Source organism: Bos indicus x Bos taurus, chromosome 6 (genome assembly GCF_003369695.1).
Source record: "Bos indicus x Bos taurus breed Angus x Brahman F1 hybrid chromosome 6, Bos_hybrid_MaternalHap_v2.0, whole genome shotgun sequence".
Lineage (NCBI taxonomy): Eukaryota > Metazoa > Chordata > Mammalia > Artiodactyla > Bovidae > Bos > Bos indicus x Bos taurus.
In genome coordinates, this window is record NC_040081.1 from 57360115 (window position 1) to 57610865 (window position 250751).

Below are 250751 nucleotides of genomic sequence, written 5' to 3' on the forward strand. Positions count from 1 at the left end.
CTTCTTTGCTAGTCCAGCAGGCTTCCTTATTTTTTCCTTCTGAATCCCAAGTCGGTTCATTCCCTGAGGTGGAATCATCCATTCTCTGCCCTCTGAAAGCGCCTTTATGCTCAAAGCTGTAATTGTCCTAAGTGCAGGACTACAGACTTTTCTCCCAAGTTCCAATCCTATATTACCGCCTGCCTCCTTGGGCTCTCCTACTCAGATGCCCTCAAATTAGATCAGCGTAGCCAACTCCGAATCTGTTTTTCCTCTTCAGTTAGTTCCTCAGATCCCCAGATTCAGTTAGTTCCTCCAGTCTAACCTGTACAACAGCCACCTCAAAATACCTGCCTGGAGTCTTTGGTGATTTTAACATGTGACTTTCCCCCTTTCCTTTTCAAACTTACAGAAAATTTCAAATGTGTACCAAGAATCATACAATGAGCCTCCCAATGCCCATCACCCAGCTGTAGCAAATCATGGCCAATCCCATTACATTGAAATCTCCCTCTTGCCCTATCTCTCTACAGGACAATTCTGAAGTAGATCCCTTACCTATCTTTGTATCTGTAATTATTTCAGCTGGAATCAAGATTGCCAGGAGAAATATCAATAATCTCAGATATGCAGATGACACCACCCTTATGGCAGAAAGTGAAGAGGAACTAAAAAGCCTCTTGATGAAAGTGAGAGTGGAGAGTGAAAAAGTTGGCTTAAAGCTCAACATTCAGAAAACAAAGATCACGGCATCTGGTCCCATCACTTCATGGGAAATAGATGGGGAAACAGTGGAAACAGTGTCAGACTTTATTTTGGGGGGCTCTAAAATCACTGCAGATGGTGACTGCAGCCATGAAATTAAAAGACGCTTACTCCGTGGAAGGAAAGTTATGACCAACTTAGCATATTGAAAAGCAGAGACATTACTTTGCCAACAAAGGTCCGTCTAGTCAAGGCTATGGTTTTTCCAGTGGTCATGTATGGATGTGAGAGTTGGACTGTGAAGAAGGCTGAGGGCTGAAGAATTGATGCTTTTGAACTGTGGTGTTGGAGAAGACTCTTGAGAGTCCCTTGGACTGCAAGGAGATCCAACCAGTCCATTCTGAAGGAGATCAGCCCTGGGATTTCTTTGGAAGGAATGATGCTAAAGCTGAAACTCCAGTACTTTGGCCACCTCATGCGAAGTGTTGACTCATTGGAAAAGACTCTGATGCTGGGAGGGATTGGGGGCAGGAGGAGAAGGGGACGCCAGAGGATGAGATGGCTGGATGGCATCACTGACTCGATGGACGTGAGTCTGAGTGAACTCTGGGAGTTGGTGATGGACAGGGAGGCCTGGCGTGCTGCGATTCATGGGGTTACAAAGAGTCGGACATGACTGAGCGATTGATCTGATCTGATCTGATCTGATATATCTATAAAAGATAAGGACATACTGACTCACACACACACACACATACCACCAAAGTACTTTTGTTAACACTTTAAAGTGTTTACAACTTAACATCATCAATTATGTAGTCAATGTGCAAACCAGTCATTTGTCTCAAATGTGCTATTTAGTCTTTACTTGAAAAAAAAAGTTTGTTATTCACTCAGTTGTGTCTGACTCCTTGCAACCCCATGGACTATAGCAGCCCACCAGTCTCCTCTGTCCATGAGATTCTCCAGCCAAGAATACTGGAGAGGGTAGCCATTCCCTTCTCCAGGGGATCTTCCTGACCCAGGGGTTGAACCCATATCTCCAGCACCTCCTGCATTGCAGGCAGATTCTTTACCATCTGAGCCACCAGGAAAGCCTCTCTTTGTTGGAATCAGGGTTCAAATAGTATCCACTTACTGCATTTGGTTAATAGGTCTCTTAAAATATCTTTTAATATGTAAATTCTTCATCCTTTTTTTTTTCTTTTTAAATCTATTCCAAACTGAATGATTTGTCCCATAGGGTTTCCCACATTGTGAATTTCTCTAACTGCCTCCTCATTGTGTGTTTAACATGTTTCTTTGTGCCCTACAGGTCATGTAAGGTGGTATGGAAGACAGAGAAGCTTGATCTGATTCAGATTTGATTTTTGTGGAACTTGGGGACAAGGGTAACTGAGGTGAATGTACAGCTTGTGCTGCCTGCTGTGCTGTAAGCAACACAGTCCTTTGCCTCTGACTCACCAGCCTCACATGTCTTCTGCTTGTATCCATGAATCAGTGACAGGCTAACTCATTAGCTTGCAAACAGATAAATTCTCAGACTCTTCACAGTTCATAACAATACGAAGAGGGAAGTTATACTACCAAATATTAGGATTTATTATAAAGATACAGTAATAAATTTGGCAGAGAGATGAACAGACAAACCAATGGAAGGAAATAGCAAATAATCACATGTATGTAGAAGAAATTGGTGTATGACCAACATGGCATGATAAATCTATCTGTAAGGGAAAACTATTGAGTTAAAAACTCTGGAACAAATAACTATCCAGATGGAAAAACTAAAATTAGATCCCTACCTCAAACCATATCCAAAGCCATATGGAAAATTAACTTGTAGTTGGATTCAAGATCTAATGTGAACACTTAAAAATTCTGAGAAGAAATTCACAACATTGTAAATCAACTATACTTCAATTAAATAAATATTTTTTAAAACTACCTGTTGCAGGCTAAAAAAAATTTTAGAAGAAATTAATTGTAGGAGATTGTCTCTATGATATCATGGTAGAGAAGGATTTCTTAAAGGAGGAATTAAAAACCCAAACCATAAAGCAAAAGAGTCAACCACATTTGTATAATAAAAGCCATTATAAATAGAACTAAAAGACAACCCACAGTTTGGGAGAAGATATTTGTAACTCTTCTAACAAAATTGGTGATGAGTTTTTATGTTACTTTTATTAACTTTGAATCCCACACAACTTGTGAGCGTAAATCCATTTTATACACTCATGTGACACAGATTTTGAATTTTGATCAAGAACCCACTCTCCTCACCTGTGATCCCCAGCCCATCTCCCATCTCCACCCAGTGTCTCAAGCAAACTACATGTTTCTCTGATTCTGGATCAGAGAGTACAGTTTTTTTCTGGTTTCCTTTTCACAGAGGCACAGTCCTTTACAGATGTCTTGGGCACTGGGATTAAGATAGGATACCATGAATAAGAACAAGAAACTAGAAAAAAGGACCCAATAAAACTATTAGAGGAGAAAAAATAAAAAAACAAAACAACTGGGTCAGTTCCAACTCCCTGCCTCCTACCAGTCCAGGGCCACATTTCCAAGCACCCGTCGGTGGTGTGTGTGCGTGTGTGTGTGTGTGTGTGTGTGTGTGTGATATGTTATACCCCAGCCCTCGAGACCCACACCTGGTCTCATACCTCCCTCAGGCCATAGGTCCCCAGTGGTTGCTTTCTGGTTTTCTCAGTTTATAAAGGACAATTTTTTTTAACATGTAGGAAATATATTTTATTTAGAATTCAACTATACATTTAAACACACTTTGTTCCATTTTATCTAGCACTAATGTCTATTTGAGTTCTGAGCCTCCTGAACACTTGCTCACTCCACATGCTGGCCCAGCCCTGGCTGGGCTTTCCTGAGCACCCCACTACCACCCAGCAAAACCTCATTAAGGAGGAACAGGGCCCAATGGAATTTTGAAAGACTTTTAAGTTGTAAAATTTTAACTTGAAAATGTTACCGGCTTTGAAGACACTTTCCAGTCCTTGCTGGAAAAACTTTGACCATTTGAAAGGGAAAAATGTTTCCGACTTTTTCTTTATAGCAATCATTACACTGCTTCTGAAGCAGCATAAATGCTGAATTCCTGGAGTCTGAATTTCCAAAAAGATTAGGGTTACTTGAAATAGCCTATTAGGTTAGTATCCTGTTCTCCCTACAGAGAGATGAAAGAGGAAAGAAAACTGATAAGTCCAGACAGGAAGATAAAGCAGAGAAATTGGAACACTGAAATATAACAATATGGCCGCTCTGCTACACACCAGATTCTAAGTACTTAACTTTTGAGCTATGTGCTGCTCAGTCGCATCTGACTCTTTGCGACCCCATGGACTATAACCTGCCAGGCTCTTCTGTCCGTGGAATTTTCCAGGCAAGAATACTGGAACAGGTTGCCATTTCCTACTCCAGAGCATCTTCCCAACCCAGGGATCACACCCTTGTGTTTCCCACACTGCACCAACTGGAAAGCCCTTTACTAACTCGAATTCTGTTGACAACATTGTAAGGTAAGTACAGTTATTTTTATTCTCACCTCATAGGTGGAAACACTGAGAACCAAAATAAGTCAGTTAAGTAATTTGTCTAAGTTTACAAAGCTAGGCAGTGATCCATGGCTGCCTGAGGCTGATCACTGTGACAAGAATGGGTTCTTTCTTCAGAAGAACATTCAAACCTAAAGAAACTTCTGTGGTTATGGAATGTTAAAGGGTAATTTAACACATATTTGTGGAGTCTTGTCACTGGTTATAGGAAGAAATGAATTGTGAAACAGTAGGCATTGAGGTCCACGTGTGATCTTGTAGCATGCCAAGTACAAATGAATTTTTGAAGCCCAGGATGACACTAAAAAAATACAACTCGAAAGAATCTCTCTGGATACTAAGAATAGTTGTAGATGTTATCTTAACACACAGTGCATTAATCTTGGAGAACTTGTGGAACATGGAAAATTGCCAGGAAATATAAATTTGGAAAATACATTACCCCCTGCATTAGTTAGGTTTGCTTCATATGAAACCACCTCAAAAATGAGTGACTTAAGGCAACAGCCATTGAATTAGCCTGTCTGGCCTCTTTCTTCAGTCTCTCCCTGCCCTTGCATTTGGGAGACATTTTGGGAACCAACATTGCTGAATCAATGCCCTTCAGTTTCCCTTGTCTTCTCATCTCTATTAAAATTGTGTTCTCAAAGATGAGGGCCTTCTAACTTCCCCATTTCCCCACATTCTCTTTGACTTCCCAAGAGCTCTTAACCTGAGATCAAAGTTTCTCCAGTGATTCTGTGCGTAGAATGCAGAGAAACAGTGAACTTGGACAGAAAACAAGAAACATTTTTAAAATTACTTCCAGAAGCTCTGACCAAGATTTAGGTTTTCTTCTAATTATAAATGAAGGCAATAGTGTCATCAGTGCCACAACAGTGTCATCAGGCCCTGCGACTTTGTCATCAATAGAAATCACCTATGTTTTACATTTCAGCTGCCACAGGTATCTCAGACTATCATTCATACTCATCACTACAAAATCGTGATAGTTATTAGACCGTATTCAACCTGTGGTCAGATTTTGTTATTCAGTATGCTAATAATGAAGCACATATAAACCCCTTACCCGATATATGGTTTGCAAATGTTTCCCCATTCCTTAGGGGGAATTTTCGTTGTGTAGATTGTTTCCTTTGAGGGAATTTTTAGTTTGACATAGTAATTCTTACACTTTTAAATGATTGGGAAAAAATGTTTTAAGAATAATAATTCCTGATATGTAAAAATTCATGAAATTCCAATGGCAGTGCCCTTACTCACTAGAATACAACTATATTCATTTGCTTACATGTTGTTATGGCTACTTTTGCACTACAATGACAAAGATGAAAGTTGGGACAGAGAAAGAATAACCTGCAAAGGCTAAATTATTTACTAAATGGGCTCTCAAGAAAGTTGTTGACCATTAATTAGAAGAGCATAAGGGTCCCGATGCTGAGAGGGATTGGGGGCAGGAGGAGAAGGGGACGACAGAGGATGAGATGGCTGGATGGCATCACCGACTCCATGGACATGAGTTTGAGTGAACTCCGGGAGTTGGTGATGGACAGGGAGGCCTGGCGTGCTGCGATTCATGGGGTTGCAAAGAGTCGGACACGACTGAGCAACTGAACTGATCTGAACTGAAGGGTCTTGAAGACCGGGATGACATCTCATATTTGCTTATATCACTTCAGTGCCTAGTCCAAGTCCAGAGAAAGAATCACTAATGAACAAATCTCTCTGCTGGTTGATTCTTCTAAGCCTTTGTGGTACATACCTGCCAATCTTGGCATCTTGGTAAATTCTAATTCCCTCTTAGTTTTTTCTCTAAGCTTCAATTTTAAGGACTCAAGTTCCTTTTATTTGAATAACAGGAGAACTTCATCTTACGTTTTATATTTAGCAACAGGAAAACGAGAAGAGGGTTGAATGTCTCTAGTTCAGCTCTACTGTTAAAGGAAATTACTAAGTAATGAAGCAAGCTCCCACTATAATGTTGTTGCACAATAGGAATTACTAGGCAAGAGAAAAAATAAGTGGTCAAAAGGAGTCTACCCGGCATCACATTTCTTCAGTATGCACTGATAAGGGGAAACCCTGACTCGGTTCAGTGGGCATTCCCCCAAGCTAAAGGGAAGGGGCCAGAAGAGCCCAGCAGAAGCTCAGTCCTCCCACAGAACATCTTTCATCAAGGAAGGTTATTCTGAAAGCCAGGGAAATAACCAGGCTCTCCTTATATCTTCTTAAACCACACAACTCTTGTACTCTACTGCCCTCAAAAACAGTCATTTAAAAGCCAGTAAAATTGTACGGGGTTTTCCCCAGTGGCTCAGTGGTAAAGAATCCGCCTGCAATACAGAAGACTCAGGTTCAATCCCTGGGTCAGGAAGATCCCCTGCAGAAGGAAATGGCAACTCATTCCAGTATTCTTGTCTGGGAAATCCCATGGACAGAGGAGCTTGATAGGGTACTCTGCCAGGGTGGCAAAGAGTCAGACATGACTTAGTGACTGAACAATGACAACAATATGGTACAGGGAAGAAAATTAGACTTGGAGGTAGAACATCTAGGTTAAAATTCCAATTTCCCCCCCACAGCATTCTGCCTTAGGAAGATTCAAATGTTCTAAGTATAAATCTCTTTATGCATTATATATAATGAGGGAAAGGAGGGAAATAACATTTCCCTGGTGGCTCAGACGGTAAAGCGTCTGTCTACAATGAGGGAGACCTGGGTTCGATCCCTAGGTTGGGAAGATTCTCTGGAGAAGGAAATGGCAACCCACTCCAGTACTCTTGCCTAGAAAATCCCAAGGACGGAGGAGCCTGGTGTCCATGGAGTCTCAAAGAGTTGGACATGACTGAGCGACTTCACTTTGAGGGCTACTGAGAAGATTAATAAGATGTCAATTACAAAGCATTATGCACTTGCAAATAACATGCCAGGTGATGATGAGGGAAAGCATTTGGTGCAGTATGGAGCTGTAGGCTGAGCCAAGCAGGCTGATATGTCCTTTGTCTGGTCTTTCATTCACTCATTCACTCATATGTTCATTCATGCCTGCTAGATTCCAGAAATGCCTGCTGTTGCTGCTGCTGCTAAGTCACGTCAGTTGTGTCCGACTCTGTGTGACCCCATAGACGGCAGCCCACCAGGCTCCCCCGTCCCTGGGATTCTCCAGGCAAGAATACTGGAGTGGGTTGCCATTCCAGAAATGCATGGAGGGGGCTTAAATGATGTAAGGCAAGAGAAAATTTAACACTAAGCAAATAAGAAAATGGGACTAAAGGAAGAGAAAGTAAGTGAAGCTGAATGAAATTAGGAGTCAGGTAGAAAACCAGCGCTTCTAAGACTTTGAATTTTCTGAACCAGGAAAATTCTCCCACAGACTGGGAACTGACAAAGCATGCTATCATTTTCTTTTACCAGGTAAAGACATCAAAAAACAAAACTAAAACAAGCAAACAAAAGCTCCTACCATTGATGCTCACCATCATTTCATTAAAGAAAGACTTTCTTTTGTTAATACCTACAAAGTGGGAAGAATGTGACCTCAGGACAGCCCACTTGAGTCTTACGAAACTATACACTGTTATTCCTATTTTGTCGTGAATGGATGAAAATTGGCACAAGCTGGCAAGGGCTTAGAATGGGTACTTGTGACTTGATACAAAATAACCTGGATACCTGCCAAACAATGAACCCCTAGAGCCCATTAGTCAGGCCAGGGATGAAGATAAAACTAGTCACTCAAAGAAAGAACAGTTATTCCCGGCAGAGTCTTGAGAGAAAATACTTCCTGGATTCTGCCTGAAAGGACATCACGTGAGGCACTGAATAATATCTCAGGGACTTGCCTAATAATCCAGCGGTTAAGATTCCATATTTCCAATGCAGGGGGCTCAGGTTTGAATCCTGGGTGGGGAACTAAACCCCATATACCGCAACTAAGACCTGATGCAGCCAAATAAGTAAAAATAAATACTTATTTTTTAAAAAACCAATCTCTCAGACTGAAAAAGGCATTTGTATCAAATGTATCCCTCTAATATGGCCAAATGGGGTCATGCCAAAATACAATTGGATAAAAGAAATTTTTCTGGATATAGTCCAGGTAACTACTCTTCATTTGGGTTGATCTGAGATAGGAACTGATTTTAGGGGATACAGATTTTAGAGGGCCCGTGGACTGTGTATCTTTCAGAAAGTTTTCCAAAATGATCTTCTTAACTAAATTTTTGATGAACACCGAATGTGGATGAATTCTCAGTTGTTCCAAGTCGTTGCGATCCTCATGCCATATATCTGGAAATCCGATCCTGTGTTGATGATTAAACAAGGAGTCATATGCTTTAACCATCAGCTCACTTTGGGGGAGGAAGGACATACCTCTTAGGACAGCTGACAAACTTGATGAGGGCACAAGGGATAAACAGAGGGAAACTTAAAAAGTTTCTAACCTAAGGAAGTATTACATAGCTATGCAAGAGCTCACAAATGTCATGTGTTACAAGCTATTTTCATCCATTCTGCACATATTTATTGAATTCCCATTATGTTGCTGAGCTCTGTTCTATGCACTGGAGATACAGCTATGAACAAAACAGGAAAAATTTTCTGCCCACATAGTGGGGGAGCCAGGTGGAAACAGATGACAAATAAGAAATACAAGTGACTAACACAGTATATTAGAGGGTGATAAATGCTCTGAAGAAATATAAAATAGGATAAGAAGTGTGTGTGTTTCTATTTTCAAAAGGTTGGTCAGAGAAGGCCTCATGGAGAAGGTGGTATTTAGTTTTTAAGAAAACTTAAACAACTATTTATCTACTTTATTTGGCTGCATCGGGTCTTCGTTGCAGCACATGGGATCTTTTTATGTTGTTTCGGTGAACAGTTGCCTCTGGGCTCGTGGGATCTTAGTTGCCCAACTAGGGACCGAACCCACATCCCCTGCATTGGCAGGTAGATTCTTAACTACTGGACCATGAAGGAAGTCCCAAGTAGGTAGTATTTAAGCAAAGGTGAAAGAAGGTGCAGTAAGTAGGGGGGCAATGTGAACATTTAAGGGAAAAGCATGACCAGCAGAGGGAATAGTGAGTGCAGAGGCTTGGTGGCAGGACTGTCCCTGACAGGTTCGAGCAGCAGCAAGGCCAATATGGCTTGAGCAGAGTGAACCAAGACTGGTAGCAGACCATAAAATCAGAGGTAGTGGTGTAGGGTCGGAGAGAGCAGAGGATTCCATAAGGCTCCCTAAACCATTATAAGGACTTTGGCTTTTACTCTGGGAGTTCTGGGAAGCCGTGGGAGGATTCTAAGTAGAGCAGTAACATGGCTCAACTAATATTTTATCAGATTCACTTGGCTGCTATACTGAGAATACACTGTAGGGTGGCAAGGGCAGCAGCAAGGAGACCAGTTAGCTGACTGCTGCCTTCTCTAGGTGAGATTACACATCAAGTACCAGCAAGGTCAGAATGGTATTTGGGATCAAATGAAGTGGGGAGGGGGGTCTCACGGTGCTGGAAGTTCAGTTATCTCACCAGTCTGGGTAACATCCCTGAGATCCATAACACTGACAATTTACAAAGAGATTCTCAGAGACTTAGACAAATGTAGATACAACGAAAGGTGACATGCTATTGAACACTTGCTCAGCTTTGTGCTTGATGGCCCAGGGCAGGTGGGAAGAGGGAAGCCCCAGGAAACACTGGATATAATCAGAGAGATTTGTGGGGTGGGGCAGCTGCTTGTGAAGAGCAATGATTTAACAAGTAGGAGCAGGAGCTGAAAAGGGAAGTGGAACCAGTGCCCAGAGTTCTAGCTGCTTTGTCTATAAAAGGAGACGAGGCTCTCCCGGCAGCCACGCTGGGGCTCTAGCACGTAGCACATGGGTTTATGCTGTCTCGTCCACTGCAAGCACGAGTTCTCAAGAATAGTAACATTTTTGTTTATAAATAGGTGAAATTTCAAAATCTACTTTGGTTATCTGTTCATTTCATTTACTTTTTTACTCCACTATGTTTTATTGATTCTCAGGCCTTTGAGAAAGCAATTTAAAGGCCCTTATAGGCAAGCCAATGTAAGGTACTCTTTGATCTTGACTTCAATCCATTTCTGTGTTTGTGAAGACTGTTTCTTACAGTTAGTAAAGATACTTGCGCATGACTTACATCCTGTTTAGATGCTAACAGTCATGCATCAGGTTGGCAGGATTGGCAAGTTACCCAGCATTGGTGCTGATGCCACCTCCTCCCAGCTCCAGGCAGATCCTGCTTCACCATGGAGGAGCTGTTCCCAGTAAGCTCAGACGCCTCAGAAACCTTTTCCACCAAGGGTTCTGGGGAGCCACCACTGATCAGTGGGAGCAAGTGTCCCCAGTGGGCCACCTTACTATCCCAGGTTCTGTCCAATACAATTTTAACTTCTTGCCTTTATACCAATTTTGGAAACAGACTCACTAGTTAAAAACTCTTACCTTATTATGTATATTTGGAAGTTAGGTGAAAATATATCATAGCAATAATGAGTTTGAATTTCCAACTAATATAAACATTTAAACAAGTCACTAATAGATGTAATAATGAGTATTAAAGTTCTCTTTTCTACATTAATACAAGGCTTTTCATTCTAGATTTATACATGGTTACTTTAACTTTTTTTTTTTTAATCATTAAAAACATTTTTTTTGGCCACACTATATAGCATGTGTGGCTTCCCTGATAGCTCAGCTGGTAAAGAATCCGCCTACAATGCAGGAGTCCCCGTTTCAATTCCTGGGTTGGGAAGATCCCCTGGAAAAGGCTAACCACTCCAGTTTTCTGGCCTGGAAAACTCCATGGACTGTATAGTCCATTGGGTCACAAAGAGTTGGACACAACTGAGTGACTTTCACATACAGAGTGTGGGATCTTGGTTCCTTGGATCAGGGATCAAATCCATGTTCCCTGCATTGGAAGCATGGAATCTTAACCACTGGACTGTCAGGCAAGTCCCATAGTTCCCTTAACTTTTTAAAAGTAAAGGGGCCTTTGTTTTCTTTTGGCCTCTGGGCCTCCCACTTGAGATAATGGTGCCAGTGGGTGACAGTTTTTTAGAGCTCTGAAGCCATCTGAAAGCTGATATTCATGTTTCTGGTCATGGGCAATGAACAACTAATTACTGTGCAAAGGACTAAATTAGGAAAGAATCTATAGAGGAAGTCCCTCCAAGATGATCCATAGTAGGATTTCAGGTGGAGAATCAGGGGTTCGAAGCAGAGTCACAACAGTGTTTGGTCCATTCCCTACTTAGTTTTGTTATTGGTGACTCAAAGAACTACCAGCCTGGGCCCCACAGAGCTCTCTTTTGTCATCACCGATGCCCCGTGGCCCGGCCTCTCCCCTGACGGTGTACCAGTCCTGCTGGGAGTCTCCTGTCTATGTGACATGGGGAGGGAGCCGCTTCCCTCCTAGAGTGATGGCATTGCAGATGAGAACTGAGTGGTCCCTCCTACCCTTCTGCTATGCATGTGGATGCACCCTCCCTGTTCAACAGTCTTTATCCTGCCATCCCAAGAACACCGTTAGTCTCAAAGTCCCCTTTTTTATTTCTTCCATAGCTGCTGCTAGAAATGAGTGCCAATGAGGTGGATGACAGGCTCTCCTCTACTTTCTGAGATAGTGCTTTATAGCAAAAAAAAATTTGAAAATCTTTACCACATATCATAAAGGGAGTTCTTTCTCCAGGAAGCTAAAGATACTATAAAATCTCTCATGATTACCCCCAGGGCAGTAACTGACCCCAGGAGCTGGAAAAGTAATACAGAAAGTACTGCTTCTCACAAGGTTATGATCCTTCCCTAACTCAGGTTATAGGGTCAGGGAAATGATTATTTGCCACTAAGTTGTTAATCTCTGAGCTACAACTTGCTAGACCTAAGTAGCAAGGAGGAAAAGAATAATATGAGAGACAAGGGGCCTAGGCCTGCCTCTGTCCCCCACCCCTCCCACTTCCTACCCTTGTGGCCTGATTAGCACTCCATCTGGCTGTCTACATGTACTGAAGCTTGGCTGCACTCTGGGACTTCGGGTGTGGGTGGAGTGGGGGTAGAGGGAGTTAATGAGGAAAAGCAAAGGGAGTGAAGGGCAGGATAGAAGGAGTTCTGGCCAGGATGCTCTGTGTGCAAGTGTCTAGTCTTGACCTGACTAAGGTAGTTAGGTAATAGTTTCAACCATCAGCTGACTGGTTATGTATGAAAGACAGTTTGGGGATGTCAATGAAATTGGATGAGTGTGCCTGTCTTGACATCTAGCACTCTGGAAGTAAGTGTACTCAGCAGGCTGCTGCAGAGAGGGGATGAGAACTGTATGAGTAAGTTGGAGATGAAGATAGGAAATAATTATGGTGTGATCCAAGACGTAACAGTATGGTTTAACTGGTGAGTGTGTGTGTATGTATGAGTGCTCAGTCAAGTCCAACTCTTTTTTTTTTTTTTTCCAAGTCCAACTCTTTGCAACCCCATGGACTGTAGCCCGCCAGACTCTGCTGGTATATCTGGTCTTATAATTTAATGAAGAACAATTTTCATAACCCAATAAACATTCTAATCATTGTATACATCTGTATATATTCCTTATCTTTAAAAAAAAAAGATTTGAGGCTAAGTACATAAACAATTTGCATTATAATAAAGAGCAAGCTGAGTGCTATAAGAGAGCTACACAGTGGCCAGAGGGAAAGTGTGTTACATGGGGCTTTAGCTCTAGATCCCAGAACTTACTAGCTCTGTGACCCCAAGAGGCATTAACCTCTGGATTTAATCATCTCTGCCCTGAGGAGTTTTTGCAAGGATTAGAGACAATACATATAAAGTGGCTTCCATAATGCCCCCAATAGACTAGCCCCCTCAATGAATAAGAGTTACCAGTATGATGAGTTTTAAATCAAGCTGCGGATAAAAATTTGTATCTTACCCAAATATAACTCCCTTGTATGTGAGGATCCAGAGGAATGGGATCAGGGACCATAAGGCAGTCCTGATCAAAAAGACTCCTCCAAATGCCTCCTCAGCTCCTAGCAACTCACTGTTCCTGGAGGGAGAAGGCGGCGAGGAGGGAGGGGAGAACCTTGAACCTGTATTTGCATCCTGAGCCAGGGTAACAATAGCTGCTGCCACTACTTGAGGTCCACGCATGTGCCACTGTGCTAAGCACTTTACATACACTTTCCCATTATATCCTCACAGTGCTCTTATAAAGTGTATATTGGTCCCATTTAACAGGTAAAAAGAATGGAGACCAGAGGTCCAGCAGCTTGCCTAAGCCAAACTGAGTGGTGGAGCTGGAATGTGGGTTCACATCCAACCCTGCAGTTCAAATTCAGCCACTTCCCTAAAGTCAGCTTGCAGTTACACTAAGCAAAAAATCCTGAAAGATGTCTCCCCCTTCCGTTGCCGCCCAGCCCCCTCTCATCTGCCCCACGACCATCCTCCTCTTGTTCCTACCCTTCTCTCTCTGCTCAGTTCCCCACTTCCCTCAGATCGCTGTCCCAGCCGTGGGGCGTGAAATTTACCTGGTAAGACAGGGATTTAGGAGGTTTGCCTGTTTCCTGAACCCTGCCATCTCCTAACCCTAGGAGCCTGCTTTCTCAGACGTCTTACATCTCCCTGGTGTCTCTCCTTACACTCTACAAGGCAGCTGAGAACTAACTTCCCCAAATCTGACTCGAGGGTGGGCTCACGGAGGGGGGTGTGTGTGTGTGAGAGAGAGCGAGACAGATAAAGGGTGTGTGAGAGAGAGGGTAGGCACACGGAGGTGTGTGTGGGGGCGGGGGGGGGGGGGAGGGAGGGAGAGAGAGATAGGGGGTGTGTGTGAGTGCGCGCGCGCGCCTCTGGACCATCAGGAAGGGGAAAAGGCAGTCTAGCCCCTGCGTCATTCCGCAGTTGTTCGGAAATGGGTTTACGGGTGTTTAATAGGAAAAGACACTTAAGCTGTTCCCCGATTCCTTGATTCAGCCCCAGAGGATGCCCGTGCCTCAATTCACTCCCTGACTAGGACGGGAAGAAGGGGTAATGTCTGGAAGAGCCTCCAGGAGGCTTGGCCACCTTCCTGTGTTCTGTGCAGTTTTCACCCTGTCCATTTCGGAGAGAGGAGGCGAGGCTACCGCAGGGCAGTGAAGAGCGGGCTGGCAGTGCCACCTGCTGAGAGCCCCGCAGGCCCGGAGCGCGGCTGGCAGTGCCACCTGCTATAAATAGGCTGCTAAGCTCAGGGTTGGACCGCACATCCCTCCTCGAGGGCTTTAATCAGGCGCGGGGTTTCGCGTCCCCGGAGCCCAGGGTATTCGTCTGGCCAAGACCCTGCTCTGGGGCTGGTGCGGCGGCGCCCCGACACCTCTCGGGGCTGAGGCTGGCTGCCCGGGAGCAGGTTGAGGATGGACCGCCCGGGAAGGGAGAGACAGGGAGGGGAGGGAGACGGCGGTGGACCGCACTGCAGCAGCTGTTGCCGGCGAGTGACTCGCCCGTCTCGGCCATGCCGCTCGAGCAGAGTCACACGGCGCTGTGGGGAGGGAGGGGGCATCGCGTCCCCCTCTTAGGTCCCTGGGGACCGAGTTGGGAGATCCCGGGTTCAGCCCTCCCCTCGCCTCCCCCGCGCTCGCCCTGCCGGGGAGGAGGAAACGCGAGCCGCGCGCAGACACCTCCTCCTCCGCCGCCGCTGCGGCCGCCGGCGTTCCTGCGCCTCGGTGCCTGTTGCTGCCGCCGCCGCCGCTGGACCCGCCGACTGGAGAAGAGGCGGGAGTCCTGCCAGTCCCCGCGGCTGGAAGAGAGCAGCCTGCAGCCACGATGCGCGCCCCGCCTGCCCAGGCCGTCCCCGGGCTACCCCCGAACACCTGCGCGCCCCGGCCGGGTTCCGGGCTCTGAGCGCGCCGCGGCACAGGTAGGCGCTTCCTGGGGCCTCGCCCACGACACCCCGCCGCCTCCTCCCGGGGCATCCCGGCCGTCCCCTACCTCCTGCAGGCCCCTGCGCTCCCGGGCCGGCGGAAAAGCTGGGCTCGGGTACTCCAGGGGCGTTCCTGCTGTCCTTGTCGCGCAGGGGGTGTCTCGGGAGAGGAAGTTGATTGCCACCTCGTTGTCCCCTAGTTGGACGAAAGCGAAACCTTCAAGTTCAGAGCGACCCGGGAGCTCCCGCAGGCACCCTCCCTTTGCCCCTCCCTCCACTCCTGCTCGCGGTCTTCGCATCTCCGTCCTCGCCCCTCCCGCCAAATATTTCTAGGGCTAGTGTGTTTGTAAGGCGACCAAACTGGGGGAGGGCGGTCAGAGTAACCCCAGGCCACCCTTTAAAAGTTCAGGGTACTTCGCAGTAGCAACTTGGCAGCTCCACCGGCGCGCGCAACATTTCTTTCTATGGGCACATCCTGTACCAGTCATTTTGAAACCCTGCTTACTTGTTTCTAGCAGCTTCCTGATCTGTCTGTGATTATGAGACCCCTCTAACTTCGCCACGAGTTGTTGTTGTGGGTTTAAGGTGTGTGTGTGCTTAAAAGAGATGTCATTTTTTTTTTGGAGTCCACCTAGAGGCGGCTTTACTTGTGGCTATTTCATTTAAAATAGATTATTCTCTGAAAGTTACTTTAAAAGGAAAAGAAATCGAAAGTGATGATTGTTCCTCCCATCAAACAGTTTGATTCTGAGTGCCCTGCATGAATTAATGGGTATTCATTCACTTCGTAGGTCATTCATTCTTCCTTTTAGATAATTGGGTGATTTTACTTACTGATACTGTATAATTAGACTTTGAAAGAGCATTTTAAAATTACCTATTAAAATTATTTTTATTGGCGTATACTTGCTTTACAATGTTGTGTTAGTTTCTGCTTTACAGCAAAGTTAATAAAAGTGACCTGGCTTAAATAGGTCACATCTAGGAAACTCAGCTATCTCTAGAAGTCCAAATGTCTAAACCTTTTACTCTGTGCTTAAACTGAACTGCAGAGTCCTTGATTTAAAAAAAAAAAAAAAAATCCCTTCTTTGGGACAACTGCAGTTCCTTCTCCTCCAAAGACTGGAGATGAGATTGGTAGAAGTAGAAGCATGGCCACCTCTGGATTTCCTTGTGCTTTGGGAACCTGCTGTGGGTGGGAGGGGTTGACCTCAGGAGTGAACAGGAGAGTTGTTTTAAGGGGCTGGGAATCCACCTTGCATGACAACTCTTTATGTTTCTGAACACATGATGTTCTATTACCATCTTGGTTAGGGATCCCGGAAGCAGCTGGGTTCCACACGATTTTGTAGAGTTGATGTGGCTTCTCTTGCTTGGGAGGAGGTATGTCTCCTGCTTAGCTCTGCGCAAACTCTGGGAGTTGATGATGGACAGTTTTAGAAGCCTGGCATGCTGCAGTTCATGGGGTCACAAAGAGCTGGACATAACTGAGCAACTGAACTGAACTGAACAGCTCTTTCCTGGGAACCTTGAAGACTGTCTTAAGAAATAAGGACATTGGATGAAAAAGTTTGCATAAAATAGGATTGACTGCTTTTGTAAACAGATATTTTATAGTTGTTTCAAGTGGAAAGCTGTGGCAGTCTCGAATCTGCCTGCTTCTTTTTTTTTTTTCTAACAAGGTATAGGGAAATAAGGCCATAAAAAGTGCTTGCTCTCCAAATTTCTCTACCGTATCCTGTTGATAAAACCTGAGCTAGTGGATAGTGAGTGCAGCTGTGAATTAAAGGGCACTGTGTGAAATGTTTAGGGGAGATTTCCTGTAGTGAAGACAGTGCAGTATCCTGAGACCACAGTATCAACTGAGTGCAAAGAAATATAAAAGGGACTAAGTGTGGCTCAAAGCAGTGCCTGAAATCATCAAACAATCATTAAAATAAATGCCTTTCTGTGGACTTGTCCAGCCACTGGCAGACCAGTAAAACAGGGGAAAAAATTCACTGGTGTAGTTATAAATTATTAGCATATTAGCATCAAAATAAAGTTTTGAAAATGGAACTCTCTGCTTAGTCTGCCTTTATCTTTCCTACTGAGAGCTCTGGAGATTTCTCCTCTGTCTATGGTCATATTTCTGGTTTGGTGCAGCCATGTCAGTATTGACCTTTTGTCCTATATGATATTGGGACGGTACCAGATGTTTGAGGAAGAAAAGGGCAACTCTGAAGAAATTATTCGGCTTTCCCCACTTCCCTTATCATCCAGCCGTTGACAATCTCTGTGTCCTACTTCCCGGGACACATTAAGTGTCACCTGAAGACTCCCTAGAAGGTGACCTTCACCAGAAGGGCTACAGTAGCAACCAGATGTACCCCTGTGCACAGCCAGGTGTTGGTGGGTGGCTCCTTTCAGTCCCAGATCTTGTGGGAGCTTCTAGGATGTACCAGTGGCAGGCAGTATGACATGTACCTGTTCCCCAGCATCTTCATTCATGATGGCGCCCAGAGTGGGGATGCTGCTTGCAGATTCCACCTTTGAATAGGCTTTAAATTTTATCTCACCAAATGACAACTCTTCAGGCCCTTTTACTGTCTTCACAGCATTTGTCTGAGGGTCCCCAGTCTCCACTCTTCAGATTCTCCAGGTGATCTAGCACGTGTATCATCCCCCTTGGGGGCTTACGTAGGTGTGCTCATGGGTGGGTGCCCTGGCATAGTTCCCTTTGACCTTTTTCTTGTCTGTTCTCCTGCTCTTCTCAAATTTAATAGCCTCATTCATCCCCACACTTGATTTATCTTCCAGGCCCTCTTTTTTCTGTGACTTGGAGAAGTAAAATCTGTTCATTAAAATGGCTGTGAGTCCACTCAGAAACCAAGGAATGTTAGGTTTGTATCCCTTTGGTGATGGCAAAGGATTTAGGCTTTCAGTACAGATTATGAACACCTTTGCTGACTTTTATTTTCATTGCTTGCTTTCCACATTCGAATAAAAATATTTTTAAACCAGATTCTTCACAAAATATATGAAGTTTTCCATTCTCAGGGTTTTTGACATTTTCAGGCCAAGATTTCCATTCGATGGATTCTTAGATTTAAGATCAGTGTGTCCCTGTTCAGGTTTCAGATGTTTAGAAAATGATTGGTCATACTGGGGCCATGTGAAATGTTCTTGACACTTAGGTTTCAGTGAAGCTGTGCAGAATGTAGGAAATATGTTTTAGTACCAGCAAAGATGCATTTAATTTTGAGTGTGCCTGTTTCCTTTGAGACAAGAAGCAGCTATTTTTTGCTCTTAAAAAGAAGATGTACCCATTTAACAACACATTATATATATATATATATATATACATATATATATATACACACACACACACACACAAACATAATCAGTGAATCTAAACTTCCAGAGAGGGGACCTTATGGGTTAGTTGTCAAACTTAGTGAATTATACGTGTAAAGTGCTTAGAACAATGCTTGGTAGTGAGCACACAATGTATATTGCTTATTGCTATAATTATATTGACTTTTACAGTTTGAGCATATCATCTTCACACTAGATTTAGGTTGCATGCATGCATGCTCAGTCATTCAGTCCTCTCCAACTCTTTGCAATCGCATGGACTGTAGCCCTCCAGGTTTCTCTGTCCATGGGATTCTTCCGACAAGAATACTGGAGTGGATTGCTGTTTCCTTCTCCAGGGGCTCTTCCCAACCCAGAGACTGAACCCGAGTCTCCTGTGGCTCCTGCATTGACAGGCAGACTCTTTACCACTGAGCCACCTGGGAAGTCCTCAGATATAGATTACTATTGTCAAATTTAGGTAGAAAAATAACCCTGCTTGTCTACTAGAATGATAGTTTAGTGTTACTTGCATCTGGAGATACTGTCAGATTGCAAAGAACAGAAATTTGGGCACATGGGCGGTCTGGATTCAAATCCTGCCTTCCTTATTTACTAGCTAGAGGACACTTATATAAAATGGGGATGATGAAAAGACTCTTGTGAGAGCTGTAAGAACACAGAAGAGCATATGTGTAATATGCAATACTGCTGCTAAGTCGCTTCAGTCGTGTCCGACTCTGTGCGACCCCGTAGACGGCAGCCCACCAGGCTCCCCCATCCCTGGGATTCTCCAGGCAAGAACACTGGAGTGGGTTGCCATTTCTTTCTGCAATGCATGAAAGTGAAAAGTGAAAATGAAGTTGCTTTGTCGTGCCTGACTCTTAGCAACCCCATGGACTGCAGCCTTCCAGGCTCCTCCATCCATGGGATTTTCCAGGCAAGAGTACTGGAGTGGGGTGCCATTGCCTTCTCCAATATCCAATACTAGTTAATAGGTAATACTGACTCTGGAGTGGAAAGACCTGGGTCTGAATCCTGCTTCTGCCACTCGCTGCTAGTATGACCTTGGGCAAGTGACCTCACTTCTCTGTGCCAGCAACTTCCTTAACGTCTCTCATCATTAAACTGGAGCTGATAATGATAATTATAGTCCATAATAGTTCTTATTCAGATATGGTAATAATGGTCTTTATTGGTCAGGGCTATTGTGAGTGCAAAACCTGTTAACAGACTCACAGGTAAGTGTAATTATGTGTTAACAGTTAACTCTGGTACTTTTAGGAGAATAACTTACAGCAGCCATGCAGGAGGGAAGGTTAGACATAACCCCTACAGGCCAACTAGGATGATCCCACCCCACCCTTTTATCCTGGGCAATACCGTGGAAGAGAATACAGGAAGTGACAGTGACATTCTAAAGGACTAGGCTTGAATTATCTCTGATTTATATAGGAAGGAAGTCATTCAAAACAGCATTACTTTATGTGTCAAGTTAGAGAGGCAAAGCCAGGTACTGGAGCGTCCTCGATGAAGTAAAGGTTAGAACCATTAGCTCCAGGAGCCAGTCAGTGAAATAGCCATGCTGGTGAAATAGCTGACTGCTTCAAAGATTTTGGGGACCTATGAGCAATTCCTGAGTGAGCATCACACTTCTCAGATTGGATGGGATTCTGTGCAGGAAATGGACAAATAGCCAAGCCAAGCCAGTGATCTCACTGCATGCGATTAGAGTATTCAAGTGGCAGAATAATCCTGCTCAGCTGCAAGCTACTCCATCTAGAGTAAAGAACAGAAAAAAAAAAAAAAAAAAGGTTGTTGATTCTCAAGGGGAAATGAGTGTCCTTGGGGGTTTCCTGTCTCTCTGGCAGGTCCCTGTCAGCTAATCAGTATCGACTGGTTCCTAACCTGGCCTGGAGCTAGAAGCTTCCAATAGCCCTCCCTTCATCCATCTATCTCACTCTCCTCCCCTCCCACCAGCGTCTGAGAAGGTAGGGGCTGCAGTTTATGGCTGGTTACAGGAAAGTCCCCATCCTACTCCCTGTGGTTAACTGGGAGGGAGGGAGTGGATGGGTGCTGGGATGAGAGGGCACTCCCAATGGCAGCCAGCTAACTCCCACCATCCCCTTTCTCGCTTCTTGATCAATAAACCCCAGGCTGTCTTCATGCACCTCTCCCACATTTATATTCCTTAAGGGAAGATCGGAGCAGCTTTCTATCCCCACACAGTCTCAGGGACATTTGGTATTTTACATTATGAAAATGAGATTCACCAGATTTTAGAGACAGAAGAAAACTTGGGGATGGTCTTGTTCCATCCTTTTGTAAGAGTAAACTTGAGATTTAGAAAAGTAATTTGTTTTCTCAACTTCACACTTGAAAGTGTTTTGTAAGAAAACAGGTTCTTTGCCACGCTTGGAAGGGAGTCAGGGACTTGTATTGTCCTAATTCTGTCACCAAACTTGGACAAACCATTTAGCTTCTTCAGTTTCCTCATTTCCTGCATGTAAGAAAGAAATTTGAGTGGCTTTAAAGGACCTTTCTAGCTTTAAAATTTTGTGATTTTATATACATGCTTCCAGAGGTATTTATCATGGCAGGACTCAAAAACAAGGTTATTGGACTATTCTGATAAAAGAGTGTCTTTGTGTTTTGGGTCCCACCATGGTTAATGGTTGTGGTGGGCAGGAGTTGTTGTAGAACACAGAAGATCTCTAGGAGGGGTAGGACTTCTGCACAGATGACTCTGCTGTTGAGAACATGACTATTAGATGCTCACCAGAATAATAGACCAGAGTATTTCTGAGACATGAAGCACAGGAGACTTCCTGGAATAGATGGTTCTCCCTGAGGCCGCAAGGATGGTCACAGGTTACATGCATGTGATGTGGACTGAGATGGCTTAAAAATAATCTGATGGTTTGTTAGGATTGTTTGAATGGTTCTTCTGTTTTATGTAACTTTTCATTGAACATTAGTTATTCACCGAATCTAAGTTACCATGAATCTTATGTCAGCAGAATCTGAATTACTTATAAATAATTAGGACTCTATCTGAAGTAGAACTTACGATTTGATAGTTTATTGACAGTGTTAAGGTGTTAAGGTCCAATCTGTTTTTTACAGAGAAACTAACATGTGCCCTTCCTGGTTGAAAAGTGAAAATCTGAGGCATCCAAATAGTTTTGACAGTGAAATTGCAGGACCAATTTGATGACTATTTACCAAATAATCGAAATGACTCGATTGTGTAATTGTTTTGCTTTATGCTTGTATTCCAGAGAAGGCAATGGCACCCCACTCCAGTACTCTTGCCTGGAAAATCCCATGGACGGAGGAGCCTGGTGGGCTGCAGTCCATGGGGTCACTAAGAGTCGGACACGACTGAGAGACTTCACTTTCACTTTTCACTTTCATGCATTGGAGAAGGGAATGGCAACCCACTCCAGTGTTCTTGCCTGGAGAATCCCAGGGATTGGGGAGCCTGGTGGGCTGCCGTCTATGGGGTCGCACAGAGTCGGACACGACTGAAGCGACTAGCAGTAGCAGCAGAAGCATTCTTGTATTCCCTCACAAGAAAACTGAAAGTAATTCTGCTACACTGGTTGCCACCATATTAATAGCTGCCTCATCTATTCTCATTGATAGATCTTGGGTCTATCCTTTGTAATAATTCTAGTCACTTCTTTAAACATGTCTTGGGATTAGCAGCTGTCAACGGTTAGAACTTGAAGCAGATTCAGTTACAGGAGTGGAAGCTGAGCTAGACATTTAATGCCACTTTCACCTGTAGGTGAGAGAAAGAAAAAAAGGAGAGACCTTTATTAATGGGGTTATATGAGCTTTAAGTCTGTTTTCATCATCAAGAGAAGCTTTACTTTAAAAGAAAAGAGATAGGGAATACACTTTTATGAAATATATTAGCACTCTAAATAAAATATGGGCTTATTTCTAAACTTTGAAACATCTAAAATTAAAAAATTAGCTTTTAGCCATGTTCAAATTAATTATAAAAATTCATTCTTTGGATATATGCATATATGTCACATAGTAAACATAAGAGTAAAAAGAACAGGCTTCAGTTGCAGTTTGGAAATGGTTTAGAATTTGAATACCGATTTCAGAAACCCCAAACCTCATGAGCTTAAGACGCTGATAGACTTGTTTAGGGACACCTATTCAGACGTTTAGGTACAAGTGCAGCAGGTCACGGCGGCTGCCCCGGATCACCATGGGTGAGAGAGGTGACAGTTGCTTGAACTAGGACTTGTCTGTGAGTTGGGATTAGGTTAGAGGACAAGAGTGGGGTCATTGGAAGAGTCTCCTTGGGTTGTCAATGATCCTATTTTTTTCATTTCATTGGGAGAGTCTCCTTGGGTTGTCCATGATGCTATTTTATGAGCAGAGGGACCGACTGCTTTGTTCTGGATCACCTTTTCGATTTTTTTCAATAGCAAACAGCCAAAGAAGATAGAAATAGTGTCCCTCTCTGGAAGACACTCTAGAATTTAAGGACAGACATGCTTACTCCTTATTATAAAATAGTCAGGCTTCCAAATCTCAGGTGCCTCTCCTGTAACCCACTGTGGATACAGATGTCACCTGGCCTGTGGGAACTGAAGGTCAGGGAGCCAGCCACAATGCTGCCTCTGTGGCTACTGCTATTGCTCTGAGTAATAAATTATCCTTAGTCTGACCTGGGAGTCGCATGTCTTCTATCAGGAGGCTAACTTGTGGCAGCCTGACTTGTAAGTTTGCAAGCAGGGTAAACTCTCGGGCTCTCTACAGTTCATGACAGGTATTATGTTCCTGACAGAGAGAACAGTATGCGCTGTGGCACACAGGCACGAGAAATCCCATCTCATGTGGGGAACCGTGTCCAGTTACTTATCTTCAGAGCCAAAAGCTGCATGTGCATATGCGTGCGTGCTCAGTCTCTCAGTTATGTTTGACTCTTTGTAACCCCATGGACTTTAGCCCACCAGGCTCCTCTGTCCATGGAACTTTCCAGGCAAGAATACTGGAACTAGTTGCCAGTTTCTACTCCAGGGGATCTTCCCAACCCAGGGATTGAACCTGCATCTCTTGCGTCTCTTGCATTGGCAGCTGGATTCTTTACCACTGCACCACCTGGAAAGCTCCCAAAGCTGCATTGTAGAGGAGTATACATGGTTGGAGATATGGAAAGGTCCAGATTCTGAAGAGATCCTATATGCCATGTCAAAGAGTAGATTTTATGGGGGCTGTGATTAAGGATTTAGCAGAAGAGTGATATGATCAATTGTATGTGTTGGTTGAGTTACTCTCAGAAATACAAGAAGGCTGGATTGAGTGTGGGGGCACCTTTTCTCCAGTTGAGAAAAAAGTTAGATTTATTTAGATGTAAAGTCAGTTAAGAAGTAGTAATAGAGTAAAGAACGGATTTGAATGACTATCTTAGTTCATTCAAGCTGCTGTCACCGAATATCACAGACTGGGTAGTCTATAAACAATGGAAACTGATTTCTTACAGTTCTGGAGGATGGGAAGCCCAAGATCAAGGTGCTGGCAGATTCAGAATCTTGTGATGGCTGGCTTCCTAGTTCATAGACTGCTCACTTTTCCCTGTGTCCTCGCGTGGTAGAAGTGGAAAGAGAGCTCTCTAAGTCTCTTATAAGGGCACTCAGTTCAGTTCAGTTCAGTTCAGTCACTCAGTTGGGTCCGACTCTTTGCAACCCCATGAATCACAGCACACAAGGCCTCCCTGTCCATCACCATCTCCCAGAGTTCACTCAGACTCACGTCCAGCGAGTCAGTGATGCCATCCAGCCATCTCATCCTCTGTCGTCCCCTTTTCCTCCTGCCCCCAATCCCTCCCAGCGTCAGAGTCTTTTCCAATGGGTCAACTCTTCGCATGAGGTGGCCAAAGTACTGGAGTTTCAGCTTTAGCATCATTCCTTCCAAAGAACACCCAGGGCTGATCTCTTTTAGAATGGACTGGTTGGATCTCCTTGCAGTCCAAGGGACTCTCAAGAGTCTTCTCCAACACCACAGTTCAAAAGCATCAATTCTTCGGCACTCAGCCTTCTTCACAGTCCAACTCTCACATCCATACATGACCACAGGAAAAACCATAGCCTTGACTAGACGGACCTTTTTTTGCAAAGTAATGTCTCTGCTTTTCAGTATACTATCTAGTTTGGTCATAACTTTTCTTCCAAGGAGTAAGCTACGATACATCAAATGTGGTTGTTGAAAGTCACCCATAGAGAAGGGAAAATTACCCCTTGAGTGAGTTTGAATCTCGTACAAAAAACACCCTCTATTGATGAGAAGAGACACGGGGTGTGTATAGTACATGAATGAAACAAAATATTTGTGATGGTGTTTAGAATGTAATAGTCACCAAGTATGTGTTAATGGAATTTGAATTCGTGATTCAGAACCTCTGGGCTACATTGGGGAGAGCCTTTAAAAATCCAGGGGTATCATAAGTGATAAGGTCAGTTGTTGAAAACTAGTCCAGTTCAATAGACTGTCATGATAGATAGCTGACTTTTTTCTTGCAAGATTACTTATTTCGGGGGAGCCACCAGTACTGAATTCAGTCATCTTAAAAAAATGTCTTGTAATGTACGTTAAATAATACAGTAGGGTTTAAAGCCGTCCAAGCAGCACTATATTACTTTCTATGGAGCTGGCCTCTGTTGGCTCTATGAGGCTTGTGTTTAACAGGAGTCTCCCACTGGGAGCTTTGTAACCCGTAGTGAGTGTGACAGTTACAGCATTTTTAGGTTTTATATGTAATACAATTTAAAGAAAGCTCTTTCTAGGCAGAGCAGCTTATTTGAGCTAATATCCATTTCTTCATCTATTTGGGTTTCAGACTCTCAAGTGCTGAAATAATCTCTTTGAAAGTAGCTATTGCCATGACTTCATTAAATTCTAATGCCTCTGTTTTTCTCCCACAGGATTCAGAAGCATGTGAAATAGATTGCTTGGTCTAAAATAGAAAAACAGTGGCAACGTTTTGCTGAGTTTCCAGACCTTTCCCAACATGGAACCAATAACCTTCACAGCAAGGAAACACCCATTCCCTAACGAGGTCTCCGTGGACTTCGGCCTCCAGCTGGTGGGCTCCTTGCCTGTGCATTCTCTGACTACCATGCCCATGCTGCCGTGGGTGGTGGCAGAGGTGCGAAGGCTCAGCGGGCAGTCTTCCAAAAAGGAGCCTGGCACCAAGCCAGTCCGCCTTTGTGTTTCGCCCTCTGGATTGAGATGTGAGCCTGAGCCAGGAAAAAGTCAACAATGGGATCCATTGATCTGTTCCAGTATCTTCGAGTGTAAGCCTCAACGAGTTCACAAACTGATTCACAATAGTCACGACCCAAGTTATTTTGCTTGTCTGATTAAAAATGATGCAGCCAATCAGCAGAGTATCTGCTATGTGTTCAAAGCCGATGATCAAACAAAAGTAAGTGGAGGTGGGGATTAAAAAGATGGGTGTGGCTGGAAGGTCTTTGTTGTATGGGGTTAGAGCATTTATGTGTACTGAATTAATAAGGAGCTAATGCTGCCATTATACAAGATTATTTCACTGGATTTTGGTTTATGGGGATGGTTTCTTTATAATCTTTAAGATCATTTGATAATAGATATTTTATTAAAATGAGAAGTTTATGAGTTCAAAAATTCAACAGAGAAATCTTTCGAAACGTATACAGAAGAGCTGAACCACTAGGATTCAGATCATTTAAGATGTGTGTCCTGAGCAGTGCTTCTCAAGCGGAAATGTGCCCATGAATGACCTGGGGAATGCAAAATATGATCCAGTAGGTCTGGGATGGACCCTGAGACTGCATTTCTAACAAGTTGACAGATGATGTGGGCACTGCCCCTTTGCAGGTTGCACTTTGAGTAGCAAAGTTCTAGATCAGCGAGTTTTATGTTCTTGATGCTGTTAACAAAAATATATTTATTTGTAAGCTGTCTAAGAGTCTTATTAGCCAGTTTCCCAAAGTATCATGTTCACTTAGGCAGAGACCATTCATAAAGAGTAGTGGCTATGAATCTAAGTTTTGATACTTTCAGTTGTTTTTCGTTTTGTTTTGTTTCTTTTGGCCACCTTCAAGTCTATCCTCACTGGCTTGTTGTTGTTATATCTCATGATATGGCTGAGAAGAATATTATAAAAGAAATGATAAAAATATCACCAGCTCTACTATTTTCTTGTTTATTTGTGCTTATATTGTTGTTAGCATTTGTTTGCAGTTCTCTGCAGGACTCCTTTGAAGCCACTTGGCTGTTTTGTGAGAGTTAGTTTAGGTATGGTTGAAAATATAATCCTGACAGCCTCTTTCTCAATTGTGCCTATGTAAACTGAGATTTGGTACAGCTTCAGGAAGCTGACAAGCAGGGGAGGGTGTTAACTCTGCTGGTGAGGAGTGCCCACGCTCGTCTTGAGTGCCTTGTGTGCCTGTGTGGGGGGCCTATGTGGCTGTTTCCACACGCACCGAGGCAGACTCTGAGGATGCTAATGCCAATCCTTGGGGTAAACATAGCATTAACATGCATACACTACCTTGTATAAAATAGATAGCTAGTGGGAAGCTTCTGTCCAGCACTGGGAACTCAGCTTGGTACTCCGTGATGACCTAGAGGGATGGAACTGGCAGGGTGGGAGGGAGGTGAGGAGGGAGGTGCTGTATATATGCTTACTGCGGATTCACGGCTGATTCATGTTGTTGTACAGTGGAAACTAACACAACATTGTAAAGCAATTATCCTCCAATTAAAAAAAATGTCAGTAACTATAAAGAGAAATGCTAATGTTTTGTCCCTACACCACACTGTTTTGTTTTTTTTTTTCATACCCTCCAGGGTGCACAAACCTCATTTTAAAATTCAAGGTTTTCGCCAGGCAGTTAAACACAACTCAGTCTGTGGCCAGGATGTGTGTCAGGAACTCAGAGAATGGAGTTCAACACACCGGAGTATAAGGAAGGCTTTTTGAAATAATGGCTCACCTGGATTTTAAAACCACTATTTTACATAGAGAATTGGATATCTTCTTATTAAAAAGCAGTTGATGTTATTGTTCATGAATCTCAGGTGGGAGCGCAGCCTGGTTCAGAGCTCAGAGGGACTGACTTCCTAGACTCCAGTCCTGTCTACCATCTATAAAGTCAGTGGCCTTAGCCAACACTGAGTCTGTTTCTTTATCTGTAAAATGGGGTAATTATAGTCTCTGTCTCAGAGAGCTGCTGGGAGGACTACATGAACTAGAATGGGACCTGAAACTAGTAAGCATTAATGCCAATAAAAATTTTAATTAAAGAAAGTTTTATCAGAAGCAGATTTTACACTAATTCCATTTCAAATCTTAAGCAAAAACAAAAAGACCAAGATGAGCATCTTCAGCTCTCAGGATACAATCCTGGTCAACCTTGAGCAACATTTTTATAAACCAGACACTAAAAAAAAAACAAAAACAAAACAAAACTGCATAAGTGACCTTAATGGTGCTCTTATTTGGGCAAATTCCAGAATGAAAATTAGAGGACTGTACAGCCTGTTCTCCACGCCAGCTCTATATAAGGACTGTTTCCTTGGGGGCAGTCTCTGCACGGAATAGCTGTTCAGTACTTTATACTTCTGACTCTTTCCCAAAATCTTTTATAGCCATCTGAGAACAGGCTTCCAGCCAGTCATTCAGCTACCTGACAGGAAGAAGAGATTTATAACTAAATTCTGGAACTAGGGCTTCGAGTCGTGCTGAAAGTAGAGAATTGACCTCACTCTATGTTCTAAAAAGCCACGGTAGAAATATGAATCCATCCTTAAGTTATCTTTGGCTTGCTTACAATTTTTACAAACACAAATTGCCAGTACTCAGAGTAATAAATTGCTATCATCCCGCTTGTTTCATAAAAGAGTAATTTGTAGCATAGGCATCTCAATCAGTGATTCTCTTGTTGAAAACTGAATGGTGAAGCAAACTGGCACCGATTCTAGCTGGCACGATGCTGTGTTCTTGGGTCATCCTGGCACCCTATCTTATCGCAGAGCATTATCTGCTGTGGGAGCAAGTTAACCTGTGTCATTATTTCTCCAGACTATTTGTAATGTTTGCTCAGATAAATAATGCTATTAGCCCTCTTCTAAATAAGTGAGATCAGTATCCACCTGTGTTTGCCAGAGGAGAATATATGCATTTACTGCCAGAATCATAAGGACAAAACCACCGTGTGAGATGAGAAGAAATCTTTGAACAGCATATAGATTAACTTACTGAAGAAGGTCTGAGAAGAGACGTGATAGGGAATAGTTTTATAAGCATAGCATGAGACTGTGTTTCCCACTGTATGCTTCATAGAATATACCCAAGATGTTCCACAGAGAAGGGCCTCCATGATCAAAATACATTAGGGCAGCATCTCAGACTTTTTGATCTGAAGATGCTTTTCATTCTTAAAAATTATTCAGTATCCCAAAGAGCATTAATGTGGGTTGTATCTATTAATACTTAGACTATATTAGAAATTAAAACAGAGATTTTATAAAGGTATTAATTTAAAAAGTGATAGTAAATTCTCTATGTGTTAGCCTGAATAATATTTTTTTGTAAAAACAATTGTATTTTCCCCAAAATTTTAGTGATAAAACTGGCATTGTTTAATTTTGTTTGCTTGGTTTTTTGCAAATCTCTTTCATATCTGGATTAGTGGTCAACTATTAATTCTCAGCTACTTCTCCACTCATTCTGTTTGTGATATGTTGTTTTGGTTGAGCCTATTAAGAAAATTTGGCTTCACATGGATATGAACTAGGAAAATGGAGAAATATTTTTGAGCCTTTTTAGAAAATTATGGATATTTTTCTTTAATGCTGTACATAAACTACACAGATGCAGTTTCTTTCTTTTTTTTTTTTTTCAGATGCAGTTTCTTAAAGGTTTGTTGCAGTGTGCAATCTGGAACCATATCAAAGTACTTTTTGCACTTTGTTGTATTAAAATCCATTAGTCTGTCTTGTGCTTTAATGAATATTTTAAGCATGAATGATTCTGTAACATAATACAGTGGTTATTCAGAAAATATTGGTTCACTGAATTATACAGACCACACTCTAAAAACTGTTGTATTAGGGAAACAATATGTTTTCTATTCCACTCTTTAACTGTACATTTGTCCATTAAGTTTCTAAATTTATTGAACCATGGATTACATTTTTCTCATAGCATCCAAGAACACCCCTCCAAACACATGTGGACACAGTAGCATAAGGTTCTGAGTTAAAGTTTAAAGTTAGAATCCATGGCAGGAAATTTTAAAAATCCACTCTGGAAGACAAATAGCTACGTGGGTGACCCTGAGTAGGTCTTTACCCCATCACATGACGAAGAAATCAAGAGTTCCTCCTGGACTCAGCCCTAGGAAAAGCATAAAGTCTAAGAGAATTATCTCAATATTCTTTCCTTCTCCAGTTCTTCAGCTTTGTTTCTTCTAAGAAGAACATCAGCTTGGCCACTCACTTGAGTGTTACTTTAGATCACTCGGAAGAGTATTTACATTTTAATTCTTTTTTTTTTTTTTAATTTTCTTTAAAAAATCCACAAAGTAAAAAGCTCTGCTTCCTTTAAAAGAATTTCCAGCACTGAGTTGCAGGCAGTGGAAGTGTTGGGCTGGGGCTTCTGACTGTGTATGTTGCTGTTTTATGTCAATGAATGGAAAGAATGGATTTTGAATGAGGAATGACAAGGATTATTGAGCCAGTAATAAATGGAGGAGAAGTGTAGGCTGGTGTTAGGTGAGGGAATGGACAGTTCATGGGACCCGGGGTAAGGCAGAAATTGGGGTGTGTGGGAGTAGTTTTGCTATAAGGACCCACTCTTCTTCAGCTGACTTATACTTGTAACCTGTCCTGGATTTTCAAACATTTTAGTTAGGGCTCATCTGGGCACAACAGTCTGTCCAGTCTGGGCACAACATGGGGGTTTCGTAACTGTGACGGATGTCATGAATGAGCAGAGCTTCCCCTCCCCCACCCTCCCTAAGAGCATTGTGGATTTACTAGAATCTTGCTAGCTTCATTTCTCCCTTTTCTAAGGAGGAAATGTTATCTTTTGCTGGAAAATTATGAAGTACTAAAACCTTAGGGATGAGGAGGACAGCAAAGTATGCCAAAGGAGCATGGGGTAAGGGATAGAGGAGCTGGGGTGACTGCATGGGAAGGTCTAGAAAGAAGTCTACTTCTAGAAAGACTTTTCTAAGTGCTGCTGAGGAAGGCATGATTGAGAGAATGTCAGTGTCCTTTGAAAGAATGGGTTTCCTTTTCTATGATTTTTGGCAATGAAACCGCATGTCTTGAAAGTGAGCTATATCCGAGGCTGAACTCTGTGGGCTCACATACTGCTTGTTTGAAGAGTGCTTAACTATTGGTGAATTTAATTTAAGAACAATAAACGTTTCCTTTTGAAATTTCTGGTACAGAACCAATGTATTCTCACATGAGACCCTCTAAGCACACCATCTTTCTCAGTAACTGATGGACTGCTACCCCACCGAGCCTCTCTGGATTCATTATGTTGCATATCAATTGAAAAGGTGGTCTAAAGTTATTTTCCTGTGATTAGCAGGTTTAATACTTAAGTCCCTTATATAAGCCCAAGTTGCTTTGGCTGAATTTTATGATTTAATTAACAATTTAAAAAATTTTGGTTTTGATCATAGCTTTGTTCCGGTTGCACTTTTACCCATCATTCATTTGTCTTAATAATTCCCCATCTGCTTGGAATTTTAAGTTAGTGACTTAAAATATGCATCATTTATTTCAGGATTTTCAATAGAGGCTGGCTTCGATGGCATCTCTTGCTTGGCTGTTATATTTGCTGGCTCATTACTTCCTTTCTTTGCTGGAGTGAAGATCGAAATTATAACACTGAGCTGGAGTGTTTTTGTTCCTGAGGGTGATTATTCTGAAGAGCATAATATGATTTTGCAGCTCTTCCAATCTAGCGCCTTTTTGCGTTGAGTGTTCATAATTTTAAATATCAGACAAGAGTCTTTCTTTGCTACTCAGGGAATGGTTCTGAGAAGGCTATGTGGCATATGTTTTGGAGGATTTTTTCATGGATGTTAAAATTGCCACGTGGCATCTTTTATCCCATCCTGGTTGTTATGTAAGATTTCATCTGGGGGCCCACTCAGTGGCTATGACCCAGGGCATGGGTGCATGGAGCAGTGTGTCTGAGTCAACCCATCAACACTTGACTGTCTGTCACACTAGACAGAAGCCGGTTGCTTGGTACAGGGATTGGCAGGGACTCTTTTTCATCTATAAAAAGAATGTCCTGGACTGCATGAACTCCAAAGTATTTGTTGGAAGGTTTGGGTCCATGACACAGGATTGATTATGCAATATATTTTTTACTTTGAGAGATGAGTCTGAGGGTTTCAGAAGCATCCGCCTTGTGATCGGTGTCTAGATAATTTCTTTAGACATCTATTTTCAATGCATATCACTTTTTATAGCTTTGCATTTTCCCCTGATTGCTTTGCATTGGTAATTATGTTTATAATAAAAATCTGTTCCTAAGAATAGACTTTACAAGTGTCGTGAACCTAAAGTTGACTTGTGTCTTAGAAGAACTTATTTATAGCCTAGACCTCCAGTGTCCAGGACGGCCATTGGTAGTTGTCTGCGGCTGTTGAGAACTTGGAGTGTGGCAGGTCTGATCTGAAATGTGCTGTGAGTGTTAAAACAGTGGATTTCAAAGACTTGGTTGGAAAAGAGGAATGGAAAATATCTCAATAATTTTCTATTTTGGTTGCATGTTGAATCATAATATTTTCTATATATTGGGTTAAATCAAATATAATAATAAAATTAATTTCATCTTTTGCTGTATCTTTATGAATGTGCCTACAAGAAAATTTTGAATTACATATGTAGCTTGCATCTTGTACTAGTCAGCCTTGGAGAAGCTACCTAGAAAAGATTTCCGGAAATAATTTGAATGTTTATCACAGAGTGAGTTCAGATTTTCTGTTTTCCTTTGCTGCTTTCTATTTGTTAGTGATAGAATTTTGCTCAAAGTTATTTTAAAAAAAAATCACATTAAACACTAGGACCTGTTTTTAATTCTAGGTACATATTACAGTGGTTAAGAACTCTGAGGGCTGCTAGTTTGGAATATGGTGAAAGAGATAAATCTCTTGTTTCTAATTTTTCTTTTTTTTGAGTGCTTTTCCCCCTTCTGGATGGTTCAGTGTCCACCACACTAATTGCAGCCTGTGATCCTGAACCACCAACCAGAGCAAGCCAACTGGAGACTAAGCCCCGTTCAGAGAAAGTCTCAGAAGAGGCTGGATTAGGAATGGGGCTTAGGGGAGGACTTCGATGCAGGATGTACCAGAAAACTCACATGTGACTTCAGGGCAGGAAAGGAGCTGCTTTCAATTTCAGCAGAACATCAGAAGTCATCCTTTCCTGTGCTCAAGTGATGTATTTGAAATGTTACAGATTTTACATTAATTCTTTCTTTGAAATGCAACTAATGTACATTTATGTGGCTGGGTGCTAGGGTTCAAAGTCAAGTAAGCCATGATTGTCCCCTTAAGAAGTAGCATGATGCTTTATATGCCAAATATAGATTCTGAAGGCTGCACGGCTGGGAGTTAGCAAACATCTGTAAGTTATAAAAGAGCAAATTTGAGAGACCGTGAGGAGGCCTAGTATACTCATAATGAGTGCCTGAAGCTATGTGAAAAGCTGCTGTATACAAAATGAAGTAGACAATTTCTCAATTGCTTCAGAGGGCAGAACTAGAAACAAGAGAAATTTCTAGAGGCTGACTTTTGGCTCCTCCTGACAATGATAGCCATCAAATAATTACGTGGGTCGTATTGAACAATGGACATGGCTGGAGGTTTCACCTGGCAAGTCATCACTTCCTGTGTCCACACATGGTACCTGACAACGTCCCCTTTTGTTTCAGAAAACTGAATTGTCCCTAAATCTCTTACACTGGAATGAAGTTGTTTCCTGAAATGTTTAGTTCTTCGTCATAGCTCTGTCTTCTGGAGGGACCTTCCAAATGTAATTTGGAAGACATTTGAGTGGGTTTTGAAGATCCTCTAGATATTTCCCAGGCTGATGAGTTTGGTGCAGATTGAATGGACGTCCTAAGTGGTGGCGCTAGTGGTAAAGAACTCGCCTGCCAGTGCAGGGGACATACGAGACACAAGTTCAATCCCTGGATTGGGAAGATCCCCAGGAGGAGGGCATGGCAACCCACTCCAGTATTCTTGCCTGGAGAATTCCATGGACAGAGGAGCCTGACAGGCTATAATCCATGGGGTCGCAAAGAGTCAGACACAACTGAAGTGACTTAGTACGCACTCATGGACAAGTAGGGGATTGAGCACATCAAGCCAAAGTGGGACAAAGGTGTACAGAGTTGTCCATTGTGGCTGGAGCTGCTATGATGTGATGTTTTGCAAATTGCACGGTCAGAGATGTGACAGGAAGGAAAAACTGGAGTCAGATTTTATAGGGCTTGATCTGCCTTGTTAAGGATATTGGGTATTTTTCTTAAAAAGGTTGTGCTATGTCAGCCATGAGAGGTATTCGGAAAGTGAAATAACTAGATTTGTTTTCAGATTTTGAAGTAGAGAGATGAGATAGAAGAGGGAGATCAGTTAGGAGGCTGTCACAGTGGTCGTGTAAAAAATCAAGCAGTGTCTTGATCCATAAGTATTATATGAAGTGGTTCATTTCTGCTAAACCCATGTTGATGTCTTCCGATCACTTTCCTCTCCAGTACCCAGAAAATTTTTAATAGTCTGTTTATTGGCCTCTAACTGAAAAGAAGGCAATGGCAACCCACTCCAGTACTCTTGCCTGGAAAATCCCATGGGTGGAGGAGCCTGGTAGGCTGCAATCCCTGGGGTCGCTGCGAGTCGGACACAACTGAGCGACTTCACTTTCACTTTTCGCTTTCATGCATTGGAGAAGGAAATAGCACCCCACTCCAGAGTTCTTGCCTGGAGAATCCCAGGGACGGGGGAGCCTGGTGGGCTGCCGTCTATGGGGTCACAGAGTCGGACACGACTGAAGCAACTTAGCAGCAGCAGCAATGGAAGAGAAAGTCAGATAAGACTTCCTGTCCTACTGATGCTGATCTGCTTGGTTCCTAAAGAATGATATGAAAAATAACACAGAACTGAAATTCTTGGTCTGCTTTTGCTTGGTCTTCTAAGTATTGGTATCGCCCGTCTTAAAAACAAGCCATCCTCTAGCCCCATTTCACATCCCAGCTTCCTCCAGTAACTGGTCCAATATTCTGCTCCGTTTTTCAAGAGTTGCCATGGTGGCTACCTTTGCTTCTACTCGCCCATTTTATTTTTTTAAAAAATTTGTTTAAGTGGAAGGTATTTGCTTTAAATATTTTTAAATTTATTTTTGGCTGTGCTGGGTCTTCATTGCTGCACGTGGGCTTTCTCTAGTTGCGGTGAGCGGGGGGCCACTCTCTAGTTGAAGAGTGAGGGCTTCTCATTGTGGTGGTTTCTCTTGTGGAGCCTGGGCTCTAGGAATCAGACTTCACAAGTCAGCTCACAGGCTTAGTTGCTTCACAGTATGTGGAATATTTCCAGACCAGAGATGGAACTCATGTTCCCTGTGTTGGAAAGTGGATTCTTAACCACTGGATCACCAGGGAAATCCCCATTTTTTTCCTTGGTTTACCAACTGGGCTTCTGTCTTGATCTGATGGCTCCTACATGTCACTAGTCACTTGTAGCTTGTGAAATCTGGTTGTCCCTTCTCTGTACTTCTCTCATCCAGTAACTTCGATGTAGTTGACAAGACATTGTTTCTTCTGTCTTAAAACATTCTCTTCTCTTGGCTTTTGGAAAATCACAACCTGCTGTTTTCCCTTTGCCTCTAATAGTGGTTTCTACACAGTCTCCTTAGTTGGTTTTTCCTCTTCTTAATTCTGAGTTGTACGTCCCTTGAGATGACACCACCCTTATGGCAGAAAGTGAAGAGGAACTCAAAAGCCTGTTGATGAAAGTGAAAGTGGAGAGTGAAAAAGTTGGCTTAAAGCTCAACATTCAGAAAACGAAGATCATGGCATCCGGTCCCACCACTTCATGGGAAATAGACGGGGAAACAGTGGAAACAGTGTCAGACTTTATTTTTCTGGGCTCCAAAATCACTGCAGATGGTGACTGCAGCCATGAAATTAAAAGATGCTTACTCCTTGGAAGGAAAGTTATGACCAACCTAGATAGCATATTGAAAAGCAGAGACATTACTTTGCCAACAAAGGTTCGTCTAGTCAAGGCTATGGTTTTTCCTGTGGTCATGTATGGATGTGAGAGTTGGACTGTGAAGAAGGGTGAGCGCTGAATAATTGATGCTTTTGAACTGTGGTGTTGGAGAAGACTCTTGGGAGTCCCTTGGACTGCAAGGAGATCCAACCAGTCCATTCTGAAGGAGATCAGCCCTGGGATTTCTTTGGAAGGAATGATGCTAAAGCTGAAACTCCAGTACTTTGGCCACCTCATGTGAAGAGTTGACTCGTTGGAAAAGACTCTGATGCTGGGACGGATTGGGGGCAAGAGGAAAAGGGGACGCCAGAGGATGAGATGGCTGGATGGCATCACTGACTCGCTGGACGTGAGTCTGAGTGAACTCTGGGAGTTGGTGATGGACAGGGAGGCCTGGCGTGCTGCGATTCATGGGGTTGCAAAGAGTCAAACATGACTGAGCGACTGATCTGATCTGATCTGATCTGAGACTGTCTTCTGCATTTCTCTCTTTGACACGCTTTCCAGATGAACTCATCATAGCAGTAAATACCACCTATTTGATGGAGACTCTGAAAGTTAATTTATTGCTTAGACTCACCAGTGAGTTCCAGACTCATCTATCCAACTCTGAGCTTGACTTCTACTTAGCCATTAAATAGGCATTTTGAACTCAGCATGGTTAAAGTAGAACTCTTGAATTTACTGCCCACCAACCTGTGGTTTTTCCAGTCTTCTGCAGCTCTTAAGTGACAATGGCAGTTGCTACAGCCAAAATCTAGGAGTCATCTTTCTCCTAGATTTCTCTCTTTCCTTCACACTGTCATCCAAATTATTCAAGACCCATTCCAAATCTGTCATTGCTCTGATTCCATGGCTAATCCTGAGGCCACGACTCCACTATCTCTCATGTGGAATGTTGCAGTACTTCCTAACTTTTCTTCCTGTCTCCTTTCTTGCTTCTTCTTTCCACCAAGCTAGCATCCAGAGCACCTCTAGAATAGCTACCAATTCCTGCTGAAAAACCTCTCTAAGGACTTCCTGATGTACTTGGACTAAAATCCTGTATTTCTGCTAGAGTTTCCACATGGACCTCATTTCCCACACTCTTTTCAGTGCTCTTTGGACCCCAGCCACCCTGGTGTTCACATGGCTGAAATGTGACAACCTCCTTCTTCACACGAGGTCTCTGCATTTGTTGTTGCCTCTCCCTGGAGAGCTCTGCTCCCAGCTCTTCATGTGGTTGGTTCCTTAGACTGTTATGAACTCAATTCAGCCTCATCCTCAAGCCTCCCAGTCAAAAGTACTCCCACACCAATCACTGACACTTCATTAGATTTTAATGTCTTTGTGGTGGTGGTGGTTTAGTCCTAAGTTGTGTCCGACTCTTGCGACCCTATGGACTGTAGTCCCCAGACTCCTCTGTCCGTGGGGATTCTCCAGGAAAGAATACTGGAATGGGTTGCTATTTCCTTCTTTAGGGGATCTTCCCGACCCAGGGATCAAACCCACATGTCTTACATCGCCTGCATTGGCAGGCAGGTTCTTTACCACTAGCGCCACCTGGGAAGCCCTACAAAATGTTTTTGTAATACTTATCATCATCTGGAACTATCTTGATGGTTTGTATGCTTCCTTGTTTACAGAACCCTGACCTGCCGGAGCAACAAGACAACAGGGCCCTTGCCCGTCTTGTTCCAGGCTAGACCCTGGCACCTGAACCATGCCTGCTACAGGGGGTTGCTTCATGAATGTATGAGTGGATGTTACCTTTTGTATTTGTTCTTGGAGGGTGTGGTCCTCCTTTTTTATTTTTAATGTTTTGGCCAAATCTCTTCTGGAATCTCCCTATGCAGCCATATTATTAATAGTTTATTTCCTTGTTCTTCCTTTCCTTCCTCATCAATACAGATTTCTCTTGTTCAGCCAGAATTTCAGTCTTAGACACCATCGCTCTCTTCCTATCCCTACTGAGTGTTTTTCCCCTCAGAGTCTTTGTTCATGATAATATTCACTGCCTCTCTGTTCTGTTGCACAGTTCTCTGGATTTGATGAACACAAAATTTAGGGGCATTATTGATGAGAATTGTGGGAAAGATTTCATTAAAGCTGAGTAGTCTACTTCTCAGTAATTTTGTGGTATATAGGTTAAATCCCTTCCCTTTGGCTGTGATTTGAGCCCATCTTTTTTGGCATAAACTTTTTTCCCCCCAAATAAAATGTTTTTCTGATTATAAAGGCATTTATGCTGAATATAAAAAAATAGTACAATACAGTTACAGTTAAAAGTTCTCCCTTAGTCCCACCTCCTAGAGAGAAATCAACAGTAATGAACGGATTGGTGTATAGCCTTATAGATTTTATTCTTTTATTATATAAACAAATGTGTTTATATGTAATCAATTTATATATTCCTTTCTACACTTATCTTTAAAAAAATAATTTTATTTATTTATTTATGGCTGTGCTGGATCTTTGTTGCTGTGCAGACTTCTCTGTAGTTGTGGCAAATGGGGACTGTTCTCTAGTTGCAGTGCTCAGGCTCCTCCTGTTGTGGAGCATGGGCTGCAGGGTGTGTGGGCTTGGTAGTTGCAATTCCTAGGCTCAAGAGCACAGGCTCAGCAGTTGTGGCTAACAGGCTTAGTTGTTCCATGGCATGTGGGATCTTCCCGGATCAAGGATTGAACCCATGTCTCCTGCCTTGATAGGCGGATTCTTCACCACTGAGCCTCCAGGGAAGACCCCACATATCTTTTTAAACTCAGTCTCCCTTTTGATCTCCCTGTCTATATATATATATATATTTATATATGTGTGTGTGTGTGTGTGTGTGCTGTGCTTAGTCCCTCAGTCCCCATGGACTGTAGCCCATCAGGCTCTTCTGCCATGGGTATTCTCTAGGCAAGAATACTGGAGTGGGTTGCCATGCCCTCCTCCAGAATATACATATACATATACATATACATATATATATATGCTGTGCTGTGCTTAGTCACTCAGTCATGTCCGACTCTTGACAATCCCATGGACTGTAGCCCGCCAGGCTCCTCTGTCCATGGGGATTTTTCAGGCAAGAATACGGAAATGGGTTACCATGCCTTCCTCCAGGGGATCTTCCTAACCCGGAGATCAAACCCAGGTCTCCTACATTGCAGGTGGATTGTTTACGGTCTGAGCCACCAGGGGAGCCCAAGAATACTGGAGTGAGTAGCCCATCCCTTCTCTAGGGGAACTTCCTGACCCAGGAATTGAACTGGGGTCTCCTGCATTGCAGGCGGATTCTTTGCCAGCTTAGCTACCCAGGAAGCTGTATATATACACATACATACATACACACACAGACACACACAATTAGCTATAGCTATAGTTATATTTTAGACATTTTTTATAATGGTAGAGATGTGTTCTTTTGCATGACTGCAGTTTTGTGCAGCAGGGAGAAAGGAAAGGCTAGCTTCACGATTGGTAGAAAGTGACAGCATCAGCTTTGTTTAGCTTTGATGAACCATTTTGGTTATGAAAAAAGAGCATGACCAGGATGGGCTGGAGGTGACTCAGAGATGTCTGATCTGTCTATCATTAGAAAGAAACGAGATTTGGAGCAACAAAAGCGAAGATAAGCAAGTTGGACTACATCAAACTAAAAAGCTTCTGCACAGCAAAACAATTAATAAAATGAAAAGACAACCTATAGAATGGGAGAAATTATTTGCAAAGTATATATTTGGTAATGGGTTAATATCTAAAGTATACAAAGTACTCATACCTCTCAAGAGAAAAAATTTTGATTAAAAAATGAGTAGAGGCTCTCTGCCCACGGACACCACCGAGAAAGCATTGTTGAAGTCTCCCCCCCACCCCCACTTCACTGCCGTCATGTTTAAGTCAGAGTCTCTCAAAGAGCCCAAACAGCTATGGAAGCTCTTCACTGGAGGATTGAGCTTTGAAACAACTGATGAGAGTCTGAGGAGCCATGTTGAGCATTGGGGAATGCTCACAGACTGTGTGGTAATGAGGGATCCAAACACAAAGCGCTCCAGGGGCTTCGGGTTTGTCACATATGCCACGGTGGAGGAGGTGGATGCAGTCATGAGTGCAAGGCCACCCAGGGTGGACAGAAGAGTTGTGGAACCAAAGAGGGCAGTCTCAAGAGGAGATTCGCAAAGACCTGGTGCCCACTTACCTGTGAAAAAGATTTTTGTTGGTGGTATTAAAGAAGACACTGAAGAACATCACCTGGGAGGTTATTTTGAACAGTATGGGAAAATTGAAGTGATTGAAATCATGACCGACTGAGGTATTGGCAAAAAGAGAGGCTTTGCTTTTGTAACCTCCGATGACCATGACTCCGTAGACAAGACTGTCATTCACAAATCCCACAATGTGAATGGCCACAACTGTGAAGTGAGAAAAGTCCTGTCTGAGCAAGAGATGGCTAGTGCTTCATCCAACCAGAGAGGTCAAAGTGGTTCTGGAAACTTTGGTGGTGGTCATGGAGGTGGTTTTGGCGGGAATGACAACTTTGGTCATGGAGGAAGCTTCTGTGGTCAAGGTGGCTTTGGTGGCAGCCGTGGTGGTGGCAGATATGGTGGCAGTGGGGATGGTTATAATGGATTTGGTAATGATGAAAGCAATTTTGGAGGTGGCAGAAGCTGCAATGATTTTGGCAGTTACAACAATCAATATTCAAATGTTGGACCCATGAAAGAAGAAAACTTTGGAGACAGAAGTTCTGGCTCCTGAGGTGGTGGAGGCCAATACTTTGCCAAACCATGAAGCCAAGGTGGCTATGGTGGTTCCAGCACAGCAGTAGCTATGGCATTGGCAGAAGGTTTTAATTATTGCCAGGAAACAATGCTTAGCAGGAGAGGAGAGCCACAGAAGTGACAGGGAAGCTACAGGTTATAGCAGATTTGTGAACTCAGCCAAGCACAGTGGTGGCAGGGGCTGTGCTACAAAGAAGACATGTTTTAGACAATACTCACGTGTATGGGCAAAAAACTCTAGGACTGTACTTGTGACTAATTGTGTAACAGATTATTTTAGTTTCTGTTCTCTGAAAAGTATAAAGCATTCCAACAAAGAGTTTTAATGTAGATTTTTTTTTGCACCCATGCTGTTGATTGCTAAATGTAATAGTCTGATCATGATGCTGAATGAGGTCTTTAAAAAAAAACAAAAATGAGTAGAGGAACTCAGTAGACATTTTTCTAAAGAAGACATACAGATGGTCAGCAGGTACATGAAAAGGTGCTCAGGATCACTAATATCAGGGAAATGCAAAGAAAAACCACGATAAGATATCATCTCACACCTGTTAGAATGGTTGTCATCAAAAAGACAAAAGATCAGTGTTGGCTTGGAGAAGAGGAAACCCTGTGCACTGTTGGTGGAATGGAAGTTGGTTCAGCCGCATGGAAAACAGTATGGAGGTTTCTTGGAAAATTAAAAACAGTACTACTGTGTGATCCAGCAATCCCACCTCTGGGTATATATACAAAGGAAATGAAAACAAGATCCCAGTATTTCTGCTCCCATGTTCATTGCAGCAGTTACTCACAATAGCTAAGATATGGAAACCGCTGTGTGTCCATTAGCAGATGAAAGGGTAAAGAAGACAAGGTACACAGATACAATGGGATATTACTCGGTCATGAGAAAGAAGGAAATTCTGTAATTTGTGACAACATGGATGGATCTTGAGGGCATGATGCTAAGTGAAATAAGTTAGAGAAAGACAAATACTGTGTGATATCGCTTACATAGGGGATTTAAAAAAGCCAAAGTCATTGAAACAGAGAGTACAGTGGTGGTTACCACGAGCTGAGGGTGAGCGAAATAGAGAGATGTCAGTCAGTGAGTATAAAGTGAAAGTCACTCAGTCATGTCTGACACTTTGCCACCTCATGGACTATACGGTCGATGGAATTCTTCAGGCCAGAATACTAGACTGGGTACCAGTTCCCTTCTCCAGGGGATCTTTCCAACCCAGGGATCGAACTCAGGTCTCCCACATTGCAGGCAGATTCTTAACCATCTGAGCCACCAGGGAACCCCATCAATGAATATAAACTTCCAGTTAAAAGATGAATAAATTCTGGGTATCTAGTGTACAGCGTGTCATTATAGTTACTAATACTTATATACTTATAAGTTACTGAGAGAATAGATCTTAAATGTTCTCACCACACACACACACAAAAAATATGGTAATTACATGATAAGATGGAGGTTTTAACTAACCTATAGTGGTAATATTTTGTAACATATGTGTATCAAATCAGCATGATGTACACCTTAAACTTCTGCAGCATTAAATGTCAACTATAAACATCTGAATGCAGAGTTCCAAAGAATAGCAAGAAGAGATAAGACAGCCTTCTTCAGCAATCAATGCAAAGAAATAAAGGAAAACAACAGAATGGGAAAGACTAGGGATCTCTTCAAGAAAATCAGAGATACCAAAGGAACATTTCATGCAAAGATGGGCTCGATAAAGGACAGAAATGGTATGGACTGAACAAAAGCAGGAGATATTAAGAAGAGATGGCAAGAATACACAGAAGAACTGTACAAAAAAGATCTTCAAGACCCAGATAATCACAATGGTGTGATCACTGACATACAGCCAGACATCCTGGAATGTGAAGTCAAGTGGGCCTTAGAAAGCATCACTACGAACAAAGCTAGTGGAGGTGATGGAATTCCAGTTGAGCTATTCCAAATCCTGAAAGATGATGCTGTGAAAGTGCTGCACTCAATATGCCAGCAAATTTGGAAAACTCAGCAGTGGCCACAGGCCTGGAAAAGGTCAGTTTTCATTCCAATCCCAAAAAAAGGCAATGCCAAAGAATGCTCCAACTACCGCACAATTGCACTCATCTCATACGCTAGTAAAGTAATGTTGAAAATTCTCCAAGCCAGGCTTCAGCAATATGTGAACCGTGAACTTCCAGATGTTCAAGCTGGTTTTAGAAAAGGCAGAGGAACCAGAAATCAAATTGCCAACATCCGTTGGATCATGGAAAAAGCAAGAGAGTTCCAGAAAAACATCTATTTCTGCTTTATTGACTATGCCAAAGCCTTTGACTGTGTGGATCACAATAAACTGTGGGAAATTCTGAAAGAGATGGGAATACCAGACCACCTGATCTGCCTCTTGAGAAATTTGTATGCAGGTCAGGAAGCAACAGTTAGAACTGGACATGGAACAAAGACTGGTTCCAAATAGGAAAAGGAGTTCGTCAAGGCTGTATATTGTCACCCTGTTTATTTAACTTGTATGCAGAGTACATCATGAGAAACGCTGGACTGGAAGAAACACAAGCTGGAATCAAGAATGCCGGGAGAAATATCAAGAACTTTAGATATGCAGATGACACCACCCTTATGGCAGAAAGTGAAGAGGAACTCAAAAGCCTCTTGATGAAAGTGAAAGTGGAGAGTGAAAAAGTTGGCTTAAAGCTCAACATTCAGAAAACTAAGATCATGGCATCCAGTCCCATCACTTCGTGGGAAATAGATGGGGAAACAGTGGAAACAGTGTCAGACTTTATTTTTCTGGGCTCCAAAATCACTGCAGATGGTGTTGCAGCCATGAAATTAAAAGACGCTTACTCCTTGGAAGGAAAGCTATGACCAACCTGGATAGCATATTGAAAAGCAGAGACATTACTTTGCCAACAAAGTTTCCTCTAGTCAAGGCTATGGTTTTTCCTGTGGTCATGTATGGATGTGAGAGTTGGACTGTGAAGAAGGCTGAGGGCTGAAGAATTGATGCTTTTGAACTGTGGTGTTGGAGAAGACTCTTGAGAGTCCCTTGGACTGCAAGGAGATCCAACCAGTCCATTCTGAAGGAGATCAGCCCTGGGATTTCTTTGGAAGGAATGATGCTGAAGCTGAAACTCCAGTACTTTGGCCACCTCATGCTAAGTGTTGACTCATTGGAAAAGACTCTGATGCTGGGCGGGATTGGGGGCAGGAGGAGAAGGGGACGCCAGAGGATGAGATGGCTGGATGGCATCACTGACTCGCTGGATGTGAGTCTGAGTGAACTCCGGGAGTTGGTGATGGACAGGGAGGCCTGGCATGCTGCGATTCATGGGGTTGCAAAGAGTCGGACACAACTGAGCGACTGATTTGATCTGATCTGATACCTCAATAAAGCTGTGAGAAAAAAAAAAAAAGATACAAGAAGAACAATACTGAGATAAAATCCTCAAATAGGGAATTTCCTCATGGTCCAGTAGTTAGTACTCCATGCTTCCTCTGCAGGAGGCACGGGTTTAACCTCTGGTCAGGGAACTAAGATTCTGCAAGCTTCAAGGTGCAGCCAAAAAAATAAATAAAATAAAATTCCCCAAATAAAAATGACAACAATAAAAACAAAAAGGATTTTAAAGAAAGCTAAGCCTCAACAGGATGGGAAGCTGAGGCCAAAACGAAATTCCTGTTTTTGATGGCGAAGTTGGAAGAATAACCAGGGTCTTCTAAGGATAGGAAGCCTTGTTTTAGTTAGTTGCTATGTTGATTATGTTGCAGTAATTTTTCTGTCTGTCTTTCTCCCACCATGGCCTTCCCTTGCTAGTATCCCCAAACAGATATTAGAGTCCCTGACACATAAGAGGTGTGAAGATTATTTGTGGACATCAACAAAAAAGAACTGTGTGGTTCAGTGAACAGAGAAGGAATGAGTTATGAGTGATAAAAAGAAGGAGAGGAAAGAGAGCCAGTGTTCCCTGGGGGCTGGAATCCAGAGGCAGAGGGAACAGAAGGAGCTGTGGACTCCCAGGAACCCCTGGAGAATTTGGGGTGGATGCTGGATTTCTCTTTCCTCATGAGAAGAGATTTTGATCTGATTTAAATCTCCCAAATGGCAGAATGACCCCTGCTGCCATCTGGCCTATATATGGATGTACCATAATTTAGTCAAGCCCCTATTAATGGTCTTTTAGATTTTCCCCATTTTCCTGTCTTTGTTATAGTTTTCTCTGTAACCAAAATCTTGCATAGCTTTGTGTCTGCTTCTAAGCAGTTATAGTTAGTTAATACAGATTAATAGAAACAATGCTGCCTCCTCAAAAAATAGACTAAGAATACTTTGAATATGATCCTCATAGCAGCAGGCATGGCTTGGAGCCCGTAGTTGCCCTGTGTTAGTTCCTTGATGTTAAATTTGGAGCCAGATCATATTTTAATTATGATGGCATGCTTTAATGGGATTCACAGCTTAAAAAAAACAAACAACTGGAGATAAATTGCACATGCGTGTGCGTAAGTGTCACAGCCATGTGCTTTCCGTTCTCAAAGCTTCATTTATAACACTTGGATTTCTGAAATCTGTTTTTGCCTTTCTCCTTCCACTTACACTATATTCTGGGTTTTCTCAGGACTGCTCGTAATAAATGAGGTGACTACCACTGACTTTTACAATGCAGAAGGGAAAAAGAAAAATTGTTTTATATTTTTGACTGTATTTGGCATTTGTGTTTTAAGAGGAAAATAAAATTACACTAAATAAGATTTGAGATGTTTCTTTTAGCTTTTCTGTTTAAAATAAGTGAACAGGCCAATGCCATCATGGAGCGTTTCTGGCATTTTCTGTGTAAAGCTAGCCTTACCATCTTTGATCAGTATCCAAAACCAGATGTACCAATGAATACTTCATCTATCAACTAACTTTAAATGATGCTATTTTTAAAAATAGATAGACAACATATACTATTTTAAATTTCTTATTACATTTCTGACATATTTAATACTTCAAACTGCTAATTAGCATAATTCAACATAATTGTTCAATAACTTTTCCTTTAAAGGCTTTAGATGATATTTTACTTCTTATTGCAAATGTCAGCAACAGGGTAAGAGATGCAAAAGAAAATGATCCCTACATGGAAGCGTGAAGTCTTACCCTCTCTTTCTTTTTTTAGACTGAAAATGTGTATCTTGGAAATCAAAGTTTCAAAAGAAACAGTAACCCAAATAATTTTAAGATTATAGATTTTAATTTGTTAGGCAGTTTCTATGTGGTTAACTACTAGAAAAAAAAACAACTGCTCCTATTTAAGACTCAAAATGTGATCACTGGTTAAAAAATGCATGTGCGTAGTTCTCAAAATAAATAACCTAGTGTAAATTTAGAATCTGCTGCATCCTCTCTTTCATAGTTTTGATGTTTGAGCCTCCCCTTCTCCGACTTCATCAGTGCTGAGTGCTTGGATTAAAATATCTATACTGACTCTTAAAAAATAACAGATTCTTTTTTTGTTTTTTTTTGTCTGCACCCCATGGCTTGCAGTATCTTAGCTCCTTGACCAAGGACTGAAGCAGAGCCACGGCAGTGAAAATTCAGAGTCCTAACCACTGGACCACTACAGATTTCCCCAACAAATTCTTTTCATTGCAAGCAGAATGTTCTTATTTGGCCTCATCACAACTAGTGATGCATACATGCTATGTCTCTTCTTGAGACCCCACAGGCTGTAGCTTGCCAGGCTCCTCTGTCCATGGCATTTCCCAGGCAAGAATACTGGAGTGGGTTGCCATTTCCTCCACCAGGGGATCTTCCTGACCCAGGGATCTAACCGGAGTCCCTTGTGTCTCTGGCATTGGCATTCAGGTTCTTTACCACAGCGCCACCTGGGGTGTGCAATTGGTAAAGATTGGTTTAATTCAGTCAGTATGAACTGAACACTGTGCCAGGCATAAGAGATAAAAGCAGCCTATGCCTTTGAAGAACCTAGGGGGAACTTAGGTGAGGGTGGACGGGAATTTGGAGGACAGTTCCAGGCAGATGCTTCTGTAATATCTGGTAAAAAGTCAGGAGGTAGTTATGCCCAGGGCACTAGATGGACTCTTCTCCTCAATCCAGGGGTTTGGGAAAGTCATCTTGAAGAAGCCGACGTGTGAGCTGAATCTTTAAGGAGGACTGAGAATCACGTGAAGAGACAAGGCCCAGAGCAAGGAAGAGTGTGAGGTGGGGCATGGCCAAAAAGACGAGGGAGGAGGGAGGTGAGGTCTCACCTTGTGACTGCCTGAGATGGGGAAAGGGTGACTAGGGAGAAGGTTGAGGGAGAGGAAGCTTCCATTTGGGGATATGGGGTATTGGAATGATTGGAGTGATGTGCAGTGGGCTGAAGCTCAGAGAACGATCCAGGCTAGAGATACGTAGCAGGGGCATGGCCACGGAGTCAGGACTGTGAGCGTGGTTGACAACATCCAAGGAGAAAGGAGCACCGCGGATGTGATTGTTTCCGAGGGTGGGTAGGGAAAGGGGAGCCCCAAAAGGGGATTAAGATAAGAGGAGACTCGTGTGGTAGTGGTGTCCCCAGAGCCAAGGCACAGGAAGTTTCAAAATGAAGATTAGGACAGCAGTGTCAAGAGCAGTAGTGAAGTAAAGATTGTTGTTTAGTCACTAAGTCAGTCCGACTCTTTGCGACCCCATGGACTGCAGCGTGCCGGGCTTCCGTGTCCTTCGCTATCTCCCGCAGCTTGCTCAAACTCATGTCCATTGAATCGATGATGCCATCCAAACATCTCATCTTCTGTCATCCCCTTCTTCTCCTGCCCTTAATCTTTCCCAGCATCACGGTCTTTTCCAATGTGTTGGCTCTTCACATAAGGTGGCCAAAGTACTGGAGCTTCTGTTTTAGCATCAGTCCTTTCAATGAATATTCAGGGTTGATTTCCTTTAGGATTAATTGGTTTGATCTCCTTGCAGTACAAGGGACTCTCAAGAGTTTTCTCTAGCACCACAATTTGAAAGCATCAATTCTTCAGTGCTTCTTTATGGTCCAACTCTCACATCCTTACAGCTAGATACAAATTATGAAATTTTCATTCTGCCTGGCCTAGTTTTATTTCCTTTTCCAACTTATCTCCATTCAAGCCCATCCTTTTTTTTTAACCTCACCTATCTTTTGACCTTAAAAACTGTAACTAAATGATATGCCTCTTCATAATTTACAAAATGCTTTCACATATATATCACCATATATAATATGCTCACCCACCCTTTGAGTTGGCATTTTAACTGAATTATAGTTGTTTAGGATTGAGGCTCAGACTTGAGGTCATAGATGCCTTGAAATTCCTCCTCTCTCTCTCTCTCTTATTGAATATTTCTTTATTTGGCTGCATCAGGTCCTGGTGGCAGCATGTGGGATCTAGTTCCCTGACCAGGGGTCAAACTCAGGCCCCTTGCATTGGGGTCTTAGCCACTGAACGACCAGCAAAGTCCTCAAAACCTCTTTCTGTACTGAGGAAACTGAGGCTCAGAGAGATGTATGTTATTATTAATAGTATGTGTGCCAAGTCACTTCAGTCGTGTCTGACTCTTTGTGACCATATGGACTGTGGCCCTCCAGGCTCTTCTGTCCATGGAATTCTCCAGGCAAAAATACCAGAGTGGTTTGCCATGCCCTCCTCCGGAGGATCTTCCCAACCCAGGGATGGAACCCACATCTCCTGTGCGTCCTGCTTTGGCAGATGTGTCCTTTACTACTAGTACCACATCAGAAGCTCAGACAGATGTGTGTCTTATGTCAGTTTCACTGCTCTTTGGTGTGTCTCGGCACTAGAAACCAACCTCCTGATTTTCACTGCACGACTCTTAACTGCAGAGTGGGAATATTGATGAGATTCATACAACCCTGTTGAAACTCAGTACAGGAGGAGCTCTGGCCCATAGCTGAATATGATCCTGTCCCTTTAAACCATCCTGATTCATCCATTGCTAATTGCAGGTAAGCAATAAAACTAAACCGCACACCCTCCAGTCTCCTCTGTGGTAATTGCCTATGACTCCCTCACTTTGTTCCCACTCCTGTCTGCTGTTGGTAGACATTCAGTCTTTTTGCCAGAGCAGCATGTCTTCTTCCTTATTCTGTCAGCAGCCCCTCCATATGGCACACTCAGGAGACTCATGGCTGATCAGCATATTCTGTTACCTTGGCCTCAACAGTTGGTTCAGGGGTGGGTTTTGTGATCCAAGCCATGAAAACCAGAGTCAATCTTGGAAAAACAACCTCTCAGCTGCAGCTGCCAGGGACCATGTGGCCCCTGCCTGGGAAGGGCCTGGGAGAAGGAAGACAGCATGGAAGCAGCCCAGTGATAGATGGATGGCTGGATCATGATGATGTCATTTGCTCATGAGATGCAGCCTGCCTGGAGCTGGAGCTCTCCCTGCACTTGAGGTGCACAAGCCAATAAAGTCCCCAGCTACGTTCAATCCTCTTGAGTGGCAGTTGCAACCACAAGGGCCTTATTTAATATTTTCCTTTCTGTAGCTCCGTTTCTCCCCTGTGTCTTGATCTGACTCACCAACTTTGACCCTCAAATTTTCTAGGATTTGCTTCAGACCAGTCTTACGCTGGGCCTCTTCAAGTTTGCCATACCTTGGTGATTCCTTCCTTCCCTGTTGTCCCTCACCAAACCCTCTCATGGGATATTTTCTCATCACTCTTTTTCTAATATATAATTTCTATTATTTCTTTGACCACATTTCGAGGTGTTCATTATCTTTGTTCCTCAACCAGGGATCAAAATCATGCCCCTTGCAGTGGAAGCCCAGAGTCTCGATCACTGGGCCACCAGGGAAGTCTGTCCTAACTCTTCTAGGAGTCAGGACTTAGAAGTTATGAGCTGCCTGCACTTTGAATGAACTATTACTATTATTAATAATGACAGAAGAAGTTTTTTGCCATTAACCCAGCACTTTTTTAATTGTGATAAAATATACATAAGATTCACTATTTTAACCATTATTATATATACAACCAGTGGCAATAAGTACCTTTACTGTTGAGCAGCTATCACCTCTGTTCATTTCCAGGATGTTTTCATCATCACAAACAGAAACTCTGTAGCCAATAAAAATAACTCCCAACTTCTCCCTTCCCCTGGCAGCCTCCATTCTGCGTGTTCTTCATGAATTTGCCTGATGTGTGCATCTCCTATAAATAGGATCATATAATTTTTTTTCTTTTGTAACTAACTTATTTCACTTAGCATATTATTTTCAAGGTTTATCTATGTTGTAGCATGTATCAGAATTTCGTTCCTCCTTAAGGCTGAATAGTATTCCACTGTGTGTACATCGCATGTTTTGTGTGCTATTGATACATACTATTTCCATCTCTACCTTCTGACTACTGTGAGTCATGCTGCTATGAACACTGATACACAAGTACCCCTTTGAATGAAGCCCTGATTTCAGTTCTTTCGGGTATATACACAGAAGTAGAACCATCGGATCGACCCAGCACTTTGTATGTGCCAGGCACTGTGCTATATGTATTTTATGTTCATTATTTTATTTAGTATTCACAACTTTATGAGGTAGTATTATTATTCCTACCTTAAAGTGAAGGAAACTGAGGCTCAGAGAATTTACCATGAGCAAAGGCTTATCCTTTTCCATAAACAACCATACCTGTTGGACTCCAGAGGCTGTGATCTTAGTTGGGAATGCTGAGGCTTCTATAAAATCATCCCCAGTTTCTTCAAAAAGCACATCTGGAGCAGATACTGTGTGTCAGGCGTTGGATCAAATGCTGGAGTACATAATCACGTGTTCATCACGCCTGGGGTGCTTGTTAGTGAATTGAGAGGAGATACAGTCACCCTGTTCTATGAAGCCTGGCCTGGGCTTCATGGGAAGTGAAGGTGCCTGGCCCGTCTTTCATGCACTGAGTGTTATCTTCTCCATTTATATCACTGGACTTTATTCTTGCCCAGACAGTGATCAGTCCTGCCAGGCTTTTTTAGAGCTGCTTTCCTGGATGAATCCAGTCCTTTCTGGAGGTAGAGGAAACAAGGAAACAAGGCGGGGGGAAAATATATATATATATGTATTTCTTCTGATTATGAAAATGACACATAATCATTACAGACAACTTGGGAAAATTATGGAAACATAGAGCAAAGAAAACAGAAATCACCCTATAATCAAGCTATTCAGAGGTGATTTTTTAATGAAAGTTTAAACTAAGCTAATAAAATGCCTTATTATCCCCCACTAGGGAGCTTCCTTGGTGGCTCAGTCAGTAAAGAATCTGCCTGTAATGCAGGAGACCTGGGTTCGATCCCTGGGTCAGGAACATCTCCCTGGAGAAGGGAATGACAACCCACTCCAGTATTCTTGCCTGGGAAATCCCATGTACAGAGGTGCCTGACGGGCTGTAGTCCATGGGGTCAAAAACAAGTCTGACGCAACTTAGTGACTGAACCACTACCAATCGAAGTAGTTTGTTATCATTTTACTCTGTAAAACAAAGGGGAGAAATCAGTCCCTGAAGATCCCCTATCCCTCAGCTGCCTCTACTGTGTTTAAATTACTCAGTTCTCTGACTGCAGATTTATGTCTTCCTATTTGAAAGGCATTCATCCTGCAGAATTTGCCAGATGGTGCCCTGTAATGGCTCTTTGATTATCCATCATCATTAGAAGGAAATGCTTCCTAATCTGTCAGCATGAACTTTAACTATGTGGAAGGAATGTGTGTGCTTTTGAAGAAAGGTTCTGTGTGAGGAAAACAGAGAGGGAGGCCTCCCAAGAAGATGGCGGATCCTGGCAGCGAGCATCAGGATGCAGATTCCTTCCCTTGGTGCCTCCATGGCCTCCCACGGCCTCCCATACCTGTCGGTCAGGTTGTGGTGGCTCCTTCTTATTTCACTGCTCTCCAGAGCTGCTAAAGTCATATGTCACCTTGTCCAAATTAGAAAAAGGCACCCCTTGCTTCCTGTGGCAGGAGGTAGCTGTGCTGTACAATGTGGACAGAAAAACGGTACTGAATGCACTTTCCACTTTCTTCCCGGCCAAGCATCCTTGTTCAGTGAACAACACACAGAACTCTGTGTAGTGGTCCTGGCTTTGCCCTTTTGAGGCTCATGCCTCTCCAGGGATGTAGAGGCTGTAGATATTCTAGATCTAGGTGATGCAGCCCCCACTCTAGGTGAGCCCTGGGTATGTGGTCCTCAACTTGACATGTATTTATCGAGCTCTTAGTATCCAAGCCTGGCCCCCATGGAAAACTACCTGCTTCTCACCTTCTCTTTGGCCACTGCCACCATCAACTCTGTCTTTTAGAGACTAGAACTCTCAGAAGTCTCCGCTGAATTTATTGGAAGTTGTTTTGTCTACAGCTACTTGAAATATCACTGTGTAATTACTGAATTTGCAGCCATTCTAATAAGCAGACTCCTCGTGTATTTGCAGACACATCAACTGGAGCCTCCAAAACCACCTAAAACTCCCCTCATTTCTAATTTTATATTTTTCATTTGAAGCTGAAGTCCACTCTCCTTCTGCTAAAACAAGTTCTATTTCTTCTTTGGATTTTGGTTCTTAGACTTGGTCTCAAGCCTTTCCTTCTCTTCAGCTACTCCTGAAGAGTTTCTCTCTTATAGCTATTGCTGTGTAACTGATATTTTCTTGGTCTGGGGCACGCTGATATATGGCTTCAGCTATACTAAGCACTCCTAATTTTTGCTTTACCACGGTGATGTTTGCATAAAAGCAAAAGCAGCAGTTACATTGTTGGTGGATGAATTTTTCATGTTAGAAACAGTCTTTGTGCTGTTACGCAAATGCAGTATAATTTTTTGAATAAGCGGGATACAGCATCAATTGAGCTTGTTGTTGTTTAGTCACTAAATCGTATCCAACTCTTTTGCAACCCCGTGGACTGTAGCCCTCCAGGCTCCTCTGTGCATGGGATTCCCAGACAAAGATATTGAAGTGGGTTGCCATTTCCTTCTCCAGGGGATCTTCCTGACCCAGGGATCGAACTCATGTCTCCTGCATTGCAGGTGGATTCTTTACTGCTGAGCCACCAGGGAAGCTCATGTCAACTGAAGTACTTACATAAACATACAAATCATTATGTTTTTATCTGGTAATTCACCTTCAAAAATATGGGTAAGATAGGAGTACCCTCGTGGTCTAGTAGTTAGGATTCTGGGCTTTTATTGCCATGGCCCTGGTTCAATCCCTTATCAGGGAACTGAGATTCTGCAAGCCATGTGGTGCAGCAAATATATATATATATATGAATTATAATACTTATTAAAATTAATTATATGTTAATATATGATATATTTATATATATATATATATATATATATATATATAGTTAGGATGAAATTCCTAACTGTATATATACACACTCTCAAGTGGAGAAGGCAATGGCACCACACTCCACTACTCTTGCCTGGAGAATCCCAGGGACGGGGGAGCCTGGTGGGCTGCTGTCTATGGGGTCGCACACAGTTAGACACGACTGAAGCGACTTAGTAGCAGGATGAAATTCAGATCACTATAACCCCCAAAATGGTAATGACTGCTGTATGTATGTTGAGTGTGATTAAAAAGCTGCACTCTAGAGCTGAAAGATAGTGAGAAACTGTGCCTCAGTTTCCTCATTTGTAAAATGGGAATAATAATAATACCACTATTCTGCATTGTTCTAATGATGAAATGAGTTAATATATGTGAAGCGCTTAGCATAGGGCCTGACACACAGTAAGAGCTACTAGCATATAAGCATTGACTATTACATGAAAGATACTGTATGATTACCTTCTGGAAGCCAGACAAAATTTAGGTGGGCATTTTTATAATGTAGTATTAATTTTTTAATGCTTTGCCCAAGCAAATTGTGATAAAATCCAACAATGACAAATACCAAATGTTTAAATGTTTTAAAACAGAGTGGTGATCTGTTTTGCACACTTTTGATCATTGACTTACCCTAGGAGTTTTCTTTTCTAGATGGCATGTATTTGTCAGAATCAAAGTAAGCATAGTAAGGGCTGTGCCATGCTAGGTCGCTTTAGTCATGTCCGACTCTTTGTGATCTCAAGGACTGTAGCCCACCAGGCTCCTTTGTCCATGGGATTCTCCAGGCAAGAATACTGGTGTGGGTTGCCATGCCCTCCTCCAGGGTATCTTCACAATCCAGGGATCGAACCCACGTTTCCTTTGGTTCCTGCATTGTAGGTGGATTCTTTACCACTGAGCCACCAGGGAAGCCCTAATAAATAGTAGAACCCAAATATTTCTTCCTGTTACATCTGATTTTTCAGTTTGTTGGGAGAAGGCAATGGCACCCACTCCAGTACTGTTGCCTGGTTGTTTCTGCTACTCTTCCTCTATCCCTGTGGCAAGATTCTCTGCTCTGTTCTGCTTCTTGCACAGTTTGTTTGGACTCTGCCTGCTCTCTTCCTCTGTGCATAAAGCAGCCAGCCCTTGCAGTGGGTAAACTTCAGAAAATTTAGATCTTGTTTTTGCAGCTTGTCTGTGCACAATAAACAGACGACCTGTGCCAGTTTTCTCTCCGGCTCTTTTTGGCACAGGATTGAAAACTGGCCGCTCTGATCAGGAATGCTGCATGTTCCTCTGTGGGTGGCCGGAATCTGAGCTGAAATAGAAGGAACTCAATTTTCTGCTATTCCAGTCCCTTCTACTGAAGAAAGGAGCATCATCATAACTTTGAGAAGTTGATGATGGCCAGTTAGTTTCCTTTTTTACACTACAGTAGTTATTTTTAACAAGTAACATTTTGAAATTCAAGGTCATGCAAACCCCAGGTAGGATTACCTGAAGTGCTGTGAGCTCTTTCTGAACAGTCCTTAGGCTTGGTTTGGGAACTGTGAGCGGGAAACAAAGAATTTATTTCTGGAGTGCTAGTCAAAACCCATCTATTGGTCCTTTAAATTTGTCATGATGAAACTATAAGATGGCTAAATATAAAATGTAAAGCTGTATCCAGTAGTTTGTCTCTTTCTCATCTCTTTTTGATCATTTCATAAGTGACTAGTGGTATCTGTAGTTACGGGACACCAGAGAAACTTTTTCTTTCTGTATATCTGGTTAAGCATTTATCAGTTTATCAGCCAGTCCACCTCCTGAACCAGAAATGATCGTGGGTGATTGATAGGTACACATAAAACACGACAGTAGTCCGTGGATTAAACATTGGGTGACAGGGGTTTCCCTGGGGATCCAGTGGTTGAGGGCCCACCTTGTACTTCAGGGGACACTGGTTTGCCCTGGTCTGGGAGGATCCCACATGTCGTGGGGTGGCTGAGCCCATGAGCCACAGCTACTGAGCCCATGCATTCTAGCACCTGCTCCACAACGAGAAAGACCACCGCGGTGAGAAGCCTTCACATGGCAGCTGGAGAGTGGCTCCCGCCGGCCACAACTAGAGAAAGCTCACATGCAGAAACAGACACCCAACGCAGCTAAAAGTAAATAAATATTCTTTAAAAAAAAAAATGGGTATCGAGGGAAGAACACAGTGGTAAGGGTGTTGAGTCAGACATGAAAGCTAAAATGCAGTGTCATCTATTGATAGCATTACACCAGAGGTTTCAAAATTTAGTGTGCAGTGGTCTCTTGGTGTGAATATTTGTTTAAAATGCAGTTCCTTGGCCTCCCCAAAGGAATTCTGACACCCACGTTGCTAACACGTGTCCCCAGGGACCCCTACTGTGTGGTGTAGACATACTCTAGGAACACTGAACTATTTACCTACTGCCAATGGGTAAATTTGGCTCCTGGCTTTCTGACCATCAACAGGAAAAGGGAAAACTGTTTTTTTCATAGTGTGCAGAAGATAGCATCATTGGCATAAGGTATACATGAAGGCTTAACTAGGCTTAGATCAACTGTAATACCTGGGGAATTCCTTAGCGGTCCAGTGGTTAAGACTCTGCTTTCACTGCCGTGGCCCCAGGGCTCAATCCCTGGATCCCACAAATTATGTTTCTGTGGCCAAAAAAAAAAAAAAAACCCTTTAGTGTCTGAGGAGGACCTGGACTTGCATAGGAATTCATGAAGAAAATGTCTTCTCTAATCCTCCTAACGTGAAATAAGTCAATGAGTCTATTGTATTCAATTAAGAGGTAGTAACTGACCTTCTGGAGAAGAGTACCAAAGCGTCTTAGAAAAGAATAGAAGAGGGAAAAAAGCTGGGTGGGGTAGTGCTGGGAAAATAGTTTGATATTATCTACAAAAAGAGTGAATGCAGGGAATTCCCTGGCAGTCCAGTGGTCGGCAGTCCAGCCAAGGGCACAGCTTCAACCCCCGGTTGGGGAACTAAGATCTCATATGTTGCAGGGTGTGACCAGAAATATTAAGGAATATACATTTTTTTAGACATGATGCTATTGCACACTTAATAGACTATCAGTATATCATATACCTTTTTTCCCCATATACGTTTATACTCACCGGGAAGTCGAAAAAATCGTGTGACCTGCCTTATTGTGATATTTGCTTTTTGTGGTGGTATCTAATTGAATCTGCAGTATCTCCAAAGTTTGCCTGTATAAGTGATGAAAAGATAAGAAATTAGGCACATTCACACAAAATAAAACTTCCTCCAACAAAGGGAGAGAAAATCATACTGACTTATACTCTGAGTACTCTTCCTTTCATATGGAGAAAGAATGTGTTTGGAGACTTTGTGATAGTGGCCTGTATAAGAATAACGATGGCCATTACCATTTCTTCTATGCCAACTTTAGGCCATTTTCCGCCATAGGCAGGGCTTCCTAGGTGACTCCGTGGTAAAGAATCCACCTGCAATGCAGGAGATGCAGGAGGCGCAGGTTTGATTCCTGGGTCAGAAAAAATCCCCTGGAGAAGGAATTGAGAACCCATTCCAATATCCTGGCCCGGAAAATTCCGTGGACAGAGGCTTCTGGTGAGCTACAGTCCATGAGGTTGCAAAGAGTCAGACACAACTGAGCGAGTGAGCAGGCACACGATGCACCACTGTAGGTACATAGGTATTTTGTTTTCAATTGTCACACAGATTCCGGAGAATGAAGTCCTGTTGTCCCCAGTACCCCCAACCTTTCTCTTCTCCACTCATTATTTTCTATTCTAACTCATTCACACCCAATGTTTTTGAGACTTATCCTTTAATGTAAAATACTGTTACTCCTTCCTGTGCCTTGAATCTAATTCACTTTGCCCTGATGATAGGAAATGACCAGGATAGAGAAATCAATTTTGAAATAATAAATTAGATCTAAACGTTCTGTAACTGTTTCTTTTTGTTTCTCCATTGACTTCAGTTGATAGGATTTTGACTGACAACTTTGGAATCATCTGAGAAAGTCTTCAGCTCCTCTGTCATTGTTTTCTCCCCAGTGACAGCTAAATATTGCAATTGTGGGCTTTTGCCAGAATAAACAGTTGAATCTTCGGTGAGGTCTCTGGAACCTAACTCCCAGGCATTTCCAAAGGATATGTTGAGACTGGACCTTAGTTTGCCCTTTACAGAAATAGCTTCTGTCGGGTCTCTGTAACTGATTCCTTTCATGGTGCATTGTCTATCTAGCCCACTAAACGTAGAGAGAATATGCAGTCTTTTCCATTTCTGAGCTTTTAATTGATGTGGGACACTAAGAATTACCAGTGATGTTTCATAATCGTACTGCTTTAGTGCATTCGTTAAACTGGAGGTCATATGAAATCAACTTTTATTGTTCTCATTGATACTTGGGGAAAATAATTTTACAAGGCTTTTAGGATGGAAAAAAGGCACTAGAACATCAAATCTACTTTAAATATAAAGCTATTCTTTTAAAAGTGATTTGATTTGACATTTTAAGTCTTCTGAGCGGGAACAACCCTGATAAGGCATCAAGTCAAACTCCTTCATTTTGTAGATAGGGAACTTTGTCATTTGATTTTGTTTTTAGGCACTTTTAGTACTTTTTTTTTTGCCATGCAGTGTGTGAGATCTTACTACCCTGATCAGGGATTGAACCCATACCCCCTGCATTCGGAGCACCGAGTCTTAACCACTGGACTGCCAGAGAAATCTACAGATAGGAAACTTTGACTCAGAGAAGCTATGTGCTGCCAGACAGCGGCAGAGCCAGGACTGGAACCCAGTACTCCTGGCTTCCTGCTCTCAGAAAACAATTTCTAAATGACTTTAGTGTAAAATATAATTTTAAAAGAGTTTATTTAAGAAATTCAAAACATAATAAATTTAAGAGTTAAAACTTCTATTGAAATATTATATTGTACTGGGTGTTATACCAGGTGGTTAAAACACAATATATTACCTTCCATACTTTCTAACCTGAGCTTGGAAGATTTTTATACCTATAGATAGATATACACACATGTATATACTCATGAACACACATAAACATATATACACATATAGTTATATGCACACCTACATGTATATATACACATCCTTACACATATTTATCTATGAAGGTGAAGGTGAAGTTGTTCAGTCGTGTCCGACTCTTTGCAACCCCATGGACTGTAGCCTACCAGGCTTCTCCGTCCATGGGATTCACCAGGCAAGAATAGGGGAGTGGGTTACCATTTCCTTCTCCAGGGGATCTCCCAACCCAGGGATCAAACCCGGGTCTCCCACATTGCAGGCAGACGCTTTAACCTCTGAGCCACCAGGGAAGCCCACGTTTATAATAAACATACACATATATGCCAGTAGACTCACATAGGTATATATGTGTACATATACATACACATTATACATATGTAGGCTTCCTTAGTGACTCAGTTAGTATAGAATCAGTCTGCAATGCAGCAGACTTCAGTTCAGTCCCTGGATTGGGAAGATCCCCTGGAGAAGGAAATAGTGACCCACTTCAGTATTCTTGCCTGGGGAATCGCTTGGACAGAGGAGCCTGATGGGCTACAGTCCATGGGGTTGCAAGAGTAGAGTAGGACATAACTTAGTGACTAAACCATCACCACCATATGTGTGTGTGTGTGTATATATACATACACACACACACACATATATACATACACACACACGCCAGTAAATACACACACACATACATATATATCTCAACACACACACATATAGCAGAAGAGTAGAAAACAAGGACTCAGGAGTTAGGCAAACTTTCAACCCTACTGGTATTGGCTGTGTTTTCTCAGGCAAATATGTGAACTTTTAAAATCTGTTTTACCACTTGTAAAATAGAAAAAAATAATACTATTCTTAGACTGACTGTGAGAAACAAAATAAATGGTATGTTAAATATTTAGCACGTTGTCTGCCATCTAATAAGTTGTCACGCAGAATTTTTGCATGTGGCGCATGGACTCTCAAGTTGTGGTTTGTGGACTCAGTAGTTGTGGTGTGTGGGCTTAGTTACTTTGCAGCCTGTGGGATCATAGTCCCTGACCAGGGGTCAAACCTGCGTCCCCTGCTTTGCAAGATGCATTCTTTACCACTGGGCCTCTAGGCAGTGCCAGTGTTCGTGCTTAGTCGTGTCCGACTCTTTGCGACCCTATGGACTATAGCCTGCCAGGCTCTTCTATCCATGGGATTTTCCAGACAAGAGTACTGGGGGCCACCAGGGAAATCTCCTAATAAACTTTCAATTAATGTTAGTAGCTAATGTTGTGAACAAAATGTACAAAACGTTGAACAATGGGTAAACTTAAGAAAAGATAGATATGTTTCTCTATCTTGACCTTAATGCTGATCGTAATTGTCCTGGCAAACTGGTTACCTCTGGTTTGAGGACTGGACCAAAACCACAGAAGTGGCATAGTCCTATTCATTTGGGAAAAAGGGCTTCTAAATAGATGGTGGCACTCTCAATCCTGATCCATGGTAAAAGGAGCCTAGAAGGTGGGAGAGCAGGCGGCCTGTGGAAGAGCCTGTCCCAGGTCAAAGAAGAGCAGAAGTCGCCCGTGTTGCATGTGCTCAGTGTAAATGAAGACACTTACACATGTCAGTTTGTGCGGGGTGGTGCAGTCGGGGGCAGGGGGCAGGCAATGTGAGTGAGAAGACAAGAATCAGACTGATTGGAACCTGGAAAGGTCAACTGGCAGAACAGCTGTTGGTCTGGAGTCACATCCAGGAATCAAGCCCAGAAGCTCAGGATGAGTCAGAAGAGGCATGGACACCACAGTGCAAGGGGTCCCTGAGCCTGTGCCAGGAGCAAATGGACATCAGGCTGCCCAGATGACCCCCAGGCCAAAGACCAAAAACAAGGTAAGCCAGAGGTGAATGCAAGAGTTAATTTGCAGAGGTTTCTGTGAGTCGGAAGCTAGGGCAAGAGTGGGCTTTCTCTGTAGGCTCCACTTTATCGGCTGATAAATGTTGCTTTTCTGCAGGTTTCTGCCACAGACCTGCTTGCTTCTCTTCCCACCTATGTCAGTCAGAGTAGGTTTGGTTTTGCTGCAGTAACAAACAAATCTCAGTGCCTTATAACAACACTTATTTCTTGTTCTAGCTATGCATTCATTATGAATTGCCTATCACTTGGTTACTCGAAATCTTTATTCCGAGGTCCAGGCTGACCATGCAGCCTCTCTCTGGAATGTTGCTGCTCATCATAGCAGATAGAAAAGAAACTATGGAGAACCCTGCACGCATGTGTGCTTAGTCGCTTCAGTCATGTCTGACTCTATGTGATACTATGGACTGCGGCCCACAAGGCTCTTCTGTCCATGGGATTTTCCAGGCAAGAATATTGGAGTGGATTGCCATGCCCTCCTCCAGGAAATGTTCCGGACCCAGGAATAGAACTCAGGTCTCCTGTGTCTCCTGCATTGGCAGGCAGGTTCTTTACCACTAGCGCCACCTGGGAAGCCCCATGGAGAACGCTGCGCTGACCTTAAAGATCAGCTTTCTGTACAGAAGGAGGTGATCTATGTCATTTCACTTGCATATCATTGGTCAAAACAAGTCATGTGGCAACATCAAGGTAGCAAAGTTGAATCTCCCCCCAGGAAGGGGCAATGAATCTTTATAAGAATAATACAGCCCACTCCATGACTATATCAACCGCATGGGCTTCTCACTACTCCCAGACCTCAGTCATTGCCCATGTGATCCTAGCTCCCGTCCTCTATCTCGTATCTCTGCACAGAAATCTAGGCCCACATCTGTAGCTGCCAATCAGGCAGTTCTCCTTGGTCACTTTGAACATGAACAAGCAAACTAAAGTCATTTCCTCTTCAGCATTTTGTTTGTTTTTGGTTGAAGGCCTCCTGTCCACCTGGCTACACAAATCAGACACCTAGGTGTCATCTGTGACTCCTCTCTCTCCTTATTCACCTCATATCCACCCACCACTCAGAAAATCTTTTTGACTGTACCCAATACATGTCCCTTGACTATTCCTGCTTCTTTTCATCTCTCCTGCCCCTACTAGTTCTTACATGCATGCTCAGTCACTCAGTCGTATCTGACTCTTTGAGATCCCATGGACTATGGCCCACCAGGATCCTCTGTCCATGGAATTTTCCAGGCAATGATACTGGAGTGGGTTGCCATTTCCTTCTCCAGGGGATCTTCCCAACCCACGGACCAAACTGGCATCTCCTGCATCTCCTGCATTGGCAGGCGGATTCTTTACCACTGTGCCACCTGGAGTATAGTTTTTCTATTCTGAACTCTTGGTGAGCCCTAAAATAATCCTGATGTCTCTGTATTTCCCCTCCCCAGTTCATTCCACCTGACATGTGGTGATCTTTCTAATTTGCAGAACCAACAATATACCCTTCTGTTGCCACCTCTGCTTGAGCTCCTCAGCAGATGGCTTCTGATTGTTCTGGGAGTGGAGTGCCAGTAAGGCTCTTTATCTGCCTCTCCAGCCTCACCTTATCCACTGTCCCTCCCTCACAAGTGCCTATGTTTCTTGTCCCCACCATACTGAACTCCTTCCATTTTCTCTACGTGCTGTGCCCTCTCTTGCTTCTGGTATATTGCATGTGTTGTTCCTTCTTTTAAAAAATTATTTATTTATTTGGCCACACCAGGTCTTACTTGCAGCATGTGGGATCTAGCTGATGAGGAATTGAACCCTTGCCCCCTGCATTGGGAGGGTGGGGTCTTAGCCACTGGACCCCCAGGGAAGTCCCTGTTGTTCCTTCTGACTGTTCTGCTCTCTATCCTCTTCAGCTGTCTGACTTTAAATCATCCCTCATGTCTCAGCTTAAAACTCACTTCCCCCGGGAAGCCTTCCCTGGCTGCCTCCTAAAGCAGGTAAGGTGTTCCTGTTGTATATTCCGGGGCAGCAGGCTTTCTTTTCCCTGGCGCACATCACCCTTTATAGCTTCCTGAAATGTCCGTTGTCTGTCTTTGCTGCCTCACTGTAATGTCTCTGAGGGCAGTGACTGCTTCAACATGTGACTCAACTCCTAGCAGAGTGTCTCAAATAGTCTAGGTGCTGGCAGATGCTTAGGAAATGACCATGAATGACTGAGCGTGGTGTCAAAACCATAGTTCTGGCCTGAACTCAAGAGCAAGGCCAGGAGGACATGAAAATGTCCTTGCTTCTTAATGTCAAAGGAAACTGAGAAAAACCAGCTTGGCTTGGCTTGGCTTAGGGCTAGAGGGGTAGTATCAAATTAAAACAGGCTTCCAGAGAAAGGCAAAGGAAGGTCAGGGCCAGGAAGAAATGAGATCCTCTGGGCTATAACCTCCTCGAGCGAATGGATTTTAATTTTGTTCACAGCAGAATCCCTGTGCCTAGAACAGTATTGGGCACATATTAGGCAGTTAAATACTTTGTTGGGGAACTTCCCTGGTGGTCTAATGGTTAGGGCTCCACACTTCCACTGCAGGGGGCACGGGTGTGGTCCCTGGTCTGGCAACTAAGATCCCACAAGCTGTGTGGCATGACCAAAAAAAAAAAAAAAAGGGAAAAATAAAATACTTTATTGGCTGAATGAATGGACAAATTCTGGGTCACAATTCTTGGCTCCAGGAATCAACCCTGGCTGACATAAGCAGAAAAAGAATTTATTGAAAGGATATAGGATAATTCTCAGAATCAACATAAAGACCAAGATAATCCAGCCTCACAAATGAGCAGCAACCAAGGGGAGCCAGGCAGGCGGGACCATGGCCGAGGTTGTAGCACAGGAATACTTGCTAAGGACACCACTCTGACACCCCTGCTACCAGAAGCCAGTGTCCGCCACATTCCCACCACTGGCTGTGAGCTGTGGCCCCGCTGGACTTCAGTGACACTGCCCTCCTTATGAGTCGATCTCACTGACCCTATGACCTGAATTTACCCCTTCGAGGTTCAGATCCCAGACAGGAGTGGTTGTCTGGCAGAGCCAACGTTGATTGCCAGAAAGGGAGAGAGTGTGAATATTTGTCCCCCGTCAGCAGAGGGGGCCATGCTGCCACCTATTTGAGAATTTCTCCCTAAATAAGACAGTCATTTGATGCTAGGCAGCCTAAAAATGCTTTATGTCCAATATGGGAGGGCTGGAGAAAAAAATTCAGAACCAAGGAAAGTATTTTTTCATTTAAAACATGTAATTATAATAAATGCTAATTATAAAATTTCAAATAATTCAGATATGGGTAAAGTATAAAGTGTTAAGTCCCTCTACTTCCCAATCCCCATTCTATACCAAGATATAACCACACTTATCAGTTGGAAATAGGTTCTTCTTCAAGAGACTTCTTGGATCAGAATTGTTTCTTAAACTGTACAGGGTTGGACTTCATCATTATGAAGTTGCTTAGAATTTACATGTAAAGCTTATAGTCAGATATTTTTTACTTGGACTCTTAGTCTGGGTTATGTGGCATTGCTGTGGGTTCATATTCCTGGAGAGGGGCTACCTGCCTAATGAAGGGCAAGTCATTTGCTTTGCTTGTGCTTAGTTAGTTATTACTGGGAGTATTTCTTGCTTGGGAGAAATCAGTGATGTAATGGTGTGTGTCATTTTGGTGGGTAAGCAAAATTTGGGCTTTGTTGGAGAAAAGGTACTCCTGCTTTTGACCAAGTTTTGTTACTCACCAGGGTTCTTGGCCTCCTTAATCAATAGAAGTTGATTAGAGGCCGGACAAGAAATTCAGCGAAGGTTTATTGGGGCCCCAGCTTCAGAGGGAAGGAGAAGAAACAATAGGTTCCCTTGCTTGTTTTCTTACTGTGGGGAGCAAGCTGGTTCCTTATATGGGCAGAGGGTAGGGTGTGTCCAGGGGTCGGGCTGGAGGGCTGCCTTGGGTGTTTTGTCCACCTCTTAGGTGGTGTTATGTGCAGGGGGCATGCAGAGTAAGTAGCCTGCTTTGCTCCAAGCTCTTCAGAAGTGGCTGTTGGGCTTTTTGGTCTCTTTGTATCTTTCGTCCAGAATTTGCCCTAATAGCCCATGCCTGCAGTTATGGGCTGTAACAGTTCCGTACAGTTTCTTTGTATTTTGTCGCTGGTGGGGAGATGTGTCCAGGTGCAAGCACTGCAGCATTGAAGCATGGGGTCCCAGGTCCCAGCCTGTCTCAATTTGAGGGCCAAAGGAACGTCTTCCTGTTCAGGATGTCGCTTGCAGAGTGTTCTGTTCTTAAGAAAACAAAAATTTTGATGGGTCTTAACTAAACTTATTGTAGTAATCATTTATCTATCTATCTATCTATATTGAAATCATTTGTATACCTTAAACATACAATGTTGTATGTAAGTTATATTCAATATAGTTGGAAAAAAGAAAAAATTAAATTTTCTTTAAAAAAACCCAAAACCCAAATTATCTGAAATAGTATTTTGCTGATTTTAAAGAAGCAAAGTTCTAGAACCAACCCATTCTCAACTGACCTCTAGGGAAGTTATTCTGGGCATGTAGCTGTTAATTTTCCTTGTTGGGTTGGTGGTTGACTGGTCCATAACTCCAGGAAGGGGTTGGCCAAGCAAAACTAAGACTTTTATATGTCAGACAGTTACACACAAAGACAGAGAATTGGGGCTCAAATAAGTGATTTGAATTTTAACAAAGTGAGACTGGTTTTTTAAAATCTTACTTGTAAGAAATACATGAAAAAATATGTTAAAATTGTAAACGAAATAAAATACTTAAGTGCATCTTAATAAATATATCTCAGGTTGTTGCATGGCTGACCCAAATTGGTCATCGAGTTTGGTCCCAAAGTAAAGCCTTGGGCTGGTATTCAGTGTGGTCTCGGAAGAACCTAGGAGCAAAAGCCAGCACCCTGGTCCAGCCTGCTTTGCTCTGTGTTGTCATAGGTTTATTGCTACAAAAGATTACGTATGTAATTTTTGAACCCTGCCTTATGCTTCTTCCTTACCAAGCAGTCCACAGTGTTTCTACGCAAAAGGGAACAGATACCAAAAGATTATAATGTGACATCCAGGATTCCCATACAAAGCCTTTATCTAAGTCTAAACTTAGGTGCTATATTGGTACCTAAACTGGTAGCAGTTCTGTTTCACAGTTGTGAAATGGCATACATTTTACGTCTTTTGGATAGAATCTGGTGAACAGATATGGGCTGAAATTTTTAAATGTGGATTCAGTGAGACAATTTCATCTTGGAATTACAGCCAAAAAAAAAGTCAGCTGTGATTCATTTGGAAACGTGGACATTTTGAGTGTTGACAACAAAGACAGGCCTTCATTAAAATTATAATTTTCCAACGTGTCTACAGTGAAGCTGGAACAAATATGACACAAAGCCATAATATTTTGTTTATGCCAAGAAACACTGGCTTTCTAAAAGAAGGTGCCAGTTAAAGTGGTAACGTAAAGATAGGTGAAAGTGATACACTTTGATACCTTACTTTGAATTTAACTGGCGCTTGCTTTGGTGTCTTGACTGTTATACAGCCAATCTAAATAGATTAGAAACGTTGGAAAAGCCCATATATGAATCTGTTAAAACAATCCCTTTGTTTTGTCTGAATAGGAAGGAAACCGGTCTGTCATTTCGCCAGGGAGAGGCTAGACCATGACTAGGGCGTTGAAGGGTCAAGGAAAAGAATTAGAGGCATTGGCAGAGAAGGAGGAAGTCGAGTTGCTGTGGCTGCAGCGGGAGCCGTGGAGGGAGCAGGGGGCCAGTGCTGTCTGGAGAGGGTGTGTGGAGTGGAAGTTGTGGTGTTGCCAAAGCTAGTTGTCTTCTCAGCCCACGAACCACAAGCCAAGTGTGCTACCGGGTTTTTGCAAACTTTCAGTACAGTAATAGGAATCTACATGAGAACAAAAACACATGTCTCCACAAAGCCTTGTGTACCAATGCCCCTAGCAGCTTTGTGTGTGATAGCCAAAAATGGAAAACAGCCTAGAAACTCAAAACAACCCGGATGTCCATCAACAGGTGGCAAGTAAAATGCTATTCACAATAAAAAGGATGCACATAGCAGTGTGGAAAACCTCAAAATCATTTACTGAATAAGACAGGCTCTCCCCTCACTGATAAAAAGAATATATGCTCTATCATTCCATTTATATAAAACCCCCAAAATGCAAACTAATCTTTAGTGAAGAAAACAAATCTGTGGTTTAGTGGTTGCTTGGGGATAGGGCAGAAGGAGGAATGGGTTGCAAAGGGGCACAAGAATTTAAGGGGGTTATGGAAATATTTGGTAAATTGCATTGGTTTCACAGATACGTTCCTATGTCAAAACATATCAAATTATTTGGTCAGCAATCGGGGAAGGGCCTCATGACCCTCAGCTAGAGAAGACAAGATATAATGACACTTAGCAAGAGGGGAAAGTGGACTTTATGGTTATAAATTAACAGACTTCAAAAAGGGTATTTGAAAGGGATGTTCAAAATAAATATTTTAAAGAGCTCAGGGTATCTGCTCAGTAAAGCACTTAGGACCTGTAAAGTGGTTATAGTATTTGTCCAAGAGCAGTTAAGTACTGAAGATCTAGAAAGAGATCACAGTCTTTGTCTGGACAAGCAAGGCAGTAAGTTATGAGTTTTAGCTTTCAGAATATTAACATGAAGTTCAGATTCAGATGATAATGCATATGTACTTTACCATGCCACCCTGCTCTGCCAGGACACAAATCTACATATTATACCTAAGAGTTCTTAGACTATGAATGATCCTTTCATTGGATTATAACTGTTCACCATTAATGTAGTGGAATTTGAAGGAAGAGGAAGGTGGGAAAGATTTACCTGGAAAACAACAATGCTAGCAGTGTTGGCAAGGCTGAGACTGTCACAGAGCCTGCGGTTACTTGTCGCCTGGTGGCTTCCAGCTCATACCAGGGGCCCTGAGATTATTCATACCAGTGTCCTCACACTGTTCTTTGAGATTTTTGTTTTGGTCTTTGCTGAATCAGTTGTGGATGTCACAGGGTAGTTTTATTTATTTATTAATATTTATTTTTAAAATTTTATTTGAGTGTTCCAGGTCTTAGTTGGGGCACACAGGATCTTTGATCTTTACTGTGGTATGCAAGATCTTTAGTTGCTGCATTTGAGCTCTTAGTTATGGCATGTGGGATCTAGTGCCCTGAGCAGGAATCAAATCCAGACCCCCTGCATTAGGAGTGCAGAGTCTTAGCCACTGAACCACCAGGAAAGTCGCCATAAAGTAGTTTGGATTTTCACTTTTACAATGTGTGACTTTAAGTTCTGCTGATTTGGTGGGGGAAGTGGGGTACTGAGGGGCAAGGGAAAGGTGATATTCTTGTGCACAGTCATTGGTAGAATTTGAATAAAAACCTCCATCTCTGGAGTCCTGCTTTTTCAGTTATCCCTGATGTCCTTGTTTGCACAGATTTTGTGATGGTGTTGGCTTGATTGGGGCGGCAGATAAATTATGCTCATTTACAGTGGAAATCAAAGCATATCAGCACATCTGATTGATGGTGTGCAGCCGTCATGTGCTGATTGATGTGCCGTCTGTGACAGCTGCGGTACTCATCTCCTTCAGCCTTCTCCTATCCCGACACTCGACATAACTTGCATTCTAATCGAGTCACTGGAGGCCTCTTCTGGCAAGTATGGGCCGAAAGGTATGAATGTTAAATTTCAGAGTAATATTTTTTAAAAATACATGGTGCTATGAAAAGCGTATTGATAATTAATGAAATAGAATCAGGTAGGAATTTCTTGGGGAGATAAGAGAGAGATGGTGTTTGTAATCTGAGAGTGAGCATGAAAAATTCTTATGAGCTCAGTTTCAAGCTGATGCATATTAATATCAGAAGATAAAAAATTTGTCGATGTGCCATGTGCAATTAAACGTTAATCAAGGAGAGACACATGCATGTCATTACTGGCAATAGAACACTGTTTATGTGGTTTTTAATTTCCACGCTACTGAAATGGAACACAACCATAATATAATATATAAAATCTACCAGGGAATTCAACAGTTTTGCAATTAAATTTCAAGTCTTTCAAAATCATCTTGTCTATTTAACAAGTCGCTGTAATTGTTTAATAATTACTTGAATAAAAGACCCTGCTGCTGCTGCTGCTGCTAAGTCGCTTCAGTCGTGTCCGACTCTGTGTGACCCCATAGATGGCAGCCCACCAGGCTCCCCTGTCCCTGGAATTCTCCAGGCAAGAACACTGGAGTGGGTTGCCATTGCCTTCTCCAGACCCTAGAGAAATAAAATACCCTAGAGAAACATATATGGGAGTAAGTGCAAATAAAATTAATGAGTGAAAAAAGTGACCCAGGCTGATGGGTGGAATAGTGGTAAAATCTACAGGCGCTCCTTCAAGTAAAGGATGAGCTGAGGCAGGCCCAGGAGGCTTTTCGTATGTGTTGAGAAGTTTGGATGGTTAGTGTAGTTAGCTTGGTATGTGGGGAGGGACAGTGGGCAGTAAGGATAAGTTCAGGTAAAAGTAATTTAGCTGAAATTTAGCATTCATACCTTTCAACCCAGCTAAAAGTAATGGAGTGTCCAGTCTGTAGCGGTTTACAGCCTCATTTCTCTAAATGTGGTCCTTGGAAAGCAGCATCATCTGGGAGTCTGTTATTGAAGCAGAGTCTCAGGCCCCACCTCAAATCTACTGAATCAGAATTTTCATTTTAATGATATTTCCAAGTGATTCATAGGCATATTAAAGTCCAATTTAGGCAATAAAGATATTTTGATATATCCTTTAATAAGAATTTGGAGGTAAGCAGTTTCAGGGTGGTTGGATCTACCACTCTGGATCATCAATAACATAGGCTTCTATTTTATTTATTTTTGTTTATAATTTTATTTATTTATTTATTTTTTAAATATATGTATTTATTTTTGGATTCAACGGGTCTTAGTTGTAGCATGGCATTGGGGCTCTAGTTGCAGCTCATAGGCTCAGATGCCTTGAAGCATGTGGGATCTTAGTTCCCTGACCAGGGATTGAACCTGCATCCCCGGCACTGAAGGGCAGATTCTCAACCACTGGACCACCAGGGAAGTCCCAACACAGGCTTTTATCTCAGGATTTGGAGGTAAGCAATTCCAGAGTCACTGGATCTATATCATCAATAACGTAAGCTTTCATCTCATTACATTTTGCCAGAGTTAGCACGTCGATTTTTTTAGCCTTATTCTCAGTGACCTCATGGTTCCAAGATGGCTGCTGTAGCTCTTTGCACAAGTGAGTTCCAAACAGGAAGGATGGGACATACTTGTAGTATCTCATTGGCCAGAACAGGGTTACATGTTGACTTGTAAAATTGTAATCATTTGGGAAGAGGAATGGTATAAATATGGTTGATTTATACCATTTGTTCATTTAGTTAAAAAAAAAAAAAAAGTGGATTGCCTGCTATGTGTCAACCCATAGCATATCCCTTGGGGCTAAGCCTGAGATCAAGAGTCTCTGTTCATTAATTGCACAAAATTAGGGTTCTGCTAGTAAAGAGGGGTGGAGGAAACCATTATTAGACAGGAATCATTGCCTACTGCTGGTAGGATAGGCCAGATTTAGAAGAGTGTTGGAAGCCATGCCAAGACTGGACTTGATCCACAGTGGTCACTGGAGAATCAAGGGGGGGTTGATGTTTTGAGAAGCAAATCTAGTCTGTGGTGCAGGTACTGAGGCCAGTAAGGAGATTTATTATGCAGTTGTTCAAGTGAGAGGTGATGACAGCTGACCTAGGACAGTGACAGGCTGTGGAATGGAAAGAAGGGATACATTTGGAAGGCCACTCCAAGACAGAAGCCATTACTTAGTGATGCTGTATGCGGGCGGTAAAAAAGGGAAGGGCTCAGAGGTGAGTCACTGAGACTTCGGCGGGATAAATAAGTTGTCTAACGGGAGTTGCCATTATAAAAAAACTATGTATTACATACATGTGATCACAAGTTACAAAGCTCTGTAACTTAGATTTTCCACTTTATGGATCGCAAACTGATTTTTGTGTTAGTACATAGAGAACTCATTCATCCCTCTTTAACTATTTTTGTATTTATTTGAAAAATACTGTAAAGCCCAAGGAATTTAAGAATCATTTGTAACCTGATAAATTTAAGAAATTATAAAAAGTAAAAAAGAAATTGCCCTCTCCATCTTGCTGCTGGAAATGTGCACCCTCCCCCAATTTTCTCCTTAAGGTAATTCAGAATACCCAGAGGTTCCAATGCACATACACACTTCTCTCCTTTCTCTTTTTCAGAATGATAAATTCGTATTAGTCTGCAGCGTGTAATTTCCACTGTCACTCTTTTCCACAAAAATCCTTGCCCTTTATTTGTCGTGTGTGGCCAGAATTCGAAGAATCCCCAGTGTTAACACAGGAGGATTCTGCCTCAAAGTTTGCACCTTCTCTTTTTCTTTTTTTGTTTTACTAATTGCTTTATAACCACAAACTAGTATGGAGAATGCCCTGTACAAAACACAATAAAGGTTCAAAGATGGAGGTGTTCCCTTAGGCAAGGCTGAAGACTGCAGTCTCTGGTATTTGGAATTTAGGCTGCAGTCCTTGTTTTTGGATGGATCACTGGGTGTGTGGCACAGCCCATGCTTTTAACCAGATTTGAACAGGAGAATGGCCACTTGGCCCAGGTAGAAGTAGATGAAGTGTTTGGTTTCATGTGTCACATAACTACCGAAGTTCCTCCCCACGATGCAGTGCCAGGTGGGGTTGTACTTCTTGTCAAACTCCTTCTTGATATGGGCCACAATGTCCTTCTCTATACTTTTCCAATGCCTAAGTAGCACACTCCACCGAGTCCTGTTGCATCTCCTCCGACATGTGGGCATTCTTGATTACGGCCTTTCGGTCACACATGGTTACCAAGGTGCAGGGACTGGCCAACTGCAACGGTCTCCTGGGGGCGGGGGCTGGCGAAGCTCCCACCCGCGTAGAGAGGCGGTCGCTACTGAAGCCGTGGCGCATCTCCTCTTTTTCTATTCATGTGTGTAGATTAAAATTTACAGCATGTGCTTCTTGTGAGCTTTTAATCTACCGTGCATTTATTGTTTTGTTCATTGTCTTTCTTCACTAGGATATAAGTTTTGTGAGGGCGGGATTTTTTTGTTTGTTTCGTTAATAGATATATCCTCACAGCCTGCACAGCATGCCCAAATAGGTGCTCAATAAATATTTGTAAATGAATGTGTTTCCAGCAGATTATTCTCACTGTGCTTTAACACATTTGAAATCTCCAAATGTTTTTTTTTTTTCCCCTGTACCTCCCTTCTGTGCCTTTCCTCCTTGGAGTCAGAAAAGCTCTTTTGGAATCTCCACTCTCTCCTTTTATTACTACCTTCTTCTGATGAGATAAATTTCATATGGTATTCTCAAGGGGGCCAACCAGTTTTAATATTTACTTAATATTAATTAATACTAATCTAGAGAAAGGGGAAGTACAGTCATGAATTCCCCCCAGAGAGGTCACTCGATGCCTGCCACAGTGAAGCCAAAGTGATTATTGTCACCTGGTCCTTGGTGTTATTGGCATCACTGCCTCTCTCCCTTGTATGCAGGCCCAAGCTGACCAAATGGATGTTTAGACTCCCTTTGGAGGTTGGGAGAACTCAAGCAGCTGTTGCCTTTATGCAATCCCCATGGCCACAGCCCCATCATACAACAGGCACATCCCTTACTTTCCAAAGGAGAGAAAGAGGCAAATACATATGATCCATGACACTGGGTGACGCTTTTATCCCTCACAACCATTAAAGTAATAAATTATATCACCATTTTAGAAAGGAGGAAATTTACCTCATCACAAGAAGGTAATAATAAAAGGAGAGAGTGGAGATTCCAAAAGAGCTTTTCTGACTCCAAACCCTGTTGTGCTTTTACCCTACACCACTTTTTCATAAAAGTTCTGAACAGATTGTTTGATGTTTTTCTTTTTCTTCATCATTACTTTGAAAAGGTCGATTTTGACATTTGATTTACATTTCCTGACAAGCCATGTATCATTTTCCTCCTCTCCTCCCTTCCTCTTACCCTTCCTTTTTAATTCTTTGCATTTATAATGGAACAGATGATAGCTTTTCATGGTGTGCTAGTGATGGTATATTTTATGGAAAATGCCAGAAAATAAAATTATAAGTAGTCACTAGTGGAAACCTACGCTGGAAAATATGATTTCAGCCATAGTTCCATGTTTTTAAAAAGCTATTTTTGCTGATCTCTACTAAGAGTCCCAGAAACAGATGGGCATGTTTGCTGGATTTGCTGCTAGTTTCTATGTCTCCTTTTCTCCTATACATTTATGGTGACCAAGTTTACTTTTAAAAACATGCTGAGAAGAATGACATTTTTTTTTTCAGATTGAAGTTGTCTAGGAAAAAAATCATGCTTAAGAAAGGGTCTGTAAAATCAAAGAGGCAGATGTATCTTCTAGAAAACCCATTCTCTGATCAGGCCATTTTATCTCTGAAGCCTTCTGGCCTGTCCACCTCCCACTCCCCAGCCAATAAATGCCAAACTCCTTAGTTTGGCAGTCAGAGGCCTTGCCCATCTGGTCTCAGATGATTTTTTGGACTTTGCTTTCTAATGCCAAGATTTTGTGTTCTATTCTGCAACAAAATAAGACTGTTTATTTTTCTGGAAGAGCCCAGCTTTCCTTTTTTTGCTCACCTTTGTTTGTTTTACCTGAAGAGGTTTTTTTTCTTTTTTCCTTTGCTTAAGAAAAGTATTCCTTCCATCTCTCCTAGCTCAAATACTGCCTCCTCCAGAGAGCTTTCCTGGATTAGATTTGCTTTCACACCTCTGGACACAACCAGTCTGTCCCTTCTTTAGGATGGGTCTGGTTAAAAAAAAAACCCGCCTGCCAGTACAGGATAAATGGATTCGATCCCTGGATCTGGAAGATCCCCTGGAGAAGAAAATGGCAACCCACACCAATATTTTTGCCTGGGAAATCCCATGGACCGAGGAGCCTAGCGGGCTACGGTTCATGGGGTCAAAAAACAATCAGACACAACTTAGTGACTAAATGACAACAACAACAAATTTTTACTTTATTTTTGCCCAAATTTAGAGAACAGTTTTAAGGCTATTTTTTAAAAAACTGAATATGTAGGGACTTCCCTGGTGGTCCAATGGTTAAGATTCTACTCCTAATGTATGAGGCCTGGGTTCAGTCCCGTCAGGGAATGAGATCCTGCATGCCCCAACTAAGCACTTGTGTGACAGCTAAACATCCCACATACCACAACTGAGACCCAGCACAGCCAAAAAGAAAAAAGAATGGGTAGCTATATTAGCTGTTTGGTCGTAAACCCTATTTGCATGAAGCTGTATTTAGACATAAGAAAACATTTACATAAAATATCTTAGAAGCAAATCTTGTAAAAATAAAAAGGAGCTGATATGATAAATCATTAAAAAAAAAAAAAAAGAATGTCAAAATATTTTGAATGAAAGCAATTAGCAAAGGTTCTATTAGTGGTACAGTGGTGCAAGGTGGCAGATGGGCAGCCTGTAGACTTTAAATTTGTCAACCATAGTGTTTGAAGCAAAGCAATTCCATTTGAATGCCTTCGGATTGGCATGTACACTCTGTTCGCTAGCCTCCCCACTCCCTGTTGCCTTCCACCTGGCGTTTCACATTTATACACATGCTGCCTGACCTCTAATGGTACTTGAGTTCACATGCTCCATGTTGCTGTTTAATCAGTCACTTGACAATACACCAGGTCCAGATCATGACTCTCACTTCCTAGCTAGTTGTTTTGGGTTAGAAGTAAGAGTTCTATTAATACCTTTCAATGCCTTTTGCCTTTGAAATGGGCCTTATGCAAAGAAACAGGTATATATTTGACTATAGACTCAAATACAGACACACATGTGGTGATGGGTCAAAGATTCCTGGAATGCACTGGAGAACAAGCATGTTTATCACTGAACTGAAAGAACTCCCACCAAAGCTGCCTTCAACTTACCTCTAAGCCTTAGAAACAGAAGTGACCCTTTGCTGCTATGAATCAAGAGGCTGGACTGGCTTGGAAGAGGGTTGGCAAATGGGTGTGGCCATCACCACACCTCTATATCCTGTGCCCAGACTTTACCACCTATGATGTCACTGCTGAGCCTAGACAAGGCTCTATGACTCTAACACTAAGTGTTAAATTTCTGCTCCCAATAATCAAAGTTAGCACAAGAGGGAAGTCAGGGTGAAAATATTTGGGCCTTCACAGTTAGAAGAACACTGGGGTGTTGCTTTAGCCAAAAATGGAAGACTTGGATTTAGTCAGGTTAGTAAGAAGTGAAACCGTGTATGCAAAAGTTCATTATAAATTAGGAAATGCTATAAATGCTGCTGTTTATTGATTGGTTGCCCTGTACTTTACCTAAGTATTTTTGATCACTTCAAATGCCTGCAGGATGGGTGTTACCTCCATTTTACGATTGGGAAATAGGGCTTGGATGTTAAATAAACTTGCCCGAGTCCCCAGGCTCACAGTAAGCTGTGCTGAGACCCCTTGCAGCTTTGTCCAACCTGGGCCTGCCCACTTTGCGGCTCCCAGGTCATGCTCCAGCTACATGAGTTAGTTATTACCACAACAATTTCTGCTTTAATGAACATTCTACGTAAATATAAAGTGGGTCATGTTCCTTCTTATTCTCCCGGAGCTGTCCCCAGGTTCTACCCTGTTTCCAGACCCAGGCTCCTACTTTGGATGAGGTATGAACAAGGTCTGCTCCTGCAGAGAAATCAGGAGACAGGCAACAACAAAGGATAAAGGTGAAACGGCCAGGGTCAGGTCAAGAGCTTCCCTTGTCAGCTCTTTCCAGTCTTGCAAGAATCAGATAGAAGCCTTAAGGAGGTCCTAGAAACCAAAGGTGCTAATTAAGAGAAGATGGAGAGTGAAGTGGAATGCCGAAAAAAAAATAGGAAACATATTTGCAACTTGGACTAACATTGATTATCTTAAATTATCTGCGTGGTTAAATAATATGCATGAATTCTCATGTTGCTTCTAATGTGTTCGAAGTTAGAGGAGCTTTACAAACAGCCTGGGATTCTATACAAAATTCTGGTATGTGTCTAATGTCAGTCTACATAACTGGAGAAGCCTACAGAGTTACTCCGAGGTTGCTGAATTCTAGAATTTAGTGAGCTTTCTAGATCAGGAGTTGGTATTTATTGCGTGTGTGAGTAGTTTTTTTGCTGCTACTAAAAAGCAGGTGGTAGTTATGTCTCTGAATATCTCATTTCACAAACAGCTAACTGGATGTGTTTGCTGAAGGACCACTTGAAGCAGCCAGAGGCCACGGGTCCAGATGCCTTCCCAACTAAAGGATGCACAAAGTTGACCTCTGGAAGAGATACAGGGTCTCAGTCCCAGACCGCCATACCGTTCGTTGTAGAAGAATCACTGTGTTGTGACCTTCTGTCCCCCTCACATTTCTCCTTGGAAGTCTGTGAAGTTAAAAAATTCAAGACAGATCATAAAACACTGGAGAAGTAATTGTAAGCAGTTCCTTATTCACAGTTTTTTTCAATCTAAAGGTCATCCTTGATTTCTCTCTCTCACTCATACCCTACCGTCCATCCATTTGTAAGCCCTGTTGGTTCTGTTTCCAAAATATGTCTTGAATCCATCTGCTTCTGTCAACTTTCACTGACACCATCCTAATCCAAGCCGCCGTCATGATGGCCTCCTAACTAGCGAACTGGTCTCTTGTTCCCATCTCTGACCCCAGTATTCCATTCTCCATTTAATGATCAGAGTGACTGAGTAAAGGATTTAATCACGTAATTCCACTACTTAACCCACCAATAGTTCCCCATTATATTTAGAGTAGATTCCAGCTCCTTACCATAGCCTTCAGGGCTTTGAGTAATCTGTCCCTTGCTTTTATCTCAAGCCGTTTGCTACCTGACTCTCCCTGTGGTACTCACAGAGATACTTTTTGCCTCCCTTTCACAGAGCCTTTGCACGTGCTTTTCTCCCAACTCGTGCTATGGCTAACTCACATGGGTCTCCGTTTTAGTGTTAATAGAAGCCTGTTGACTACACATTCTAAAATAAGTCCCTTGCCCACAAGCCTTTCTCTCACATTATCTTGTTCCCTTCCTTCATGGCCCTTAACCACACTTTGTAATTATTTATTTCACTGGTTCCCTGATATGCTTATAGCTTGTCTCCTCTACTAGACTGTGAGCCCCTCATGGGGGCTCTTGTCTGATTGGCTCACCAAGAAGACTAAGTACTTACTCTTCTCCCAGAGCTGATTTCACGGTGGGTTCTCTACATTAGTAATCTTTGTCTTGGCTCAATGGCCCACACAAGGATGCGTTTCTATTACCTGAGGGCATAGGCTCCTGCCCATCCTCTATCCATTGCCCGCTTCACCAGAAGATCTGAATTTCATCTATGAAAGAGGATATGATATTGTGTGAATGCCAGGGCCCTGTTTTCCTGTAGGATGCATATCTCTGTGTTTCAAACTCAGAGCAAGCACCGTAGGCATATCCTATGACAAGGTTGGAAGCCCTGCTGGCATCAGAATCCTGGGGTGTTAATCTTGCCTCCTTCACTGATGGACCACAGACTATGCAAGCTATTTAACTTCCAAAATTTTACCTCTTAAAGTCATCATCAGAGACACTAAATATGTCTAAATTCTGTTTAAATATTTAATATCTAAATTTAGATGAAATTCTTAGCTTAATACATAGTAAGCACCTAAATGATATTTGTTAGAGTAGAAGTTTAATAAATATTTGTTGAATGAATGAATGAGTAACTTTCTTGGCCTCTCAAACTTCAGTTTCATCACCTGTAAATAAAGAGATTTAAGAGGATGATAACTTTCCAGTCTTTGGATTTAGTTATGAGGATGTTAATAGTTGTGATAATTTTTGGTTATGTTATTACTGACTTTTTCAGGATTGTTATGAGGTATGATAAAAAGTCAAATTCTAAATTGAATTCAAGAAAACAAATTAAACAAAATTTGAACAAAAATGGAAACATTTAAAAAATCACCCTAAATCAAATGATAATCTGGTCTTTAATTTAAAGTGTGTCTGTGGTCATCATAGGGCTTGCAGCTTCTCTGAGGGTCTTTAACATTTCCAGGACAGTAGTTAATCATTTAATGTAGGTACCTCTTCAGCAATGAACGTGAACTCTTCTTTTTAAACATCTGTTTGCATATGCTGCCCTAGGCCATGAGATATGAAACCATTAAGAAAATACAAGCCAGATCCTCTGCTAAAGTCAATAAAAATCGTTTGGTTGAAGGTACCCATATTTAAGAGACTACACTCATCTTTTAACTGATTCTCTTAATAGTATTGTTTCTGAGTAATTGTCAAGTCAAACAACAATTGGTAAGAATTAATATCCAGAATATCTAATGGATTTCTACAAACCAGTCTTTTAAAAAAGACAACCCAGTAGAAAATGGCCTGACAATGTGAAGAGGCAATGAGCAGAGGAAACCTGAATAGCCATTTGACATATAAAAAGGTGGACTACTCACTAGCAACTAGGGAAAGGCAGATTAAAGGGAGAAAATAACATGTCGCACTCATTAGATTAGCAAAATTTAAGAGCTTGTTAACATCAGGATTGGTGAGGACATGAGGAAACAGGAACATAAGTATGTAGGTGGGAATGTAAATTGGCACAGTGGTTCTGCAGCAGATTACGGCCGTGTGCAGTCGCGCTGGAGATGAGAATACCCTTAACCCAGCAATGCCATTTCTAGGCATACATCATGGAATGTGCACAAGGAGACAAGTACAAGGATGTTTACTGTTATGGCAAGGAAAAAAAAAAAAGGTGGGAGGTGAGGTAAAACTTTAAATGTCCATCAAAAAGGGAAGAGAGAATTGTATAATAATCATGCAACTTAATACAACTGAATATTATTCAGCAGTTAGAATAACACAATGTTGAATATAAACAGGCAATTCCTAAAAGAATGTATATACTATGATACCATGTAGGAAAAACTTCAAAAATCACAAAATGCTACTTTCTATTGTTTGTGGATTGATACCTATAGTATCAATAAATGAAAACATAGGGAAAGTTATACCCAGTGCAGGATGATAGTTACCTTTGGGGATGGAGGAGAAGAGCTCTAAAAGTAACATTTTACTTCTTTAAAAAAATATCTATTTTTGCTGCTGCTGCTGTTTAGTCATTGTATCCAACTCTGCGACCCCATGCGACCCCATGACTATAGTCCACCACGTTCCTCTGTTCATGGGATTCTCCAGGCAAGAATACTGGGATGGGTTGTCATTTCCTTCTCCAAGGGATCTTCCCAACCCAGGGATCAAACCCAAGTCTGTGGCTTTGCAGGTGGATTCTTTACCACTAAGCCACCTGGGAAGCCCTATGCATACACACACACACATACATACAAAATATTTAAAATTATTAAAACTAGTAGTATCTACCTAAGTATCTGTCATATTATTCTATTTAATGTTTTGATGTATTTTATACTTTTTTAAAAAACACCTTAGAAAATAAGAATGCTATATGTAATAAAAAGTCCAGTATCAACGTCTACTCCTTTGCAGTTTAGCAGTTTAGGGATCGTCTTCCTCCCCTTTTATCCCCCAGTGGCTAGTTTTCACTTGGCCTTCGGGTGTGTTCTTAAACCCTTCAGCTGTCTTAGAGGGTGCCCCCTTCCCCAGGGTTGGGTTACAGGCTTCTCTGTATGCTCTCTTAGCACCGTGCCTTTTCCTTCTAGCAGCACTTCTCACTTGGTCATGCCGTGTCCTGTTTGCTGCTTCTGTGGGCCTACTGGACCCTATGACATTCCTTTGGGCACAGGCAGCGTCTTTACTGTGGCATCCCTAGGGACAGCTGTGTGAATGTGCGCCGTAGTATTTATCAAGTGACTGTGTGTGAATTCATGGATATTTCAGTGGCTTAAGTTCCCTTGCTGTGCACATGGAGGGCCATAGTCAGATACCTGAAATCACTGTTTGTTGGGCTGAAACTATAAAGCAGAGTTTGTTGACGTCGAGGAGCTCTGTGCTGCTTTCTCGGATTTGGCCAGCTGTGGGCCCATGGAGGGGAAGGGAAGGGTGATGTTTTTCATGTAAGGAAACCTTTTTCTGGACCCACAGATATACCCAATCCAAGAATCAGGTTCTCATTAAGCTGTGCAGGGGCCACACTGCATCCCAGCTGAATTTCTTGGGCACTGGGAGGTGAGGTTCCCCAGCCCATCAGTCAGGCCAGCTTTTCACAGGAAGGACCGCTGCTCCAGCCTCCCCCACATGCAGCCGCATAATCCCCGGTTTGCCCTGGGTTCAGGTCAGGTGGCCTCGTGGGGCAGCCCACTGCAGCCTCTCTTCCTTCTTACTAACCCCTGGCCCCGCTGTACCCTCAGAAAGGGCCCTTCTCCCTCAGACTCAAAGAGAACTAGCCTCTTTTCCCTCCCTTCCTCTCTCATTCAATTGTTGATTCATTAAAATTTGCTGCCATTTCAAGCCCACCTCCCCCTAGCCTAGTTGGCACTGGCTCAGCCCCTGGCTCCAAAACTTCTGCCCTTGACAGAGCCTGTTGGCTGCAAGCTGGTAACTCTCCCCAGAACCTTTCTTGGCCAGACTAGATCCCCGAAATCTTAGAGCACAGAGTCCTGTGTTGATAGCACTTAGGGCCATTTGCTTTCTTGACATTGCAAAGACAGCCTCAGCTCTAACCAAGTAAGACCTTGGGTGAAGGATTGATTTTTACCTTGCTCGACTTCTACTTCCTTGCTTGCAAAACAATAAATAACAGCCTGCATCTTAGTTTTGAGATAATAATTAGGGTAGTAAAGTGGTTAGGTTGGCATAGTGTTTCAGCCTGTATCCTGGTTTTACCTGTTCAGTTTGCCATCAGAAGCAGAGTAATCCTGGTCCCAGCCTTGTGCACTGTAGATGCTTAGAACGATGCCTGATCCTTAATGAATGCACGTCAAAGGTTTGCTAGTGTTAGCAGTGGCCGGTAGACAGTAGACACTCCATACACATGTTCTACTACTATTGTTAGTCTTAGTCCATTCGAGCTGCTGTAACAAAAATACCACAGACTGAGTTACTTATGAACAGCAGCAGTTTATTTCTCACAGGTCTAGAGGCTGAGACATCCTAGCTGAAGATTTGGTGTCTTGTGAGAGCTGGCTTTCTGGTTCATAGACGACAGGCTTTTTGCTGTAACCTCATGTGGTGGAAGGGAAGAAAGATCACTTTGGGGTCTCTTTTATAAGGGCATTAATCCCATTCATGAGGGCTTCACCTTCACGACCTAATCACCCCCAGAGACCCTGGGGAATTTGGTTTTAACATAGCAATGTGGGGAGTATGTAAACAATTCATTCCGTAGCATTCTGTCCCTGATGCCCCCAAATTCATGTCTTTTGTAATAAATTCATTTATTACATCCCACTGTCAACTCAAAAGTCCAAAGTGTCATCTGAATATCATCCAAATCAGACATGGGTGATATTCGAGGTATGACTCATCCTGAGACAAATTTCTCTCCAGCCATGAACCTGTGAAATCAAGCAAGTTATGTGTTTCCAAAGAACAGTGGTGGGACAGGCATAGGATAGACAACGCTGTTTTGAAAGAGAGAAATCAGAGAGAAGAAAGGGGTTGATAGGGCCCAAGTAAGTCCAAGATACCAGGCCAACTCCATGAGATCTAAAGCCTTAATGCTTTAGAACAAGCCCCTTTGGCTTGATTCTCTGCCCTCCAGTCCCACTGGGACAGAGGTCTCACCTTCTGGACACAGCGGGGCAGAAGTTCTGCCCCTACAGTTCTGCAGGGAGAGGTCTGACCCCCCAGGCTCTGGGAGGTCCAGCCCCCAGGGCTTTGGAGTTGTGAGGGTTCATGAGAATATATGAAAACACATGGCATGTAATAAGGGCTCAGTAGGTGTTGTTCCTTCCTGACCCTTGACCTTGGAGAAGGGTACCTCAGACAGGAAGCAGGTGACCCCTGCCATTGTGTTGTAGGCATTCTTTTTTGTCATCTTCTCCCCTGAGGTAAACTAACTGTAGGTTTTGCAAACGTTCTAAGTTGGAAATTTCCAATTATGACCTTGAGATTGGGAAGCAGGTATGTTTCCGTTCTACCTTGACCCTGAGCTAAGGCTGCCAGTCACAAACCCACCATGGGCATTTAAATTAGAATATATTCCATCGCATTCCTAAGGGAAGTTTAGAAGGAACCCAACCTCCAAAAATTTACAAGGTGGGGACTTCATGCTCCCAAGGCAAGGGGCGTGGGCTCAGTCCCTGGTCCGCAAACTAGCATCCCACATGCCAAGTGGCGTGAATCAAAGATAAAATAAAATTTTAAAATTATATTTTAAAAGTGCTTGCTTTGGCAGCACATACACTAAAATTATATTTTAAAAATTTACAAGGTGCAAACAGGTCCAGAAATGCAATGATAGCTGCCTGAGGTCACACAGCCAGTCGTGAGCAGGTGGAAGCTAGCTGCGCACACCTGGACACCAACGCCCTGTTCCTCCTGTTGGGCTGTCTCCAAAACCACACTCCCTGCACAGACAGAAAGGCTCCAAGGGCTGGGTGCAATTCATTCTGACCATTTAAGATGAATCCTGACCCTCAACTGAAGGTTGAATCCATCTTCACTTCCCCCAAAGCATAACCTGTACTGTGTTTGAAAAACTCCGGATGACAAGAGCCATATTTTAGGCTTCTCCACTGATACGCATTTGAGAAACGGAAGGTGATTCCAACACAAATAGAAAAGAGAAGCCACTTCCTTCTTCTTGTATCTTCTCAGCCTTTGCATCTCCTATCAAAGCCAACATGAGTGATGTACCTTCCCCAGCTGTGTGTACAGACCAGGATGCAGGTGCTGGTTTATTTTACAACCTATGCATTCTTTTGCTAAGCAGTGAGCCCAGAGAGACCTTTTATCTTTAGAGTTTTTGGAGGGGCGTGGACCTAAGAATGTAGCACGTGGATCTTAGCTTCTGGAAAGCACGTTTGTCCTGTGCACCTGAAAACTCGGCTGAGCAGAGCCAGGATTGGTATAATAGCTTGGTGGAATCTTTTTCAGAATCTCAAGCCCTGGTGAGGAAACACATATGACTTTTTTTTTGCATGACTGTGTGGAGGTGCATGCCTGTGTACCAGGCATAGGACTCTGACACGAAGAGGCATTTTATCTCTTTCAAGGTGTGCAGTTCTGTTCCAAAATATGGGAGCATGCACACAAAACACTGAGAACGTTGACAGAAAGTTTCAGTGATGTTTAAAACTTGATTTTTTTCAAAAGTTTTTAAAGAATAGTTGTAGTGGCAAAGTGCCAAAGCGTTAGTCACCCAGTCATGTCCTACTCTTTGCGACCCTATGGCCTGTAACCTGCCAGGCTCCTCTGTCCATGGGATTCTCCAGGCAAGAATACTGGAGTGGGTAGCCATTTCCTTCTCCAAGAGATCTTTCCAACCCAGGGATTGAACCTGGGTCTCCTGCATTGCCAGCAGATTCTTTATTGGTTTTAGGTTCACAGCAAAATTGAGCAGGTGGTATTTCTCATATGGCCCCTGCCCCCATACAATCATGACCCTGCCTCCAACTGTCAGCATCCCTCACCAGAGTAAAACAGTTATAACAATTGGCAAACCTTCACTGACACACCACTGTCCCCTGACGTCCAGAATTCACGTTAGGATTCACTCTCAGTGTTGTACATTCTATGGGTTTGGTCAAATATATAATGACTTGTACTCATCATTATGTTGTTGTGTTGTGTTTAGTTGCTAAGTCATGTCGGACTCTTTTCAACCCCAGGGACTCTAGCCCACCAGGCTCCTCTGTTCAGGGGATTTCCCAGGCAAGAATATGGGAGTGGATTGCCATTTCCTTCTCCAGGGGATCTTCCCAACCCAGAGATTGAACCACTGAAGGTGGATTCTTTATTGCTGAGCCATTCATCACTATAGTATCATACAAAGTATTATCACTGCCTAAAAATCATCTGTGCCCTGGTTACTCGCCCCTTCTCTCCTATCCTCAGCCCCTGGTAACCACGGATCTTTTTACTGCCTCTACAGTTTTGCTTTTCTTAGAGTATCACATATAGTTGGAATCATACAGTATGTAGCCTTTTCAGATTGATGTCTTTCACTTAGTAATGTATGTTTAAGGTTCCTCCATGTCTTTTCATGGCTTCATCACTCATTTATTTTTAACACTGAATCATATTCCATTGTCAATATATTCCACAGTTTATTTATTCGTTCACCAATTATGAAATAAAGCTGCTATAAACATTGGTATGCAGGCTTTTGTGTGAGCATAAGTTTTCAACTTAGTTGGGCAAATAATAAGGAGTTCGATTGCTTGACTGAAAGATGACACGTTTAAATGGATGAAAGTGAACAAACACATCATTTTACAAGTGGGAAGTCATTCTAATCAAGGACAGAGTAAACGGCCTTTTTGGGAGGAAAAAGGAAATTATGATTTAGTATGAGAAAAGGGGGAAAGGAAGTCTTGGTGTGATTTTTATTCACTAATATATTTGACCAGGAAGTAGGAACTGATGGTTTTTAGTCTACTTTTTAAGGAGAAACATAACTTTTAGTGTAGAAAAAGAAGTTATTTTTCAGTGTAATTAGTGCTGTACTAAGTAGTGTTTTTCATGTTCCTATTAGAAATTATAATTAAAATGTCTGAGTTGGAAGCTGAGTGTCTATGTTGAGTTGTAACACAGGGTGAGGATATCAAAAATCTTTTGACTCCAACTTTTCACTGTTTTCTTTTATGAGCTCATTGCCACTGGGTTTTTCCATGAATTTGAAACATGTGTGTGGAGTACTTTGGAAAGAAGATTATTTGCTTAAACTTTACAGACTGAGCTAAAAATAGAGAAACACTGTTTCTATTTTTGGAATGCCTTACCAGCTAAAAAGTGAACACAGTTACTGCATATATTAAGGAAAATATTGAGATGGGAACAGAAATTTAAATAGCAAAATATATTAATTTAGCTAGTTGTGAAATGTCACAATGACATATTGATTGTTCTTTCTACTGAAGAGAGAACTTTGTGTCATAAAGGAAGTTTCTGTTTTAATTAGACTGCTGAGTACTGAGAGAAAAAAAGGCATCTTGAGAAAGTTCACTGATGTGAGCTTTATTCTTGGAGGGATTTGTTACTGTCTGGTTCACCATACAGCTCTAGAGTTACAAGTTCAGTGGTTCCCTTTTTACACTGCAAGACTTAGAATTTCTAGCAGGGCTTCAGCCAGCTTTTTTTTCTTTTTTGACCTTCTGGCATAGCATGCAGTCCCTGACCAGGGATTGAACCCAAGCCTCTGGCAGTGGAAGCACAGAATCCTAACCACTGGAAAGAAAAAGAAAATGTTAGTTGTTCATTTGTGCTCAACTCTTTGTAACCCCATGGACTGTAGCCCACCAGGCTCCTCTGTCCAAGGGATTTCCCAGGCAAGAATACCGTAGTGGGTTGCCAATTCCCTCTCCAGGGGATCTTCCCAACCTGGGGATCAAACCCTGTTCTCCTGCATCTCAGGCACATTATTACTGTATAAGCTACCAGGAAAGCCCTAACCACTGGACAACCAGGGAATTCTCAACCAGCTTTTAATTTTGCAATGTAGTGAAGGTGACTGGCGCTTAAGAAATTTAAAAATGTTCTTTTAAATTTGTTTGTTGTTATTCTGGCTAATAAGAAACTACAACTTGATGCACAAAATCAAAACATAAGGTTAGAGACCTTAATTTAAACACTGACACAGCTCTATCAAAGTAGAGTGTTCTTCAGCCTTTCCCCTGAATTTGTTGTCTAAATCTAAATGTTTGCACAAGATTTATTCTTCCACTCTGTACTTTCTTTCATTCATTCACCAGTTTATTGAGCATCCTTTGCTCTGAGGCTGGTCTTCAGATATTCAGTCTTGCCACCCAGAGACCCTATGTTGAATCATTTAAAATGTGAGTACATGTTTGTGCTTGAGAGAAAGCAAGAGCTGTCAATAGGTAATGACACACAGGATGTTCGGGGAAGAGAAATGATGGATGAGCAGTGTGAGTGAGCAGAATCCATTTCTTAGGAAGGAATATCTGAACTTTCTGAAAGTGTGACAGGCTAGTAATGCTTGTGCACACCAAGTCTCTGCCCAGAATGACGGGAATTTACCAGCAAAACTTGGACGATTCACGGTATGCCTTATAGAGTGAAAGTAACAAGTGGAGCACAGTCATACTGTTAGACATAGCAACCCATAAAAAGGGAGAGGAAAATATTGAGAGATGTTGGGGGGCCCACCTGTTCCAGAATTAGTTTTGGCTGACACACAATCTCTTCTTTACTCTCAACTGTTTGTCTATAAACCCAGCCATGAGCGTGAGATCTCCAGCCCATCACTTGTGTTCTATTTCTGTATTTATAGTAGTCACGCTGTATTAGCCTTCTCTGGAGAAACAGAACCTATAGGGTATATTAGAGAGCTATATAAGGGGAGATTTATTATAGGAACTGGCTCACGTGGTTATGGAGCCTGAGAAGCCCCATGATCTGCTGTCTGCAAGCTGGAGAACCAGGAAAACCAGTGGTGTATTTCAGTACAAGTCTGAAGGCCTGAGAGTTGGGAGGGCTGATGGTGTAAGTATATCCTGGTCTGAGTCTAAAGGCCTGAGGACCAGAAGCACTGAGGTCTGAGGGCAGGAGGAGATGAAGGTTTCAGCTCAAGCAGAGTGAGAGAGCGAGAGAGCGAGAGAGCGAGAGAGAGAGAGAGAGAGAGAGAGAGAGAGTGTGAGCGCTTTCCTCCTTCCTCTACCTTTCTGTTCTATTCAGCACCTCAATGGAGGGGATAATGTCTACCGAACATTGGTGAGGGTGACCTTCTTAACTCGAATGCCGCAGACACACCCAGAAATAATGTCAACCAGCTGTCTGGGCAGCTCTTAATGACACATGAAAATTAACCATCACACATCCTCATCATTGGCTTCGCTGCTGGCTCAGATAGTAAAGAATCTGCCTGCAATGAAGGCGACCCAGGTTTGATCCCTGGGTTGGGAAGATCCCCTGGAGAAGGGAATGGCTACCCACTCCAGTATTCTTGCCTGTAGAATCCCATGGACAGAGGAGCCTGGCAGGCTACAGTATCTATGGGGTCGAAAAGAATCGGATACGACTGAGAGACTAAGACTTACTTATACCCATCATTAAGCTACAGCAGTTACGGCTGCCATCGCCCAAGTTTCTTCTTTCCTCTCTTCACCTCTTCCTCCTCCTCTACGCCCCGCCCCCAACATCAGCTGACATTTCCTGAGCACCTACTATGTGCAAGGATTCAGGCTGTGTGCTTTATATGTATCTCATTTAATTCCGAAATTAGCCCTTTGAAGTATAGGTTCCATTGTTATACAAGCTCAGGAAATTAATTTATCTAAACCATTAAACATTATATAAGTCATTAAACCATGATCACATAGAGGGATTTAAAAAATTGAGCTGTAATTCACAGACCATGGAATTTGGGGCTTTAGTATACTCACAAAATTGTGTAACCATCACCACTGTCTAATTCCAAAGTATTTTCATCACCTCAAAAAAAAAAAAAATCCATAATCATTAGCAATCTCTCCTCATTTTCCTCTCAATCCCTGTAAACCACAAATCTACTTTCTGTCTTTTTGGATTTGTCTATTTGAAAATTTCTTATAAATGGAACCATACAATATATGTCTCAGCATGGCCGCTCAGTCAGTCAAGAATCCGGCAATGCAGGAGACCTGGGTAGGGAAGATCCCTTGGAGAAAGGAATGGCAAGCCACTCCAGTATTCTTGCTTGAGAAATCCCATGAACAGAGGAGCCTGGCAGGCCCCAACCCATGGGATTGCAAGGAGCTGGACGCTACTATGTGACTAAACCACCACCACCACCACCATCATATACAATATATAGTTCTTTGCGTCTAGGTTCTTTCATGTGGTATAATGTTTTCAAGGTCCATTTATGTTGTAGCATGCATTGGTACTTTATCACTTTTTATGGCCAAATAATATTCTGTTGTGTGGGCACACTATCCATTTGTCAGTTGATGGACATTTGGGTTGTTTCGACTTTTTAGCCATTACAATAATGCTACTGTGAAAACATTCATATATGAGCTTTTTTTCATGGACATATGTTTTCAGTTCATAAGGAGACACTCTTTTCATGACATTTCTGGATTTGCTAGTATCCTTTGAAAATATTTTTTCTGGAAACAAACTTTTATGCCAGAGAGGCATGACTACACATCTCCAAACTGCCATTTACTAAAATGCTGTTTCTGCAGTGTGAGCTTTGACTTCTATCCTATCTGTCCTGGTATGGCTTGATTTCCAGAGATGAACATCAATCCTTCATGCCAGTGGAAAACCCACTCCTTCATCATCATCCATAGAAGTCCTGATGGCTTCTGTCAGGACGCTGGTTCTTCCTTTGTGGCCAGAAGTTATTTTTCATTCCTTTGGAACTCCACGGAGCTTCACTTGGGCCCTTCCCTTGACATTGTTCACTCTCTCCTGCTACTTCCTATGCATATTCAGGGCATGCTTCGGGTTTGATCATTTTTGCTATTCCTTGTTAGGACACGTGTTGCTGTACTCCATAGGTGCTAAGGAATATTCACAAACTGAATAAATTCTTGATCAGTTGCTGTGATATTGTGATTTATAATAAGCAATTTACTTTTGGTCTTTGTCCACCTTTCCAGACACAGAACCACTAAAACCCTTGGAATTTCCTGTTTAGAGAGTGATAAAGGTGTCTTTTGTTATGTTAATAAGGTGACTTTTGGAAAGTCCCTAGGTCCTCTAGGGATCGAGGCTGGTTGCTAGGGGAACCAACCTTGCGATTAGAAGGTCCCACCCCCTGAACTCTACAGAAGAGAGAGGAGGGGGAGAATGATTACAATGGCCAAAGGCCAATGAAGAGGTCAATCATGCCTGTGTATGAAGCCTCCATAAAACCCCAGAAGGATGGGATTTGAAGAACTTCCAAGTTGATTAACAGGTAACAGATTTGACGAGAGTAGTGTGCCTAGAAAGAGCATGGGAGGTTCACCCCATTTCCCCATAGCTTGCCCTGTGTTTCTCTTTCCTTTGGCTGTTCCTGAGTTACATCCTTTTATATAAATTGATGCTCTAGTAAGTCAGATGTTTCCCTGAGTTCTGTGAACCACTCAGCAAATTAACTGAAGCCAAGGAGGGGTTGCAGGAACCTCCAATCTATAACCAGTTGGTCAGAAGCACAGGTGACAACCTGGACTTGCAATTGGTGTCTGAAGTCAGGGTGGGAGTAGATAATGTCAGAATTGAGTTGAATTGTAGGACGCTCAGCTGGTGTCCCAGAATAGCATAGTGTTGTGGGAGAAACAATCAAACCAAACACATTGTAACTGCTGTCAGCATCCGAGTTACCAAGTGCAAAGTGGTTCTCATTCTCTTGAAACCAAGTTGAGTTTCCTCCCGGAGTTGGTATGACAATGACTCTGTTTTTAACCGGGTCTTGTGGTGGGGAGGAACAGGCTGCAGAGTGGGGTCATGCTCCTGCAAGTTTCCGACTTCTGTGCCCTCCACGTTTCAGGTGTGGGAGAGGAGCCTGCCAGCATCTCCTCCTGGACTCTCAGGAGGTTTTGCTGTCCTTGCCCCTTGCTCCTTTTCAAAGGAGGAACATGGCAAAAGGGCAGCAGTGTCAGGCTTATTTGGGAAATTATGATCAAGTTTAGTCAATGAGCAACTCTTCCAGTTTCTGAGTTTCCTCTTTTTAGCCCTCCTTTAATGTCTCAGGAAAACTGAGATGATGAGACATTCAAGTGAAAGTGAAAGTGTCCGACTCTTTGTGACCCCATGGACTGTGGCCTGCCAGGCTCCTCTGTCCATGGAATTCTCCAGGCAAGAATACTGTAATGAATAGCCATTCCCTTTTCCAGGGGATCTTCCCAAACTGGGGATCAAACCCAGGTCTCCCTAATTGCTGGCAGATTCTTTAATGTGCCATCAGGGAAGCCATAAGCTTCCTTTTAAACTTACCTGGAAATTGGTCCTGGGTGTTCTGTAGATCCTACTTGTTTACACCTCTTCAGTCTTATTTGGATAGCCTGTTGCTCTCCAAAGAGCACGGAAGTTATTTTTTAAAATAAAGGATCCAGGATTGAGAATTATGGAAGTGGTTCTCAATCCTGGCTAATAAACAGAATCACACACACACACACACACACCACACTCCTCCAAGTTTTAAGTAAATCCAGAGGTCAACACCAATAACACCTCTCCTGCTGAATTCATTCGGGTTACACATTTGCTTGGCTGGGTGGAGAGCTTTAATAATCGAGTACTCATTCTCCACATTGCCACAGTTCATTTGTTCCTTATTGTCTCACACTTGGCCCTCTTCACACATGAATATGACCTGCCTGCCCCTTAAGGTCTTTGAGAATTCAACCCTGCCACAAACAGCCAAATCATCTGCCCTCCTTCCTCACCCAACCGCCTTGGCAGCACAGGTGACTCTAGAGAACCATCAGCATCTTTGAGCAATGATTATTCTGTCTGTAAGTATCTGTAAGTATTCTCAATTCTGGCTGAAAGGGCATCACCGGGGAGCTATTAAAAATTATCCATGCCCCCTCTATGTTCAGTCCTTCCCTGGGGGAATATACAATTTCTTAGAGGAGGATACCTTTTTCATATGGGAGGAAACGTAATATTTTAAGGAAAATCGTTTTGAATGTGAGATCTGTTAGCTTGTCTGATGTTAACAGTTTCCCCTTAACGAACTTCCAGATTATAACAGAGTTTTTGTTGGCAAAGTACATGTTGGCAGGGAATTAAGAACTTAGCTGGTAAAGAACCTACCTGCCAGTGCAGGAGATGCAAGAGATATGGGTTTGATCCGTGGGTTGGGAAGATCCTCTGGAGAAAGAAATGGTAACGCACTCCAGTATTCTTGCCAGGGAAGTTCCACGGATAGAGAAGCCTGGTGGGCTACAGTCCATAGGGTCACAAACAGTTGGGCACAACTGAGTGTGCATACATACATGTAATATTTAGCCTTACAGCCCCACATGTTACTATCAAGTCCATCCATCAGAAAGGTTCTTAGATTCCCTTGAAATGAGTGATTCTGCCCAATCCTGGATCAAGCAGGACACCTGGAACAGATGGAGACCTCTCTTGAGTCTAAAATCATGTAAGGTTTCAGTTCAGTTCAGTTCAGTCACTCAGTCATATCTGACTCTTTGCGACCCCATGAACTGCAGCATGCCAGGCCTCCCTGTCCATCACCAACTCCCAGAATCCACCCAAACCCATGTCCATTGAGTCAGTGATGCCATCCAACCATCTCATCCTCTGTCATTCCCTTCTCCTTCTACCCTCAATCTTTCCCAGCATCAGGGTCTTTTCAGATGAGTCAGCTCTTCACATCAGGTGGCCAATGTAAGGTTTAGGCAAGTGCAAACCAGGAGCTGCAGGAGACTCCATCCTGATGTGTGTGTACTTGGATCCAGGTTTAAACAGTGAAGCCTGGATATCCCTATTTCACCTGCCCACACTCGTTCCTTTCTATCATATTCAGGATTTAGTCTTAATTTTTTTTTTTTTTGGCAAGAAGTTCAATTTTCTAAATTTAAGGTAATTTCTCTATTTTTGCCTTCCCGCCTCCTGCCATAGAAGCAGAAAGTTTATCTCAGTCGGTTGGAGGTAATTCAGGTTTCCTTAGTACATTTCAGGTTCCCCTCTGAGTACACTCAGGGTTCCCCTTGAGTTGCTTCTCAATCCTAGTCGTTTTCATAGAGCTCAGGCTGGGGATTGGAGTGATGATGCAGGGTGACATTTGTCATCCATCCAGCTTGTCCTGCTGGTCCTCAGCTGCTCATCCACTCCCAGCAAAATGATGTTGCTTCCCTTAGCTCACTAGGTGTCTCTCTGCTGAGCTAGTTCAGACCATCACAGAGATGAGGGACAGTTTTAGCTGGTCTCTCAACTGTTTGCAGTTACATTATTTTAAGGCCAATGTGTCTCATATTCTAGTGCATTTCAAACTTTATGTGCATCCTAGCCTCTTGGAGTCATGGTAAAATGAAGCTTGTGACTCTGTAGGATGGGATTAGGGCAGGGTCCAAGTATCTGCATTTCTAACAAATTGCCAGGTGATGCTGAGGCAGCTGATCCACAGACCACACTTTGAGTAGCAAGGCTGTAGGGACCATAAAGGCTCTCACTTAAATGGAGCTCTCAGGCTCTATCTCTTCTGCTTGCTTGGGGGAAGTAATGTGATAACACGGAAAGATTTAGTTAGATGGTTGCAAATGCACTCCCCCTTTCCACCTCTAGGGAACGTTACTGCTGAAATGAATGAAAGAATAGCACTTCCCTAACTCACCGACTCGATGGACATGAATTTGAGTAAACCCTGGGAGTTGGTGATGGACAGGGAGGCCTGGCGTGCTGATTCATGGGGTCACAAAGAGTTGGACACAACTGAGCGACTGAACTGAACTGAACTGAAGATATTCCAACGGTGAAGGCAATGGCACCCCACTCCAGTACTCTTGCCTGGAAAATCCCATGGGCGGAGGAGCCTGGTAGGCTGCAGTCCATGGGATCACTGAGTCGGACATGACTGAGCGACTTCACTTTCACTTTACACTTTCATGCATTGGAGAAGGAAATGGCAACCCACTCCAGTGTTCTTGCCTGGAGAATCCCAGGGACAGGGGAGCCTGGTGGGCTGCTGTCTATGGGGTCACACAGAGTCAGACACGACTGAAGCGACTTAGCAGCAGCAGCAGCAAGATGTTCCAAAGGCTTCCCTGGTGGCTCAGTGGTAAAGAATCCACCTGCCAACACAGGAATAGATTCCTGTATTCCAATACAGGAATTCCTGCCAGATGCAGGAAACTCTGATTCCATTCCTGGGTTGGGAAGATCCCCTGGAGAAGGAAATGGCAACCCAGCCAAATATGCTTGCCTGGGAAATCCCAAGGACAGAGGAGCCTGGTGGGCTACAGTCCATGGGGTCGCAAAAGAATTGTACACGACTTAGCGACTAAGCAACAAAGATGCTCTGAAGGCTCTTTTCAAGTAGCCAGGTAGGCTTTGTTAGAATGATGTCACTCTTGACATTCACCATGACTTTATCATTTATCTTGTTCCCATGCACCCCACCTGGGAGAAGAAAAAGAAGACACCCTTTCCTTTTGTGTGGTCTTCTTGGTATTTATGCCCTCATACCCTTGCCTTGAGTGTAGATTAGACTGAATGCTGCAGAAGTTTTGGGATGTCACTTCTGTGGTTTACAAAACCATTGACTTCCTTCTTGGACACCTGCTCTTTCTTGGATCCTGGGGGTGCACAAGCTGTCATTCTGTGAGCAGTTTTATGGGGAGAACCATATGCTGCAGCAAGAAACTGAGACCCTGAGCCCAAGAGCCTGCAACGAACTGAATCTTGGGAAAAACTGTGTGTGAGCTTGTAAGTGGATGCTTCAGTTCCAGCTCGGTCTTGAGATGCCTGCAGACCCAGCTACAGACCTGGAGCCAGAGGTGCCCAGCTAAGATGCTGCTGGATTTTTGACCCACAGAAACTGCTGTTCTCAGTTTCTAAGTTTTGGGGTAATTTGTCATGTAGCGATAAATAATGAATATACCCATCTAACTCAAGATGACAGGCATTTGGGAAACGCCATAAAAATGTCCCATGAAGGCTGTTGTTTAGTCTCTAGTTATGTTCAACTCTTTTGCCACCCCAGGGACTGTAGCCCGCCAGGCTCCTCTGTCCATGGGATTTCCCAGGCAAGAATACTGGAGTGGGTTGCCATTTCTTTCTCCATCTTCCTGACCCGGGGATGGAACCCCAGTCTCCTGCATTGGCAGGCAGATTCTTTACAACTGAGCCATGGGGAAGCCCCCCATGAAGATAGGGCACAATTAATATAAAAAAGGAAAGAATCAGAATTCTGGTTCTAGGGTGGCTACTTGGTATGAGGCATTCAGTGAGTGGCTCCATATGACACATATATCTATATTTACACATTGTGACCTTTAGCCTTTTTTCTTTTTTTTTTTAATGTGCAACTCTTGGGTGTCTGAGTTGGAAACTCAGCTTAACCTTTGTAGCAATAAAGTGACTACACGGCTTATCATCTTGCCTTGGAGAGAAGAAAATTGGTGAAACCAACATTTCTCACGTTGCTGAAATCTCCAGGCTGGCAGGAACTGAAGGTTCTTTCTCCACCGCGCCTTCTCTAGTCTCAACAGCTGAGTTTTCTGACTACAAGAAAACCACCTTTGATTATATAAAGGTATTAGGAGTTAGGGAAACACTAGGCCTTTTGTTACTAGCAATCTGGAGCGTTTAGGAAGCAAAGCCATGGGGGTGGGGGTAACCCCTGGAAAGTTGGGCGGGTTTTGTGTCGGCTCCGGCTCTGGGGCTTTCATCAAACCTCTGGGAGAGGAATTCCTAGTTTTTTCAAAGTTGGGCCAAACGGACCCCGAAGGCCTAGAAAGCCGCGTCCCTAAGCCCTCAGGGTTTACGACCCCTCCCCCGATACCCGCGTAGCCGGGGGCGTCCCGGAGGAGGGCGACCCCCGCGGGTCCCAACTTCCCGCCGCGAGGCGAGCGTGGGGGTGGGCGGGGTGGGGGCGGGGTCGGCCGCGCTCCCTCCCCTCCGCTCCCCTCCCCCGCTCTCCCCACCCACTTCCCTTTCCTCGGCTGGGCAGCCCCGCGGGCGCGACCTCTCCGGGCAGTGACGAGCGGGGAGGAGTCCGCCGCCGCCACCGCCGCCACCACCGAGGGGGGAGCCATGCCCCGGCCCCGCCGCGCTCCGAGCCCGCTCCTGGCTGCCCGCCGCCGCTCGGGCCGGCGGAGGGAGTGAGCGGGAGCTGCGGGCGACGAGCCGCCGCCCGGCCCGCGATGTCACCATTGTTCAGCTGGGTGGCCAAGGTAGGCGGCGTCGGGCCGGCGCCCGTTACGGTAGCGGACCGCCCGGGAGCTAGCGTCCCGGCGGGCGTGGCTCGGGGAACCTTGGTAACCGTGGGGCTGCCGGGCGTCCGGGCCGCTGGGGGTCTGCAGCTTGGTGGGGGTGGGATCGGACCGCGGCGAGGGGCGCCCCTTGCTCGGGGACCGCGTCCGGAGAGCGGCCAGCGCGGTCCGGGTCGCTCACCAGGTGGTTCTCATTCATTAGACTTTCTTCCCTGTGGGGAGAAAGAGCCAGGGGCCTCACGCCCAGTTCACAGGTGGGGAGAGTGAGGCTCGACACCGGGCGGGTGGGCTTCTGCGGCCCCCAGCGCGCCCCGGATTCCCCGCGAGGCGTGTCCAGGCGGCGGGACCTCGCGTGTCAGCATCCCCTATACAGACAGGTTTGTGCTCGGTTGTCGGGACCGTGCACGGAGGATGCCCGGAGGCTGAACTCGGTGCGCTTAGAAGATGTCTGTCTTTTGTCTTTAACTCCCTGGTTTTCAAGGGCAGGTTTGCGGGGGGTCTGAATTTTAAATCTAAGTTTTTTATTTCTTTGAAGTTTTATTTTCAGAACATTGGCGCCTTCAGAATCACTAAGCGTTACAAGTCCAGGCCAATTCTGCTATTCCAAAAATGAAGGGATTGGAGTGGATTTCTAGAGTTCCCACCAGTTTGAGAAGGCAGTGATAGAATAATATCCTCCCAGAGTGCCAGGTGTTGTGTGCTTTGAACGATGCAACTCTTGAAGCCTCTACAGGCCGGCGGGATAATGGGGCACCTTTCTCGAGTCCAGCTGGCTCCTCTCTCTGCCAGCCCCTTCGCAGGGCTCGCTCTTGGTGTATGGCAAGTTGGTTGAGCAATTAAATTAAACTCACTGAGAGAACCCGTTAGCCGTTCTGTGACCCTTTACAAATAATAGGTGGTGGTACGTCTAGTTACGATGCAGTGCTTTTAGAGTGTTAAAAGTACATTTTTACAAATACCTTTATATGAGGCCGATAGGCTTTGCCTGTCATGTAAGTGATAATAAAATAGAGACGCAGGAACCAGATAACACTAGTTATTAGACAGGTACTATATCTTACTGTCTCCTCTTGCCCACCAGAATCTTCAGTTGCTGAAACACAGCTAGTAGTAAAAGTGAAGTGACTTTCAAACGTGTTTTGAGTCGTTGTGAAGCAGTTTTGTACTGAAGACAAATTAATAATGCCCAGATTTTCTGGCTTGAAGTGATAACTTGTTGGCTTTTCCAAATAATGCTGAAGTTTAAAAATGTCATATGATTTAAAAAGTAATTCAGGGTGTGTTGCCTGAGTATTCTGTTACTCATTCTAGGTTGAGGATTTGAATCTGCTTCTATATTGGGTTGGGCAAAAAAGTTCGTTTTTTGGTGACATCGCATGGAAAAACCCGAACAAACTTTTTGGCCAACCCAATATTACTATACTGTTATACTGTAAGGCCAAAAGGAGTAAGAAAAAAAAAAAAAAAGACTTGTTTTATTTCAAAATCAAGAGGTAAATCTAAAAAAACCTTACTGCTAATACTGTTTTATAGTTTTATGTACTTTCCTAAAGCATACAATATAAGATGCTTTACACTATAGGAGTGTGGTGAACTTTGAAAACGGCAAACCAAAGCCTTATTAAAAAAAAAAAATCAAGGATTTTGTAAGGATTGTCAGCTTTCCACAACTGGCAGTACTTTTGAAAAGTTCATGTAAAAAATGAACAGCATGTGACCAACTTGATCTAAGTTCTGAATCATGTTATTCCAAAATTGTTTAAACTACAGAACAATAGCAAACAACTATGAAATGTTTTTGGAGCAAAGTTATCAGTTGTCAGCATAATTTTAAGAAATGTTATTCTTTTGTATTTCATTTCTAGGTCTTGTGCTATTGTAAATTGCACCCTATAACTGATTTTTGTAGACTGTGTTATTCTGTGAGCACTTTTAGAATATGAAGTTACTGTTTGAAAGTTCATTTCTTCGGGTTATAATTATAAGAATGGCTTTCTATGGAACCTATTTGGTGTTCAGTTAAGAGACAAGTCATTAACACACTTTGCATTATAGACTAGGAAATGTTTTAAAAGTAGAAACGAGGCACAGATACGGTACAGAATGTGCCTACTCCCAAAGTGCATTTATGTTAGGTTTTAGAATGACCCTTCAAGATCTCACAAATGCACGCGAGCACACACCTCACACAATCGCTTGCACATCTATTAAAAATTCCTAATTTGACCTTTGGAATTTGCAGCCCAACATCTGTTAGCGAAGAAGAAGGGGAATAGATGTCTGTTACTTGGGAGTAGATGTCTGTTACTTGATGCAGGTGGTGACCTGAACTTGAATTTGGTTTTCTTTGGTGATGCATTAATAGTGTGTGAATACTGAACATGTAGAGAGAGTCATTTTATCATGTAAGAATAAAGCCAAAATAGGGAAGAATTTTATTTCAAAGAGATTATCTGTTAAAAGAAAAATTAACATACCTTTTAAATATTAGACATGTCTTGGAGCATTAAGGCAGGTGTGCATTATATTGAAAATGGAGCCAGGTTTATGGAGGTGTGATTTCTTTATTTTATTGTATTTTTTTGAGGTATGATTTCTTGATTAGTCTTTCATCAGGGATACCAGAGTTTTTATGTAGATTACACCATTAAATAAAAACAAATTTCTCAAGCTCTGTGATTTTTATATTAAATCCACAGACATCCCTGGCAGTTCTGAGTTATCTATTGAGTATTTCTATGCGTCTACTTCCCTGTTTGTGAAGACTAACAGCAAGAGAACTGCCAGATAATTTTCTGAACTTCCTTGGATCTCTACTGCCTATAAAAACAATGGCTAAGATTACTGCTAGTATCTCAAATTAGTGGATTTAAAATGTACATGTCAATTTGTCAGATAAAATAGAAAATGGGAGCTAAATATAGCCAAATTTGCTGTTTTCAAATCCAAGTCGAGTTTCATGTAGCTCATGCCTTGTATTAAGCTATTCTCCAATGCTTCTGTATATATTCAGCAGATACTTAGTGAGTGCCATCTGTGCACCAGGCACTCACTATTCATGCCCTGGAGGAGTTAGCTCATTTTGCACTAAAAGTTTATCTTTTAAAAAGTGTACACACTGATGCTTTGTAGTAATTAAAAATATATTAGGAAAGGAGTCCTTTTGTAAATTCATACTCAATCACTAATATATATTTTATGTAAAACCAGGCTTTTTCTTATTTTGACCTTGCTTAGAACCTGGGTTTATAGCCATTATTCATTCAACAAGTTAACAAATGTATTCAACACGGATCTAGTTACTAAGCACCTACTATGTGCCAGGTGTTGATTGAGGACCTGAGATTGAGCAGTGAACCGGCACACCAGGCCCCTGTTTTCATGACTCAAATTCTAGACAGGAGAGACAGCAGTGAAGGAAGCAAATAAATAACTGTAATAATTGCAGATGGTGATGAGTGTTAGGAAGGAAAGTTAACAAGGTAGGTTTAGTGGGGAGTGCCTGGGGCTGAAGTGGCATTTCACCTGAGTGGTAATAGGTCCCTAAAGAAGTACCAGGAAGAGGGGCCAGCAGGGAACAAGGCCTGTAGGTGGGCCTGGTACAGCAGCAGGAGGAAGGCAGGTGCTGCCTGAGAGAGCTGGGTCGTGAGTCAGGAAGGGCTGATGTGGGCCAGACTATAGAGGGTTCCAGGGTGCTGTGCAGGGGTTGCTTCTAAGTGCTGTGGGTGTGAAAGCTAGGAGTGATGTCTGCTTTGGTAAGCCAGGGGGACCGCTTAGGAGGCTGGTGTGGTTCAGGAGGTGGTAGTGATGCCTTGGATATGTAATTATTCTCTGTCTTCTGGAATGACTGTGACCCGGTGTCTGAGATTGGTGCAAATGACTGAGTAGCAAATTGCTTCTTCTGTATTGAATACAAGCACAATTTGTTCTTTGCTCAGCTGCTGCTAACCACAGCTTGCAGGCACAGTTGGGTCCTGGCATTCGGCTTATTTACTTACCTTTGAGGTTTCCTGCAGACTGGATCAGCCCACCTTGGGTGCCTCTGACCAGTTGGACTTGCTCTTCTGTTAACTGGTGCACAGCAGCCTTCCTGTAAGGTGAGACTCTGACTATAGCTAGTATATAGGTGGCAGTATTGCTGTCTTGCTTAAAGTCAGCCTGATGTTGGTTTGTTGCTGAGATTATGTCCTAGGTTGAGATGGAAAATTTTAAAAGATGTATTACCATATTTTTTGGTCTGTAGATTTAAATTACTTTTAATTAGTGCATGTTTGAGTTTAATGAAGAGGGAAGAACTTGTCATAGCCAAACCACTCCTTGAATTTGAAAAATTTGCTGCCTCTGCTAAGCAGAACTGGTATGGCCCCCATCAAGCTCCTGTGGGGGTGTTTGAGCAGTGGTGGCTACAGCCTCTCTCTGTGCTTGGGGAGCTCTGGTTACTGAGAATGACAATAATTTGGGCACAGGTTGATTTTTCAACGAGAGAAGGGAGAAAAGCAGGGATAGAAACCCCATCTAATCCACAACGAAACACTGCCTGGAGCAGATCTCATAATGAGAAAGAAAGTAAATTATAGTTTGTTCTCCTAGATAGATTGCCTAATCCAATCTTAGCCTTAAATGTGCCTCTTCTCTGATCTTCCATTTCTGACCATCTGAGTCCTTTTGATGGTGACACCTTCTCTGAAGCATCTCTGATTACTCATTCATTCATTCATTGGATGAGCATACTGAACTGGATAGAAAATACCTACAGGAGCTCCTCTGGCAGGGGAGGGTAGACATCAGCCAGCTGTGCTGTGCCATGGGAGAGCAGGGAGGGGCTCCTGCCCCCTCCCGAAGGCGCCCAAGGGGGAGGTAGCCAGGAAGCTCAGGGGTGCAAAGTGGTTAGGGTAGCATGTTCAGAGGCGTGCAGGCACGTTGGAGGAGCCTCAGTGACAGGCTGTTTGTAGACGGGCAGGAAATCTGCTATAGGGAGTAGCAGAGGGAGAGCTGAACAGATGTGCAGGGCCCAGGATGTGCGTGGCATACAGACCCCTTCAGAGGAGTTGGCATTTTACTTGCGATAGTGGGAACCATTAGAGACCAAAACTGATCAGTCCCCAGACTCTCGTAGCTGTGGGGTCTAGTCTGTGTATCATGCATTGCAATTATTTAAGTATTTTATCTTCTTAGCTTGTACACTCTGTGAAAACAGAGGTGGTGTTGTCATGTATACCAGTGTGTACAAATCAGTTGGGCATCTTTTTGAAAAGTATTAAATAGTTCTGCTTTAGCAGGTCTGGGATGGAACTCAAGATTCTGCATTTGCAACAAGCTTCTCACAGGTGATGATGCTGATACTGCCCATCTGGGGACCACATTTTGAGTAGGAAGGTTCTCAATTTAAATATTTCCTTTTATACCTACTATTAGACATAGGAGTTGCTCGTATTTTTTGAAACAAATGCTGTGACTTCAGAATAGTCACGTTATATGGGAGGACAGTAGTGGAAATAGTGTTCTATGAAATAAGACTTAAAAAAACTCAGCAACTTTGAAATTGGGTGTCTGGAGAACAAGAGTGGAAGGAAAAATTTGCATTGCATATTCTTGCACCTTTTAAAAATTTTGAACATTTTACATATGAATTCTTCAGTTTATTATTTTTTTTCATTTTTGGCCGCACCCCACAGCTTGTAGAATCTTAGCTCCCTGACCAGGCATTGAACCCACACTGTCATCAGTGAGAGTGTGGCATCCTAACCTTTGGAACTCTGGGGAAATCCCTGTTCAGTTTATTAAATTAAAAAAATACTTTGATGACCTTTCCTCTTTTTCAGTATATTTAACTTCGCCCCAAATACCATTAGGATAATATAATGAACTAGGCATCAAATTGTTATTGAAAAGTAGATTCAAATCTCCTGCTTTGTTTTTTTGGATAGATTTATTTTTTGCGCAATTTTAAGTTCATGGCAATATTGAGGAGAAGATACAGTTCCCACACATGCAACAGCCTCCCCTGTTATCAGTATCCCTAATCAGTGTGGTACATTTGTCACAATTGATGAACTTGCATTGATATATCATTATCACCCAAAGTCCATAGTTTACACTGTGGTTCATTATTAGGGTTGTACATTCCATGCGTTTGGATAAGTGTGTAATCATATGTATCTGTAATATCACAATGAATAGTTTCACTGCCCTAAAAATTCTCTGTGCAATGCTTTTCATCCCTTCTTCCAGCCCCTGGCAACTGCCAATATTTATAGTTTTGCCTTTTCCAAAATCTTGTATAATTGAAATCCTAAAAGTATTCATTCTTTTCAGATTGGCTTCCTTCGCTTAGTAATGTACATATAAGTTTCTTCAGTGTCTTTCATGGCTTGATCATTCATTTCTTAGTACTGAATAATATCTCATTGTCTGGATGTACCAGTTTATTCGTCTACAGAAGGACCTCTCAGTTGCTTCCAAGTTTTGGCGGTTATGAATAAGCTGCTATAAACATCTTTGTGTCAGTTTTTGTATGGACATACGCTTTCAGCTTTTTTTGGGTAAACATCAGGGAGAAGGAGTGTGGGATCATATGGTGAGAGTAAGTTTAGTTTTCTAAGAAGCTGCCAAACTGTTCTCCAGAGTGGCCATACCATTTTGCATTCCCACCAGCAGTGAGTGAGAGTTCCTTTTACTCCACATCCTTGTCAGTGTTTAGTATTGCCAGTGTTCCAGATTGTGGCCATTCAGATAGATGTATAATAATATCTCTTTGTTGCTTTAATTTGCATTTCCCTATTGATACATGATGTGGAACCCTTTCTTTCTTTTGATAACTTTTAAGGAGTAGAAATAATAGTCTTTTTAAATTTTATTTCATAATATACATTGGTATTCAGGAACATTTATAAAAGTTACAGAAAAGCAAAAAAATTTATTCGGTTCTATTTGTGTCTTTAGACTTAAGTACCTTTCTGTTATTATTTCTGTTACCTCTGTATTTGCTTTTGAAAGATTGATGAATTAGCAATCTACACTACTTTGTTAGATTTATAAGAAAAATGTGATGAAAAAAATTTCCTTCGTTATCGTGCACTTTGGTACTTCTGCAGAGTATTTTTTGTCTGTTACATGTTGCGATGGAATTAGACTCACAGGCCTTGTTCACTTTGAGCTGGGCTGAGCCTTTTTCATCTGTAAAATTAATAATGTGTTTTGTATTTATCTGTATCTCTTTTTTATAGGTCTTATTTTCAAATGGAATGTCAAATTTTGCATAAGAAATTATGAAGACTGTCTGCAAATGTAAACTATTTAAAATGTGGTTGAGTTTGTAGTTCATGGTTTTTGTGAATGCGTGGTGGTAGGTGCCGTGGATCCAGAGGAGACAGGACACAGGCTTAGCCTTTGAGCAGCTTGCAGTTTAGCAGGAAGAGGACGCCTATGAAGATAGTTGAATTTAGTGTGATAATACAGATATGCACAGGGAGTCAGGGAGACTTGAGAGGAGAGGATATTTGAACTAAGTCTTTAAAGAAACATGATTGAAAAAAGTTAGGATATACTCTTGGTAGTTTTCCATCATATTTTAGTATTTTTCAGGGCTGCTCTCTAACTCTGTTTGCTTTGCTTTTGAGACCAGTGATTTTTTTTTAACCTTAAGGAAGACAGGTCCTGTTAAGTAAATTACCCAGATACCAGGAGATGCAGAATTAAGAGTGACTCTCTTCTTTCATCCAGCACATCCGAGCGCGTGGACACACCTATTGATAACTGTGGTATGGTGGTCATGCTGGTTATACTGGAATGGAAAGCCATTTTCCCTTTTCTACATGAGGAAACTGAGACCCAGGGCTTCATTTGAACAAGGTGACTTTATTTGAACAAGATCACATATCTTGTTATGGTAGAACTTAAACTCAAGGTCCCGGATCCCTGGGTTTTTTGCACGCTTTGTTAATGTCCTGCTGATTTGTTTGTACTTTCTCTCTAAATTATTTTACTAAAATCAAAAGTATGCATGTCTATCAGTAGACTGTCATTGAGAATATTTTGGTTAGCTACCTGAGTGTACGCATGTGCATTTCAGAGTAGATCAAGGGGCCTGCAAGGAAATAGGCAAAGAAAAGAGGCATAAATTGAGTAGTCTGTTGAGGTGGATGGAGATTCTCTAACATGTGAAAGAGTGTCATTGGCGTAGATGTTCAAGAGCCTGGGAGGCTTGACCAGTTCTGTGAACTTTGTACAGGAAGAAACCAGGTTCTGATTATTTGAAGAGAGTGGAAGTTGCCAAAGTCCAGTGAGGTGACATACCTCCCAGTCCTGGGCTCCCACTACCAAGAGGGTGTCCTGTGGAAGACGAGGCAGGTGTGTATGCTATAGCTCTTCTCCTCCAGTAAGAAAGAGCGAGTTTTCTCAGAGAAGCATTACTTACAGAGTAGATTTATAACATTAGTGCAGCCATAGGAAGGAAGAGATTATTACATTTCTGAGCAGTTAATATGTGCTAGCTATTATGTTGAGAGTAGTCAGCTTCCAGGGAATCCTGGAAGTAGTGGTATTATTCCTTCTTTCCTCCTTGTTGGGAAAAGTGTATGAAGAAACTGAATTCAGAGAAGTTAGGCAGCTTGTCATAGCTATTGAGATTACTGGAAAGTGCTCTTTATGTTAAGAATTATTCCAGAGCTTCCTACCGTAGTGGCATCTCCTCCAGCCAGCGACAGGACACCAGACAGGAAGCTGAAGGTGTGGCTTGGAGGCCCAGGTTTGCTGGTGTTGCTGTTTAGTCTTGGCTCAATGCCATGGGAATGGTAACCTCTGCTCTGCTGCCAACCGTGCAATTCTGCTTGGGTGTCACATGAGATGAGGTGAGTGAATGTACACTGTCGAGCACTCTTTAGAGTGGGCTGGTCCAGGCAGTGGGGTGGATGGAGTCATACGTTTCCATTGAATTTGACTCATACATCAGAGTTGTACTTCCCTGGGCCTTGACCTTTGGTCTCATAGGACATCATGTTGAATGATCTCAATGATTGTTCTCAGTTTGAAATATCTCTTGTTATTGCAAGTCAGGGCGGTCATCTTAGACTGTCTACCTCTGATAAGGAAGAGAGGGCCTCTGGACCCACTGGCCTGGATGGATCTCCTCTCCATCTGTTCCCAGTGGAGGTGCCACCTTGGACACATAAGTTCTCTTAAAGCATGAATGTGTTCATCTTCAAAATGGGGCTAAGAGCCATCTTCCAGGCTGTTGAGGATTTACCCACATAAGATACTTAGAACAACGTCTGGCTCAGATCAAGCACTTACTGAGTGTGAGGCATCACCATCATCTTTTTCATTGCATTTAGAGATGGAGATGACTTTCACAGTTGCTTATTAGTTCCGTTCCCTTTTCTGAAAGATGAAAACATTGGGTCCTCCAGAGATGAGGTGGTTTCCCTGAAGTGACAACTGAGATTAATGCAAGGTGTTCTGACTCAGACCAGAGCTCTTTGCATCACTGGGTACTCACCTTGGTATCAAGGGGTTTTTTTTTTTCCTGTTGTTTTATCACATTCTGCATGAATTAAACATAAGTCCTGATTCACTTGTGCAGAACAAGATCATAATGCTTTTTAGGTCACAAGTCATTTAGCTCCAATAAGGGAATAACAGGACAGAGAAAATTAGGCTGGCCTCTGCCACCAGCCATCTCTGTGACCTGACCCAGCGGGACAATTGTGCCTTGACTTCCCCTTCCCTAAAATAGAGGTAGGGAGCAGCTGTGCCACCCTTTCTGAAGTCCTTTTCTTGTCTCAAAATACTGTGAAGAATTCCTTCATTGCCAGTGCTATTTCAAGTTCAGAAAATAGTGTGACCCCCAAAGATGTCGATTCTCCAATTTTGGAAAAACTTTAAAAATGGGAAGGAAGTTTATTTGTTTAGCAGAGTTCATAATTGTAGGCAGATAAGAATCAGCCAAATGGTATTTTGCGGAAGTTCTTTTCACAGGGTGGACCCAGAGGAAATCAGTCATTAGGTGAAAATAAATCCTAAGATCTTTGAGACAATATTTGCTTAGGGACATTTTGCACAGGTCTATTATGGTCTCTATTGTGTCAGGTTTTTTGCTTTCTTACACATGTAAGTTTCCAGATTTGAAATATTAGAGCTTTGATTGTATAATGTGACTTCAGAAGTGCAAACCAAAAACTTGCTTATGAGTAATGAGTTTGTGGCTCTTTGTGTTTTGATTATTACTAAATGGATTGTGTAATGAACATGAAGTTTGCTAGTGCTTTTGGTATGGTCAGAACCCTTTTATAGTTCTAAAAATAGCCGTAGTACTGTTCCTGCATTTGAAGAGGAATGAAGGGAGTACATGAGAATGTCAAGTACGCTGGAGTCTCAGTGACGGTGTATCACGCAGTTTTAGTGTAACTGAAAGAGCATCATTACAGGGTGTGATTTTACCCATTCTATAGTGCTTAGACTACTTGAGATGTAATCTCTGGGTTTTTTGCCCCAGAGCAAGAGGTCACTGTGCTAGACAACCAAAGCATACAACTCTGTATTAATTATTTTGCAATTACCACACTATTCGGGGAGTCCTGTGGTATTTCCAGACATTCTTGGCCAAGAAATCCAGCTTTTTTTTCAAGTTCAGTGTCAGTCAGCACACACTGGTGGTGTGTCTTCTCTGAACCTGGCACTTGGGACACAGATGCCAGGATGAGAAAGATGTAATTCCTGGCTCTCAGAGGGGAGGGCGGGTAGGTGTGTGCAGTGGTCTGTGCACAGAAGTCTCACAATCAAGTGGGCTGGGGCTGGGGCTCTCAACACATGAGTAGCCTTCTGGTCCATGGAGGTCATAATTTTCAAAATGCAGTAAATCCTACTTGACAGTCTCACTGTTGACTTTAATCAGCAGGCATAGTCGGAACCGGTCGTACACATCTTAAGTATTGTCCCTCCCGACAGGAGCCAGAGATGTGGTTTGGATGTAGGTGTTATGAAAGCCTGCAGTGTCCTGGAGCCCCTCTTTCAGCAGGTTTTCAGGGCTCTGTAGATCTAACAATTTTTTTGGTTTTAACCCTGATTGAATAAACAGAGGCTGTAGAGTACAACTGGCTCCTCTCTGTAGGGGCAAGGTGAATCTGCTCTCAGGTCCTTGGGGCAGACCCCAGGCTGGGCGCCAGAGCTTTCACATCCACATAGTCTTAGTGGTTAAACTGGAAAGTGCAGCCAGCAGGGCTTGTGAGTCTTTTAAGGGAAATCCCCAAGTTACTGGAAATGTGGGCACTGTGCCTTTTTTTTTTTTTTTTTTAATTTGGTGGGCTTAGAAGTTTAGTCTAATTAAGACATTTCAAGCCAAGGTATTTATTTCATCTTTTTTTAAAAAGCAAATCATGGGGACCTGGTGTGATCTAGGGAAAAAGCCCTAAAGGGAGAGAGGTCAGCTCTGTCTAGCCCAGCCTGTGACCTGATGCCTGTCATTCCAGGCCCCTGGGGCTTCGTTTCCTGAGAAAATGAACAGATGAAATGAGTGGTCTGAGAGTTGCATCCAGGGGTGAGAGGGAGTGCTTGGATGGAAGAAGCAGCTCGAGTGAGCAAAGGCATGTAGGCGGACTTCCAAATGAGCAAAGGCCAGGGACGTGTGTGAGTGGAGCTGTGACCCTCCCTGCCAAACCGAGCTTGGCCTGTCGGAGCGTTCATGCCCCGGTGTGGAGGCTCTGCGGGTCAGGCTGGGGGGATCAGTGTTACGGTAGACATTGGAGAGAAGCCCTGGACAGTTGGTTGAGTGAAAGAGGAGGCTGCCAGTGGAGAGTGTGGGAGGGGAGTACTGCTAGAAGCCAGAGGCGGGGCTGGGGGAAGGATGAGGGTCTTGCTGTGATCTGAGTGAAGTATAGGCCTAGACCAGTGCTTGAGGGTTTTTTAGCCAAAACTAGGTTTTGGCACCTAGTGAGAGAGACTGTATCCTGATGGCTTACTGAAAAATGGAGAAAGAGAGAAGAGTAGAGGGCACTTAGCAGGTTTTCACACCAGTTGCCTGGAAAGCAGTTGGGAAACAAGGAAATGAGAGAGACCTGTTTTAGGGCAAAGAGAATGAGCTTGATTTGGATGTTTTAAGGTCAGCGTGCCCAAAGTCTGGGCGATTCTCAGAGAGGTGATTAGAAATTTAAGTCAAGAGGCAGCCGGCTGGGGGAGGGGGTGTCGGCGCGCCGCGGAGTGCTGCGCTCGGAGAGCCTGGCACCCGGGGCAGCCGCCTCCCCCTCCCCCTGCCGGGACCGCTAGAAACCCCTTCTCTTCCGTCCTCCCGGTCTGGGGCCGAGGAGGGCTTAAAAAAAAAAAAAAGAAATTTAAGTCAAACTTGTTTCACCAAAAAAAAAAAAGTTGAGTCAAGTTTAGGAAAGAGTTCAGGGTTATGCTAAAGTATCTTTGTTCACCTTGGGGGAGTGGGTGAGGTTCCTGGAGAGAGAGTAGAGAGAAAAGCAGAACATAATAGTTTTCTCTGAGATGCCTGAAATGGAGGTGTCTTTTACTGTTCCAGTCTTTAGACTGTACTAGTCTAAAGGAGGGGATTACATCAACAAAATTTCTTCACCTTTTCCCTCCCTCTGGGGCTTGTTTTTCTCCTCTTTGTAAATCAAGATGAAATCCCACATTTGAAAATGTCTTTTGGATTCAGAGACTGTAGTTCCTGCTTGGTAGGTGGAATGATTGTTCCTTTATCATGGGATCAGTCTGTGGTAGGTTAGGCTGGGAAGCTTCTCACATACTAGCTGTCCCCTTGGCACGAGAGAAACAACAAAGCCTCGAACACATTCCTAGCAGCAGCTCTTGGCTGGCACACCTACGCCTTTATCTCTTGTCAGCCTTGGTTTCAGTGTTGGTTCTCTAGGAATGTTCCTGATTGTAAAATATCTGGGCTAATGAAGTTTCAGTCAGTAGAGGAACCTGGTGGGGTGCAGGCGGGGAGGAGGAACTACTCTGTCCAATTCTAGCCGGGGGAAGTGCTGCTTTGGGGGCGCCTGGAGTAGGTGGTCCTGGTGCCTGTCTGTAAGGGGGCCCTAGGCTCTGAACCCTGAAGCTGTGCTCCCATCCCTTCCAGGAGGCTCAGCATCCCAAGATGCCCCCACCCTTCTACACTTGAGCAGAGCTCTCTCTCACTGTGTCTCACCTTGAAGCCCATGTTTTTCCCTTCGACCTGCTTGCTAAGGCAGTGGCATGTATTCTGTTTTTCTGCCTGAGCTATAAGCTCATGGCTTGGTCCCCCAGGCTCTATTCATGGATTTGCAGGCACCTTGCCATTCTTACTGCCTCTGCTTTTAAGGTCTTCTGAAACTGAAACTTGCTGTGTGGCCTGATGAGCGGGGTGGATGGTGGGGCCATGGCCTCTTTAATGTCAGGATAACATTTCTCCTATTGTCATGAGTTTTTTGTTCTTTTTTCCTTCTTCTGGTATCCAGGCTGTTCTGTTGGCTTATCCTGGGCTTACAGTCAACTGAAATCTTTAAATCTTTTTCACATGAACTTTTGGCATGCTGTATCTACCCCGTGGGTACCTACCCAGTTGAGGGTTTTTTTTCAACTTATGTAAATGTTTTATACATAGCACCACATTCCTGATATTGGGATTTAAAAAATATATATTTTTTCATTTGATTAGCCAATTTGTTTGTATAGTAGGATTTTGGAACTAGAAGTGATTTAAAGAGAACTGCAGTTTATTCCCTTCAATGTGACACATGAGTAGCTGGTCTTGAGGAAACTGCCAGTGGAGGGATGGTTGGTTTCTTGGACAAGATCAGATTTTCTTTCTCACAAACCAGAAGGGTTAGTGGGTTAGGAAGGAGGAGAAACGTTAGCTGAGGGCTGGGGCTGGTTAGGAATTGACACTTGAAGAACTTCATTCTACCTGCAGCTTTGCACGGTTCATATTTGTCTTGTGTACATGTTTGGGATTGATTTCCTTCATCTCTAAATTGAGGAAGAAAGTATTTGCCACTTAATTCTGCTTCAAAAAAAATTTTTTTAAATATGAGTATAGTTGATTTACAATCTGTTAGTTTCAGGTGTCCTACAAAGTGAATCAGTTATGCATACACATATATCCACTCTCATTAAGATTCTTTTCCCATGCAGGCCACTACAGAGTGTTGAGTAGAGTTCCCTGTGTTGTTCAGTTGCTCAGTCTTGTCCGACTTGTTGCAATGCCATGCATGGACTGTAGCACTCCAGGCTCCTCTGTCCTCCAGTATCTCCCGGAGTTTGCTCAAATTCATGTTTATTGAGCCGGTGATGGGGTGATGGTATCTAACCATCTCATCCTCTGCCACCTCTTTCTCCTTTTGCATTCAAACTTTCCCAGCTTTAGGATATTTTCCAGTGAGTCTGCTCTTTTCCAGTGGCCAAAAACTGTTGCTGGAGCTTCAGTATCAGTCCTTCCAATGAAATTCAGGGTTGATTTCCTTTAGGATTGACTGGTTTGATCTCCTTGCTGTCCAGGGAACTTTCAAAAGTCTTCTTTAGCACCACAGTTCCAAAGCATCAGTTCTTCAGTGCTCAGCCTTTTCTATGGTCCAGCTCTCACATTCATATATCACTACTGGAAAAACCATACCTTTGACTAACAGTAGGTCCTTATTAGTTTAGTATCTATTTTATGTATAATAGTGTATATATGTCAATTCCAGTCTTTCAGTGTTACCTCTTTTACTCTACCTTTGAGCTATCCTGTGCCAGGATACAGTCTGAGTTTTTAAAACATTTACTGAAGTTGTCTAACATAACTTCTGAGAAAAATCAAGGACCAGCTAATAGTATTGTTATTGTTACACTTGGTAAACATAAAATATAAAATATGTTAGATGAGAAATATATAATAAGGTCAGTTCTAACTAATATCCTTTATTGGCCAAAGTTCTAATGTGTCTATTGATCAAGGTTAAAGAAAAGGGATGGCCCCTTGGTGAGTATAGTCAATTTCAAGAAAAGGACTGAGATGATATGCGAGAAAAGTCCTGTTTCTACCACTCACCTGAATGAAGTTCAAAATTCTTGAATATACGTGATAGATTTTGTTCAAGAACGCCCTTAATGCTGTGAGAGCTAATGTGGTACAGAATTTAAGAACTATAAATAATATGACTTATAATTAATATTTATAAGTCATACCAGAACCCCTTCTGGCAGTTGAGTCTGGCAATCATGCATTACTAAGTTTAAATTTCTGACATGCTCCTGGAGACTACCATGGGTCTCACAGATGCCGGTGACAGGCCTATGGTTGGGCCGCCAGGTATGCGTGTTGTGTGCATGTTGCACACTGCACAAGCTCATCCAGCCCACAGGGCAGGCAGAGCCTGAGGTCCAGCCCACACTTGTGTGTACCAAAGTCTGCCGTCTGTAGCTTTTTGTCTCTGAGGTAGGCGGTAGACAGGGGTTTTTGGCTTTCAGTAAGTTGAACAAAAGCGCTATGCAGAGGATAGCCCTATGCTATAAATTATTTTGTGTTTAAAGAAATTAATATTGATGTTGTCGAGGTGGTTCCATACTGAATCCACAAGTGTTATAATTTGAATTACATTGATTTTACTGCAAGTCCTTCGAAGTAGCACTGCTATCTGGTTAAGAGGGCTAATCGTTTATCTAAACCCAAATTTGAACTGTCAGTGTCATTAAACAGGCCAGTTCTTACTATTATCATAGTTTTTATCTTAAATAATTGCCTATACATATAAAAAGGCAGTCTTTTGAATATTGTTTGTTTTTAGTTCCTATGGATGTGGAAGTTTAGTTTTTAGATTGTATCTCATGACTTAAGTTTTGTTCTGTGGTGAAACATTTGGGGGCACTTTAGAAATGTATGCCAAAATTGTACATTGAAAATAACTATCACATATTTAAAATGAAGAGGTTTTTTTTCCTCCAAAGAATTTTGTCCCTGGAAGCCTTTATCTAATGCAATTGGACAGTAACCTTTAAACTTTCTTAAAGTTTGAGAAAAATGTACTCTTTTAAAAATTAACCTTTTTTTGAAGTTGCAAAAGCAATGTACGTAAATATATAACAATAACATGTGATAAGCAAAAATAACAAACCACCTTAATTCTGCTACCCAGAGATAACCATGGGCAGTTCCTTCCAGATCTTTTTTGGTGATAAGCACGGTTTAAAATTGCATCTCTTTTGCTGAAAATAAGTAGAAGAAATAATAGCTCTTCACAAAAATCTGTCAGAATTTTGGCCCAGAATGCCAGAATGGACTGGGTGAATGAGGAGGCACCTTGTTCTCTGGGGTGCAGCATATGCTACCTGCACAATTTCTACCTTTCCTTCAGAAATAAAGTCTCTTTGAAAAGAGATGTCGTATGACTAAATAGTGAATTGTAATTTCTTTTCAAATGTCTGGGTTTTTTTTTTTGTTTGTTTTTGTGGGTGGTTCTACCACCTGCCAGTCAACTCCCACACCCAGTGAATTACTGATACTCCCCTTTTTACCTTCCCTGCTGCTGCTGCTGCTAAGTCTCTTCTGTCGTCTCCGACTCTGTGCGACCCCATAGATGGCAGCCCACCAGGCTCCCCCGTCCCTGGGATTCTCCAGGCAAGAACACTGGAGTGGGTTGCCATTTCCTTCTCCAGTGCATCAAAGTGAAAAGTGAAAGTGAAGTTGCTCAGTTGTGTCCGACTCCTAGTGACCCCATGGACTGCAGCCCACCAGACTCCTCCGTCCGTGGGATTTTCCAGGCAAGAGTACTGGAGTGGGGTGCCATTACCTTCCCTAGCGTGCTTTATTTTACCTCATTTTTTTCTCTCCATTTGTATTGCCTCCGCCCTAGCTGACATTTCTTCCTGCTCAGAGGCTACATTTTCAATGGGCTCATTTACTCAGTCTGATGTGAGGAACAGAGCCAGGCCCTGGGGTGACAAGGCCCTCGCCTTTGGGACTGAGCCTCTGCGTGGGGGTGAGGGCAGGTAACGAAGGCATTTCCACTTCAACATCCTTTTGCACACCATCCTCCTGCTGTTACTTTGTCCGTCAAACCCACTCTGTCCACAGCAGCCCCATGATCTGTTGGAAGCTGCTGGCCCAGCCTCACCTGTTCGTTCTCCAGGTGTGAGCTGGGCGGGAGAGCTCCTCTGTGGCTCTCCCCACCAGCCTCGATTCCTTGGAGGCGCCTCTCCTCTGGTCCTCCCCTCCCCTCCCAGGGAGCTGAGGTCAGTGCAACTCCTGTGGCCTCCAGCTCCTGGTTTCCTAAAAAGTACTGCATTTCTGGCCCCACTTAGACGGTCACATTCATTGACAGCCCCAGTGCCCAGCACTTATCCAGAAGAGTCTGTGCTTCTGTGAAATGGAAATAGTGGGGTTTTCCTCAGAGGGTTGGTGTGAAGATTCAGTGAGAGAATCTGTGTGAAGCACAGTGGGCTTCCATAAGTACAGTATTAAACTACTCGATCCAGTGAAGGTCTCAGAAGTTCAGCTTTTCCCTCGATAGTGTTTGTGTGATTATATGAAATGTTGGTGTCACACTTTCTTTACCAGATAATAGGTAAGATTTGAAAACAGTCATTTTGTTATTTGTCTTTCATTTTAACCTATACAGTTTTCTTTCCTGACATTGGTGTATTTTCAAGTAAATATATTTAAATTGGGGGATTCCCAGGGGACTCAGTGGTAAAGAACTTGCCTGCCAGTACAGGAAATGCAAGAGACATGGGTTCAATCTCTGGGTTGGGAAGATCCCCTGGAAGAGGTAATGGCAGCTCACTCCAGCATTCCTGCCTGGAGAATCCCATGGACGGAGGAGCGTGGTGGACTGCAGTCCTTAGGGTCACAAATAGTTGGACATGACTGAGTGACTGAATACACACATATTTAAATTGAGGTTTATTAGGTTACATTATATACTTTATACTTTAAGGTGGAGAAACAGAAAAAAGCTATTCATTTGTCTCTTTAAAGTCTTTGTGTTTAGTAAACACTGATATGGGCCTCCAGGGCCCACAGAAATGAACCAAACAACACCCTGTTCCCAGCCTGAAGTGTTAGGGCTGTGACCTGTATACCAGGGGGCCAGGCCCGTGGGAGTGGAGGTGATTGGACTGGGCCTGGAAGAATCAGCAGATGCTAGTAGAGAGTTGATGGAAGAACATTCTAGAGTAAAGCCTCCCCTGCTTGCTTGCAGTGTCAAATGTGAGCTGCAATCTAAATGACAGTTTCTTGAAATAAGGATTTAAAGGTGTTTGTCATATTTTTCTACTCTCCCATTGGCAGGGATAACTTGAAGCTGACGTAAAAAATTATTTTCATCTGTTTGTATATTAGACCAAATTGTCATAATCAAGGACTAGCTAGGCAGTGTATCACATCAAACTAAAATTGAGTCTTTGTAACATTTGAAAAGAGTTCTAATGTTTTTATATTGATGAAGTATTTGCATTATGTAGAAATTAATTCCATAACTCTAATGGACACTTGGAGTTTTAACCCATTTAGATTTTGCTTCCCTTCTTGACTGCATCGTAACATTGTAATTTCCCTTTGTAGACTTGGATGGTTATGGCTTCTGGTGTAGCTTTCCCATTTACAGCTAGACTTACGTTTGCACTGGAATGGTGCAGCGACTTTGTTTTATTATTTATATATACAATATATTCACACCATGGTCCCGAGAGAGATGGCTGGTGGTGATCTTATGTTTAACTGTAGCTGGTCCTATCCCCCACCCCGCCTGCTTCGTTTAGTCCAAGGATCCTTATCCTGAAATCGAAGGATGGAAGTTGGGGGTCGGGGGAGGTTCATGAGCTTGGACGAAAGAAAAATTCACCTTTGTTTCCACTAATCTCTAACTGCAGTTTAACATCTTCAGTTATGAGTTCTCACCCTCCCGCCTCCCATTAGCACTGGCAACTCCTATGACAATAACACCAATAAAATCAGTTATTTTCATATTGTGTTATAGTTGTTACACATTTTTCAAAAATACCAAATATGCTCATCATTACTTTGAGTTTCAGTAGTTACACGATTTGCCACTGGACCTAGTTAAGCATGGTGAGAAGCACATAATGCTATGTCATAATTGTTTGGATAATTCCCTTTTGGTGTAATTCTTTTGTATTGTCTTGTGTTCTGTTTTATGGCATTTAAAAATCTTACTCTGAGAAGGGTCTGTAGGATTTTGTCAGAGGGAGTCTGTGACACTGTGAGTTTAGGAGCTTCTGCTTTGGTTCCTGGGGTGCATTTCAAAGCATGCCAGCGTCTGTTTTGGGAGGACTGGTGGGAAGGTGGGCTATGTAATTAAAAGCTGAGATACCGTCTCTCATTCCCACAGCCTTGTCTGTTGCCCTAAGCCATACTAGCACGGAGCTTTTCACAGCCTCAGTAGCTCTTGTGGTCGTTGTAATATATGCTCACCACAAAAAAGAAAGTGTTAAAAGTACATTCTCTATCGCCTTTGAAAAAATACAGTAAATGATTCCTATCCAAAAATGGTTAAAATAAAAATAGCTTAAGCACTTAAAGGGGCAGCCCTCAGCTGTCTAGAAAAATCTTTTAATCCAAAAGGATTTAGTCTCTGTTTCTGGTTTGCTATTTTTACAGCATTCGTTCCTTCTGCAAATATTTGTTGCATGCATACTATGCACAGGCATTGTGTTGGAGATCCTACAGGTTTATCATGGTTTCTCTTCTAAGGTCTACTTGAGATATTTCTTATCACTTAAAAACCTTGAAATCACTAAATTTTCATTTTCAATTGCAGTCACGCATACATTGAGCAAACTTACTGAATACTTGCTCTGTGCCAGGCACTGTCCTGGACACTTCAGGCTATAACAGTGAGCAAAATAGACAGTAATTCTGCTCTCTTAGAGCTGTCATTCAAGCGTTTCGGTGTTTTATGCTCCGAAGTTTATGGGGCTGTCCTGAATGTGCTACGGAACTGCCTGCCACTCTCAGACATATGTAGTTTTGTAAGCTGGTGGTTTTCACTCTGTTCCTGTGGGCCTTGTGACCCCTCAGTGCTGGCAGAAGGAAGGAGAAGGGATGTCCTTCCCCAGCTCCGTTTGAATCAGAGCTTTGCTATTCTTAGGTATTTGGGATTGCTGGCAAGTTAGGAGTGGGGTGTAATGGGGGGGAGTTCTCTTGCCTATGGGATGTTTGGAAATTCGGTCACATTTCCAAAAAATGTGATTGGCATTATCTGTGGCTAGCTGATATACAATAAATTTTTGTCATTTATTACCAGTTCTGTACTGAAAGGCAGTTGGAATAATAGCAAGCTCATTGCCTGCAGTTGCTGTTACTTTAATTGAGAGTTGACCTTTTCATTACTTGGCAAATGTGAAGGTCACAGATGGCATTTGTTGGAAGCTAATGTGTGGTAGGTGCTACACTAACAACTTTCACATTGTTTAATTTTCTCCTCAAAACAGCCTGCGAGGTAGGATGCTGAGTTCTAAGAAGCTGGATGTCTTGCTCACACTGGCAAGATTTTGGAGCTTATTTTGGCATTCCCATTCCAGAATTGCCTGCAGGATCTGTCATTGCAGTAGATTCATGGCTTCAGCTGGGGCAGGCCTTAGGGCTGACCTTGTCTATCTTTTCGAAGGTTATTCTGTTTCCGTTTTGCTCCCAGATAGGCTATCTCCTCTTTCTTCCTCTGAATGGAATGTTTCTCTCTGACTTAAAAAGGAATACTGGGTTCATTCTCCTCTCTCCTGATTACCTTCCCGCCTCTCCCCATGTGTACAAAAACTTCATGCTCTTGACACAAGTAGGGGTCTCGGCAGTGGATGCAAAGTTTGGGATGCTCATCGCACATTTGCCAGAATAGCTTCTGATGGGGCCAGAGTTCTTGACAGCTAGTGTGAGATTAATTGAAATTGGATCCTGAAGAGATTATGATTATTTGCTGTTGTTATTTGCATTGTGTAGTGATGGGGAGGGAGATGGTTCTAGAATGGGTTGACCGTATGCCCATGATGATAAATGCAGAACACTGTGATCCACACCCCTCCTTTTTTTTTTTTTTTTTTTTATTTAGTGTATGCAATGACCATTTAGTGTATGCAAGAAACCACAGCTAAGAAAAAAATATTGACTGTGACATTTCTGGGCTTGGGATTATAGGCAATTTTAAGTTTTTCTGTATTTTTCTTTTATGTGGATATTTATTAAGCTTGTTATTGGGAATGAAAGATGACTAAAGAATACATTCTGCTGCTGTGTTTTAGAAGGAGGCTGAATTATTGAAAAGTGGGAAGACAGTTAGTACTTGCTGCTTCTTGGTTCTGGAGGTTGGCCCTTTCCTATTAAGGCAAGCTGCCACAGACCGGCTTGCTCCTGGCTCGGACCCAGGAGGAAGGCCCTGACCTTGGCCCTGGAAGGTAGTCAGAGGCAGGGGATAGGTGTCCCTCGTTTCTGTCCCTTCTGCCTAGCAACTGTCAGCCTGCACTGTCTTAGTCATAGCCGTGCTTGGACTGGTGCTTCCTGGAGTGGAGGCCCCAGGGACTCCAGGAACAGAGGGTACATATGAAGGATGCATCCCAGAGGGAAAAACACATGCTTATCTTCCTCTTAGAATGGGGGGGGGGTTGGAGAGAGAGGGGAAGAATTTGAGAGAAAAACCTGCATTTTCCAATAGCTGCCTTGATCCTGATAAACTGACTCTATTCAGTTTGTCTTAAGCACAAAGAGTGAGACTGTAAGACAGTCTCTGGGGCTGGTTATCCACAGCCTGGGCTGTCACCCATCACACGGAAGTACAGCCCTGATTTGATTAACAGGGTGAGACCGTGCGCTCAGGTGGGGAGCAGCCCTGCCTGGCCTTTGTATGGCATGCGTGATGCTGTTCTTAGGCTCACCCTGGGTTGCCCATGTTCTGAGACACAAGCACATCCTCCATGGGGACAGCTGCTGCTTGTTGCTGTGGATCAGAGCCCTGTACTGGGCACAGGGCGTTCTCCTTTACTCATTGTTTTCCTTTGGGGGAGGGAACCAATCTTTTGCCTAAGAAATTAAGTCCGGCCCTTAGAGATCTTGCTGAAGCCCAGGAGATTCCTTTGCTTTGTTTTTCATTGAGGTGGTTGTGCTTACCGGCAGTGAAGGAGGCTGTGTATTCTGGAGAGAGGGCAGGCCGCGTGATGCTCCAGTGCCCCAGTCACCCAGGGTGGGCACCAGTCCCACTCCCAGTCTGGTGCAAGGGGGAGATGACCTTTCGAGAGAAGCAGAGTCATCTTTGAGTGAAGCATTTAGACCTGTGTACGAGGCATTGTGTAGCTACTTTGCAAATAACCCATGTGTTGTGGTCCTGTTTCTTCGTTCTTTTGCATTACATGTGAGTCCTTTCTCATCTTTCATAGCAGGGAGATAAGTGGATAGAGCAGTAATGTGTAAACAAGTCATTCAGATATGAGTTTTACTTTGGCTCTTTCTCAACAGTTGTTGATGTGATCTAAAATTTTATATATTCACTTTTTTTATAGGGAAAAAAATAGAGCCAGTTTGGAGGGTCTTTGGTAGCTGGCTTTATTCTAAGAAGGGTAGAGTTTGGTGAATATATAGATCATCCTGTTTGCTCTTAATAAGTTATTTGAAATATATTCTATACTGCGTCTGTATTTCCCTATCCTTGTAACCTCCTTAGCACTACTGCTCCTGGATTGCTGTTCCACATTGTTTAGTTATTTTCATACTTGTTTATTTTCTTTGTTTAGATTGTAGGTTCCCTGAAGGAGATTTATGTGTTCCTATCTTTGTATTCCCCATAGAATTTGGCATAAGGTTAGGGCTTCCCTGGTGGCTCAGAAGGTAAAGAATCTGCCTGCAGTGTGGGAAACCCAGGTTCGATCCCTGGGTTGGGAAGATCCCCTGGAAAAGGAAAAGGCAGCCCACTCCAGTATTGCCTGAAGAATTCCATGGCAGTCCATGGGGTCATAAAGAGTCAGACATGATTGAGAGACTGGAACTTTATACATATTGGGAGTGTGAACAGGACTCTCTGTTCAAGTGACAGTATAAAATGGGATTATCCAAAAATTTATTGATATAAGAATGAGATTGATAAGACTTCAGGGATAGCTGGATCCAGGCCCTCAGCCATCGTTTTCACCCTCTTGCTTCTGTTCTCTCCCTTCCTGTCTTTGTTGCACCTCCTGCGGAACTCTCTGGCATGCATTTATGTGTGATGGCACCTGCAGTTCCAGGCTTATACCCGCGGAACTAAGTTCACAAGCAAGATTTCTCAATCTTGGCGCTGCTGACATTTTTGGCCAGATGATTCTTTGCGGGGGAGCCTGCTCTGTGCATTGTAGGGTGTGCAGCAGCGTCCCTGGCCTCGACCATCCAGTGTCAGTGGTACTGCTCACCCTCCATTTGTAACAACCAGAAATGTCCCCACACATTGCCAGATAGCCCCTGGGTGAGGAGGGGTGGGGCAGAATTGCCCCTGTTTGAGAATCACTGTCTAAAGCAATAGCAGGTTTTATTCCTGCTCCCCCCCCCCCCCCGCCTGCCCCCCGTCAATTCCATAAACCACCTAAGTCTAGCAGTCATTGGTCTGGAATGGAGTTACGTACCCAACCCTGAACTAATTACAGGGCCGGTAGGGGTGGTGGTGGTGGGGCTTGTGGAGTCATTAATAGTGTGCTGGTCAGCTTGGTCTGGGGTTGCCAGCCCACTCATGAACTGTGGTTTATGTGGGCCTGTGTGTCCTACCTAACTACTGGAATGGGAGTGGGATGAGGTACTGATTATTATTAGAAACAAGGGGGATGGATTCCATGTAAGACCAAAACAAAGCCCCAAACTCCCAAACCAAAGCAAAGAACATGTGAACCCCCCACTGCTCCCCACCCCCCGACTCCCCACCTGCCAGGGACTAGGGTGTCTGTGTGACTTGAGAGTGAAGGCTTGGTGTGGTAGAAAGAGGCTGTGTCTAGCATCAGGTTGATTCCATCTGGCTCCTTTCCTTATTAGCTGGGTAACATTGGTCTAGTTGTTGAAAGTGTTTGTCGCTCAGTCATATCTGACTCTGAGACCCCATGGACCGTAGCTCTCCAGGCTCTTCTGTCCATGGAATTCTCCAGGCAGGATACTGGTTGGGTTGCCATTTCCTTCTCTAGGGGATCTTCCTGACCCAGGGATCGAACCTGGGTCTTCTGCATTGCAGTCAGATTCTTTACCGTCTGAGCCACTGTCCCCTTCTCAATTGTATTGAATCATGCCTGCAAAAATATTTCTTTTTGGTAAAATCTTCATTGAAGTGTACCAAATAAAATTACATATAAATCATATACTCAGTGACTTTACAGTTTGAATAATCTTATATAGCTGGCAAACAGATCAATAAACAGTAGCCCAGAAGGCCCCATCATAGCCCCCTCAAAGTTCTCCCTCCTCCAGAGATAATCCCTATTCTGCTTCCTATTTGTCATAGTTTAGTTTTTCCTGTTTTTGAAATTTGGCAAAAATGGAATTGTACCATGTGATTCTTTTATACCTGTTGCTTTCACTCAGTGTGGTGTCTGTATTTACCCCTGTTACTGCATAGACAATAGCGTGTTTATTTTCATACTGCAGGCCACTAGCGTTTTAACTGCTCTGAGATTTTCAAGGACTTTTGAGAAATAAAGGAGAACAGTGAAAAGCACTCATGTGTCTGTCACTTAATAGAAGGTCCATAGTCTCCTTTCCTCTAAGATTATTGATTTGGACATGAAAAGATAATACATGGGCACTCATTAGCTTGGAAATCAATTTTAATGAGTTTAATGTTTGGTCCTGAGTGATTTTAGGTAGAAACAAAGCAGTATTGGTGCCCAGTGCTCTAGCTGGTTTCCCTGTTTTGTTGATAAACGCATACTATGTGACCAAACAGTCCTTTATTGAAGATCTCTTCTCAGTGACAGTTTCAAAAGGGCATATTTTTTCCTGTTAAAGTAGAGTTGATTTACAATGTCGTGCCAATCTCTGTTGTATAGCAAAATGACTCAGTTAGATACATATATACATTGTTTTTTCATGTTCTTTTCCATCATGATTTATCACAGGATATTGAATATAGTTCCTTGTGTTATACGTTAGGATTTTAGTTGTTTATCCATTCTAAATGTAATAGTTCGAATCTTCCAGCCCCAAACTCCCAGGCCCTCTCTCTCCCTCCCCGCTTGGCAGCCCCAAGTCTGTTCCCTGTGTCTGAGTCTTTCTGTTTTATAGATAGGTTCATCTGTGCCGTGTTTTAAATTCCGCATGTAAGTGGTGTCCTATGGTAGTTGTCTTTTTCTGACTGCCTTCACTTAGTATGGGAGTCTCTGGTTATATCCTTGTTTCTGCAGGTGGGTTATTTCGTTCTTTTCTGTATGTGTGCATTGCATCTTCTGTATCCATTCATCTGTTGATGGGCGTTTACGTTGTTTCCATGTTTTGGCTATTGTGGAGAGTGCTGCTATGAACACAGGGGTGCATGTATCTTTTTGAATGATAGCTTTGTCCAGGTAAATGCCCAGGGGTGGGATTGCTGGATTCTATGGTAGCTCTATGTTTAGTTTTTCGAGGAGCCTCTATAGTGACTACACCAATTTCCATTCCCACCTACAGTGTAGGAGGGTTCCCTTTTCTCCACACCCTCTCCAGCATTTGTTATTTGTAGACTTTTTAATGATAGTCATTCTGACTGGTGTGAGGTGGTACCTCACTGTAGTTCTGATTTGCATTTCGCTAATAATTAGTGATGTTGAGCATCTTTTCATATGCCTCCTGGCCACCTGTATGCCTTCTTTGGAGAAATGTCTCTTACGGTCTTCTGCCCATTCTTTGAGTGAGTTGTTTTTTTATTGTTGAGTTGTTATGAGCTATTTGTATATTTTGGAGATTAAGCCTTTGTCTGTTGCATCATTTGTAAGTATTTTCTCCCATTCCATTGGTTGTCTTTTTTTTTTTTAATGGTTTCCTTTGCTGTACAAAAGCTTGTAAGTTTGATTAGGTTCCATTTGTTTTTGGTTTTATTCCTATTGCCTTGGGAGACTGACTTAATAAAAACATTGATACAATTTACGTAGAAAATGTTTTGCTTATGCTGTCTTCTAGGAGTTTTATGGTATCATGTTTTATGTTTAAGTCTTTAAGCCATTTTGAGTTTATTTTTTGTGCATGGTGTTAGGGTGTTGTTCTAACTCCATTTATTTACATTCAGGGCATCATTTATTGAAACCGATTTTGACTTGTGTCCTGGAGAAGGAAATAGCACTTTTTTTTTTTAATAGTTACTTGTAGCATATTTACATGTTTTAGTTCCCCTGTTTTGTAGAAAAGGGACCCGAGAGTCCTTTTTCAAAGATTGTGTAACATGCAGAACTCATACGGGATGATTGCTGTGGTAAACTGCTGGTTCATTATATTTGTGAATGTTTCTTAATCTTGGAGACATTATTTTGATGTTTCTAATATTTGGTCAAAAATATAGAGTAGTGTTTCTTACAAGGCACTTGCTCTCCTGTATTTAATAGTTTGAGACTTCTGAAATACAATGAATTTATTTGCAAGTCAGATTTGCCCTTAAATGGTATACATAGCTTGCCAGATATCCGTGGGGTGAGTTTTGTGTTTTTGACTTCACTAGTTTGTTCATCTCTGCTGTAAGCAGGGTCTGGATCTGTGAGTTGGGCTGCTTCACTGCTGTTCACAGTTTGCCTAGGTTCTTAAGAATCCCATGGATTTTGGGTGTGATGATGTAGTGGGCAGGGTGAGGAGCGTCTTCCTTACCTCCGGGATGACAGAGGACAGGTGGTACATCAGGAATTCTGCTCCTGAGAGCTCTTAGATGTTTCTGAAAACTGCAGGTGCCAGGGCCCCACCTCCACAGACTGCTTCATCTAGACTGATGAAAACTAGATAAAAGTCACTCGTTTTAAAGGTTTATCTGCCTCTCTAGTGTGCATTTGAGTTACAAATCAGTGCATTAAATGAAGAGGTTTAGATTTTGAGGACTTAAGTTCCCAGGTTGATCTTTTAGTGACTTCTGTCAGTGTTTATGCTGACCATTCAGAATGTCTTAGCTTTAAAAAACTGTTTTAGAAAAGTTACAAAGCAGTTTCATACTCTTACAGTGCTATCTTCTCCCACCTTCTTGTGTTAGCTCCTGCAGCTATTAAATCACTTCCTAAGTTGGATTTTATTCTCATTGTTTTAAGTGTTTGTAGAAAAGTGCTGGTTTAGCCAGAAAGTTGTAGGGAACCTTTCAAACGATTCATTTTATAGTATGGTGCTGGGTTTTGTGTTTGCACTGATCATTCCACGAGGTTTAAAAGCTACGAAGAAGAGAGTTTATCCAGTTTGTCATATTAGAACCAGGGCGGCTGAATGCTACTACTTCTGTTTTAACCGGAGACTAGACAGATGAGGCAGTCCTGACCCAGGGTGTGAGGGCTGCGTTAGGGGCCAGCGGTCATCAGCGTTTTTGAGATGCCAGGTGCTTCCCCAGCCAGATCACAGCACATCTGATCTCTCTGTCAGGAAGATGTAGCGCATTCATCTGACCTTTGGCTAACTGTAAGCTCACAGCGGGAGCAGGGGCATCGGTTCCCTGGGAAGAGCCGCGCCAGACCTCTCCCAGGGACCAGGCTTCTGCAGTGCACATTGAAAGCCACACATTCCGACAAGTCTCTTCCTCCCTGCACTCGACCCTCTGCTCAGGTCAGGAGCAGGCTCATCTTCTTCACTGTATGCGGTGTATTCACATCTTTATTTGGAATCTAGTCTTGATAGGTCAAACTGTTGAATGATAGGAATGCTCACATGTGTCATGTCGAGAATATCAGACAGCAGTCTTATTCTCTTTAAATAATCGAAGTATCGAGCACTAGTAAGAAGATATTTTCTTAAGTGTTTTGTGAAATTCAAGGCAGATACGACAGAGTTCATGAAGACATGGTTTAATTTCATTTTCTTTCCCTATTTACTTGTTTGTGACCAACAAATACAAATGACCACTTATTACCAACGAAAACAAAACAAAACAAGTCTGTTTCTTCTGGGAAATAATTATCTGAAATGATTGTTTTCTATTCGAACTGCTCATTTTAACTCCTTGTAGTGAGTGAACATTTCATCCAATGGGCAAAACACGGTTTTTAATATTTTATTTATTACTAGTTGGCAGAAAATCACAAGTGTAAATGTTCAGTAAAATGGCTTTTCATCCTCAATAATGTTTCAAGGGCTCTTTCCCAAGTCCTTGTGAATAAAATTACACTTGCAATGTGTTTATAATCCTTTAAAATCCTCAAATCTTTAAAAAGAAATTTGACCCAAAGGTTTAAATAAGGATTTTATTTGCAAAAATGAGTATTTTAATTCTCTTAGATTACCATTTTCTGACTAGTTATAAAACAGTATTCACAAGCCTGCTACAGAAACTTCATACTGTACTGTGCATTTATTAGTATGTGAATTCAAAAGAAACTTATTTGGGCTGTGAAAGAAGTGCAGACGTAAAAATGACCTTTAGCATAAACTCAAATAGGTTGACAGAAGAGTAGTTCAATAAATTTTTTATACGTTTAAAACAGAACTTGTTTCTTCATTATTGGCAGTTCATTTCAGTTAACATTTTTATTGCAATGCCCATTGTTAAAAGAAGAAAACCAAATCTGAAATCCTTATGAATTTATCTCAGCAAAATGCTTTTCAGATTCTTGTTTTTGCTGCCATTAGTTTTGATTTACTTTATCTGCGGTCAGAAATGACGTAGATATTATTGCTGTGACTAAAAAAAGATTTTTATTAAAAGTACCCAGATCATATCAGTGGGAATAAACACTACTGACCTCAGCATATTTGCCCTTAAAGCGTCTGTGTATTTGCAGTAAATATTGTAACTTGAAGTATACGTTCTCATAGACTAGAAGTTTCACCTTGAGACATTTTTCCGTTGCTTGCTTGTTTTGGAGGGTCATTGTGGGCATCCCTGCTTTATGTTTTACACAAGCTGCCAACTCCAGCAGACCCGACTCAGTCCTCTGTTTATTCTCACTCAGCGCCCCCGCCCCACACCCCAAGAAGGAGGGCTTGTTTCCCTCGCCACCTCTGGCATCTTGCTGCTTGCCTATCCTCCTGCTTCTCTGCCGTGATCCCTCAGTTTCTTTATACCTGAAATGTTGGTGTATCCTAACGTACCATCTTAGCTCACTTCCTTTACTTTCCCTTTTTCTGTTGTCAGGGCATCAGCCACCTCCCATCTGTATACATGGGCTGTTGATGTCCAGTCGAGATCTCCTGTCTTGGACTGCAGGCTGGCTTGTTCAGCTGCCCACCACATGTCTTTACTTTCAAGTCCTTCTGGTCGTACTCAACATGGACAGGAGGGGAGCTCACTGTAATCTCTCCCCAGACCTGCTGCTTCTGTATTCCCTAATGAAGAAGCCTAAGCCAGAGCATCTGTGAGTCCCATGCAGTCTCCCATGCCTCCAGCTCCCCCATCCAGGTAGTCACCAGGTCTTGTGAGTCTGTCTTCCAGAATCTTTCCTGCAGCCTTTTTTTCTCTTGCAGTGCTTGCTGCTTAGTTCAGGTTCCCAGCAGACCCCATCTCAGTTACTGTAAAGATTCTAACCAAACCTTCCTCCAGGCCCCACTCCCTTCTCAGGCAGGGCTATCTTGTGTTCATCTCACACTTCTGAATCCCTGCCTCTTGGCATCCAGTTATACCTAGGATCACATTTGGAAATAAAATGAAATAAATGACTCACTTCCCTTATGTTACAATAGCGTAGGTGAGTCCAGGACAGAATTATAAAGAATAGAGAATTCAGGATTTCATCATATGTGGACATGAGGCCTTCATTTTTTTAAAAATTATGCAATTTTAAAAGACTACTTTCCATTTACAGTTATTACAAAATGTTGGCTATATCCCCTGTGTTGTACAGTACAGTACATTCTTGAGTCCATCTTACGCCCTTTCTCTCCTACCTTTATTACTCCTTTCCCCACTCCTCACTGGTAACCGCTAGTTTGTTCTCTGTATCTGTGTATCTACTTGTTTTTTTTTTTTTTTAATATTTACTAGTTTGTTGTATTCTGTGTGTGTGTGCCCAGTCGTGTCTGACTCTTGCGACCCCATGGACACAGCCTGCCAGACTCCTCTGTCCATGGGATTCTCCAGGCAAGAATACTGGAGTGGGTTGCTATGCCCTCCTCCAGGGGATCTTCCCCACCCAGGGATTGAACCCAGTCTCCTGCGTTGCAGGATTCTTTACCAACTGAGCCACCAGAGAATCCCCATTTTATTAAACTTCACATAAAATTGATACCACACACATATAGGTGATTTCTCTGTTTTCTTTCACTTAGCATAATGCCCTCCAAGTCCATCCATGTTACTGCAAATAGTAAACTTTAATTCTTTTTTCTGGCTGAGTGGTATTCCATTATATATATATATATGTATATGTATTAATATGATTATATATATAATTATTCTACTTCTGTGAAAAATATCATTAGTAGTTTGATAGGGATTGAATTGCATCTGTAGATTGCCTTGGGTAGTATAATCATTTTAAGTATATTGATTCTTCCAGTCCAATAACAGTATATCTTTCCATCTGTCTGCATTGTCTTCAGTTTCTTTCATCAGTGTCTTAAAGTTTATGGAGTACAGGTTTTTTGCCACCTTAGGTATGTTTATTTTTCAGTATTGTATTTTTTTTTTGATTCAATGGTAAATGGAATTGTTTCCTTAGTTTCTTTTTCTGATATTTTGTTGTTAGTGTATAGAGATGCAACAGATTTCTGTGTATTAACTTTGTAACCTGAAACTTTATGGATTTCTACTAGAGCATTAGTGAGCTCTAGTAGTTTTCTAGTAGCATCTTTAGGATTTTCTATGTATGGTATTATGTCATCTGCAAACAGTGACAGTTTTCTTATTTTCCAGTTTGGATTCCTTTTTATTTTCTTTTTCTTTGCTTGCTTTGGCTAGGACTTCTAAAACTATGTTGAATGAAAGTGGTGAAAGTGGGTATCCTTATCTTGTTCCTGATCTTAGAGTGAATACTTTGAGCTTTTCACTGTTGTGTATGACATTAGCTGTGGGTTTGTCATATGCCTTCATTTTTCAAAAAGCAGTACCCAGGTCTGTTCTGGTAAAGAGAACTAAACTATCAAAGTTTTGCAAAATTAGACATAAATGGGGGCTTCCCTTGTGGCTCAGCTGGTAAAGAATCTGCCTGCAATGCAGGACACCTGGGTTTGATACCTGGTGTGGGAAGATCCCCTGGAGAAGGGAAAGGCTGCCCACTCCAGTATTCTGGCCTAGAGAATTCCAAGGACTGTATAGTCCATGGGGTCCAAAGAGTTAGAGACTGACTTTCACTTCACTTCATTTCAGACATAAGTGGAGCTCATTTTTTATTTAGTCTCTTAGTATACCTGAATGACTTACAGAAATGTTTTTAAAATGTTGGATTTTAAACTGTTTACAATTTATTGTTGAAACTGTGTTTGGTAACATGCCTTCAAATATTTTGAAATCGCTGTATCTTGTCAGGATCCCTGAGATTTTTCTAAGCCCAGTTATCTCCTTTATACCCATATTCACACAGCTTACCAGCTCAGGGAGAGGGAGGCACTGGTTTTTGACTAAAGCATTATCTTTTGAAGATTCTGATTAAAGGATAGGAAAAAGATTGGTGGCTGGGAAAAGGACCACAGCACAACTCTGTCTGCCTAGGACCCATGTACTCTTTAGCCTCTTCTGACATTGTGAAGAGACGGAAAAAGCAAGTTCTCTAATTTGTGTCTTGCTTGTGTTTGTACTTTATTACCGAGTCACCATAAATTCATATGACTTCACACATTTTCTCTCCCCTTTGATATGTAATGAAAGACACCGTTACTCATTCCGATGCAGTGGGAAGACCCAGCATACAGAAATGTCCGGTATTTTAAGAAGCCTCAAAAGACTGAGTAAGCTTTGAATTTCCTGTTCAGAGAGTGGGGTTAGTAATTAGGAGGATTCACATGACTCCTGATAAAAAATTTTACCCATTTGCTTAGAAAAGCATCTTTTATTTGCATGAACTGTTTTTCTTTTTTGTAAAAGTCATTATTCTTTATGCTCACAGAAACAACTTTTACCTGAAAAATCTTTTAAGAATTCCCCCCCGGCCCCCACCAAGAGAGAAAAACTGAGGCTGTTTTTGCCAAGGTCCTGTCGTGACTGTTTGGCAAATGTGTGAATGAAATTTAGACTTTCTACTTCTTTCTTTCTGTCCTGTCTTTTATATTTATGAATAACTTTTAGTCCTTTGCAAGATGTGTAATTATTTGTACATAGAGGAATGAGCCACAGCCCAAGCTGTGCAATACTCAGTGCATGTGGATGCTTGACGTTGAAATTCTGGCTTCCTCAGTGTCATTAGGTCTTATGCTTCAGGAATTAATTTTTTAAAATATAAAATATGTCTAAAGATGTTTTGACTTTTTGTATGATAAAGTACCTTGAAAGGATATATCTTAATCTTTTCAGCAGAGCTTGTCTTTAAGGTGTGCATGATATGAAATCACAGAGAAAAGTCTTTTGAGTTGGGTCTTTGGGGATTATGTTGTGAACACAGAATATAAGTTTTTTCAGATCTACTGAAACCACCTCCCTTTACTGTATGTATTGATCTTTGACCTAAATTGAAAAGGGTTTGGTTTTCTTTTCCTTCTGTAATGTTATTAAAAAGAAATGGGTCTATGGGTATTGGGTGTTCAATTGGATTTTCTTAGAAAGGGAAAAGGAAAAAATGGCTTTGGGTGTTATTTAATAGGTCATATCAAAAGCTAGGCCCTTCCTTATGAAAATGCATTCACGCCTGTCTTGTGTTAGTGCTGTGGCTGTACGTCTTCCAGATGATCAGACACGTGCTTATTCATTCTGTGGAAGACTCCTCTCTTTCTGGCTTCTTTGAAGGATCTTGTCGGAAGCTAATGATGAGAGGGTATGGCAGTCAGGCTGACGATACTACATGAGGCTCTTGTTCATTCTCTTGACCACGACTGCATTAGGAGCCGAAGGCTTTAGAAGCTCAGTGGGAAGAAGCCGCACTGTGTTGCCTTGATAATGATACTGTCATGGGTTGCTGATTCCTCGATTAAAACCTCCGAGCTATGTAGTCAATACTGTTCAGCTATTAGGGAATATAAAACTGAGGAATAAACTGTCAGTTGTCATTAGAGAAAATAATGATGTTATGATTAGAAGAAAGGTTGTGTAAGGTAATTTCAGTCTCGTTATCCTCATCCTGTCATTTATTTAGAAGACTTGATGTGCTGCCAAGACGTACTGCCATGCAATCTAGAATAACTGCATACTGTTTTGGTGACAGACCTTTTGAAGGGAGAGTGACAGCTTCTCGGAGAAGACCTTTGGCTCTGGAGTGGGGGGACCAGCCTGGATTTAACTTGCTGTGTCTGTGGACTTATTACTTAAGCTTGCAGGCACATGAATCCCCTAGCATATCCCTGGCATGTTAAGGGATGCTTAATAAATACTGCTCTCCTTCTCTTCTCTGTGAAGGTTGTGCCTTTCCCTCTCCTGGTCCGGACCTCTGTGGGTTTCTCCTTTGGCCCCGTGTGATGAAATATGCAGTGCATGGATGTGGGGAGCATGACGTGGCTCCTGTGGTCGCAGGCCCTGTGCATCCCAACCACTGTGCTGTGCTGGGCTTAGTCACTCAGTCCTGTCCGACTCTTTGCTACCCCACGTATGTGTGTAGCCTGCCAGGCTCCTCTGTCCAAGGGATTCTCCAGGCAAGAATACTGGAGTGGGTAGCCATTCCCTTCTCCAGGGGATCTTTCCAACCCAGGGATGGAACCGGGTCTCCTGCATTACAGGCGGATTCTTTTCCAGCTAAGCTACCAGGGAAGCCCAACCACAGCAGGTTCCAAATGACATTCCTTCCTTTCCCGGCAGGTGCCTGAGATCATCAGTTCCATCCGGCAGGCTGGGAAGATCGCCCGCCAGGAGGAGCTCCGCTGCCCTTCGGAGTTCGATGACACATTCGCCAAGAAGTTCGAGGTGCTGTTCTGCGGCCGCGTGGCCGTGGCGCACAGGAAGGCTCCACCCGCCCTGATCGATGAGTGCATCGAAGGCTTCAGTCACGTGAGCGGTGGCTTCTCCTCGGATCAGTCCCGGTCTGCACTGCAGCCACCGGGGGATGGGGAGCGGGGCCCGCGGCCGATGCGCAAGTCCTTCTCGCAGCCCGGGCTGCGCTCCTTGGCCTTCCGAAAGGAGTTTCAGGATGCAGGCCTGCGGAGTAGTAGTTTCTTCAGCTCTTTTGAGGAGAGCGACATCGAGAACCACCTGATTAGTGGACACAATATTGTGCAGCCGACAGATATTGAGGAAAATCGAACTATGCTCTTCACGGTAAAATATTATCAAGCCTCCTGCACATCCCCAATCTGGCCTTTGTGTTCAAAAGAAAATCTGCTTAGTCGAACAAAGATTATCTGTGAATTGCTTTTGGATTTATGTGTGAATCCGTATATTTTTATTCTGAATAATTCTTTTGTCAGGATAGAATCCTTATTTAGTCCCTATTAGCCTTGGGAATCATCAGGGGGTAACAAACAGAATCTATCTTACATCCTGTATGATTTTTATCTGCCTCCCATGTGGTGGTGAAGACATCTTTTCAATGTGGATCAATTAATGTGTGTAAAAGAGGCTCCAGAAGGTTTTTTTTTTTTTTTTTTTTTTAACTTATTTCAAGTAATATATTTCAGCAAAATTTTTTGGAAAATACCCCTTCTTTATTATTTTTATTAATTTGTAAAACTACTTACACTTTGTTACCTGGGTAATTGGGGATAACATGATATTTGAAATTGATACCCAAACTACAGTATTAGTTTAGCCAGTTGCTTACTCTTTTCTAGAAATAATTTGATAAACTGACAGTGAGCCAAATGCCAGAAAAGGCATGGACAGGAGGCTGTCCCTGGCTGTTGAGGCTCCTGGGTTCCAGGCTGATCCCAGCTGTTCTGGAAAGGTTGCTGTCCTGGGAGTCCTCTGGGTCTGAGCTGATGGGACTCAGCTGGCTCCCTAGTGAGCTGGCCTCTGCAATATGGGAAACAGATTGTTCTCAGCCTCCTCTGTCTCTTCTTTGGCCTAAGGCTGACTGAGAGTTTAGGGAGAGAGCAAGGTAACATTTCCGTGCCTAACTCAGGGCCAAGTGATGAGGAAGCTGGCTGTGTAGATATACAGGTTTGAAATCAAGATGGAGTGTCAGAGGGCCGATTTCTTCCTCTTTTCATGGTTGACCTAATATACTGAAAAGAGTGCTACGTTGGCAGTCAGACTGGTGTTGTAATGTGTGATCTGTATTTAAAAAAAAAAAAAAAAAACCACCAAAACCTCTTGTTATCATTGGGAAAGCTGCTTAGTGCATTTATTTTCAAGTACTTATTGTGTAAATGCTATCCACAGGGTCACTTGCAACATGCTAGAAATACAACAATGAACAGGACAGGCATGATCTCTGCCCACGTGAAATTTAGATTCCAGTGAGAGACTGACAACTGATTGTATGAGTAATTGTCTCACTAAAATTGTGATAAATGCTGCAAAGGATGCTGTGAGGGCTTCTGGGGAATCAGGGCTTTCTGAAGGCAGTGATAGTCACTGAGCAGAAGTGTCATTGTGGCCAGCTAGAGGATCATCCTGGGTTCAGGGAGCAGCAGGGGAGGGAGGGAAGCTGCACAGTTAACTATGGTTATTGCGACACAGTCCTCTGCTCTAATGGAGATCTGTTAGGCTGACCCTCGTCTGTAAGACAATGTTAGTTTGTGCTCGCACTGTTAGCTTTTTTAGGAAGTCAGGTAAGCAGGAGTGAGTACCTAACACAGTATGTACTCAACAATTGGTAGATTTTAAACAATAATTTAAGAAGACTTTTCTGATCATTAGAAAGTGTCCTGGAAATTTTAAAAGAGAAGCTCCTCTATCCTTGGAGATTCACTTATGCAGAAACCTCTCTTTCTTACAAAGGGGAGCTGTGGGAACCTGAGGCTTCGTGACTAACTTTGAGATATTTGGTCCTCTCACCTCAAGACTGCTGCCTGATGAAGGTGAACACACTGATGGTTGTCTCCTACCCGAAGCCTGTAGAATAGAGTGTGACCTGGAAGTGGTCTTCTACATGATATGGTCCCTGCTCAGTAGGAGCTTGAGCCATTGATTCTTTATTTCCCTAGGTCATGAAATGAGAAAGTGTGTGTAATAAATCTGAATTCAGTGTTCATGCAAAGCTAGTTTCTTTCTTTCTTTGTCTTTAAGATTGGTCAATCTGAAGTTTACCTCATCAGTCCTGACACCAAAAAAATAGCGTTGCAGAAAAATTTTAAGGAGATATCCTTTTGCTCTCAGGTAAATGGACGTGGGTTATCAGCTCAACTGCAGTTGCATTTTTTTAATGAATTATTTTACTGTCTGTCATTCAACCGAAGTAGCTAAGGTTACAAGATGTATGCTTTCTAAGTGCTGGGTTTGTGATCTTGCATTTCCTTTTGTATATTAAGGCAAAATATAATTTTGAAATTAAAATTTTTGCTTTTAGTGACCATAACTTAACTGGAGAAAGAAGGTATCCTTTTCCTTTTTTCCCAGTCATTGGTAGTAATGGTCCACAGTCATGGTTTCCAGGTGTATGTGCGTCTGTATGCATATTTATATATACATTCATACACACTAATGTATTTTTTTAAATACTTATTTTTACTTTCTAAAAATTCATGACTTTTGAGATACCAGGATCATTATTTCTTCTTCCTTAAAATATAATAAATAATGACTACCTTTGAGGATTTTTCCTTAGAGTACAGTGTCTACTTGAGTTCTTTCCTGAAAATCTCCTGGGTGTGTTTCATAGAGAGATTTGGGGAATCTGTCAGTTATAATGAGCTATGACAACTTTTTACTCAGAATCTTCCTAGCAAAAATGTGTTACTATTTGGGTAGTTTTAAAAAGTCTGAAATCATTTTCTCATTTTCATTTTCTCAAAATTAGTAAGATATAATGAAACTCTCATTGTTGATTTATAATGTGATCTATGTAATGATTCAATAGGGAATTTTCCCCCCAAAGGTGAAAATGACGTTCATGCATAAGATCGACTAGAGAACCATTTACAAATAAAATGTTTTTTCCAAATCATATTCTCCTTTGGAGTAACCTCTTGCACATGCTTAACTTGCTGTTGGAGAACATTGATGGCAGTGCCAGGATGTGTCAGTGATTGCTCGTTTATTGGGAAATATTTGACCTGAAAGTGAGATTCTCCATAGACATTTTATCTTGATTTGCTTGTATTTCTCTTGAAATGGTAATATTAAATATTTGCTTTTTCATATGGTAATTTTGTTAATTCCTAAAGGATGTTTACAAGTTTACATGATCACCTGCCCTTCAAGCTGTCAACACTCTGCATGCTGGTGCTTTTAGGAGGTGCTATCTTATCTGTATTAAGGTGGTTCTTAGCTGATACTTTCAAAACAAGTATACATATTAATATTTATTAAAAAGAGCTCTTAGGAAACTGATACAGCTTTGGCCTTAATATCTTATGTTTGAAAGTACCTCTGTTCGTTATGTGTATAACTTTTGACTCATTCCTCCTACCAGTTTACTTCAGGATTTACTTGTTTGTTATTTTAGGAGTACAAATATTTTAAATCCTTTCCTTTAATTTTTGTGTCTACGTGTGTTTGCTTGTGTATGTGTACAGTTGTGTTTCTTTGTTAATCTCTCATTTACTTTTTCCTTAATACTCAAGAAAAGTTCTCATTTTTCTGTGTCAGCTTTTCTCCACTTCCTCTCACTACTAAAATGAGGATAAAAGCTCTGGTTTTCAGATCCTGCTTGTAGGAATAGTCAGAGTAGTAACATTTTAGTAGAACTTCATATTTGAAAGATGTTTTTAGATATTTAAAACATCTGGAAAACAGTAATTTCACAGTGTCCTTTAAAACCGTGCTGTGTGAGTCTTCAGCTGCGCGTGTGGCAGTGGTGCCTCCTCTGGGTACAGCTTACCATTCTTGCTCTTTCCCTGCCTTCCACAGGGTATTAGACATGTGGACCACTTTGGGTTCATCTGCCGTGAGTCTTCCGGAGGTGGAGGCTTTCATTTCGTCTGTTACGTGTTTCAGTGCACAAATGAAGCTCTGGTAAGTGAGAAGGGGCTCTTCTTACCTTGAAATCTCGTCTACAGGGGATGTCAGCCTCACTGATTTCTTTACATAGCAAAACTATGTGGCTTCACTGACAAATTACTTGGTTTTCATTATACTTTTGTGACTATTTAATAACCAGTTAATATACACTTGAGACTTACTTGGGTGCACATTTTCAATGTTCATCATGCTTAAAGGCCTGCTCACTTTCACCCTCTGCTTTAGCATCTTTCAAAAGTCATTTTGGACTTTTGATCAGAAGAGTTGGTTTTCGTTCAGTATTTAATTTGCATCTAGTTTTTACCTTATCTCCTTGAAAAGCCTTGAGCATTTGTAGTGTTTCTAGACTATGTATAATCCTAGTGGTTCTTAATGATTATTATCCATTAACCTGTGACTAACAGTCCAGAAGAATCTTAAGTACTGGGTCTTTCCACAGAGTCCTGAAATCTCTGCCAGATCATTTTAAATGGACTTTCTGCTCTCTGTCGTCTCTGATCAGGTGGATGAGATCATGATGACCTTGAAGCAGGCCTTCACGGTGGCTGCTGTGCAGCAGACAGCCAAGGCGCCAGCCCAGCTGTGTGAGGGCTGCCCCCTGCAGGGCCTGCACAAGCTCTGCGAGCGGATCGAGGGTGAGCCGGGGCGGGGTGGGGTGGGCAGTTCAGGGTCCTGGGCAAATTCGTTGGAAGGTTGTGTCCCACGGAGGCCAATGTTAGTTACAGGGGTCATGGATGGATGTCCTCTGTATATCAGGTGCTACCATCTCCCCTCGAGGGGCCCGGAGGAGGGTGGAAGAGTTAGGGGAACAGAGGGCACAAGACGAGTTGCGCTGTTAATCATGGTGGGGTGAGTGTTCAGTTGGCTGCCAAGGAGGGATCTAGTAAGATGAGAGGTAAGAATTACCACTGAGTGAGCCGATTGCATGGCTTCCCTGGTGGCTCACTGCAGCTCTCCTGCAATGCAGGAAACCCAGGTTTGATCCCTGGGTAGGAAAGATCCCCTGGAGAAGGAAATGGGAACCTGCTCTAGTATTCTTGCCTGGGAAATCCCATGGACAGAGGAGCCTGGTCAGCTGCATTCTGTGGGGTTGCAGAGTTGGACACGCAAAGAGTCCGTTACAAGGTCAATGATAGCTTCTTCCAGAGCAGTTTTAATGGTGAGGAATGGCCAGAGGGCAGGTTGCAGTTGAGGAGCCAGTGAGAAAGAGCACAGGAAGTATTGCTCCAAGTTTTTCTAGGAATTTGGCTTGGGGAGAAACTGCAATAAATGTTATGATTTCCATGCTTAAGATATGCCTGGCACTGTACTGTTTTCTTTAACATGTATTATCATCCATTTAATCCTCACCACTTTGTGGAAGGAAAAGGGATTACTGCACATTTGAGGGATAAGCAAACCGACTTTCTGGGGCTTGGGGATGATAACCATCCTGATGGATGTGAAGTGGTATCTGATTTCCCTTTTTAAAGACAAATTGACGTGATCTTAAGGTCTTCAAGGTTCACTTGCTGGCATTCCAGTGCTGTTTAAAATGGATCAAAATGATTAACATTGTCAATCATGTTTTCCTAGTTGTTCCTCTTTGCTGACATGATACAAAATATATCTGGGAACAAGGAAAGTTGTGCTTTAACAAGAGATCCCATCTGAGGGCATCACTAGTTCTTTCCTTAGTGGTTGTGAGATAAGGTAAACGATGACGGCAGTGTCCCCTATGAGCTTGTTAAGAAGCCTGCAGTGACTTCGGCCTTGAAGATAAAGCAGATTCTGACCTGCAGGAGCTGGAAGGGTTCCAGAGTTCCACTTGACAAATCTTTCTTTGGTCTGGCTTAGCTTTCAGAGAGCTATACCTGAAAAGTTTAATTATGGTAGGGATTTTGCTGCTGTAGTTTCAGAGTGATTATTTAATTCATCTTTTTACTGGATAAGATCCAAGCAAAGCAGAAAGCTATGCTAATGTAAAAACATCCATTAACTAGCACAATTAGAAGACTGGGGAGGGTACGTTTTGCCTACATGATGGGAAGCACTTCTAAAGCATCGATGGCACATTATTACAGCCGTCCTTAGTAAGGGAGATGCTGATTATTTTATGGATAGTTAGTTTCAGGTTCTTATATTTTGCTAGATTGCATCCCTACCCAGGGATCCAACCCAGTTCTCCCGCATTGCAGGCAGATTCTTTACCATCTGAGCTACCAGGGAATCCCCAAGGAGAATGAAATCGTTTATTAAAGCTCATTGTATGTACCCATAACAGTGGTTCTAATAGGAAGTTATGATCTGGCCAAGAACATCATAAACAGTGGAGAGGAACAATGAATGACATGGCCACAAAAAGAAAGACTTAAAGACTGTTTCCTTAATCAACTGATGTAGTTAATATGCTCTGGAATCCATAAAGTAGAATAAATAGACTGTACTTGTGGGTGCCATTGGACACTTAAAACACATAAGAGGGGCAGCTGTACAGATTCTGTGTTTGGACTCTCTACAACTGCTAGTATTTATATAGCATTTTGCTTATTTTAAAGTTTAGAGGAACATTTTGGGAATTCTGGCATAAATTACACTTTCACTAAAAAGAAAAAGTTGAACTGAGGTTTCCTTTTGCTCTCCAAGTAAATTTGCCTTCGGCAAAGCAAAACTATTCATCAGTGCTCCCTTTAATAAGAGCCTTTTCTGGCGGCCAGCATGAAGGCAGACTGACTTGCTGCCCTTCTCTCCTGTAAAACCTTTGGCATCACGTGGGGAATGCTGCCTTCTTGCTGCAGAAACCCCCAGGAGCGGCTGAAAGTGTTGAGAAGCCCCACGGAGGGTGCACAGTGGAGAGTAGGCGTGGAGGCTGGAGGATCAGCTTTGATTTGAGATGGGGCAGAAAGGACTTAATGAATTGAGAGCTCCTGAAGGCGAGGATAGACCTGTCTACGGATCTCTGCATACCTGCTGAATATGAAGAGTGGACTGTATTGTATGATTTCACCTGAGGTTGTTAGAAGTATGTGTAATGAGCCTAACTCTTCTTGAGGTTTTTCTCCGTATGTGAATGTTTCATCAAACAGTACAGATGTGTCCGCGAGAGGATGCTTGGACGGTATCATTGACATCCAGATGCAGGGAGGATTTTTATTTAATGACTTCTGAGTGCTAATTTTGCTCATAACTGTAAACAGTGTTTCGATTCAGCCTGTAAGGAGTTAGTGCAGTGAAGGCATCGCTGTTTCCCTGGCTGGTGTGACCTGACAGCTTGCCAGAGGAGTAGCTGAATAAACTGTGCTCTGACAAATCGAGCTGTCCTTTCTGCACCTTTAATCACTTCTCTCTTTTAAATTGAAGAATAGTTGACTTCCAATATTATTAGTGTCTGTGTGCAACGTGGTGATTCAGTATTTTTGTATCTTCTGTACCACACAGTGTCATCATAACATTATTGACTGCATTCCGTTTGCCATACATCACATCCCTGTGACTTATTTATATTATAACGGGTAGTTTAATCCGCTGGTACATCTTAGTCCCCTTCACTTATTTTGCCCTTCCCTTCTGCCCTACGGCCACTAGCTTGTTCTTTGTGAGTCTATTTGTGTCTTGTTATATTTGTGTTTTAGATTCCACATATAAGTGAAAATCTGCCGTACTTGTCTTTTTCTGCCTGACTTATTTCACTGAGCAGTTCACTTTGGTATTGAAGTCACCGGGGTCAGGTGACTTGACTGTGTGTGGATTAAGGGAGGCAGTGGAGTGTTCTGGAGTGGTCTCTGGAGGCAGATCAATGTGGGTCAGATACTCACTCTGTCCCTTACGTAGATGATGACACTGGACAAAGTATTTGACTTGATTGTGCCTCAGTTTCTTCACCTATGGACCTTGGGATTACTGTATATAGTGCCCACTTTCAGGATTATGCTGAGGGTTAGATGAGATTGTGCAGTGTTCCATAAAGTGGCACAGCAGTCATTAAAAAAAATACTGGCTTTTATTTTTATGGTGGCCGTTTAGGGTTTTCTTGGCCAAAAAAAAGGTGGTGGGGGAGTACCTCTGGAAGGACTTCTAGAAGCTGCAGTGGTTTGAGCTGGGGCAGTGGCCTCGCCACTGCTTGCTGAGAAGGGTGGGGCCCCTGCCTTCTGTGGCAGGGAAAGCAGGGAGTGCTGGCTCTGGGACAGACAGGCTTGGCTGCTAATTGGCCTCCTGACCTGTCAGTTGCCTGGCTTCTCTGGACCTCGGCAAACTCATCTGTAAAACAGAAGCCTGATTTCCAAGTCCCTGTTCTTGATTTCTGAGATGCGCGTCTGGCCATCCTCATTATGAGGATAAATCTGGCCTAGAGCCTGGCCCAGCGGCTCACCCTCAGGAGGAAATGGGCTGGCGAGTGGATAGGGACAGTGAAGTGAAAGTGAAGTCGCTCAGTCGTATCTGACTCTTTGCAACCCCATAGGCTGTAGCCCACCAAGTTCCCTGCTTGAGGAGAGGAGTGGGTTGCCATTTCCTTCTCCAGGGGAGATTGTCTAGTTTACATATAAACACTCATGAGGTTTTATCATTTTCTGAGGACAGTGTTCCAGTTGTGTGCGATATTTTAACATGGAGTAGTGGTAGAAAGAAAAATGATTTGGAGCCACACGAGGCTGAGGTAGAGTCCAGTGTGTTGGACTTCGGGAGTCTTGTGAGCTCTCTGGGTCTCAGTTTTCTTAAACTGTAAAATGGGGCTAACCAAGCCCTCTTCGTCAGGTGGTTCTAGTATAAAATGAAATGATACACACCTGACATTTAAGTGGGCGTCTAGCACATGAGGGCTCAGTCAAAAACTGTTACTTGTTGTCAGTGTCCTCATCACTGACATTGTTATTGATTAGAATTTCCATAAGACCTCCGATGCCTAGAGAGGGAGGGAAGGCATGTAAGAGAGGGAGTGGGAATGGAAGGTGTTAACTCTACCTCCTGACTGTTACGGAGTGTGTTCTCAGGTCTCTCTTTTTTCTTAATAGGAATGAATTCTTCCAAAACCAAACTAGAACTCCAGAAGCACCTGACAACATTAACTAATCAGGAGCAAGCAACTATTTTTGAGGAGGTTCAGGTACAGTACTGGTTTTTAATTTCCAGAAAGGGGGTGGGGCGGAAAAAGGCATCTTCTCTGTGGAATGTTATCATAAAAAATAGCAAAGCAGACCTGTTGGAGCCCTGAGGAAGTGGGCCTGAGTTCCTCTTGGTTTGAGCATTAACAGTCTCGGGACAAGGGCAAGGTCAGTATTGCAGACTCCTGTGAGAACTTGGCTTTTGTGTGAAAACTACTAACCCAGGGGAGTGCTCTCTTAAGGAATGAGAGGAAGGAAATTATAAAGTAGAATGAGCCTCAGCCTGGGATACAGAGGACCCTGGACTTTGGTCCCTGAGCACTGCTTTCCCCAGAGACTTATGCCAGCTCCGTTCCACTCAGGATTTCAGACCTCAGTGTGGGAATCTTAAGGATATAACATTTTGTACATGAACTTGAACATAAGTTTCCCTCCTCGCTCTTTTTTTTTTCAGTTTTGAAAATACATTTAAATGTTGCCTACACTATATAGTATATCAAATCTAAACATAAAAACAAAATATAGGACAAAACCCAAGCTCATTGGTTTCCTGCTTTAACCCTGGAAACTCGCTCTCATCCTTGCATTTAGATGCATGTATCTCAGGGAGACCACGCTCTGTGTGCTGGTCTGCCTGTAGTCCGTTCATTATGAATCTTTGATGAGCTCATCAAAAATGTCATGTCTGCTTTTGCAAAGGGACGTTTTCTGTGGTTTCCTGGCACTTTTTCTCGGGAGGCGATCACAGCAGAACAAAGCCTAAGTGTCTTGTGAGGAGAGTGGCAGGGGCTTTGCACATAGAGGGGTCTTCAAACAAAGCAAGAAGGCCGTTAAGTCTAGGTTGTCAGTTTTTTCTTCCTCCTCACTGGGGAAAAGGCTACAGACAGGACCCATGATCTGTTTTCTGTTAAGAGTGAGAAATTAAAGAATTGTCTTTTTCTTTTTAATCACATGTTCTCAGTTCTCCTTTCCTTGGTCTTCTGCAGTAAAATTAGAAAGAGTTTGAATTTTATAAATAGCTTAGAATGTTATTTTCACAATTATCAGTTGTTCTTAAATTTTCTTGTGTTCTTCTGAATCGAGGCACTACTTAATTTTCTTAAAGAATCTTTAGAGTTCTAAGTACACAGTATTCTCAGACAGACTTAATGTGATTGGTACTTAGAATTCTTAAATAGATGGACAATTTGCTTCTGATTGATAATGCATTTGTGATGGGAGCTGGGGCCTTTTTGCTGGCTTACTTTGTTGTAGTGCCATCAAGTCTCTTTAGCAAGCATAGAGGATTCATTCCTTCCCTAATGTGACTTTGCTTTCTTTTTCATTTAGACAGCACTGTGTAACTTTCCCCCAAACAGTGTGGTGAATCAGGGAAGGTAACACCCCAGCTATTGTTCTGCAGCAGTGACAGGTTCCTGATAGATGTGGTTCTGAGGTTCTCTTTGATGCATGTGAGTTAGAGACACTCCAATATATTATAACAAAGAGACTTTAGAGAAAATTAGGGACAGAAGTTTGCTTCAAAAAATTCATTCAGTTAATATACTGGGATCCCTATGTGTTGTTGTAGCAGGTTCTGTAATTTTTGATTAAAGACCAAAAAGAAGTCATATTGTTCATTGGCTTTGCATAACCAGCTTGTAGTTTGTCCTTCACCCTTGTAGGTGTAACTCTTCTTTGAATAATATACACTTCACATGGATCTCGTCTTCTGATGGCTTATTGATAGTCTTGTTATTTCCTCAATGACTGTTTTTGTTTTATATAAAATATTATATAAACCAAGTCACTAGTTTCTTTTTAGGTAGTAGTGCCTGCTAATGCATTTGAAAATCATGCATTTTGAATGGATCATAAGGAAAAAGTGGCTTTGCAGTGTCATGAGACCTCTTATAAATAGAATGGTTAATATTTTTCCTTTCAGTTTTTTCTGGAGAAAAGTTGTTTCTGAGGAATTCTCCAAGGGCAAGTCTTTATAAAACAAATGTAATTACTATTGAAATAATTGTACTTAAAGCATACACTGGGCTTCCCCGGTGGCTCAGATGGTAAAGAATCTGCCTGCAGTGTGGGAGACCTGGATTCAATCCCTGGATTGAGAAGATCCCGTGGAGGAAGTCATGGCAACCCACTCCAGTGTTCTTGCTTGGAGAATCTCTATGGGCGGGGAGGAGCCTGGTGGGCTATAGTCCACAGGGTCGCAAAGAGTTGGACACGACTGAGCAACTAAGCACAAAGCTTACATATTCATTGTTTTTGTAAGTAAATGTTTCATGGGGAAATAAAAGTGCAACCCAAGTGGAACCATAAAGGAAAATAAATTAATTACTATGCAAATGATGCTGAGGTTTATCACTGCTGCCAACAAGCTGGCTTTGACTCTGAGCTCTGAGAGGAGGCCTTGGTGCCAGATGGGCATGTGGATGTGCTAACCCTTCTCTAAGAGAACTCATGACACTGCAGAGCCACTTTTTTTTATTTATGACCTTTTTGAAATGTACAGTTTCCAAACACGTCTAAGTGGACATGTGAGAAGCCTCCCTGCTGGCAGGATCTGGCTCTGTCCTTGTGCTGGCCGGCTGTGCTGAGTCCACATCGGTTGTCCTGGGGAGAAGTTGCTTTCAAGCTGAATAGGGCTAGTAAAGAAAATGTCTCAGATGTCAAATTCTCTTCATCTGATTGAGTGTATTTCAAGGAATGACTTAATACTCAACTGAGTAGGTAAACCAAATAGATGTATACTCAATAAATGCTGATAATGAATTAAATAACATGACATGACTTTACAAGTTAAAGATTAATAGCTAGAGGAGCTTTTTTCCCCCTCTTGAACAGAATATATAGGGACTTAGGTGGATTTTTCCACAGTTTTAAAATTATTTGTATAAGATTTCATTATAATTTTTTAAAAAGATGTTGTTGTCCAACTAAGCATTTTAAGTAGACTCCTCAGAAGACCATAGACCTTCTCAGCATGCTGGTATTCGTAGACAGTGTTGGAAACTGACTCTCATATTGCTTTTATAACTGGTTTATAGCCCCACGCCTCATAGAAAGGAGGTTAAAAACATATAACAAAATTGGCTTTGTTACTTTTAACAGGCAATTGTTTTGTATTGTTCTTTCTTAAAAAATTAACTAATGATAGAAAAGCATACAAATCAGTGGTGTGTAGGTCAATGAAATAAATTTTCTTTGAGGTATAGTTGATGTATAATAGTACTTGAGTTTCAGGTGTACAATGTAGTGATTCACAGTTTTTAAAGGTTTATAGATATTACATACATAATGCATATATATATAAGTAATATATATTATATATAATTATATGTTGTATATAATTATACCTCAGTTTTTAAAGGTTTATAGTTATTACATACAATATATAATTATATATGCTATATAATTACATATTATACATAATATATAATATATAGTATATCAGTTTTAAAGGTTTATAGTTATTATATATAGTAAATATATTTAACAACTTTATTATAAAATTTTGACTGTATTTCAGTGAATTTTTATAAGATGAATACACCTTGCAGCAACACACAGGTTAGGAAATAGAGCATTTCCAGCCTCAGAGCCCCACCTTGGTCCTGCCCCAGGTAACCGGCATCCTGATTCTTGACCTGACCATAGGTTAACTTTGAATAAGCAAGTTAATTTTGACTGCAAAGCGATATTATCCAACTTGATTCCCCATTAGTTTCCTTAGACCTGTCTCTCGGACTCATGAATGTTTATGAGATTAAGTCACCTACAGGACATAATGATTTTCCCCTTTGGAGAATGGTGAAGTTCCCTGGGAGGCATTCAAGGGACTTCACTCAATGGAAGGGTAGCCCGTAGTCACGTTTCAGTTATTGTAAGGAAGCGTTTATTTCTTGACCTTGTGTGACACCACAGACACGATCTTCTCAGCCTTAGTGTCTTTCCCCCGTGGTGTTTCATGAGCTCCGTGGTGCGGTGTCTCGCTGGCCTGTGTCTTGCATAGACCAGCAGCTGTGGGAGTACACTGTGCTCAATTTAGTCTCATTTTCTGTCCATTCCAGTAGTTTCTTTCATGTATATATTGAGGAAAAGAGGGTGTACTAATAATGCTCCTCTCTTACTGCTGCATTCTTCGGCTATTTTGATATTGGAAATAATTAATTGTGAAGAATTTTCTCCAAGGAAAATACAGATTTTCTTGTGAGAGTGCCCAAAAGTTTCACTGAAGATTAGGAAAAGAAAGAATGGGTCAGCTCTCGAGTAGCTGCTCAGAGGCTTCGTAATTCCCGTCTGCTTCTCTTTCTTGCAGTTTTTTTTTTTTAAATAGACTTATTTTTTAGAGTAGTTTTACAGAAAAAGTGGGTGGAAATACAGAGAGTTCCCATAAAACTTCTCATGCCCCTTCCCCCTCCTCAAGCCAGTTTTTCCTATTAATGACTTGTCTTAGAGTGGTACCTTTATGACAATTGAGCCAGTATTGACATGGTAACTGAAGTCTGTAGTTTACTTCAGGGTTAATTCTTCTGATCATTTACTACCATTTCCTTGAGTGGCAGGAACAGCTTATTTAAAATGATCTTTGCATTTAAGGGAGGGAATGTTAGAAGGTCTGGGTTAGGTGTTACCTCTGCTCTCTTTCGAGTCTATGACACAGGTAAACTTGTTCCTTAGTTAGCTGGGCTGCTCAGAACAGCCTTGATTCAGCCTCAGATGCTTGTGTAGTTGATCTGCTTATTATACACCCAGACTTGGTTTTAAAGGGCAAGCTAGAGGGTTGGGGTAGGGAGAGAGAAGAGGCAGGGCAGTGGAAAACTGTCATTATATATATATAAAAGTTTATAAACTGCAGGCTTTGTGTATCTCCGGAGTAATTCAGTTTTGTATGCTTCATATTCAGGGAAAATAATTGAATACATTAAATTAGATGGTCTTCTAAACACGAACTCTGGTGTTTCAAGTCCAAAGAGTCTGGGAGCTGGAGGAGACCTTGGAGTGTATTGCATGCATAATCTTCATTTGAACAGACAGAGAGGCTGAGCTTAAATGAGTTTCCTTTGATCCCTTTTCCGGGCAGCACCTTGAACCTACATGACCTGATTTCTAGGTCAGTGTGTTTTGCCACTACCTTGCCCGAAAAATAAAAGGAGTGCAAAGAATTTTTAAAATACGAGAAAAAAAAAGTTGAGTCTGTGCCATGAAATTTTGTGTGCAAGTGTATGCCTTTTGGGGCTCCCAGAAAATGCTTCCTGATGAACATGTTTGATATGTGAAAGGAGCCATGACCCTGCATCAGTTGCTATTTTCCTTTCTACTTCCCTAAGCATAAGAGTTTATAAATGTGCAGGCATCATGGCTCTTGTCCTTTTCTGATGTTTTTAAGAGTATTTATTAAATATTTTAACTATGCCTCTATCTGATGTGAAATGTTTGTTTTAGGTAGAAGGACATCAGAGGTCAGAAGCCAAATCTGGCCCACTGGCTTCATTGTTTCTTTTTAAAAATTATCTTCACTTTTAGGATCATTGGTGCCCCCTAGTGAGATGATTGGGTAAAAGCACTGGTCGATGGTGGAAGCTAGCATTTTCAAATGAATGGTTTAGCAGTCTTGGTGACAATTAAAAATTAATGTAAAATATTCTATTTTTTTTAACCTTAAGAAATTGAGACCAAGAAATGAGCAACGAGAGAATGAATTGATTATTTCTTTCCTGAGATGTTTATATGAAGAGAAGCAAAAAGTTCACATCCATATTGGGGAGATAAAACAGGTATGGCATTTTTTCTCTTTGTCTGATTTCACCAGGACACTCTGTAGAACAGTCTTGGGGATTTTCTGAAGCTTTGAAACCTCTTTTCCTCTCTGCAATTTATTTTCACTTGTTACACATGTAGGGAAAATTTGGAAATGCCTAGACAGTGCTTGTAAAAGGTGAGGTGAGTTTCTGTCTGTGTCATCGTGGTGGCGGCAGAGTGGTCTTCTGACACGGGACTAGAGTAGGGCATTGAGTGAATGCTGCAACCTGAATGAGCTCCTTGAGCTGCAAGGATCCAGGCCTGTCATCTCACCTTTCTCCCTGATAAAATGAGGGTGACATTGTACAGCTTCTTTCACAATTACATACAGTGCCTGGAAATTCTTTCTACTAAAAATGCAGTGTGGATGTAAGATAGCACTACTGATAAATCGCATACAGTATTAGCCTGGTTTATATGCTGTTCAGATACAGAGCTTCTGTTTTACTTAGCATACTGGGGGTGTGGAGTTGGGGAAAAAAAGGATATTTTTTATATTCATCCTTGTTGTTGCATAAATCAGTAGTATGTTCCTTTTTATTCCATTGCATCAGCAGCGCAGTTTGTTTCTCCATTCTCCTTTTGATGGATGCCAAAGTTAACTTTAGGTGCTGGTTATTGTGAACAAGGCTGCTGGTGGATACTCTGTGACACCCCTGGATGGTGGGTTCTGAGCTGAGAACTTCATCCTAGCTTCAGAATTTAAACCTTGGCTCCAAATGTTCTTGCTTAGAGTTCACCCCTCAGTCTTGGCATGGGCAGTATGGGGACTGCAGTACAAGTCACTCTGGAGCCCCAAAGAAGAAGCTTATCCAAAAACCAGCATCAGCTTCAAAGGAGAAACTTCTAGATGCTTAGTTTAAAATAAACAAGGACTGTGTTATTTTCTAAATGTGAACTATTTTCCAAAGATTGTATTTTCAGATTACATTTGAATTATGGTGATAGACATAGAAAAGAACCTTTTTAGACCATAGAGGAGACTAGAAGAAGCATTTAATTAAGTATACAGAGATTTTTATGGCTTGGTTTATAAAAAGAAAACCACAGTGTAGTTTTTCTTCTGTCTCTGAAGGATCTTCTACATGCTGCCAGTCTTTTAGCCAGTATTTTCTTTATGTACCAAAATTATTCAAACTGCTTCTCCTTTGTGAAAACTTTGGTTGAAAGCAAGTCTTCAACTTCTTAGGAGTAAACTGGTGTTGAGTCAAATGCAAGCCCCTGTGGGTTCTTTGTGGGTAATTCTCTTAGCTCTAGAGACTGACTTGAGCCTGGATGGGTTCTAATTCTTGGTAAATGATTGCACAGGACCAAACTGTGACTAATAACACACTCACCCAGGATATATAATTTTTTGAGTGAATGCCAGAGCCTGTGCTCGTTATTGTTCTTCTCAACACCTGCAAAATGTTAACTTAGCCAAAGCTAGGGGTGGTATGAAGGCTTTTAAGGTATTAATCTGCACACTTTTCTGTATGCTTGAAATATATAACAACAAAGGATAGTTGGTGTTTAGAGTAATAGAGGATGCGGTTGTGTGTTTTTCTAACAAAATCATCATCTAGCAGGAAGCATTCAGGTAAGAATCCATAGAAGAAACAGTTTAATCTAGAGAATTTTATTTATTTATTTTGTTTGTTTGTTTGGTAAGCATAGCTCTAATAAGTAAGACTAAATTTGATTTTGTGATTGACAGACTTTTATGTTGTCATTTCATGTTATGGTCAGTTAAGGGAGAGACTGGGTTGCAGAGGACAGTGAATGATGAGATGATGGAAACCATAGGAGAGAGGAAAAAGAACCCTGTTGGGGGGGATGAAGAGATTATTGTAGGCAGGATGGATTCTTCAGTTGATTAGATTTTTTTTGTCTCACCCTCTGAATCACCCCCAAAAGTAAGCTGTTACTTTAATCTGAAAAGCTAATCATAGTCCCCTTTGTACTGGAAGCTGTGCCCATTGTTTTACATGCTTTACCTGTTTTAATCTCATAACAAAGTCCTATGATTAGATCTTGAGGTTGGTTTCAATTTACAGAAGAGGAAATTGTGGCTCAGAGAAAGTAACTTGCACAATCCCATAGCTAGTGAATGACATGTCTCTGATCCATCTGCAGAGCCTGAGCTCTAAACTCTTTGTGAACTGATTGGTTTCTAAGTGCTTTTCCCTGTTTTGTTTGGAGTGGGTAGTGCAACTCTTTGAGGCAAAGTTATTTCCCAGACTTGCAGTCATGTCACCAAGGAGCAGATGAAGTCACAGAAAGAATATGACCTAGGATCAAAAAGATGCATCCTAGAAATTTTTCAGTCCTTTAAAAAGGAAGGAAAGGAGGAGGGAAGGAAGACCTAAGTGGCTTAACTTTCAATTGTTTCACTTTTTAGACGTCACAGATTGCAGCAGAGAATATTGGAAGCGAATTACCATCAAGTGCCACTCGATTTAGGCTAGATATGCTGAAAAACAAAGCGAAGAGGTCTTTAACAGAATCTTTAGAAAGTATTTTGTCTCGGGTAAGTGACATAATTCCTCCTAATTTCAGTTAAATCCCTTTTTGAGAGAGCATGAAATTTAGTTCTTTGCTTTCATTCCATCAGTGTTCATCATAGAGTATAGAAGTGTAAAGCCTTGTTCGTGTCTTCTCAGTGTTAGAAAAATGTTATCTACCCTTAAAATTCAGTTTATAACTTAGAGTTAAAAAATTCTCTGCTCTTTTGTATTATATTCAATTGGAATTTTTGGCTCCCAGAGGAATGTTATTTGTTGGCCAGTCCCTGTAAAGAGCATGGGTTAGATACACTGAGGTGTGGGTTCCGGTTTCCCTATCGTCACTAGGTACAGTTTAAAAACTGTCTATGTTAGCTGCTGTTGTTATGTGTCTGGAACTGTTTATAGCAGGATCTGCAAACCATGGCCCTTGGGGATCAAATGCCATTCACCTCCTGGTTGTTTTTGTGTGTGTGGGGTGGGGGGGGGATCTTAGTTCCCCAACAGAGAAGGCAGTGGCACCCCACTCCAGTTCTCTTCCCTTGTCCATGGAAAATCCCATGGACAGAGGAGCCTGGAAGGCTACATACAGTCCATGGGGTTGCGAAGAGTCGGACACAACCAAGAGACTTCACTTTCACTTTTCACTTTCATGCATTGGAGAAGGAAATAGCAACCCACTCCAGTGTTCTTGCCTGGAGAATCCCAAGGACGGGGAAGCCTGGTGGGCTGCTGTCTGTGGGGTCGCACAGAGTCGGACACGACTGAAGTGACTTAGCAGCAGCAGCAGCAGCAGTTCCCCAACCAGGAATCGAACCTGAGCCCCACTACATTGTAAGGGCAGAGTCTTAACCACTGGACCGCTATAAAGTCTCCTACTTCCTGCTTTTGTAAATAAAGTTTTATTGCAACACAGCTACCTATTGTCTCAGGATACTTTTCTGCAGAGTTGAGTCATTGCCATGGATACCACATGGTCCATAAAGCCTAAGAGGTTACTAATCTGGCACTTTACAGAAAAAATTTGTGACTGGGAACTCTACAGGAAGAAACATATGGAAGAACATATATACCAATCTGGGAGTTCTTTAACAAATGTCTCAAAAGTTTCACACCTTTCTGGAACTTTCAGTATCTTCTTATGGTTCTCTTTTATTTCACAAAGCACTCCAATTGAAACTTTTTTTGTTAAATTTTATTTTGTGCGAAGATGTTTCTGAGAATTATACAGCATCCTTACAGATCATTAAAAGCGGTTCATTTACAAAACTGGAGTTGGAGTGGGCCTGCCTTTGAGAGCTCCCAAACGGAGAGATGGTGGTTTGCGTGTCCTAGGCTGGCAGTTCACCATGCTGTGTGACTAAGAGGAGAGTTGTTGAGTGTGCACACTCAGCGCTTGCTTTTCTTCTAGATGCACTGTCTCCTCTCCTGCCCATTATTCCTGTCAAATGACTAATCTTCAGGGTGCTTTGGAATGTTTAGGTTGGTTTAAAAAAACAAAAAACAAAAAAAGAAATGTTGATTGTCTTAATGCACATATATGCTCAGCAGCATTTCTCAGATGTACTTTTCCTGAGCTTATTAAATAGACTAGATTGCTTCTAGCAAATGTCTTTGCAAAAGCCTCAGGAGTCATAACTTGACGGCTTTTGTTTCCATAGGGTAATAAAGCCAGAGGCCTCCAGGAACACTCAGCCAGTTTGGATCTGGACAGCTCCGTGTCTAGCATGTTCAGTAACACCAGCAAAGTAAGCACGTTTCTTCTTATATGACACCCTGAAGAAACCAACAAATGGGTCTTGCTCGTCTCCTCTACACAGGGCCTATCAGAAGGAACCAGAGAAGCCTCACAGCTGCCATCATGAAACTTTTGGTGCTTCCAGACTTCATGATGCAGGTGGAAGGCTGGTCGTGCAGATCTACTCTGACACACAAGTTGTGCTTAGTGAAGCAGAAGGCTCTGCCATAGCAAAGAGCTAAACGCACAATTTCAGGCCACTGAGATCTAGTTAATCACAAGGCAATCAGTGGATTTCTTTCTTTAGTAGATTTTCCAATGAAATCTGAATGAAATACATTAAAAATAATTTAAATTGGGAAAACCTCAAACATGAGCTTATGAATTTTGAGAAGTATGCAGCTTAAATTCTTGTGTCCTTTAGCTGACTCTGTGATTATCATTAAGCATCACGATTTTTGTAAATAAGCCTCACCCTTCCATGTCTGCCACCAAGCACAGCTTTGTGATGATAAGCAAGCCAACCGTTCTTTTTGGTAACAAACCTGTGTCTATGATGTCGCTGTTTTCATTTTTTGCCTTTTAAACACACAAACAGTGCACTGGGACAACCCAGAGGGATGGTATGGGGAGGGAGGAGGGAGGAGGGTTCAGGATGGGGAACACATGTATACCTGTGGGGGATTCATATTGATATTTGGCAAAACTAATACAATTATGTAAAGTTTAAAAATAAAATAAAATTACACACACACACACACACACACACACACACACAAACATACTTAATCCTGGTTAGCTCACCTTTTTAACCACCAGCAAAGTGGATTTCGGGTTTTATGCTGGGGAGGGCAGAGTGCCCTGGAATGGGAAGAGGAGGAGTTGTTGTGGAGGCCAGCCCCTTACCACAGGAATCAAAGTTGCCTTGAGCTCCCCTTTGGGCATGTGGCTTTCCAAGTTTTTAGACCATAACAACATTGTGAAATGGTTCACAAACACACGTACATACATGCTCACACATAAAATTAAAATTTTACAAAACAATATTTACTGTAAACAGTGTATGATACATACTGGTATTTTCTGTTGTTTTAAAAAGTTTATGGCAAACTGCTAAATTGGTATCACTATGTTCTTTGAACATCCATTGACCTTTCAGGTGTCATATGAAGCTAAAGGGTAACTCTTTCACATAATTTGGAGGGATGTTAATGAGAATTGAGATGAATAGGTTTTCATGGTGGATTGTCTTAGACACATTTTTAAACCTTTAAAGAATCTTTGTAACTGTAGAGTCCTAAAGAATGAAAAATTTACATTACAGTTAGAGTGATTAACATTTCATAAGGTATTGGGAGTTAAGCTTTTTAAATCTAATTTCTGTTACATTAAGTGCTTTTAACCTCTCTCCTTAATAAACATAAATTTAATAAAAAAATTAAAATCCTTAATGCCTCTTATTTAAGAGGCATTCAGTTACAGGTCAGATGAACAGATGGAATTTAGATTCTCCAGTCCACCATTCGATGCATTCGCTCTTTTCATGTTGACTTATTCATCCCTTCTAGCAATTTCAGTAGGGACAAGCTGGTATACTTCTTATTTTGTACTTTTTGATTTGAGAAAAATATATCCCCGCTTCCCCCTCACCATTACCCCCTTGGCCACATCCTGGGCATGCAATGCTAAGTGTGAGTGGTGATAGTTCATTCCTTTGAAAAAGTATGCGTCCTGACAGCCTATGATATTAAAATATTGTTGTGAGTCCTAACAAATGTTTGAGGACTCACTCAGGAAATTCACTGAGTGCCTAATAAAATAATAACTTATATTTACATAACATTTTACAGTGGACAAGTACTTTTGGTTGTATTATCTTGCTTAATCCTGAAACCCAGTGAGATAAATTTTCACTGTACCCTTTCACAGATGAGGAAATTGAAGTGCAGGAAAAAGTTAAGTGATTTTCCCTGAATCATGTCAATAAGTGCCTAGAGAGAGATTTTCCATATCTAAGAATAATGTGGGATGTAATTTTAAACACTCAAGATCACCCAGTTAAATCCAAACATTAGCTCAAATTCAGAGAGTTTTAAACATGTATGAACACCCTTGGCCCAGATAAAGAAGTTGATTTGTTTAAACAGTGCAGACAGGTTACACAGCACTCACTAGACCTGTTATAGGCAGTAGGGAAGAGCTTTGTTTTCTGCAAAGAGAACTGTTTTGGCTTTGCTTAGGGCAGTTACTTGTTGTAATTTATGTTCTTCACACTTGCGCTTGGGCAGTTTCCTGTTTGTCCTGCACACTAGCATTTTGTCTCCGCCAAGGAGGAGGCACTTAATGGGCCTTTATTGCCTTTTTTGGTGGCCTCTGGATGGCATTATGACCAGAAGATGTACTTACATATTGAAATGTTTTCCTGCCACTGGAATCAGAGATTTGTAAATGCCACCAGTGCCCTGTGATACGTCTGATCTGCTGTCTGTCTGCTACCAGGAGCCGTCTGGCTATGAAAAGGAGGCCTTGCCCATCTCCGAGAGCTGCTTCAGGCTCCTCGGCTCCTCGGACGACCTGTCCAGTGACTCAGAGAGCCAACTCACAGAAGAGCCAGCCCTGCTCTCGCCCAAGCAGGGCTTCCGAAGGCGCGCCAACACCCTGAGTCATGTTCCCGTGGAATGCCAGGAGCCTCCACAGCTGGTGCGAGGGTCTCCAGGGGTCTCGCAAAGGAAACTTGTGAGGTATCACTCAGTGAGCACAGAGACGCCTCATGAACGAAAGTAAGATTTGTTGAAAATGTAGATTTGTTGTATGAATAGCTGGGGCATATGTTACTGCCAGGTATGTGCATCCCAGGCATGTCTGTTGAGCGAAAAAGAAACCTGAGTCCGGTTTCACTCTTGGCTTAAAAAGAGTAACGTGTCTCTCTCACCTTCCTCTCTTGGGAGAGATGTAGTTGTAAGAGATACCCATGACTTGTCCAAGTGCAGGGACTGTGAGGAAGCAGATAAGATGAGCAGAAATGGCCCTTGAGATGCGTAGCGGTCTGAGAGGCAGCCGTGACTGGGAACTCTGCCACTAGCCTAGAGGAGAGCAGCGAGCAGGTGGGCAGGAGAGTACTCGTTTGAAGGTGGGGGCCTGGGCCACAGTGATGTGGGGACTCTGTCCCTGACTGGCAGAGTTATTTGACTTCACTGCAGGACATGATTGGAATAGATGGTCTCGAAAATCACCTCCAATGTGAGAATTCTGGATTCTTGCAGTAACACTTACTGATTTTAATAAATTGCCGTAGTGAGCAGTTGGAATGTCCTGCTTCTAGAGCTGGGTCAGCAGTACAGCAGCAGAAGTTCCACTTCCTTCAGGGGTCCCATGGCAGTTAATTTGACCTCACGTGTCAGAGACATGATGGACACGGGTGTCTGTAAAAATCACTTCAAAAATCCGAAGCTTCTCACCTTGTAAATATGAAACAGGCCGCACCTGTGTACAGCCGCTGCCTCCCTCTGACCAGTGACAACAGAAACCAGGACATGTCATGTCCACACGGGGTGGGGAGGCGCTCTGATACGTTGCTGGTGAAGGACGACATGTGCTAGCAATCTCGGATGAGGCTGTGGAATCTTTCAGCTTTGTTTTCATAATCTTTCAGCTTTTATTTTCATAACTATTGAAAATAGTTATGTGGTTTTTTGGACTTTGGCTGGATACCTGTGATCCCAAAGCATGACCTGCTTCAGAAGCTAATACTCAATTCTGTGATGTTCTAGAGATGAATGTGCCATGTGATCAGTTGTGTTTAACTCTTTGCAACCCCGTAGACTGTAGCCCGCCAGGCTTCTCTGTCCATGGAATTTTCCAGGCAAGAATACTGGAGGGGGTTGCCATTTTCTCCTCCAGGGGATCTTCCCAATGCAGGGATCGAACCTGCATCTCCTCTGTCTCCTGCACTGCAGGCGGATTCTTTACCCATGGAGTCACGACAAGCATAGTTTGAGGCTTTATGGGTTCTCATCATGTTTCTTAAAACCCCGTGCACACGCTTCTTTTGTTCTGCCTCTCCACTGCACTCCCATCCCTCTTTTTCTGGCATTTCAGCGATGATGGAAACCTTCCTGTCTGGAGGTTCTTAGTCCTCTTGCTAAAGCCTGCTGTTTCACACAAGCCGGAGGTGGCAGGAAATTAGAATTCCTGACCGTCCATTTCCCTTCTCCCCGAAGAACGCAGCTTCCTGTAGGGTTGTGTTTGGTGTGGATGGTGAGAGGACGTGGGACTGTCCTCCCCGTCTCCCTGCAGCATGTCTCTTCTGCTCTGCGTGACCCTTCATGACCTCTCTGCTCACTTATGCACAGGAAATGAGACTTTGACATTCAAGGCAGCTTATTATTCATTTTGAAGAGAGATGTATTTCTAAAACTCTGGATTTTGTTTTGCTTTCCTTTGCTTTTAATTAATTTTTTTTCCCTGTCAGATCCTAAGAAGGGAGTGGAGGAAATGGATGTCTTGGGGTCATTCCGAGTGTGGGACGTGATCAGGCAGGACCTTTCATGGCGCCCTCTTGACTGAGCTGCTTTACCAGTGGGGATGAGGGTGCTGAAGAGGAGCGCACCCACTGACTGACAGTTCCTGTGTCCATGTGTCCTCTGCTTTTCCGGTGTGGCTCCTTCCCCCTCCCTCTAACTCCCCTGCCTCTCTCTACTTGCTGTTTAGTGGGAATTGTCCACCTGTTGGCGAGTCTCAAAGTCCCTCAGGTCAGTCTTCAGCTCCTGCTCCTCCACCTCGTCTTAACCCCTCCGCCTCCTCGCCTAATTTTTTTAAGTACCTCAAACATAACCCGAGTGGAGAACAGAGTGGGAATGCCGTGCCAAAGAGGTGAGCCGCCCGCATGGCAAGTGCAGTGTCATTGGTCTTCCCAGGATGGTCACGCAGAGAGGGTGTGCTGCATGTCCACACAGGACCCCGGGGCCACCGCGTGTGTGTGTGTGTGTGTGTGTGTGCTTGTTTGGTTGTGCTTTTCTTATTTTCAGTCTATCATTTGAATCCATTTAATTTTACCATTGATTAATTCCCTCAAAATTGTTGTGAAAACAATCTTGAGGGCAAGATGTGATACTTCTTTTCACATTCCCCTGCTCTGGTGTGTGTACATACACACACACACACACACACACACACACACACAGGTTTAACGGCAATGTGCTTGATTATATAAGTTGCAATTTGTGCCATTTCAGAAACTTCCTCATTAATTTAGAAAAATTATTTTTCTACTTCGAAAAGAAAGAATCACTTTGGATGATGGACTGAATTTTATTGCTGTGGTTTTGTTTTTATTTGGTCAGAATGCTTAAAATGAGATCTATCCTCAACACATTTTTCATGTATTCACATATTACTAACTATACGGGCACTGCATTGTAAACTGCAGGCACAGTGTTGCACAGCAGATCTTTAGAATTTATTCATCTTGTGTAACTGATTGGACTGATGTTTGTTAATTAGTTCATTGATTCCTTTCATTTAAAATAGTAGAATTTTATTCAACTGAAAATGAAAGTTAAATCTCATTTGTAAACTGTTTTTGACTTCTTACTTGCTTTAATTTTCTTATCATTAGATGTATAAAATGTGTCTTCTGTTTTGAAGGTTTTGTTTTACAGTTTGTGTGTTTGTGTTTACCCTAAACTCTTTTTTCAACCATACTCTCAGCATCTCCTACCGTAATGCCCTGCGGAAAAAACTTCATTCCTCTTCCTCTGTGCCAAATTTTCTAAAATTTCTGGCTCCTGTAGATGAAAATAACACCTCTGACTTTATGAACACTCAAAGGTAGGGTTCAATTTAGATACATCAAGTCTGGGTGTATATGTTGCTTGTTAGACACAGGGATTTTTTTAGCTGTTCTTTTGCCATTTCCAAAGTCATTTTCACTAGATCTATTATATCTTTTTTCTTACACTTTTTTTCTTACTGAATGTAATTTAAAAAATATGGAATCAACTTGCTACCCAATTTTGACTAGAATTAGTTTATTTATATTTTGTTATTTTCAGAAAATTAGAGAAAGTCTTAACCATTTCTCTGAGTGATAGAGGTATTTCTAGATAAGCATATATGGCTGCCAATAAATCAGTCAGGATGTTTGGTCTGTAAGTTCAGATGATTGTTCAGTTGTGGGTATAAATTCAGGTGCAACCTACAAGGGTTCCCCCACGTTGTCCTATGAATAGGAAAATTGTTATTTATGTATATTGAAAAATATACTTTGTTTTGTCATTTAAAACATACGGGTATTAAAAGTCATCATTAGCAAGTAACTGCATCATTATTGCCCTTGCTGGTTCTGTGTAATCTATTTATTTAGTTATTTTTTGAGGTGATGCTTGGAGACATAGGGCTATGCTAAGGAGATCTTCTCACACACAGACTAGGGGAAGTTGTGAACCTGGTGACGGCACCCCCCCCCCCCCACCTTTAGGCCATTTTTCTTTTCTAAAGTGGTATCAAGAGAGGCCTAGTTGGAAGCTAAGGTCCGTGGAGTGGAGTTTGTAATATTTTTACAATAAAAATAAATTAAGGACATGTAACCATAGTCTACCATAAAGAGCACCCTTTCAGAAAGCAGTTCTGTAGGACTGCTGCCCCGCCACCAGCTTGATTGACACCTGTGATTATCTAGTTATATTTGCTTGTACAGAGATAATTTATAATTTAGTGCTTGGTTAAAAAAGACAAAAAGTCAAGCTAAAATACCTGCTTGTATCTCCCCACCAGTCATAAACAACTGTCTTTAATTTTAGGGACTTTGAGTCCAAAGCCGACCACATCAGCGATGCCAGCAGGACCCCTGTGAAGACACGGAGACACTCGTGGAGGCAGCAGATCTTCCTTCGGGTGGCCACCCCCCAGAAGGCCTGCGAGTCCCCCAAAAGATACGAAGGTGAGGCCCACCCCGCATGTGAGCCTGGATTCCGGCTTGAGTTTCGTGTTTGGTGAAAGAAGAGGTGAAATGAGATTTCAAGTTAAAATCATCCCCTGATTTTAAAGTTCCCAGGTTAGGAAGTTCAAATGCCAATGCCTGTCACTGTTTTCAGAGGATCCCACATTCCTGGAAGCCTGTAATAGCATTCAGCAGCTTACAACACCTTGTGTTACAAACAGTGCTTCTGCTGAGCCTCTGTGACTACCCCTGCCCTGCCCCCCGGGGAATGTTGGGAGCTCAACTCAAATCCCCCATATCCTTTCTTCTCTTCCTGATACGTTCCCAGGCTTGTCTGTTTTCTCCCTCTGCAATCAAGGTGTCAGTTTACACCCTGCCTTAACATGGTGGGTTTTTGAGGTACTGCCACCCCACTGGTCACACTTGTGCTGCCTTGTGCCTTGTTGATTGCTGTCCATCGGTCTGGTGTCACGGGAGGACTCTTTCTCATCATCTTTGTGCCCTCCAAAGAAATGCATGCAGACCTCAGAGATGCAATAAGAAGAATATCTCAGTAAAGCGAATCACATGAATTTTTTGATTTCTCAGTGCACATAAAGGTTATGTTTACACTGTAGTATAGAGTAGACATTACAGTGCAGTCTTTTAAGTGTACAATAGCATTATGTCTAAAAAAGACACATATACCTCAGCTAAAAAAAACCTTGATTGCTAAAAATGCTAACCATCATCTGATAATTCAAGGTTGCCACAAACATTCAGTTTCTAAAAAAATGCAGTATCTGTGAAGAACAGTAAAGCTAATAAGCACAGTAAAACAAGGTATACCTATGTGCGTGTTCATGCTAAGTCACTTCAGTTGTGTCCAACTCTTTGCAACCCTATGGACCATAGCCTGTCAGGCTCCTCTGTCCATGGGATTTTCCAGGCAAGAATACTGGAGTGGGTTGCCATACACTTCTCCAGGGGATCTTCCTGACCCAGGAATCCAACCTGCGTCTCTTAATGTCCTGTGTTGGGAGGCGAGTTCTTTTCCACTTGCATTGCGAGTGGTATAGAATGTGCTAAAGTTTATTTTTAGGCTTTTGCATGTTGAGTTATAATGTGAAAGAGGAGTTTAAATGAAGTTCCATTGACTAAAATTAAGATTTTTCTTTGCCCAGTGAGGTCATAAACTTTGAACAATAGATATTTGCTTTCCTTAATATTCCTAATCAGAAAGTGTTACAAAAGCACAGCGAAACAGTCGCTCTCCAAAGATTACTTGAATTCCTCAGATTTCAAGATTGCCTGTAGTGTAGACTCACGCTGCTTTTTGTCTCTTAGGACACAGCCAAGGCTAATCCGAGGGTTTTCAGACTAGGTTCCATGTAACTGTCTTGGGAGGCGGTGTGACTATTGGAGGAAGCCTTTCTCCCTGTTCCCTCCCCGCTCGCTGTGGTTTCTTCTCTCTTACCCCCCACCACTCCCCTCCCCAGAGTTCTTAATGTTAATTTGGATCCTGAATCTTCTGCCAGATTAAACAAGAACCAGGTTTGGGCTCAGCTAGCTTTGTGATGTAAAACATGTAACTTCATTTGTACTTAGTTCTTTGATTATAAAATGGTCACAGTAGTGTTGGCTCTTCCTATCTCGTGGAATTACATTAAATTATAAATGTGAAAGTACTTTGAAAGCCTAAAGGCATGTCAAATGTAAAGTGGGAGCATTTTTGTTACCATTGTTGAGTTTGGAGCACTGATGTGTTTAGGTTCCTATACCGATGTTTCCTGGCAGGAACAGTGTAAGGGAACATGATTTATTAATTCAGTGTGATTTAAAATTTTTTTAGTAAACTGAATTTATTTCAATCTGTCATTTTAGAAAGTTTTAAAGATTTTATTTTCATGTTGTAGATTGCCTACTAATGTTCAACAGCCAGATTGTGTAATCTAGTTCTCTCCTTTTAAAAAAATTCTTTTCTTAAAATTCTAAGGCAGAGGGGTCTGCTAGGGTAGGTGGCGATAGAAGGGTGGTGGCCATTTCACCAGGCAGATAAAAGGCACAGCTCCTGGTTGGAGCTCTGGCCTCTTTCTTCAGGCCCCACCCTGGTGCCACTCTGCTCTGGTGTTGGAAATAACCCGAGTTTCTGGACAGGACGGACACTCCTATCTCCTAGTCGGTGTCTGGGGGGACCTGAGTCAGTGCTGGTGTACACTCGGTCCTCTGGAGAACCCCAAGATAAATTGGGCGAGGAGACGGCACTGTGGGCAGCATGAGAGTGTGTGATCCTGTGTCGCCCCAGCACCTAGAAAAGGGATGGGCGGAATGCCTCTGTCTGTGTCTGAATTCTCCCTTTGAAAGTTAAGCAGGAAACTTTTAAATCAGTTTTGTCTGGAAATATTGTAAGAAATGGATAATTAACTCCACGTTGTAGTCTTACGATGGTCTTTATAGGAGACAGCATTTTTGGGTGACTTCTGGACACTCTGAAACAGCTGGCCAGAAGCATGCAGGGGATGAGATGGAATCCGTGGTTATTGCCCCAGAGGTCAGAACACTGGGCAGATCCATCCAATACCCTGCACACCTGGCAGCATGGTCTCCAGGGAACTGGGAACCGAGCGCTTGGTGTGTCCATCTCCCCTTCTGGAAATGGTGCTCAAAATAGCACCCCAGTATCCGCCTGCCAGGCCCCCAGGGTCACCTCCTTGTTTGTAGGAAAGTACAGAGGTAGTCTCTTTGACATGGTCTGAATGGTTATGAGGATGCACTTAGGGAGAGAATTGAGGGAAAGACTGAGAGCTCACTCAGGTAGCTGCCTGTGACAGCAGGAGCAGAGTGCCTGGTCCAGGCCCCAGCTTATACCCTGGGGGCCATGGTCTGGAACAGCCTATCTAATTTCTCACCTTCGATGCTGTATTCATTAGGCCTCTTGCCACACTGATTGAAATAAGGGAGTGTGTTGTTTTTACTGACAGTGTGAAAAGTGTTCAGAATTCATAACGTTAGAAAAAATCAGTGGTGCAAATATATCTGGTATAGTCACCACTCTTGTGTGGAAGTCACTCTGGTGGTCCCACTGGAAGCTGCTCTGGCCTCGGCCCCTCCAGCAGGGGGCTTCCTGCCGCTGGAGCTCTGGGGGAGCTCTGGGCTGAGCAGTCAGGGTTTTGATTGTTTGCGATCGTGGTGAGCTGGTGGCCAAGCCTTCTGGCCAGGATGCTGTGAACAGGCCCCCCTGCTGCAGAGGGCTCTTCCTTCGTTTGGGGGAGTGGAAGATGGGGGCAGAGAAGGGACCAGAGGGAAGGAGGCCCAGGAGGGGACCCTGAGCTGTGCTTTGTGATCGCAACAACAGGATAACAATAATGCCAGACATGGAGTTCCGCTGTTTGACAACAGGGCCCCCGTGTGGCCGTGGCTGTATTATGTGGGGACTGGTGGGCTCGAAGTGTGTATGTCTTTAGTGTATTCAGATGTGTAACACGTACTGACAGTGTGTTTAAACACTCAGCGCAGTGGCCAGGAGTGTGATACGGGCCGTGGACGACGGTGTGAAGCAGCCTGGCCCACTCTGGAGTGGTTCTAAGCTTTCAAATAAGCTTCCTTAGGTGGAGCCACATCCTGTCTCCCTGTGGTTCCATCCCTCCTTCCTCCTGGTCTCTGAGCCACACAGAATGCACTTACTTGCACTTCCTTTCTTCATATGACAGAGGGTCATGGGGTTGCTGCTTCCTCTGAAAGTCTTCTCCAGGCTGACTGCCCTCAGTCCTTCGCCCCAGCACGGTGTTACTGCCGAGTCCACTCTAGTCAGAGTCCTGTCGCTGAGCATAGTTGGCCCCCGAGGGACCCAGAACCCAGCTCTGCATCCCTCCGTCTCCCACCCATGCAGTGCAATCCTCTTTAGGTAATTAAGGTCACTTTCGTAGCCTCTCTCTGCTTTAGGTGATTAACTCACATTCTTGGCTCTTACCATATCTTGTCCTCTGGGGCATGAACTGTTATTTCAAAATTGGACCAAGTCCTAGCTGGTCTTGATGGAGAAAGATTTCTAAGGTAGTGTTTATCTAGTTCGTACCTGTGAAGTGCTACAGCATCATCCAGTCCTTTGAGGGTGGTCTTGAAGCTCGCGCTGGTGGCCAGTGCCTTGTGGCAAGCTGTGTAAAGTTAACGAGGCTTGCCCTCGGTGTCTCTCCGTGATGGAACAATACTGCGGGCCGCAGGCTCTGCCCTCTGCTCCTACGCTGCCGTCCTCACTGACTTGTCAGGGCCCAGACTATGCAGCTGCTGTTGGCTTTACCACTGCCTCCTGCAGGAAGGTGTCCCAGGGACCCTGATGCTGCGTTGGGTGACCGTCACGGCGCAGTGTCCTCCTGGCCTCTCTGAGAGAGGCTTCTGCTTGGAACCCTCATGCTCGCCATGTGGGCTCCCTGCTGAGGCCTGTGCTCGGGCTGTTCCCTCTGCCTGGAATGCTTTCTCCCCATCCCCCTCACCACCCCCCGACAACCCCCATGAATAACCCCCCAACCTGCTTCAGATTATTGCTGAACATCATCTTTTCACTGAGGCTGCAGCAGCCACTGTACTTCAAGTTGCACCCCCATCCCTTCAGATATTCCTCGTCTCCTTATCGTGATTTTTTCCATAGCATTTCTCACTTTGAAACATATTCTGGTTATTTGCTTAAGTATTATCTTTATCATCAGGTTCCTCCAGCCCCCAGGCTCCATGACTTCTAAGGGAAGACAAGTAACTTGCTCAGATTCTTACAAACATAATACTTGGTCCTTAGTGATTTCTCAACTCCCTGCTTCTTCCTGCTTATGTCCTTTTTGCTCTTACAGAATTAAGAAATGCTGCCTTTTAAATTATATGGTAGGAACTCTGCATATAAAATAGAGAAGAGAAAATAAAAACACAACTCTTGACTTGCTGTGATAATTATCACCCTTATTTTTGGCCAGTGCTCTACATGAGTTGTTTCCTTTAATTCCCAGTCAACCTTATGAAGGTCGGTGTTCTTATTACACCAGTTTCACAGATGAGGGAGCAGAGGCTTGGAGTGGTTTAAGTCATCTTACCCAAAGCACAGAACTGGTGGGCAGGACTGGAGCCATGGGCCTGTGCCCCACGGCTCCCATGAAACCGCACCCCAGGCTGGAAGTTGGGTGTGGCGCTGTGGGCCTGCTTCTCTCTGCATGGGGTGTTTGTTTTCAGTCTGTCCCTCTGTCCCGTTGCTGGCCAGGCAGCAACACGTTTCAGAGCATTTTGACATACAGGCTTGCCTTCAGTTAATCACCTTCCCTCCCCACATGTTAGCCCTGGGACTAGGGTGTGCTGGGAGGGAGGTTGATCTCTTTATATCTGTCTGAATTTTCTTCTGACGGATCGTCTTTATTCTCTGCCACTGTCTGCTTCCCAACCTTAAGGTACAGAGAGCAGTGTTTCCACTGTGGCCTGGGACCACTTGGGCTCACATACCCTCTGTGTGTTTACCTCCAGCTATGAGACCTCCGGAGAAGACAATGGCACCCCACTCCAGTACTCTTGCCTGGAAGGTCCCATGGACAGAGGAGCCTGGTGGGCTACAGTCCATGGGGTCACAAAGAGTCTAACACGACTGAGCGACTTCACTTTCACTTTTCACTTTCATGCATTGGAGAAGGAAATGGCAACCCACTCCACTGTTCTTGCCTGGAGAATCCCAGGGACGGGGGAGCCTGGTGGGCTGCCGTCTATGGGGTCGCACAGAGTCGGACACGACTGAAGTGACTTAGCAGCAGCAGCAGCAGCAGCATGAGACCTCCAGATCCACAGGCAGTTGAGGGCCCCAGAGATCCCTGCATCAACCACACCGTGCCAGGCAGAGTGTGTGCTGTCAGGGGTGCCTCTGGGTGTCTGTCTGCTCCTCTTGTGGGGGGACCCGAGGCAGCCCCAGTGTCTTCAACCCGTGGCATGAGGGACACAAAAGTCTGCTTGTAAGGCGCACTTAGCAAATGCCTTTTACAGTGTTTTAGGCGCTCAGAGCAACTGTGACTACTTTGTATTTATATTCTGGTACTGCAAACTTCAGTTAAACAGACAAGTTAACCTTTGTTCCAGGTAAAAAAAAACTTGAAACGGGTATTTGTACTGTCCCATCTATTTTGTCCCACTTATAAAATACTAATAAAGCAAACTCGTAATTTAAAAACCATGGTATTTGCAGAGCAGTAAAGATAAGTGAAGGATAAATAAAATTTTCTATAATTTTGGGGTTCTGATTTAAAAATTAAAACAAAATTTTTGGCCACACCCCATGGCAAGTTGGGACAGGTATGGGTTCTGACCAGAGATTGAACCCTCTGCTTTGGAAGCACGGAGTCTCAACCAGCGGACCACCAGGAAGGTTCCCCTGATTTGTACAGATGGGCTAAAACCTGGAGAGAAATGTGTCGGTGACTAGGGAGTGTGACTCCAACTAAATATATTGTAAAGAGAGGGGAAAGGACAAGGCCAGGCAGTGTGGACAGAGGCAGGGAGATTAGACTGAGCAAATACTGCCCGAGAGTCAGCTTGTCCTATACTCAGGGGTGTGTGACTTTGCGCAAAATCCCTATGAAATAATTGAGTTGCAGGTATCTGAACTTTATGTTCGGAGACCTGTCTGAAGTTGGTGGACTTCAGTTATTTTACATTTTGAAATTTATTTAGAAATATTTAGTAGATCCATCATAAATATTCCTAAATCCCAGGCTGGTTTTTTTTTTTTTTTTTTTTTAAACTCAACATAGACCAGTTGGTTTCTTGTAGGGATTCCCACTTGAAGTTATTTTAGCAGAGTCCAGCAGGGTGATTTCCATTCTGACCCCCAGAGGCAGTGGAGGGGATGGGGGCTCTCTGCTTTTCAGCTGGTAGGTCATGTCAGCAGCACCACTGCATCACAGGGAAACTGCGGTAAAAGTAGGACGTCACCAGTTTGTACTTGAAGACTTGGTGAGGCAGACTTTTTTGTGATAAGACAAACATAGGTAGATCATAAAGTGGAATACTAAAAGCTGTGTAGTGTTTTACACTTAAAGCAGAGTTTTCACTGATGGTCTGAATTTATGGCCACTCATGGCTGGTGCCCCAGGACCCCTAGGGAAAAGGCATTCTCTCTTCTTTGTGTTACCAGTTCTTTGGGTGAAAGGTTTGTGAGAGACTGGGTATGTGGAAGGTCCATACTTGGTAAACTGTAAACTTGATGACTGAGGGTGGTGTGGGCGTTCAGTGAAATCTGTTACAGGGCAGAGCCCTGCAGGTTGGATGTGTTTAAGGCTGCACTTTTAGGGCAGACATAGCTGTCCCGTGTTGCTCATGTCTGTATAACGGCCCTTTGTCACTTTCAAAGCCTTCCCACCATTGGTCCCCACCACGGGCCTGCCCTGAAGGTACAGGCGGCAGGGATGCTGTCATCTCTCAGCTGGGAGTGAACATACCTGTAGGTTATGTGGCTTTCTCCAGATCATGACCTAGAACAGCACTTCACAAACTACCATTGTGCTCACAGGTGTCTGGTGATCCCCTAAAGGCCGATTCTGGTGTCTGGATCTGGTGGGGCCAGAGGGTCTCAGTTTCTGACAGGCTCCCTGGTGATACTGATGATACTGGCCCACTGTGAGTGCAGGCACTTAGAACCGCGACGGTGGTCCATCCAGCCCAGACCGTCTAGTCCTTGGTCAGGACTCCTGTGTGTGTCTCCTCATGTAGATGACCCGAGGCGTCACCCACGTGTGTCGGACCTCAAATAAATCTAGGTCATAAGTGACCTAGATTTTTTGAGAGGATTTGTGCTGCCTGGAGACGCAAAGAGTTGATCTGGTGGGAAAATGGAGTGATACAAAACATGTGGTAATAGGGATAAAGAAGAGTCTGACAGCGTGCCAAGTGAAGCTAAACATATGGCGTCTGCCTCGTCCCTGCTGCTCCGCTCGCAGCCGAGCTTTGTTTCCTGGGCGGCCCCGGGAACAGAGGCTGTGCAGGTGTTTGTTTTCTTAGCTGTGGGCTCTGACCTAATCGTCAGGCCTACAAAAAATGCTGAAAATCAACTTCTGACTAGATGTTCAGTAGTAGAAATAGTCCATGGTTTTTCCTCCTAGTGTTTCATACAAAAAAAAAAAAAAGAATTATTTGTTGTTAAGAAATGATTTTTAGGTAACTCCCAACTATGGAAGGAGGAAATTACTTACCTCTGTGTGCCAAGGAACAATTTTAGTCTTGGTTCAATGCCTTTCATTTAAGCATCTCAGGTTATACTGTGCATTTACCAATTTTGCCAACAATAGAAGGAGTCAAATTTTTACATGTCTTGTTTTAAAAAAGGAAAAAGAAAACTCATCTAATATAGATCAGACTTATTGATTTGAAACCCATTGTATAAGTAACTAATCCAGTGAAGCTGAAGTTCAAAGGGTTTTTGTGTTGTGAGTATAGCTGTGTCAATATGCCTGATTTATGACACAGTTAAGTCAGTTGGATTAGATATTAGATGTAAATAGTAATGGCAAAACCAAGGAGTATAATCAGAATCTTCATAATGACTATTTATATCTTGAAAAATGTAGAAACTGTTGTACTATGATTTATTTTATATTGTTCATGGCAAATTTTCAAGAATTTATATGCCATTGGGAAATTGTAACAGATGGTATAAGTAGAATAACTGCAAGTAGGACTTAACTGGAACCTGTAAGCGTCACAGTGATCCTTTGTTTTGATCCCCAGTTCTCACCATTCACTGTGTATCAGCCACACGGGGAAACTTAGTATGTGGGCCACAGCTGCCCCTATGCTCTCATCATCTCAAGGGGTGGGGATGGGCTTGAATCCTCCTATCTTTTTAAACCCACCCAAAACATTCTAATTGTGGAACTGCTGTTTTAGTTAAATGTAAGAGAATGACTACAAGGAGATCCAACCAGTCCATTCTGAAGGAGATCAGCCCTGGGATTTCTTTGGAAGGAATGATGCTGAAGCTGAAACTCCAGTACTCTGGCCACCTCATGTGAAGAGTTGACTCATTGGAAAAGACTTGATGTTGGGAGGGATAGGGGGCAGGAGGAGAAGGGGACAACAGAGGATGAGATGGCTGGATGGCATCACTGACTCGATGGACGTGAGTCTGAGTGAACTCGAGGAATTGGTGATGGACAGGGAGGCCTGGCGTGCTGCGATTCATGGGGTCGCAAAGAGTCAGACACGACTGAGTGACTGAACTGAACTGAACTGAAGAGGATGACTTGAGGCACTGTTACCACTTGGTACCACTTGGTGGCAGTGTTGCTCCCTGTGTCTTGCTGGCCCTTCTTTCTTTTTTCAATCCCAGAAAAGTGTGCTTTCTTTTTTCCCGTGTTTTTGTTTTTGGTCTTGTTTTTGTTATAGTATGTACCTTCCTCACTGATTTGCAGCTTATTTGAGTAAGGAGAGTACCTTCTGAAATCAAGATGTTTTTCTTTCATTTTCCACAAGGTTTTAGGGAGCGGGCAAAACAAGGAAGAGAAAAATAGTCCCTGATTGCCAGAGACACAAGGCTTTCTAAGATTGTTCTTAACCTACTTTCCATATAATTTTGCTTTTCTGTGGTCAATAAAGACTAGGTTCAAGATAAAATACTGCATGCCAGGAATGGACTGTTCATGAATTTCAATAGTTTGAAGCTACGAGATTTTTCTCCTTTAATTGTGCTTTTTGGTACATCGTTATAGGTGGGGAAGCCACAGTGAATGGCCAGACTTGACCTCAGTCTGCTGTTTTTGAGGCCTGATATCAGTTGTAAATTAGCCTGATTGAGCCTTTCCTAGTCAACCGTTGGCATTTAAACAGTCAGTCGTTACACTTTATGCAGAGGTTGGCTCTGAGGGTTGGTGGTGATGCAGAGACAAAAGTTCAGTCTCTGCTGTTGGTAGGAAGGGGACGGAGGGCCAAGGGCTTGGGCACCCAAGGTCCTGGAGTCGGGAGACTGGGGTGCGAATCCTGCTTACAGTGCCCTGGAAACTCCTCCTCAGGGCTCATCTAACTCTCAGAGCCTGTGTGCCTTCAGGATTAGAATCCAGAGTCAAAGATCTTGATCTGTCATCTTTGAACTTTAATCTGTGGATACTGGGGAGCCACTGACATTTATAAAACAAGGAAATGGTAGGTAGTTTGAAACTGTTCTCAGGGGGATATAATCTGTAGACATACCTGAACTTGAAACAGCCTCAAAATTGGGGCAGGACTAGGGTGAGGCAGTCACATGCTCCGAGTGCAAATTTTAAGGAGGCACTCACTTTTAGGGCCCTGCAAGTATGGACCCTGTGCACACATGACCCTGACAGTGAGTGCCTCCTTTATATTTTGCATCCTAGGGGCCCACCTTCCTCACCCTACTCACTGCTACTCTACAGCTGGGACACCGCTGCCTGGGAAGTTTAGATTAGCTTAAAGAGGTTTCCTTGGCAAGAAACTCGTGTTTGGGGGTTTTGTTTTTTGTTTTTGTTTTTGTTTTTTTAAAAAAAACAGCTTTATTGAGCTAAAATTCATATATTATACAGTTCACCCATTTAAAGTATACAATATCTTTTTCTGTATTTACAGGGTTGTGGAACCATTGCTGCAGTCTAATTTTAAAATACTTTTTGTCCCCCAGGAAGAAAGCCATAGCTGTCACTTCCCAAAACCACTCCCCTTTCCCCTAAACCCGAGACAACCACCCATCATCTTTCTGTCTCTGTAGATGTACCTGTTCTGGACATTGTATATAAACAGAGTCATGCAATATGTGACGTGTGGGGCTTCTTCCATTTAGCAGTGTTTTCAGGGTGCATCGTGTTATGTGCGTATCAGCGCTTCATTCTTCTATACGGTCAGTTACTACTCCATTATATAGACAGACCTCAAATACAGTCATTTACCTTTGGCTCTAATGCGCCTGTGAACTTTCATGTGCTTAGTGTTGTGTGGTCACACACTGAGAAAGGGTTTTAATGGTGAGTATGGAAGCTCCTTCTCTGGGGGGTTTGAGTTGTCACTCGTAATTCTGACCTTGGGGATGGTTGGGCCAGTGAGGGTGGGTGAGCCTCTGTACTGCTGGCCTTGTTTGCCTTTCTTCCCCTGCAGACTGAGGGGAGAGTGTGAGTGTGGGGTTGCGTCCGGGCTCCCACAGCTCTCCCATTCCAGGTCAGCAACATTGGCCCAGGGCTGCATTTCTTTCTACCATCCTCAGACTGTGTGCCCGGAATCCCTTGGAGAAGTTACGGAAACACAGAATGCTGTTCCTCATTCCTGAAGTTTCTTGGTGGAGCCTAAGGTTGTGCAATGCTTACAAGTTCTGGGGACCACACTTTGAGGTCCTCTGAATGTCGCAAGCTGCAGCAGCTGATGGGCAGGGGTACATCCTATTCTGATTTAAACTCATGCCAAAAAGCCCCGAGTGGTTGTTAGTATAATAAGTGAGTTGAAAATTAGAAATATGTTCTATGGCGGATTATGAAATAACCAATAAATCCCATCTTGTTTGCAATAAAACTCACCAAACATCAATAGTAGCCATTGAAATTATCCTTATCATGTATTGAGCATTAGTGTTTGCACTTTCACAGAGTTAGATGGTAATTCTCACACTGACTCTATGCAGTCAGTACTATGCCCGATATTTTCGAGGAGAGGAGGCTAGAAATATTGGATAACGTGCCCGTAGCTCCACAGCACTTAGTTCTCACAGCTGCGATTCCAATCAAGCTGTGCTGTGCTGTGCTTACTTGCTCAGTTGTGTCCGACTCTTCGCAATCCCATGGACTGTAGCCCGCCACTTTCCTCTGTCCATGGAGATTTTGCAGGCAACAATACTGGAGTGGGTTGCCATGCCCTCCTCCAGGGGATCTTCCCAACCCAGGGATTGAGCCCAGGTCTCTTGCACTGTAGGCAGATTCTTTACTGTCTGAGCCCCCAGGGAAGCCTAAGAATACTGGAGTGGCAACCTATCCCTTTTCCAGGGGATTTTCCCGACCTCAGAATCAAACTAGGGTCTCCATAATTGCAGGCAGATTCTTTACCAGCTGAGCTACCAGGGAAGCCCCCAATCAGGTTGGCTGTATTCTAAATCCAGTCTCTTAATCACAGTAGGGAGCTCTTGACAGTTTTAGGAATAAATTATCAAGAGTTTTGACTGGTTTACTCACTGAAGTTAGGGTCTGTGTAGTAATAAGCTGCCTTCGAGTGAAAGAACAGTTCTTATGTGGAAAGTATTCTAGAATTAAATGTTGTTCAGTTGCTCAGTTGTGTCTGACTTTGCGACCCCATGGACTGCAGTATGCTAGGCTTCCCTGTCCTTCACCATCTCCCGGAGTTTGCTGAAACTCATGTCCCTTGAGTCAGTGATGCCATCCAAGAGTTAAGAATTAAATGTTAACTCTTGTTAATACAGTGCATGTTTTGGGCATTATTTACTGGTAACTCTAATTTGTGAAAAATAGAATTAGAGTCTTCTTAGTTGAATGGTTTCTATTAAATTCATTTATTTAAATGAAAAAATGTCCCTACTGGAGGGAGTGAGGCAGGGCGGTCCCAGCAGATGTGACCGAGTAGCCCCAGCCTTCGAGCTGTAGGTGAACTCAGCACACTCTTGGTTTTGTAAAATTCAGAGAGAAAACACAGGGATACGTTGAAGTGCTTCCTGAGTGGATTTTTTTCCAAGTGAATTTGTTGTATCACTTTCATGTAAGTGAAAATATTTGCAGAATAAGTACTAACAAGATTTTAAACATCATTCACCAAAGTAGGAACACTGTAATTACGGTCTTATATAATTCTGAAAATAGCTTGGAACCCCAAGTACACATTTTATACTTGTGAGAATAGTGGGTTTCCCACAGAAAGTTGAAGTATTGTGCTTCACTTCCTGTCCAGGTGTGTTAGCTTAGGAACTTTCGATTAGGGACAGTTCTGGCGATGAGAGGTTATGGTCTTTCCTCTGTGGTTTGGTTTTTGGAATTCTCTTGCAGTAGCATCTTCCCTGAAGTTACGGAAGGGACATTTTTCTTTTTCCTCTTGGTGTCCTGTTGCCAAGACTTGGGCGGGATATAGAAACAGTTGGCTGTTTCTGCCCCACAAGGCTTCAGATCGTGGGGCTTATTAGATTAGAAGCCATCGGTGGGGATACCTGCATTAACAAAGGGGTATATCTTCTGTTTCCGTTTGCAGAGTGGCTGGTGTGGTTTTGGTTCACCATTCTCCCTAAGAGACATCTCTGCACCGCCTCTTGGGAGTTTTCTCCCGTTGTCCCTAACACTGCTGTCTCAGTCACACCTGGTGTCTGTCCCAGTGTGTGGCAGGCTGTGCACCGTTAGACCAGATGTTTCAGCAGCACATGGCAAAGTTACCGGGTTTCCATTCATTTGCCTAGTTTCCTCTCTGCGGCCGTTTCTACCATGTTCAGCCCCTCCCCTCCAGGCACCAGATTTTTGACATCACTTAGAGATTGCGTCTGACTGAATGTACTGGAGACCCTGCCACACTGGTGTGACTGGGGGTTGGGGGGAGGTAGGTTTATTTTTCTCAACAGGAAGTCTGGATGATGATAAGGCGAGGTGGTTCCCTGGCTCCGTGATGTTCCCAGGAGGCTGGGGTCCTTTCTACTTTTCTGTTTCATCCTCTTGGGTGCCTTCTGGTCACAGCGTGGCTGCTCCGCCTTGGGCTTCCCCTACAGCTCCGAGCACAGTGAAGGAGCAAGCAGTGAGGACAGCAGAGTGATCCCTCCATATCAAGAGAGCAGGCTGTTCCAGAGTCACTGGAAGACTTCTGTGTGTGTCCTGGTCACCTGTGGCTATGTGGCAGCTGGGCGACACTGGTTCTTGGCTGAGCATGCAGCCACCTTGTGCGATGCGCTCCGGATGAAGGTAGAGTGGACGTGGAGGGAACCTTGCCTGGGCCTAGTGTTTCTCCGCCCCTGGTGTGCTGTCCTGCTTCATGCAGCGCAGAAGCTCCTCTGCCCACACTCTGGCACTGACCAGTTCCTTATCCTTTCCGTCCGTCCACTTCCAGGTCACCGTGACTTCTTTTCTGTAGGCGCGGTCAGCTTCTGCTTTCCCGCTATTCCTTAAGGTTTGTGTTTGTCCCTATTAGACTGGTGCTTGCTTTGTCTTGTGGTTCTTTGTCCCAACCTTCAGATCTGATCCGTACTGTCCAGTATGGTAGCCACTAGCTACGTAGAGCTGTTTAAGCTTGAACGTAGATGTTTAATTTCACACCCTCAGCCCATTTCAGGTGCTCAGAAGGCACGTGTGGCTAATGGCCATGTGCTGGAGAGTACAGCTCTGCCCTTGTGCACGTTCTCATGGGCCCCTCAGAGGTCTCCCTTTGCCCTGACTCCTCTCGGAACCGCAGGCACGGCACTTTACGGGTGGTGCTTGTTCTGTGTGCCCTCGCCACTCAAGGAGTAGACTTTGGGCTGAGGCAGGATATTCTGCAACTCACCTTGCTTCTAAAATGATCGTTACTGGGTATATAGGAGTTGAGTCCACTCCTTTCAAGGAATCTTGAAAGTAAGTCGGAACTTTGAAAATTGTCCATTCCATATTCCTTATTTTCCAGATGAAGAAGCAGACTGAGAGAGACACAGGGGCCCACTTAAGGTCAAACAGATAGTCAGTGGTAGAATGAACTAGAATTGTGGTTCTCTTTTCATTAAACAAAACCTAATTGATTAGTATCACCAACCTGTCTGTTTTTCCTAATTAAGTTCTGTTCTTGCTTTTTCTACCTAGCTAGTTGAGTGAGCAACAGCAGCAAGAACTAGCTTCTTGAGAGAAAGTTCTTTCTCACTCTTGGCTGTCCTCAGAGGCCCACTGCATAGATGCAGTGCTCAGAGGATGCTCAGAAAACAGATGAGTATTAGCCTGTCTTAGTCAACCAGTGATCACTTAGTTGCAAGAATTAGAATATGACTCAAGCAGCTTAATCAGATGGTGGCTCATAAAAATCAGGATAAGGGCAAGAGCCAGGAACTAGGTCACTGTCAGGAACCCAGGAAGTCTCTCTGACTCCCTCTCTTTGGGATCATGTAATTCTTCTTTTTTTCCTGGTCTCCTCTTCATTCTTCATACCAGCCTTCCCAGCTTGTTTGTCACTGTAGTCAGCCAGCCCCCGAGTCCATATGACCTCTTAGCTCCAGAGGCCTCCAGTTACTGGCTGCCTATCTGTGTTTTACTCTAGATTTTTCCCAGAGCTGACTGGCCCAACTCATCGTAGCTCATCCAGGAAGGAGTGGGGGAAGCCTGGTACCAGCCCAGCAATGGGGACCCACCTAAGGTATCACCGGGGCTGTGGGGAGGAGAGGGCACAGCCTCCAGCCACCACAAGTCAGTGTGTTCTTGTTAATTATACTGCTCACCCACCACAGGCAAAACCAGGATGGTGGAAGTAACAGGGACTCAGTAGCTTGTTAACAGTTAATGGTCATCTGAAAGTAGGTGAAATTGTGTGTGGGTAAGTATGTAAGTTTCTTACTACCAGAAGTACTGGGATGGAAAGAAACTGAGTAACTTTCTGTCAAAGATTTCTCTGCTGGGGATGTGGCTTGATTGATATATTTACCCAGTAATAAGAATTTGGAATTCTTAGAGCAAATAGTTTTGATGCAACTGAACAACCAAAAGTGGTCAGGGTCCCTGAAGGAGGTCAGGCTGGTGAGCCATGCTGAGCTCCCTGGGACCTCAGATACACGGTGTGTGTGAGAGCCAGCCTCCGGGCCCTCTCAGTGCTGCACCCTTCGGGGGCTTATTTCTGAAACCCAGTTCCAGCTCTGTGAGGCAGGGACACTGTTGTGTCCTGGTTCTGCGACCTGACACAGGGCTAGGTTCATAGCTGGTGCTCAGTTTCTGTTGGGTGCAGGGCTTTACAATTTTGGAATGTTGACCAAATATGGGTATTTTATTGTTAGCTACTCACTGTGTAAAAAATAACATATACATGGAAAAAATACAAAGAAAGCATACTGATAAAAGTTTTCACAAGTTTTAGTCATCAGTGATATTTTTCCCATTTCTCTTTTTCACTTTTATGATGTAGTGACATTTTGGTGGTAGGCAAAACGTTTGTTTTAAATAGTCAGTATGTATTTAGCCTTATGGAGGTTAAAATGGAAGCACGTTTCTATCACAAATCATGATGGTAGTGAGTATTCAGATTTATTGGAAATGGGCGCAGTTATAAAATCACTTCTCTTTTGTGGGCTTAAGCTACAGGTCATCATTTGGCAATTCCCCACCCCCCTTCTTCTATTGAATTATTAGACTTGGCATGACCAGTAATATGCATTGCGAAACTGACAGCCTTAATTTGCAGAAATCAAGCCTAAAGGTTAGAGATACCCGGTCTTCATTTGAAGAATTCTTCTTGACCTTCCTGCCACTGCTGTCACCTGTCTCAGAAACCTCTGCTCCCAAGGGGCCACTTACACCACTGCTCACCTACCCAAGAAGGAGCTCCCAAAGCACCTTGTTTCCTAATGCTTACTGAGATTTCAGATTTCTCTGGTCCCAGCAGAGATAAGATTTCAGGATATTTATAGTCTCGGAAGAAAAGCTATGACAAACCTAGACAGCATATTAAAAAGCAGAGACATCACTTTGCCAACAAAGGTCTCAATAGTCAAAGCTATGGTTTTTTCCAGTAGTCATGTATGGATGTGAGAGTTGGACCATAAAGAAGGCTGAGTGCCGAAGAATTGATGCTTTTGAACCGTGGTGCTGGAGAAGACTCTTTAGAGTTTCTTAGACAGCAAGGAGATCAAACCAGTCAATCCTAAAGGCAATCAGTCCTGAATATTCATTGGAAGGACTGATGCTGAAGCTCCAATACTTTGGCCACCTGATGGGAAGAGTCAACTCATCGGAAAAACCCCTATGCTGGGAAGGATTGAAGGCAGGAGGAGAAGAGGGCAACAGAGGACAAGATGGTTAGATGGCATCATTGACTCAAGGGCCTTGAGTTTGAGCAAGCTCCGGGAGATGGTGAAGGACAGGAAAGCCTAGCATGCTGCAGCCCAGGGGATCACAGTCAGATGTGACTTAATGACTGAACAACAACATAGTTTCAAAGCATAGTTTGGAAATTGATTTTAAAAATGAAATTTAAATTAAGAAATATAAAACCCATGGAACCTTCACTTCTATTTCTGGTAGCTTAAAAGATACTACGTTCTATCATCTCCAATTGCTCTTTACATACAACTGAAAACTATTTTTCTGAAATTGTAATTGATAAGTTATTCCAAATCAGTGTGTTCTATTTCTAAAATAACATAGTTTGTTAAAGTTTAAACTCTATGGTTGAAGTCATTTTCTGATAATGTTTTTTTTTTTCCCCTGAAGAAGTAATGTCAGTGATACAGAAAAGCCAGCATATCATGGTGTCTGTTTGTAGTGGCATGGTGACCCAGGTCATCTCCCTCTAGATGCTTCTCCGTGGAGGCTTTTGCTTTTGTCTTTTGCCTTCTTGTGTACCCATATTAATATCAACTCTAGGTCACTGCCACAGTCCCTGGCTATCCTACCCTTAGCCTCTCCCTTTGGTTGTGATTCATAATTTTCCTACCAGCTGTGGGTCAGGAATGATTTCATTATCATCCTTTTGCTACCTCACTCCTTCTGGAATGGTGTAGTTCTGTCCCCATTCTCTTTGGCACATGTGTCTGCATTGGTTTCTTCTTAGATTACAGACTTTTGGATGGTGGGTAAAAAGGCTTTTTTATTTTTTGCTTAAATACTTCATACTCCTGTTACGATACCAAGTTCTGTGGAGCTCACCAAAGTCTCCTTGATATTGTTGGTAGTTTAGATTATTTGGAGCTTTTCATGTTAGAAGGACTGTTGCTGCTGCTGCTGCTGCTGCTGCTAAGTCACTTCAGTCGTGTCCGACTCTGTGCGACCCCATAGAAGGCAGCCCACCAGGCCCCACCGTCCCTCGGATTCTCCAGGCAAAAACACTGGAGTGGGTTGCCATTTCCTCCTCCAGTGCATGAAAGTGAAAAGTGAAAGTGAAGTTGCCCAGTCGTGTCCGACTCTTAGCAACCCCATGGACTGCAGCCTACCAGGCTCCTCCATCCATGGGATTTTCCAGGCAAGAGTACTGGAGTGGGTTGCCATTGCCTTCTCCAGTTAGAAGGACTAGGGGTTCTTAATTCAGCACCTCATTTTCCAGGTAAGACTGAGGCTCAAAGACCATCATGCCCACAGGAGCCTTCCTGTGCGTTGTGTTTAGGATGGTGTTCAGGGTCAGCACCCGGTTTTGGCCAGTCCCAGAGCATCCTGGTTGGAGCCCTGGAGCGGATGGGTCTGATCTGCGAGCACCCCGTTGCTTCTCCCCTCTAGGACCTCAGGCTTGCTACCACACCTTATTCCTCTGTAAGAGGAGTGAGCTTTAACTGTCTCCTTCTATGAGAGGCAGTATTGCATAATGAATGCAGGGCTTAATGAGGCAAACGTGCATGCCCTGGAAAACCCTCACAGGTCTGTGGGGCAGGGACAGGGCCTGGGAATGTTGTGGTTTCATGTTTCTGAATTGGAATGACCTTTGGGATGATATCCTGGAATCTCAGATCTTCATTTTACATCAACACTCCTTCCATACCTGCCCTTTCTGAGTTGCCAGAGTTTTAAAACTGGGCCCAGTGGTCCTTTGTTTTGTTGATGTGTTGTGAGGTAGAAGCAAGTGAGACTCAGGGCCAGTTGATGACTCCTGTTGTAATGCATCTGCTTGCACAAGGCTCCTGGCTGCTTGGGGGGATTAGGGTTGTGAATAATTTCAGAAGTGATTGACTGGAGAGTTGGCTGTAACATCCTGCTTAACAGTGTGGATTTTCAAAAAATGGTTTTAAATTTTGAATTGTGGTAAAAAAAGAAAAATAAAAACATGTAACACAAAATATATCATCTTAAGCATTTTTCAGTGTATAGTTGTTAAGTATACTCATATTGTTGTGTCTTGGGCCTGTAGGACTTTCTAAACTTGCAAAACTGAAATTCTGTACCCTTGAACAGTAGCCCCCATTCCTCCTTCCCACCTCCCCTGCCAGCCATCACTCTACTTTCTGTTTCTATGAGTTCGATTACTTCAGTTACTTCATGTCAATGGGAATCATACAGTATCTGTCCTTCTGGGACTGGCTTCTTTTACTTAGCATAGTGTTCCCAAGGTACATCCATGTTAAAGCATATTTCCTTTTTAAGGCTGAATACTATTCCATTATATGTATATAGTACATTTTGTTTAACTGTTCTTCTGTCATGGCTGTTAGGTTGTTTGTATCTCTTGGCTGTTGTGAATAACAATGCCTTGATCATGGGTATGCGGATATCCTTCCACGATCCTGCTCTCAATTCTTTTGGATATGTACCTAGAAATGGAATTGTTTGGCTGCATGGTAGTTCTGTTTTTAATCTTTTGAGGAACTGCCATGCTGTTTTCCGCAGCAGATGCGCCACTTTACGTTCCCACCAGCAGTGCCCAAGAGTTCCAGTTTGTCCACGTCCTCACCAACACTTGTGTTTTCTTTTTTTTTGAAGTAGACATCCTGATGAATATGAAGTGATATCTCGTGGTGGTTTTGATTTGCGTTTCTGTAATGATTAGTGATATTGAGCATCTTCTCATATGCTTGTTGGCCATTTGTGTATCATCTTGGGAGAAATGTCTATTCAAATCCTTCGCCCATTTCTAAATTGAGTTATTTGATTTTTTGTTGTTGCTGAGTTGAAAGGAATGAATTTTAAAATCAGACCGTTCTTGGCTTCAGTCCTGGCCCCTCCATTTGTAGCTGTTTGACCAAAGGCAGTTGCCACAGAATCCTCAGCGATCTCATGGATATGGTATTAGTACCCACTTCAGAGAGTTAGGGATGTTCAGCAACTTCTGTGGAAGGACCCAAGAAATGGGAGCTAGTGCTCCATGATAGAGTGGTCTGTTCCTAAGAGGGTTTTGAAGGAAATGAAAATAGCTGCCTTCTCAGTCCCCTCCGCAAATGGCAGCCGCTTTTAATTCCACCCCTACCACCTTCCCTTTGATCATCACTAGACTTCTAGGACCAGCGAAAGGTTGTGCTGGGACAGTCAGAGACTCTGTGTTATATGGAGGACACTCATATTACCAAAAAGAACATCTGGCATCCTGGGCCGTGCGCTGGTGGTTTGCACAATGGCTTCAGCTTTTTGGCAGAATGTTTGTCATCGTCCGAAGTCACAGCCAGAGGAAACCTGGGTCCTTAGGAACCTGCTCCACCCCAGGTGCCATCTCACTGAGTGGCCCCGTGCTCTCAATTCAGAGATGGAAAAACCATGGGCCAGTAGTGCTGATGGATGCAAGGGACTGGTTTCTCTTCAAACTCTCTTGATGAGAGAGACAAAAGACCAGGAATCATTATGAAGAAATTAGTCACAGATGTTTCACTCTTTAAAATCATCCCGGCAAGAGGTTAGACAGCATGTGGCTTTCAAGATGTCCTGGAAGTTGACAGCTGCAGTGAGCTGTGACCTGGCCAGCCACGCCCACGGTTGCCAGGCTTCAGAGGGTCAATTTCCCCCTGGGCTGACCTTCCTTGAAATTAAACTGAGTGTGCATTACCTGGTTTCTCTGTGTTCTGCCAGGATGTTTCAAAAAGTATCTGTCCTCTGGAGTGGCAGGTAGGTAAGTCTTGACCAGATTGCTTTGTTTGCTCAAGCACAGCAGTCAGTTTCTCCCCTCTCTGTTTTGTCCTGTGCATATGTAACACCTCTCACTTACTCACCAGAACTCTTCAGTGTGCCAACATTTATCACATTCAGTGATGGTCAGAGAATCGCACAGTTTCCCCTTTAATAAGTTTTTGGGCACAGTGAATCATGGTAATAGTCTTAAAATTTGCTTACTACAGCATCAGCTTTCAAAGAACATTTGAACTTGATATGTCCACTTTAAGTTATGTGATTTATAAACTGAGGAACTGTTTGAAATCTATTGAAGTTTTGAATGAGTACCAGTGTACTGACTCTTAAGGGCAGGGAGACATCTCAGTGATTGTATAGTTTCCATTTTCTAGTTGAAAACATCAAAACTCAAAACTTGACTAAAGCCAAAACCCAAGTTTCCCCACTGCCCAAGGGTTGTGGATCCCCAGGAAGAATGCCGCTTCTCAGGCTGATTTCTCTCAGGACACAGCCCTTATAAGGGAGGCAGTGAGGCTGGGGCTTTCCAGGTGGACAGGTCATATTTCCACATATAACCCGATGAGCATTGTGTGGGGTCGAGGGAAGGACTGGGCTCACTATTTTAAACTTCTTATTTCATACCGTGGACTTCCCCATCCCCTCTCCCGAGAAAGGCATACAAGTATTTCCTAACTTTTTTAGTCATGAACTTCCTTTCATGGATTCCGACCTTAGATCACATCCAGATAAGCATTGTGTAATGGGATGGGTGGGGGAGATGATTATTTAGTCACAGTTGCAGGAGAGGCAGGAGGGAGGGCTTCTAGCAGTTCCTCCCGCTCGCTGACTGAGTCAGAGTTCACTGCAGGGCCTCGTGCAGGCATAGCCCAGTGAGGCTCCCCCGCCGCCTTCATGGACCATTTGTCCTGCCTCTGGGACCTGTCCTCCCACTGTCCCTCTGAACTTTCCCCTTGGCCACACATCCCCTCTACCTCCCATTCTACTCTCCTCCCGCTTCCCAACAGTTCCCTCCATCTCACCAGCTTCTCTCTGGGGATGACGGGACTGGAATGTGACTCTCATCCTGATTATTTCTAGTTGAGTGATTTCCAGCGCTCCTCTCTGGAGGTGAGTGCTGAGTGTGCCCAGCACACCCAACCCTTTGTGCAGGCCTGGGGTCAGGATCCCACCGTCTGCTCGCCTCAGGGCGCAGACCCTGTGCTCCATCGTGGTGGCTCCAAAGGGCGGTTGTGGACAGAGTGCAGTGCTGACAAAAATCTAGAAGCCACGTCTGCACATTCAATGAAAGCAGAGACCATGAAGAGCACTTAGCTTTGGGAAGTGGGGTTGTCAGTAACTCTTGTCCTTTTTTTTTTTTCTCCTTTCATATTTTTAGTGTCTCTAATTTCTCTGCAGTCAGTTGAAGTAATACCCTTTTTGTGGGGAAAAAAGCCAGTCAGCACTCCTAAAAGTCTTCACCTGAGTCAGAAGGTAAAAAAAAATAGGGCTTCCCTTCTTGTAAATCACCATTTTATGATTTTCCTGGTCCCTCAAGACTGGACGCCACTGAGGCAGCTCTCTGTCTCCTCTCTTTTCATGGCTCCTTTTATTGTCCCTGCCTTCCTCCTCATGCACAACCCCTCAGGGTCGGATCTCGGACCTCTACCCTCTTCTCACAGGGGCTCTGTACCTCAGTCTCTATCATCACATCATCAAGGAGCTGATATTGTTTTCAAGTGAAAGTCCAAAATTTACATGCAAGATCCATCCTCTGCCAGTGACCGGAGGAGGGAGGTCTATATAATTAACATACAGAGATTCTGAGTGTGAAGTTGTATGTGGAATGCTGTCCCAGGCATCGGGTTTAATGCTAGATAAAGGAGCATGAGGTGTAGTCAGGAAGAAAAAAGGATGGGAACTACTGAGTGTGGATATAGCCTAGTTCAGGTTTGAATCGGAAAGCTGTGGCTGCAGAGGGAAAGACCCTTTTCAATTCCCTGGAGGGTTTTGGTTATCATCTTGTGTTGATGCAGTGCTGTTTTGTGGCATGAACCTTAATGATTTGGAAGTTATAACTTTATCAGGATAAAATGATCCTTTCTACTCCAAGCTTTCTAAGTATTATTTAAGTACAAATTAAGTAACAGTAAATCTGTCCATCAATATTATAAAAGTCTCTGTGACAGAAACTGTCTTAACTCTTGATTCTTTCACATAACTTTAGTACTTTCTTGCCTTGAGTGTATTTTCTCCAATCTTATATTGAAAATTTGTGTTTGTCTCATGTCTTGAGGCTGTGGAGTTGTCCTGTTTTTCTTCATCATCTTACAAGCGTTCAAGTGATTTTAATTGAAAGATGGGTTCATCCACAGTCTTATGGGGACTTAGAAGCATGTGTTTGTTGAGTGTGTGCCGGGTGGTATCTTGCAGCTTTTTGGGGTGGAAGAAACTTCCAAATCTGCTTCCTGTGGCAGGATAAGATGTAGCCTAGGTGACGGTCCACTTCTAAGTCCAGCTCAGGACCTGGCTTATAATAGACACCATATGACAGCCCAGGACAGTCTCCACGATCATGGCATAGATGGCAGGTTCAAGTAGATCCCTTGTTCTGATCTCTGGGTCTTCCCTTCTCCTTACAAATTTGGATTTTGCCAATCCACCAAGACTCAAAATACCTGTCTGTTCCTTTAGGTCATAATAAAACCTTGTTATCTGTGCTTTCAGAACTTTTCCTTTATTTCCTTTTTTTTTTTTTTTTTGCCGCTGATCTCTTTTTTAAGGAAATTTTAAAGAGGTCGTATAAAACATTAAATCAGACCTGCTATGCTGAAACGGAGTGGAGGGGTAATGTAGAACCACATGTACTCCTGCTATGAACTGGATGTTTATGTCTCCCCTAAATTCGTATGTTGAAGCCCTCATACCCTGTGTGTTGGCATTTGGAGGTGGGGCCTCCTCAGAGAGGTAACTAGGTTTAGATAAGGTTCCAGATGTTCAGACTGGGCAAGTATAATGGAAGAAGATGAAATGAGGTCTACAGTTAACAAAGAAATTTCAAGTTATAGAAGGAAACACTTCATAAATGACTTTGGAAGGGAGAGAAAGTCATCATCAGGGAGTTTGGCTTCAAAGGAGCCTGTGTCTGCGTTGTCAGCCAACTTGAAGACTGATGAACGTGTCCTGATGAGGAGCCAGATGCAGATCACTTACGGAAAGAACACCATCGCCTGTGACCGCTATATTAAAGAAGTCCCTGGGCACCTTTGACAGCCTGGCATTCATCCTGAAACCCCCAGTGAATTCAAAAGTATAGTCAATGATATTGGGACCAACAGACCAAAAGCTGGAAGGTGTTTCTGCAGCTTAGGGTCCCCCAGCTGAAGAAGGATGTGATTTGCAAGACATGTACGTCTTCGCTGGAGTCTCGTCCCCCGTGTCGTTGGTGCTGGCAGTGGCTCTGTCGCTGTGTGGCAAGTCATCATGTGTAGTGTCTGCTGTGGTCACAGCTTCGTGTCTCTTTTCTCTGCACAAGTGTCTAAAGCCTGCTGGGTGGCCTCCAGGAGGGGTTGGAGGGAGGGGTGTGCTTCCTGGGTTGAACTTAACTGTTTGTAGCTAACTGATCTTAGTAAACCTAGAGATACATGGGATTTTGTTTGTTTTTAAGATGAACATTTTGAAAAGCATGAGTAATTTATGTTGAGTGCTAAAGAATCTGCCTACCAGTACAGGAGACTTGGGTTCGATCCCTGGGTCAGGAAGATCCTCTGGAGGAGGAAATGGCAGCCCAGTCCAGTATTCTTGTCCAAATCCCATGGACAGAGGAAGCTGGCGGATGACAGTCCATGGGGGTCACAAAAGAGTTGGACAGTCACAGAAGAGTCAGACACAACTTAGTGACTAAACAAAAGGTAGAGCCTCCAAGTTGGGATTAGTGCTTTCCTTTCTTATAAGTGAAAAAAAAGGGAGAGACCAGAGTTCTGTCTCTGTGATATGAAGGGTACAGCAGGGAGGAGGCAGACCCGGAGGAAGGCATTCCTCAAGCACCTGGCATTCCCAGCCTCCAGAACTGGGAGAAATGAGCATTTGTTGTCTCTGCAACCCATTGTTGGCACTTTGTTGCAGTACCCTCAGCTAAGACCACTCTGCTCCCCATGCCTCTCCTGGCACCCCCACGTGGACCTTGCATGCGGAGCGTCCTGGGGTACAGTTTGGAAACCAGCACTCCATATGCAGCCCATCTACTCTCACCAGGCCGTGGCCTGATCCCCCTGACACCCTGTGTTGTGGTGAGGGGGGATTTGCAGCGAGGATGGTGGTTTCCTCTCTAGGCTTCTTTTCACCTGCCCAGGAAGACAGAGGTGCAGAAAGGCCCCTCGCCCTCAGGTGGGGTGGCTGGGGCTGGCCTGCTGGGAGGAGGCACTGGAAGACACGTGGTAAACAAAGGAGCTGCTTTTGTGCAGATGATTAAAAAACAGGAGAGAAATCATGAGCTTATCTGTTGTATAGTTTTCTGTTTGTGTCAGATGACTCATTGGTCTGTGTTTCTGACTATTTATGTTCGTATTTGGGAGTTTTCTGCAAGAAAATGTATTATCACTAATTGTGTGGGTAGTTGATCTGGGTTAGCAGGGAGGGACCACTTTCTAATGCATTTCCTAAGAAATGGTATTAATTATAAACAATTGCCTTTGACAAAGATAAAAACAAGGTTGGTCTTGGTGTTTGCAAAGCAAGCTGTGTTACATTAAAAATTTTTATTTAATAATCAGTCATCCATAATGGATGGAGTCATTGCTGAATTAATTTGAAATAATTTATTTGAAAAGTACTCCTATTCCCAAGTGTTTTATGAAACCACCAATTAAGGTAAACCTATAACCTAAAGTAAGTGTTCCAGTCATCAGAAACCCAGGTTGCTGGGTCCCACCCCCCCCCCCCAGTTTGTGATCCAGTAGGTCTAAGGTGGGACCGAGAATCTGCAGTTCTAACAAGTCAACAAGTGAGGTGATACTGATGCTGCTGGTCTGCAGACCTCACTGTGAGAACTACTCCTGTGGACTGAACCCATAGCCTGGGTTCTGCTGACAGTGACCCCACATGCTGGTGTGGGCAGTGGGATCAGGGAGACATCTCCTCCTGGACACCCACAGTGAGGTCCAAGCAGTGTGGGCTTGACCAGCAGCTCTCATCTTGGAGGGTCAACCATGTGAGTGGTGAATGTTGGGTGGTCCTGCTGCTGCTGCTGCTAAATTGCTTCAGTCGTGTCCAACTCTGTGCGATCCCATAGATGGCAGCCCACCAGGCTCCCCTGTCCCTGGGATTCTCCAGGCAAGAACACTGGAGTGGGTTGCCATTTCCTTCTCCAATGCGTGAAAGTGAAAAGTGAAAGTGAAGTCGCTCAGTCGTGCCCGACTCTTAGTGACCCCATGGACTGTAGTCTACCAGGCTCCTCCATTCATGGGATTTTCCAGGCAAGAGTACTGGAGTGGGTTGCCATTGCCTTCTCCTGGGTGGTCCTATCCCTTTTTAAAAATCCATGTGGACAAACTCTTAAGGGCTCAGGTAGCAGCTGGGGCAAATCCCCACGTGGTAAATGTTCACGGGCTAGTTGTTTTCTCACCTCTGCTCTGGAGCTTCGGTCAGGATGGCAGTCCTACTTATTTAGCACAGGAGATCCTTCACTGTTTGACCAGACTCATTTCTTACAATCTGTATGCCCTCCTTCTAGACCCCAACTCGCACTAACTTTCCCAGAGTGACATGGAACTGCTCAAAACTCCCCAGGAATTCATCGCGATGTGTCATTTTAATTTCTTCCCTTTGCAGGGAGTGGCATTCCTGGTCACCTGCAGGATTTAGTGCCTGGCCATCCCCTCCACCACTGCCCTTGCCCCACCCCAATGGAAGGGGCAGCCTAGGGGCACCTCTCCTAGAGGTGGGTCTTCCATCACAGCCCTCTGCGCCTTGGCCACCCCTGTGGGCTCTTGTCCTGCCACTTGACATACTGACCTGTCATGGTGGCCTCCTCAGCTGTCTCCTTGGGGACAGCAGTTGGTTCATTTCATTGTTGTTCTCAGAATGAACTAAATGCATGATTGGTCCCTGGATGATTAACACTGCAATTTGTAATGTTCATATTTTATATAAAAAGTTTCATCTACATAAATGTCAGATGTCTCCATTTAGATAGCTACATGTAAAGTTTATATAAAGTTTTAAAAATAGTTTTTCTTAAAATTGAAAATAAAACTGCTGAAAAGAGCTGAGCCCCAGTCACCTGGGCCTGGAACTGTGCGCTGCCTGGAGCTCTCGGTGTTCCTTCCTCCTCCTCTGCCTGTTCTCCCTTGTCCCCTCCACCTAGACCGTCCTTCCTGACTTCTCTCCCTCCTGCTTCACATTTCCCAAGATGCTGCAGGCTGCTGTGACCTCCTACTCCTGTGAGCTGCTCTTGCATGACTGTCAGCCGCACCCCCCCCACCGCCCCCCCCACCCCCCCCACCCCAGCATACCATTCTCAGAATCTTAGCAGCTCTGCTGACGTTTGCTGAGGGAGCATAAAGGACCTGGGAGGCTTGGGAGTGACCGGAGGAGTCTTCTCAGGGGGCATGACCTCAGCTGAGCTCTGGAGGAGGAGGAAGGGAGTCAGCCACACAAAGAAAGGCCAGAAAGGCCATGCAGCCATCCTGAGAGTGGCCAGGCCTCTCCAGTGCTTGCTCCTCTCATGACCATGGGTTCCGGACACAGCCCTGGAGACCTGGGACCATGCTGTTATTTTCTTCATAGAGTATGTGTCTCTCTTCCCCAGTATCCTTCAGTCAGCCAGTCGTCTTTTTTATCCCCAGCCCCAGTCTGATTGTGGAAAAGTCTAAACAACACAAAGATTTTCCCAGCTTTAGATTAAAATGATAAAATAATGATCACAGTGATGTGCAGTTCAGCATGTACCCCTGGCCCAGTACTGCTGTCAGTGCTCTCAAGGGATTGTCACATATTCCCTGCCTTAGAGCTGTCGGAGGCAGATGCTGTTGTACGCTGTGGACGAGGAAGCTGAGGCATGGAGCGGTCAAGGGACTGCTTTCTGGGTTGGTCAGGGGCAGCACACGTGTAATCAGGGCCTTGTTTCCCTCTCTGTTCATTCCTTTCACCCCAAGGCACTGGGATGAGCCAGCCCAGCTCCACCAGCATGTCAGCTCTGTGTCTCAGACCTTTGTCACCGAGGCCTATCGGGCGGCTGGGAGGGTGAGATATATGGGTACTCATGAAGCATGCTGCCTGGCGCAGAGTAAGTGCTGGGGGTGAATTGTTGGAGCCTCACTTTCCCCATTGGAAAAGGAGGGGACTTGAGCTAAGTCATCCTCTAGTGTCCCTTTCAGCCCCACATTCCTGTGCTCCTGCAAGTGCTGAGGATTCCCTCAGGGCAGGGCAGGGAAGGCAGGTGAGCAGGAGCGTCCCCTGGGGGGCAGGCCTGGTCCGGACGCACCCCCCCACCAACACACCCCCCACAAAGGCCTTTGGTGGTGGTGTGCTTTTCCACCTTACTGTGTCTCATAAAACTGCAGGAACCACAATTTGAAATTCAAGGTTATGTAAATGGTAACAGGAGAGATGAAACTATGACGAAGATGAACATTTCATATTCCCACTGAGACTGAGTATTTGTTCCTCTTCATAGTTTTGTTGGGGCTTCCCTGATAGCTCAGTTGGTAAAGAATCCGCCTGCAATGCAGGAGACCCCGAGTTGATTCCTGGGTTGGGAAGATCTGCTGGAGAAGGGATAGGCTACCCACTCCAGTATTCTTGGGCTTCCCTTGTGGCTCAGTTGGTAAAGAATCCGCCTGCAATGTGGGAAACCTGGGTTTGATCCCTGGGTTTTGTTGTCTTTAATCAAGAAATGGGAGTCCTGACGACCTTCGATCCCTCCAAAAAGCATATTATCATCTCCCTTGCAGATGCAAAAATAAATGCCATTCTTTGAAAGGATAATTTATCCAGGGCGCTAAATAAAAATTCACATGTTTGCAGCATTTTTTTGGTTCTTTTCAAGCTTCTGTAGGCCTTGACTTTCCCAGGCACTTCCTCCCGCTACGGGGGGGCAGTGCTTCACCCTGAGCTCTCACAGCTCAGCCCCAGAGGGAGGCCCCCCAGGCTCCCCAGGAGTGCCTGCGTGCACCTTCACTCCCTCAGTCATCTTCTGCCTCTGCCCGGCTCTCCTCCCTGGACTTGCATCACCCTGTGCCTTCTTGCTTCTCCATGAGCTGTCGTCACAGCCCCTCACCAGACTGAGTCCAAAAGTCATCTTCACAGACCCTTGGAAACTCAACCCCACATGCCTACTTTGGGAAGTCACAGGGACAGAGATATGTAGGGCTCTTGCATTTGTTTCCAGTTTCTGCATTTCTTGGCTGCTTAAAAAAAATTGTGTGTTTGCCTCCCTATTCCATCCCTCACTCCACTGCACCCCATCTCAGGCAGAGGTAGGCTCCCTGTTCTGTCTTTAGAGCTTACTCCCTTCCCCACCCCAGCACTTCTCCACATTGTTTCATAATAGCCCTTCATTTGTCAGAGCTGCTAAGCTCTGCATACCCTGATGGCTGGGGTATCCTTCCAGGGCTGAAGAATGCATAAATGACATAAATTTTTTAAGAAATTGTAAGAGCCCCAATCCTTCCATCATTCCCACTAATTAATACATAAATAAACCAGTCAGGCTGTCGATAACCTGGGCACGACCATTCTTCTGTTTGTATGTGCACCGTCTGGTCATTAGCAGAATGGCTCAGTGCATAATGCTCACCTGCATTTCTTGTTGTTCTGCTCTTATAGGAAATGGCTCTTCTTATTTCCACACATCTGAATATTACTTGTCCTTAAAGCACAACCACCAGTTCCAGCAACCTGATGTTATTAAGAACGACAGCTGATATTTTATCGAATGCTTCCTTTGTGCCAGGCTTCCCTGTCCCCACACTTGCATATTCAGGAGGTGTTAGTCCCTGAGTCGTGTCCGACTCTTTGCAACCCCATGGACTGTAGTCCGCCAGGCTCCTCTGTCCATGGAATTCTCCAGCCAAGAATACTGGAGTGGGTTGTCATTTCCTTCTCCAGGGGTTCTTCCCTGACCCACAGAGCAAACCCAGGTCTCTTGCATTGCAGTCAGATTCTTTACCATCTGAGCCACCGGGGAAGCATCTACGTTGAATGCTCATGCTAATCCTCTGAGAGGCACTCTGGTGCAAATTTTGCATGTGAGGGTGCAAGTGTCAAGTGTTCAGACCACCTGTTTGAGGTTAAGTAGCTAGGTTAGTGGTGGAGCTGGGATTTGACCCCAGACATCTGGCTCCAGGGCCCAAGGCCTTGACTTGATGCACAGGAGAAATTCATTTTCTTTGCTAAACTTCTTGTACCCTTTGTATTTCTTAGCAGTCGTGTACTTCTCTCAGTCATCCTTGACATTTGAGGGACTGTATCATAGGGCTTCTGGATTTCTAGTAGCAGGTGTCAAAAACTTAAAAATACTGGTTTTTAAAAAATGAATGTTTCTTAAAAATGCTTTTTTCTTGTACTCAAGTTGCTTCAGTCATGTCTGACTCTTTGCAACCCCATGGGCCGGAGCCCGCCAAGCTCCTCTGTCACTGGGATTCTCCAGGCAAGAATACTGGAGTGGGTTGCCATGCCTTCCTCCAGGGCACGTACTTTCTAGGATAGAATACTGGAGTGGATTGCCATGCCTTCCTCCAGGGCATCTTCCCAACTCAGGGATCAAACTGCATCTCCTGCATTGCAGGCAAGTTCTTTACCACTGAGCCACCTCATATAATGCAACTGTAGAAAAATAGCAAGTTTGTTTTTATTTTAATTATTTTCCATAAAGCATCCAAAGAAGTCAGGGTAGGGTGCAGAGAGATGAATTCATTTGTTGGTGACTTTCCTGTGTGTGTCTGCTGTTTTCCCAGGCATGGAGTACAGCAGGGACCGCCGATATCTCTGCTCCCCTGACATCTGTGTTCTGTTGTGGGAGGGGTGAGGTTTGCGCTTTGTAAACAGTTTGACAGCATTCATTCAAGGACCGCCTGTTTCTTTCTTAAATCTACACATTCCTTTTGTTTTTTCTAAGAAATTTTCTTCAGCTTTTGGTACAACAGATGTTGCAGGTGTTAATCCCTGTTGTTGTTAACTTTTCTCCAAAGATTAAATGTTCAGTTTTAATTCTTGTTTCCAAGGTCTGTGGGACATAGTTAAAACAGAGGTTTGAGAGTAACTGGAATTTTAAACATTTTCTTTCTCTTTTGGCATGGGAAATCAGGATTTTTCAAAAGGGATGGAGATAGTTATATAATGCTCTATCGTGGGATAAGAATTAAAAGCAGAATATTGGTGAGTACTGTCTCTTAGAAGGTCTGTCTCTTCATTTTCTTCTGGCAGCTCCTCTTTCTTACAGGGGTACTTAACGCATCATTTAATGTCATGTCTTTAAAAGGAGGAGAATTGCAGTTCAAACTTGAAATCAGTGTCTTGTTAAACTGCAAGAAAGGAGCCCTCCTTGTATTCTGGACTTCACAGAGCCGGAGGCTGGACAGGTGTGAGGCCAGGCACACACGTTCCTTTTCCTCCATAATGTTCTTCCCCACACGTGTGTGTGCAGAGAGGATGTGGCAGCACAGAGCAGCTGAAGAACAAATTGGCATCAACAGTATTGACACACCGGCATAGATCATGTTTATGACTCTACTGAGAAGGTTATGCCAGTGATTTAGGTAGAGGCAGCTGTCTCTTAGGGGCCCTAAATTATGGCTGATTTAACAATTCTTAGAACCCATTGAAGGCTATTGTTGCTGAGCGTCTACATAATTTAAGCCCTCGCCATCCTGTCCTTATAGGAGATGTCAGAATAGTACAAACCAGCCCCAGACTGACCTGTTCCTGCAGCCCTGTGGCTGTGTGGCTTTGCAGGCTTTAGGAAGACGTCTGTCGGTGCCTGTGGTCTCCGCAGTTAGGTTGATCAGAGGTGAATGCCATTTCTCACATTTTGCCCTGAGGGGCTGGAACCCAGAAGGTGTGCCTGTTTGCAGAGGTTTACAGAGAGGGACTGACCAAGCTGGCCTGGGGGTGGGGCGGCCAGCTCTGCCTCTCTGCACTAAGCCACCCTCTTCCACCTGAGCCTCTGGGTGGCTGCCCCTCAGCAAGAACATAAGTCGAGGACAGAAGCAAGGTCCCCACATTGTACTGGAGAATATTAGAAACATCAAAGCCTCTCTCAGACCACCAAGCACATCATATCCTGGGTACATATAAAGGACTCAACAAATTCTGGTGTCAACAGCTTAGGAACTATGCAAGTTAACTCATGCATATGTTTATTATTAGAGCAAGGTCCTAATAATAAAAGCAAGCCAGCAGTTGTCCAACATTTTCATGTTGTTATCCTCACCCTGCCATTCCAGTCAACCCCTGCATACATGGGTGTACTCCTCACGCAGCTGCGCCCCAGCCACGCATGCACACACCTGAGTGATCACCAAATATAGCCTTGTCCCAGATCTGGATCTTTTTCCATTGATGAGATTAGCCAGGTCCCATTTATAATAAACAAATGTTTGACTATCCCCTTTTTGTAAATTACTAGTAGCTAGGTTACTGTTAATATGAACAAAAGATAGTATATTTTTAAAAACTGTTAGAGATTAGAACACCAGTAATTGTTATCACATAAAATAAACTTGGTGAAGGGGGTATTTTACCCCTTCCCAGGGTTTAGGAGCGACTAAGTGATGGGTATTTTATTCTGATTCAGGTTCTCACTGGAGGTGATTTTGTCCTCCCTTGTCCCCAGTGGGCATTTAGTGTTGTCTGGGTGTTTTTGATTGTTAGTGCTGGCATGAGTGGATATTACTATCCTCTAGTAAGTAGTGCCCAGGGATGCTTGTAAACATTCTGTAATGCACAGAACAGTCCTCTGTGACAAAGAATTAGCCCAAAGTGTCAGTGGTCCTGCCGGTGAGACACCCTGCTGTAAATCGTTAGGTTTATTTGCTGAACTGTATAGCGGATTAGCCTTTATTTAGTTAGATCACACTAGTGCTCATAATCCATTGTGTTCTGCACTGGGCCTTGGTACCCTGACCAGGATTGGGATGAGCTCCAACCACGTGTGAAAGCCTGAGTTCAGGCAGCTGATGGCAACACGGACTATGTTCTATGGGCCATAGAACAGCCAAAGAAAAGGAAGAACTGACATGATAATAAGTACCTAGGGTCACAGGAGGGGGTGAACAGTAAAAATGTGGTGTGGAGCCCAGTTTTCCAAGTGTGTTTTGAGACCACCGGTGGTGGCATCCCCTGGGAGCTTGATGGAAATGCAGACTCTCAGGCTCCCCTCAGACTGACTGAGTCGAAATCTGCATTTCTGCAGGATACCCATGTGTGTCTGAAAGTTAGGCACTGGGTAAGCATTTTTTACTTGGAGGAAAATATATCTCCATTCATACTGTGGCTCTGACTCTTAGCAGAGGTGTGACCTTGGCCACGTTATAAAACCTCACTGCACCTTATTTATTTTGCCTGTAGAAAGGGGATACCATCACCTACCTCTTAAAGTGGTCGTGACAATCAAACAGGCTTATCTGTGCCAAGGACTCATCACATGGTAAAAGCTCAACGAACTGAGCTGTGATAAATAAAAAGAAAAAGAAGGCTAAAGTAGAGAACCCTTTTGTTGTTCAGTTGCTCAGTTGTGTCCAACTCTCTGCGACCCCATGGACTGCAGCACACCAGGCTTCCCTGTCCTTGACCATCTCCCAGAGTTTGCTCAAGCTCATGTCCATTGAGTCAGTAATGTCATTCAACCAGCTTGTCTTCTGTCATCCCCTTCTCCTCCTGCCTTCAATCTTTCCTAGCATCAGGGTCTTTTCTAGTGAGATGGCTCTTTGCATCAGGTGGCCAAAGCTTATCAGAGCTTAAGCATCAGTCCTTCCAATGAATATTCAGGACTGATTGCCTTTAGAATTGACTGGTTTGATCTCCTTGCCGTCCATGGTACTTTTCAAGAGTTTTCTCCAAAACCACAGTTCAAAAGCATCAGTTCTTTGGCGTTCAACTTTCTTTATAGTCCAACTCTCATATCCATAACACGACTACTGGACTAGATGGACCTTTGTCGGCAAAGTAATGCCTCTGCTTTTTACAGAGAACCCTAGGGAGGCAATTTATGTCTTAACCTCACAGTCATCATCACCAGACAGTGCTTGGACTCTGCAAATCTGATTTCTTTGAATAGGAAAATAGCAGAACCTGGAGTGTCATAAGCTTCTGTAGACTGTGGTTCCTGTCGGCAGCCTAGTTGGCAAAGAGTAGGTGGGTCTGGGGACCGAATAGCCAGAATTCCTAGACACGTTCCATCAGCCCAGCTTGAGGCACACTGCCCTGTTCATTCTCCCACAATTTGAAAGTTAACATAGTAGGAATCTTTAGGACACTGAAAAGGAGAAAGGCTGTGGCAGACAGGAAGGATGCGGTTTGAGGAAGGAGACCACGAGCGTTGAGTCCTCATCTTACTGGTAGAGTTTAAGGATGGGACTTCAGGTTCAGTACACTGAATGCTCAGGTGACAGGGCGGTCCCTGGTTTTTTTCTATATACACGTAAAGGTTGTCTGAAATTCGGCCCTACCCACCGCTCCTGCGCCTGCCGCATCACCCCTGACAGCTCACAAGAATTACTTTTTGGAAACAAGAATCTTTTATGAACCAGAGGAAGGGTAAATACTTCCAGTATGAGATAAAGCAGAACTTGAATCATAACTGCAGGGTCCAGCAGAGTGTCAGCAGCCAAGATGGTGAAAGAAGAGAACAAAGAACAGAAAAAGAGAAGGGCTCAAGGGGAAGATTTCGTGCTGCAGAATAAGATTAATAATACTGACTACAGTTCCTTTTGAAAAGGAGATTAATTTAGACTGTATTATGTTCAGTCATGAGTGCCCCTCTTAAGTATACAGGTTGTGAGAGGGGAGTTGTCTTCTAAGTGTTTTGCAAGAGAACATTTTTTCAACCTTTGATTTAAATCAGAACAGGTTTGCAGTATTTTCTTTAATTTTCAGTTATAAAAATGTTTATTATTATAAATTTTAGAAAACTTTCAGGAAATACAAAGATGAATGGCAATCACACCAAACCCAGAACCTGCCAATCTCTTACTCAGCTATTATTTATCAAGCACCTGTTGGTTGCCAGGGACTGCATGGTGCTGGACAGACCCTCATGGACAAGAAGGCAAAGTTCTAACCTTCTCTGAGCTTACAGTTGAGGGACTAAATTTTGATGTGTTTCCTGCTAGTATTTTTTGTGTGCCCTTAATATGTGGTAGCCAACAATAGGAGGTAGCATTCCCTATATTCCTGTGTGTTGGACCCTGTTTTAGGTGGTTTGTATGTATGTGTTGACTCAGTCCCTGTAACACCATTATGAGGGAGGGGCTATTATTCCCACTTGAAAGATTGGGAAATGGAGGCTCAAAGAGGTTAAGAAACTTGCTAAAGATCACAAAATCTACACATGCAGGGTGTTGATTAAAACCATTAAAAGCCAGGCATCCTGACTCCAGAGCCTGACCTATTAATCACTGAAATGTCTGCCTCTCATAATATTTACAAAATTGAGACCATACAATATAGATAGTTTTGATTCCTGCTTTTAAATTGACCATTACACTGAGCATCCTGTAACGTTCCTAAATGGTCTATTATTTCTTACCTCCAAAAAAGTACAATTTTAGTTCATTTGTTTAATAGGCTCACAACGAAATAAGTGTAAATAAAAATGTGATAAGTACTCTTAATGGCTTATTATTATTTTTTCAATCCAACATTTTTAAGAGGAGTTAAGGTGAACAACTTATATTAGGAAATTAAGCATTTTGTGGCTTATGCATGATTTCACAGCAGGAAAACAAACCCAGCTTTAGATAAAAGGCAATGGTGATGACCGTTCTGTAAATTAGATATAACATGGAATAGTGTTAGAGCCATTGGATGGAAGAGAGTGTGTTGTCTGGTGGGTGGTTGTGAGGCTCAGGTTGCATGCACAGGCTTTTCACTGCATGTGTTAAGAATGCACTGAGTCAGATGAGGTCCGCTTGTAGGGGAACTTAATGCAGCTCTTCATCACTACTTTCATGGTGAGCCACTGGGATGTTCTCTGTGTGTCTATAAGGTATTGGTTACAGTAACACTGCACCAGCAACATCATGTCTGCAGTTGGGAAAGGTACAAATTCTTGATCTGTAAAGAGATTTCAGCTAAGAAATAGAAATTTGAAAATTGATGTCATAAGAGACATTTGAATTGTAAAAGTGGTAATCACTCAGTCATGTCTGACTCTTTGCAACCCCATGAACTGTAGCCCTCCAGGCTCCTCTCCCCATGGGATTTTCCAGGCAAGAATACTGGAGTGGGTTGCCATTCCTGTTTCCAGAGGATCTTCCCGACCCAGGGGTCGAGCCTGGGTCTTCTTCATTGCAGGCAGATTCTTTACCAGTTGAGCCACCAGGGAAGCCCCTTGTAGGGGTATCTATAGAAAGCATGAACTTACTGTTTCACCCTGGACAAATTACCTGGCTTCTCTGAGCCATAGCTTTCTCTTCAGGCTGATACTTGCCTTCTGGAGTTGGCATCAGGATGAAAGAAGTCTGTCCATATGAAACACCTGACATGGTGCCCAGTGCTTGGTAGAGGAACTATTAATGGTCATTGTTACTATTGGCAATTAAAGATGAAAAGTTTTAATCTTCTTTTAAAGCACCTAGCCTTATAATACAGTGGTCAGGAATGTACATGAAAGCCAGACTGCTTGGGTTCCAACCCTGGCTCTAACTGCTTCCTAGTTGTGTGGCCTTGGGCAAGGCACGTAACTGCCTGTGCTTCCATTTGTTTCTCTTTAGAACTGAACAGTTACCATACCTGCATCTTAGGGTGGTTGAGAGGTAAATGAATTACATACATAAAACCTGCAGAACAATTTGGATCAGAGTGAACACTATATGAAAGTTTGCTGTGGTTATCAATCACATAGTCATTAATTCAGAAAAAGGTAAAATATTATACCTTACAAAGTAGGTGTCTTTGAAGATTTCCCCAGCTGCTGTGACTTCTTACTATTTGATGTAGCAGTATAACTTGTTAGATGTTTGTGGCTCAGGTGTAGTTTTTCAATTCATAGTAAAACTTGAATTTTAAATTTAGTAATGTCATTGTTAATATCTGAATGAGCAGAATTTTCTGATTAGGGACTATGTTTAAATATAATTTTTTATTGAAAAATGGCCATTCTGGATGTGGTATATGTATACAATGGAATACCTCTCAGTCATAAAAAGGGATGAATTTTTGTCATTTGCTGCAACAAGGGATGGGCTTGGAGGGTATTATGCTAAGTGAAATAAATCAGAGAAAGATGAAAACTGTATGATTTCCTTTGTGTGTATAATCCAAAAAATACAATAAACTAATAAATATAATAAAAAAAGACTCACAGAGAACAAACTTAGTGGTTCAGGGGGAGGTGGGATGAAGGGGAGGAGGATAAGGGGTCCAAACTAATATGTATAAAATAAACTACAAGAATATATTGTACCACACAGGGAATATAGCCAGTACTTTGTATGAACTATAAATGGAGTATAACCTCTAAAAACTGTGAATCACTATATTATACACCTGTAACGTGTACGTGCTCAGTTGTGTCCGACTCTGCAGTCCCGTGAACTGTAGCCTGCCAAACTCCTCTGTCCTTGGGATTTCCCAGGCAAGAATACTGGAGTGGGTTGCCATGCTGTGATCCCAGGGGATCTCCTCGACCCAGGGATCGAAGCTGCGTCTCTTGCACTGGCAGGCGGATTCTTTACCACTGTACCACCTGGGAAGCCAACGTATAATACTGTACAGCAACTGTACTTCACTTAAAAAAAATAAATAAAAAGGAAGAAAAGGAAAAAATAAAACTGACCATCCTGAAATGTCCTTTTGCCTCCTCAGATTACTCAGAGTTGGGAGAGCTTCCCCCACGATCTCCACTAGAACCAGTTTGTGAAGATGGACCCTTTGGCCCGGTCCCAGAGGAAAAGAAAAGAACATCTCATGAACTTCGGGAGCTGTGGCAAAAGGCCATTCTACAACAGATATTGCTGCTCAGGATGGAGAAAGAAAACCAAAAACTGCAAGGTTGGTTTTCTTTTTTTAACACTAAACTGGCCTGATGGTGGTTTAATTGGTCCTGACTCTAAAGTGAGACACATCAGACATAGAGGTGTTATTAAAAAAAAAAGCAAGGTACTCCAACATACATAAATGTACATATTAAATGCCTATTTTACTTTTTTAAAGTAAAGTTAATACCTTTTACTTTCGGGAGATTTAATGATAATTGCACCCATTGTATTAAGTTGAATCTTCTGAGAGGCATCCTTCAAATGTCAGCTTTAACTCTCTGAAAAGTGTCTTTTGTTTTCTCTCTCTTTGTCCCTGCTTTGTCTTCTGCTGTAGTCTTTGCCTGGGTATTAGGTGTGAACAGATCCTACATAAATCATTACAGTTCATAACCTCACTCTGTACTTTTTTAGTGAGTTGCAGGTAACCTGAAAAACAGAGATCTAGACTTCAGGTTAGCTGAGTTCTACCTGTATTGATATTCAGGTTTTATATAGACTAACTCACTTAATCCTGGTGACAACTCCAGAAGTTAGGTAGTAGCCTGAAGAGAAAACTGAGGCTCAGAACAGCTCTAGGGTTATGTTAGTGCCAAATTGAGACATGAAGTCTGAAGTTTAGATTTTGTTCATTTCCTGATTCCAATAGTCATTTGAATCAATAAGTATTATTTTCAAAGTAGCTGAGAAGCTATGTTTTATGTACCCTGGTAGTATAATGGAAAGAACATGGGTCTTGGAGTACAGAGAGCTCCCTGAATGTAAAATAAGGAGGATTTTGGTTGAGAAATCTGAACATACTCTTTAAAAGAGAGGGTTGTACATGCTGACCCTGTCCAGAGCAGTTTGGGAGTTACTTCCTGTTTCATTGAACTTGCTCCTTGACTGCAGATCTTCATCTTTTATTGTAACGTTTTTATAGAACTCAAAGTTAAGACAGCAAATCTGATGAATAAGGTTCATTGTCCAAATGAGTATATCATCTTTGACCAAAAGCAAGGAGTCAAATACAAAGTAATAAGACCTTTTGATAAGAATAGTTGAATGGTTGGAATGGTCTATTCATGGGTGCCATGGCCTCTCCAGTACCCAGTATTGAAGCTGAGAAAGACAGCTCGTCCCATGAGGCTACTGTGGAAAGAGATTCCATGGTGAGGGGATTTTATAGCAGCGAATGCTAAGTTTTCTCCCAACTCTGTTTTTCTATCATTTTGTTGCATGTTCTTGAAAGTAATTCTAAAAGCAGATGTCTAAAAGAGATTTGATAGTGATGGTATCACTGAGTGTTCCATCAACTAAATGACAGCTTTGGAGCAGAGCACTTAGAGTCATTGGATGTTGGTTGGGACTTTTGTTAAAAAGCTGAAAGGCAATTATATTCATCACGTAGCCCATAAACCTTGACACGTATCCTATCCAGTCTTCTTGCAGATGGCAGCTGCAGGAACTCAGAACGTAGTTATAAAATGTAAAGGATACTGGCTGGCTTCTTGGGAATGTGGGGAGGAATCATGACTGTGGTTGATGATACAGGATCAGATTGCCACAGAGGCAGAGTTTTTGTGAAGCTGTGCAAGTGATGACCAGGCCAGCTAGAATGGGTGGGGAAGGGTTCCCTGAGGTACCAGAACACCTTGCCAGGTGTTGCATTGAGTCAGTAGCCCTTGCCGGCATCCTCATTTGCTGCTTCCTTATTTTACCCAGCAGAGTTCTATCCTGTGTGGTCTCATATTGTTACTGTTTGAGTCTATTTCTTTCCTTAGCTCTATGAAGTCCAACATACTTTAGTGGTGAAAGCATAATAAACTTCCTAAATATCATTTAGGAAGCGTTGTGTCAGTGTGTACAGTACCTGTATTGCTGAGGAAAATAATCACCAATAAGAGCCTGATCATGAATCATCTAAAAACATTTAGTAGGTTTTCTTGGGGTGACAGGGGTGCAGAACCTTATTATTAAATGCAAAAGCAAGATTTGACAAAAACCAGCCAGAAATTCACTAGAATCATTCTATTCTATTTTTTTTTTTTTTGTAGCTGGGAGAGACTTGCAGTTGATTAAGGGTTCAGGCTGAATTGCATGCTCTTTGGGAAAGAAATTAGAGGAACATATACAAGGAGTTTTTTCCCATGGTTAAGGCTTTTTATTGGCTTCGGAATGCATGGATCAAATATTTATTACTATTCTTGGAGCATTACATCCAAGAAAGAATCAAACCCTGTTGTCTGAACCTACTTCACTTACTTGTTGACCATTGGAGGCTGAATTGTGCTTTCCTCAAAGTTAAACAGCTGATTTTCAGTGGTGTTGGGACTGAAATGCAAGGCCTCTCTCATGGGCCCACAGTCCTCTGCAGCACCCTTTGCAAGGCCATTTCCCCCAGTTATGCATGATGGAGCAGCCTGATGCTGGACAGTAGGGTGACTCACCACAACTGTGGGTTTTGGTCAGCACTATATTGCTTTTGGAATGAGCCATATACTTAATGTTGCAGATACTTGTTGTTCAGTTGCTAAGTCCTTTCTGACACTTTGTGAGCCCATGAGCTGCGGCACGCCAGGCTTCCCTGTCCTTTACTCTCTCCCTGAGTTTGCGCAAACTCATGTCCTTTGAGTCAGTGATGCCATCCAACCATCCCATCCTCTGTCATCCCTGTCTCCTTCTGCCCTCAGTCCTTCCCAGCATCAGGGTCTTTTCCACCGAGTCAGCTCTTCACATCAGATGGCCGAAGTATTGGAGCTTCAGCGTCAGTCCTTCCAGTGATTATTCAGGGTTGCTTTGCATTAGGATTGACTGGTTTGATCTCCTTGCAGTCCAAGGGACTCTCAAGAGTCTTCTCCAACACCACAGTTTGAAAACATCAATCCATCAGTGCTCAGCCTTCTTTATGGTCCAACTCTTACATCCATACATGACTGCTGGAAAAACCATAGCTTTGACTGTATGGACCTTTGTCAGCAAAGTGATGTCTTTGCTTTTTAATACACTGTCTAGGTTTGTTACAGCTATTCCTCCAAGGGGCAAGCGTCTTTTAATTTTGTGGCTGCAGTCACTGTCTGCATTGATTTTGGAGCCCAAGAAAATGAAATCTAACTCCACATTTTCCCCATGTATTTGCCATGAAGTGATAGGACTGGATACCATGTTCTTAGTTTTTTTGAATGTTGAGTTTTAAGCCAACTTTTTCATTATCCTCTTTCACCTTTATCAAGACGTTCTTTAGTTCTTCTTCACTTTCTGCTCTTGAAGTGGTATCATCTGCATGTCTGAAGTTATTGATATTTCTCCCTGCAATCTTGATTCCAGCTTGTGCTTCATCCAGTCCAGCATTTCTCATGATGTACTCTTCATGGAAGTTAAATTGGCAGGGTGACAGTATACAGCCTTGACATACTCCTGTCCCAATTTGGAACCAGTCTGTTGTTCCATGTCCAGTGCTAACTGTTGCTCTTGTTCTGCTTACAGGTTTCTCAGGAGGCAGGTAATGTGGTCTCATATTCCAATCTCATTAAGAATATTCCACAGTTTGTTCTTTTGTCCTTTCCACTCTGTAATCCACACAGTCAAAGGTTTTAGCATAGTCAGTGAAGTAGAAGATGTTTTTTGGAATTCCCTTGCTTTCTCTATGATCCAGCAGATGCTGGCAATTTGATCTCTTGTTTCTCTGTCTTTTCTAAATCCAGCTTGTACATCTGGAAGTTCTCACTTCACATACTGTTGAAGCCTAGCTTGAAGGATTTTGAACATCCTCTTGCTAGCGTGTGAAATGAGTGCAATTGTACAGTAGTTTGAACATTCTTTGGCATTGCCTTTCTTTGGGATTGGGAAGAAAACTGACCTTTTCCAGTCCTGTGGCCACTGTTGAGTTTTCTAAATTTGCTGGCATAATGAGTTCAGCACTTTAACAGCACCATCCTTTAGGATTTGAAGTAACTCAGCTGGAATTCCATCACCTCCACTAGCTTTAGCTTTGTTTGTAGTAATGCTTCCTAATGCCCAGGTGACTTCATTCCAGGATGTCTGACTCTGCACATCATCGTGGTTATCTGTATAATGGTAACACAATGAAGTTTGAGTTTTAATTGAATTATAATTGAAGATATTTTTTTTAAGTTTTTTTTTTCCTGGTTAAACAAATACTACGTTTGTTATAAAAGAATTAGATAGTGTAGTTTTTCTAAAATCTCTACAAGTTTCAGCCTCCCAGCCCCTTAGCCTTCCTTCCCTTCCTAAGCTTTCAAGAGATGGCAGCAGTCAGAGGAGTATCTTATCTGTGAAGTTCAGTTCAGTTCAGTTCAGTCGCTCAGTCATGTCCGACTCTTTGTGACCCCATGGACTGCAGCACACCAGGCTTCCCTGTCCATTATCAACTCCTGGAGCTTACTCAAATTCATGTCCATTGAGTCGGTGGTGCCATCCAACCATCTCATCCTTTGTCATGCCCTTCTTCTCCCACCTTCATTCTTTCCCAGCATCAGGGTCTTTTCAGATGAGTCAGTTCTTCACATCAGGTGGCCAAAGTACTGGAGTTTCAGCTTCAGCATCAGTCCTTCCAATGAATAGTCAGGACTGATTTCCTTTAGAATGGACTGGTTGGATGTCCTTGCTGTCCAAGGGACTCTCAAGAGTCTTCTCCCACACCACAGTTCAAAAGCATCAATTCTTCAGCGCTCAGGTTTCTTTGTAGTCCAACTCTCACATCCATATATGACTATTGGAAAAACCATAGGTTTGATTAGATGGACCTTTGTTAGCAAAGTAATGTCTCTGCTTTTTAATGTGCTGTCTAAAATGGTCATAACTTTTCTTCTAAGGAGCAAGTATCTTTTAATTTCATGGCTGCTGTCACCATCTGCATTGATTTTGGAGCCCCCCAAAATAAAGTCTCTCACTGTTTCCATTGTTTCCCTATCTATTTGCCATGAAGTGATGGGACCAGATGCCATGATCTTAGTTTTCTGAATGTTGGTGAAGGCCAGGGAAGCCTGGCATTGCTGTAGTCCATGCAGTCGCAAAGAGTCAGACACAACCGAGAGACTGAACAATTTAAGTGTATTTCATCTCACTTAATCTTTACAGGAGCAACTCAACGAAATAGCGGTAATTCCTATTTAAAAAATAATTCAGGGTGCAAAAATCCTGTACCCAGCACATCCTACTCTGCTGCCCTGGACAAAGTAATGAACCTGCTCAACCTCGGTCTTCTCCAGAATTAAGATTTGGGCTAGGGAGTGTGTGTTTATGGGGTCAGGGGAGAGCAGACTTATTCGAGGTGCACACTGACTTTCAGTGTTTCTGGGACTAAGAAGAACTCTTTGCCAATAAACTAAAGAACTGAGATGAAATGGACAAACTTATTGAAAGATGCAATTTATCAAAATTGAAATAAGAAAAAAAAAAGTCTGAATGGCCCTATATCTGTTAAAGAGATAAAATTTGTATTAAAAATCTTTCACACAAAGAAAACTCTAGGTCCAAACAGCTCCACTGGATTCTATCAAATATTTAAGGCTCCTAATTGATACATCCCTAGAAAACAATGTATCATTCATCACAGCAGGTTCTGCAGTGTGTTGGAGAACAGTAGAGAAAGGCGGGGGGCTTAGGCCCACTATGCTTTCTGCTTGGGCCTTGGGTGTTGAGCCCAGTCTGCTCATTCAAAAAAAAAACCCTGCCTCAGATTCATGTTGATGTATGGCAGAAACTAACATAAAATTGTAAAGCAATTATCTGTCAATTAATAAATAAAAATGTTGTTTTAAATATTATTGAAGAAACATTAAAAAACCTACCTCAGAGTGTTAACATTAAATGTTACTAAATGTAAAGTACTGAAGACATACAGTATTTGTTTATTATTGTCATAAAGAAGACAAGTTCAGCAGCTCTGCAGAAGCCTGTATACTGGCCCCTGCTTAGCTATGTCTCCTACCTGCTTTCCCACTAAACTCCCAGTCCAGATGGGGGATGTGCTGTGGAATGGGTGGGGGACTGACAGCATTACCCCTGTAGTCTGAATAGGAATTCGTGGTTTGGTGGGAGTAAGGCTGTCAGCTTTAGTCCTTCTTAGAATGCTCAGTTACGTTTCTTTTCTTCTATTGATCCCCCATCTCCAGTTTGGTGATTCAGGTAGAATTCTTCCTAATGGACCTGTAAGCTGAAAAAGGTAGGAAGTAGTAACTGTCTTCATATATTTGAGAAGATGCCATGTGAAAAAGGTAGATTTATTCTGTTCAGCCCCAGGCAGCAGAAACATGAGCAAGGGTAGACATTATCAATACTTAAAGGAGGTTTGGCTCCAAGTAAGAAAGAACTGGCTTCAGCAATATGTGAACCATGAACTTCCAGATGTTCAAGCTGGTTTTAGAAAAGGCAGAGGAACCAGAGATCAAATTGCCAACATCCGCTGGATCATCGAAAAAGCAAGAGAGTTCCAGAAAAATATCTATTTCTGCTTTATTGACTATGCCAAAGCCTTTGACTGTGTGGATCACAATAAACTGTGGAAAAGTCTGAAAGAGATGGGAATACCAGACCACCTGACCTGCCTCTTGAGAAACCTATATGCTGGTCAGGAAACAACGGTTAAAACTGGACATGGAACGACAGACTAGTTCCAAATAGGAAAAGGAGTACGGCAAGGCTGTATATTGTCACCCTGCTTATTTAACTTGTATACAGAGTGCATCATGAGAAACGCTGGGCTGGAAGAAGCATAAGCTGGAATCAAGATTGTCAGGAGAAATATCAATAAGCTCAGATATGCAGATGACACCACCCTTATGGCAGAAAGTGAAGAGGAACTAAAGCCTCTTGATGAAAGTGAAAGAGGAGAGTGAAAAAGTTGGCTTAAAGCTTAACATTCAGAAAATGAAGATCATGGCATCTGGTCCCATCACTTCATGGGAAATAGATGGGGAAACAGTGGAAACAGTGTCAGACTTTATTTTTTGGGGCTCCAAAATCACTGCAGATGGTGACTGCAGCCATGAAATTAAAAGACGCTTACTCCTTGGAAGGAAGGTTATGACCAACCTAGATAGCATATTCAAAAGCAGAGACATTACTTTGCAAACAAAGGTCTGTCTAGTCAAGGCTATGGTTTTTCCACTGGTCATGTATGGGTGTGAGAGTTGGACTGTGAAGAAAGCTGAGCGCCAAAGAATTGATGCTTTTGAACTGTGGTGTTGGAGAAGACTCTTGAAGAGTCCCCTGGACTGCAAGGAGATCCAACCAGTCCATTCTGAAGGAGATCAGCCCTGGGTGTTCTTTGGAAGGAATGATGCTAAAGCTGAAACTCCAGTACTTTGGCCACCTCATGCAAAGAGTTGACTCATTGGATAAGACTCTGATGCCGGGAGGGATTGGGGGCAGGAGGAGAAGGGGACGACAGAGGATGAGATGGCTGGATGGCATCATTGAATCAATGGATGTGAGTCTGAGTGAACTCCAGGAGTTGGTGATGGACAGGGAGGCCTGGCGTGCTGCAATTCATGGGGTTGCAAAGAGTCGGACACAACTGAACGACTGAACTGAACTGAAGAAGGAACTCTCCTCTGAGAGCCTCTCCTAGTTTAGGTGAAGTTTTGTTGAGATCTAATCCTGCCAGGCACTAGGAATTCTAACACACAGTTCTTGCCTTTGACATGTTTATAGTTAATAGGGTAGCTATGGAGATGGATAGGATTGGATAAGTATAGTATATTTTAGCAGTAGAACCAACAAAATCCATCGGGGATGAAGGAATAAGAGGAATCAGGGATGCCTCCTGGGTATATAGCTTTTTCCTTGATAAGAAAGCTGGGGTGGGGGGCAGAAGCGGACCGGTCTTCACCTTGGACCTGTTAAGCTGGCTGCAGGCATCTCAGTGGTGGTGATAAGCAGGCAGCCTTGCTGTGAGACAGGAGACATGTAGCTATAACTCACTAACGTGCTCTTAAATTGTCTGTTCTAGCCTCTGAGAATGATTTGCTGAACAAGCGCCTAAAGCTTGATTATGAAGAAATCACTCCCTGTCTTAAAGAAGTGACTACAGTGTGGGAAAAGATACTTAGCACTCCAGGAAGATCAAAAATTAAGTTTGACATGGAAAAAATGCACTCGGCTGTTGGCCAAGGTAAGCCTAACTGGGAATCAGTCCAGTTGGCCTCACCCCTCATTGATGACTGGGGAGAAGTATGGAATAAAAAAAATTTTTTAGGTTCAATTTCAGTGGCCATCTCTCTCCTATTTATCATATCTTTACCTGATCTATTTCCAGATGTCTTCATCACAATTTCTCTTAAATTACCATTTCTCTACTTTACGATTTCTCTTAAATTAATTAAGGAAACAGGAAGAAGAAAAATGTACACCTAAGGGCACAGTTGCCTACAAGCTGTATAGTGATGTGATGATACAGAGTTAAATAGTAAACTGACAACGAGTTGTGTACCTTCTGTCTGGGTGCTCTCCGCAGGTCACAGTGTCCAGCCCAGACTTCAGGCAGGGAGACTTGGGTTGGGATTGCGCTTCTACCAGTTACTTTGCAGAGTGATCTTAGGCAAATGGCTTAACCTCTCTGAGCCTCACTTTACACATGTGTGAGATGTGGGTGACGACAGTGGCTGTTGTGAGGAGCCACTGCAGTTGTGTGTTCTGCTGAAAGGCTGTGGAGTGTGGGGAGCCTGTGTTTTCCATGTGATCTGCTGACTGGGTGCTGGTCTGAACAGTTGCTTATCCAAGGTAAGTGCAGAACTTGAGACTCGGCATCTAGAAACTTCCCCCATGATTTGACAGTGATCCTAGTGGAAAAAAGTGGTCTTGTATATTTTGTCAGTCTTATTTTTTTCCCATTGCTAATTCACTGTATTTTATCAAAGTATCAGTCTGTAAGGATTGGAACATTTAAAAAGAAAAAACTGGTCCTTCATTGGAACATTTCAAAAGAAAAAACTGGAGGTAGCTTGACTTCCATTTTAGAGCTTAGAATCAATAGATTCTTCTTCAATGATTGTTAGTATTCAAGTAACACAAAACTATTTATTTTAAAATGTGTGTTAATATCTGTGGGCAAGATGGGAAGTTTCCTGAGTCTAACCTAGTTCTAGTGCTCCTGAAGTCTTGGCAGTCTGGGCGTGAATAACCAGGTGGTTAGAATAAGGGTGGTAAATTTTATCTTCTGGCTGCGTCAGCAATTCAGTAAACCAAGTTGCACATGCATTATTTATCTCTGCGAGTAAATGGAGCAAAGCAGCTTTTCTACTATGGTCTCTCTATTAGGTATTATCTAACCTTTATCTGAGTTTTGACAGCTTAAGTTTTAGTAATAGTATATGAGTTACCACTAGTTATAACTTTCCCCTTTATATGGTTAAGGAGACTTGGACCTAGAGATGTTGAGTTATGGGCCCAGGACCACAGAGTAGGTTGCATCCCAGGCTGCTAGAGTTCTCTCCACCATTGATGCTACCCAAGGTTGAACTAGGCCTCGGCCGTGCTGTCGTGGATGCTGAGGACTCGGGTCCTGTATCGGCCACAGTGGCCTGTGGCAGTTGTCCTAATCTTTCTGGCCTCTGGCTTCCAGAATGAGAGGTGTGGACCCCACAGAGGATCTCACAGCTTTCTTCTAGGTCTTATATTCTTTGTGCAGCAATGGTTGCTGGAGGCTTACCATTGCACCAGCTAGCCCCAGATCGCCATTTTGAAAAAAGAAACCAGAGAAAAGAATGAGTCCAGTCTTTCCCTTTGCACTGTTGACTAGATGAAAGTCTTCAGGTGGCTTTACTTTTGCGTAGGTAAATTGCACGGTTCTGTGACAGCAGTCCAAATGTTTGAGCCTCTTAGGAGCCTGGCACCTGGACATATAGTGGTTTTCATCATGCATTTACAAGAGGAACCAAATAGAAGTACTCTAGGTACTTGGTCAGGAAGAGCCCCTGGAGAAGGGCATGGCAACCCACTCCAGTATTCTTGCCTGGAAAATTCCATGGACAGAGGAACCGGGTGTGCTACAGTCCATGGGGTTGCAAAGAGTCAGACACGACTGAACTCAGCACAGTATCCAGAACCTACATGATGAAGCTGACGATAGAGGATTGGACAGTTTATACTGAGGTGAGCTGCCACATCACTTTCTGTGCCAGGAATATTGTATCACTAATTGTAAAAGGATTATTACTATTCCTTTTACTAATTGTAAAAGGAAGTTGTTATTTGTCAGTTGTTCAGCTGGTTTCAACATATGAGATCTAACACCTCCAAACAGATAACCACAGTCCATCTCCTAACTCAGAGTTATTATAAAAAGAGATCAAATCAGAACTTCACCTTGAATCTTTGAGGTAGAGGCCAAGTCACTTACAAACCCTTGAAATAAAAACATGCCTTGTGTGGGTAACAAGGCCTTTCTTCTTGATGATCTAAAGACCCCTAAGTGGCAGAAGTAGAGAGATTTATAAATGTCCCAAGTTAAAGTTGGATCAGGATGGTGGGATTTTAGGGTGTCAACTTGGTATGAGGAAGAATTATAGGGAATTTTAAATAATTCAAGGTTTACTTTGGGTTTAAATGATTTCTCCAAAGGTGGCAAGGTAGAGTTTTAGAACCTGGACCACAGTTTTCTAGGAGTGGCATTGCAGAGGCCAAGAGGCTTCCTGAGCAGCTGGCGATGTGAGATAGGTGCAGTCCCTGCTTACTTTTGCCCCAGCACTGCCACGTGTAGAAACCCATTCTAGAAATTAATCAGTAAACATATACGGCAGTGGGAAGAGTGTTGACTGTGGCATCATTTAATGACCGAAAAACCCAACCACATGGCCACACCCACATCATATTCCTTGAAAATAGCACAGTAGATTTGTATTAACTGATGTAAAAGATGTCTGAGGTCAGTTGAGTGAGAAAGGACAGCACGGCCTCATGTGCTGCTCTGTGTCTCCGTCACTGTACGTGGCGTGTTTGCAGACGCCCAAGTTACAGCGAGGATGGCCATGTATCTGGGTTGCCCAGCATGCTCTTGCTTTTCCACCTGTCCAAGTACAGTAATTGATAGCCTTCCTCCCCTTCACTGTCAGAAGCTTCCTGCTTTGGGTGGTGAATTGTGTGTTACCTCTAGTAAGGGGTGGTTTTTCACTTTCTTCTTTATATCTCTTTATTTTCAGAAGATTGTCCCCCCCCCCCCCCCATATAAGTAATGAGCAGTAAAGGCAGTAAAACTGTAAAAGTATTTAATACGGAGGGAGGGAGGCCTCTTGCCTGTAGGCCTGGTCCACTGCCGGGGTTCTCTCTGGGGTCAGGAGTGGAGGCAAAACCGAGCCTCCTCGGTTTTGGGGCAGAGTGTTGAAGATCATTCTTACCAAAAACATTGGCACCAGTTTGCATGACCCTTCGTTTCTAAATCATACAATGTGAGCTTTCCTTAAACTCCAGAGTCTGTGGCACTGTCAGTGACAGCCAATGCTTGTTTCCTCCCCCAAATAAAAGTTTGATAAGATAATGGGAATGATTTAGTACTAAGGGGAAATTGGTCCTCTCATAACTTGGCATATTTCCCAGTTTGACAGGAATGTTTTGTTGAAAGCCCCACTATTAATCATTTAACATGCTGACTATTTTTTCAGCCTACATTTACTTCTAATATGGTCTGAAATATGAGGTTTGTATGTGTCTATACTCACCTTTCCCCTTGAGAAACATCTGAGCAGGAATAGTAGGGAGAAAAGAAATAGAATAATATAAAAAGCCAGGTAACAGAATACATTAGTTTTCTGTTGCCGCCATAACACTTGATAACAAAATTCGTGGCTAAAACAACAGAAAGTCTTCTCTCATGTTGGAAGCCAGATGTCTGAAGCCGGCGTGGGCAGGCCGTGCCCGGCCTCTTCAGGCTCCTGGTGGCCGTCAGCACTGCTTGTCTGTGGCCACAACGCTTTGTCTCTGCCTCCATGGATGTGGCACCTCCTCCTCTTGTCTTCTAAAGATATTGTCATTGGATATAGGGACCACCTGGGTAATGATCACCCAGGATGATCTCATTTCAAGGTCTTTGCCTAACTTAATTATATCTGCAAAGACCCTTTTCCCGAATAAGGTAACACTCAGAGCTTCTGGTGATCAGGATGTGGACATACCTTTTTGGAGGTCACCATTCAACCTGCTTCACAGGGTCATCCAGTTAACTCTTGAGATAAACATTCAGAGGGTAGGATGTGGTCACAAGTGTGGTCATGTTTTTCTTCCACTGTGTAAAACCAAATCACTGACTATAAAGTCTTTCCAGGAGATGGCTGAGCAGTGCTTTCTAAAGAGTTCCTGTGGGTCTGTTATAAATGAAACTGACTCTCTGGTTCAGATCCACAAATGATGATTTTATTATTAATTGCCAGGTAGGAACATAAAATATTCTCCCCATTATCCTTGTGAGTAGCAGCTTGTCCAGCAGTGAGGACTTCAAGAGAAAATGGCGGTTACTGTCCCTGGGCTGCCACCAACCCACTGGGGCATCTCTGCTCAGCAGGGGGCCTCTCTTTCCTCCTCCTCACCATGTGGGATATCATCGCGTTCCCCACAGCAGGTTGTGGGGATGACGTGAAGTGTGTGGACCAGTGACAGCACCTGGTCACCTCCTGGGGAGGATTAACTGCTGCTCTTGCCTGGAGTAGCACTGCTCTGAGAGAAGGCTTAGCAGACTGGCGAGTAGCCTTCCTGGGTAGGTCCCTGAGGGGCAGGGAAGGCTACACAGTCCTCACATGCTTTTTCTGGATGGAAAAATTAATCCCTGAGTCAGAGGCTCCCTTTCTCTGGCGAGCTCTCCTTTCAGGAATGAGAAGGGTTTGGTGTCTTATCCTGCTATTTTCTTGGTCTTCCCATTTCCACATCTGGGCCTTGAAACAGCGGAGTCATGAACACAAGAATTTGATTCAAAACAGTCACTTTTTCTAATGAGCCCTCATTGACTTGAAGAGAACTTCTGTTAGATAGCATTTTAGCAACACTCTGAGTATTCAGCTCAGTCACATCTAAAATATTAGGAAGAGGCTCCTAGGTAATTTTTCTTGCTTTCAGGTCCACGTTGAATGCCTACCAGGGCACGTTCATGCCGACTATCCCCTGTCTAGCATCTGACCGCTTCCTCCAGCCCACCCTTGCAGAAAGATGTCCAGTCAGTATTCCAGAATCTCAGCTTTGATTCAGCTACTCCTTCCCCCGCTTCAAAGCATTCGGTGATTCCTTTCAGCTGCCACATAAAGTGCAGGTTTCCTGCTCTCAGTTTGACCTCTAGTGAAGCCCTGTCTAGCCTGACTGCCACCTGCCTGCTCCTCCCACATGTGCGCTGTGTCCTCGGAGGTCCGGGCAAACACTAGCAGTTCCCTTCCTCTGACTTGACTTCTCTCTTCTTTTGCTCTTGAGTCTTAGCACCAGTGAAGGAATCCAGGAAACCTTCATCTCCTTCATCCAAACTCACTAGTTTGCTTCTGTCCCTTCTCTGAGATCACGTTTTGCAGTGTCGTTTCACATGCTTGCAGTTACTTCCTGAGGACATTGTTAATTGGTACTAGTTAGGGATTTTCATGTCTTTCATCAGTTTATTGCAGAGTTTGGCACAGTCCAAACAGAGTCCAAACACAGTACACACATACTTGGAAGGTAGGAGGGTGTCGGGGAGGTAAGGGAAGAATGGCAGCGGGCGTGGAGGAAGGAAGGGACCAAATAGGACAGAATTTTGGTTGTTTTATTTCCATTTCTGTGCCGTTAATTCACAGTGGAACAAGAAGCTGAATCAGTAGAGTGAGACATACCTCATTTCATCACTTAGTTGTATTCTGTACCTGAAGTCTGTCTTTTTCCCACCCCTCGTCTTGAAGGTGTGCCGCGACACCACCGGGGTGAAATCTGGAAATTCTTGGCGGAGCAGTACCACCTGAAGCACCCGTTTCCCTGCAAACAGCAGCCCAAGGACACGCCCTACAAAGAGCTCTTAAAGCAGCTCACCTCCCAGCAGCACGCCATTCTCATCGACCTTGGTAAGCCTGCAGTCAACGTGACATGGAGATGGAAGCCGTACTCACTCGGAAAACCTGAAGAGACCGTCCGAGTTATTGAGCGGTCTGCCTTTAGGTTTAGCAGTCACAATTTACTGCTAAGATTTTCAAGTAAAAAAGCCCTGAAGTCATCACAAATGTCTTCTCAGGTATAAAAACCTCCCCCTGTGCCTGGTGGCTTGTTCGCTCTGTGGCGAGGCAAGCAGCCACTGTGCAGGCCCTGGTTTCCCCCAGGCTCCAGTTCAGTGACTTGGAGGTTGATAGGAGGGGTTATGGTCAACCAAACACACAGCCTGGAAACGCAAGTGTCAGAGCCGAGGCTATGTTTAGTTATAGGAGCTACCCTAGTCTCTGTGGTTTACAAACAGAATTTATTAGAAAAATTTAGAAAAAAAAATCTTGAAAGCAATTTGTGAGACCCCCCACTTTACCGGGTCATCCAGTTAACTCTGAGATAAACATTCAGAGGGTAGGATGTGGTCACAGTAAGTGTGGTTGTGTATTTACCAAATCACTGACTATACTGTAAGCATTTCCAGGAGACAGCTGAGCAGTGCATCCTTCCTGCCTCTGCTTCCCCCTGGGGCCTCTGTCCCCGTGGGCAGCAGGGCTCCTGGGGAACTCCTTGGCCTCCAGGCCCAGCTGCTTCTAGAGCACATGGTCCTGCTTCTGAAACATTTACTCTGTGTGCTGTTGCTCTGGGGCTCCCCAGGCTGGGTCAGGGGTCCCATCAAGGCCTGACTCACAGATTCCTTAGCACAGCGGCCAGGGGGAGGCAGGACCTTTCCCTCCAGTTGACATGAACTGGGCTGGGCAATACCGAGGCTTCTCTATCCAACAGCACTGCAGTTCATCAGGGTCGGCTTCATAAATGTTCCCCTTCAGGCCTAAGTCTGAATGTCATCTCTGAGACTGTCCCTGAGATAGCCTCTTCTCCCACCTTCAGGCTGGGTCAGGTGCCTCTGCCTCTGTCTTACCCTCTATACTCTGCTCAGCAGACTTATTTAGTATTATTACAGTTACCATTATTATTAAAGTTAATACTTAGCTTTCCCTTGGATGTTGGGTGAAGTTACTTAAACTGCTTTCTTCAGTCCTCACAGTGCAATCAGGGACATGTCCTTCCTCCTGCCCTTGTGTGGAGTTGAGGACACTGAAATGCAGAGAGGTTAGGTGACCTGCCCACATAGCAGAGCTGGTGCGCCGCTGAGCGCTGGGGCTGCAGGTCTCTGCTCCTGGCCCGCACTGCGCTCAGCTAGGTGGCAGTGCCTTTTTATTGCCTTTCTCCCCAGTGGGCTGCAGGCCTCCCGCTGTGGGCTAGACTGGGGCCATTGGCCATTGTACCCCAGCCCCTCGGACAGAGCCTATCGCATAGTAGATACTCAGTTAAGTCTCTTGATGTTGACTGAAGCATGGTGCTGGCCTCCCAATCTCCCGTGACCCTCACCGCAGCCTTGGGAAATTGGCCCTGAACCCTCTCTAAGAGATGAGGACAGTTTCCAAGGCACAGAGAGGTCAAGTGCTGAGCACGGTCACACAGCTGCCTGCCAGGACCTAAACCTGCTCTGGCTCTGGGCTGTAGTGGGTCCCTCCATCCCTCAGGCCCTCTGCCCAGGAGCCCCACACACTCCTAGGAGCCCCATGCTAGCTGGGCGGAGGGTGATGCTGATGGGCCGTGATTGTAACTTGGGGACAGTGAGCGTGCAAGGCCTGGGGCAGGAGCCCATTTGGCCCACTGACCCCAAGAAAGCAGTTCTGTAAATTGGCAGTAACTGTGTTTGCTAATGCGATGAGTAACAGAAAACATGACATCATATTCCTATCATGTGAAATGAAGAAAAAAATAAATTTGGGGTAGGAGGTTGAAAGGGAGGAAGGAGTACACAGACGTCTCTGTGTCTCCACCCCGCCACCTCTCCCCCCCACCCCCCACACCACTCTGGAAGGGAGGAGCCGTCCTGGTTCTTGAATGTTTTTTTCCCTCAGATCCCTTCAGTGAATACCCTTCTCCTTGTTCTGTGGATGCTACACAGTTACTTCTCTGCAGAGGGGAGAAAAGGCTGGATCAGCATGAGGGCGGGGCTCTTCCCCCGGGGAGTGTTTGCACAGTCCCCCTTGACACCTCCCTTCCCAGGGCCCGTGGCTGCCTTTCCTCTAGTTGGCAGAGGGTCTGCACAAGCGAGCCAGAATCTAGGCCTTTTCTCCAGGGCAGGGCTAGGCTGCACTCTCACGGTCTCTCTCCTCCCTCCCTGCCCATCTCCCACCCTCACCCTTTGCACCCTGGAAGACTAGCTGCACCCGCCCCCACTCCCCTCCTGATGATAGTGTGGCCTCGTCTCTCCACCTCACTTCTTTCCCATCACAGCCCCCAGTTTGGATGCCCCTCAGCACCCCCCAAGGCCCCAGAGAACCTGTTTCCAACAGTGCATTTCCCTGGTAATGGTAACATCTGTGCGTCTCTCCAGGCTTCCTCCAGGGCCAGCCTCCCCTCTTCCCTTAGATCCGGAGAAGCGAAGTGTTGGCCCAGACCCAGTGGAGGCCCGGGTGCCCTGCTGCCCGGCCGGCTCTGCTGGGTTCAGGGAGGCCACGCCTAGAGGTTCCTCCAGACTGTCCATTGGTCCCCCCTCACTTCTCACAACGTGGTATTTGCCAAGTCAGTTGTTTTGTCTACACTTCTTATTTTGTCTGCACTGTGACTCATTCAAGGCCCAAGAAAGGTGTGTGGAGCAGCAGAGCAAAAACAAATCATGTTTCAGTTTTTCTTTAAAAGTAACATCCATATCCTGGCCAAGAGAACAGAATGCTTGTTGGTTGGAAGTATTTTGGCTTTGCAAGGATTTTTGTTTTTTTAGCTTTTTGCTTTATTTTCTGAAATTAGCTATTAATCTAATCAGTCTTTGCAACATTTTTTTCCTTTCAAGAGTGAGAATAATAGACTTTGTATTGAATGGTGACAGAAATTGAGATGGGTGGGTGGCATCACTGACTCAATGGACTTGAGTTTGAGCAAACTCTAGGAGATAGTGAAGGACAGGGAAGCGTGGTGTGCTGCAGTCCATGGGGTTGTTATAGAATCCGGAGTTGCAAAACACTCCTCTTGAGGACACTCAGACTAGTGGAGTACAGTTTATAACACCAGTGGGTCCAAGGGCAATCGGTTCCCAATAAGGACCCAGTGATTTCGGAGGACTTGGTTTTATACCCCCTGCTACTTGACTGGTTCAGTTCAGTGGCTCAGTCGTGTCTGACTCTTTGTGACCGCATGGACTGTAGCACACCAGGCTTCCCTGTCCATCACCAACTCCAGGAGCTTGCTCAAACTCACGTCCATCAAGTCGGTGATGCCATCCAACCATCTCATCCTCTGTTGTCCCCTTCTCCTTCCACCTTCAATCTTTCCCAGCATCAGGGTCTTTTCCAAGGAGTCAGTTCTTCACATCAGGTGGCCAGAGTATTGGAGCTTCAGCTTCAGCCTCAGTCCTTCCAATGAATATTCAGGACTGATTTCCTTTAGAATGGACTGGTTGGATCTCCTTGCAGTCCAAGGGACTCTCAAGAGTCTTCTCCAACACCACAGTTCAAAAACATCAATTCTTTGGCACTCAGCTTTCTTTATAGTCCAACTCTCACATCCATACATGACTACTGGAAAAACCATAGCTTTGACTAGACGGACCTTTGTTGGCAAAGTAATGTCTCTGCTTTTTAATATGCTATCTAGGTGGGTCATAGCTTTTCTTCCAAAGAGCAAGTATCTTTTAATTTCATGGCTGCAGTCTCCATCTACAGTGATTTTGAAGCCCCCCAAAATAAAGTCTGTCACTGTTTGCATTGTTTCCCCATCTATTTGCCATGAAGTGATGGGCCCGGATGCCATGATCTTCGTTTTTGCATGTTGAGTTTTAAGCCACAACATGACTGGTTACACGTTAGTCGTTAGTTTTACAACGTGCAGGTGCGGAAGAATTAACAATTACAACATGCAGGTGCAGGTGCTGTCGTTAATCTGAGACAGCCTGACCTTTACTTCCAGTTTCTGTTTGCCATCTGTACTGCTGCTGCTAAGTCGCTTCAGTCGTGTCCGACTCTGTGTGACCCCACAGACGGCAGCCCACCAAGCTCCCCCGTCCCTGGGATTCTCCAGGCAAGAACACTGGAGTGGGTTGCCATTTCCTTCTCCGGTGCATGAAAGTGAAAAGTGAAAGTGAAGTCACTCAGTCGTGTCCAACTCTTAGTGACCCCATGGACTGCAGCCTACCAGGCTCCTCCATCCATGGGATTTTCCAGGCAAGAGTACTGGAGTGGGGTGCCATTGCCCCATGCCATCTGTGAGGCAGGGGTTTAATCCCTCTTGGCCCTCTTCCCAGTGGCCCCAACATTTCCCCCTCTTGATGCTCATCTTATCTTTAACTAAGGATGGGTATTGGTCATGGGTCATTATTGTGCCCAGGGACAATGTAGCTGTAGCAAAGCTGTCAGTCTAGAGGTTACACACTGAGTTATACATTGGAGAATTCAAGGCCTAAATAATACAGTGATTAACAGAATAATCACAAAAAGATTTTTCCACCAATCACCTTTGATCCAAGAAAATACTGATGACCAAAAAGGAGGATTACCATTAGACATAGCTTTTACCTCAAATGTCACCTCATGGCCTTAATTAATTTGGTTAGAGTCCAGGCTACACCAAGAAAGAATCGACAGGTTGTGAGTTCAAAGGAAGAAACGTTTCTCGTTGTCTCAAGAACGACCAGAGGGGGCTAAAGTTCCCTCTGTGCAAGGGAGACACCCACCAAGGAAGTCCACCCATCACCGACAAAGGTGTGGCCCCACAAACCCAACAGTTAAAAGTATTATAGAAGTTCCCATACGAGTGGGCCCAGGACAGGAACACATTATCCTGAGTTTGTAGTCCTGGTAAGGTCGTCATGCCGAACAGGAGAGCGTCTGCCGCTCCCAATCCTTTACCCATACTAAATCTTCTGGTGAGTATGGGTGTACATTAGTGCCAAGAGAAAATGGAGTTCTCTCCTGAACATAGAGGGTGATGTCATGGATCACCTTCCCTAACTGTTCTAGATGCCGAGACATCTCCATCCTTCCTCTTTGTAATAAATTTCCCTTTACTTCCCAAATAACTGGGGGAAGCCTCCCAAATATTATCTCATAGGGGGAATACCCATGTGACTAGGGGGTCATCCTGACCCTCGTTAACACTCATGGCAGCATGTCCATCCAGGGGGTGCCAGTTTTGTGCATCCATTTTGCCAAAGTCACCTTGATAGTCTGGTTCATTCTCTCAACCATTGTGGAGCTTTGTGGCCTCTACGCTGAATGTAGTTTCTTTGCAAACCAGTTGGGGTAACTCAGGCACAAATGCTGGTCCATTATCTGATCCTATACTCAGAGGGAACCCAAATCTAGGAATGATGTCTCTCAGCATACATTGGGCCACTTCCTTTGCTTCAGTCTTGGTGGGGTAAGCTTCCACCCATCTCGTAAAAGTACATACCATTCAGTTCAGTTCAGTTCAGTCGCTCAGTTGTGTCCGACTCCTTGTGACCCCATGAATCGCACCACACCAGGCCTCCCTGTCCATCACCAACTCCCAGAGTTCACCCAAACTCATGTCCATCGAGTCGGTGATGCCATCCAGCCATCTCATCCTCTGTCATCCCCTTCTCCTCCTCCCCCCAATCCCTCCCAGTATCAGACTCTTTTCCAATGAATCAACTCTTCGCATGAGGTGGCCAAAGTATTGGAGTTTCAGCTTTAGCATCATTCCTTCCAAAGAAAACCCAGGGTTGATCTCCTTCAGAATGGACTGGTTGGATCTCCTTGCAGTCCAAGGGACTCTCAAGAGTCTTCTCCAACACCACAGTTCAAAAGCATCAATTCTTCGGCGTTCAGCTTTCTTCACAGTCCAACTCTCACATCTATACATGACCACTGGAAAAACCATAGCCTTGAGTAGACGGACCTTGGTTGGCAAAGTAATGTCTCTGCTTTTGAATATGCTATCTAGGTTGGTCATAACTTCCTTCCAAGGAGTAAGCATCTTTTTATTTCATGGCTTCAGTCACCATCTGCAGTGATTTTGGAGCCCAGAAAAATAAAGTCTGACACTGTTTCCACTGTTTCCCCATCTATTTCCCATGAAGTGATGGGACCAGATGCCATGATCTTTGTTTTCGGAATGTTGAGCTTTAAGCCAACTTTTTCACTCTCCTCTTTCACTTTCATCAAGAGGCTTTTTAGTTCCTCTTCACTTTCTGCCATAAGGGTGGTGTCATCTGCATATCTGAGGTTATTGATATTTCTCCCGGCAATCTTGATTCCAGCTTGTGCTTCCTCCAGTCCAGCGTTTCTCATGATGTACTCTGCATATAAGTTAAACAGGGTGACAATATACAGCCTTGACGTTCTCCTTTTCCTATTTGGAACCAGTCTGTTGTTCCATGTCCAGTTCTAACTGTACATACCATTACCAGCAAATATTTGTATCCTCGGCATGGCTTTACCTCGGTGAAGTCCACTTCTAGATCTTCAAATGGAGGGGTCCTCTTTAATTGTATTCCAGGAGGCACGGTCTCCTTGGGAGCTGGGTTATTTTTGGCACCGGTTATTTTTGGCATAGGTTATGCATCGGAGGCTTACATCTGCACACAAGGCTGTTAGACGTGGTATGACAAAATAGCGGTCTAAAATCTCGCAAGTCTTTGTTTTTCTGAAATGGATGGATTGATGGAAATCCGTAACCAGTTGAAATGCCAACCTAGAGGGGTCGAAAAGTCTCCCATCTGAGAGTTTCCACCATACGTCCTCCCACAGCATTCCCTGCTCAGTTCGTGCGCAGCTGGTTTCTTCCTTGCCATAGACTGGGGCCACTTGGGTGTTTAGTAGGCTAGACACCACAGGTGTTACCATAAGTTTGGTTGCTATATTGTCCTGGGTGGCTGCTTGCTTTGCCATTCGATCGGCCGGACAGTTCCCTTTTGCCTGAGGTGTGTCTGCCCTTTGGTGGCCCCTAGAGGGTATTACTGCCCCTGCAGTGGATTCCCACACTGCTTACAACAGAAGCAGAGTTTCCTCTTTACTTTTTATCTCCTTGCCAGTTGCAGTTAATTTCCCCCTTTCATTATTTATGGCTCCGTGTACATGTAAGGTAGTGAAGGAATACCATGAGTCAGTATGTATATTTATTTACCTTCTTTCTTTTAGCCACTTTTAGGGCTCGTATAAGTGCCCAGAGCTCTGCTCGTTGAGCCCACCAGTGTGTGGGGAGTCACCCTGCCTTGACAACTGTATCCTTTGTGGTTACCACATCTTTAGTTTTCCTGTGTCCCGTCCCAGGCAGTTGGTCCCATCTGTGTTGTAAGTCTCAGCTGGTTGACTTAAGGGGACATCTCTGAGGTCCGGTGAGCTAGAAAAGACTTCCTCTAGCATCTCCTCACAGTCATGGTTGGGAGGGCCTTGGCTCATTGGCAGATAAGTTGCTGGGTGGTTGCACCTTTATGTGGGGACTTTCACAATAAAGTTCTTGATTAGCTATTTGTGAAAAGCCAGGTATCCAGATCTGGCAAAACCCTACGGCTCCCAAAATTTCTCTCACTTGCATTTTGGTAGTAGGCTGGCTTGTCTGATTGATCACCTGTTTTCATTCTAAGCCCAAGGCACACCTGCTTTGCTTTATAACAAACCCCAGGAACTTTACTTCAGTCTGGCAGATCTGGGCCTTTTTCCATGATACTTGATATCCAGCCTGGCCCAGCAGGCCCAGGGGAGTCTTAGTTCCTTCCCAGCATTGAGAACAAGTCTCTGCCATCAGGAGTAGGTCATCCACTTGTAGGATCTGACACTTGGTAGCATCCGATGGGAAGGAGAGGAGATGTGTTGCCAGGGCTTCCCCAAATATCATAGGGGAATTTTATATCCTTGTGGCAGCTGAGTCCAAGTCGGCTGGGTCTTCTGACGCGTCTTAGGGTCTTCCCATTAGAAAGCAAAAATTCTTTGGCTAATTGGAGCCACTCTTGTACAAAAGAAAGCACCTTTCAAGTCCAGACAGGTAAAATACTGGACATTAGGAGGCATTAGCAGAGTATAGGGGTTAGGGACATTTGGGTGTAAGGTCACTGTCGCCTCATTTACTAACCTCAAGTCCTGAACTTGCTGATACTCTTTTCCCCGTCCATCTTCACCGGGAGGATAGGGGTGTTCCGTGGTGATCGATGTTCCAGTACGCCTGCTACCTTCAGCCTGTCAATGAGGAGCTTGATTCCCTCCCTGGCAGCCAGTGGTATAGAACATTGTTTTTTCCTTATGGGCTGGGCCCTCACCTTTAACTCTTATTACTGGATGGTGGTTTTTCGCTAGTCCAGGGCGGTTACTTTCAGCCCATACTTCAGGAAACAGCCTTGTTAGGGGTTCCGGGGTTCCCCGCTGCTGATGACTGATGCAGTGTCCATTCATCTTCCCTTGGTAGCAGCTGGCTGCTTATTGAGATCCGGCGGCCCAGCACAGCTGCCAGGAGAGCTGTCTTTTGACAGGACCTTCTGCCACTCTCCTTCTGTTTTTTCTCGGCCTCTTTTATAGTTTCCTGATCCCGATTGACAAAAACCTTGTCAGCGATTTCTTTCATTTGGGTGCTGGTAAGATCCAAGAACCCCTCCATTTTTGGGAGTTTCCTTCTAATACCTGGATACGACTGGGTCACAAGGGTGGCATTTATGAGCCTTTGGTTTTCAGGGGTCTCTGGGTCAAAGGGGGTGTATCGTCAAACGGCCTCACACAGCCTCTCATAAAACTCTGTGGGAGTCCCGTCTGCCTTTTGGATCACGACGTTAGTCTTGGCCATGTTAGTAGGCTTGCGAGCCCCCTTCTTGAGGTCTTGTATAATGGCCATCTTATGCCGTTCCAAGGATTGCTTACCTCGGTCAGTATTGAAGTCCCAGTCTGGTCTTGTGTCAGGAGTGGCTTCTCGGGCCCCACTTTCAGGGTCCAGTTGGCCCTCTGGTGCGTTTCTCAGAGTCACTTACGTGCCTTTGTGAGGGTCCAGTGTCTCGTTTCCATTCTGAAGAGGGTGAGGAGAAGCTGGGCTGTGTCATCTACACTGGTCGATAGATCCTGAAAATAGTCTCCATTAGATGAATCATACCTTGCGGCTTCTCAGAATAGGGAGGGGTGTGCCTTTTCAAGAGACCCGTGGTAGAGAACGGCTGATAGTAAAGAGCAGTGGGGCCAGGATGGATGTGTCCATCTGGCCCCACCAGCCACGTGGACCTCCCTGAGAGGCATTTGCAAAACCTCTCTCTCTTAAGGTTCCTTTGTAGACCTCAGCCACCTCCAAACACTTGGCTCTCCCTTTTTCCCTCTTCTAAACAGGGGAAGGGTGGGTATAATGTTGGCACAGTAAGAGGGAGAGAAACCTCCTCCACTGGGGGAGGCAGAGAAGGAAAGTCTCCCTCCTCTCTCGCCCTCCCTCTTGTTCTGGGGGTCCCCTTCGTGTTCCGCAGTATGGAGGGGAAGGTGGGAGTTCCTCCTCCGAATCATAATATATTTCCTTTAACTTTTCTTGCTTGGGTTCTGCCTGCACCAGAAAAACCTTGCTTTCTCCTTTTTCAAGATAACATATCTGGGCCCAAGGGGGTTTGTGCAGTTAGTAGCCATGAGTCAATGTACAGGAACTGGTCTGGGTGGCTTGGCTGTCCGGTTACCACAGAGTACACAGCCTGAACTTTGTCCAATACTAGGGTTCCCTCTGAGAGCCACCTCACCCCAAAGGATGGCCAGTCTATCTCACAGAAGGTTTCAAGCTTGTCTGGGGTTAACTTTATACCATAGTCTCCTCCAAAGCCCTTTTGGAAGTTTTTAATCATGCATTCAGGAGCGGTTGGCTTGGATTCTCCGCTACCCATCCTACTTTTCACTTTCCTTCTATCACTTACAGCAAGTCCAACTTCTGTTTCGTCACTCTTTTGCCACGGTCTTGTTGTACCCCAGCCACCACTGATGTCTCCACTCAGAGGAGCACGACAACTGCCCCTTTACCTCGGCTATGACCTGGGTGCAAAGGGCCTTACCTACTAAGTCTTTCAGTGATAGTACCTCTCATGGTTCTCTGTCAGCAGCCAGCCAAATCCAATCAATTAAGGCTTCTACGTACTCCTCCTTGCACAAGTCTGATCCTGGCAAAATCCAGATCTATCTTATCACGGGTTGGTGCAGACAAATGTACATCCAGAGCTACATTCCCAGTCCGGTCCTAAACAATGTTCGGGAGGTCCCTGAATCCCTAAGAACAGGAGGGTATTGTGGCAAAGGGGACGGTCGCTTGGAAACCAGAAAATAAAAATTTGTGTTGACAAACAATCAGCACAGATTCAGTTATCAGAGTTTTAGTTATTTCAGTAAGTTACCCACTGAGCCTAGGAGGACACAGCCACCTTAGACTCATCCAGCCCCAAGGGGTTGATCAGCTCCCTCCTTCCACTATTACAGAGGGACCTACCTGCGTGCTTCCCTTCTGTCGTCCACAGTCTCATGAAGTCTGCCTAGAAAGACAAGTCACTAAAACAAGAGCTGATCCGAGGGAGGAGACACCTTCCCCTTCCCAAGGCTCTCGTCCCAGCGAGTCACAGGCGGAGGCTCAATGGGCCTATCTCTCCAAGGGCTTCCCGGCCAACACACCAGAAATGTTGTAGAATCCAGAGTTGCAAAACACTCCTCAGAAGACACTTAAGACAGTGGAGTACAGTTTATTACGACAGTGGGTCCCCTCAGTGATTTCGGAGGACTTGGTTTTATATACCCCTGCTCTGCATGACTGGTTACACGTTAGTAATGTTTTACAACATGCAGGCACGGAAGAATTAACAATTACAACATGCAGGTTCAGGCGCTATTGTTAATCTGAGACAACCTGACCTTTCCTTCCGATTTGTTTGCCGTCTGTGAGGAGGGGGTTTACTCCCTATTGCCCTCCCAGTGGCCCCAACAGGGTCAGTAAGAGATGGACACAACTGAGTGACTGAACAACAATTGAATGGTCGGGCAGTGTTTTGCAGTTTGTAAACCATATTCACTAGCTTTGTTGAATTTCAGCTTTACACAACCCTGTATGAAGGTGTACATAATTTCCACTTCGGAGGTGATGTGCTTTGCCCAAGTTACAGGCTGCTGCTTATGGCAGAAAGTGCTAGAACCTTGGTCTTCTTAGTCTCTGTATCATGGCACCTCCAGGACACCGTATGGCTCCTCTCTGTCTTGGCTGTGCCCGCTGTGGACCAGCACAGCTATGCCCTCCTCTGGTTAGGTGGGGGAACGTCGTTAGAGTTGGCCCCACCCAGCCAGGAGAAAACAGCAGCAGGTGACCCTGAGCAAGCCACGCTGGGCCTTAGTTTGGGGGCTGCCCCACCCTCTCGGCCTGGCTGCAGCTGCTGCAACTGTGCTGCCCTCAGGCAATCGCAACCTTTCTCTTCCCTGGCTGTCCATCCTGGATGGACAATCTCTGCTGCCAGCATCCTGGCCTCTGGCTGTGCCTCCCGTCTAGTCGTGGCCACACGTGGCTATGGGGGACACGGAGCAGCAAGCTGGAGAACCCCCCCCCCTCAGGCTCCACATCACCCTCCGCCCTGTCAGCTGCTCCTCTCCCAGGCATCCTGCCATCAGGGCTTCCCCAAGGAGGCTGTCCAGCCTTCCCCACGATCGGAGGCTTGGCCAGAGCAACACTGGACCAGGTCCAGAAATGGAGGGACACCACTGAATCAGAGGGCAGTGGTCCCGATTAGAGCAGTTTCCCGATTAGAAACTGCTCCTGATCCACCCCCACATTGATCACTTGTTATTTTAATATGTTTTACAGGATGTCAGTAAAGTGGTGGCTTGCTTTACATACCCTGCAGAGGTCTGATGAGTCTTTCCATGACCACAGATAGCACTTTTTGATGGACTTGCAGAGACTGTCTTAACAGTGCTCCCTAAGCAGGTTTGGGCATGTCCAAGCTTCAGTGAGAGGCAAAGCACATATTCAAAGATCTATTTGAGTCAAGAAGCCAGCATGGCAGCTGTCATTGATTTGTGCTTCCACTTAACACATTTAAGATATAAAACCTGCCTGGTATCTAGAAGAAAAGGAACTATAATCCAGGGGTTACACGAGAGAATTTTCTCTTTGTTTTTTTAGAACCCTTCAAGGTGAGGAGACAAACCTCTGAAATGAAGGATCAGCTGAGAGTATTGAAGATGCCCTACCATAGAAGGACAGGGAAGGGCTTCGCTCCTCCCCTGCCTGGCCTTGCTGCCAGGAGCCGCATGTAGTGTGCTTTGAGGAGTACACGGGGCTGTTCATGACCAGCAGAGGGATGCTGGTGGTGAGCACAACTTTCTGTTTCATCTTTGGGTTTAAGTCCCATGAGAAAAACTAAAAAACATTAATGGCAAAGGACAGGAAAGTACCTAGGATTTGTCCTGCGGCAATCTTTTTCCATAACACACCTTCTTGTCCACTTGGGGACTTCGCCTTAGGGAGGTCAGTTGAACGATCACAACTCAAGTCTTAATATCTTGCAACAAAAGCTGTACACATACACAAAAAGCTACATGCATTATTCCAAATGGTCTGCCATAGCCTCTTATAGCCAGAGCATATCATGATTTCATGTTTATTTGATCATTCTAAATATCCTGTTTAATCTCAAAATGATGTAACTAAATGTAGATGGTAAAGAAATAAAATGGGGTGACTTCCCTTGCTCTCTCTCAGTGATCTAACATCTCCCTATACCCTTCCAGCCAGTCAGGGCTGTGCTGGCGACAGCCAGCTCCCCCAGACCCCTCAAAAGAAGCCCTGATGTCAACATTTATAGATTTCCTTGGTGTAAACATTCACTTTGGCTAATCTGAGCTACTAATTTGCTGTCATTGATCATGGGGTTGAGCAGAGATATGCACAGGCCTGTGGGAGCCAGTTCCAGCTCAGTCACTGGACTGAGACAGCTGGTTCTAAAAGTAGTCTGCGTGCAGGAGAGCTCTGCCTTCTTAATCCCCCGCCCACCCATGCCGTTTGGTGGTGAGCCACAGATGCGTCTCAAGCGTATATGGTGCCTCCCCTCACTCTAGGAGCCTGTGTTCTAGCGGGGAAGCAGACACTGAACAACTGATGACTGAGTTTTTTTTTTATTAAAATTGTGAGGCTTCATTCGAAGGGCATTTTTCCTCCAGTCATAACTCACATTCTGCTCCGAGTTAAATGCAGCACTGTGAGATCTCGGCATCACCGTTCTCAGCCAGGAGGGAGCCTCAGTGCTCACGTGGTTGTAAGGTTACTTTTCCTTCTGCGCATGAGGAAACCAAACTCCACAGTAAGATTGCTAGTTTGTCGGTACCCCTCCCTAGAGAGGCAGAAATCTCCAGGCTCTTTGTGAAAAAAAAATCAAAGGAAAGAAACTTGTCAACTCTTGCAGCCCAGTGCAGCCTGAGCAGCCTTGTGGGTGTCCTCTGTATGATCAAGTGGGATGTGGACACATGTCCTGTGTGTGCACTGCCCAGGGTTCACCTGCTGCAGATCAGCTACACATGTACGGTCTTTAGAAGATGAGAGAAGTTTTTTCCTTCCCAGTGTTAGCAGAGGACCTTCTCAGTTAGGGCTGAAGGCTGCAGACCTCAGTTCTGGATTACATAGCTGTGATTATCCACAAACGTGTAACCTGGTCCCTGCCCTCTCCCTTTGCCTAGAGTGTGTGAGCCATGATATATATCTAGAGCAGTTGTTCCCAAGCCCTGGATCTCAGGATTCCTTCACTCTTAAGCACAACTGAGAAGCCCAAAGGGCCTTTTTGACATGGATCATTTCTATCAATATTTACCATGTTAGGTAAATACAGGAAGGCATTGTCTTCCCAAGTACAAGTTAATGTAAAACACGGGCTGCATTCATGTCGGCTGGACAGCCATTCCTCTCTCAGTCAGAAACCGGAGGCCTGACTCTCCCTGGGCCTGGGCCCAGAGGCTCAGGGCCTGTCTTGCTGTCTCAGGAAATGACACTTGAGAATCCCAAGGAACACACAGGAGCCCTGTTCAGGCTGGTGCAGACAGCTTTCCTTCATCAAGAACGTCAGGGCTGGTCCCTAAGACTGCGGCAGGGAAGATTTGGCTGACTGGACTAACGACTAAAGATCAGGAGGTGTGGGGGCCCTTCTCTAATACGAGAAGGCGACTGATGAGCAAAAACGGTAACACCGACAGATCAAAGTTTAAAATAATTAAACCTTTCCCGGTGTTCCTCCAGGAACACACAACTCCTGTGTGTTCTGCCACCCTTTCCTGTTGGAGACCCAAAGAGAGTTGGGGCTGGGTGCGGGCAGGGCAGGGCAGAGATACACTGTGCTCCCACTCCATGGAACCGGGGTGGGAAGAGCTGTTCCCAGGTTAACCCTGCAGCAGAGCGTGAGGCCAGGAGGGTAGGCGAGGATGGGAGCGTGTGGAGCCCCATGGGGGCCTGCTGATGGCTTTCCAGCAGTGGGGTAATGTGTGCAGGGCATGTTGGGGAAGGTTTGCTGCGGAGAGAGGTAGAGCAGCAGGAAAGATGAACACAGGACAGGAAATCAGAAAAGGTTATTGCTGTCCTCATAAATCATATTCTTGCCTGGGAAATCCCATGGAGTGTGATGGGCTACAGTCCATGGGGTTGCAGAGTCGGACACAACTGAGCGACTAACGCTTTCCCTTAAATTAAGTTCAGGTAAACCAATCTGGATTGATGAAATGCTTTCTCACAGAGCTGGGGAAGAACACTGGAATGTATCTTCCTCCCTTTGCTGAAACTGAATAATCAAGGTGAATGTTTCCCTCGTGGCTTTGGTGCACTTCTGCCTTTGACGAGGCCATTAATTCTCACCTGGGTCCGTGCGTGGCCCCAACTGAGCATCTCTTTCTTCAGGCACTTTTCTGCTCCCTGGAAACACACTTCCCCATCAGTCACATTCCAGAATGGGAGGGGGAGGTGGGATTTGACAGGTGTCAACCTCACAGGCCTCCAGAACAAAAGAAATCTTTACATTTTGTCTGAGTACCAGCTTTTTGTGAAAATCAGGATGTTGAGAGCATTTTATTTTAACCTCGTTTTGAGAGGCGACTGTTTTGTACAAAAGAAAATGCCTGCTGCTCCCCAATGTGTATCAGAGTACTGCCTATGGTTTAAAAGTACAGTAAGTCGCCCATATACAAAGCTTCAAGTTATGAACTTTCAAAGATGCAGATGTGGATCTGGTTCAACCAAGGAACCAGAACCTGTACCATCAGTGTCAGCCATGAGTGAAATTGCAGCTTGCCCTCCTTCTCCTATTGCTGACGATCCTTTAGCTCTGCCATCCCCCACCTCCTCTCCCTCCTCCAGTCAGTAACTCTTCTTACCTGTTCACTCAATGCCAGCCCTTGTATGCCAGCTCTTATACTGTACTTTTCAAGGTACTGCACTGTTAGATTAAAAATGTTTGTGTTTTTGTTTATTATTTCTGTGAAAAGTTTATACACCTATTATAGTACAGCACTGTACAGCCGATAGTGTTAGTTGGGGACCTAGACTAACTTTGTTGTACTTACAAACAAATTGAACTTATGCACGCTCTCTCGAAATGAAACTCATCTGTATGTAGGCGACTTACTGTGTAGAAATGTGTGAGTTGTGTGAAGCACTTGCAGGGAAACAAGTAGTCTGGGGAGAGCTGATCAGGGCGTGGTGGGGCAGGGCGCTGGTGCTGGCATGGGATGCAGTAGAGAACCACAGGTCTCTGGAGAGCAGATGCCTATTGAGAGGATGCACAGTTTTCTTTCTGTTATAGATTGAAATCCAAATATCTGCAGGCCTGAAGGTGGTTCTCATTTCTTTCACCTGAAAGCGTGATTAATTGCTGATTTTTTAATTGCAAAGAACAAAAAGTTGTTCCAAGCACAACCAGCTGACTTTGTTTACAGAGCTGATTTATGACATGATCCCACTTGTAAAGGTCTGTTGCTTTAACTTGAAGCACATTGGATTTCTGGTTCAATAGACTTTCTTTTTAAAAACTTACAGCTAATGTGTTTTGTTTTTACAGGGCGAACCTTTCCAACACATCCGTACTACTCTGCTCAGCTAGGAGCAGGGCAGCTGTCACTTTACAACATCCTGAAGGCCTACTCGCTTCTAGACCAAGAAGTGGGCTATTGCCAAGGTCTCAGCTTTGTAGCAGGCATCCTGCTGCTTCATATGGGTGAAGAAGAGGCGTTTAACATGCTCAAGTTTCTGATGTTTGACATGGGACTGCGGAAACAATATCGGCCGGACATGATTATTTTACAGGTAGAAAGCCTTCCTTCTGCCTGTGATAAAGTTGAATGCTAAAATAAACATGTTTATGATCCCTTTCCAAGTGTATCTAAGGAAATTTCCCACCATCAGTTAACATTGTAGCATGTGTCACTGCTGAGAACTTACTCTGTGCTAGCCTTACACCAGGTGGTTCATAGGCATTTATTTACCTCCTCCACCCTCAGGAAGGCAGTGTTGATCCCAGCTTATAACAGGAAAGCTAAGGCTCAGAAAAGTTACATAGTAAATAATCTGAGCAGGTCACACAGTAGCAGGTGGCAGAGCTGGGATGTAAACCCAGGCCTGTCTGACTCCAGGGCCCTTGCTGCTGCTGCTGCTAAGTCGCTTCAGTCGTGTCCGACTCTGTGCGACCCCATAGACGGCAGCCCACGAGGCTCCCCGGTCCCTGGGATTCTCCAGGGCCCTTACTTTTACCTTTTCTCTTTGAATCCACCTTCAGGTAGTCTGAGTCCCACCTCCCAGTGTATTTGCTATTTCCTCTGCCAGGGACCCCCCCCCACCCCCATCCCTGAGCCCCTGCCACCCTGGGTCCAGCCCAGTTGGACAAGTTATTTTCTCCATCTTGAGATAAACCCTTGTCATCTTACTTTAACTCACCTGTGTTATAAACCTGAAGAAGTCACACTTGTCCTGCCTCTGGAGGGGTTGGGGGGATTCAGCAGGAACTTACTACGGGAACAGGTTCAGTAGGTTCCTGCTACAGAATGCTTCCCTCCCCCTTTACTCTCTGCCAGAGGCTGGCTTTTTATCTCCAACTCTCCTAGCTTTGAGTTTCGCTAATAACATGTATTTGTAAGAGAACTTACAGATCATTTTCATGAGGCAGATGTGGAACATCTCTTAGCTGAGGAGCCCTGCCCTGAGTGCCGGCCAGCCCCAGCCTTGTGGCAGCAGCCCCGGCGAGCACTGGCTGGACAAGAGAGAACTGAGGGCAGGGTCTAGGGAGCCATGTGGCCAGTCTCATGGTCCTTCTCTTTCCTCTCCAAGTGGGGATGGAGGCTGCTGCCTCCCTGAGACCCTATGTGTGTCCCTGCAGATCCAGATGTACCAGCTCTCGAGGCTGCTCCACGACTACCACAGGGACCTCTACAACCACCTGGAGGAGCATGAGATTGGCCCCAGCCTCTATGCTGCGCCCTGGTTCCTCACCGTGTTTGCCTCACAGTTCCCCCTGGGCTTCGTCGCCAGAGTCTTTGGTGAGTGTGTGTGAGGCTGCTTGCAGAACCTGGGTTCTCAGATTCGATGGGAACTGGGTATGGTTTCTCCATAGCTGTGGTTCTTATTTTCAGACCTGTATCTGCAGGAACAGGATGTTGTCATTTTCATTTAGTGAGGAGGTTGAGTTCTGTGAGTTTCAGGACCTGCTTGATTTCTGATGATCAGGGCCACCCCTCCATGCCTTCTTGTGGGAATAATGTCCGATTTCCTCCTGCCAGGCTCTCACTGGAGCAGATGTCCTGAAGGCTAGACCGAGGAGCCGGGTGCGTGGTCCAGAGACATTTCTCCTGAGTTGTCTTCCTCCACCTCTCTGGCCCAGGGCTTGCTCACTGACAGCTCCTTAAGACTTCTCGGCCGGGGACTTCTGGGCCACTCTTCTTTCTGGGCTTCTTCTGCATCTCCTCTTCCTCCTCCTCTCTCCTCTTCTATCCTTGGCTCTTGGCTCTATTTGCTTCCTCTGCGGCCCAGCTCTTGAAAGTACCTCTGTATCACTGACTCACGGTCTGTTCTCACAGGCCCCACCTCAACCTTCTGCCCTTGTGACCATAGGTGGGTCACATTTCAAACCATCTCCCCTTTTCTCAATTTACTTTTCAAGAAGATTGTCTCTGTCAAAGTTAAATAAATGTTCACATGTAAAGTCTGAAAACTGCCTCCTTGTCAATTATGCTTCAATTTAAAGAAATTAAAACTTAAAAATGTAAAAGTCTGCCTTGACGTGGCAGGGATAGCAGCTGAGTGAGGCGCTGTGAACAGTCAGCTCCAGTACAGTCTGCTTTCCCTGCTTCAGGATGAAGTGGTGACTCTGACAGTTCTTTTTATCTGTTTATTGTGGAGAAAGCGGTTATTAAAGAATTGATCATCATCACATACCGAGTGGTTTTAAGTACCATTTCTGTTGAGTCACTTGATAACTTAAAAACCTGTGCTGTTTTTTTTTTTAACTTTATTTATGTACTTATTGGTTGTGCTGGGTCTTCGTTGCTGTGCAGACTTTTCTCTGGTTGGGGTGAGTCGGGGCTGCTCTTTAGCTGCGGGACACAGGCTTCTCCTTGTGGTTTCTCTTGTGGAGCACAGGCTCTAAGGTGTGCGGGCTTTAGTAGCTGCAATTCCTGGGCTCTAGAGCATGAAGCTCATCCTAATGACTTCCTAAATAAAGCTAAAGCCACAAAAGCAGGGTCATCTTCTCCATACTGTGCAGTCAGAGGTGGGTCTCAGAGTTTCTCATATATTATGCATAACAATGTCAGTGTCTATGATTCCTGGATCCTGCCAACCCCGTGTCCTGCTGGCTAAAGGGCTCAGGGCTCCTGAGATTATAGGCAGGACGTGGGGACTTCGGGCAGCGTTGTCTTGTGATATCACTGTTTCCTCTACCAATACTTAAAAACGAACCATTTTATTAGTAGGTTTCCTAGAAAAGATAGGTTTTTAAAAAACCGTTTCTGTATTTAACATGGGTGACTTAGCTCCATGATAGTGGATAGCTTCATTTTAAATCCCAAAGCCTACCATTCACAGTAGGCTTTTTTGGTCTGAGGCCATTTCATTATAGGCATTTAGGCCTGGATAAACCTAAAAACACGTGAACTTTTGTTAACTATTCAGCATTTTATATCAAAGAAGGCAATGGCACCCCACTCCAGTACTCTTGCCTGGAAAATTCCATGGACACAGGAGCCTGGTGGGCTGCAGTCCATGGGGTCATTAGGAGTCAGACACGACTGAGCGACTTCACTTTCACTTTTCACTTTCATGTGTTGGAGAAGGAAACGGCAACCCACTCCAGTGTTCTTGGTTAGAGAATCCCAGGGACGGGGGAGCCTGGTGGGCTGCCATCTATGGGGTCGCACAGAGTCGGACATGATTGAAGCGACTTAGCAGCAGCATTTTATATGTAAGTAAAGGAATCTATCTCAGTTTGCGGTCAACATAGCCCATATATAGGTTAATAGTTGTGACTCAGGCTGGTAAAGAATCTGCCTGCAATGGGGCAATGGGGGAAACCTGGGTTCAATCCCTGGGTTGGGAAGATCCCCTGGAGAAGGGCATGGCAACCCACTCCAGTATTCTTGCCTGGAGAATCCCATGGACAGAGGAGCCTGGTGGGCTACAGTCCATGGGGTTGCAAAGAGTCGGATGCGACTGAGTAGCCAACACTTTGAGTTTACTTTTTACCTCTAGTTAAGTATGCACTTCTTGGAGGGACAGCTGCCAGTAATGCCTGTGCTTGACCTTCACGTCGAGCTGTGATGAGCCTGTGCTCATCATACTCTTCTGGGTGTCACATAATGTGGAATCGCCCCCTCCTGTATTTTTCCTCTTTGGGTGCAGAGGGGCCCTCCTGGGAGAGATGCTTGTTCTTTTCATCTTCTAACATCTATCTTTGGGGGAAAAGTCTGAAAAATAGGACCATTCTTGCTCCTGCTGGAGGTGGCAGCTATGCTATTATTAGGCTCCAGATGTTTTCTCTAGGGCATTTTGCCAAGTTAGATGAGAGAGGAGGTGGAATATAAAAACGGAAAGTTTGGCAAAACACAAAAGCCACCTGTAACGTAGGGAAGGATTCTGAGAGGCTTCAGGACTAAAAGAGACTGGAAAACAAGGTTGTTTGGGTGGCCTGGAGAAACAGCTCTTCAGGGTAACGTGATACCGTGGTGAAGAAGTGAGTCTTCACAGAGTCTGTGCGGTTGTTCTGAGGCAAGGCTGCTGTCCTCGTTCATCTCCCTCCTACCCGATCCTGGGAGGGATGTGGGGGATTCACAGTGGGAGGACTGCAGCCTCCCAGAGAAAGTGCAGGAGAGGGATCACCCTAGACAAAGACGACGGTGGCTGCAAAAGAGATGCAGGGTAAGTTCACCTAACTGGCCATGTGCCTGGAGTTGATCATTTTCCCCCACAGGAAAATTGAACTTCTGTTTCATGGGGAGTTTCAAATAGAGTGCCCATATAGGTTAACATGATAATAGGGCTGCTGAAGCGTCTTAAAAGCAAAGTAGTTATTTGCAGTGTTCTCAGCAAGCAGTTTGCAAAGTGGTGGAGTCAGCTGAATTTTAGGTTCCCTCTCCTGCCAGCTAAACCCCTTTGCCTGTTTTGTTGGTGGCTCAAAAAAGGAGAGTTGGCCATGAGGTTGTGAGCGGGGCTCCTGCCACGCTGCTGGAAGCCTTCACAGCTCACTTCTTCGTGCAGGGATGTTCAAATGCAGAAAATCAACTCACTTTTCCAAGGAGATTATTGTGTTTTTAAATTCCAGTCTGTAAGTGTTTAATAATTGGGAGATGGGCAGAAATGACAATAGCTGGATTGGGGCAGTGGATTTATAGGTAACATTTTCTGTACTATTAATTAAAAGTTACTTAATTTTTGAACTTTCTGGAGGGAGAATAAGGTACTCGCACCTTAACTGCTCCTCCAGGCTCCTGTGTGCTTTCACCCCCTTCTACATTTCCACCTGCTTTTCCTTCTGCTCAGAGTATTACTCCCTGATTTCTTATCTGGGGAGTTTCTATGGGTTCTTCAAGGTCAGGCTCTGCAGCCACCTTTGCTTGGGGCATACTCTCTCCCCTGCTTCTGTCCTCCTTCACTTGATGGCATTTATAGCTGCCTTGTCTCTTCCATTCGCCTGCAGCTCCCCCCACCCTAAAAAAAAAAGAAAATTTTTTGCCTCTAATTAGATTTATGCCCCTGTCTTTTAAAATTCTATTTCTTCTTACATTATTATTCCAGTAGTTAGGTCACTTTCCCAAACTTAGTCACCCAACAGTGAGTTACTAGTTCTATACTTGAGCCCCAGGGCATTGGAGTCTCTTTTTTGAATGGCTTCACCTCTGGGGAAGGGAGAGCGAGGGTGGGCTGACAGCAGCCTCTTGCCTCCCCTCTGTGCATAGTCAATGCGGGAATCGTTAGCATTTGCCAGCCATTCTAAGGCAAAAAATGGCAAGAACTAGAAAATAACTCTGATAAAGTTCTTTGAATTCTTCAGAGTGAAAAAAATTTTTTATTTCATTCAGTTCATTTGCTCAGTAGTGTCTGACTCTTTGCAACCCCATGGACTGCAGCACGCCAGGCCTCCCTGCCCATCACCAACTCCCAGAGCTTACCAAGACTCATGTCCATTGCATCAATGATGCCATCCAACCATCTCATCCTGTTTCATCCCCTTCTCATCCCACCTTCAGTCTTTACTAGCATCAGGGTCTTTTCCAAGGAGTCAGTTCTTCACACCAGGTGGCCAAAGTATTGGAGCTTCAGCTTCAGCATCAGTCCTTCCAATGAATATTCAGGACTGATTTCCCTTAGGATGGACTGGTGGGATATCCTTGCAGTCCAAGGGACTCTCAAATGTCTTCTCCAACACCACAGTTCAAAAGCATCAGTTCTTCGGTGCTCAGCTTTCTTTATATCCAACTCTCACATCCATACATGACCACAGGAAAAACCATAGCCTTGACTAGACGGACCTTTGTTGGCAAAGTAATATCTCTGCTTTTTAATATGCTGTCTAGGTTGGTCATAACTTTCCTTCCAAGGAGCAAGCATCTTTTAATTTCATGGCTGCAGTCACCATCTGCAGTGATTTTGGAGCCCAGAAAAATGAAGTCTGACACTGTTTCCACTGTTTCCCCATCTATTTCCCATGAAGTGATGGGACCAGATGCCATGATCTTCATTTTCTGAATGTTGAGCTTTAAGCCAACTTTTTCACTCTCCTCTTTCACTTTCATCAAGAGGCTTTTTAGTTCCTCTTCACTTTCTGCCGTAAGGGTGGTGTCATCTGCATATCTGAGGTTCTTGATATTTCTCCTGGCAATCTTGATTCCAGCTTGTGCTTCCTCCAGCCCAGCGTTGCTCATGATGTACTCTGCATATAAGTTAAATAAGCAGGGTGACAATATACAGCCTTGACAGACTCCTTTTCCTATTTGGAACCAGTGTGTTGTTCCATGTCCAGTTCTAATTGTTGCTTCTTGACCTGCATACATGTTTCTCAAGAGGCAGGTCAGGTGGTCTGGTATTCCCATCTCTTTCAGAATTTTCCACAGTTTATTGTGATCCACACAGTCAAAGGCTTTGGCATAGTCAAGAAAGCAGAAATAGATGTTTTTCTGGAACTATCTTGCTTTTTCAGTGATCCAGCGGATGTTGGTAATCTGATCTCTGGTTCCTCTGTCTTTTCTAAAACCAGCTTGGAGCCCCCCAAAATAAAAATCTCTCACTGTTTCCATTGTTTCCCCATCTATTTGCCATGAAGTGTTGGGACCAGATGCCATGATCTTAGTTTTCTGAATGTTGAGTTTTAAGCCAATTTTTTCACTCTTTTTTTTCACTTTCATCAAGAGGCTCTTTAGTTCTTCGCTTTCTGCCATAAGGGTGATGTCATCTGCATATCTGAGGTTATTGGTATTTCTTCCGGCAATCTTGATTCCAGCTTGTGCTTCATCTAGCCCAGCATTTCTCATGATGTACTCTGCATATAAGTTAAACAAGCAGTATACTTGTATTTAATAATGTACTTTTGCAATGGTGTAGGCTTTTTACAGTTTTTAGAGATCTTTACATCTCTAAACTCCTTATTTCAAAGCAGAGGAAAATGGGTATTTTTTTCACTTGCAGCATCAGAAATTAGGGTAGAGTATACAAATCTTTGTTTTACCCATGAAAACATGTGTTTTAGTAATAACTCCTTTGAAATCCAGAGAATTTCTGGAAAAACAGACTAATTAAAAGTTTTCTTTTTCACAGTTCAACTTTTGAAGTGTGTTTGAATTTAGTATATTTTCAGAGTGAAAAAAAAGATCTGAACCTGTGACAAAATTTTAGCAGTATGTTTGCATACATTGTTTTCTTAGTATTATCTTGACAACCCTATCTGAAATGTCAGGATCTTGTAATTTAGGGTTGTGTTTCCCACTGTCCCGCTTTTCAGTGTGTGTGAAAGGGGACAGTGTATCATTTTATCAGCAACTGGGTCCATATTAACTTCTGGCTTTTCTGTGTTTTCCCAGATATGATCTTTCTTCAGGGATCAGAGGTCATATTTAAAGTGGCTTTAAGTCTGCTGGGAAGCCATAAGCCCTTGATTCTGCAGCATGAAAACCTAGAAACCATAGTTGACTTTATAAAAAGCACACTACCCAACCTGGGCTTGGTGCAGATGGAGAAGACTATCAGTCAGGTATGGTTCAGTCTGGACCTTCCAGAAGCTCCATAATCCTGGATGTTCAGAAGCTGAATTCCTTCCTTCCTTCCTTTTCTTTCTCTTTCTCTCCCTTCCGCTCTCTGTCCGTTTCCTACCACTCAGGACCTACCAAGTCCTGAGTAGCTTATAGGAGGCACAGCTCAAGGCCTTGTTCCATGACTAAGTGTGTGTCTGAGTGTGCATGTGCTGTGAGTGTGACATCCAGCACAATTTCTTAAAGTTTGTAAGAATTGTAACTGTAATTTCTTACAGTTAAGAGGCTTCACCCCTCATCATTTGTTCTTCCAAAATTCATAGCTTTTTATTCCTTGTGGGCTTTTGTAAAATGAGTGCTTTGATTTTTGTGCTGAATGGCATTAATTGGAATCTTCTAAAATATCTTGCTATGAAGTTGTGATAAAGAGTGTATATTCTTTAAGTTTGTTTCATGATGTGTGTGTTTGTGAATAGTACTCAGTTCCACATCTGTGGCCCCATACCTCTGGTTTCTGTGTGCAGTAGAATTGCATGTATGCATGTATCACTCTCTGAAATGTTAAGAGGTTGAGAGTGAAGTGACTTGGGAACTGCAGCTGGGTAGGAGTGGGAGCAGATTGTGACTCTGTGTCAGGAAGGCTCTTCCAGTAATGGTTGCTGACCATGCAGGGCTGAACTGCCTTGCAGAAGGCAAGGTCACCCTTGAAAGTGTCCCGAGGCCAGATGGCTGAGTGCTGCGGAAGGGATCTCAGCACTGGGCCACCACAGACTCAGCAGCCGGGCCTCTCATAAGCCCAACACTTACAGCAATTATGTTAAAACAAATAGTGAAATAAAGATATGTTTTTAAAAAGTCTGAGAATTCCTGCTCGTCTGAGAGTGGTGGGCTGCACGCACACACGCAGCAGTTTGTGGTTCCATTTGCTGCTCCTCCTTCAGTGCTGAGCCCAGAGAAGGAGGCACGTCTGGCCTGAGAGAGAGAGAGGGTTTTGCCCCGGTGCCGCTTTGGGTCTCTGCACGTTTCATTTACTTGTGAAGGAGCAGCGCTTTTCAACTCTGCACTTTCTTCTCAAGAGAGGCTTTTACTTCCCTGGCGCCCTCCTCTCAGTGTGAATCGCTCTGACTTATCAACGCCCTACTTTTTGCCAGGTTCTGAGCAACTCTGCATATATACACCTGATCTTATTCAGTCATGACCTCCTGAGAAGACATCTGGTTTTAACTCATGAGAAACCTAGGGTTCAGAGTGGTTAATTAGCTGGCCCACAGTCACATGGCCAAGAAGTGGAAAGATGTTGTTTCAGACTGAGGCTCTCTCATGGCAAATGCTTTAGCAACTACTCAGCTCCACCAAGTGCCTCCAGGTATCATTTAATCAAGAGTTTTGCTGTATTGTCCGTTAAGACAGAATCCTCCACCCTGTGATGCTTTCCTTTCTGACCTTGCCAAGCATTTACTCTCTTTCGGAGAAGGCAATGGCACCCCACTCCAGTACTTTTGCCTAGAAAATCCCATGGGCGGAGGAGCCTGGTGGGTTGCCATCTGTGGGGTCACACAGAGTCAGACACGACTGAAGCGACTTAGCAGCAGCAGGCCTTTTCCACACAGGGCCAGGGAGAAAGTATTTCAGGCTTTGTGGGCCATAAGGTCACATGAGGTCAGCTCAGTCTCTGGAGCCTGAAAGTGGCCAGAGCCAGTGTGTGTGTGGAGTGAAGTGACTGTGTTGAAATAAAGCTTTGTTTGCAAAGCATGCGGTGGGACAGCCCTGGTGCACGAGCTGCAGTCAACTGTCCCGCAGTTATAGCACGTGCAAAGGCACAGGGTGAGAGACGTTCTAGGCACGGCTTCAGCTTTCTTGGGGGGAGGTGGGGGATTGGATGTGGCATGTAGGGACACAGCATCTGCTTCTGAGGTCCAGGTTTTCAGCCTGTCACAGGTCTCGCTGGGAAACCAGATTCACGGTACCAGGCAGCTCTGGCCCTTCTCCCCTCCCACACGGTCCATCTGGAGCTTGACCTCTGTGGGCTGTCAAGCTTTCTGTTTTCTCGCTGCCCCTCCCCTTCCTGCAGAGGGTGCTCTAGTCTCAATTTCAGCTTAGAGGTACACCTTTGGAGAGCCTGCAGGGTGGAAATGGTACTGTGTTCCTTGCACGTGGCTGAGTTAATTGTCCTGTGTGAGAAGGGATGGAGCCGGGTGCACCCCTGTGATAGACGAGCTGTGTTTCACTAAATGCCTTCTCTGTGGAAACCTCAACTTGAGCCTCTGGGACACAGTCTGCATCCAGGGTGGGCAGAGTCACCAAGGACGGAGCCCTGCAGCTCCCGCTCAACACAGACAGGCTCAGAGCCGCCGCCGAGAGGCCGGCCCAGAGCTGACAGGGTCCAGGGCACTGCGGCAAGGGGCTCTGGGGCAGCTGCTCAGCGTGACTTAGTTCAGTTGAACGTAAGCCTTAACAACCCTCTCTCAGGAAGGGGGAAGCCCTGGGAATAAACAGAAAGGAAGGGAAGGGAGGTCAGGGCTGTCTCATCACAGCACGTGCCCTGCAGCCTCAGGTCAGTGCAAGGAAGGTTGTAGGGGAGGGGGGTCGGGAGGATGGAACCCATAGCCCACATTCAGCATCCTGCAGGCCCTGCCTCAAGTGGGCTCCTGACCGGTACCATTGTCCTACTGCATAGAACTTACGCAGAATCCAGGCCCGCCCCCCGAGACCTGCTGAGTCAGAATCTGCCTTTCAGCAAGTTCCCCGGGGGAGCCACACACACCTTGGAAAGGCTGCAATGGGTGACTCCATCGTAAACACGCCAGACAGGTCTCGGTTCTGCTTGAGCTGGTAGGAGAGAAATCGGCATCTCGCCAAAGCTCCCTTGTTCAGAAGATGCTCTTCAGAATCACAGTGGTGAGGCTGCCCCTTCTGCCTTGGGAGGAGTCCTCGCGGCTCGGGCAGGTTGTGCTGTTGAAAGTTTGTTAAAAGGCTAATCGCTGCCATACCAAGAGGGTAGGGATATGGTGGGGAGGCGTCCTTTACCCCTGGCATTGTTGAGAATTGCTTGCATTGTGGTGATAATAAAAAGCAGACCAACTTTCAGTTAGGTTTATTACTATTTTTAAATTCCCCACAGACATTGAACCCCTTTATTTTGATACCTGGGCAGATGCTGCACCATTGAGACCGCCCCCCACCACCCCGGCTGGGGGGAAGGGTGTGGGGGTGGGGAGGGTGGAAAGTATGTGACTGGTTCTGTTGCCGTCAAGGTTGATGGCTTCATTGTAGTGTCCACAGACAGCAGAGAGAAAAAGACACTGAGTGTCCAATAGCAGATGAGCCAAGAATGCAAAGGAGTTCACTAAAGGAGACTCATAGAGCAGATTAATAATAGCTGGGGAAGTATGTAGCTTTGTGCATAATTTAAATGTAAATAAGGTATAATTCTTTACCTGCCTAGATTAACAGAATGAAACATTTTAAGGCCAGTACCCAATGCCAAGGGTGTACTGTGTCTGGCACATTCTTAATGTTGCTAGTGGCATTGTGTGTTGATTATTCCCATTCGGGAAGCAATTTGGCAGTGTGTATCATAAGCCAGTAAAATATTCGTATCCTTTGATTCAGTAATCCCATTTCTTGGAATGCATGCTTAGGAAATAAGCCAAAATATGGGAAAAGCAGTACATATGAAGATGTTTAGAGTTGTCATTTATAACAGAAACTTGCAAGTAACTAGATAGCCAACATTCGATGACTGGATTAACATGATTATTGATGCATCAACTTGATAGAATACCACGAAGCCATTTATAATTGCGGTTTTGAAGAATATACAGCAATGTGAAAAAACACCCTTGGAGGACCAGGCGCTGTCACTGCCAGCTGCGTGCTGCCGCAGTCGGGGATAGATTTCTGGGCATGACTGCAAGGCTGTGTGTGTTTTGGCACCAGGAGGTGGTGATGCAATTAAACAGAGATGCCTGTGACCTGGGATGGTTCCTCGGGATTAATGGGGGCCTGCGAGAGCACTCCGCCCTGTGCACAGCCGAGAGCCCCTGACCTCAGCCCCTCTGCATCAAAGGCCCAAGGTTTCATCCCCGGGTGTTCCAGGTTAGGACCTCACTTAGAAACCTGGGTGAAAAAAGAGATGTGTGTGTGCGCGTGGCATTTATCCCGGACTGTATTTGTGATTACACATGAATGTCTTGGTTTGCGTGTGTGCAGCCTTTGTGCTGAGCTAGTCAGAGGCTCCATGGTGTGGCAGCCTCTGCCATTCATTGCAGCACAAGCATGGATGCGAGGGGTTTCATGATAAGTGTGGGAAGCAGATCCCTTAGCTCAGCTTGCCAGGTGTGTGTCTCACGATTCCCACAGATGCTGGGAGGTAGGGGTTATCAGCCCATGGGGGAGGCCAGGAACTGAGGCCGGGAAAGGTCAGGTAACTTATTCATGGTCATTCAGGGAGTTGCCAGCCAAGCTCCCATTAGAGGGCTGTCTGAAAGCTCCTGGGTCAGTTTTCTTGACTGTGGAACAGAGATGATAATCCCTGCTGAGCTCAGGGTCACTCTGATGGACAGGAGAGAATCAGGTCAATCCAGTCAGCTACACATGCACACACACATCACAAATGGAATGTGTTCTGTTTTTTTTGTCCTGGAGTGACTTTTGTGCCTGATTAGTATTAGCCACTGAATTAAATTGAAAGCCAGGAAGTGGAAAAGTTTATCTCAAGGAAGAGAAAATTTCTGGGAATGGTGAAAAAGTAAACATGGATTTTTAAAATTGATTTCAGGAAAGATAGGGCTCATTCATGTTTAAATGCTAAGAGGATGCCGTCCAGGGAAATGAGTTTTTCATTGATTTTAACTGTGTTGGAGTTTCTTTCTTAAGGAAATGCTGTGAAGAGGCAGTTTCTGCCCTTGAAAATACTAATTTCATTCTCTAAACGTGTGTTCTGATCGTGCTGGTTTTTCTTACATGGTGACTGAATTCTCAGATGTGTGCCGGGGTTTCACGCCTGGGGCGGCAGCAGCCTCTGCCTTCGGACCCCTTCCCTCTTCGGCCCTGCCTCGGTCCAGCTCACTCACCAAGAGAAAGTACAAACATGAACAGCTCACTCACTTGTGCACTTTGGGGTTGTTTTTCACACGAGTGGTTTTTTTCATGACTGTTACTATTATAAGAAGAAAGGCAAGTCAGGCATTGTTTCATATTCACTCATCTATGTGGGTAACATTTGGGTTTTGGCTCATTTCTTCATCTCTTATGTGCAGAAAAGGGTTTTTCAGTAAACAGTTCCATTACTTAGCTGTTCTTGTAACTCTGAAAACCCAGCTGAACTATAATTAAACTTTGACCTGGTGACTGGGCAAGTAGGGCTGTGATTCTTTTGTTTTATTCTGTCGTTGACCCATAGTTGATGTATCTAATAGAATTTTCAGAGAAAAAAGATCTGAATACTGAGATAAGAATTAAAAAGAAACTCTTTTAAGCTTTTAAAAAAATAAGGTTTTGCCTTTGAAAAATGGCATCAGAGACCTACACTGACAATTGTTGTTGTTGAGTCACTAGGACATGTCTTACGCTTTGTGGCCCTGTGGACTGTAGCCTACCAGGCTCCTCAGTCCATGGAATTTTTCAGGCAAGAATATTGAACTGGGTTGCCATTTCCTTCTCCAGGGGATCTTTCTGACTGACAGATCAAACCCAAGTCTCCTGCATTAGCAGATGGATTCTTTTACCACTGAGCCACCACGAAAGCCCTATACTTATTGTTTCTCTCAGTTTATTTCCAAATGCTCCTTAAATTCTCTCTTCCCAAGTAAAATTATTCTCTTCTCCATTCAGAGAGTTTTCTGTGTTTATCACTAAATAGCACTGGGTGCAGAGTAGGTGCTCAGTGGATACCCACTGACATGGTCACATGTGTGTGAGAGAGTGTGAGTGTGTGTGTGTGATTTTTCTCATTTCCAATGCCTGATGACTTTTCTGTGAAACAGGTGTTTGAGACGGACATCTCGAAACAGTTACAAGCTTATGAAGTTGAGTACCACGTGCTTCAGGAAGAGCTTATCGATTCTTCTCCTCTCAGTGACAACCAAAGAATGGACAAACTAGAGAAGACCAACAGCAGCTTACGCAAACAGAACCTTGACCTCCTTGAACAGCTGCAGGTAGGGCATGTTTACAAGGCCGCCACCTGAGCCTTGAGCATGTGGTGGTTCATTAACTCACCAGAGGCCCGCAGGCTGAGCTTCCCGCCGCTGGAGGCCCTTTCTGCTCTGTTTGTAGTTGGGATCAAAGGTGGCCCAGGAGAGCTGTTCCGGTTTGTCAGGGAGCAGACAGATTATCCTTTGCTAAGGTCGGACTGTCCTGGAACTTTCTGAGAGACTGTTTCTACACTTACCCTTTCAGGAGGTGTGCCAAGAACTGAGCTTGGGTCCACGGCGCTCTGGTTCTATTAACCAAACACCAGCCATTGTGCTTTGAATAATGATGGGAGAATCAAAGGCAGGAGCTTTCAGGAGCAAAACCAGCTAGGTCCTCAAAGTGACATCAAGTGAGGAATAACAGAATAAACCAGAGCTGTGATCATAATTGTGAGTCCTTGGTACAAATACAAAAGTTAGGTTCACGAAGGGCACAATTCTCCCCTCTGGAAGTTTCCATCTTGGCCTGCATAAATGTGGGTGGGGACATACCCAGATCGCATATGCTGGAGGGCAAGAGGGAGTGAGCACAGAGATGCAGACCAGAGACCCAGGTCTTGCCAGATCCAGTGTCACCCACTGTCACCCATCTGCTCTGATTTCCTCATTTATGTGACAAGGACAGAAAATTACCTTACTGCTCTGCACGACTCCTCCACCAATCAGATGGAGTAAAGTAACCGTATCATCTGCTTTTTAAGTGTCATGATCTAATCGGTGGTACAGCTATCATTGTTATGGAAATGTGTCTGTTGGTGGAGGTGGGGTTTAAAAATTACTTTTGAGCTACTGTGGAGAAAAATTTGTATTATTTTCAAAATATGTATTCTGTGGTGTTCTAGGCTGTCCTTAGAATAAGCTTTCCGTCCTGATCTAAGCCTCTTATTTTTCTGCCTAAAAAGTTGCTGCTTTGCAGATGCAAACTTGGCAGTGATGGGAGAAAGGCCAGCATTTGGGAGCTTAATCAGTCAACCCTTGTCTAAAATGTACTCTTCCCAGCAGGGATTTTATGCCAGTACAACCTAGTAGATAGTTACTGTAGAGGAACAAAGAAAAGGCTTAGCCTACCCAGTCCTGACTCCCAGTCACATTCTCAAAGTCGGCTTTGTGTTCCCCTAAGATAGAGATATCCTAACTGTGAAAATGACTGAGTCTGGGTGTGATTTCTCCAGGGGGATCTCAGCTGTAACCTGAAGGGGAGGCGCCAGGGGACAAAGAACCTTGTCTTGCACGTAAGGACCTGCAGTGTAGGTGGGAATTTTAAATCCCTCCAGACAAACAGCTGATCCCTGAAATACAGCAGGATGGAAAGCTCAGATCTCCGTTAGAAGCATTTGTCTTGTTAAAATAGCACTCCAATAGAAGGTTGATTTTACTAGGCTGATACCCACGTGGGATTGTGGTAAAAAGGGGAGGTAATTTGGTGCTGCTTCCATGATACTGTGAACTTCACTCCTTGTGAGGAGAGGAGTTGTGAAAAACTGCTCCAACTTCTATAGCCCTCCAGAAAGGCATCAGGCGGTAATTAGTAACAACAGATGTTCAAAGAGTTGTGCTAGGGATTATGGCAAGTTAGTTTGTGGGGGCCTGAGTGTAGTCTTCCCTTTACCCTCTGAGTCACATGGAATTACTATCTTTCAGCCAGACCACAGAAGTTCTATGAGACTCTCTTCCTTTTTTTCTTTTTATTTTTTAAAACAGTTTTCGGAGCCCAGGGATAGGTGTTCAGTGCATTACTTAATTTTCCAACATAAATCTTTGTTTTTTTCCCCAAACTATCAAAGTTGACCTGTGTTTTGACTCCGTTCCATTCATATAGTTGGACATACCAAAACCCCATTTATTTTCTTGTTGAACACTGAAGATTGTCCTCTGGCAGCTGGAGACTAAACTGTCTAACCTCTTTTGTCCAGCAGCACACATGAGACAATTGCATAGACACGCCTGATACTGCCGTATGATAAGGGATGTGCGTTTTTCATAATAATCATTGAGTCACTGAGTGTCTGTGAGCTGGGTGCCTATGGGAGATCAGACCCACATGCAGGGTGAGAGGGCTTCAGTCTGATTGAGGAGGAGACCTGACATTCATGCCAAACAGTAAACAACCATGCATACCAGCTCACTGCTAAGCTGGCAGGTACCCCTGGGAGTGCCATGGCCTCAGCAGGAGTGGTCCCTGGAGGAGATAAGGTGGGACCGGCTGTAGGCCTTGACTGTGGGCAGGAGTATGAGGGTCTGAGAGGGCTGCTCGGACTTAGCCCCTGAGTGTGACTACCTGCTGCCCGGTAACTGACAGACTTAGGGTCTCAGGCCTTTTTTCTTTCTGTTTTGAGTGTTCCAGTGTCACAGCTGGAGCTCAGCTTTGAGTCATAAATTGTCTGTCTGGCACAGGTGTTACCTTGCTCAAAAAACTGTTTCCCTTGTTTTGAAAATGAGGGGGAAAAAAACACCATTTAGTCCATGGGGACACAAAGAGGGCTGGGCGGATGAGTGAGCCAGAGCAGTGCCTTGCAGACTCTGGGCCTGAATGTGGGGGGATGCAGCGGACAGCTGGAGCCAATTCTGTGGTTGCCTGGGAAGCCTGTCCAAGAGGACTCAAAAGAGGAGGAGAGTCCGTTGCTAGAGAGAAGCGCCTGGAAGGGCTGCCAGACACTGACTGAGTGTTGAGGATACAGACTGGGGGGAGTGGGGACACGACTCCAGACACTGACTGAGTGTTGAGGATACAGACTGGGGGGAGTGGGGACACGGCTGGTGTCTGGTCAGTGAGGCCACACATGTGACCCTCTTAGCAGAGCTCAGTCCCCTGGGCGCTCCACACGTTCTGGGGGAAATGCCGGTTGTTGGTACTGGAGGGAAAACAAAAGGTTCAGGTTAGAGAGCTGTTCTTACGTGGGCCTTCACATAGAAACCATTTGGATGGTCTGTCTAAGACCAGTGTGCACCTGTAGCTGCCTGTGTTTGTCAGAGCAGGCAGACTGTGCTGCAGTAACAGCACCCTGGATCCCAGGGCTCAGCACTGTACACTCAGCACTGTACACTCACCACCTCGTCTCCACGAAGCAGTCTTGGACCATTTCCCAGCCGTCTCCAGTAGGCAACTCGGGGACCAGGCTTCCTCCGCACTGGGAAGCCACTGTCTCCACGTGTGGCTTCCAGAGTAGCCACACAGAGGAAAAAGACGTTGGAGGGCCTCCGGATGGCCCAGCCCACCCTTGAGGGAGCCTCAGAAATAGAGTCTTTTGTGGCCAGAAGTGATAATAAATGCGGAAAGGTGTGTCTCTGCCAGAATTAGGCTCCACAGTTCCCCCAAGGCTGGACAGCGGAGCACACAATGGATCTCCCACCGTCTCCCAGGCAGTTACATTCACATGTCTTCTTTTATTCTCCAGGTCGCCAATGGGAGGATCCAGAGCCTGGAAGCCACTGTTGAGAAGCTCCTGACTAGCGAGAGCAAGCTGAAGCAGGCGACCCTGGCCTTGGAGCTGGAGAGGTCAGCCCTGCTGCAGACGGTGGAGCAGCTCCGGAGGCAGACGGCAGAGCTGGGCAGCCAGGAGTCTGACCCCACACTGCCCAAGCCCTCAGGTGACTGATGGCCTGGGGCCCAGCTCCTGCCAGCCCACAGCTCCAGAACAGGTGTGGCCACCACCCTGACACTGTCCAGGCCTTAACTGAGAGAGATGAAAATGCTGGAGGAGAACGGAGAACGAAGCGTGCTTCTCAGGGAGGAGACTGGCTTGCCAGCACACACATTCTTCTGAACTGACTCACAATGCAGGGGACGAACGTCCCCGTGTTTTTGTTGTTGTTTAAGTTTAATTCTTCCCTTTTCCAGTCTTAATTACTGTACTCAGTAGATTAGATGGCATGGACTCGAATAAATGCACCTTTATGTTTCTTTGTTGCTTTCTTTTTCAGCATCACTGTGTCTGTAAAGGGCATTTGTTCTCTGGTATTTCAGAGAATGAAGAGGCTGGAGGTATGCTTCCTCTGGCAAAGATGTGTCCATTGTTCTTCCAAGAGGGTCTGCATGACTTACACCCTCAGCATCACCGGTGGGGTGCAGTTGGCCCTTGACCATTCTTGTTGCGGAAACCCCAAATGACCCCTGGGAAAAATCAAAAGTGATTTACTTAAATTTGACATCTTAAATTTGGTCACTATGCTTGATATTTAATGAAGTTTGTCTTTGAAGAATAGTTTTCATATGTTTTTGCTTAGCCCTTATTAAGTATTGGTCACATTCACTGTAGATACATGTTTTTATGGGAAAATCACCAGTTTTTAGACTGTACCCGGGTATGGCCAGCGTGTGACTGACAGCTGTAGATTTTGAAGTATTTATTATTTCACTGTGGTGTCTCCTATCCACACTGTAGAGTCACGTATTTATGTTGTGCTGCCATGTGATGTGAGCAGCCTGTGTCCCTTCGAGCCTCCACCCCTTGGGAATCAGATTCCTTGCTAAAGTTGCCCAGCACGTCAGGACTTTCAGGGGCCCCAGACATTCTGGGGTTTTAAAGTCTTCAGACTTTTCAGCCTGGAATTACATCAAATGTATGGCAGCTGAGAGCAGTTTTTCGTGGTAGGATGTGTGTGTTGAATGTAACTCACAACCCAGTGACCCACTCCCTCAGGATGAGGAGATCCAGTGCCTTCAGCCATCCAAAGGCCGCTGCCTGGTGTCATCTGGTCGCCACCTGAGGCCCTTGCTCATGACATGCTAGAGCGGGCGGTAGATTAGAGAGGGGACGTGTAGGCAAGTTCACTTCTTGACAGCAGAACCATTTCTGGTCTTTATCATCATAACCACTTCTATTCCACAGGAGTTCTTTGACACCCTCTGTGGTGGGTGTGTCTTTCAAGCCTGAGGTGAAAGGAAGGGTTTTTATACCCGGAGCCTTTCTAGATCTTTCCAGATGTTTCCAAGGGAGGCACACGTGCCACCCCTGGTGCCTACACAGCTGGTTGACACCGGGACTCTCTACCGTTGCCCGTGTCATAAACCATGATGACAAGCCTATAGCCTTTATTATGAATTGTTCCACCAGCTATAATTTAGCAGAGTTAACATGTGAGATCTTTTTCCCACATTCTTTACTGTTTGAATGTTTAATAATGTTGAATTTTGGACATCTTATTACCATTACTCAAAAACATCAACTCTGCATTAAATAAGATACAAAGCAATAAAACAAATAATTCATACTCATACTTTTATGCGTTTCTGTTTTTTTTTTAATGTTGGGTTTTTGCTTTTCAGCAAAAGGCTGAAGGACCACCCCAGGTGGCACTAGTGGTGAAGAAGCCAGCCTCGGTAATTGCCTGCCGGTGCAGGAGACGTAAGAGATGTGGGTTCAATCCCTGGGTCAGGAAGATCCCCTGGAGGAGGGCATGGCAACCCACTCCAGTGTTCTTGCTTGGAAAAGTCCATGGACAAAGGAGCATAGCGGGCTATGGTCCATAGGGTTGCAAAGATTTGGACATGAATGAAGTGACTTAGCATGTATATGAACACCTGTGGGTCAGAGTGTGACTGTTCCCTAACCAGCAGTGAGTTCTCTGAGGGATTGGTGTCTTGTTTTTCAAGTATTGCTCCCCAAGTGTGACACCTCTACTCTGTGTACATAGTAGGGCTGCTCAGACCAGACTCATCCGTGGTATGTGCCAATGGGTGCTGTCATGAGATGGCGCTGGGTGGAGAGGACAGTGGACACGGGCCTGTGTTTACAGGTTGGACAGTCACCTGTGTCTTAGCTGGGGACAGATAAAAGTCATGGTTCACATCATTGCCTGAGGATTCACAGAGGCAAGTTTTTAAACTAAGAAAGTTTCCTGTTGTGTTTTTCCCCAACACACAACTGTATGCACACACTCGTGTGCACTTGTAGGTTGTCTGTCTTTTGATAAAATGTATACCCTCTCAGGGAGAAGGCAATGGCACCCCACTCCAGTACTCTTGCCTGGCAAATCCCATGGATGGAGGAGCCTGGTAGGCTGCAGTCCATGGGGTTGATAGGAGTCGGACACAACTGAGCGACTTCACTTTCACTTTTCACTTTCATGCACTGGAGAAGGAAATGGCAACCCACTCCAGTGTTCTTGCCTGGAGAATCCCAGGGATGGGAGAGCCTGGTGGGTGACCCTATGGGGTCACACAGAGTCGGACATGACTGAAGCGACTTAGCAGCAGCAGCGGCAGCATACCCTCTCAGACGGAAGACCTTGAATCCCCAGGAAGCACCCTGTGAGGCAGAACACTCAGTTGGGGGCCCTGTGAGGAGTCACACGTAGATAGTACAACAGTGTTCATTTGGGGATCTGTGTTCGGTTGGTGAATTGGGGGAAAAAGATTGCTCTGAGGGCTGTAGGATGCAGGAGTTGTTACCAGAATAAGAGAAAATACTACTGTGCGAGAAGCTGCAGAGGGGAAGGTGCAGAAGGAGGTGCTCATGAGAACTCAGAAGGCCCTTCTGAGAGGCAGAACGCATGTAGGTGCTGACATAGGCCTGGGCGGAGGGTGAGGGCTCGGGGGCAGCTGTGGCCACCACGCAGTGACCACCTCTGCATCTACAGCCAGTGTTTGGAGGTGGGATTGGAGCCAGCCTCGGTAATTGCTCAAGGTCAGAACACGGGAAGAAGAGCTGGAGGTGGAGAACGAGGACAAATCGACACAGACACCTCATGCCTGTCTGTCACCGTACTTGACTGATGCCCTTCAGAGAAAAGTGGCCCTGGCTTCACTTTACCTTTTAAAAATCACACAAGCATGTCTTTGAGTTAATTCTAATTTAGAACCGTGAGGCAAGGGGACACAGGGAAAAGTAGTCCTGGCTTAACCAAACTGATGTAATACAAACCAGGACAATTAATTTTGGAACCTGCCTAACCTGAATGAGAGCATGCATATGTGAGTCATTCGACGGAGGCCCTCCAGCTAAGTATATATGATTTGTGATCCGTAGGATTAAAATTCATAGACTGGTTTTGACTTTGTCGCTGATAGTATGACATTGAAGACTTAAAAACTGCAGGAACCACAGCTGACATGTCGGAACACCCCAGCCTTCCATCTCCTTTCCTCTATCATTGTTGTGCCATATGCTCAGTCTTGTCTGATTCTTTGTGACCCCATGGACTGTAGCCCATCAGGCTCTTCTGTCCATGGATTCTCCAGGCAAGAATACTGGAGTGGGTTGCCATTTCCTCCTCCAGGGGACCTTTGCCACCCAGGGATCAAATCTTCATCTCCTGTGTTGGAAGGCAGATTCTTTAACCTGCTGAGCCATAGGGGAAACCCCTGTATGAAACTTCCCTCTATCAAGTGTGACCAAACATTCTACAGGTTAAGATCCAGAAACTTGCAATGTAAAAATAATTTACCGGCCATATTGTCCTAAATGGAAACTACTTTAAGGGTTTGGGATAGCTCAAAATATCTCAGATTGGAAAGAACCTTCTGTTTCATACTGGAAAATCATTTTCTATCTAATTTTACAGAGGGAAAAACTGAGAAGAGAGCTTCAGCTAATGGTTGCCTGCAGGGTCAGGGGGATCCTCAGTCTCCTGACCGACTAGTTAATAATTCACATCACCCAGCTTTAATTCCAGTGAGTTCTGCAAATCACTTCTGATGGCATTAAAGTTCAAGGCAAGGAAAGGTCTGCTTCACTTTCTAGAAGGGTGATCTGTATAGTAAGGAGCCCAACTCAGGTTCTCTCCTGAGATATGGAGTCTCCAGGGGTCCTTAATTTGTCCTGAGTTAAAACCAGAGGGGAGGACTTCCCAATGGTCCAGTGGTTGAGAATCCATCTGCCAATGCAGGAGACACGCGTTCCATCCCTGGTCCAGAAAGATCCCATGAGCCTCAGAGCAGCTGGGCCCTGTATGCCTCAACTACTGAGCCTGTGTGCCACAGTTACTGAAGCCCTCGCACCTGGATCCTGTGACCACAACAAGAGAAGCCATCGCAACGAGAAGCCCTCAAACCACAACTAGAGAAGCACTGAAGAACCATTGCAGCCAAAATAAATAATTTAAAAAAACACCCCCCACAAAAAAAAACAGAGGCACTCCCCAGTCTGTCTATGTGTGGCAGAGAAATGCTACTGCAACAGGTTTCAATTAATTGGGTCCAACCTTTGTTCTTGACAGTCATTTCTTTTTTTACTTTAGACTTCTAAAACCCTTGTATTGCCATGTTAAAAAAAAAGATCACAGAATTGCCTTTGGTTTTTAAGAAGTGGAACTTCCCAGTAGGTAAAGTTTTTTGTTGCTATCTTTAGAAACGATCAGAATGATTAGGGAAATATAAGAGCTTGGGTATGGAGCAGCTACAGCAGTTATTAATTAAAATTGGTAACAAAAGATGAAAAAGAATGTTCTTAGTACTTACACTTCATAGATTAACTGCTTTCATATCTCTAAAGTGAATAATCAACTTTTGGTTGTAAACCCTTATTAGCAAGTCGTTTGAATTTATATCATTATCTGAATATTTATTTTAAAGTTTCACTAAATTATATAAGATAGAAGTTTTAAATGAGGTGAAACAAAATAGTTTAAAAATACTAACGATTAAAAAGTTGATATCCAGTGTCTTTAAGGAGAACAATAAACACTTCATTTTAAATATTGTTTTAAGACCGTGACACAGTAATTCCAATGTCAGTTTCCAAGTTCAGCCTAGTGTGATGGTTGGTTTGAGTGCACTGTCATGGCTGAAAAAAAGATGGCTTCCAACCTCTAAATGGAGAAAGGGCACTGCTGGTCACAGTAAGGCAGGCTGTGCATTAGTTCACATGTACTCATCAATTATGCAAAGGCTTTTTGTGAACACCTGGCTAGTAAATTTTCATCTTTCTCTAAGGCAGATTAATGTGAACTAATTAAAATGTGTTAGACTTTTATATTTTTAATCAAGGACTAAAAAACACTCAAACTCTTCATTTGGAAAGCTTTGAACAAGTTATAAAAGCATTTCCAAGATCGTTTAAGTAAACGTGCATGTAATTTTTGGTTAAGAGATGACCTAAACAATAACACACCAAGCATTCTTTTCGGACAAAGCCCTTTCCATGGCACATTCTCAGTAGTCTTTTTTTGTGCTTTCCCTTTCCTAGCCCAGTGCTCTCCGTAACAGGGCGGGGGTGGAGGCACTGGTGCAGGGTCTTCCTTGTCCATGGCTGCCTGCCGCCTGCCCCTGCCCCCTCCCTGTGCCCCTTTCCCGATGTCCTGCAGGGGCCTGAGGAGTGCTCGGCTGTGTGGAGCAGAGAGGAGCTTCACGTGTGTGTGGAACCACAGGCTTAGCCTGGATGCCTGACAGGGCCACGGGGAGACAGGGTTGCAGCATTCTTCATCCCCCTTAGATTTGCCTGCTTCTCCTCGCTCTTTTGGCTACATCTTCCTGCTGTTGTTTCCACCTCATTCGTTATGTGGGTCTGTGTTTTAGGTGTCTTCTTTCTGCTGTTCTTGATAGTGGTTCTTCCTAAACCTCTAATTGTATTCCTCGTTTCTTCCAACTGTAGGAAAAGCTGACCCTGTGGCTTTGGTTCTTAGCCCCTGCTGGGTGATCCTGGGGCACCATCTCAAGGGAATCGGTGCAGATGGTGAAGCCTCGCGTGAGGGAAGTGGAGGAAAGTGTGCTTGGTGGATGTGGGAGGGGGCAGGTTGACGTATATGGCAATGTTCTGCCCACCTCAGCTCTTCCTGTACTTCCCACTGAGGATTTCGTGTTCCATTTTCCTTCCTCTGAGGCACATGGCAATCACCTTTACTCCTAAATTTCATTTGCTCTAATCATCTGTTCATGTTGATTATCAGGAATGATGAAATGAGCTTTTCCTTCAGGAGCCCTCTCCTTCACCCTTTATGTTTCTGTGATCACTCCTGATATCAGAGCAGCCTCACTCTCTTCTCATGATGTAGACTTGGTCCCAACATGCTCCTCAGAGCCTGACTCCACAGCCACCTGTTTGGCTGTTTTCACTCTTTCCAGCAGGTGGTTACAGTGCCCCTGCTATGAACCAAACCCTGATCTAGGCCCTGAGACCACAAGGGAAGTCCTGCTGCCCTTCTGTGTAGCAGAATAGGGAATGTTTACTGACTGAAATAAGTAAACAAAAAATCATCAAGGGACGAGGACTGCCTATTCAGAGCTGTCAGAGAAGGCTCAGCTGAGGAGCCGGTACTCAAGGTGGGATCTGAAGGATAAGGAACCAGCTAAAGAGGAGTTACATGGCTTAATGTTAGAAGATGACAGAGTACTTTCCAAATCATGCATGATTCTATCCTAACCATCAGTCTTGTGTCAACAGATCTCCTTTCAAAAATCCCAGCACGCTTAACATCATGTCTTTTTCAGATGGCAAGAAAACACTGATATCTTTCAAGATAAAACTCCCATTACTGTATAGTCTCATACAGGTAAGTGACAAATTATGGGTCTCATCACTGGTTTCAACTGACACGAGGGAATCTGCTGTTCTTGACTCCACATTATCAAGCTGCATGGAGGGATGGGCCGGTGCACTGGCACTGTGACGGGCACCTTGTTATTCCCGTTCACGCTAACCTCACCTGCAGACCTGACAGCCGCCTGGGAAATAGCACATCGACTTCATGCAAGGGGAAACCTCATTCCTTAAAGTCAGGTGTGATTTCATGCACGAGAATCCAAAAGGAAAGGTGAGCCAAGAAACTGTGAAACTGTAAAAAGAAATCCTAACTACTCCAACTATTATTATTACATTCTGGAGTACTGAGAAAATGTGAGCCAAGACTTGCATGGTGGTTATTAATCTTCTTTTGGAGTGAGTGATTAGTGATGGGAAAGGTACTGGAAATGGGAATGAAGAAATTTTTGAAGAAGTATAAAGCAAGCCAAAATTCTGTTTGTTTTTTTATGAGGGAGGAAGTGGATGGTATAAATTGTGGTTCACTGAGTCCTGTGACACTCTTGTCTGCATAGATCATGAGGATGTTTTTGCAGACATTCCTTTAATCCTCAGTATCATCTTTAAGAAGCCCCGGGTTTCCCAGATACTTCTCCTGAGCAATGTTTGCGTTCAGTGCTGACTGAGCAATTGAACATGTGTTCCTATTTTGACTTTTCAGAACACTCAAAGCCAAACCAGTGACCCTGCAGTTAGCAAATGCTCAAACATTTTGTTCTGATCCACAGTTCATTTTGCTTCTCTCTGGTCTGTCTTTATTCCAGTTATTTATTTCATGCTTCCTCATATCTTTAGCATCCTTGTAAGACATCATAAAACATTTGAAGAACAAGATGGTGTCTCGCAATTAAAAATGGAAGCAACAGCTAGTATTTAAAAGCACGAGCCCTGGAGTCAGCTAAAATTGAAACTTGATTTCACATCTGTAAAATAGAAATAACAGTATCTATTTTGTAGGATTGGATATTTAAAAAGAGCACTAAGCACTGTGGCTGAGACAAAGTCAACAAGCAATAAATGTTAAATATCATTACACTGGGAGCTTCCCAGGTGGCGCAGTGGTAAAGAACCTGCCTGCCAATGCAGGAGATGCAAGAGATGCAGGTTCAATCCCTGGGTCTGGAATATCCCCTGTAGGAGGACATGACAACCCACCCCAGTACTCTTGCCTGGAAAATCCCATGGACAGAGGAGCCTGGCTGGCTACAGCCCATGGGGTTGCAAAGAGCCAGACACAACTGAGCAGAACACACATATTACATTGGGATTATATAAACTAAATGGATACAATTCTGTGAGCTTGACATCAACCCCAGGCAAAAGCCCTCAACAACTATAAACATATTTAAATCTGATCTTTAAAGTTTGTATGATTCCCTAAAACCATGTCATGCTAGCCCAATATAATTTTATGGTTTTGAAAGAGCAATGATCCAGCTGTGGAAAAACACACATGATGTCAGCAAAGGTTTTGACAACATCCCACACAATAGCTTAAATGAAACTACGTGGGCAGGACAGCTCAATTGGGTTGATTTAACAAATTAATGGCACCCCACTCCAGTACTCTTGCCTGGAAAATCCCATGGATGGAGGAACCTGGTAGGTTGCAGTCCATGGGGTCGCTAGGAGTCGGACACGACTGAGTGACTTCACTTTCACTTTTTACTTTCATACATTGGAGAAGGAAATGGCAACCCACTCCAGTGTTCTTGCCTGGAGAATCCCAGGGACAGGGGAGCCTGGTGGGCTGCCGTCTATGGGGTCGCACAGAGTCGGACACGACTGAAGCGACTTAGCAGCAGCAGCAGCAACAAGTTAAACCTATAAGATCTCTGGATGGCGGTTCTCAGCCCTGGTTGCACATTAGAATCACTTGGAGAGATTTTTTTTTTTTAATTGTTTTTTTGGTTGTTTTTTAACCTTCCCCTGTGATGTTAAAGTTTAATCAGGATTGAGAACTACCGCTGTAATTATGATGGGTTGAACCTAAAGCAGGGTTTTAATTAACCTGACCTGGATTTTGTCCTTTGCCAGTCCGGTTCACATTTTCATCAGTGACCTGTACAAGGACCTGTAGAAGGGGGCATGCCTCTCACAAGCAAAGGTGCTGCAAAACAAACACAATGAATGACAGGACCTTGATGAATGGTGACAAGCTGGACCCGTGCCCTGATCTGAGCAAAAGGTTTATTTAAATGCCAGGGTCTAAGTTAACACGAAGGGCAGTGGTTCCCAAAGAAGAGCGTCAGCAGCATCTGAAAATCTGTTTCAGATGCAAATTCTCCGGATCTACCCCAACCTATTAATTCAGAAACTCAGGAGGGTGGAGCCGATGGTCTTTTTAGCAAGCATCTGAGGGATTCCAAGGGATTCTGACCTGTGCCAAAATTTGAGAACCACTTGCTTGTGGGTGGAGGAAGTCACACTGGAGCAGTACAAAATGGGAGACACCTGAGTTAGCATCCATGGCTGTGAGAGGATCTCATTATCTACAGCTCTGTGGATCTACAGTGTGTGTTTTTGACTGCATAGCTCAGTATGAGGGATCTTAATTCCTCAAACAGGGTTGAAACCCGTGCTTTTGCAGTAGAAGTTGGAGTCTTAACCACTGGACTTTGAGGGAAGTCCCTATGGTTCTATCCTCATTTTCCTACTGCTGTGGAAATCTTACTTACTTTGTGGGTCCAGTCACATGCTTATCTCTTCTTTCCACATTCATGCTATAATGCTGTTCACTGAACGTCTGGATAATTCCAGAGGCTGTTAAATAGTGAGAAATGTTGAATGTAGAGTATGATGATATAATAATGGCTAAACAAAACAAAACCAGCAGTCACCACATGCCAGGCCCTGTTATGAGCCCTTTAGATGACTATTAACTCATTTAGTGGAGAAGGCAATGGCACCCCACTCCAGTATTCTTGCCTGGAAAATCCCGTGGATGGAGGAGCCTGGTAGGCTGCAGTCCATGGGGTCGCTAAGAGTCGGACTCGACTGAGCGACTTCATTTTCCCTTTTCACTTTCATGCGTTGGAGAAGGAAACGGCGACCCACTCCAGTGTTCTTGCCTGGAGAATCCCAGGGACGGGGGAGCCTGGTGGGCTGCCATCTATGGGGTCACACAGACTCGGACACGACTGAAGTGACTTAGCAGCAGCAGCAGCAGCAACTCATTTAGTGAGGAAAGAAATGATTAGGATTTGATGTGTTTGCAGCTACAGAATGGTCACCATTATTGGTTGAGTAGCAACAGTTGAAGGGTTGGTTCGGTTAACTTCCAGTGCTTTTGATAGATCACTGTGTGCTTAGTCGCTCAGTCGTGTCTGACTCTTTGCGACCTCAAGGACTGTAGCCTGCCAGGCTCCTCTGTCTATCGGAATTCTCCAGTCAATAATACTGGAGTGGGTTGCAATGCCCTCCTCTAGGGGATCTTCCCAACCCAGGGATTGAACCCAGGTCTCCCGCATTTTAGGCAGATTCTCTACTGTCTGAGCCACCAGGGAAGCCCTGATAGATCACTAGGTGTGCTGTATGCCTGGGGACCTTTGGGATAAATAGTAAAATCATTACTAGAATTTAAAATGTCATCCTCTCTTACCTCCCTCCTCCCCATCCCCTAAAAGGAGCAGGTGAGGAGGTGGAAAAGCATCTGCCTCAATATCTGGAGGGGACAAGAGAAGGCAAAGAAGCCAGGAGAGAGCCTATAAAGCCAAGAAAGGGACAAGGAAGGGGAATGGGGTGCAGAGGGCCGTAGCCCTCCAAGTCCCCCTGCCTCCAGCTCCTGGGGAACTTACAGGTGGTTCATCCCCAAAGTGAGGTATAACCAGAAAGACCGTGACTCCCTGCGGGACTCCTCTCAAGAATGTACTACCCCGAGGATGACCCAAAGTTGCTGAAAGGAGCGTCATATCTCAGGGCACATTGTTCACCTGGGTGGAAGGACCAGCCTGTGTTTTACCGGTAACTAATTTGCCAGTATTTGTTTTACTGTATTTTACTGGTAAAATGCCCAGCATTGGCCACCTTCAACTCTCTCCTGGATGGTGAGGGTTCAGCAGTGTTGGCCAGGTCGGTGCTTCCAGAAGTGTTCTGAGGCATGCCATTTCCAGGATTCGGCTACCTTTAGGGATTAAAAATGTGTTAGCATGAGTTATGGATGCTGAGAAGCCCTGTAGTCAGTGTGATATGGTGATTTATAATAAGACATATGTGTTTGATCTTCAAGCAACGCTCCTAAAACCCTTGGAATTTCCTGAATTGAAGCTAATAAAGACGTTATTTGTTATGTTAATGAGGTGAATTTTGG

General features: G+C 43.8%; 1 protein-coding gene and 2 pseudogenes across 11 annotated transcripts; 2 read left to right on the top strand and 1 right to left on the bottom strand.

Annotated features, from left to right (window-relative positions):
• Nucleotides 1–14477: 14477 nt before the first annotated feature.
• On the top strand, nt 14478–241200 carry TBC1D1 (TBC1 domain family member 1). Of its 11 annotated transcripts, none has more exons than XM_027544246.1 (22): nt 14562–15157; nt 25447–25949; nt 127870–128325; nt 130237–130326; nt 132019–132123; nt 132632–132764; nt 137118–137209; nt 142865–142975; nt 145381–145509; nt 147145–147231; nt 149721–150001; nt 151932–152093; nt 152931–153050; nt 154022–154161; nt 191838–192023; nt 199962–200123; nt 205852–206010; nt 222123–222367; nt 223434–223593; nt 229621–229790; nt 235776–235949; nt 239381–241200. In XM_027544246.1, the coding sequence occupies exons 2-22, from the start codon at nt 25533–25535 to the stop codon at nt 239579–239581; spliced, it is 3780 nt and encodes a 1259-aa protein (XP_027400047.1). In that variant the 5' UTR covers nt 14562–15157; nt 25447–25532; the 3' UTR covers nt 239582–241200. The 11 variants fall into 11 exon arrangements, with proteins under 11 accessions (XP_027400054.1, XP_027400055.1, XP_027400047.1 ...); XM_027544247.1 differs by having other exon boundaries at nt 149721–149962; XM_027544248.1 differs by lacking the exon at nt 152931–153050 and having other exon boundaries at nt 14567–15157.
• Nucleotides 39553–40942, top strand: LOC113894203 (annotated as a pseudogene).
• Nucleotides 70502–70783, bottom strand: LOC113894204 (annotated as a pseudogene).
• Nucleotides 241201–250751: the final 9551 nt, after the last annotated feature.

What these genes read in the sequence shown, in the direction of transcription:
- TBC1D1 (XM_027544246.1), top strand. Translation starts at nt 25,533, where the DNA reads ATGGAACCAATAACCTTCACAGCAAGGAAACACCCATTCCCTAACGAG. An exon ending in ATCGAACTATGCTCTTCACG is followed by an intron (nt 128,326 to 130,236) that starts GTAAAATATTAT and finishes TTTGTCTTTAAG; the next exon opens with ATTGGTCAATCTGAAGTTTA. An exon ending in GCTCTGCGAGCGGATCGAGG is followed by an intron (nt 132,765 to 137,117) that starts GTGAGCCGGGGC and finishes TTTTCTTAATAG; the next exon opens with GAATGAATTCTTCCAAAACC.